The sequence below is a fragment of the Thalassophryne amazonica genome, chromosome 23 (assembly GCF_902500255.1).
Source record: "Thalassophryne amazonica chromosome 23, fThaAma1.1, whole genome shotgun sequence".
NCBI lineage: Eukaryota > Metazoa > Chordata > Actinopteri > Batrachoidiformes > Batrachoididae > Thalassophryne > Thalassophryne amazonica.
Genome location: NC_047125.1, coordinates 32319597 through 32607954, shown reverse-complemented (window position 1 = coordinate 32607954; position 288358 = coordinate 32319597). Strand labels below are relative to the sequence as shown.

Sequence of the window (288358 nt, the reverse complement as noted above, 5' to 3'; positions counted from 1 at the left end):
CAGTTGTTGAGATCTCTGGACCTGAATGTCACAGCTGCAGAAGACGTACCGTGTTTATGCCTGACAGGACCTTACAACTGTCCACCATGACGCACATGTGTGTGCTTGCTGTCTTCATGTGGAAATACATAAAAACATATATCGCTTTTGCGACGGGTTGGAGAGTGCACACAGTGCACACGTTGACAGGCTGTCCCAGCTGAAAAGGGCCGTCAGTTCATGTGGACACGCAGCAGACGATCTGAATGTCACGTCTGTCTGACAGGACATGCGTGTCATGCTGGGCCCATCCGACATGCGTGTGTTGTGACAGGTGACAAGCCAACAGTGCGACAAATACACCACTTTCAGTTATGTATCACCAAAAAGATGCCGTAACAAACACCGTTTTGTCAGTTATTATGGCACTTTAAAAAAAATTCATTTATCTTCTTGTTGATTTTAGCCATTTTACACTCCTGTTGTGAAACCGTGATTGTAGCACAGTGATAAAGTTTCTGTCTGGTAATCTGAGCTTTTGTAAATTGCAGGTTTGAATCCTGTAAGTGGCATTTATTTTTTTATTTAACCAGGGTTATTTAACTGCAGGGTTCTGTATTGCGTCCCCTTTTATTTATTATTTATATCAACCCAGTGATATTTACTAATTATACAGCTGGTTTGTATTATTCTCCACATAAGCGGCATGATGTGGTGCAGCTGCTCTCACTGCGTTTGTGAACGCGCACGATGATTCGTGCTTCCCAATTTCCTGTTTGGTTTGCGGATTTTCTTCCGGTTTCTGCATCTTTCGTGTTATGTGTGAAAGGGCCCTTATATTTGTTGATGTTTATTTGGATAGTAATGTTACTAAAAGCACTTTAACTCTATGAAACATTTTCTGACATTTCACACAATAGGAGTAACTGCACTAACTCTAAAACCTACAATAACTTATAATTAAAACTGTGGATCTGTCTGAGTTTTTGAATGTAAATGTGTGTAAATATGGAATCTTAAGGATGACTTATGTAATGTTTATGAAGTTTTTCTGAAATGTTTTAAACTTAAAAAACAAAACATCTTTCATCTTTCCAAGCTTTTACCTTATTTTCTGTCTCCTCTCTTTTTGGCCTTATGTTTCAAACTCTTGAGTGCTCTACAGATATGCCAACTTAAGGTTTTTATTTTATTTCATTTCTGTCAAGTGAAGTGTGTCCAACTTTGTAGCATTCTTATCTTGTTTACACATTTGTTATCAAAGGGACTGTGGATTTTGTCTGTATATGCCTTACCTTTTTATTATTTGTGTTGTATGGCTGGGGGGGCCTGGCTGCCTTTTTGTTTCTGTCTTTTGTTTTTCCTTCCAGGTGGCTTGCATTTGGGACTGAGTGGCTGTGTTGCTGAGGTTATCAGGACCTCACCCTGATCACCTGCGGCTCGTCAGGACTCACAGCTGAGGTGCATCTATATGGATTGGAACATGGTGGCATTTAAGACTGGAGTGTACAGTGTGTATTTGCCAGAGACACGACCTTGTGACCAGACGGGTGAGATCGTCGTCTCGGGAGCCATCTCATCATCAGTGGATGCAGAGAACGTCCAGGGTTTGATGCACGGTCTGTGAAAGAGGAGGGGGTGAGGTCTCACGCTCGTCAGCACACTTCCTGAGGTACGTTAGATTTTGTGACTAACATTTATACAGTCAGTAAATGTGGTGTCCCTCACACCTTTTATATTGAGCTGTATGTTAGTCATGTATCGGCTTCCACTGCAGTGGAGTTTTGTGAACTGGATGTTCCATGCCTGCAGGTTGGGAAGCTGATTAGTAATCAAGCCAGGAAGTGTTTGCTGTTTGTACACCTTTAAGTGTTCTCTCTGTGTGTAGAGTGTGGACTCACATAATGGTTCCTTCTTTCACAGACTCGGTTTGTTGCGGCCACCTGGGGGGTGTCGGCGGGGTCCTTGGGTCCGAACAGCTTCTGGCTCCGGACCGTTAGCGCTGCTGGGAGCGCACCACGCCAGACCGCACTTTCTTTTGTTATTTTTTGTATCACTGTTATGTATTAAATTCAGTTAGCCTTTGTACCGTGCTCTGCTTATTTCATACTGGGTCCTTCAAACGCTGGTCGGTTCTCCGAGCTGCGTCCGACACATAACAATTTGAGTTATTTATTGATTCTGAAATGTAATTTTTCAGAATGATAAGAGTCCCGTCATACAAAACTAATGACGTAAACATTCAAATTAAAATAAGCTATGGCACTTGTTCTAAGGGTTTTGTTAAATTTTGTGGCTGATGTGTGAGTGAGATGAGTAATCTGGATTATAAAATTTTAAATTTGAAGAAAGTATTTCCCAAAACATCCATTCATTCCTTGAAATCTTTGGTAGGAACTCCAAAAATCTTTTGTTTAAAATGGTGTAAAACAAGTTGATATTTGTTCTTTCTATCAACACCTTCACTGTTATCTCTTCAAAAGAACTGTAATCTTTCATATCATCATGTCACATAGTCTTAACTATTTTCTAACCATACCTAATCAATTCAAATGAATTACTGTTATTATAGGTCTCCCTCTGGTAACAACACAACTCACTGTTGTAAAAACTAACTGGTGTGCTTGTAATTACAGTGTATGTCATTTAAAAAGTGCAAGGAAATGAACTTTTAGAGCCAGTAAATTTAATTTTTCCTAGTGATTGACAAAATTCTGGGAAGCCAATCATAAATTGACAGTTATTTAATTATATATATTATGGTAATCTACAAAGGCTAATAAACACTTTGGTGGTCTAACAGTTTGTCAAACCTACAGTAGAAACAGTTTTGCAGCCTTACTAAAAGTGCTAATATACTGTAATGTTTGATTTGTAAAACATGTAGCAAACAGATTTTCTTATTTTAAGTGCAAACACTTATATGCTGAAACACTGACATGCTCAAAAACTTAATGACAATTATGTCATACTATGTGATTTTTTTTTTTAATTATGACCACAAAATTTTTAAAATGTACCCTGGCACTGTATAAGCTTGTGGACTATCTTACTGAGAATGACCTTTTTGAGCCACTGCAGTCTGCTTTTACAAGACATCACTCCACAGAAACAGCACTTATTAAAGTAGTTAATGATCTTCTGCGAGCAATGGACTCGGATACTACTACAGCATTGGTGTTGTTGGATCTCAGTGCTGCGTTTGACACAGTTGATCATCCGTGACTATCCAGGGTTGGGACCAGGAAGCAGAGTTGTAGTCTTACACACCTCTCTGCAGCTTCTCTCCCCCTGCCATCCCCTCATTACCCCATCCCCGTAGAGACGGTGCCTGCTCCCAGACTACCAATAACCAGCAAAAATCTATTTAAGCATAAAAATTCAAAAAGAAAAAATAATATAGCACCTTCAACTGCACCACAGACTAAAACAGTTAAATGTGGTCTATTAAACATTAGGTCTCTCTCTTCTAAGTCCCTGTTGGTAAATGATATAATAATTGATCAACATATTGATTTATTCTGCCTAACAGAAACCTGGTTACAGCAGGATGAATATGTTAGTTTAAATGAGTCAACACCCCCGAGTCACACTAACTGTCAGAATGCTCGTAGCACGGGCCGGGGTGGAGGATTAGCAGCAATCTTCCATTCCAGCTTATTAATTAATCCAAAACCCAGACAGAGCTTTAATTCATTTGAAAGCTTGTCTCTTAGTCTTGTCCATCCAAATTGGAAGTCCCAAAAACCAGTTTTATTTGTTATTATCTATCGTCCACCTGGTCGTTACTGTGAGTTTCTCTGTGAATTTTCAGACCTTTTGTCTGACTTAGTGCTTAGCTCAGATAAGATAATTATAGTGGGCGATTTTAACATCCACACAGATGCTGAGAATGACAGCCTCAACACTGCATTTAATCTATTATTAGACTCTATTGGCTTTGCTCAAAAAGTAAATGAGTCCACCCACCACTTTAATCATATCTTAGATCTTGTTCTGACTTATGGTATGGAAATAGAAGACTTAACAGTATTCCCTGATAACTCCCTTCTGTCTGATCATTTCTTAATAACATTTACATTTACTCTGATGGACTACCCAGCAGTGGGGAATAAGTTTCATTACACTAGAAGTCTTTCAGAAAGCGCTGTAACTAGGTTTAAGGATATGATTCCTTCTTTATGTTCTCTAATGCCATATACCAACACAGTGCAGAGTAGCTACCTAAACTCTGTAAGGGAGATAGAGTATCTCGTCAATAGTTTTACATCCTCATTGAAGACAACTTTGGATGCTGTAGCTCCTCTGAAAAAGAGAGCTTTAAATCAGAAGTGTCTGACTCCGTGGTATAACTCACAAACTCGTAGCTTAAAGCAGATAACCCGTAAGTTGGAGAGGAAATGGCGTCTCACTAATTTAGAAGATCTTCACTTAGCCTGGAAAAAGAGTCTGTTGCTCTATAAAAAAGCCCTTCGTAAAGCTAGGACATCTTTCTACTCATCACTAATTGAAGAAAATAAGAACAACCCCAGGTTTCTTTTCAGCACTGTAGCCAGGCTGACAAAGAGTCAGAGCTCTATTGAGCTGAGTATTCCATTAACTTTAACTAGTAATGACTTCATGACTTTCTTTGCTAACAAAATTTTAACTATTAGAGAAAAAATTACTCATAACCATCCCAAAGACGTATCGTTATCTTTGGCTGCTTTCAGTGATGCCGGTATTTGGTTAGACTCTTTCTCTCCGATTGTTCTGTCTGAGTTATTCTCATTAGTTACTTCATCCAAACCATCAACATGTTTATTAGACCCCATTCCTACCAGGCTGCTCAAGGAAGCCCTACCATTATTTAATGCTTCGATCTTAAATATGATCAATCTATCTTTGTTAGTTGGCTATGTACCACAGGCTTTTAAGGTGGCAGTAATTAAACCATTACTTAAAAAGCCATCACTTGACCCAGCTATCTTAGCTAATTATAGGCCAATCTCCAACCTTCCTTTTCTCTCAAAAATTCTTGAAAGGGTAGTTGTAAAACAGCTAACTGATCATCTGCAGAGGAATGGTCTATTTGAAGAGTTTCAGTCAGGTTTTAGAATTCATCATAGTACAGAAACAGCATTAGTGAAGGTTACAAATGATCTTCTTATGGCCTCGGACAGTGGACTCATCTCTGTGCTTGTTCTGTTAGATCTCAGTGCTGCTTTTGATACTGTTGACCATAAAATTTTATTACAGAGATTAGAGCATGCCATAGGTATTAAAGGCACTGCGCTGCGGTGGTTTGAATCATATTTGTCTAATAGATTACAATTTGTTCATGTAAATGGGGAATCTTCTTCACAGACTAAAGTTAATTATGGAGTTCCACAAGGTTCTGTGCTAGGACCAATTTTATTCACTTTATACATGCTTCCCTTAGGCAGTATTATTAGACGGTATTGCTTAAATTTTCATTGTTACGCAGATGATACCCAGCTTTATCTATCCATGAAGCCAGAGGACACACACCAATTAGCTAAACTGCAGGATTGTCTTACAGACATAAAGACATGGATGACCTCTAATTTCCTGCTTTTAAACTCAGATAAAACTGAAGTTATTGTACTTGGCCCCACAAATCTTAGAAACATGGTGTCTAACCAGATCCTTACTCTGGATGGCATTACCCTGACCTCTAGTAATACTGTGAGAAATCTTGGAGTCATTTTGATCAGGATATGTCATTCAAAGTGCATATTAAACAAATATGTAGGACTGCTTTTTTGCATTTACGCAATATCTCTAAAATCAGAAAGGTCTTGTCTCAGAGTGATGCTGAAAAACTAATTCATGCATTTATTTCCTCTAGGCTGGACTATTGTAATTCATTATTATCAGGTTGTCCTAAAAGTTCCCTAAAAAGCCTTCAGTTAATTCAAAATGCTGCAGCTAGAGTACTGACGGGGACTAGAAGGAGAGAGCATATCTCACCCATATTGGCCTCTCTTCATTGGCTTCCTGTTAATTCTAGAATAGAATTTAAAATTCTTCTTCTTACTTATAAGGTTTTGAATAATCAGGTCCCATCTTATCTTAGGGACCTCGTAGTACCATATTACCCCAATAGAGCGCTTCGCTCTCAGACTGCAGGCTTACTTGTAGTTCCTAGGGTTTGTAAGAGTAGAATGGGAGGCAGAGCCTTCAGCTTTCAGGCTCCTCTCCTGTGGAACCAGCTCCCAATTCAGATCAGGGAGACAGACACCCTCTCTACTTTTAAGATTAGGCTTAAAACTTTCCTTTTTGCTAAAGCTTATAGTTAGGGCTGGATCAGGTAACCCTGAACCATCCCTTAGTTATGCTGCTATAGACGTAGACTGCTGGGGGGTTCCCATGATGCACTGTTTCTTTTTCTTTTTGCTCTGTATGCACCACTCTGCATTTAATCATTAGTGATCGATCTCTGCTCCCCTCCACAGCATGTCTTTTTCCTGGTTCTCTCCCTCAGCCCCAACCAGTCCCAGCAGAAGACTGCCCCTCCCTGAGCCTGGTTCTGCTGGAGGTTTCTTCCTGTTAAAAGGGAGTTTTTCCTTCCCACTGTAGCCAAGTGCTTGCTCACAGGGGGTCGTTTTGACCGTTGGGGTTTTACATAATTATTGTATGGCCTTGCCTTACAATATAAAGCGCCTTGGGGCAACTGTTTGTTGTGATTTGGCGCTATATAAAAAAAATTGATTGATTGATTGATTGATCATCATATTCTACTTGATAGGCTAGAAAACTGTTTCGGGATTACTGGAACTGCTCTTGTGTGGCTGACGTCTTATCTGTCTGGTCATTCCCATTGTGTTTTGTGCAATGACACTACCTCTGACTTTAAGGGCATGAAGTTCGGGGTTCCGCAGGGATCCGTTGTGGGTCCCTTGCTTTTTTCCCTGTATATGGCACCCCTTGGGAACATTTTGCGGCGTTTCGGGGTTGCTTTTCATTGTTATGCTGATGATACTCAGTTGTATATGCCAATAGCTGCTGGAAATCCTGTCCACATAAAATCTTTACAGGACTGTCTTGCAGCAGTGAGAAGTTGGATGTCTAGCAACTTTCTACTTTTGAACTCTGATAAGACTGAAATGATGGTTCTTGGCCCAGCAAGACATCGGCACCAATTTGATCAGCTGGCGCTAGGTTCATGTGTTATACATCATACTGACAAAGTGAGGAACCTTGGGGTAATCTTTGATCCTACGTTGTCCTTTGACCTCCACATTAGGGACATTATGATGACTGCTTTCTTTCATCTGAGAAATATAGCAAAGATTCGCCCCTTCCTGTCTATGGCTGATGCTGAGACACTGATTCACGCATTTGTCTCTTCTAGATTGGATTATTGTAATGCTTTATTTTCTGGTCTGCCGCAGTCTAGCATTCAAGGACTTCAGTTGGTGCAGAATGCTGCTACCAGAATTTTGACACAAAGTAGAAGGTTTGACCACATTACTCCCATTCTGGCATCCCTTCACTGGCTACCGGTTTGTGCCAGATTGGATTTTAAAGTTTTATTGTTGGTTTATAAAATTGTTCATGGACTGGCGCCTTCCTACTTGGCGGACTTGGTTAAGCCCTACGTACCTGTGAGGCCTTTGCGTTCGCAGGGCGCAGGGCTTCTGTGTGTTCCGAGGATGAACAAAAAGTCTGTGGGGTATAGAGCCTTCTCCTACCGTGGTCCGGCTCTTTGGAATGATCTACCTGCTGTTATTCGGCAGTCTGACATGGTAGAGATTTTTAAATCAAGACTGAAGACCCACTTTTTTAGACTGTCTTATTAATTTTTTAATCTGTTTGTGTTTGCTTTGTAATTTCTTTTTATTCTACTGTGTTTTATCTTTTAACTGTGCTTTTCTTGCTTTTAATTTTGAATTTAGATTAATTTGTGTTGTTGTGAATTATGTGAAGCGCCTTGGTGCGACTTTGTCGTGATTTGGCGCTATATAAATTAATAAAATAAATTAAATTAATAAATTAAATTATAAGTGAGTGTGTGTGTGTATGTGTGTACAACCCCAATTCCAATGAAGTTGGGATGTTGTGTAAAATGTAAATAAAAACAGAATACAATGATTATGACAATGGAGACCCCAGACTGTTGAACAACTGAAGTCACACATCAAGCAAGAATGGGAACGAATTCCACCTACAAAGCTTCAACAATTAGTGTCCTCGGTTCCCAAACGCTTATTGAGTGTTGTTAGAAGGAAAGGTGATGTAACACAGTGGTAAACATACCACTGTCCCAGCTTTTTTGAAATGCGTTGCAGGCATCCATTTCAAAATGAACAAATATTTGCGCAAAAACAATAAAGTTTATCAGTTTGAACATTAAATATCTTGTCTTTGTGGTGTATTCAATTGAATATAGGTTGAAGAGGATTTGAAAATCATTGTATTCTGTTTTTATTTAAATTTTACACAACATCCCAACTTCACTGCAATTGGAATTGTATGTGTGTGTAAAACCAAATTACCATTTGCAAGTATTGCATTACAATTTCTTGTAGTCGTGGTTTGAAACCCATCCCTGGTAGATACTGAAGCGCTTCTGTCAGACCAAAGAATGTGTTTCTCTTTACTGTTAATCTTCAAAGCTATATGTTGAAAAAAAAAACCCCACAGGGGATGCCGGCACAGCACCTGTTGTCACAGTTTTGTGCATAACTGATTCTTGGTTTCCTGTCATACGCTGATGCCACACGCAGAGAATTATGAGAGGATACAAAATGCTTCTTTTCCTGAGTTGTATTATTGCAGGTAAGAGGAATCTAGAAGAAAACTAACATTTTATTTATATGAGATTTCATGTCAAAACCTCTATGAAAATTATTTGCATAGTTTTTGCAATGATATGAAGTTTAATAAAGAAAAAAGGCTGCAGGTAGATGTTGAAGGCAAAGTACTGCAATGAATGTTACACGTGTATCAAAGTAATACAGTATTTACTTACTAAACTGTGAGCATTTTTGATGTTTTCTCAATAGGAATCACAGCCAAGGACCCTCCAGTGATGCATTACGGAATGAAAAGCAGCTCAATATGTCTAGAAGTTGGAAAATTAACATCACATCGCAGTACTAAATGGAATTTTGGTGACACAGTAATAGTTGATGATCAGGGCATCAACCCCAGATACAAAAAGAAAGTGAAGTATAATTCTGAGACGAGCACGCTGTGTTTAAATAAACTGACTGAGGCAGACGGCGGCACCTATTCCTTTTACTCTCACGACGCAAACTTCACTTCATCAACTAAGACTCACAGGCTCATTGTTCAAGGTATGTGCTGCACATGTTCTGACATGACACATGACATGGGCTTTACAATGATACCTCACATTTACCTTCACACACACAGTCATTTGAAAACTGGAGTAAGCAGGTATAGAAAATGGATGGATGGATGGACACACACCAATTTCAGTGTAGAGGTTGAAGTGATTAAAAGATATTTTAATTATTTTTTGCCTATTTTGATGCGATGCACATCTAATGCCTGGCTGCAAGACCGACATGGCAAACATCAGGTCACGTTTTATGCATTTCACAGTGGTCATTATGTAGCAGCACTTAGCAGTGGCGGGGGGTCATGGAGGAGCACTGGGTGTTTCTATGTGGGCAATAAATAAATAAAAATTTTAAATAAAAAAAAATAAAAAATAAGAGTCCATCTGGTTGAAAATTACCCAATTTCACACATCGCTGTCTCACACTTGTTATGTGTCGGATGCAGCTCGGAGAACCGACCAGCGTTTGAAGGACCCAGTATGAAATAAGCAGAGCACGGTACAAAGGCTAACTGAATTTAATACATAACAGTGAAAATATAATAACAAAAAGGTGCGGCCTGGCGTGGTGCGCTCCCAGCAGCGCTAACGGTCCAGAGCCAGAAGCTGTTTCGGACCCAAGGACCCCGCCGACACCCCCCAGGTGGCCGCAACAACCGAGTCTGTGAAAGAAGGAACCATTATGTGAGTCCACACTCTACACACAGAACACTTAAAGGTGTACAAACAGCAAACACTTCCTGGCTTGATTACTGATCAGCTTCCTAACCTGCAGGCATGGAACATCCAGTTCACAAAACTCCACTGCAGTGGAAGCTGATACATGACTAACAAACAGCTCAATACAATAAGGTGTGAGGGACACCACATTTACTGACTGTATAACTGTTAGTCACAAAATCTAACGTACCTCAGGAAGTGTGCTGACGAGCGTGAGACCTCACCCCCTCCTCTTTCACAGACTGTGCATCAAACCTGGACGTTCTCAGCATCCGCTGCTGATGAGATGGCTCCCGAGACGACGATCTCACCCGTCTGGTCACAAGGTCGAGTCTCTGGCAAATACACACTGTGCACTCCAGTCTTAAATGCCAACATGTTCCAATCCATCCAGATGCACCACAGCTGTGAGTCCTGACGAGTCGCAGGTGATCAGGGTGAGGTCCTGACAGCCTCAGCAACACAGCCACTCAGTCCCAAATGCACGCCACCTGGGAGGAAACCAAAAGACAAACAAACCGGCAGCCAGGCCCCCCCAGCCATATAACAGTACCCCACCCTCACGGGAAGCCTCCCGGCGACCACACACACCTGGCCCAGGAGAAACACCCCCCTCCAGGGACCATGGCTGGAAACCGCGTCTGCGTTCATCCTCCAACAGACTGGTTGAACTGGCTGCATCTTTGCCCTTGTTTCTGACAGTCTTAGCACAGGTGTGGCCAGGAGTTCCTACACCTGTGCGGTCAGCCTTCAACCAAACATGCGTGACCAGTCACAAAACAAAACAACCAAAACAACCCCCCCTCCCCAGGGGACCGTCCCATCAAACCCCAGGGAAGGGGAGAAAGGAAAAACAACCCAACAAACAAAAATACTAAAACACCCCCCCCCCCCCCAGAGGACCGCTCCATCAAACCCCAGGGAAGGGGAGAAAAGAAAAACAACCCAAATTTGAGCCCACAAACAAAAACGCCAAAATACCCCCCCTCCTCCCCCCCAAACGACACGCAGGGACCAACACCCCCCAGAGGGCCACCCGCCAGCTCCAGGAGTAATAACCACGGCCGAGGTCCCTCTGGGATCCAACGTCACCCACGGGGACTACCAGCGCCTCCCAGAGGACCACTCGTCAACCCCAGGAGACGCCTCCCCGCATGACTAATGGACCCAGCCCCGGCCGTCCACGGCTAGATGGACCCAACGCCCTTTCCCCCCCAGAGGACACCACAGTCAAACCCTGAGGGCGGAAACTGGGAGGGGGAAAAAAAAAAAATACCCCAAACCCCCCCCCCCCCCCTCCCCTCCCGGGTGCAGAGGCCACCTGGGAAACGCCCAGCACAACCTAACTGCACCCCTCCAGCAATGCCGACACTACGGCACACCCGGCTGGAGTCAGAGGAGAAGAGAGGGCATAACAAAAAACAAAAAGAAAAAACAACCCAAGTACCAACCCCATCACCCCCCCAGGGGACCGTTCCATCCAACCCTGGGGATGTGAAACAAAAAGAAAAAACAAACAGACCAACACACAGTTGTTTGGGTCCCTGTTTGTGTTTTTTTTTTTTTTTTTGCAAAGGCTACAGGGTCACACCCCCAGACAAATAGTGGACAACAAAAAAAATAAAATTCCACACAAAAACCAACTCAAACAACACCCACACAAAATGAACTAACACAAAACAAATCAGTGAGTTATACCGTCAAGCTCAACCAAATGGAACACACCTGTTCCTACTCAAGAGCTTGACGGTAACGTGATTCAGTCACCACAAGGGGGAGCCAGAGTGCAAAAAATGAAAAAACCCCTTTGGCGACAGAAAAAACAAACGAGCTGCTCTTATGTGCGCAGCTGAGTGCAACACACAACCAAAATGTGCTCAACTAAATAACGCTGGAGCTGATACAACAGACGCAGTAGTTACCTTTGTCCGGGGAAACGGGGCTACGACTGTAACACAGGAAGCCCAGCGACCCGTGCTAACAGAGCTCCGCCGTGCGCGTGAACCCATTACAAACGCACTCTTGCAGCTCCCGTTTAAACCTCTTATCCGGTCGGAGTGTGACGCGAAGCCGTCGCCAGTCACACTCCACCACGACCCACGGATAAGGCACAACACAGGAACACGGCTGCAAGAGAGCACAAATCAGTATCCAGTAATGGGTTCTCAAACACGCACCTTCCGGGCGGAGAGCCCCGCAACTGATCCGGATAACCACTGAACGTCTGCTGCCGCCTTCCCGGCGCGTCACCGTCTCTGCTACTGCTGGGTCCGTGATGTTTGGCCAGAGACTACTGTTATGTGTCGGACGCAGCTCGGAGAACCGACCAGCGTTTGAAGGACCCAGTATGAAATAAGCAGAGCACGGTTCAAAGGCTAACTGAATTTAATACATAACAGTGAAAATATAATAACAAAAAGGTGCGGCCTGGCGTGGTGCGCTCCCAGCAGCGCTAACGGTCCAGAGCCAGAAGCTGTTTCGGACCCAAGGACCCCGCCGACACCCCCCAGGTGGCCGCAACAACCGAGTCTGTGAAAGAAGGAACCATTATGTGAGTCCACACTCTACACACAGAACACTTAAAGGTGTACAAACAGCAAACACTTCCTGGCTTGATTACTGATCAGCTTCCTAACCTGCAGGCATGGAACATCCAGTTCACAAAACTCCACTGCAGTGGAAGCTGATACATGACTAACAAACAGCTCAATACAATAAGGTGTGAGGGACACCACATTTACTGACTGTATAAATGTTAGTCACAAAATCTAACGTACCTCAGGAAGTGTGCTGACGAGCGTGAGACCTCACCCCCTCCTCTTTCACAGACTGTGCATCAAACCTGGACGTTCTCAGCATCCGCTGCTGATGAGATGGCTCCCGAGACGACGATCTCACCCATCTGGTCACAAGGTCGAGTCTCTGGCCAATACACACTGTGCACTCCAGTCTTAAATGCCAACATGTTCCAATCCATCCAGATGCACCACAGCTGTGAGTCCTGACGAGTCGCAGGTGATCAGGGTGAGGTCCTGACAGCCTCAGCAACACAGCCACTCAGTCCCAAATGCACGCCACCTGGGAGGAAACCAAAAGACAAACAAACCGGCAGCCAGGCCCCCCCAGCCATATAACACTTGTACCTATATAACATGGTGGAAAGTGCTGCGGTAGCGCCCACAAGTGCTTCATCGCAGTTGTTTCCGCATTTCCAATCAACAATGAAACAGCTAACAACTAACTCATAATGTACGGTGATAAAAAAAAAGTATTCACCCTCTGCAAGCACCAAGTTTATGTCAAATCTGCTACCACAGATGAGTGTTTTGTCTGTACTGTGATATATTTTGAGTGAAAAATCAGCAAAAAAAACAAACAAAAAAAAACATCTCCTGGTTGCCTGAAAATGTGTTACAGTGATGTCACAACACCTTTCTGAAAAGTTCAGGGATTTTCAACTTTAAAGTGATCTGAGTGGCTTAAAGCCGTCTGCTCTGAAAAAGACAATGACTGCTGCATTTTTTTTTTTTTTTCCTGGTGGTGCTGCATGTGGCCACATGTGCGTCATTCTAATTTAAAGCAGTTGAAAAAAACACCTTAACACTCCCCCACCAACTATACAGACGTGAGGTCTTAGTCATTGCTACATCATGCAGTTTATGCAGGAGGCACAGTACCAGCTATAAGCCAATATGGGAGATACTGGAGGCGCTATGGTGGTGTTGTTGCACATGGTCGGGGTGCACGTGGTTGGTCATCAGTGTTGCCACAGTTACTTTGAAAAAGTAATCCAATTACTGATTAATGATTACTCCTTGAAAAAGTAACTTAGTTACTTTACTGATTACTCAATTGTAAAAGTAACTAAGTTAGATTACTAGTTACCTTTTTAGTTACTTTCCCCAGCTGCCGACAACAATCCACGTCATGACAATGATACCTGTTTTGCCAAAACTCACTTTATAGTCACCCTTTCTTGACTTCAATGAAAATAAATACTTGTTTTATAAAAAGTAAAATAATCTTTCTTGACCTCATATTTAACTGTTGACAGCACTGTAACAGTAAAACTTGCAATTTCAAACCTACATTATTTATAAATGTAACTATTAAATTCTAACATTTTTCTAACATTTAAATTCTCTCTAAACATTTTACTTGTCGAAATTATTATTATTTTAAGCAATATTAGTAGTTGTAGTAAAAACGGCTTCAAAACTGGACCTTTAATCTAGGGCTGTTGTGGGGGGGCACAACCTTGCCCCACCCCCCCATACCATCTGGATTCGCCCCTGCTTTGGCGTTTGAGCACAAAGAATGGATAACATTTATTTATGCAGAAAACAGGACCAGATTTACAGGTAAGAAAGTTTTATTGCGTTTTCACATCATGTGGTCCTCAGAAAGAGAGTTTAGGTGCATTTGAGTGGAAAATAGTGTTAGTTGCTGACGCGTCGCGGAGGATCAGCTGTTTTTAACGAGACGATACGGAGCGGCTCAGCTCAGAATTCTAAATAAAGGAGAAAAAAGTATAAAAATGTCTTTGTAAAGCTCAGTGCAGGTGTGCTGATCACCGCGCTTTATGAGGTGAGGACGAGTCGAGCAGCTGCAAAAAACCGTGGATGAAAAGCTCACAGCTCGCTTAAAGTGTGCAGTTCAGTCGAACCCCGACCTCCTGCCCACAGACCAAGTTTAATGCTGCTATGGACCCACAATGAAAAATAATAGTAACGCACAGTGACTTGGAGAAGTAACTTTAATCTGATTACTGATTTGGAAAGATTAACGCGTTAGATTACTCGTTACTAAAAAAAGTGGTCAGATTAGAGTTACCGGCATCACTGTTGGTCATTCATGTCACCTGTGCCACTATACCGATTCCACATTCTTAAAAGCACTGGACACATTTACACAAACAATATGCTGACAATCCACCAGCAACTACAGTAACTGTCTTTTATTCTTCATTTATACTGAAAATCACACATCACTAAAGCCTGTGTCAAGTTAATAAAACCTCTTAATTAATGTGAAACCAGAATGTTATTTTTCCTCCCCTTCAGATTATCTAGAAAGTATTTTTCTGTCAACATGACAACATAATTGAACTGTTCAGTGAGGCATGTTAGCATCAGCAGCCAAGTCGATGTCGGCATTTCCAATGGCAACCACCAGATGGCGCCAGAGGATGATACACTTGCCCTGTCATTCCTCAGTTTGATTTGTTACAGAAACGGTGCCCAGGCCTGTTCTGAGGCTGTCAGTGCTGCACTCCAGCCCATCCACAGGCTTCTGCAATGTCACAGTGAACTGCTCCATCCAGAGTGAGTGGCTGAGGTCAATCTGTGATGAAGACAGCTGCAGGGCGTCTCAGAGATCGTTCGACCAGCTCAACATCACCACATACAACGACAACAGAACTATTGTCTGCAGAGGCAACAACTACGTTAGCACGAGCAATAATTCTGCAAGCATGGATGCAATTTGTAAGTGTGAAATGGCATTTCTACATAACCATATCGTTCCTCAAATGGAGGCAGAGTTGACCACAAATAACCTAATCTGTCCCCGTTCACAAAAAAAAACAAACAAACAACAACAACAACAACAAAACATTTGATGGACATCTCTTCCATCAGCATTAAAGCATCAAATGCAATACTGAAAGCTGAAAGTCAACACTACAAGCTCATCGACTGCTTTATTTTAACTCTGCTGTGCTGGTGTGCAAAGGCAAAACAACAAAAACTGTGTTACTGCCAAAATAATTAGTTATCAAACCAAAAAACTTTGAAACACATTTTAATATATTTAGGCCTATGTATTGAAGAAATTTAAGTAAAGTATAAGACAAATTGGTGGTACTGCTATGTGATGCACCAATTCTCATTTTGCAGCTCTTTTGTTATGTCATGTTTTGAAAAGGAGTTGCAATCTGGGGCTGGTGAGTGCAGGGGGGTCTTTTAGTACTCGGAGGTAAAATTAAAGCATTTCAGGGTTACTTACTTCTGTTACATACTTAGGCAGTGGATGTGTTGTTTTTTAAAAATAGGTTACGTTGGAATAAATTAATGATTATTTGTGGTGTTTTTTGTCTTGAAGAAGGAATATAAAAGAAGGAAAATAAAGGAATGCAAACCCAAACAGCTCATGGGGAATGACTGAATTAGATTCATGCATGTCTGCATTAATCGCACAACACTGGCTGAGTTATCAAACATGCACAATTACAGAGGCAATCACAACCCCACAAATTTCTTTTCGCCTTGATAAAGATGCAATCCTCAGTGCGTATTATTCATAAATCAGTGTGCACATTTTTTCGGGAGTGATGGTGTTTGCACACATTTTAACACGTAAATAAAATAAATCATAAATCGGGGCCTCGTTGGTTACTGAGCATGCACATTTCAGCACTAAAGAAAGTGGCTCACACAACTGAATCACATTTGGAACCACTTCACCTTTCTGTTGTATGGCTGGGGGGCCTGGCTGCCTTTTTGTTTCTGTCTTTTGTTTTTCCTTCCAGGTGGCTTGCATTTGGGACTGAGTGGCTGTGTTGCTGAGGTTATCAGGACCTCACCCTGATCACCTGCGGCTCGTCAGGACTCACAGCTGAGGTGCATCTATATGGATTGGAACATGGTGGCATTTAAGACTGGAGTGTACAGTGTGTATTTGCCAGAGACACGACCTTGTGACCAGACGGGTGAGATCGTCGTCTCGGGAGCCATCTCATCATCAGTGGATGCAGAGAACGTCCAGGGTTTGATGCACGGTCTGTGAAAGAGGAGGGGGTGAGGTTTCACGCTCGTCAGCACACTTCCTGAGGTACGTTAGATTTTGTGACTAACATTTATACAGTCAGTAAATGTGGTGTCCCTCACACCTTTTTATATTGAGCTGTATGTTAGTCATGTATCGGCTTCCACTGCAGTGGAGTTTTGTGAACTGGATGTTCCATGCCTGCAGGTTGGGAAGCTGATTAGTAATCAAGCCAGGAAGTGTTTGCTGTTTGTACACCTTTAAGTGTTCTCTCTGTGTGTAGAGTGTGGACTCACATAATGGTTCCTTCTTTCACAGACTCGGTTTGTTGCGGCCACCTGGGGGGTGTCGGCGGGGTCCTTGGGTCCGAACAGCTTCTGGCTCCGGACCGTTAGCGCTGCTGGGAGCGCACCACGCCAGACCGCACTTTCTTTTGTTATTTTTTGTATCACTGTTATGTATTAAATTCAGTTAGCCTTTGTACCGTGCTCTGCTTATTTCATACTGGGCCCTTCAAACGCTGGTCGGTTCTCCGAGCTGCGTCCGACACATAACACTTTCATGTGAAACTGAGTTTACAGTGATGTACATCCATGAGAAACGTGATCAGCAAGCATTTTACACAAATACAAATACACACACATGTATGTACGAGGTCTATTAGAAAAGTATCCGACCTTATTATTTTTTTAAAAAACCATATGGATTTGAATCGTGTGATTGCATCAGACAAGCTTGAACCCTCATGCGCATGCGTGAGTTTTTTCATGCCTGTCGGTTGCGTCATTCGCCCGTGAGCAGGCTTTGAGTGAGGTGTGGTCCACCCCTCTCGGCTATTTTTTATTGTGAATAAATGTCTGAACGATTTGGAGCTTTGCTGCATCAATTTTTTTCCAGAAACTGTGAGAGACCTCCAGGTGGACACCATTCAGAAAATTAATATGGCTTTCAGGGATGATTTTATGGGGATTACACAGATTAAGGAGTGATCCAGACGGTTTAAAGACCGGCCACAACTGCTGAGAGCGCGCCGCGCTCCGAGCGCCGATCGACAGGCTCCAACCCCGCTGGAACAACCAGATCATTTCCAACGTGAAAGCTTTGTTGATCCGGGACCTCGTCTGACTTCCACAAAAATGCAGAAGATGTGGACATTAGCTCTTTATCGGCACATTCCACCGTTACAGGAGTTTTTTTCATAGAAAAGGAAGCGGAGGGACGCGGCACAAAACTACCTCGGTGTTGGTCTCTCAGGACAGCTTTCAGGTGGATTTCAGACGGATTCTGGTTGCTTTCCAGTTGTGTGAATATCCGATTGTGATTGTGCATGAGCTGGACATGACAGAACATGTGTTGTGTGTTGGGGGGTGTGGCTGGACATTTTGGTGTTCTTTTCTTTTCTTTGCTCTCCAGGTGGCATGAAAACTGATTTGTCTGTGGAGATGGTGCTGGCTGAAGAGTCCTTCATCCTCATCAACATCATGTGCAGCACCTGTGAATGGTGCTCACGTGCAGCCTTAAAGACTTTCAGCTGAAGCAGATAATTGGATGGCGTTCTGCATTTAAGTCATGTGTGATTCAAGCAGAATTGCCGGGAACTCGACCTTGTGATGTTCGCTTGTGAGATGCTGAGGACCGCGCCTGGGTTTGACACATCGAGCCTGTGAAGCAGGAAGGGTGAGGGACACATGCTGTCAGCACACATCAGAGGTGATTAATTAATTGACCTGAATGTGTTGCTGATGGTGTGTGTCTTTTGAAGGATATTAGTTGTAACTGCTGACTTACCTCACCTCTTCTATCCTTCGCAGAGAGTCGGTTTGTCGTGTCCACCTGGGGGGTGTTTGGCGGTAATTGTGAGTCCAGAAGCGCCGGGCTTCGATCCTTTTGGGCGCTGGAGAGCGTGCCAGCCTTCACTCCACCATAATGACGCTATTTTAGTTTTTACACTTTATTATGCACCAGAGGGTGAATAAATAAATTGTTTTTGTTATTGGAACCGCTTTCTGGTTATTTTAGCGCTGGGTTCCGTCAGACGCAGGTCCGCTCCTCAACCCCCGTCGACACATAACAGTAGTTCCCGGCCATTCCATAATGGACCCAGCGGCAGAGGCGGTTCCTTTCGCCGAAAAAGTTCAAGAACACTTGGAGAAAATATGGGAGCAAACGAATAAATGTCTCGCAAACCAAATTAAACAAACAGACGCCCGTGTTACGGAGCTTGCAGCGCAAGCCGTTCCGCTTCCTGCTGCTCCAGCTGCGGCACCATCGATACCGGTGCAGATAACTCCGTCACCCAGAGATTCGGCGTCCGAACCGATTATTTGTCATCAGGAGCCTTATGCGGGAGACGTCTAAGCCTGTGCTTCGTTTTTGATGCAATGTTCTCTGTTCAATGTTCTCAAAGCGCCTTGGGGCAACTGTTTGTTGTGATTTGGCGCTATATAAAAAAATTGATTGATTGATTGGTTTTTGCTCAGCGACCGGCTTCCTTTTCTTCTGATGGGAGCCGTGTTTCATATGTGACAAATTTGCTCCGAGGTGACGCCTTAGCTTGGGTCACAGCGTTGTGGAGTAACAACTCGCCATTGTTAGGATCCTTTAAGGATTTCTCCCGGGAGTTCCGACTGGTTTTTGACCATCCGGTGAAAACAAATACCGTTGCCCAACGGTTGCTGAATCTCAGGCAGGGGAGGCGGAGTGTGGCGGAGTATTCCGTGGACTTCCGGATTTTTTCTGCTCAGTCAGGTTGGAATGCCGCAGCTTTACGAGGAGTGTTTGTAGATGGGTTAAATGAGTCATTAAAAGACGAGCTGGCAGTCCGTGACAAGCCAAACGATTTACATGAGCTAATATCGTTGGTGATTCGTCTAGATGATCGGATGAAGGAGCGTGGACACGAGAGAGGGCGGCTATCAGAGCGGGCTTTTTCGTCTCGGGGCTTTCCCCGACACAGATCTGGGCCGCCTCTTCTTCGCCCCACTGAGGCTCCTCCGACGGGACCTCTGGCTCCTCTTGCTGACGAGCCCATGCAGCTCGGACGAGCGGAGATCACTGTATTGCCCCGACATATAAGCGTCAAGAAAAATAATGGTGACGTATCTCCAGGTGTTCTGGGACAGGCAAAATAACACACACACACACACAAAAAAAAAAACTTGTATGGGTTAATGTTTTGTTTTCTTTGAATAGGGGTTATAATTTGTTTGGGGAGTCAGAGGCGTGTCTGGTGGAGTGAACGTTAGGCGGTTAGAAGCCCGTCTGGGCTCACTTGATCGTTATTTTTTATGTGTTTTTAGGTATTTTCTGTTTGGGTTTTTGGGTCGTTTTATTTTGTTGTTTTTTATTTCCCTACATCCCTAACCCCAACCTCACTTGCCCCAAGACCGTTCATCTTGTGGGTTGTGGGGTGGTGCAGGTTGGTCACGCTGAGCGTTCTCAGAAGACCTCTGCACCTGGGGGGGGGGGGGGGGGGGGGGGGGTGTTAGGGGCGTTTTTCTTGGTGTGGTTAGGGCCCGGTTCCACTCCAGCCTCGGTGAGCCTTTGTACCGTTTGTCATTGGTGTTGCCGGGGTGTGGTGCAGCGGGAACATACCTCAGTCGGAGGGGTGGGCCGATCTGTTGCCGTTCGCCATTTCGGTAGTTCCACCCCTCCCGAGAGGCTGGGGTATGGTCAAGTTGGGGCACCGGACGTATTTCCGGTTTTCCGCTGCGCCTTGGGTTTGGGGCTGGGTTAGTTTTTCCTGTTCCCTTCCACGGCTTAATGTTTTGAGCCGTTCCCCGAAATTGAGCCGCCGAGGGGCTCTGGGAGGGACCTGGGGTCTTTCGGGGTGCCGGGGAAGGTAACAGGGTTTACGGTTGTTTTATTTGTCCCCGGGGTTGTTTTTGGTAGTCCTCCGGGGGTTGGATTTTGATTTTGTTTTGTTTCCTTCCGGGTTCCACCTCCAGGGTTGATGGGACGGTCCTCTGGGGGGGAATTGGCTTGTGGGGCCGACTAGCCAAGTGTGCCCGGGTCTGGGGTTCCGGGGTTGTGGGGAGGGTACCTCCTGGGGTTGATGGTACGGTCCTCTGGGGGGCGCCGTTTGCTCCATGTACACCTGGGGATTCTGGTTCTGGCTGTTCCTCCTGGAACTGGCGGTAAAGGCCTTCTGGGGGGGGGGGGGGTTGGGCTCTGCAGATCGTTCTGGGGGGGTTGTTTGTTATTTTTCTTTTATGCATTTATGTTTGTATTGTGTTTGTGGGGCTGTGTTGGGTTTTTGCGTTTGGGAGTTTTTCTTTTCTTCCCGGGGTTGGATGGGACGGTCCCCTGGGGAGGTTTTGGGTGGGTTTTATGTTTTTTTCTTGTGTGTTGGATTATACTAGGGACTGTTTTGGGGTTTTTGTTGATGCCAGCCGACCTTCCAGCTGCGGTGCCCTGTCCTGCTGTCTGCTTCCTGACGAGGACCCCGGAGGGAGGTGCTGTTCTCGGGTCTGGTCTGTTCGGTCACCGGGAGGCTTCCCGTTAAAGGAGGGGTACTGTTGTGTGTTGGGGGGTGTGGCTGGACATTTTGGTGTTCTTTTCTTTTCTTTGCTCTCCAGGTGGCATGAAAACTGATTTGTCTGTGGAGATGGTGCTGGCTGAAGAGTCCTTCACCCTCATCAACATCATGTGCAGCACCTGTGAATGGTGCTCACATGCAGCCTTAAAGACTTTCAGCTGAAGCAGATAATTGGATGGCGTTCTGCATTTAAGTCATGTGTGATTCAAGCAGAATTTCCGGGAACTCGACCTTGTGATGTTCGTTTGTGAGACGCTGAGGACCACGCCTGGGTTTGACACATCGAGCCTGTGAAGCAGGAAGGGTGAGGGACACATGCTGTCAGCACACATCAGAGGTGATTAATTGTTTGACTACTTGTTGATAGTAACTTGGTATTTTGTTACGCAGTATATTTGAATTGTGATGAGAATTGTGCAGCTTGCTTCTCACTGCTGTGGCGTGCGGACAAGTGATCCTCCACCTGTTGTGAGAAGCTGCTCATTTGCATAAAGCTTAAAATACAGACCTGAATGTGTTGCTGATGGTGTGTGTCTTTTGAAGGATATTAGTTGTAACTGCTGACTTACCTCACCTCTTCTATCCTTCGCAGAGAGTCGGTTTGTCGTGTCCACCTGGGGGGTGTTTGGCGGTAATTGTGAGTCCAGAAGCGCCGGGCTTTGATCCTTTTGGGCGCTGGAGAGCGTGTCAGCCTTCACTCCACCATAATGACGCTATTTTAGTTTTTACACATTATTATGCACCACAGGGTGAATAAATAAATTGTTTTTGTTATTGGAACCGCTTTCTGGTTATTTTAGCGTTGGGTTCCGTCAGACGCAGGTCTGCTCCTCAACCCGCGTCGACACATAACAACATGTCCTGGAAGGCTTCATCACGGTGTTGCTTTGCGCCGAGCGGCTGCACCGCGACGCGCGTTGGAGCAGCTTCTCTTTCTATGAGAAAAACTCCTGTAACAGTGAAATGTGCCGTTCATTTTTAAACTGGACGCTTTCTTGATCCGGTATGTCATCTGACTAGCACAGGAATTGTGAAAAGATGTGGACATCAGCACTTTTTCCGCACATTAAGACAGGAGTTCCGCTCGTCGCGGTGCAGCCGCTCGGCGCAAAGGAACACCATGATGAAGCCTTCCAGGACATGTTTGGGCATGTCCAGCTTATGCACAATCACAATCGGATAATCACACGACTGGAAAGCAACCGGAATCCGTCTGAAATCCACCTGAAAACTGTCCTGAGAGACCAACACCGAGATGGTTTTGTGCCGCGCCATGAAAAAACTCCTGTAACGGTGGAATGTGCCGATAAAGTGCTGATGTCCACATCTTCTGCCTTTTTGTGGAAGTCACACGAGGTCCCGGATCAACAAAGCTTTCACGTTGTAAATGATCTGGTTGTTCCAGCGGGTGTCAGCCTGTCGATCGGCGCTCGGAGCGCGGCGCGCTCTCAGCAGTTGTGGGCGGTCTTTAAACCGTCTGGATCACTCCTTAATCTGTGTAATCCCCATAAAATCGTCCCTGAAAGCCATATTAATTTTTTTAACTGTGTCCACCTGGAGGTCTCTCACAGTTTCTGGAAAAAAAATGATGCAGCAAAGCTCCAAATCGTTCAGACATTTATTCGCAATAAAAAATAGCCGAGAGGGGTGGACCACACCTCACTCAAAGCCTGCTCACAGGTGAATGACGCAACCAACAGGCATGAAAAACTCACGCATGCACACGAGGGTTCAAGCTTGTCTGACGCAATCACACGTGATTCAAATCCATATGGTTTTTAAAAAAAAATAATAACGTTGGATACTTTTCTAATAGACCTCGTATGTCCACCGCAGCATAACGAGACATTTATTGTTCTTCACCAAATGTATAAAGTCTACAACATCTGATGGGGGAAATCTGCATTTTAATTGTGGGTTATATAATGACATCACAGGCTGACACTGGAATTCTGATTACAATGTGATGAATTGTGCAGTCTTAAATCCAACTACAGGCCCCTCTCAATAATGTCTCTCCAGAGGATCTTAGCTAATTTAGTAACACGTTTTTGTTTTTTTGATACAGAGAACCCAAACACATGATTTCTAATTTCTGCTTTGTTTTGTTTCCAGGTTTTAGTGAAGCCAATCCAGAGGAGGAGCTTAAACCACTTGTAATAGTAATAATTATCATTATGTGTGCATTCATCTGTCTGTGTACTCCCTGTTTTGCAACAAGGATCTCTGCTGCACAATCAACCGAGCATGAGGTAAACTGCATTATCTGATGCATATTTTTGAATCTGTACTTTTGTATCAGAAGAAACTTGCACAAGTAAGTGAGTCACGTAAAGGATTTTATGTTGCATATTTCCAGGCAGAGACTGCAGCTCCTGACTCAAAGCAAAGGCAGCAAGCGGAGGAACGGCCCCAACCTGGACTCGATATACCCTCATCCAGTCAACCTGATTCAGAGTGTAACCATTTAGACACTGTGCGGTGCCACCAGACCACAGACACAGCACCACCAGAAGCAGAAAAACCTCATGAAACAGATACTACTGCTATATATTGCCTTTTACAGGAACCAAATAAACGCTCTGTAGACAACTGTGACAGCCCGAAAGACGCTCGAGAGGCAGAACAGCACTCAGTGGACATTGATTCAGTGTACAGTGTTCTGCAAAAACCACAAGTAAAGTCAGATGATTGAACACAAACACAAAGGATTCGCAGGTGAAGAAGAAAAACAAAATAATTAAGACGTGTGTACAATTTGTTAAAGTGCAGCACCAAAATAATGCACTCAACGTTTGTTATCTTTTAACATACCGTATGTCTAATATCTATTTTTTTTTTTAATCACCTGTAAAATGACTGGACTTGAAAGAATTGTAATTTCTTCTCTGGATCCAAATGTAGAATTTGTTACTATTATTTTGTTGTTTGCTTTTTAAAAACAAGTTGATTTCAGTATTTTTCGAATGTATCAAGGAGCCTTTTTACACTGAAAAAAGTGAAACACAGTGCACTTCATTCAAAGTACTTATTTACATTGGTCTAATGGAAAATTGTGGTTTCCAGTTTAAATCTGCCGGAATCACTTTACAAAATCATAAATATACATTGTGAGAAACTAAAAAAATTAGCTGTAACAAATTATATCAATTTTTTTAAGTTGATCCAAAGTAGCATTTTTTTCAGTGTAAGTCTGTTTTATTATATATGTAAAGTGCATGTTCAGTTTTTTACACAGGAAGTCAACATATGTCAAAGTGTGCTTGTGGTCACAGCCATTCAGGGAGTGTGATCTTAATGCAAAAAAGGAAGGAAGCAGAGCCCAACTCAGAAAGCAACCCAACTTCTACACTTCTCTTTCTGTCATTGCTACACTTCCAAACTTCAACTTATTTCTCAGAAACAAAGTGTCCAAGCTGGATGTGACGATGGGAAAATCTTGGCTGTGGGTTTTGTCCTTACTCTGTGAGTCCAACACTGACTTTCTACATTTGAACAGTTCACCTCAGTCAGAATGCTGTAAAATACGAGTGGATTATCCAAAATCAGGGGTGTTAACGAGTTCTTACTGTAGGTAACTAGGTGGCTTTCATTTAATGTGTTCTTTTATTATTTTAGTGCTGAATTCGCTCGTCTCCTGTGGACATGCTGAAGGTGACTGAAGTTTTTTCTTTTCTAGTTTTTAACATCGTCTGTGTCGTCTTTTTAGTCATTTCACTGTGTCCACACAAACTATCTTGTAACTGCATCCATGAATCAAATTAATTTTTTCCTTCAAATTGTTTCCTGTTGTCTGTTGTTTGTGTTGAACTTTAGATGCTCTGCTGATCATTGAGCCCAAATGGTCCCCAATATATCTTGAAGAGTTTGTTACCCTCAAATGTGACATGCGAGAAGGAAAAGACGCTGACTGGCTTTACAAGTTCGACAAGAACCGTCAACCATTTTTGTCATATAGTTCACAGAAACAGTTCACGTTTCAGACAGTACGTACTGCAGTTTATCAGTGCACTGGATTTCACCCGCAGCAACAAACATACAAAACTACAAATGAAGTTACTGTGACTGTTTCAGGTAAGTCATTAACTTGCAGCATGTCTTTAATCCATGTTTACACAAAAAACCTGCTATACATGATAACTTTATTTCATTTTAATTTTTGTTTGTTCCAATCATGTACACATAAAAGAAGAAGAGTGGACAAAAAATTCACAAGCAAAACAGCTCCATTGCACAATCCATGATGGAAAAGTGGCAAAGAGAAGAAAAATGTATTTTAACTGCCCCTTACTGAAAACATCAATAAAAATACATTACGGTGCATCCAGAAAGTTTTCACAGCACTTCACTTTTTCAACATTTTGTTATGTTACAGCCTTATTCCAAAATGGATGAAATTATTTTTTCCCTCAAAATTCTCCACACAACACCCCATAATGACAACATGAAAAAAGTTTTTTTTTTTTTTTTTTTTTTTAAGATTTTTGCAAATTTATTGTCTCAAGGCAAGAAATCTGGGGAAGGGTACAGAAACATTTCTGCTGCTTTGAAGGTCCCAATGAGCACAGTGTTCATCATCTGTAAATGGAAGAAGTTCCGATCCACCAGGACTCTTCCAAGAGCTAGCTACCTATCTAAACTGAGCAATCGGGAGAGAAAGGCTTTAGTCAGGGAGGTAACCAAAAACCTGGTGGTCACTCTGTCAGAGCTCCAGCATTCCTCTGTGGAGAGAGGAGAACTTTCCAGAAGGACCACCATCTCTGCAGTAATCCATCAATCAGGCCTGTATGGTAGCGTGGCCAGACCGAAGCCACTCCTTAGTAAAACACACATGGCAGCCCAGCTGGAGTTTGTCAAAAGGCACCTAAAGGACCATGAGAAACAAAATTCTCTGGTCTGATGAGACAAAGATTGAACTCTTTGGTGTGAATGCCAGGCGTCATGTTTGGAGGAAACCAGGCACCATCCCTACAGTGAAGCATGGTGGTGGCAGCATCATGCTATGGGGATGTTTTTCAGTGGAATGAACTGGGAGACTAGTTGGGATTGAGGGAAAGATGAATGCAGCAATGTACAGAGACATCCTGGATGAAAACCTGCTCCAGAGCGCTCTTGACCTCAGACTGGGGCGACAGTTCACCTTTCAGCAGGACAATGGCCCTAAGCACACAGCCATGATATCAAAGGAGTAGCTTCAGGACAACTTTGTGAATGTCCTTGAGTGGCCCAGCCAGAGCCCAGACCTGAATCTGATTGAACATCTCTGGAGAGATCTGAAAATGTCTGTGCACCGACGCTCCCCATCCAACCTGATGGAGCTTGAGAGGTGCTGCAAAGAGGAATGGACCAAACTGCCCAAATATAGGTGCACCAAGCTTGTGGCATCATATTCAAGAAGACTTGAGGCTGTAAACTTTATTTCTAGAGCACATTTAAAACCAAAGTGCTGTACAAAAGTAGGCACCAGGTTACACCCAATAATAATAAATAAAATAATTAAAAATAACAATAAAATTACAGCAGGTAATAAAAACAATAAAACACAGAGGTACATCTGATCATATAGGTTGTATGAGAGGGTTTAATTAGTGTTTTGCTATGACCTGTGGGGACCCAAATCCAGTCTCACGGCAAGTCGTGATTCAGGAGCACAAAATATACATTAATCTATTGGTTCATGATATTGTCACGAAAAGCAACTCATTTTCGTCACAGCAGCAGAAATTCATTTTAATTCATTCCGTGACAGCTGCACAAAATTAAGAGTGAAGCGGCGGGGTTGGGGTTTTTAAGGTTAGGGTTGGGGGTAGGAGTAAGGTTAGTAATAGTGAGTTTAAAAAAAACCCCGTCATGAAAATTTGACTAATTTCATGATGGGAGCACAAAAATAAAACGTGAGACTGGGCTGGGAGGGCAGCATTACACCGGATGGTGTACAGCCTGCCGGAATTTCAGACGAAGAAGAAAGAGAAGAGTCATTATGGTGTAAAGAGAAACAGTCTTTATTTTTCCTCCTCTGCCTCGGTCACGAGGTCTCTTTAGCTGAGAGAAAGCTAATCTGACACAGAAGCGCTGGCTCGTTGTTGTGTCAGTAGCTCCTAGTGTACTGAAATCAATACTGAAAGTTATCGGTTTAGCTTTTATCTGTAACTTCCCCTAACTTTTTTTAGGGGTTTATCGGTTTAGCTTTATAAAAGATAACTTTTCAGTTAGCGGATTAACTGTCATCAAAGCTAACTTTGTGGTTAGCTGTGCCCACCACTGGTCAAAAGACGTTAAGGCTGTAGTTGGGGTGGAACGAAGCAGAAGCTCAGAGAGGTACACAGGGGCCAGGCCATCAATTCTTCCAGTGCACCCGGACACACTGTATGTATGCTTTCAATTACACTTACTTCCCAGCCAGATATTTAATGGCAACACAAGAAAAACTGATGAAACATAAGATACATTTTTTTAAAAAGTAGAATCATCATGTTTTTTGCAATATTTAGCTCATATTTTTCTGCCATTTTTCACAGAATACATACAGGTAGCAGTAAAGTTCAGTAGACACCAAGTGTTCTTCTCATGCAGGGTCTAGTACTCCTGTATAGAAAGGAACAAGTAAGGACCAAATCCAGAGATGAACTAGAACATTTGTAATTCCTGGAATTGTTATTTTTATTGATTTATTTTGTCCCTACTTTCAAAGTCGTACGTTTTGGTTGGTCAGAGATTAATGGGGCTTGTAGGACTAAACAGTAGTAATTGGTCAATTTCTTTTTAGTTTGAGCCTCATAAAAATCCAGTGAACAGCTTTTCCTACATGACAGATGGGTACTGAGACAGGATGGTTTTATGGGCCTCAAATATAACTTTTTCCTGCTACTGTCTGGCGTTTGATCATGTCCACTAAATCAGTTTTTTTTTTTTTTCCTCTTTACAGAATTTTATCCAAAGGCCACCCTGAGAGCAGCTGCTACAGTTATAAGACCTGGACGGAACGTAACACTGAGCTGCTCTGTGGACAGTTCTGATGGGTGGAAATTTGACTGGTTCAGACAGGCTTCAATCTATGTTCAAGCTCAGGGCATAAAGTATGAAGATCCACACGGAGTCATCAGTGTCTCATTGGGAGGTCTGTATCAGTGCAGAGGAAGGAGAGGAACTTACTTTACACACAGCAGCAATGCAGTCATCATAACGAGAGGTACGAGCTTCTACTCAATGTAACTTTTTCTTTGATTGTGCACGGTCTGTCAGGGGTTTTTTGCACACAGTCTAAAACACGTAGTGGAAGTGTTTACTGGGTGTGTCCAGCCCCACTTTGCTCTCCATAGACAGTGTAATCTGCAGTGTGCAAAGGGGTTGTATTTACTCAATTAATCATGGGTGTGTTGACTAGTGAGGGAAGCCACCAAGACATCAATGACAAGTCTGAAGGAGTTACACAGCCTCATGATGGAGTGGAACAGAGAAGGATTCCTGTAATCAGCCAGTTATATCAGCTACAATTGGCCAGAGGCAACATGGAAGACTCCATCAGCCTCGATATGAACAGAGTTTGATTTTTTTTTAAAGCCATGACTGGTGATACAACAGATAAAAGGTAGACTGTGCCCAGTCTCTACTGTCACAGAAACTTATAAGCCCTTCAGACAGAGTGACTAGTGATACTATATTAAAATAATGACTACAGTTAGAAACAAAAACCTGTTAAATGCTCTGTGCTGCTCCTCTATCTGTTTGTGTCTTCACTGAGTATTTGTGGTTTGAATAGTTGGACCCGTTCTGAGCCGCCGTCAACACAGCTGGCCTCAGATATTCAGAGGTGAGACCATCACTCTGAGATGTGATGTTCAGGATGACGGAGACACAACGTGGACGTATGAATGGGGGATCCCAGGATCTGGCACACTTACAACAATCACCACCACCAATGAATACGTGATTAACTCCATTTCTGAGGCCCACAGTGGATTGTACTACTGCAAGAGTAGAAAAGGGAATTATTCCTCAGAGTGGAGCGACGCCATCAGATTGACTGTGTTACGTAAGTATAATTCATCCAGAACCTACATAACTCAATTTTTCTAACACTGATCATTTCTGGGGCAGCACGGGGTGACTTAGTGGTTAGCACTGTTGCCTCACAGCAAGAAGGTCATGGGTTTGATTCCCACCTGTGGCCTTTCTGTGTGGAGTTTGTGTGTTCTCCCCGTGTTTGCAAGGGTTCCCTCCGGGTGCTCCGGCTTCCTACCACATCCAAAGACACGCAGGTTAGGCGGATTGTACATTTTAAATTGTCCGTAGGTGGGTGTGGATGTGTTTGTTTGTCTATATGTGGCCCTGCGACAGACTGGTGTCATGTCCAGGTTGAACCCTGCCTCACACTCCATGACTGCTGGAATAGGCTCCAGCCCCCCGTGACCCTTAACTGGACTAAGCGGTTGAAGAAGTGTGTGTGTGTGTGTGTGTGTGTGTGTGTGTGTGTGTGTGTGTGTGTGTGAGATCATTTCTGTTGTTACTAATGTGATGCACATTTCAAGTTGGTATGAAACTTTGACTTGAAAGGATCAAAGGCCTTTTGTTTGCCTGATGATTTGACTGCATGAATACAACTGGAGTTCTTAGTTTTAAGTGTTTCAGTATTCAGTCTGATTGTCTTGAGCGGGTGTCATTCAGGATAAACTACAGTGCCCTGAAAAAGTATTGGACCACTTGGTATTTTACATACGGACCTCGCTAATGCTCGGTCTGTACTGACAACACGTCAGCAAAGTATTTCAGGTATTATAACACAGTGGTGCATTACTTATACAACCCATCATCTTGGCTTTTATATTTTCAGTTAATTTATATCAAGTTGTAGAGATTTGCTTTGAGTTTAAGGAAGACAATTTTAGAATTTTCATTTATTTATTTATTTTGTATTGTTTATATTTGAAATGGAATAAATTAAAATGTGTGAAATAGCAAGTGTTCCAATACTTTTGGAGAACACTGTGTATATATACTCAACAAAAATATAAACGCAACACTTTTGGTTTTGCTCCCATTTTGTATGAGATGAACTCAAAGATCTAAAACTTTTTCCACATACACAATATCACCATTTCCCTCAAATATTGTTCACAAACCAGTCTAAATCTGTGATAGTGAGCACTTCTCCTTTGCTGAGATAATCCATCCCACCTCACAGGTGTGCCATATCAAGATGCTGATTAGACACCATGATTAGTGCACAGGTGTGCCTTAGTCTGCCCACAATAAAAGGCCACTCTGAAAGGTGCAGTTTTATCACACAGCACAATGCCACAGATGTCGCAAGATTTGAGGGAGCGTGCAATTGGCATGCTGACAGCAGGAATGTCAACCAGAGCTGTTGCTCGTGTATTGAATGTTCATTTCTCTACCATAAGCCGTCTCCAAAGGCATTTCAGAGAATTTGACAGTACATCCAACCAGCCTCACAACCGCAGACCACGTGTAACCACACCAGCCCAGGACCTCCACATCCAGCATGTTCACCTCCAAGATCGTCTGAGACCAGCCACTCGGACAGCTGCTGAAACAATCGGTTTGCATAACCAAAGAATTTCTGCACAAACTGTCAGAAACCGTCTCAGGGAAGCTCATATGCATGCTCGTTGTCCTCATCGGGGTCTCGACCTGACTCCAGTTCGTCGTCGTAACCGACTTCAGTGGGCAAATGCTCACATTCGCTGGCGTTTGGCACGTTGGAGAGGTGTTCTCTTCACGGATGAATCCCGGTTCACACTGTTCAGGGCAGATGGCAGACAGCGTGTGTGGCGTCGTGTGGGTGAGCGGTTTTCTGATTTCAATGTTGTGGATCGAGTGGCCCATGGTGGCGGTGGGGTTATGGTATGGGCAGGCGTCTGTTATGGACGAAGAACACAGGTGCATTTTATTGATGTCATTTTGAATGCACAGAGATACCGTGACGAGATCCTGAGGCCCATTGTTGTGCCATACATCCAAGAACATCACCTCATGTTGCAGCAGGATAATGCACGGCCCCATATTGCAAGGATCTGTACACAATTCTTGGAAGCTGAAAATGTCCCAGTTCTTGCATGGCCGGCATACTCACCGGACATGTCACCCATTGAGCATGTTTGGGATGCTCTGGACTGGCGTATACGACAGCATGTACCAGTTCCTGCCAATATCCAGCAACTTCGCACAGCCATTGAAGAGGAGTGGACCAACATTCCACAGGCCACAATTGACAACCTGATCAACTCTATGCGAAGGAGATGTGTTGCACTGCATGAGGCAAATGGTGGTCACACCAGATACTGACTGGTATCCCCCACCAATAAAACAAAACTGCACCTTTCAGAGTGGCCTTTTATTGTGGGCAGTCTATGGCACACCTGTGCACTAATCATGGTGTCTAATCAGCATCTTGATATGGCACACCTGTGAGGTGGGATGGATTATCTCAGCAAAGGAGAAGAGCTCACTATCACAGATTTAGACTGGTTTGTGAACAATATTTGAGGGAAATGGTGATATTGTGTATGTGGAAAAAGTTTTAGATCTTTGAGTTCATCTCATACAAAATGGGAGCAAAACCAAAAGTGTTACGTTTATATTTTTGTTGAGTGTATATATATATATATATATATATATATATATATATATATATATATATATATCCATCCATCCATCCATTTTCTTCCGCTTTATCCGGAGTCGGGTCGCGGGGGCAGCAGCTCAAGCAAAGCCGCCCACACACACCTCCCCCAGCTCCTCCGGGAGAACCCCAAGGCGTTCCCAAGCCAGCCGAGAGACATAGTCCCTCCAGCGTGTCCTGGGTCTTCCCCGGGGCCTCCTCCCAATGGGACGTGCCCGGAACACCTCTCCAGTGAGGCGTCCAGGGGGCATCCGGAAAAGATGCCGGAGCCACCTTAACTGGCTCCTTTCGATGTGGAGGAGCAGCGGCTCAACTCCAAGCTCCTCCTGAGTGACTGAGCTCTCACCCTATCTCTAAGGGAGTGCCCAGCCACCCTGCGGAGGAAACTCATCTCGGCCGCTTGTGTACACACACACACACACACACACACACACACACACACACACACACACACACACACACACACACACACAGGTTATATATAATCTGCAGTCTACAACACAACCAAAAAACACAGACGTTTTTACAATAACAGTATAATTTTATAATTTGACTCCTGTCACCTTTCATATTTTAATTTTTATATAATCAAGTTGGCGCTAACCTACGGCGCCCTGTAAAAACATTACCATTGACAAGTGACACGTTTCTACAGAAGGTACAACGTATAGTTCAGTGATTTTGACGTTTGACCCCAAAATCAATAGGTTTCCTGGTGTCACCAAGCTGAACACACATACCAAATTTGACGATATTGTTACAAAGTATACGCCAGTTACCTTGACTTTTGACCACAAAGACAAAAGGCTTCTTGGGGTCAAGATACCTGACACACATACCAAGTTTGGTAACAATCAGGCAGTTAAAAAAGAAGTTATTGTGCTCATACTTTTTTTTACAAAGCATGTGACCTTGACCTTTTGACCCTAGGACAATGCACTTACAGCCACCTTGCATCATGTATATACCACATTTGGAGACAACTGGATCAGTACAACTGATGTAATTTAAATCGACTGACTGACTGATTGACCACCCACACACAGTGACGTGTCGCTGACTGTCTGCACCGTGCAACAAATAAAGAAAAACAGTTTTCTCTGTATCCTCTGTCTGTATTATTATTATTATTATTATTGTTATTGTCGTCACAATGTAAAAACAATGAATATTGACAATAATATCAATATTCATTATTTATCGGTTCACAGGGAAAGTAATTATCTTTGAATGTATTTGGTCTGAATTAAACAGCAAAGCCAACAGCAAAATTGAATTTGGACCAACCAGCTGTGGGGGGAGGGTTCAGTGTGACCCTGACCTGCTCCGTGAACCCAACATCTGCTGGTTGGACATACTACTGGTACAGAGGTGAAAAAACTACTGGTCTTCAGACCACAGAACACACTGCTGCTCCCTTAAACAGAACCGTCAGAGTCTCACAGACAGGACGCTACTGGTGCAGAGGAGGACGAGGAAACCCAGTTTATTTCACTGAGTACAGTGAAGAAGAAGTCATTAAACAAACTGGTGAGATCTTTCATCCCAGAACAGGAGATCAGAGGATTTTTTTATGATCATTGATGTTTATTCCTGTTCATGTTTTTGTCATGTTTGTGGATTCTTGGACTGGAACAGCTACTGTGTCTCTGCATCCCAACTGGCCTGAGATCTACAGAGGAGAGACCGTCACTGTCAGATGTGACACAGACGGAGCAGACGCTGGGTGGGAGTATGAGTGGAGGTTAAACAGGAGAAACATAAATACAAGAACCAGAGAACATCGGATTAGTGCTGCTCGTTCACAAGACAGTGGACAGTATGAGTGTAAGGGAAAAATAAAAAGTGCACCCTGGTCTGAAACCGAGTGGAGCGAAGTCGTCACACTGACAGTTTCTGACGGTAAGTCACAACGTTCCACACAACCCAACAAGCGCGTTAATCCAGTAACAAGGCAAGGTCATTAAAGATCCATCTTCATCACTTTGCAGCAGACAAACCAAAGGCGGTCCTCACTGTGTCTCCATCATGGCTGAGTCCAGGAGCCCCAGTAACTCTCCACTGTGAGGTCAAAGATCCAGAAGCAGGTTGGAGGTTTTACTGGTTTCAGGCTGTTCCCAAACTCCCAGAGAACGCCTACAGCTATGAGCTGCTGCGCGGTAGCAGCAGTGGAACCGAGCAGGATTCTTACATTGTCCACGGGCTGAAACACACAGTGGGATTCATGTGCAGAACAGGAAGAGGAGACCCAGAGTTTCTCACCAATGACAGCCAACCAAAGTTCGTCTGGTCTGGAGGTGGGCACGTTTTCTGTGCTTTGTGTTACCAGCACAACTAAAACATTATTGGAAAACATGACAAGTCTCTCCAAAAACAGGCAACTGTGGGAGTGGAGGTTTCACTGACTACGTTCCAGAGTATAAGTCATGTTTTTGGCTTTTTACGACTTTTACGCCGGTGCACCTTGTATAGTGAAAAATCAATCTTTCTTTACTAATAATTATTATAAGTATTTTTAATAAAAAATACACTACAACAATGTACGTACAAAAATCCCAAATTAGTGGAGATGACTCAAAAAAATAAAAATAAGAATAGGGTACGGTTGGACGGGCAGAAGTCTTCATGGACGGCCTGTTACCACAGCAACCTGACTCCAGATAGATGGTTGACTCTGTTTTTATGTAACATTTACAGGCACATTTAAGAATCTAACCTGTTGAGTGTGTGTTGGACCCATCAGTGATCTGAATCCCGGCCTGCACATTTTCCATTTCTATTGACATCAGTGAAGAGCAAAAACCAACTTTATTCTATTTACAATAATATTAACATCACTGGTGTGCAGAAAATAATGACTTTCTGTAATGTTTGCCTCAACTGGTGCTGCCTGCTGAATCTTAATTTTCATTCTTTGTCATCATGTTTTTGTTGTTCCAGATTTTCCATCACCAGTATCACTGACAGTGGTTCCTAACAGAGTTCAGCATTTCACCTCTCAGTCACTTTCACTTCACTGTGAGGGAAACTCTGAGTGGACGGTGAAGAAGTTCACTCAAAGCCACCAGGCGTCACTCTGTGATTCCAGAAAAAGATCCAGGTGCGAGTTCACAACTACAGGTGAAGCGGTGTACTGGTGTGAGACAGCGGCAGGACAATTCAGCAACGCAATCAACATCACTGCACACCGTGAGTTAGAATCACCTCATGAACATCAATAATGAAAATGTTCTGCATCTTTTCCCACATTATCAAACACTTATTTCATCCTGTGCGTCAAGTATCTCCAGTCCAAAAATACATTCAACATATATCGACCATGTACAACATGAACAGTATTGTCTCCTGCCCTGAACATGATGGTGGAAACTGTGGAATCTTTGTTGTTGTGTTTTTACAGCTGACATCATCCTGCTGAGTCCCGCCCATCCTGTGACTGAGGGAGATTCTGTCACTCTGGGCTGTGAACTCACGACACAAACATTACTTTCTAACACTGACTTCTATCAAAATGACAGAATCATCAGGAACAACACGAATGGGACGATGACATTTGCTGCTGTGTCAAAATCTGACGAGGGCTTATACAAGTGTAAATCCTCAAAAAAAGAGTCAGCTCAAAGCTGGATGGAAGTAAAGTGTGAGTACTGTAAATACTGTTTACTACAGTGAGACAGAAAAACTGTAAAAATACTTCTGCTAGAATGGTCGCTACTCTGTTCTGACTTACACTTGGTTTGATGGTTGTGGTCTTGATATTTATTTTCAACATTTAGGGGAGGTGATGGTCTAGTGGTTAAGCACTGGGCTTGAGACCAGACGATCCTCGGTTCAAATCACTAAGGGCCCTTGGGCAAGGGCCTTAATCCCCTAGTTGCTCCTGGCGTGTAGTGGGCACCTTGCATGGCAGCAGCCTTGGGCATTTTACAGCACCAAGGGAGACGTGGTCACTGTGCTGCTGGAGAGGCGGGGCCATAATAGACTAAGTCAGTTTTATGCAAATGCTGAGCAATACAACATGGTGACTAGCAGCCTGAGTGAAGGCAGCATGATGTAGTACGTTGGTTGGTTGTTGCTGGTTATATTTGTATGTATAATGTTTAAACTGTGTAGTGAGCGCCTTGTATGGCAGCAGCCTCACATCGGGGTGAATGTGAGGCAATGATGTGTAAAGCACTTTGAGCATCTGTTGCAGATAGAAAAGCGCTATATAAATGCAGACCATTTAACATTAAAAAACTTGACGCAAGGATATTTCCTTTTGTAAAGTTTGGATTAACAGCTTTATTATTAAGACTAGATGCATGTGTTTTTTTGTAAAGTTTAATTTTTTCCATGCAGTATCCCGGCCTGAACAGTCATTTCTTGTGCCGTTGGTCATTGGGGTGGTGACTGGAGCTTTACTGATGATTCTGCTGCTCCTGTTGTGTCACTACAGAAAGCTCAAAGGTGAGACGAGCAGGTGAACAAATAAGAGATCAATTCTGAAAGAATCAAACAGACTCATGATGTCTCACAGCTCCAGTCATGCTAAAAATGACACAGTCAAGCAGAATAAAAATAAATGAAAGTATAATGTTGATCCTCTCTGAGGTAAAATATTATTATTCAAACAAACACTAAAATAATCTGTTAATGAATTAGTGTTTCAAATCTAATTTACAAAACTACTGCAATGAAACTGAAAATTATACAGTTGAAATTACATTCATTCTTTAACATACCTTCTGTTGACATTGTCAGTAAAATCTGTGAAATCAATGAAATGGCAAAATTTGAACAAAACTAACATTAAGCACTTGGAAATGTGAGAATTAGAAGGTTTAAGATGGATTGTAACCATGTCGAATCCATATTTCAGGTTTACAAAAAGCAGAATCCAACTATTCTTCCATTCACCTCAATGGCACTGATAAGAAGGGTGCGTATTAAAAATACACGTGTAACACTTCAGATGCAGGAATGATTTGTTTTTTCTTAATCTGTCTGATCATCATAACAGGAAAACCGCATGAAGCAATGGGAAGCTCAGTTTGTTTCCATGTGGACGCTGAATCTCCTGCAGGTATCATTACAGCTGTCCTGCCTCTCTCTCTTTTTTGGAAAACATCTATCGTTCAAAATCATGTTGGTGATAATCATGGGATTTTAATCAAGGGTGCAGAGAGTAGGGCATGTTCGTTCTGAAGTTGGAAAGACTTTAACCTAACATGCTTGAGTCCCAGACTCATTATGGGCCCCTTCACACATAGTGCAAATACGTACAGCTCAGGGCGACTCATGGTGGTAGAGCTCGTATGAGCGCACCACGAAACATCGCACTGATGGGCAGGCATGCACGATGCTGGTGCGATGGTTCGTGCACGCAACGGTGCCTTTCAAGCAGGAACACAGTGGGAGCAGCTGCAGCTGCACACACACACACGTGTTGTGGGGGGGCCAACACTCTGGCATACCACATGTGCACAAGGCAACTTCAGTTGTGGAGCACTTAGACAATTTTCACTGCCAGCTTGACAGTGATTGTCTGCTGACTGTTGTCATGTTAATAGAACAAATGGCCACACATTTTGTAACTGCCAAACAAATGGTGTTAGATGTTCATGTGTGTCAGCTGGAATTTGGGCAACACGTGCCGCGAGAGGGATCGACTGGCTTGCACAGCGCATACTCTTAAAGTCACTAGTGTGCGCAAATAGTTGTAGCAACGGGTATACGAGGCAGCTATGACTTTACACGTTTTGTAGACGCTTCCTGCTTCATGCACAAATCAACCACATTCACACTATGTGTGAAGGAGCCCTACTTGGCTCCAAGAACCATGGCCAAATTTGGTTAAATTTAACATTTTAAATTAGTTAATAAATTATTATGAATGAATGCAATGTACTTAAACATTTTAAATTCAACAACAGTAATCTACCAACTTTATATATATATATATATATATATATATATATATATATATATAGGCCTGAATTTTTGTCAGTAATCACTCGCCTCAAAATGTTTGAGTTGGCCTAATTCATTAAATTTTAAAGAGTGATCTTTTTTTTGGGGGGGGGGCTTTTTTGTTGCCATATAATGTTGAGTATCCCAGAGGTGTATTTGCACCTCACATATTTCATATTTGATATGAAAACCAGGTTTTTTTCCTAATGTACAATATACACAGATTCTTACAGACTACACAACAGAATAAATAAACCATACAGATAATTCTTTTACTATAATGAAACAGCACCAGAGACAGTTATTTGTTGCTAAATGTGAAAATTCTGCTGCCAATTTGTTGTTTCTCTGAAAATGTAATTGCATGACTGTGAACTGTTGAGACACTGCATTTGAACAAGACTATAATGTACATCAAAGTGAAGAAAAGAAGGCCCGGGTTTTACAATATCTCAATTACAAATGGAAAAATTTCCCACAACAACCACAACATGACTTATTTGTAGAATTTTACAGTCTGACTTTAATCTATGAAGCAAGGTTTTTTTTAATGTCCTTTTGTTTCAGATGAAAATATCACCTATGCTCAGCTTAACCTTCGCAAAAGCAGGACAGCCAAGAAAACCAACTGTGAGTAAAGTACCGTATGCCTCCCCCTTTATTTCTGTTGCCATTCCATGTACAGTATGCCACTGGCACCTCCCACACTTGAAATTAAAAGTGTTTGTCCAAAGACAGAAACATACCTGAAACTGAAGTCCGATTGATATAGTTCAAGTCCCATAGAGCCACGTGCTCTGCTTTGCCGTGTACAGCTATGTAAAAAAGAAAAGAAAAGATGACTCATAGTGATTTTTGATTTTGAGCTAAACTATAAAATAAGCAAATTTGAACATTATAAGGGGCTTCTTGTATATTACATACATATAATAAAAGAAAATAAAAAATAGAGCAACTGAACATTTACAGATCAACTTTGTCTGTAAAAGAAACTAGTTTTGAAGCATTATTGGATTTAAGCAATGATAAAGACTTATAATAAAGGTTAAATTCATTTCTTCAATGAGTAATGTTTGGTTTTGTCTTGAAAAAAATACATTTATGTATGTAGCTGGATAAATATTGTTCACTCAAGATTCACACTGTATTGTTCATCCGGGTACTTTGTGTCCTTTTTGCCCTCTTTAGTAGTGGTGGCCACGCCCCCATGTAGACACGGTAGCATTACATTAGCAGTATAGGGAGTTCGCACTCTAGCTCTCTTATATGTAACTCTATGGTGCACACAGGCATTCTCCAGTTTAAATATATATATATATGTATATATTAAAATACCCTTTACAATGCTTTTGACATGGTGCATTTGTGGACAATCACTGTCAGTGTCATACAAGTGGAAACAGGACTTTAACTATATATTATAATCACAACTCATAATATTTCCCATAATCAAAATACAACTTTTTCATTAAAGCCTGCAGATCTACTGTGATCTACTGTACATGAAGCGGTTTCTATGTGGCTTCTGTTTCAGATGAAAACGTCACCTACGCCCAGATTAACACAAACACCACAAAGAGTAAAGCCAAGAAAAACAAAGAAGAGAACGGTGGGTAAAATTACCTCCTCAGATTGTTTCTGCATGCGACTCAAGATGTGTAGAACCCAGACTCAGAGCAGCAAGAAGCTCAAATAATCCTGCAGACTATTTTTCACAAGCTGGAACAGAACAATGGCTGAGGAAAAACTCCAGGGAGAGAGTGACAGAAGCTGTCTGCTGACATATTTAAGTCATCTGAAAAAATAAATATACTTAGGTGACTGATTTAAATATCCTGACAATTACTGGTGAGTACATCAGAGGATCAGGTGACCCTATTTGTGCGATTAGTGTAACATCTTAGAAAGAAGACCCCAACGCAGAGAACCACACCAATGGAAGTTAAAGGCTGGTTTACTGTCCCTCAGGTGATATCTGGCAAAGGTTTGTAAACAGCAGACATCAGGCTGAGGTCATGCACACAGGTGAGATTAGTCCAACAGCCAACAGTCTTGGAGAAACCATAAAAGGGTTTTTCATGCACAAGCTGAAACTGAATCCATCAAACCTTCTTGGTTGAGTGCTGTGGAAACCTCACTACTGTCATCAGTACACACCTTCACCATGATATTATTGGCTTAAAATATTATTACAAATAAGAAACTTTAACCTAGTCTTCTCTCTGTTAACAGGAAAAACAGCTCCTGCATTTACCGAAGAAACACTTTATTCTGAGGTTTAACCAAGAAAAGCTTGTGGTAATAATGCAGCCATATTATGTGTATATTTATTTTCCTGGATTATCAATAGGCTAATAACTAAAGTACAATGTCAGAAAGCCTCCTTATAGAAGAACCATGTGTGTCTGTTTAGATCATTTTCTTTCAGGTCCATCAAGAAAACCGAAGTGACAAAACCAAAGATACCTGGATTACAACATGTATGGACATTGATAACGTTTTTGATCCACACTCACTATTTTGCATGGATGGACACCATTGTCCAGTTTTTCTCCAGAGCTGCTGCCAACACTTTTATTAATAAACAAAACAAGACAGAACTGCACAAAGACTTATCTAGGGGTTGTGCATGTTCATCAGCACATTGTTTTAGTAATGTTAAGTTTAATGAAGCACAATCCAGTAATACATCATCTTACAGTATGACTTCATATGGACTGTAATTTTAATTTATGGACAGGGAAGGCTATATTGTCTCCTTGTGTTTTTCATATGTGGCAACATTATACAAGAATAAACATGTGATCATCAACCTTCCAATGGTGTTTTTATTTGATTCTATAACAATCTACTCATGTACTGTCAGTGTAAACTTATAGAATGATTCCTCTGCATTCACTGATGCAGTCAAGATGGAGTTTTTAGGAGCTGCAGTAATTTATAAGTTGGAAAACAGAAAATATTGAGTATAATAAAATTTGTAACAAATTAGTGCCCATCTGTGCTTGTCAAATGTATTTATGTGTATCCACAACAACTGGTGGTGTAACAATACAACAGCGTTAGCCAGCCACTGTTCCCCAGATCTGGAACATCTGACTGTTAAATGCCGACCATTTTACTTTCCTCTGGAGTTTAGTGAAGTCTTGCTAACCGCTGTTTACATTCCACCAGATGCTAATGCTAGCTCGGCTTCTCAAACATTTACAGCAACATCAGCCTACAGCTGATCTGACATCTAGACGCAGTGCACATTATCGTGGGTGATATGTGGAATTAAAATCAGTGCTCCCCAGACTTCAGCAACACGTCAAATGTGCCACAAGAGGCGCAAATACACTGGACAAGGTTTGCGCCAACATTAAGCGAGGCTACAGGGCCTCGTACTTGGTACTTCATTGTACTTGGTACTGTTGTGTGGGCTGCCCGAAGAGGAGGTACTGCTGGCCAACACCAGAGGGCGCTCTGCCTGTAGACGGGCTTCAGGCACCAGAGGGCGCAGTTCGCTGCCAGGGACCCTGACACCTGTCCTCCATCATCTCATCTAGCCATCCATAAAAGCCTGGAGAAGACACCACACCCCTGCCGAGAAATCATCTGAGGTTCTCAGGTAAGCTCTCAGCCGTCTTTGTTCTGTTTCAGCTAAGCTTGTTGTTGCAACGTACTTTGCTACTAAGCTCGAAAAGCTGTACTTTATATTCTGAGTTTGCAGACGATTCAGTACACTTGCAGCTGGTCAGGAGGAGTTGGCGTTTACGCTCCTCAGCTGTTAAGTGAGAGTAGGATCTGCATGACTGTGACATTGTGAGAAGTGGGAGGTGGTGTTTTTCTCCCTTCATTATCAGAACTCTGCTGACTGTTTGCTGGGTGTGTGCACACACCCACCCTTGACTGTGTCTGCTCCCTGCCAGCAGTACCCGATCTGAAAGCTGGAGACGGTGGCCACCTGGTGACTCGGGACTTGGCGGCTCCGGTGTGTTCCAGATCCGTTGGCGGTGGAAATCGTGTGGGTCCCAATTTTTATCTGGACAGGCGTCTCCTATCCTCGAGCCTGCCCACACGACACCAACTGTACAAACTGACTGTAGTATTGAACTGTATCTGTATTTGTTGTGCACATTTCACAACATTAAAAGTGTTACTCTTTATTTCCATTGACCGTTCATTTACGCCCCCTGTTGTGGGTCCGTGTCATTACACTTTCACACAACAGGTACAATGACAAAGAATCTGAATCTGAAGCCATCAAACTATTTTAATCCACGTGGATTTGTGGTGAAACTTGCAGCTAGTGGACAGAATTCCAGGAAACAGCCTGGCACCAAAACAATATGAAAGCTTCAATCTGACCATGAGCTCTCCACTCCACCAAATTTTGAATGTAGGTAGGGGTTTGTTTCATGATGCAAAGTTGAACCATTTGCCAAGAACAGATTTAAACAAATGTACAGTCAAGAGAGCTGCTATAGATATTTTTTCTCCACGTTTTTCTCCCTTTCTAAAGTTCACTGGAATTGTCTCTCAGCTCATGATTGCCTGAAAAGATGCTGCACTGACTTTCTCCAAGAACACGGCAGAGGAAGAAAAGGTGAACCATTTCACTGCTCAGCTGAGCTGGACTGATGGGGTTGTTTTGGACACAGTAAAGATGATTGTGTCACCATGGAAAGTCCATGAGTGCAGTTCCTCCTGTGCTGCTATTCTAAGAAAAACAAATTGCAATTAGGTACAAAACTTAGAGCTAAAATAAAGAAGGACCAAATGTCAGTAAAAGCCTATTTGTTTAAATAATGTATACAGCACCCTGTTTGTAATAAATTAGCTTTTTTTTTTTTTTAAATCTATTATTCACTAGTGTTTAAGCAGGGGTGGTGGCCAAGTGGTTAATGTGCTTGGGTTCAGTTCAGTGTGTTTGGGGTTCAAATCCCACCCCTGCCACATTTCTCCATGTAATGTGGAGTTGTGTCAGAAAGGGCATCCGGCGTAAAACTTGTGCCAATTCAACATGCAGATCCACCTTGGATTTGCTGTGGCGACCCCGAGTGCAAACAAGGGAGCAGCCAAAGGGAATTACTTTTATTCAGTAGTGTTTAAGAAGTGTGGATCATATTTATATTTAGGTGTGTTCTAATGTCTTTACTGACTCAGAATTCAGCCACTTGAGCCACACAGATAAAGTGTGCAGAAAGCCTTTGTGCAATATAATGATTTCACAGAGAAGGGGAATAAGGTGAGCCACCAACCTAAAATGGTCCTTAAACAATATTTTAATCAATAAAACTTATCAACACAAACGACTAAAGCCACACTGAGCACTGATCAAACTGTATCAGTAGGGGGCAGTGTAATACTGACCTGCTCTGACTGATGACATTTGTAGCCTATTTCTTGTATAATTCTGATGGTTTATTTCTGGTGTGATCAGTTCCCAATAGAGCTGTTGTGACCGTGTGGTCAGACAGACAATCTCAGATGTGACATCGAGGGAGACGGAGACACTCATTGGACTATACAAGTGGACAGCATCCAACTCCCAAAGACCTCTGCCACAATGACAACTAGTGTAAAGACAGTCACAGAAGCAACGTCTCTTTACCTGCACCGTAAAATCACCAGTGTACAACTAACACTGACAGTGTTAAATTGGCACTGCCAGTGTACATATAGTCCTACTCTGGTCAGAGTGGGACTATGTATATGTATGTACACTGTCAGTGCTAATTTAACACTGACGATTTTACTGTGTAGGGATGTAGGATACTGTCGCTTTAAGGACTTCCCACAGAGCGAGACGTCCTGCAGCGCTCTCAGGCGCCGTCGTCAGCCTGTTTCAAGCTGAAAACCTCCACATTTCAGGCTCTATTGATCCAGGACGTTGTGAGAGAACAGAGAAGTTTCAGAAGAAGTCGGTTTCAGCATTTTATCCGGATATTCCACTGTTAAAGGAGATTTTTTTTAATGAAAGACGTGCGGGCGGATTGCAGCGTCGGCTCGTAGCTGATGCGACGCTCTGCCACAGGAAAAACACCTCTGTTGGAAGCCTTAAGGACAAGTTGGAACATGTCCAGCTGTTAAACAATTTCTCATATACTCACTCCACTGAAAGCCATCAAAAGCCGCCTGGATTTTACAAATGGTTATCAACACGGAGGTGTTTTTCCTGTGCCGCCGCACCGCGCCGGATGCTTCCCGACGCGCGGACCCGTCCGCACGTCTTTCATTAAAAAAAATCTCCTTTAACAGTGGAATATCCGGATAAAATGCTGAAACCGACTTTTTCTGAAACTTCTCTGTTCTCTCACGACATCCTGGATCAATAGAGCCTGAAATGTGGAAGTTTTCAGCTTGAAACAGGCTGACGACGACGCCTGGGAGCGCTGCACGACGTCTCACTCTGTGGGAAGTCCTTAAAGCGACAGTATCACCTCAAAATCTCTCATCAGCCGTTAAAATTTTCACCGAAAACCTGCTTAATTTTTCGAACCGTGTCCACTTCGATGTGTCTCACAGGTTTAGAAAAAATTTTGATCAAACAAAGCGCCAGTCTCTCAGCAACTTCTCAGACAAAGGAATTCCGACGAGGGGCTGGACGACTCCTCCCACAAGGAGTGCTCACAGGCGAATGACGTCACCGACAGGCATGGAAAAACTCATGCATGCGCACGAGGGTTCAAGCATGTCTGACGTAAAAACACTGAATGAAATCCATATAGTTTTTGAAAAAAATAAAAAGGACCTATACTTTATGGACAGCCCTCATATGTTTGTGCAATGGTAAATGGACTGCATTTATATAGTGCTTTTCTATCTGCATCAGACGCTCAAAGTGCTTTACAATAATGCCTCACATTCACCCCGACATGAGGGTGCTGTCATACAAGGTACACACTACGCACCAGGAGCAACTAGGGGATTAAGGACCTTGCCCAAGGGCCCTTAGTTATTTTCCGGTCAGGCTGGGATTTTCACCGAGGATCCTCTGGTCTCAAGCCCAATGCTTAACCACTAGACCAGGGGTGGGCAACTTGTTCCAGAAAGGGCCAAGAGGGTGCAGGTTTTCTTTGCAGCCACTGACTCCAACAGGTGATTTCACTCATTAACTGATTCCAGCTGCTCAAAGTGAGATTAATCAGTAAAATCACCTGGTGGAGTCAGTGGCTGCAAAGAAAACCTGCACCCTCTTGGCCCTTTCTGGAACAAGTTGCCCACCCCTGCACTAGACCATCACGTCCCCATTCCCTTATATTAAGTTCTCACATAACTTTGTGATGCCAATTTGTTTAACTTTTAAGTATGCAGGAAAAAACCTTATTGAGTTTAGAATGTTTTTTCAAAAGTGCCTTGTGCTAAGAGAGACAGAAAACACAATGTTATAAACAACATGATGTATAAAACTCAATACTATAACAACACCACACATAGGTCAAATGTCACGATCATGCTGTCATATTGGAATGTTTTAATGTACATGTCATGTTGCTATTATGTCATGTCACACTCTTTTGTTATTGGATGCCACTCTTACAAAAGAGTGTCTATTTGTATGTCCTGCTGAGTGACCAGGAGGCTGAGTACAGGACTGTGGTGGACAGTTTTGTGGAATGGTGAGGATTCAACCACGTGCAGCTCAACATATCTAAGATGAAGGAGCTGGTGGTCAACTTCAGAAGATGGAAGACCCGTCCGAACCCAGTTACCATTAATGGAACAGAGGTGGACACTGTGGACTACTACAAGTACCTGGGTGTCCATGTAGACAACAAATTGGACTGGACTGTAAACACAGATGCTCTGTATAAGAAAGGTCATAGCCAACTGTACGTACTTCCTCGGGAGGCTCAGATCTTTCAATGTCTGCAGAAATATGTTGCAGATGTTCTATCAGTCGGTGGTCTCCAGCATCATCTTCTACGCTGCAGTGTGCTGGGGCAGCAGACTAAAGGCAGCTGACACAAACAGACTCAGCAAGCTCATCAGGAGAGCTGGCTCTGTCCGAGGGGTTGAGCTAGAGTCTGTGGTGGGGGTGTCAGACAGGAGGATGCCGAGGAAGCTCCTCAAAATTTGATTGATTTCTATTTAATACAAACACTTTCTCTAATTGTGTATTAAACTAACCATTGTTTACTGTTTCTCTACTCTGGTAAAATCATTTTTTTTCGGGATAAATCAAGTTGATACTTATCTTTATCAGCATGACATTGCCATAATGGTCAATAAAACTCATAACGTGATATCATGAAAATTCAGTAAGGTATATCTTATATATTATATTCCAATTCTAAGGTGGAACTATGCCAGTATACAAAGGTATATCTAAATATCTAAAAAGGAAGAGTAAAATAGGAGAGTAGAAAAGAGTAGAGTAGAGTTACTTAGGTGCCTGGTCTTGAGAACCAGGGATGGTAGGTGGAACACTCCCTACCCACCCAAGCAGCTCAAGAAAAAGGTATATATAATATAATAAGTAATAAGACTTAAAAAGGATAAGACATCACAGGAGAAGACTGTTATCAAACACAAAGGAACCAACTATTTTGTAAGGTACGATGAACGCTGCTAAGGCCGGCTAGATAAGCTAACGTTAGCTGTTAGGTATAACTAATTGTACCCCACTCCTCCAATATTTGCTTAAATATAATAATATTAAAAAGGGGGGAACCAGAAAAAGTAAAGCATGTAGAAATGTATATGGAGACATAAGTACATATATTTGCAGAAAATGGCGGCCGTTTTAATGTCATATATTACATTTTACAGTCATTTGATTTTGACAGTGATCATTCATTTGTTTTTGGTGTTTTGCTGATGTATTTCAGATATTCAAGCTTCCACTTGTCCACGTCCCATCCATAAAAGAGAAGGAGACAGTGTGGAGCTTCCAACATGCCTGACAACTGAAGGAGTCACTGAAGCAAAATGGGCATTTAGATGAATGTCACTTGTAGACAAAAAACATGGTCTTTTTAAATATTTGAAGGCAGAATATCTATGAATCCCACAAACTACAGTCGAACTGTGATTAAACTAACTCTGAGAGACTCTGGCAACTTCAGTTTTCTCTCAGAGACAAATGACACAGAGTGATTACTTTAGTATTTTTGTGAAGTGATTACTTTTCCCCTGCACGTTCACGGTGAGATACTTGTGTTTTAGTTTGCCCAGTTGTTAAAGATTTTGTATATATGTTATCACTGTTAAACGTTTGTACATTTGTCTTCTTTCTCATGAGAACGGTGTTGTGCTGTTTTGCACTTCACCCTGAGAATGTATGTGTTATTCAACCTTGTTTAGCTTTGTCTTCTTTCTCATGAGAACGGTGTTGTGCTGTTTTGCACTTCACCCTGAGAACGTACGTGTTATTCAACCTTGTTTTAGCTTTGTCTTCTTTCTCATGAGAACGGAGATGTGCTGTTTTGCACCTGTCTTAATGCAAACCTGAGAATTCAATTTTGTTTTAGCACTCTGGGGTCAATCTGAGCTGGGAATGAAGGACTGGATGTACTTATTGTTATAACTTTAGGGAACAACTGCTAACGAGTCTTTCATTGGATTCAGGTGTGTTGGAGCAGGGAGACAACTAAGAGTGTCAGGAAGGTAGATCTCGAGGACCAAACTTGGGCACCCCTGATCTAAAGGATTTTATGCTGCATATTTCCAGGCAGAGACTGCAGCTCCTGACTCAAAGCAAAGGCAGCCAGCGGAGGAACGGCCCCGACCTGGACTCAATATACCCTCATCCAATCAACCTGATTCAGAGTGTAACCATTTAGACACCACATGGTACCACCAGACCACAAACACAGCACCACCAGAAGCAGAGAAACCTCATGAAACAAATACTACTGCTATATATTGCCTTTTACAGTGTCACCGCATCCTCACTTATGGCTCCTTCACACATAACACAACTGAAGCCAACTGGCACACAAAGGAGGAATTGTATGCCACTCGTGAAAAATCAGAGCTGCCTCGAATGCCTCGTACACACCACAACCATTCTGGTACAGCACATGCACTCTACATTAGCGTGCCACTCGCGGCGGAAACCAATTCGAACAGTAGGCAAGAATAGGTCGCACTGCCATCTGATTGTGCTCATAGCTTTCGCATGGCGTGTTGAAGGCAGGTCGAACATATCGTGCCGTGGCTGAGGAGCTGAACAAAATCATTAGCCATGTCGAACCGTGTCCGAATGGTGCGAGTGAGGCAGCCTTCACACCAATGGCCAAAAAAAAGTCAGCGAATCCCGGACCAATGGCGATTTGACCCACTCTCGGACAGAGTTGGCCAAAGTCCAGGTGCAACCCATGAACATCCAACACCACTTGCGTGGCACTTAGAAAAGGCGGGGCTATTTGTGCAGCCGGCACAAGAGTAGTGTGCAGGTGACCACTTTCGAGCTGGTTGATTGTTCCTATAATGTTCTAAATCAATTCAATCAATCAATTTTTTTTTTTATATAGCGCCAAATCACAACAAACAGTTGCCCCAAGGCGCTTTATATTGTAAGGCAAGGCCATACAATAATGATGTAAAACCCCAACGGTCAAAACGACCCCCTGTGAGCAAGCACTTGGCTACAGTGGGAAGGAAAAACTCCCTTTTAACAGGAAGAAACCTCCAGCAGAACCAGGCTCAGGGAGGGGCAGTCTTCTGCTGGGACTGGTTGGGGCTGAGGGAGAGAACCAGGAAAAAGACATGCTGTGGAGGGGAGCAGAGATCGATCACTAATGATTAAATGCAGAGTGGTGCATACAGAGCAAAAAGAGAAAGAAACAGTGCATCATGGGAACCCCCCAGCAGTCTACGTCTATAGCAGCATAACTAAGGGATGGTTCAGGGTCACCTGATCCAGCCCTAACTATAAGCTTTAGCAAAAAGGAAAGTTTTAAGCCTAATCTTAAAAGTAGAGAGGGTGTCTGTCTCCCTGATCTGAATTGGGAGCTGGTTCCACAGGAGAGGAGCCTGAAAGCTGAAGGCTCTGCCTCCCATTCTACTCTTACAAACCCTAGGAACTACAAGTAAGCCTGCAGTCTGAGAGCGAAGCGCTCTATTGGGGTGATATGGTACTACGAGGTCCCTAAGATAAGAAGGGACCTGATTATTCAAAACCTTATAAGTAAGAAGAAGAATTTTAAATTCTATTCTAGAATTAACAGGAAGCCAATGAAGAGAGGCCAATATGGGTGAGATATGCTCTCTCCTTCTAGTCCCCGTCAGCACTCTAGCTGCAGCATTTTGAATTAACTGAAGGCTTTTTAGGGAACTTTTAGGACAACCTGATAATAATGAATTACAATAGTCCAGCCTAGAGGAAATAAATGCATGAATTAGTTTTTCAGCATCACTCTGAGACAAGACCTTTCTGATTTTAGAGATATTGCGTAAATGCAAAAAAGCAGTCCTACATATTTGTTTAATATGCGCTTTGAATGACATATCCTGATCAAAAATGACTCCAAGATTTCTCACAGTATTACTAGAGGTCAGGGTAATGCCATCCAGAGTAAGAATCTGGTTAGACACCATGTTTCTAAGATTTGTGGGGCCAAGTACAATAACTTCAGTTTTATCTGAGTTTAAAAGCAGGAAATTAGAGGTCATCCATGTCTTTATGTCTGTAAGACAATCCTGCAGTTTAGCTAATTGGTGTGTGTCGTCTGGCTTCATGGATAGATAAAGCTGGGTATCATCTGCGTAACAATGAAAATTTAAGCAATACCGTCTAATAATACTGCCTAAGGGAAGCATATATAAAGTTAATAAAATCTGTGTTCTCTCATTATTTTGTGCTTTCATATTTTCATTGATTTACAGTATGTACATACGAGGGTAGGCTGAAAAGTTCTAAGGCTCACTATGATGCAGTTAGGGTTAGGGTTAGTTAGTTAGTTATTACTCCTTCATGGGGAGCTTTAGAACTTTTCAGCCTACCCTCGTATGTCCAGTATCTAATTACTCCGCTGCTGTGGGAGTGTAATATGGTGTCACACTTTCCACGTGCACGCTAGAGGGTGACACAGAAGTAGATTTTCACTCCTGTCCCGTCCCATTCCCACAGAAAAATTCCTGTCCCATCCCAATGCCGGGCCAGAGTAAAAAAATTAATTCCTGTCCCTTTCCACTCCTGGTAAAATGACTCACTCACTCCCATCCCGCTCCCATTCAGAATGACTCCAACTCCTGTACTGCTCCCATTTTTTCCTTCTTTCAGTTTTTAGGCTTTAGTGTTCTGCAGTTTTATTTCAGAAGATGTGGCAACAGAAACAGTTCATCTGCGGTAATACAGGGAGACACTTATTGCCTTAATCCAAATTTTAAAAAAAACTTCACTAAAAGACACAAAACATAAATAACGCAGGGCTTGTGGTCTTATAGGTTTTCAAAATGTGGTGGTGATGGACACGTAATGATCCTGACATTTAGTTTGTCTTCTATTTCTGTAACTGCAGACTGTATGAAACCAACATATTTCATGTTTTGTGTGGTCAGCTTTATTTTTATTTATCTTTTGTTAATATATATCCATTCCTACATTTAAGGCCTGCAGCATTTTCCAAGAAAAAAAGGTTGGGACAGGGCAGTTTATTGTAAATGGAAGAATTAGTTAATAATTTTTACAGACAGTTTTCTGAGAAATGTTAGAGGATGAAAACATGAACATTTCCAAGTCACTGAATATTTCTTAGACTTCATTTATATTGATCATTCAGAAATACAAACAGTGTAGTACTTTATGGTAAATCTGTGTCAGGTAAGCAGTGTTCAAAAACTAAATGTCCATGCTGGAAGAAGACGAGGGAAGCCACCAAGACACAACTCTGGAAGACCTTTTGGCTTCTGTGGGTGTTAGTTTAGTAAGTTAGTTTATTCATTTATTTGAGGGACAATGTACAGCATCATTAAGCTCATCAAAGCAGAGATGAGTTGTACCAGATTATAGCTAAATAGCTAATTTCCATCTGCAGTCCCTAGGTACATCAAATAATTTAACCATAAATAAATAAAAATTCATAAATTACAGTATATTAGCACAATATTCTAAAATTCAAGTTCTAAAATTGCTCTCCCACAATAAATCACTCTCACAGGTACCATATCACGATATCACAGTCTATCAGCCAGTCACAAGCATATAAATCCATGCCCCATAAAGACTGTACTATTGCACATTTAAGTCTAAAAAACGTGGGGTTAACATTAAACAATTACACACACACAAAAAAGAAAGAAAAAAGTGTATCTAAGAAAACACGAAATTAATACTAAACAGTTTCTTACAAAAAAAACCCTCAGTCAATGCTAGCAAATCTGATCAATAATTCAAAAAAATATCTGTAGCTGTAGACAGTCTATAAATAGCAACTATAAAAAAAGACATTTCAGGAGATAATGTTATTTTCATCCCAACACACTCCAGACAATTCACAGGTAAGGCAATTTCTGTGCTATTAATGCTTTCCTTAACATCGATCATAATGCCACCTCCTCTGCCACTTAATCTGTCATTTCTGTAGATTTATATCCTGGTACTGTAAACAAGGCAGGTGAAGTTGTTGGAGTTAGCCAGGTTTCAGATAGACATAAAAAGGTGTGAGTGGAGCAACTGGGAATATAGCAACATATTTATTTTTATCTTCATTTCACATACAGTCCCTACTTTTTTTTATATGTTGTTGTTTCGGTTCCATTTCTGAAATTAAAGAACTGCTATAAAGAAAAGTGTTAACATTTTATTGTTTTTTTCAAACTTTGTAGAACAAACGCAAACACCAAACTCTTATAAATATCATGTGTGAGTGATGGGTTAGGCTGGACACAAATGCAGGACTCAGACAACAAGCTGTGTAAGTAAAAGCAATTTACTGAAATAGTAAACGGGGTCCAGTACACAGCAAGGCAGTCCAACAAGAGTAACAATATCAGAATCATCAGGCAAAGGCATGGTCGAGGATACAGGCAGGTAATCGTAACACACGTGAGGCAAGCAGGTTGAGAATACACAAAACAGAGCTGGAGAGAAGGCACTATAGACACATCAATCTGGCGAGGGAGTAAGGCAAAATGAGGAGCTTATATACACCCAGGTGATGAAGTGCAGATTGAAAGCAGGTGTGCGTGGAATGCTCCAGAAAGAGGGTGTGGCCAGAGAAAGGGAAACACCCACCACCAAGAGCCAGCAGAGAGAGACAGGAAAGGGACAGACAGACCCAAGCAGAAAAAAACCCAGCAAGAGAACAAACAAAACAGAAAGTAACTGAAAAACAAATCAAAGCAAAGAAATAAAAGGAACCCAAACTCAAATCCTGACAATAAAGAAGGAAAAAATACACAAACGTGCAGGAAAACCTGAACAATGCAGACTGATTTGACTCTCGTGATTTTTGAAAATAATAAGCGGTAACTTACTCTGAAATAAATGAAACACAGAACTGCAGCCTAATAAGTTTGAAAAATAAAAATCAGCAGCTTGTATTCTTATTCTGACTAGAGTTCATTTCCTCTTTTTTCTCCTCCTCAGTCACATTTTGTGCTTGAACATAAAACTACATAAAGCCATCTGAAATAAATATCTTTGTAAAATAACAGCCTGTTAAAGTTCAGAGTTCTCAGCTGCTTTATGTGATTTCTGCTTCTGAACATCACTGCAGAGTTTCTCCACATCAGGTTTTTTTTTTTAATCACACGTGTGTGTGATTTTTATTCTGTTCATTCATATATTCTGGACAGCCTGTCCAGTGGATTTTTATTTTATTTTTTACCACTGTTGTCGTGCGTTACCTGTGCTGCTCCGCAGCCTGTCTAGTGGATTTTTATTTTATTTTTTACCACTGTTGTCGTGCGTTACCTGTGCTGCTCCGCAGCCTGTCTAGTGGATTTTTATTTTATTTTCTACCACTGTTGTCGTGCGTTACCTGTGCTGCTCCGCAGCCTGTCTAGTGGATTTTTATTTTATTTTCTACCACTGTTGTCGTGCGTTACCTGTGCTGCTCCACAGCCTGTCTAGTGGATTTTTATTTTATTTTCTACCACTGTTGTCGTGCGTTACCTGTGCTGCTCCACAGCCTGTCTAGTGGATTTTTATTTTATTTTCTACCACTGTTGTCGTGCGTTACCTGTGCTGCTCCACAGCCTGTCTAGTGGATTTTTATTTTATTTTCTACCACTGTTGTCGTGCGTTACCTGTGCTGCTCCACAGCCTGTCTAGTGGATTTTTATTTTATTTTCTACCACTGTTGTCGTGCGTTACCTGTGCTGCTCCACAGCCTGTCTAGTGGATTTTTATTTTATTTTCTACCACTGTTGTCGTGCGTTACCTGTGCTGCTCCACAGCCTGTCTAGTGGATTTTTATTTGTTTTCTACCACTGTTGTCGTGCGTTACCTGTGCTGCTCCACAGCCTGTCTAGTGGATTTTTATTTTATTTTCTACCACTGTTGTCGTGCGTTACCTGTGCTGCTCCGCAGCCTGTCTAGTGGATTTTTATTTTATTTTCTACCACTGTTGTCGTGCGTTACCTGTGCTGCTCCGCAGCCTGTCTAGTGGATTTTTATTTTATTTTCTACCACTGTTGTCGTGCGTTACCTGTGCTGCTCCGCAGCCTGTCTAGTGGATTTTTATTTTATTTTTTACCACCGTTGTCGTGCGTTACCTGTGCTGCTCCGCAGCCTGTCTAGTGGATTTTTATTTTATTTTTTACCACCGTTGTCGTGCGTTACCTGTGCTGCTCCGCAGCCTGTCTAGTGGATTTTTATTTTGTTTTTTTTGCCACCGTTGTCGTGCGTTACCTGTGCTGCTCCACAGCCTGTCTAGTGGATTTTTATTTTATTTTTTACCACTGTTGTCGTGCGTTACCTGTGCTGCTCCACAGCCTGTCTAGTGGATTTTTATTTTGTTTTTTTTGCCACCGTTGTCGTGCGTTACCTGTGCTGCTCCACAGCCTGTCTAGTGGATTTTTATTTTATTTTTTGCCGCCGTTGTCGTGCGTTACCTGTGCTGCTCCACAGCCTGTCTAGTGGATTTTTATTTTATTTTTTGCCGCCGTTGTCGTGCGTTACCTGTGCTGCTCCACAGCCTGTCTAGTGGATTTTTATTTTATTTTTTACCACTGTTGTCGTGCGTTACCTGTGCTGTTCCACGGCCTGTCTAGTGGATTTTTATTTTATTTTTTTTTTTTACCACCGTTGTCGTGCGTTACCTGTGCTGCTCCACAGCCTGTCTAGTGGATTTTTATTTTATTATTTTTTTTTACCACCGTTGTCGTGCGTTACCTGTGCTGCTCCACAGCCTGTCTAGTGGATTTTTATTTTATTTTTTACCACTGTTGTCGTGCGTTACCTGTGCTGCTCCACAGCCTGTCTAGTGGATTTTTATTTTATTATTTTTTTTTACCACCGTTGTCGTGCGTTACCTGTGCTGCTCCACAGCCTGTCTAGTGGATTTTTATTTTATTTTTTACCACTGTTGTCGTGCGTTACCTGTGCTGCTCCACAGCCTGTCTAGTGGATTTTTATTTTGTTTTTTTTGCCACCGTTGTCGTGCGTTACCTGTGCTGCTCCACAGCCTGTCTAGTGGATTTTTATTTTATTTTCTACCACTGTTGTCGTGCGTTACCTGTGCTGCTCCACAGCCTGTCTAGTGGATTTTTATTTTATTTTTTACCACTGTTGTCGTGCGTTACCTGTGCTGCTCCACAGCCTGTCTAGTGGATTTTTATTTTATTTTCTACCACTGTTGTCGTGCGTTACCTGTGCTGCTCCACAGCCTGTCTAGTGGATTTTTATTTTTTTTTACCACCGTTGTCGTGCGTTACCTGTGCTGCTCCGCAGCCTGTCTAGTGGATTTTTATTTTATTTTTTACCACCGTTGTCGTGCGTTACCTGTGCTGCTCCGCAGCCTGTCTAGTGGATTTTTATTTTGTTTTTTTTGCCACCGTTGTCGTGCGTTACCTGTGCTGCTCCACAGCCTGTCTAGTGGATTTTTATTTTATTTTTTACCACTGTTGTCGTGCGTTACCTGTGCTGCTCCACAGCCTGTCTAGTGGATTTTTATTTTGTTTTTTTTGCCACCGTTGTCGTGCGTTACCTGTGCTGCTCCACAGCCTGTCTAGTGGATTTTTATTTTATTTTCTACCACTGTTGTCGTGCGTTACCTGTGCTGCTCCACAGCCTGTCTAGTGGATTTTTATTTTATTTTCTACCACTGTTGTCGTGCGTTACCTGTGCTGCTCCACAGCCTGTCTAGTGGATTTTTATTTTATTTTCTACCACTGTTGTCGTGCGTTACCTGTGCTGCTCCACAGCCTGTCTAGTGGATTTTTATTTTATTTTTTACCACCGTTGTCGTGCGTTACCTGTGCTGCTCCGCAGCCTGTCTAGTGGATTTTTATTTTATTTTTTACCACCGTTGTCGTGCGTTACCTGTGCTGCTCCGCAGCCTGTCTAGTGGATTTTTATTTTGTTTTTTTTGCCACCGTTGTCGTGCGTTACCTGTGCTGCTCCACAGCCTGTCTAGTGGATTTTTATTTTATTTTTTACCACTGTTGTCGTGCGTTACCTGTGCTGCTCCACAGCCTGTCTAGTGGATTTTTATTTTGTTTTTTTTGCCACCGTTGTCGTGCGTTACCTGTGCTGCTCCACAGCCTGTCTAGTGGATTTTTATTTTATTTTTTGCCGCCGTTGTCGTGCGTTACCTGTGCTGCTCCACAGCCTGTCTAGTGGATTTTTATTTTATTTTTACCACCGTTGTCGTGCGTTACCTGTGCTGCTCCACAGTCTGTCTAGTGGATTTTTATTTTATTATTTTTTTTACCACCGTTGTCGTGCGTTACCTGTGCTGCTCCACAGCCTGTCTAGTGGATTTTTATTTTATTATTTTTTTTTACCACCGTTGTCGTGCGTTACCTGTGCTGCTCCACAGCCTGTCTAGTGGATTTTTATTTTATTATTTTTTTTACCACCGTTGTCGTGCGTTACCTGTGCTGCTCCACAGCCTGTCTAGTGGATTTTTATTTTATTATTTTTTTTTACCACCGTTGTCGTGCGTTACCTGTGCTGCTCCACAGCCTGTCTAGTGGATTTTTATTTTATTTTTTACCACTGTTGTCGTGCGTTGCCTGTGCTGCTCCACAGCCTGTCTAGTGGATTTTTATTTTATTTTTTACCACTGTTGTCGTGCGTTGCCTGTGCTGCTCCACAGCCTGTCTAGTGGATTTTTATTTTATTATTTTTTTTTACCACCGTTGTCGTGCGTTACCTGTGCTGCTCCGCAGCCTGTCTAGTGGATTTTTATTTTATTTTTTGCCGCCGTTGTCGTGCGTTACCTGTGCTGCTCCGCAGCCTGTCCAGTGGATTTTTATTTTATTTTTTACCACTGTTGTCGTGCGTTACCTGTGCTGTTCCACGGCCTGTCTAGTGGATTTTTATTTTATTTATTTTTTTTACCACCGTTGTCGTGCGTTACCTGTGCTGCTCCACAGCCTGTCTAGTGGATTTTTATTTTATTTTTTGCCGCCGTTGTCGTGCGTTACCTGTGCTGCTCCGCAGCCTGTCTAGTGGATTTTTATTTTATTTTCTACCACTGTTGTCGTGCGTTACCTGTGCTGCTCCACAGCCTGTCTAGTGGATTTTTATTTTATTTTTTGCCGCCGTTGTCGTGCGTTACCTGTGCTGCTCCGCAGCCTGTCTAGTGGATTTTTATTTTATTTTTTACCACCGTTGTCGTGCGTTACCTGTGCTGCTCCACAGCCTGTCTAGTGGATTTTTATTTTATTTTTTGCCGCCGTTGTCGTGCGTTACCTGTGCTGCTCCGCAGCCTGTCTAGTGGATTTTTATTTTATTTTTTACCACTGTTGTCGTGCGTTACCTGTGCTGCTCCACAGCCTGTCTAGTGGATTTTTATTTTGTTTTTTGCCACCGTTGTCGTGCGTTGCCTGTGCTGCTCCACAGCCTGTCTAGTGGATTTTTATTTTGTTTTTTGCCACCGTTGTCGTGCGTTGCCTGTGCTGCTCCGCAGCCTGTCTAGTGGATTTTTATTTTATTTTCTACCACTGTTGTCGTGCGTTACCTGTGCTGCTCCACAGCCTGTCTAGTGGATTTTTATTTTATTTTTTGCCGCCGTTGTCGTGCGTTACCTGTGCTGCTCCGCAGCCTGTCTAGTGGATTTTTATTTTATTTTCTACCACTGTTGTCGTGCGTTACCTGTGCTGCTCCGCAGCCTGTCTAGTGGATTTTTATTTTATTTTTTGCCGCCATTGTCGTGCGTTACCTGTGCTGCTCCGCAGCCTGTCTAGTGGATTTTTATTTTATTTTTTACCACTGTTGTCGTGCGTTACCTGTGCTGCTCCGCAGCCTGTCTAGTGGATTTTTATTTTGTTTTTTGCCACCGTTGTCGTGCGTTGCCTGTGCTGCTCCACAGCCTGTCTAGTGGATTTTTATTTTATTTTTTACCACTGTTGTCGTGCGTTACCTGTGCTGTTCCACGGCCTGTCTAGTGGATTTTTATTTTATTTTATTTTTACCACCGTTGTCGTGCGTTACCTGTGCTACTCCGCAGCCTGTCTAGTGGATTTTTATTTTATTTTCTACCACTGTTGTCGTGCGTTACCTGTGCTGCTCCACAGCCTGTCTAGTGGATTTTTATTTTATTTTTGCACCGTTGTCGTGCGTTCGCTGTTGCCGTGCGTTACTTGTGCTGCTTCATGGCCTGTCTGGTGCCTTAACTAAAGCACTCCTTCTGCTGAATCACCTCTAAATTATTTACACATTATTCACTTTGCGTGTTTTTAGGAATCCACTAGGTTGCGTAGCTACTAGCTTTTAGCCGATTTAGCATGGCGGCTTCTCCTGTCTCTCCCGCACTTTTCTGCTCTGGTTGTGAAATGTTTAGTTGTTCCTCGGCCTCCTTTAGCAGTAACGGTACTTGTAATAAGTGCAGCTTATTCGTAGCTTTGGAGGCCAGGCTGGGCGAATTGGAGACTCGGCTCCGCACCGTGGAAAATTCTACAGCTAACCAGGCCCCTGTAGTCGGTGCGGACCAAGGTGGCTTAGCCACCGTTAGTTCCCCCCTGGCGGATCCCGTGCAGTCGGGAAAGCAGGCTGACTGGGTGACTGTGAGGAGGAAGCGTAGCCCTAAACAGAAGCCCCGTGTACACCGCCAACCCGTGCACATCTCTAACCGTTTTTCCCCACTCGACGACACACTCGCCGAGGATCAAACTCTGGTTATTGGCGACTCTGTTTTGAGAAATGTGAAGTTAGCGACACCAGCAACCATTGTCAATTGTTTTCCGGGGGCCAGAGCAGGCGACATTGAAGGAAATTTGAAATTGCTGGCTAAGGCTAAGCGTAAATTTGGTAAGATTGTAATTCACGTCGGCAGTAATGACACTCGGTTACGCCAATCGGAGGTCACTAAAATTAACATTAAATCGGTGTGTAACTTTGCAAAAACAATGTCGGACTCTGTTGTTTTCTCTGGGCCCCTCCCCAATCAGACCGGGAGTGACATGTTTAGCCGCATGTTCTCCTTGAATTGCTGGCTGTCTGAGTGGTGTCCAAAAAATGAGGTGGGCTTCATTGATAATTGGCAAAGCTTCTGGGGAAAACCTGGTCTTGTTAGGAGAGACGGCATCCATCCCACTTTAGATGGAGCAGCTCTCATTTCTAGAAATCTGGCCAATTTTCTTGGATCCTCCAAACTGTGACTGTCTAGCGTTGGGACCAGGAGGCAGAGCTGTGGTCTTATACACCTTTCTGCAGCTTCTCTCCCCCTGCCATCCCCTCATTACCCCATCCCCGTAGAGACGGTGCCTGCTTCCAGACCACCAATAACCAGCAAAAATCTATTAAGCAAAAAAATTCAAAAAGAAAAAATAATATAGCACCTTCAACTGCACCACAGACTAAAACAGTTAAATGTGGTCTATTAAACATTAGGTCTCTCTCTTCTAAGTCCCTGTTGGTAAATGATATAATAATTGATCAACGTATTGATTTATTCTGCCTAACAGAAACCTGGTTACAGCAGGATGAATATGTTAGTTTAAATGAGTCAACACCCCCGAGTCACACTAACTGTCAGAATGCTCGTAGTACGGGCCGGGGCGGAGGATTAGCAGCAATCTTCCATTCCAGCTTATTAATTAATCAAAAACCTAGACAGAGCTTTAATTCATTTGAAAGCTTGTCTCTTAGTCTTTTCCATCCAAATTGGAAGTCCCAAAAACCAGTTTTATTTGTTATTATCTATCGTCCACCTGGTCGTTACTGTGAGTTTCTCTGTGAATTTTCAGACCTTCTGTCTGACTTAGTGCTTAGCTCAGATAAGATACTTATAGTGGGCGATTTTAACATCCACACAGATGCTGAGAATGACAGCCTCAACACTGCATTTAATCTATTATTAGACTCTATTAGCTTTGCTCAAAAAGTAAATGAGTCCACCCACCACTTTAATCATATCTTAGATCTTGTTTTGACTTATGGTATGGAAATAGAAGACTTAACAGTATTCCCTGAAAACTCCCTTCTGTCTGATCATTTTTAATAACATTTACATTTACCCTGATGGACTACCCTGCAGTGGGGAATAAGTTTCATTACACTAGAAGTCTTTCAGAAAGCGCTGTAACTAGGTTTAAGGATGTGACTCCTTCTTTATGTTCTCTATTGTCATATACCAACACAGAGCAGAGTAGCTACCTAAACTCTGTAAGAGAGTTAGAGTATCTCGTCAATAGTTTTACATCCTCATTGAAGACAACTTTGGATGCTGTAGCTCCTCTGAAAAAGAGAGCTTTAAATCAGAAGTGTCTGACTCCGTGGTATAACTCACAAACTCGTAGCTTAAAGCAGATAACCCGTAAGTTGGAGAGGAAATGGCGTCTCACTAATTTAGAAGATCTTCACTTAGCCTGGAAAAAGAGTTTGTTGCTCTATAAAAAAGCCCTCCGTACAGCTAGGACATCTTTCTACTCATCACTAATTGAAGAAAATAAGAACAACCTCAGGTTTCTTTTCAGCACTGTAGCCAGGCTGACAAAGAGTCAGAGCTCTATTGAGCTGAGTATTCCATTAACTTTAACTAGTAATGACTTCATGACTTTCTTTGCTAACAAAATTTTGACTATTAGAGAAAAAATTACTCATAACCATCCCAAAGATGTATCGTTATCTTTGGCTGCTTTCAGTGATGCCGGTATTTGGTTAGACTCTTTCTCTCCGATTGTTCTGTCTGAGTTATTTTCATTAGTTACTTCATCCAAACCATCAACATGTTTATTAGACCCCATTCCTGCCAGGCTGCTTAAGGAAGTCCTACCATTATTTAATGCTTCAATCTTAAATATGATCAACTTATCTTTGTTAGTTGGCTATGTACCACAGGCTTTTAAGGTGGCAGTAATTAAACCATTACTTAAAAAGCCATCACTTGACCCAGCTATTTTAGCTAATTATAGGCCAATCTCCAACCTTCCTTTTCTCTCAAAGATTCTTGAGAGGGTAGTTGTAAAACAGCTAACTGATCACCTGCAGAGGAATGGTCTATTTGAAGAGGTTCAGTCAGGTTTTAGAATTCATCATAGTACAGAAACAGCATTAGTGAAGGTTACAAATGATCTTCTTATGGCTTCGGACAGTGGACTTATTTCTGTGCTTGTTCTGTTGGACCTCAGTGCTGCTTTTGATACTGTTGACCATAAAATTTTATTACAGAGATTAGAGCATGTCATAGGTATTAAAGGCACTGCGCTGCGGTGGTTTGAATCATATTTGTCTAATAGATTACAGTTTGTTCATGTAAATGGGGAATCTTCTTCACAGACTAAAGTTAATTATGGAGTTCCACAAGGTTCTGTGCTAGGACCAATTTTATTCACTTTATACATGCTTCCCTTAGGCAGTATTATTAGATGGTATTGCTTAAATTTTCATTGTTACGCAGATGATACCCAGCTTTATCTATCCATGAAGCCAGAGGACACACACCAATTAGCTAAACTGCAGGATTGTCTTACAGACATAAAGACATGGATGACCTCTAATTTCCTGCTTTTAAACTCAGATAAAACTGAAGTTATTGTACTTGGCCCCACAAATCTTAGAAGCATGGTGTCTAACCAGATCTTTACTCTGGATGGCATTTCCCTGACCTCTAGTAATACTGTGAGAAATCTTGGAGTCATTTTTGATCAGGATATGTCATTCAAAGCGCATATTAAACAAATATGTAGGACTGCCTTTTTGCATTTACGCAATATCTCTAAAATCAGAAAGGTCTTGTCTCAGAGTGATGCTGAAAAACTAATTCATGCATTTATTTCCTCTAGGCTGGACTATTGTAATTCTTTATTATCAGGTTGTCCTAAAAGTTCCCTAAAAAGCCTTCAGTTAATTCAAAATGCTGCAGCTAGAGTACTGACGGGGACTAGCAGGAGAGAGCATATCTCACCCGTGTTGGCCTCTCTTCATTGGCTTCCTGTTAATTCTAGAATAGAATTTAAAATTCTTCTTCTTACTTATAAGGTTTTGAATAATCAGGTCCCATCTTATCTTAGGGACCTCGTAGTACCATATCACCCTAATAGAGCGCTTCGCTCTCAGACTGCAGGCTTACTTGTAGTTCCTAGGGTTTGTAAGAGTAGAATGGGAGGCAGAGCCTTCAGCTTTCAGGCTCCTCTCCTGTGGAACCAGCTCCCAATTCAGATCAGGGAGACAGATACCCTCTCTACTTTTAAGATTAGGCTTAAAACTTTCCTTTTCGCTAAGGCTTATAGTTAGGGCTGGATCGGGTGGCCCTGGACTATCCCTTGGTTATGCTGCTTTAGACGTAGACTGTGGGGGGGTTCCCATGATGCACTGTTTCTTTCTCTTTTTGCTCTGTATGCATCACTCCGCATTTAATCATTAGTGATCGATCTCTGCCCCCCTCCACAGCATGTCTTTTTCCTGGTTCTTTCCCTCAGCCCCAACCAGTCTCAGCAGAAGACTGCCCCTCCCTGAGCCTGGTTCTGCTGGAGGTTTCTTCCTGTTAAGAGGGAGTTTTTCCTTCCCACTGTTGCCAAGTGCTTGCTCACAGGGGGTCGTTTTGACCGTTGGGGTTTTTCATAATTATTGTATGGCCTTGCCTTACAATATAAAGCGCCTTGGGGCAACTGTTTGTTGTGATTTGGCGCTATATAAAAAAAAGTTGATTGATTGAGTTGATTGATATTCTCATTTTTAAGGAATTTTGACCAATTTATTTCATTTCATAGTTTCAGTATAACTGTCACCGACATGCGCACACGGTGTGAACAGGACGTAGTAACAGAACAGTCCAGAGAGAAATAAAGGCAGCACCACAGTTTAGTTTGTGTTGTTCTTCACTCTGTGCTCAGTCTTTTTCGATAACTGACCACCCAAAATGACAGCAGGACGGCTCACTGCCTAAAACCTTGGTTCCCGCTCCTGTGAACTTTTAATCCCGTACTGTCCCAATCACGTGATAAATAGCAAAGTTGACTCCCATCCGGTGGGAATCCCATGGAAATCCCGTGACCCGTGGGATTCCCGAAAAAATGTCACCCTCTAGTGCACGCACTGTGTTCGTGCACACGCACACGAGTGTGTACGACACCGTTGCGGCCGGTGTCGCAGACTGAACTGTCCACCTCTAAAAATTGGTCCACCTTTATTTTGGACCACAGCGGCACGCCTAAAGCCTGGTTCACATGACATGATTTTAAAATTATCTTTAGGTTTTCAAAACCTGAGAGACCACACACGTGAAGATAAAAAATCATGGATCTAACAGGTTTGGTGGTACAGTGTGTGGTGTGCAGTCACACGGTAAGGACAACACCACCTCACACTAACAGATTTCACACACGAACATTCACAGCTCAGACAGGAAATCTCGCACAATCTCTCGAGATTAAACATGACTTCAGCGTAAACAAACAGAGGTACTTTGTGGACTATTTAAAACAGAGAGAAAAAAACGATACAAAAAGAAAAAGAAAAGGTGTTCTTTAAAGGAGTGGAGACAGCGCAACCACCAGACTTTCTGGTAAGTCAGAACAGCTGTTTAGATTTTATTTTCCGCTCCGTGCGTCCATCACCTCGTTTTCTGATTGGCTGCACGTCACATTCAGCAGGCTGCATGCTCGTTTGTGGTCGGAGGACACAACACACACTGTGATATCGGGCCAAAAAAATCCAACATGTTGAATATCCCCGATTTTTTTTTTTTCTTCAAAGTGACAAAGTTTTTTTAATTCGGCACACAAAATATTCAAATAGAAAAAAATGAACAATTCCACAAACAAACACAGACAAAACTAGTGAGTCCGAAAGGGTGTGGGCTGAAGCAAAGCTTATTAGCGCCCACCCCTGCTAGTACAAGTCCAACAATTCTAATCAGTCATATTTACATAAATATAAATTCACTACTACATGTCGACACACAGACATACACATCAATATACTATTCACTTATAATTATATTTATATAGTACCAGATCATAAGAAAGTCAAATCAAGGCACTTTACGCCAGTAAGGACTAACCTTACCACCCCCAGAGCAAGCACTAGGCAACTGTGGTGAGGAAAAACTCCCTATAAGGAAGAAACCTCAAGCAGACCAGGCTCTTGGGGGTGACCCTCTGCTTGGGCTGTGCCACATATACCTATATACATACGTATATACTTTACAAACATAAATATATACATACATATACACAGTCACTTATATACATATACACCTACCCATATCTATATATCTACATACGCATATACATACCCACACATTCAAATATACAATAAGTCCCACTTATAAATTGAACATTCCATATAAATCAAATTATATTTGCTTCTTTATGATACTTAGACATAATGTTCTTTTTGAGTAGTTTCTTAAATCTCACTAAGGTACTACTCATTCTAACCTCTGTTGAACATTTGTTCCATTTCCTCACCCCAACCACAGACACACAAAACCCTTTACATTTGTTCTTACTGGTGGTTTCATAAAAATTGCACAACCTCTTAAACTATATCTGGATTCCCTCAATCGGAACAGACTCTGGACATGTCTCGGTAAGGCTTGGTTTTTCGCTCGAAATAAAGTTTGAATTGTAATGTAATCGACCAAATCAATGAATTTTAATAAATTTAAAGACACAAATAGAGAATGAGTTGGTTCACGATATTGTTTATTGCAGATGATTCGTATGGCTCGTTTTTGCAAAAGGAATATTGGATTGGTATTGATTTGTAAGTGTTTCCCCATGACTCAACACAATATGTCATATATGGTACCATCAGAGAATGATATAAAGTAAGTAACCCTTCTTGCGGCAGTAGGTCTTGGCTTTATACAAAATGGCTATAGTTTTTGACAATTTTGATTTCACATAATTTATATGTGGTTTCCAGCTAAGTTTATTATCAATTATAACACCTAAAAATTTATTCTCTGTTACTAACTCAATTTCCTTATTGTTTATAGTTAAATTTTTACATTTGGGTGCCTGTTTATTTCCAAATATAATACATTTAGTTTTCCCAAGGTTGAGTGACAACTTATTAGCGTCAAACCAAACCTTAAATTTTTCCAGTTCTTTCTCCACTATGTCCAGAAGCTGTTCAAGATTTTCACCGCTACAGACACAGTTGTATCATCCGCAAAAAGGACACATCTCAGTGAACTCGACACCCAACTTATATCATTTATATAGATTATAAACAACAAAGGACCCAGCACTGAGCCCTGCGGCACCCCACATGTGACATCCCTGAGTTCAGAATTTGTATTATTGAATTGAACATACTGAAATCTGCCTTGTAAATAACTAGCTATCCATTCATATGCCAGACCTCTGATTCCATATTTCTGCAGTTTACTTAATAGTATTCCATGGTTAATTGTGTCAAACGCTTTCTGTAAATAAAAAAAAACACCTATTGTGTATTGTTTATTGTAAACAATCAGAGCGCTCCTGACGCCCTTCCGAGCAGATCAGAGCACTCTTAACACACCACACACGGCAAGAATATCTAATAAGATTATCTTTAGCGTCATCATGATTGTTGGGGCGTCCTTAAGATTGCCGGAAGGGGAAGATCGGGTCCGATATCGGCCTAATTAGCCTGCTGTGTGAACCCGGCTTGAGATAGCATCTCTTCATCCAAAGCAATCAAAGGGATTAATGGGATTATTAAAGTCAGTTTTAAGCAGAAAGAAGGTGACATTCTGTGACATTTTGAAATGTCTGAAGTGCAGTGAACGCATCAACTAGCAGCTCATTTAGCTGCAGCACTCTGATTGCTTCTGCCAACTTTCATGATGAAATAATGCTGAATTTGTGTGGAAATGATTGTTGTACAAAAGCTTCAGATATCTGTCACTGAGAAAGATGATGGAGGCAGTTTGAAGCAGAAACGAGGTGATAATCCATGAATCGCATCATGGGGGGGGACCGTTCGGTCTGCGACACCGGATTGTTCATGCCTGTCTGACTGTGTCTCCTTCTTGACAGCAGGTGGAATTTTTCATGGATCGCAAATTCGGGTTTTTTCGCTGTTTTTCGGACAGTTTCTGCTTCTTTCACTCACCTTCATGTTATGTGTGAAGGCACCATTAGGGAGGTGATGGTCTAGTGGTTAAGCGTTGGGCTTTAGACCAGAGAATCCTCAGTTAAAACCCCAACCTGACCGGAAAATCACTAAGGGCCCTTGGGCAAGGTCCTTCATCCCCAAGTTGCTCCCAGCGTGTAGTGAGCACCTTGTATAGCAGCACCCTGACATTGGTGTGTGAGTGTGTCTGTGTGAATGGGTGAATGTGAGGCATAACTGGAAAGCGCTTTGAGCGTCTGATGCAGATGGAAATGCGCTATATAAATGTGGTCCATTTACCTTTTACAGGAACCAAGTAAACGTCACTCTCTAGACAACTGTGACAGCCCGAAAGACGCTCGAGCGGCAGAACAGCACTCAGTGGACATTGATTCAGTGTACAGTGTTCTGCAAAAACCACAAGTCAGAGAATTTAACACAAACACAACAGAAAAAAAAATTAAGACGTGTGTACAATTTGTTAGATTTTTAAAGTGCAGCACCAAAATAATGCACCCAATGTTTATCTTTTAACATACCGTATGTCTAATATGTATTTTTTTTAATCACCTGTAAAATGACTGGACTTGAAAGAACTATAATTTCTTCTCTGGATCCAAATATAGAATTTGTTACTATTATTTTGTTGTTTGCTTTTTTAAAAACAAGTTGATTTCAGTATTTTTTGAATGTATCAAGGAGCCTTTTTAAGTCTGTTTTATTATATATGTAAAGTGCATGTTCAGTTTTTTACACAGGAAGTCAACATATGTCAAAGTGTGCTTGTGGTCACAGCCATTCAGGGAGTGTGATCTTAATGCAAAAAAGGAAGGAAGCAGAGCCCAACTCAGAAAGCAACCCAACTTCTACACTTCTCTTTCTGTCATTGCTACACTTCCAAACTTCAACTTATTTCTCAGAAACAAAGTGTCCAAGTTGGATGTGACGATGGGAAAATCTTGGCTGTGGGTTTTGTCCTTACTCTGGAGTCCAACACTGACTTTCTACATTTGAACAGTTCACCTCAGTCAGAATGCTGTAAAATACGAGTGGATTATCCAAAATCAGGGGTGTTAACGAGTTCTTACTGTAGGTAACTAGGTGGCTTTCATTTAATGTGTTCTTTTATTATTTTAGTGCTGAATTCGCTCGTCTCCCTGTGGACATGCTGAAGGTGACTGAAGTTTTTTCTTTTCTAGTTTTTAACATCGTCTGTCGTCTTTTTTGTCATTTCACTGTGTCCACACAAACTATCTTGTAACTGCATCCATGAATCAAATAAATTTTTTCCTTCAAATTGTTTCCTGTTGTCTGTTTGTGTTGAACTTTAGATGCTCTGCTGATCATTGAGCCCAAATGGTCCCCAATATATCTTGAAGAGTTTGTTACCCTCAAATGTGACATGCGAGAAGGAAAAGACACTGACTGGCTTTACAAGTTCGACAAGAACCGTCAACCATTTTTGTCATATAGTTCACAGAAACAGTTCACGTTTCAGACAGTACGTACTGCAGTTTATCAGTGCACCGGATTTCACCCGCAGCAACAAACATACAAAACTACAAATGAAGTTACTGTGACTGTTTCAGGTAAGTCGTTAAATGTACAGTCAGAACTTTCAGTATGTCTTTATTTCATGTTTACATGACATTAATTCTGCTGTATTAACTTTTTTATTTCATTTCATTTGTATTTGTTCTGTTCATGCGGAAGTCCAGAAGAGTGGAAAACAAGATTCACAATCAAAACCACTCCATTCCACAATCAATGAAGAAAAAGCAGCAGGAAGAAGATAAATTAGGGAATAACCCCTTGTGTCTGATGATCTGCGGACGTTCATGTTGGTTCGGTCGACACAAGGGGATTATTCCCATTCTAATCCAATTCCATCGTTTGCACATTTTATTTTTCTGTAGGTAATTTGGTCAGCGAGGCTTACCCTGAGGCAGCGTCCAACAGCGATCAGGGCATGGAGGAATCCATCAAATGTGAAACAGTAATTCTGTATCAGAATCCACATCAATACTTTCGTATGGTATCTTAAATTCACCCATTTCGGCGGCGGCTGCATTGGTACGTGACTTTCTCTTACTCTCAGCTAACAGTGCTAACAGCTAGCAGCGCGCTCAGCCAGTGTCCTGTCAAATTGTGCATCTTGACGCATAAATCCACAGTCCCTCGTCCCGACAATATTGCGCATTTGTGCACATGCGCAGTGGCGCGGAGGACAGGAATGACATTCGACAGCAGTCAGGGCGTGAAGTAATACATCCAAATGTGAAACGGTCCAATATTTTGCCACCGTTACCCCAATATTATACGGTCTGAAATATCAGATGATTAACCAATCACATTTGCGGAAAAAATGTAACTGGATTAGAATGTATTTTAACTGCTCCTTACTGAAAACATCAAGATATTGTCTCTCAATTACAGTTAATTTAAAGCCAAATATTTAATGGTAACCAAAGAAAAAACTGATTAAACATAAGATACTTTTTTTTTTAAGTAGTTAGTTTATGAGTCTCATAAAAATCCAGTGAACAGGTTTTCCTACATGACAGATGAGTACTCAGACAGGATGGTTTTAGGGGCCTCAAATATAACTTCTTCCTGCTGCTGTCTGAAGTGTGATTAGGCAAGGCAAGTTTATTTATAGAGCACAATTCATACACAAGGCAATTCAAAGTGCTTTACATTTACATAAATTTACAGATATAATCAATTCATAGTTTAAAAAACTACATTAAAAGGAAAGAGCACAGATAAAATACTTTCAATTGTCATATGCGCAGGTAAAATAAACTGTTTTCAGCCTGGATTTGAACATCATCAGAGTTGAGGCCTGTCTAAGCATTTCTGGAAGTTTGTTCCAGATTTTAGCTGCATAAAACTGAAACGCAGCCTCCCCGTGTTTAGTCCTGACTCTGGGAACCAGTAGGAGATCACTTCCTGAGGTTCTCGGAGCCCGAGATGGTTCATATGGTTCTAACAGGTCACAAATGTACTTTGGGGCCAGACCATGAAACAGAATTGTAAACAAGCAGAGCAGTTTTGAAATCTATTCTCTGAGCGACAGGAAGCCAGTGCAGAGACCTGAGCACTGGACCAATGTGGTTGTATTTCCTGGTTCTAGTCAGGACTCGAGCAGCAGCATTCTGAATGTACTGCAGCTGTCGTACAGCTTGTTTAGAGAGGCCAATGAGTAGGCCATTACAGTAATCTAATCTACTGGAGACAAATGCGTGAATTAATCACTAAGTCTGGTTTAGACACTATATTTCTGATCTTAGCAATGTTTTTCAGATGGTAAAAAGCTGTTGATGTTATTGATTTAACATGGCTGTTTAGGTTCAGGTCTGAGTCCATGATTATTCCTAGATTTCTGACCTGCTTTTTAGGTTTTAGAGACAGAGACTCAAGGTGACTGATAACACCTTCCCTTTCTTTCTGTGGACCAAAAACAATGATCTCAGTTTTGTCTGAGTTTAGCTGGAGAAAGCTGTTTTGCATCCACACACTTATCTGTTCAATGCAGCTAGAGTGAATCTACAGGCCAATGATCACCTGCCGTCAGTGACACACAGATCTGAGTGTCATCTGCATAATTGTGGTAGGACACGTTGTTGCATATTATATTAGCTGAACCAATGGAAGCATGTATAGACTGAACAGGAGGGGTCCCAAGATAGACCCCTGGGGAGCTCCACAGGTCACAGCCATTCTGTCTGAGACGTCATTACCAATTTCAGCAAAGTACATCCTGTCCTCCAGATAGGACTTAACCCCTTAAGCCCTAGAGCCTATTTCACCAAATCACTACCCATACATTATACGATACGATACGATACACTTTATTGTCCCTTCCGGGAAATTTGTCTTGGACTCCAAGAGCTGCACAAGTAAAAAGTAAAACTGCCATGTCATAATTACATGACTCATACGTATTACATAACTTAATACACACATCAATCATACATAATGCACATCCCTAATACACATATCCAAATTGCACATACCCCTATTACACAGCAGTCTCACATTAATAATTCATGCATATTGCACATATCCCTAAAAACACATACCCCTATTGCACAGCCATCTCCCACATATGGTTAAGGAAAATACTGACAGTGAATAAATAACACTAAAATAACAATGCCACCATGTCATGAACGCACAATCCTACTACCTATCCCAGGAACCATATTTAAGACTCTAATTGATGTGGGCACAAATGAGCTTTTAAAGCGATTCAATTTGCACTGAGGGACTCTGTATCGCCTACCAGACGGTAGGAGTTCATACTCAGGATAGAGGATGTGGGAAGGATCTGACAAAGCTCGCTGTGCTTGTTTGAAAACAGACCGTTCATACATGGACTGCAGGGAAGAGTTTCCTGTCCTCCCTACAACTTTCATAGCAGTCTTCTCCAGACAAGCAAGCCTAGATTTTAACTGGACAGAGAGATTTCCGTACCAAGATGACATCCCATATCGGATAATGCTTTCCAAAACAGCCTGATAAAACAAAAACAAGATGTTCTGATCAACCCCAAACACCCTGAGTCTGAGCAGAAAATATAATCTCTGCTGTAAACGAGAGTATAAGTTATTGACATGTGTTTCCCAGCTGAACTGGTTATCTAAGTAAATGCCTAGATACCTGTAAAAGCTGACCTGATTGATTTCTTCATCATGGGATTACCAGAGGGGTATGATCACCAATAGAACGAGGGTCAATTATCATCTCCTTAGTTTCTTTACATTTATAGTAAGAAAATTAGCATCACACCAGTGGACAAAGACTGCACCTCCTCAAAGTACAGTGATGGATCTGAGTCTTTATGAAGCAGACTGAGGATGGCAGTATCATCAGAAAACTTAAAAACATGATTTCCATGAAAGTGGCTAATGCAATCATTAGTATAGAGAGTAAAAAGGACAGGCAAACTGACACAACCCTGAGGTACACCAGTACTGATGTTTTTAGAATCAGAGATAGTGTTATTAACTCTGACATTTTGAATTCTGTTAAAAAAGAATAAAACCATTTTATAATTACAGGGTTTACTGACAGGTGAATTAATTTTTGAATCAGTAAATGAGGTTGTAACGTATTAAAAGCAGAACTAAAATCAATAAATAAAAGATGTGCGTAAGCCTTTGGGTCTTCAAGGTGTTTTAGTGACAGGTGGGTGATGCCATTGATGGCATCATCTGTACCCTGCCCTCTCCTATACGCAAACTGCAAGGGATCGAGATCTGAATTTATCTCCGACTTTAAAATAGACACCATATATTTTTCTAAACATTTCATAACAGAAGTTAAAGCTACCGGTCTAAAATCATTGTTAGTCGTTGGGCAGGGTTTTTTGTGGACTGGAACATTAATTGACTTTTTCCAGAGTAAAGGAACTGTGGGCTGATCTACAGACTGCTGGAAAACTGGGCACCAAGCTGGTGTGAGCTCCTCTGCAAAAGTCTTTAAAAGAAAATCTGAGATGCCATCTGAGCCAGCAGACTTATTTTTCTGAAACCTACTAAAAAGTAACTTAATTTTGCCTGGATCAACTACTAACCTGGGGCACAAATCAATAGGTGAAATGGAATTTAAAATGTTAGCACGATCCAAAGAAAAATCCTGAGTCTCAAATCTCAAATAAAAGTCATTGAGCTCATTTGCTTTTTCCTGATCATCTGTTACAAAGCTTTTCCTTTTTATTACCATATTAGCTGCCACTTTCATCGAATCCCAAAGTTTTTTAGAGTCCATTGAGGCAAAATTCTGCTCAATATTGTCCTTGTGCCTCTTCCTTGCATGCCTTAGCATCTGGTTCAGTTCTTTTTGCACAGTTTTTAACCCCATCCGGTCTTGATTCTTAAAAGCCATTTTTTTACCGTTAATACAGTCTTTAACTTCCTTGGTTATGTAAGGCTTGTTGTTTGGATACATAATAATATCCTTTCTGGTAACCACACAATCAGTACAAAACTGTATGTAGTCTGTTATAGTATCCGTGGCCTCATCAATGTCCAGAGTATGAAAAATGTCCCAATCTGTGCAGAGGAAAGATCCCTTTAAAGCCTGTATGTTATCACTTGACCAAACAGGCACTGTCCTGATCTGTGGCTTGCTACTCTTCAACACAGTCTTATAAGTTGGGATCAGATGTATTATGTTATGATCTGAATTAGACAGAGGAGGCTTTGCTCTAGCCCTGTAGGCGTTCTTAATATTGCCATAACATTTATCTAAAATCTTATCCCGAGTGGCACAATCAACATATTGATCAAATCCAGAGAGGGACAGTTCTAATGTACAACTATTAAAATCACCAAGTATAAAACAGGAGCACCAGGTGTACGTTGCAATTGAAGGTGAACAAAGTCTGCAATTTGAGCTGCAGCTCGGGTCGCGTTTCCACTTGGGGGAACATAAACAGCAAAAATTAAAATATTACCAAACTCCCTCAGAAGATAAAAGGGTCTCACGGAAAGGCACAGAAGTTACAGATCTTTGTTACACACCATCTCCCTGACGGTGTAATTCCTGCACCAGCCTTCATTGACGAACACACAGATGCCATTATGATTTATCTCTCAGCTTGTACAAGGTCGCAAATGCAAAAGTTTGGATCAGCTAAAAGACAGGTCCTAGGGGATGTTGTGGATGCAAAAAAAAAAAAAAAGGAAATATACTTGGTAGGAGTAAATGAGGGTTTTTTTCCCCCCCAAAAATGAATTCTGATTTATGTCTTATTGCTTGGTGTTTCAGCTGTGGTTAGTTGATATGTGATTGAAGTGGATACCTTTGTAGAGGAGACTCCACTTGACATTTTGATGTATAATAAGTGTATATTAGTGTCAGCATTGGTTAGTTATGAGTGTTCAAATGTTTCCAAAACAAGGCAGACCCAAATTTGGGGACACTAGGGTTTAAGAGGTGAAAACCAGCGTAGAGCAGTGCCTGAGATTCCCACCCAGTTTTCTAATCTCTGTAGTAAAATCACATGGTCCACTGTGTCAAAAGCAGCACTCAAGTCTAGCAAAACTAGGACTGAGGCTTTGCCTGCGTCGGTGTTCAGGCGGATATTATTTGTGACCATGATTAAAGCTGTCTCAGTGCTGTGATGGGGTCTGAAGCCTGACTGGAAAGTATCAAAGACACCATTATGAAGGGGAAAATCAGTAAGATGTTGGCAGACTACTTTTTCCAGGACTTTACCCAATAATAGCAAGTCTGAAATGGGTCGGTAGTTGTTTAAAATTGTACCATCTAGACTGCTCTTTTTTAGAAGAGGTTTGATAACGGCAGTTTTAGATCTTTTGGAAATGTTCCAATCTGAAGTGAAATATTTACTAAGTGAGTAAGTTGTGGTAACAAACTACTCAGCACAGATTTCAGAAATCTCGTGGGTAGCTCATCAAGAGAACCATGTACATGAACTCAGACTGGAGATGACATCTTCAATTACACTGTCAGTGACAGGTGTGAAATGTGTCAGCTCTGGGTGTTTAACTGGCTGCAGGGTGTTCATTTGTGTTGTGGGAATTACAGCATTTTTAATGCCTTGAACTCTGTCAATAAAAAATATTCCAAACTTATGATTTTATGATTTGGATGAACTTATGATTTCACTGCATGAATACAACTGGAGTTCTTAGTTTTAAGTGTTTCAGTATTCAGTCTGATTGTCTTGAGCGGGTGTCATTCAGGATAAACTACAGTGCCCTGAAAAAGTATTGGACCACTTGGTATTTTACATATTTTAATTTTTTATGCCATTTCAATACTCTAAAAACATAAAAAAAACTAACAGAAAAATAAAATAAAATAAAAATGTCTAAAATTATCTTCCTTTAGCCTAACTCAAACTGAAAGCATATCTCTACAACCTTATATAAATTATTTAAAAATATAACAGCCAAGATGATGGGTTAAATAAGTAATGGAACACTTTGGTATAATACCTGTAAAAAAAATCAGTTTTATTGACAGTTTTCTGAAGTGGTAGGCCTATAGAGGAGCATTTTCTTTCACCAAATCATTAAATCTAGGCTTGCATCTCAGCTGTACCTTCTAGCAAATTGTAGCTGAATTTTCACATCTTTTTAAGAAAATTCTCCTTTGTGCCACTTCATCATGAAGCTGTATAACTCGGGATACAAAATGCGGAACATGAACTGTGCACAATTTCTCCAATCACAGCCACCTGTAACTTCTTCTGGGTTGTCTGGGTGTTAGGGTCTAACCCGACGTGTTGTCAGTACGGACCAAGCATTAGCAAGGTCCATACTGACAACACATCAGTGAGGTACTACAAGTATTATAAATGTTCCATTACTTATGCAACCCATCATCTTGGCTTTTATATTTTCAATTAATTTATATCAAGTTGTATAGATTTGCTTTGAGTTTAAAGAAGACAATTTTAGATTTTTTTGTATTTTTTATATTTGAAATGGCATAAGCAAATTAAAATGTGTGAAATACCAAGTGTTCCAATACTTTTGAAGTACACCGTATAACCTGCAGTTATCAGGCAAGGCACAAACCAAACAGGACACAAATGCAAAACTCTCACAAGCAGACTGGTGTAAGAAAAAGGTTTAATTACCAAGCTGAGATTCGGTACACGGGAGGTCCAGCAGCAAAGCAAAGGTACAGGCAGACTTGAGGCTGATGCTTGGTCAAGAAAACAGGCTGAGGTCAAAATACACAGCGTGGTGGCAATCAAAGGCAGAAACAAAATCGTGGTCACGGACAAAGCGAGATCAAATATCGGCAGGCTGAATTCAGGGCAAAACAAGGCAAGGACATGAGAGTTGGAAAGTGAAAATATTCAACAATTGAGCAAGGGACTGTGAGACTGTGAGGGTTTATATGACTGGTGATGTAATTAGTGCAACAAGACACAGGTGTCACTGAAGGTTCTGGAAGGGGGCGTGACCAGGGAAGACAAAGATAAGTGCAAGAGAGTGAAGGCAGGAAGACACAGAGTGAAGTGATGAAAGAAACAAAGACACGTGAGCAAGTGCAAGAGCGTGAGTGATTGAAAATACAAAGCAGACAAAGTGTGAGATAAAGACACAATACCTGATGCAGTGAGACGGAGTGGGAACATACTTGGGCGGGTGTGAAGAAAACTTTGACTTGAAAGGATCAAAGGCCTTTTGTTTGCCTGATGATTTCACTGCATGAATACAACTGGAGTTCTTAGTTTTAAGTGTTTCAGTATTCAGTCTGATTGTCTTGAGCGGGTGTCATTCAGGATAAACTACAGTGCCCTGAAAAAGTATTGGACCACTTGGTATTTTACATATTTTAATTTTTTATGCCATTTCAAATACTCTAAAAAACATTAAAAAAAACTAACAGAAAAATAAAATAAAATAAAATGTCTAAAATTATCTTCCTTTAGCCTAACTCAAACTGAAAGCATATCTCTACAACCTTATATAAATTATTTAAAAATATAACAGCCAAGATGATGGGTTAAATAAGTAATGGAACACTTTGGTATAATACCTGTAAAAAAATCAGTTTTATTGACAGTTTTCTGAAGTGGTAGGCCTATAGAGGAGCATTTTCTTTCACCAAATCATTAAATCTACGCTTGCATCTCAGCTGTACCTTCTAGCAAATTGTAGCTGAATTTTCACATCTTTTTAAGAAAATTCTCCTTTGTGCCACTTCATCATGAAGCTGTATAACTCGGGATACAAAACGCAGAACATGAACTGTGCACAATTTCTCCAATCACAGCCACCTGTAACTTCTTCTGGGTTGTCTGGGTGTTAGGGTCTAACCCGACGTGTTGTCAGTACGGACCAAGCATTAGCAAGGTCCATACTGACAACACATCAGTGAGGTACTACAAGTATTATAAATGTTCCATTACTTATGCAACCCATCATCTTGGCTTTTATATTTTCAATTAATTTATATCAAGTTGTATAGATTTGCTTTGAGTTTAAAGAAGACAATTTTAGATTTTTTTGTATTTTTTATATTTGAAATGGCATAAACAAATTAAAATGTGTGAAATACCAAGTGTTCCAATACTTTTGAAGTACACCGTATAACCTGCAGTTATCAGGCAAGGCACAAACCAAACAGGACACAAATGCAAAACTCTCACAGCAGACTGGTGTAAGAAAAAGGTTTAATTACCAAGCTGGGATTCGGTACACGGGAGGTCCAGCAGCAAAGCAAAGGTACAGGCAGACTTGAGGCTGATGCTTGGTCAAGAAAACAGGCTGAGGTCAAAATACACAGCGTGGTGGCAATCAAAGGCAGAAACAAAATCGTGGTCACGGACAAAGCGAGATCAAATATCAGCAGGCTGAATTCAGGGCAAAACAAGGCAAGGACATGAGAGTTGAAAAGTGAAAATATTCAACAATTGAGCAAGGGACTGTGAGACTGTGAGGGTTTATATGACTGGTGATGTAATTAGTGCAACAAGACACAGGTGTCAGTGAAGGTTCTGGAAGGGGGCGTGACCAGGGAAGACAAAGATAAGTGCAAGAGAGTGAAGGCAGGAAGACACAGAGTGAAGTGATGAAACCGAGTGGAGTAAACTTGTCACACTGACAGTTTCTGACGGTAAGTCACAACGTTCCACACAACCCAACAAGCGCGTTAATCCAGTAACAAGGCAATGTCATTAAAGATCCATCTTCATCACTTTGCAGCAGACAAACCAAAGGCGGTCCTCACTGTGTCTCCATCATGGCTGAGTCCAGGAGCCCCAGTAACTCTCCACTGTGAGGTCAAAGATCCAGAAGCAGGATGGAGGTTTTACTGGTTTCAGGCTGTTCCCAAACTCCCAGAGAACGCCTACAGCTATGAGCTGCTGCGCGGCAGCAGCAGTGGAACCGAGCAGGATTCTTACATCGTCCACAGGCTGAAACACACAGTGGGATTCATGTGCAGAGCAGGAAGAGGAGACCCAGAGTTTCTCACCAATGACAGCCAACCAAAGTTTGTCTGGTCTGGAGGTGGGCACGTTTTCTGTGCTTTGTGTTACCAGCACAACTAAAACATTATTGGAAACATGACAAGTCTCTCCAAAAACAGGCAACTGTGGGAGTGGAGGTTTCACCGACTACGTTCCAGAGAATATCATGTTTTTGGCTTTTTACGACTTTTACGCCGGTGCACCTTGTATAGTGAAAAATCAATCTTTCTTTACTAATAATTATTATAAGTATTTTTACAGGGTTTTCCCTGGAATCAAAGCATTAAACAAAATGAACTCCAATAAACAAAAGAACAAATACCAATAATAATAAAAAATACACTACAACAATGTACGTACAAAAATCCCAAATTAGTGGTGATGACTCAAAAATAAAAAATAAGAATAGGGTACGGTTGGACGGGCAGCAGGCTTCATGGACGGCCTGTTACCACAGCAACCTGACTCCAGATAGATGGTTGACTCTGTTTTTATGCAGCTTTTACAGGCACATTTAAGAATCTAACCTGTTGAGTGTATGTTGGACCCATCAGTGATCTGATTCCCGGCCTGCACATTTTCCATTTCTATTGACATCAGTGAAGAGCAAAAACCAACTTTATTCTATTTACAATAATATTAACATCACTGGTGTGCAGAAAATAATGACTTTCTGTAACCCCTTAACACCTGAATTTATATAGCTCTATATAAAAAAATGTTTTGTGTGTTTTTGCCTTTAAGTAGATGGTAAATAATGTTGAGATTATTAATTTCACTTTTGCACAAAAACTAGATAGTAATATTGGGTATTCTGGTAATGACTTTGTTATAATGTTATAATAATAATGATGGTATGTTGCAAATTTGCGACAACGGGCATACAGGTCAATTTGATAAGTTGCATATTTGAGTCAGAGATTGTAGCATATATGCGACGATGGGCGTTAAGGGGGTAATGTTTGCCTCAACTGGTGCTGCCTGCTGAATCTTAATTTTCATTCTTTGTCATCATGTTTTTGTTGTTCCAGATTTTCCATCACCAGTATCACTGACAGTGGTTCCTAACAGAGTTCAGCATTTCACCTCTCAGTCACTTTCACTTCACTGTGAGGGAAACTCTGAGTGGACGGTGAAGAAGTTCACTCAAAGCCACCAGGCGTCACTCTGTGATTCCAGAAAAAGATCCAGGTGCGAGTTCACAACTACAGGTGAAGCGGTGTACTGGTGTGAGACAGCGGCAGGACAATTCAGCAACGCAATCAACATCACTGCACACCGTGAGTTAGAATCACCTCATGAACATCAATAATGAAAATGTTCTGCATCTTTTCCCACATTATCAAACACTTATTTCATCCTGTGCTTCAAGTATCTCCAGTCCAAAAATACATTCAACATATATCGACCATGTACAACATGAACAGTATTGTCTCCTGCCCTGAACATGATGGTGGAAACTGTGGAATCTTTGTTGTTGTGTTTTTACAGCTGACATCATCCTGCTGAGTCCCGCCCATCCTGTGACTGAGGGAGATTCTGTCACTCTGGGCTGTGAACTCACGACACAAACATTACTTTCTAACACTGACTTCTATCGAAACGACAGAATCATCAGGAACAACACGAATGGGACGATGACGTTTGCTGCCTATCCGCGCATATGCGGTAATAATTAGTGGTCGCTGATGAAATTTATTGCTAATTATTCGTCTTGCTCTGTGATTCAGCAGATGCATTTCTGCTGGAGGTTTAACAAGTCTCGCAGTCACCGTGCTTGCGAAGCGTCGTGTGTTCCCGAAAAAAAGCGAAAATTAAAAAGTGAAACAGTCTGGGAGTTATAACCACAAGATTAATGAGCAAAATGCAGATGAACAAGTGACGGACATCACCCTGCTGGGAGGAACTTTTTTCAGCGACTGTTTGGAGTTAGGCCGGACGGAGCTGAAGGGGCTCGTCCTGCCACAGAGTCACACCAGTCAGTCACAGAGAGAGGCACAGCAGCCGGTGTGATCGAGCAGAAACACACAAGTCTGAAATTCCTCACTTGTGGATATATACATACGCCCAGTTTGAGCAACGGAGCTTCTGCAAATTTGTCTGAGGTGAGTGGGTAACTTAAAAATGAAATGATGTTAGTGCACCACTGAAGTTTTGTCAGCTAACGTGGGCTTAACCTTTAGCTGCAGGATGTTGAATCAAACTGTCGAGCTGAGTGAACGTATTATACGAGGTCTGTTAGAAAAGTATCTGACCTTTTTATTTTTTGCTAAAACCTGATGGCAGCAAAAGCGCCTCCGTGTTGAAGTCTCACAGGACATGCTGGACTCCGAAAAATGATGCCCACCTCTTCCATCATTCGGAAGATTCAGACGGCTTTCGGTGGCTTTTCAGTTCAGAAATTGTGGAAGAGGTGGGCATATCACAGCATGTCCTGTGAGACTTCAACACGGAGGCGCTTTTGCTGTGCCATCAGCAGCTTCGTGCCGAAGCCATCGGTATGAATTTCACAGCCACTCTTTTCATGGCCAAATCTTCTGTCACAGTGGAATGTGCCGAAAAAGTGCTGATGTCCATCTCTTCCGCAATTTCTCGGATAGTCACACGACGGTCCCGCATCACCAGAGTGTTCACTTTGGTAATGACCTGGTCATTTCTGCATGTTGATGCCAACCGGAGCGTGGCTCGCTCACCACCGCTGTGCGGCTGTCTTTAAACCAATTGTACCGCTCCTTAATCTGTGTGATGCCCATAGGATCGTCACCGAAAGCCTTCTGAATCATCCAAATGGTTTCCACCTGGCTGTCGCCCAGTTTCTGGCAAAATGTGAGGCGGCACTGCTCCAGTTGTTCTGCCATTTTCCTTGAAATGAAAATCCAACGAGAGACAACACCCATCCTCACACAAAGGCTGCTTACAAGCAAATGACACAATCGACAGGCGTGAAAAAATTCACGCATGCGCACAAAGGTTCAAGGTTGGCTCATGCAAGCACACGTGATTCAAATCCATCAGGTTTTTGCAAAAATAAAAGGTCGGATACTTTTCTAACAGACCTCGTATTCATAAATTGTTCTATCAATTTTATTTTTACCAAATAAAGCTACACAGTTTTTTTATGGTTACTGCTCTGACTACAAGAAAAGTCTCTACTTATTTCTTCACCTGTTCCACATCAGGACTATTTCAACATTTGCTGTGCAGAGAACCTTGTAAATACAGATCCACTTCAAAAACTTCCAGTGATGGAGCTGAACACCAAAATCTGAAGTCCACAAATATGCTACAAATGAGGGGAAAAAATGAAGTCCAGTTTTACTATTCTTAGACTAAAACTATACTATTTTTTTTTTAATATAAAATAAATATAAGCTTATATTGATTTAACTGTATAGCAAAGCCTTTTAAATAATGTGAGCAAAGTGTCGTGCAGTGGCGCGAAGCTCACTCATGGTACACGGCGTCCTAAACAAGAAGTGCCAAAATTCAAATCCACAGTAAAACGGGAAATGTTCAAATGTCAAACACTTCCTGGATTGACAGATGAGATCCCATGGAATCTCACAGGAACTCAGTGGCAAGTTCACACTCAAACAGAAAGTGCCGAATTCTCAGTCACAGTAAGTGCCGAATTCTCAGTCACAGTATATACAATATCCATTGTTGAACACTTCCTGGCATGGGTGGAGCTAGAGCAGAGGCCGGGGTTTCACTGGACTCCCCTGAAAACTGACTGGACACAGATGATTGACATGTCACGGCACCACACGTCTGTTTGAATGAGCTGCATTTTCAAATCAGTGAGTCACACTGACTGCTAGGTTCCTCCTGTCCAGTAGTTTGTGCTGTGTACCACAAAAAGTTCTAATCCACCTTAGTAGAAGAAGAAAAATGTTTGCTCCAGATCTGAACTAGAGGTGGGCGATACCGGGAATTATGGTATTGATCCGATACCAAGTAAATACAGACCCAGTATTGCCAATATTGATACCGATACTGATACTTTTTCATATTTAAGCTTCATAGATCCAAAAGATCCAAAAGACCTAGGATAGAATTTCGACAAACATTATACGTGACAACAAAATACTTTATCACAATCAACATTTTTGTTTTTTAAAAAAAAAAAAAATCACTCAACACAACTTAAAATCTCCTGAGGTAAAGGGCTGACAAACCACAATACAAGGGTGCTCCGTGTTGTGTGACACAGTGCAGCGCTGCTCTTACAGAGAGAAGACTTTGATGAATCTGCGTGTGCAGCAGTCAGTGCGTGCAAGACAGGAAAAAAGCTTGAGTATCGATCTTTTTACAAGAGGATTGTTCAATATCAATACCAGCGTTGGTAACTGCTGTAATGTTTGATGCAAACTACAACCCCTGGCAAAAATTATGGAATCACTGGCCTCGGAGGATGTTTATTCAGTTGTTTAATTTTGTAGAAAAAAAGCAGATCACAGACATGACACAAAACTAAAGTCATTTCAAACGGCAACTTTCTGGCTTTAAGAAACACTATAAGAAATCAAGAAAAAAAGATTGTGGCAGTCAGTAACTGTTACTTTTTTAGACCAAGCAGAGGAAAAAAATATGGAATCACTCAATTCTGAGGAAAAAATTATGGAATCACCCTGTAAATTTTCATCCCCAAAACTAACACCTGCATCAAATCACATCTGCTCGTTGATATTGACCCTATCCCATGACATTGACCCTATGTGTCTTTTTGCAAGGAATGTTTTCACAGTTTTTGCTCTATGGCAAGATGCATTATCATCTTGAAAAATGATTTCATCATCCCCAAACATCCTTTCAATTGTCCAAAATATCAACGTAAACTTGTGCATTTATTGATGATGTAATGACAGCCATCTCCCCGGTGCCTTTACCTGACATGCAGCCCCATATCATCAATGACTGTGGAAATTTACATGTTCTCTTCAGGCAGTCATCTTTATAAATCCCATTGGAACAGCACCAAACAAAAGTTCCAGCATCATCACCTTGCCCAATGCAGATTTGAGATTCATCACTGAATATGACTTTCATCCAGTCATCCACAGTCCACGATTGCTTTTCCTTAGCCCACTGTAACCTTGTTTTTTTCTGTTTAGGTGTTAATGATGGCTTTCGTTTAGCTTTTCTGTATGTAAATCTCATTTCCTTTAGGAGGTTTCTTACAGTTCGGTGACAGACGTTGACTCCAGTTTCCTCCCATTCGTTCATTTGTTTTGTTGTGCATTTTTCGATTTTTGAGACATATTGCTTTAAGTTTTCTGTCTTGACGGTTTGATGTCTTCCTTGGTCTACCAGTATGTTTGCCTTTAACAACCTTCCCATGTTGTTTGTATTTGGTCCAGAGTTTAGACACAGCTGACTGTGAACAACCAACATCTTTTGCAACATTGTGTGATGATTTACCCTCTTTTAAGAGTTTGATAATCCTCTCCTTTGTTTCAATTGACATCTCTCGTGTTGGAGCCATGATTCATGTCAGTCCACTTGGTGCAACAGCTCTCCAAGGTGTGATCACTCCTTTTTAGATGCAGACTAACGAGCAGATCTGATTTGATGCAGGTGTTAGTTTTGGGGATGAAAATTTACAGGGTGATTCCATAATTTATTCCTCAGAATTGAGTGAGTCCATATTTTTTTCCCTCTGCTTGGTCCAAAAAAGTAACCGTTACTGACTGCCACAATCTTTTTTTCTTGATTTCTTAAAGTGTTTCTTAAAGCCAGAAAATTGCCATTTGAAATTACTTTAGTTTTGTGTCATGTCTGTGATCTGCTTTTTTTCTACAAAATTAAACAACTGAATGAACATCCTCTGAGGCCGGTGATTCCATAATTTTTGCCAGGGGTTGTATATTTAAGCTACATGCATAGTTTTGCATAATTACACTTTGAAAGGAAAAGCATTGTCTTTTTAAGCGTTCCTATGGTGGAACCATTTAAACCCAACGTGCTCCATTTAAGCCAACCTCATAGAGGTCTGTTAGAAAAGTATCCAACCTTTTTATTTTTTGCTGTAACAGTGGACTATCCACCCGGGGTAGTGTTAGTGTATAAATGTTATTGACAGACAATAGAGAATTTCCGCTACTACAAATTAAATACGTTTTCTGTTCAAAAGTGTTTAAAAGTAGCCTAGCAGTTCACTGTGTGACTTTAAAATACTGATCTACTTTATTCATAGATAGACAGACAGATATATAGATAGATAAAATAAAAATTTTAATATGTAAATATAAATTTTTTTTAAAAGACATGTTCACTGTTTTCTAATAAATATAATGTTATTTATTTTTAATTGAATTGCCTGAAACTAAATTAACTGATTCATTGTTCTGTGTTGTGTACTGCACTGTTTGTCATGTATGTCATTTGTTCAGATGATCTTGTTCCAAAAGGATAAAAAAAAAAAAACAAGTTTATTTTATCAATAAATGATCTTATGTGTTATGGTTTAGTTTCAGGGACTAAGACAAGTTAAGACCCCAAAACGGGACAGCAAAAACACAAGATGAGTTCCAAAATGTGACACATTTTATTTACAGCTGGGAAGTGCAAAACACAGGAGCAGGTGAATTGAAGGAGCCAACCAAAATACATTTCCATTTCTGGGTGAGGGGTTGACACAAGACAAAGGTCAAGGTGAAGTGAAAACTCAAAGACAAAAATACTCACTATCCATGGAGGAACAAGGGGAAAATCAGCAACCATAAATGGCAGAGCAAACACAAGGTATAAGAGCTTCAACATACAACAGACCAACAATGGAGGGAAAAACAACCGTGGCTAAATAGACAGACTAATCATACAACAGGTGTGATTGGCAGGTGTGAGAAATCACAGAGGATCACAAAACACACCATAATTAAGAGACCAGAATACTGGGGAGAGTGACTGGACCAGGAGTGAAACCTGTTAGACGATGGGGGACCAATAAGGGCAAGGGTACACATGCAGCAGACCCAAGGAGAATGGCCCACAGTGACAAGCAGGAAGGCGCACACCACACAATCACAAGACTCCATTCCACATGTACTTATCCAAGACACGACAGAGCACAGACATCCAGCACATGCGCACACACACAATCACAGACATGACAGCTGATGCAGACAACAAGCAGAAGAGAATAAGAGAGAAAGAGAAGCATGCACATTCATGAACCCAAGACAAGAAAAGGACATGGGGACACATGAACACCATTCCCCAAAACCCTCCTGACCAGGACAGGAACCTAACATTATGGGATTATTTGGAACACACGAGTTAAATGGTACCATTTAAACCCATTCCAGACTTTTGACAGTTTCCCTAAAATTTCTTAATTACGTCTTCTGAATTGTACGTCAACTAATTACTAAATATTCAAATGAGAGGTAAATCTTGCCCTTTAACAAATTATGTCACTTACAAATGATGTCAATATACTGGAAAAATAGTGAAACTTAGATTTTGGTGGGCTTAACCCGAGAACACTATTGCTGGGTGATTTTCACCTGAGCAAACGTAATTATGTGATTTTCATTATGTTACGGTTTTCTGGGTGTCATGGGTCTCTGGGTAGCTTCAGCATCGTCTTTGACATCTTTGATGGCATGGGTGTTTTGCGAGTCCAAAACCCACTTTTTCCTATAGGCACATGTTTGGGTGATTTGCACCCAGCAATAGTGATAGAGGGTAAAGTAGGTTTTGGATGGATTCCACCCGGGGATAGTGTTAGTGTATAAAAGTTATTGAGTTTTACAACAAAACAAGGCGAGGTATCGATACTTTTGATCAGATGTGTGCTCACTATGGCTGTGGAAGAAAGACCAGGAGATGGCCCCTGTGCGTGTTCTATGGCATAACAAACGTTAGTGTGATAAACTCATGGATCATACACAAGGAGAATGCGATGAAGAGAGGTGACAACTACCCGCAGAGGAGGCCTTATATGCAGGCTTTGGCACTGGCACTCATCAAACCATGGGCAGACCAGAGGCTCCTCTCTTCAAATCTGTCATGTCAACTCAGAATCCTGATCTGTACCGTGCTCGACATCCCTTCCCCTGGCAATCTTGGAAATGAGGCAGGACCAGAGGCAGCAGAAAGCAGTAGTCCCTTAGTGAAGTATGCTGACTGCTCCTCAGGGTTGGACAGGAAGACACGACACAGGTGCCACATCTGCCGTCGAACAATGTGTCCACACCATGACTATCCTGCATGTACTGACTGCATGTAAGAAATAAGGTAAGTACGTAAAAGTGATCCTGGAATTTGCAAGTTATCTTTAATTAGTGCAGTGGTTATGAATAACTATCACAAAGTGGTGATTTCCAAGGGAATTCATATAATGATAAAAATATTTTAGCCAGCTCAGCTGGTCATTTTTACCCATTCAAAATATGCCATATTTTGTTTCTCTCTCCTACAGCTGTTTGTGTGCCAAGGAGATTGTGTCTTCACCAGGGAAGTCTCAAAAGGAATGGGTGGATCAAAAAACAAGTTTCCAGCTTCATTATTATTATTATCTCTTTTTTTTTTTTTTTTTTTGGTGTTGGGGTGGAGGTGTTCTCAAATTTCTAATTTCGCTGTAATTTTGGAGCATTTTTATAAGGTCCCCTCATTGTACCTTTTTGTCATTTTGTTAGACATGGCACAGTTTAAAATAAAAGAACACTACTCTTATTTGTCATCTACCATCATATTTTCATATATTTTAATGACAAGTACTTTATACTGGGTATATTATATCGGGTAAAAATCACCGGGCGTTAGTGATGGTGTTACTAATTTGAGCGAGTGTTCTAGGGTTAATGGGTAAACTTACCCTAATGGAAATACAGTGAGGAAAATAAGTATTTGAACACCCTGCGATTTTGCAAGTTCTCCCACTTACAAATCATGGAGGGGTCTGAAATTTTCATCTTAGGTGCATGTCCACTGTGAGAAACATAATCTAAAAACAAACAAACAAAAAAATCTGGACATCACAATGTACGATTTTTTAATAATTGATTTGTATGTTACTGCTGCAAATAAGTATTTGAACACCTGTGAAAATCAATGTTAATATTTGGTACAGTAGCCTTTGTTTGCAATTACAGAGGTCAAACATTTCCTGTAGTTTTTCACCAGGTCTGCACACACTGCAGCAGGGATTTTGGTCCACTCCTCCATACAGATCTTCTCCAAATCTTTCACGTTTGGAGTTTCAGCTCCCTCCAAAGATTTTCTATTGAGTTCAGGTCTGGAGACTGGCCAGGCCACTCCAGGACCTTGAAATGCTTCTTACGGAGCCCCTCCTTAGTTGCCCTGGCTGTGTGTTTGGGGTCATTGTCATGCTGGAAGACCCAGCCATGACCCATCTTCAATGCTCTTACTGAGGGAAGGAGGTTGTTTGCCAAAATCTCGCAATACATGACCCCATCCATCCTCCCTTCAATATGGTGCAGTCGTCCTGTCCCCTTTGCAGAAGACCACCCCCAGATTATGATGTTTCCACCCTCATGCTTCACGGTTGGGATGGTTTTCTTGGGGTTGTTCTCATCCTCTAAACATGGTAAGTGGAGTTGATTCCAAAAAGCTCTATTCTGGTCTCATCTGACCACATGACCTTCTCCCATGCCTCCTCTGGATCATCCAAATGGTCACTGGTGAACTTCAAACGGGCCTGGACATGTGCTGTCTTGAGCAGGGGGACCTTGCTGCCCTGCAGGATTTTAAAGCATGACAGCATCATGTGTTACTAATGTAATCTTTGTGACTGTGGTCCCAGCTCTCTTCAGGTCATTGACCAAGTCCTCCTGTGTAGTTCTGAGCTTTCTCAGAATCATCCTTACCCCACAAAGTGAGATCTTACATGGAATCCCAGACCGAGGGAGATTGACAGTCATCTTGTGTTTCTTCCACTTTCTAATAAATCATCATAACAGTTGTTGTCTTCTACCAAGCTGCTTGCCCGTTGTCCTGTAGTCCATCCCAGCCTTGTGCAGGTCTACAGTTTTGTCCCTGGTGTCCTTAGACAGCTCTTTGGGCTTGGCTATGGTGGACAGGTTGGAGTGTGATTGAGTGTGTGAACAGGTGTCTTTTATACAGGTAACAAGTTCAAACAGGTGCAATTAATACAGATAAAGAGTGCAGAATAAGAGGGTTTCTTAAAGAAAAATTAGGTCTGTGAGAGCCAGAATTCTTGCTGGTTGGTAGGTGTTCAAATACTTATTTGCAGCAGTAACATACAAAAAAAAAAAAAAAAAAAAAAAATCATACATTGTGATTTACGGATTTTTTTTTATTTTTTAGATTATGTCTCTCACAGTGGACATGCACCTAAGATGAAAACTTCAGACCCCTCCATGATTTGTAAGTGTGAGGACTTGCAAAATCGCAGGGTGTTCAAATACTTATTTTCCTCACTGTACATTCCGATGAGGCAGGATGTTTTGTCCGATGTGAGCAAAAATTATACTGTGTTACGGTTAAAGCGGCTATACCGCGCAGGCCTAGTAACCACTAATTATTTACGCATGTGCGCGGACAGACTTACAATCATGAATACTTTGTGATGCTAACTGGGACATTAAATAACATGCGACATGTCCTTTAAAAAAGGGAAAGAAAAAAAACACTGAAAAGCCCCACTACGCTGGTTAAATCACAATGTAGGGGTCCACATCACAGTGTAGGGGATCCAAAGCACAGCACAGGGGCCCCTGTGCTCAATGGCACTGGCAAAAATCCTGAAAAAGTAAAATCACTTGTGAATAGTAAGCACCTGTATATGCAAAATTTGCTACAGAACTGGTAACTCTGGTCTTTTTCTCCACAGAATCATGTTGGGACAGGTTGGTACCAAATTCTCATTTTGAACATAAGTGCAGCTCATTCCCAAGAGGGGTGACGCACCCAGTCATCTTCAAAGTGCATGTCTCCTGAATTATATTTTGTTTTAGTTTTGGTGTATTTGCTGCACAGGTTCAGGAACATCAATCTGGGTTCTGCTGCAGACCAAAGGGTCAGACAGAAATTGACCTCCACGTGTACTCTTCTCTTCAACATGGTTGGTTGATATTTCTAAAAAACTACAGGAGTTTCATGGTTGAGTGGGACAGTTGAAAACACCATTAAAATGTCAAAACTACTATCGGGGTCCAGAAATAGTGGGAATGTGACATAATATTGGAATTTTGCCTCTGTACACCACAAAATTTAAGTCCAAGTCATTTTCAGAGACTTGGAAATATTTACGTGTCCATCCCCCGACTTGTCTAAAGAAAACTGACTGTAAAAGTGATGATTTATATGAACAATAATCCTTGCAGTGCATCCAATGACTTAGGGCCTCTAAAAATGGAGGCCCCACATGTAAACAATGTGCTAACTGTAGCCTTAAACTAAATTAAATTCATAATTTAATGTGGATGTACTTTCATGAACCATCCAGCAGGTCCCAGTGTTCAGCAAGTCTCAATTTTTGTCAAAATTCTGGAAAAATGGTTTGAAACAGGTTTTACTACAATCCATCAAGCATCCACTAACCATCCAGCAGGTGGCAGACATGTCTATGGGATTTTACATAAGCAAAAGAATGTTGCTTTTGGAATTGATTCACCACAAACGAGTCAGTTCATCATTTATATATATATATATATATATATATATATATATATATATATATATATATATATATATATATATATATATATATATATATATATACACACACACACACAAATGTACAGCCCATTATTCTATAGGTATCTGTAGTTAATCAAGATTAAAAATGCATAATATTAAGCGGCACGGATAAACTAAATATTTTCATCAGATTGTGACATTTGAAACCAAAACACAAACTGTTTTTCCCTACTAACCTGTAGGTGATGTTTGTGTCTATGAAACCATGAGAGGCTCTGAAGATGTTCGGAATGGTATATTTAAAAACCAAACCAAACAAAAAAACCTTAATGTGAATTGTTTGAAAATGAGATGATACCTGAGTGAATAAACTTCATTCTGCTCACCAGGGGGACCTGGAAGTCCGTACCAGAACATTCAATTGCACTGACCCCAAATCAGGTTCAAACTCTTGACAGAAGCAGTGAGTACACAAACAATAAATAAACTCAAATATGTAACTAGATAATTTTGTGATTTATTGTATATAAAGACATTGTTTTTAAAATATTTTCATATGACAGAAAAACACGAGGATCCATCAGCGAGCTCCGACTGCTACAGTATCAGTCAAGAACCAGCCACAAACACTGTGTGATCCATCAGAGACACTCAACGACCGGATGGAAACCAATAAAAAGTTGCTCATCATTAAAATATGACGATTCAGATGGATTCGTATACTGTTAATGTATTTGTTGAAATAAAGTTTTGAAAAAAAAGTGAGAGACAAAAAAGTTAGTAAAAACACCATAATAATAATTAGAACCATAAATAAACTTGATTTGTGGATTGTTTATTTATTTTGCCATTAAAATTGTCTATCACTTCTTAAAATAATATAATACCCCGTCACACATAGCCGGAATCACGCAGAATGGCGCCAGAGTTATGAATTGGCACACATCTAAAAGTGTCAGATTTCAGTTCCGCCATCTGTGGAAGTCCACACAGTTGGTCAAAATCGGCCAGCGGCCCCAAGTATAAAGCACATATTCATAATTCTCTTTGTGGTCGAGATAGGACACCTATCCAACAGCAATCCATGTGTAATCTGACGACCATCTGACTGCAATTTACATGTTCTGACAGCATCAAAACAGCATTTGAAATGATCTGATTGCAGTTCACTGAGCTCTGAGATCGATCGGTCACAGCGAAGCCTGCCTACATGCTGTGCCACGTTTGTCCACCTCCACTGTACCATGGCCAGGGAGGGCAAAGGAAATGTTGGTTATGCAATAACATGTCTGTGGCACTGTGTGCATGTCAGAGGCTGGGGGCGCAACACAGCTGAATGGGATGTCACTGCTGTAATGCACATGTTATTACATGTTCACCTCCTAAGTCTGTAGCAGGTATGATGTGGAAATAGTTGCCCAGCACATGATGACAAATAAACATGTAACTCACCTTTGGTACTTCGCACTCCACAGCACAGAGCAGACACCTGGTTAAGTCCCTTTCACCCGGCTGCACTGTGTGCTGCAACGTCGATCAGCTGACAAAAGCATAATCCACCTCTTTTATAAATAAATCCCATGTGAAGGGCTGTCCCACAACAATAATCCACATAACAATGAATCAGCTAATTTAGTTCCATTTCAGGAACTTCAAGCAATTCAATTAAAAATAAACCGCAATATATTTATTAGATAACAGTGAGCATGTCTTTAATTTTTTTTTTTACATTTTAAAATTAAAAATGTACATTTACATTTAATTTATCTATATATCTCTCTGTCTGTCTATTTATCAGTCTGTCCGTCTCTCTCTATATATATCTACTGTATCTATATAGTAAAGTAGATCAGTAATTTGAAGTCACACAGTGAACTATTACTCTTAAATACTTTTAAACAGAAAAACGTATTTAACTTGTACTACAGGAAATTCTCTATTGAAATACATGAGGTGGTCTTAAATGGAGCACATTGGGCTTAAATCGTTCTGCCGTGAGGAATGCTCAAAAAAGCCCACGCTTTCCTTTCAAAATGTAAGATATGCTCACAAAACTATGCATGGAGCCTAAATATAGTTTGCATCAAACATTACAGCAGTTACTACTGTGCACACTTTCAGAAATATAACATTTTTATCATTGAATATTAGCATGTACTCGCTGTAGTTTGCTTGCATTTTGATGGGATGCACCATTTAAGCCCAGCTGTAAAAAAAAAAAAAAAGTTAATTTATGAAATTAATCAGCTCCACAGAACAATTTATGATGCATTTATCTAAACATCAATGTTAAATGAATAACAAAATGCTTAATATTTGTAGCTGACAACTTTAGTTCTTGTGGCAGAGGAACATTAACAGGGCTAGGTGTGTTAGCATGAGATCACCTATGTTTGCTAGCTCATGAGCTCAGCTTTCCATTTGAAGGGAAATTGTATAATTTGGTAAAATACTATTTATCTAATATGTATATGTTGCAGACATGACGAGCGAAGCTCTTCAGCATCTCACCATGTCATTTAGGTCCTTCAGACTTTTTTGAGTAAATGCTTCAGTGGAGCATGATCATGGCCTTTTTAAGCATTTTTCTTTTTTTGTCTACAATATGGCCAAATTATCATATGGCAATATTGTCATATCAATATGATATGACTATGATTTTACACAAAGTGCATCAACAGTGAAAATGAAACATTCTTAAGTACTGGAACACTTGGTATTTCACACATTATGTTAGAAAGATAAAAAGAAAACAAGCTTATAAAATCAGACCTTCACTGTGCCTTGTAATAGAATCACTACGATACCTGGTCCAAGATGGCGGCTGCATTTCTTGCGCCTCAGCAACCAATGCGGCGTCTACTCCTCTTTATCATGTCTACGAGGTCTGTCCGTAAAGTATAGGTCCTTTTTATTTTTTCAAAAACTATATGGATTTCATTCATATGTTTTTACGTCAGACATGCTTGAACCCTCGTGCGCATGCGTGAGTTTTTCAATGCCTGTCGGTGACGTCATTCGCCTGTGAGCACTCCTTGTGGGAGGAGTCATCCAGCCCCTCGTCGGAATTCCTTTGTCTGAGAAGTTGCTGAGAGACTGGCGCTTTGTTTGATCAAAATTTTTTCTAAACCTGTGAGACACATCGAAGTGGACATGGTTCGAAAAATTAAGCTGGTCTTCAGTGAAAATTTTAACAGCTGATGAGCGATTTTGAGGTGATTCTGTCGCTTTAAGGACTTTTCACGGTGCGAGACGTCGCGCAGCGCTCTCAGCCGCCGTCGTCAGCCTGTTTCAAGCTTAAAACCTCCACATTTCAGGCTCTATTGATCCAGGACGTCGTGAGAGAACAGAGAAGTTTCAGAAGAAGTCGGTTTCAGCATTTTATCCGGATATTCCACTGTTAAAGGAGATTTTTTTAATGAAAGACGTGCGGGCGGATTGCAGCGTCGGCTCGCAGCCGCCGCGATGCTCCGCCACAGGAAAAACACCTCTGTTGGAAGCCTTGAGGACAAGTTGGAACATCTCCAGCTGATAAACAATTTCTCATATACTCACTCCACTGAAAGCCATCAAAAGCCAACTGGATTTTAACAAATGGTTATCAACACGGGAGGTGTTTTTCCTGTGCCGCCGCGCCGGCTGCGTCCCGACGCGCGGACCCGTCCGCACGTCTTTCATTAAAAAAATCTCCTTTAACAGTGGAATATCCGGATAAAATGCTGAAACCGACTTCTTCTGAAACTTCTCTGTTCTCTCACGATGTCCTGGATCAATAGAGCCTGAAATGTGGAGGTTTTAAGCTTGAAACAGGCTGATGACGCTGCCTGGGAGCGCTGAGCGACGTCTCGCACCGTGAAAAGTCCTTAAAGCGACAGAATCACCTCAAAATCTCTCATCAGCTGTTAAAATTTTCACTGAAAACCAGCTTAATTTTTCGAACCATGTGCACTTCAATGTGTCTCACAGGTTTAGAAAAAATTTTGATCAAACAAAGCGCCAGTCTCTCAGCAACTTCTCAGACAAAGGAATTCCGACGAGGGGCTGGACGACTCCTCCTACAAGGAGTGCTCACAGGCGAATGACGTCACCGACAGGCATGGAAAAACTCACGCATGCGCACGAGGGTGCAAGCATGTCTGACGTAAAAACATATGAATGAAATCCATATAGTTTTTGAAAAAAATAAAAAAGGACCTATACTTTACGGACAGCCCTCGTATGTTCATCTACCATCAGTGTGTGGCTTGTTATGGCTTTTTATGACAACGGTTTGTGGATTTTTCAAAATTAGTACATTTACCTTGTCTGACATAATATTAATGTACTTACCAAGGCTGTGGCTGAAATTTGCTGAAAAGGAATGAAATCTGACAGATCCCAAAACACCACCGTTTTTGGGTGTCTTCTTGTCAGGGGTCCCGAGACTGTATACTTTTAGATGGGGCGTACTTACAAAAAGCCTTCCTGATATCTTTTTCCCGAATAGCAGAGATACAGAGGAACATCATAAAACAAGTTTCACTGAAATCCATAGAGGGCGCACCAAGATATGGCCAAATGAAAATCGCCAAATATCGCGTTCTTAACATAAAGAGCACCACCTATGCAAAAGTGTCCTAACTAAGCCACCGCCATTTATGCAAATTTGGAAAGAACATGTCCCAGTGTATCCAAATATGCATAAATGAGCAAGGCTTATTCAGGGCGCAGGCCCTGGGAGGGTCCCAAATGTAGCCCAAAATGCCAAATGTTGTGACTTGAAGCGCCACCTATAGGCGGCGCCCTCAGTTAGCCTTGAAAAATATAACGCTAAATGGGAGAACTCCATCCATACATTTATATACCATAAGATCAATGAGGCTTACTGAGGGCGCACAAAGATATTCAAAAGGTCAAAATCCACATTCTGACTATGTGCTGATCGGGTCGGCTGTACACGTGCCTCAGTCAGCTCGGTGCCGGCATGCCTCCTCCCCTGACGGCCCGGAGATCGCTGTGGTCTCCACCAAGACGAAACAAAAAAATGCAGAGATCTGGCTTCGTGTAAGGCTTGTTTTGTCATGGTTTGTGTCATCTGGATGTAAACAGGATAAACTAAAGAAGTTGCTTATGTGAAATTTCCTGCAAAAGCAGGTTTGTGTGCCACAGATTCCCACCAAGTCTCTCGCTAAAACATCATGACATGACACTACACTATAGCGGCGCTAGATGGCAGTATGACGGCACGGTGCCATTGTTCCATTGTCTGGAGAAATGGAAGACCGCAGGCACAGTAATAGTTAAGGCCCACAGTGGCAGGCCAAAAAAAAATCTCAGATAAGCTTAAGTGAAGGATGGTGAGAACAGTCATAGTCAACTCACAGACCTGCTCCAAAGACCTACAACATGATCTTGCTGCAGATAGTGTCTCTGTACATCGTTCAACTATACAGCTCACTTTGAACAAAGAGATGCTGTATGATGCTGTAATGCAGAGGAAGCCTTTTCTCTGTACACTCCACAAACAGTCGCTTGAGGTATGCTAAAGCACATTTGTACAAGCCAGCTTCATATTGAATAAGGCACTGTGGACTGATGAAACTAAAATTGAGTTATTTGGACATAACAAGGGGTGGTATGCATGGCTGAAAAAGAACACAGCATTCCAAGAAAAACGCTTGCTACCTACAGTAAAATTTTGAGGTGGTTCCATCATGCTGTGGGGCTGTGTGGCCTGTGCAGGTACTGGAAATCTTGTTAAAGTTGAGGATCACATGGATTCCAGTCAATATCAGCAGATTCTTGAGAACAATGTTTATGAATCAGTGACAAAGTAGAAGTTGCGCCGGGGCTGGATCTTGCAACAAGACAATGATCCTAAACGCTGCTCAAAATCTACTAAGGCATTCATGCAGAGGAACAAGTACAATGTTCTGGAATGGCCATCTCAGTCCCCAGACCTGGATATTATTGAAAATCTATGGTGTGATTTTAAGCGGGCTGTCCATGCTCAGAAACCAACAAATCTGAGATGTTTTGTAAAGAAGAATGGTCCAAAATACCTTCAACCAGAATCCAGACTTTCATTAGAAGCTATAGGAAGTGTTTAGAGGCTGTTATGTCTGCAAAAGAAGGCTCTACTTAATATTGATGTATTTTTTCTGTTGGGGTGCCCAAATTTATGCACCTGCCTAATTTTGTTGAAATAATTGTTGCACACTTTCTGTAAATCCTATAAACTTCATTTCACTTCTAAAATATCACTATCATTGTCTGCTATATGATATATTTAACTGAAATTGCTGATCCAAACAACCAATAATGTATAAAGGAAACTCATGCCCAAACTTTTACATACTGTATGATTCTCACATTTGAAGTTCACACGGCTCTCATTTTGGTGCATCATTATCAATTCTGTTTCAAGCGGTGGGCATCTTCCTGTGGTGAAAGTCTGCAGTCTGAGTGCAAAACTGAACCGACCACTGTTGCTGCAGAAATACCACTGTGCTTCAGAAACATGGTGACACTTAGCGCCCAACTGCCAGGAAAGCTTTTTTATATGAATCTTTAATGTGTCCTATATGGGGGAAATCAATAATCATGATATATTTTAAGATATGAAAATAGATTTTAAAATTCCAGAATTATTACAATGGCAGCACAGTGGCTTAGTGGTTAGCACTGTTGCCTCACAGCAAGAAGATCATGGGATTGATTCCCACCTGTGGCCTTTCTGTGTAGAGTTTGCTTGTTCTCCCTGTGTTTGTGTGGGTTTCCTCCCACATCCAAAAACACACAGGTTACGTGAACAGAAAACTTGAAATCTGTTTGTAGGTGTGCATGCGGGTGTGAATGTGTTTGTTTGTCTTGCCCTGTGACAGACTGGCAATCCTGTCTAGGGTGTACCCATGATCTGGCCAAAAACAAAATCAGGCACACACCAGTTATAACAGTTATCAACAAAATAACCGCTGGCCAGCTGGCAGGCTGGACAAGACCCAGTCCAGAGGACGGCCTGGCGGCAGACAAGTCCATAGCTGAAGCAGGAGGACAACAGAAGCACCCCATAGGGTCAGGGGGCAGCCATGTGGCCTACAGGCATTCCCAGTGGTGTCTGGAGGGTGACCGGACTGTTCACTAATGTTCACTGCTGAGGTGAGAGAGAGGTGAGTCCACGTTGGCAGCAGGACCACTGGACAGCCCTCCAGAGTTCCCAGCAGTGTCACGTGGGCTGCTGTACAACCCATCGGGATCCACAGCGGCATCTGGTGGGCAGCCAGATGGCCCACTGGAGTCCATGATGGTGTCGGGGCAGCTTTGAGGACATTTTCCTCAATGACACGAACATTGACTGCGTTGCTGAATCCATAACTGCCTATATTTCCTTCTGTGTTGACTCTATTGTACCTCAGAAAACTGTTAAAAGGTTTCCAAATACAAAACCGTACATCACAAGAGCTATTAAGGACTGTATCAGGAGGAAGAAGAATGCTTTTAAATCTGGTGACACGGGTGGTGTCAAAGCAGCCCAATAGGAATTGAACCATCAGATGAGATTAGCCAGGCTTCAATTTAAAGAGCGGGTGGAAGAGGACCTTTCTAGGTCCAACTCCAGAAAATTGTGGGACTCCATTAAAGCCATGACCAACATGGAGGCAAAGCGGAAGCCTCTGTTTGTCACTGATGAGACTAAGAGGGCAAATGAGTTGAACAGTTTTTATTTACGATTTGAAACTGATAGCATTAAGGGCTGCTGTGTTGTCCTTAAGGATGTGACATGTGATACGAAGAACAGGATTCTGATAGATGCCGATGCTGTGGCAAAAACTTTTAAATCCATGTGCGGGAAAAAAGCTACAGGGCCGGATGAGATGTCCACTTTTCTCCTGAAAACATTTGCAGATGAGCTAGTGCCTGCTTGGCAGCAGCTGTTTCAGCTCTGCATTGACACACAGATGGTACCAGAAATCTGGAAAAAAAAACATCATAATTCCAGTTCCAAAAAAGTCATGTCCTCAGGAAGACAATGACTATAGGCCAGTGGCACTTACCTCAAATGTTTGTAAAGTTTTGGAACGACTTATGATAGATGTGCTTCAATCTGATGTGGAGCCATTTTTAGACAGTTACCAGTTTGCTTATAAAAGGAAACGCAGCACAAGTGATGCTATAACAACTTTGCTGCACCTCACATTACAGCATCTTGATAAGCCTGGTACATATGCTAGAATGTTGTTTATTGATTTTAGTTCTGCGTTTAACTCTATTCAGCCACATATTCTTCTTAGGAAGTTGGCACAAATGAAAGTTAACCCCTTTCTAATTAATTGGTATTATTCATTTTTGACAGATCGACCACAGCAAGTGAAAATAAACGGAACACTTTATTCAGATACAGTGGTGAGCTGTACGGGAGCTCTGCAGGGGTGCGTCAGCTCACCACTCCTGTTTACTCTGTATACTAATGACTGTGTTAGCTCTGGACCTGATCAGTATGTGGTGAAGTTTTCTGATGATACTGTCATTCTGAGTTTACTTTCCAGGTCACTTGATGTTTCTTCCCATATGGCTGCTGTGAATGATTTTGTGGTTTGATGTGACAACCATAAACTCCAGATAAATACAAACAAGACGATGATGTTGGATCCCAGATCAGCCGGTGACCATAGTCCTGTTGTCATAAACAACCTTACAATTAAACAGGTGACCTCTTACAAATATCTTGGTGTTTACATTGACAGTAACATAAGCTGGCAGACACATGCTACTTCTGTCAGTGTCAGAATTCACCAACGGTTGTATTTTTTGCGCAGACTCTGTTTATTTGGGGTCTGCAAGAACATTATGCTAATCTTTTACAGAGCTATGACTGAGTCCATTTTTCGCTATGGTATCACCAGCTGGTCTGGGAACCTTCCAGTCAAATTGAAAGCACAGAGCCCACAGCCAGAGTAGGAGAGTGACCACCCAGCCCGCATGGGCCCAGCAGCAACCATAGGAGGGCGGTCATACTGCACACAGTCGGACCGGCCTCTACAGGACCAGAGGCGGACAACCCCTTTGCAAAGCCATCAGGAACTCAGGTGGGCAACCCCTCGGTGACTCTCATTAATGTAATCACCTGCTGAGGTTATTGGTAGCCAGGAAAATCTGTAGTGTCTCAGCCCTTCATGGCACGATTGCCCACCCCGGATTAGAGTGTCAGTGTAGTCAAGATAAAGATCCTGGATCTTAAAAAAAAAAACTTCAGAGGCGTTACAGAGGTCAGGTGCATCGCCTACCGTAATTAGGTCTTGCTCTCCCTCAGCGTCTGAGAGGAACCCCTCCTCTGAATCAGAAAAGTAAGGGTCAAGTTGTGGGACCGAAGGCTTGGACGGCAGATACGCCTCAGGTTTCCACACCCAGTCTGGAAGTCTAATCCTGTTAAATAGTTCATCAAGGCTATATAAGTCTGGGAACCAGTCACATACCCATAAACTGTCCTCCACCAGATCACATGCTTGGTTTAGAAAATCAAACTTTTTCTTTGGTGTGTAACAGCAGTGATAACAGTTAAAGAAGAGGTTGATGTCAGAAAAAATGGTCTTGATCTTTCCAAGGTCAGGGTTACTACCTGCTGGGCTCATGGCTGGCTGGTTCATTCTGTTGCAAAAACCACTTCTGGTGAACCCAGTAATGCGGGCAGTAACCAGGACAGGATGTGAGTGAAAAAACACAAGTGATTTATTATCACAGCAAACGTGAAAAAAAAAAAAAAAATAGTGAATGCCCACACAAAAATGCAAACCAAACTCCCAGGTGGCAAAATCAATTCTCACACAGCGACTCAAGAAGAGTGAACCAGCGAGTGACACGGGAAATAAGTAGACTTAAATATGAAATGAATAACAAAACACAGGTGCACGAAATTAAGGAGGCAGGAACAAAAGATGCATGTGTAAAACAACAGAAAACAAGGTGACGTAACTAAACAGACCTCAATAGTACAGAGTTAAATTTGTCTCATTAATACCTGCAAATGCACAGAGGGTGACCTACAAATATTCCTTGATTTGCATGTGCTTTGCGATCCACAAACACAAATTTCTAATTAGTAACTTGTGTGTTGGTTTTTACAATGTGTATTTGTAAAAATATAATTTTCCATTTGTAAAAAAAAAAAAAAGGCATTTGTAAAACTGAAAACTGTAAAGTGTGATTCAGCATTTGTGGATCACCGATCACATGCATTCATCGCTTTGTTCAGTTATGCAATAATGAGACATTCTGAGTGCAAAACTGCATTTGCATGCCCATATATTGTACCATATTTCAATAGTGTAATTTTTGTGACAGCCCAGCGCTGGGTCTGAAAACCATAACTGTATCACAAGCTATGATTGACACTTCTGTTGTGCCGGGTGGAATATACAACCCACAGAGTTTTAATAAAGGAGTCAGCAGTCAAGACATTTTAAAGAGCTTATGTTTAAAAACTGACTGGGATTAAAAATAAACTAAATCATCTTTATTCATAAAGATGTTTAATCATGTTCCAGTTTTGTTCTTTCTCATGTCGTTTCATATCTCAGAATGTCAGACCACATGACACACAGATTGTCGTTGCAGAAACCTCCCCCCACTCTGCACCCTCTCATTTTTTCTGCTTTCACAGCAGTCTGACTGAGCAGAAGAGGAAACAGAAGTACGAGGTCTGTGAGAAAAGTATCGGACCTTTTTATTTTTTTCAAAAACCATATGGATTTGAGCTTTGCTGCATCAATTTTTTTCCAGAAACTGTGAGAGACCTCCAGGTGGACACCGTTCAGAAAATTAATATGGCTTTCAGGGACGATTTTATGGGGATTATACAGATTAAAGAGTTTTACTGCCGCTTTAAGGATGGCCCACAACTGATGAGAGCGTGGCGCACTCCCAGCGCCGATCAACATGCTCAAACAACCAGATCATTTCCCACGTGAAGGCTTTGTTGATCCGGGACCTCGTCTGACTTTCACAAAAAGGCAGAAGGCGTGGACATCAGCACTTTTTCGGCACATTCCACTGTTACAGGAGTTTTTTTCATGGAAAGAAAAGCGGAGGGACGCGCCACGGAGCCGTTCATTACGCGGCACAAAACCACCTCGGTGTTGGTCTCACAGGACGGCTTTGAGATGGCTTTCAGATGGATTCCGGTTGCTTTTCAGTCGTGTGATTATCCGATTGTGATTGTGCATGAGCTGGACATGCCCCAACATGTCCTGGAAGGCTTCATCACGGTGTTGCTTTGTGCCATACAGCTCCACCGCGACACGCGGAACTCCTCCGCATGTCTGTCTTAATGTGCTGAAAAAGTGCTGATGTCCACGTCTTTTCACAATTCCTGTGCTAGTCAGATGACATACCGGATCAAGACTGCGTCCGGTTTATAAATGAACGGCACATTCCACTGTTACAGGAGTTTTTGTCATGGAAAGAGGAGCGGAGAATCGGATAATCACATGACTGGAAAGCAACCATATGGTTTTTGAAAAAAATAAAAAGGTCCAATACTTTTCTCACAGACCTCGTAGTTTCTCTCCTCACAGAGATGGCTGGAGGTTGCTGCTACTTAAAACGTGACTGAAGTGCTGCCACTGCTGCTGCTTGTGCTCTACCACCACAGTATGTGACCCTCTAGACCTCTCATTTTTGTTTTATTCTTCTGATGCATTGACACACACACACACACACACACACACACACACACACACACACACACACACACACACACACACGTTTGACACCCAAGACATGACATCTGTTTTTGAAGTATGGGTGTGCCCTATTGTATCTTCTAGCAGAAGAATTTCTACCCATTGAAAAAAAATGCAATCTTGTGATATTAATTAATGATATCAGGACTCGACATAGCCATTTGCCTGCTGGCCCGGCACCGATTTGGCCCACTTTTGGGCCACTATGGGCCAGTACAGTTTATCAAATGATGCACCGCTTGGGCCACTACAAAAATACACAAAATTCTATTTATTTTCCTAAATTTTGTGGCGGCAAAGTCGAATTTCTTCACATCTCCATGTCATCAAACTTCACTGAGTCCGCCATGTTTGTTTTGGTCTCGCACCACGCTCCATGCTCCCGCAGAATCTCGTGCACATTGAAATGTATGTTGTCGCATGGAGCATGCGTTCAGCTGTTTCCATCACCGATCTTCGGCAATATTCGTTAACATCATTAAATGCTCAAGAAGCTGCAGGAAATGAAGACGAACAAGACGTAAATCTAACAGAACACGTTGAAATTCAAACTGAAATATGTTTAAACTACAACCACCCAAATCCAGACAACTGTTACTGTTTTGGCTTATCCATTGCCCGTTCATTTACGCCCCCTGTTGTGGGTCCGTGTTCCTACACTTTCACAACAGGATTTCTCGGCCAGCGTCATGGATCCAGAGGGGCGTCAACCATCGCTTGAACAGCCAATGGAAGAGCAAGGTGAACAGGCGTCAGCAGGAGGCGTGTTAGGTGAGCTGCAGCAAATCTTAACCGCTTTTACTGCTCGGTTGGACTTAGTTACCGAGCAGAACGTTATTCTCAATCGGAGGATGGAGGCTCTCACCGCCCAGGTGGAAGCGCATGCTCAGGGCGCTGCTGCAGCACCTCCTCCTGCTGACCGAGTGCCAGAAACAGACATTCCGCTGGTCGTTCAACGAACCCCCCCACCGTCCCCTGAAGCATACATAAGCCCTCCGGAGCCGTACGGAGGCTGTGTCAAGACGTGCGCAGACTTCTTGATGCAGTGCTCGCTCGTCTTTTCACAGCGTCCCGTCATGTACGCGTCAGACGCTAGCCGGGCAGTAATAAATTTGCTTCGAGGAGAGGCACGCGCCTGGGCTACGGCGCTCTGGGAGCAAAATTCAGGGCTCCTAACAACATATACTGGATTTGTGAGGGAGTTCAAACAGGTTTTTGATCACCCCAATAGAGGCAAGACTGCTTCGAACGTGCTGCTGTCAATGAGACAGGGGCGTCGGAGTGCAGCGGAGTATGCAGTCGACTTCCGCATCGCGGCTGCGAGGTCCGGCTGGAATAACGTTGCGCTCCGCGCTGCCTTTGTAAACGGACTGTCTCCGGTCCTGAAGGAGCACCTGCTGGCTAAGGACGAACCGCGGGACTTGGATGGGGTTGATCTGGTTATACGATTAGATAACCGATTAGAGGAACATCGTCGGGAGCAGGGCGGGGGGCGTGGCCGGGCACGAGCCATCCCTCTCTCTTCCGGGTCCGAAAGGGTGCCGCCGTCCCCACGCTCCACAGCCAGAGACTCCCGTGTGGCAACAGCTCCCTCTGCTGACGAAGCTATGGACACGAGTCAAATCAAATAACAGACAACGGAGGCTGGCCCGTGGGGAGTGTTTTTTTCTGTGGCTCGAGTGAGCATCTACAGAGGAACTGCCCCAAGCGGTTAAACGACAACGCCCACCCTTAGAAACTGGGCTAAGGGTGGGCCATAACACGCACGCGGGGAAACCCCGTAAATCAGCACGCATCCCAGTTATGATCCTGAGTGGGGATCTGACCCTTCACGCCCCAGCACTGGTAGACACGGGGTCAGAAGGGAATCTGCTGGACAGTGGCTCTACCTTCACCTTTGAAGGTGCGGGCACTAGATGGTACCCTTCTTCCACTAATCACACCAGACACAGCCCGTGACGTTGGTTGTGTCTGGTAATCACAGGGAGAAAATTGTGTTTTTTGTAACACCGTCCACCTCCCGTGTGATTTTGGGTTATCCTTGGATGATAAAGCACAATCCCCGGATTGATTGGCCGTCTGGGGTTGTGGCTCAGTGGAGCAAAACCTGCCACCGGGAATGTTTAGGATCCTCGGTTCCGCCTGGTGTGACAGCTAATGAGGAGGTCAAAGTCCCCCCCAATCTGATGGCGGTGGCGGAGGAGTACCATGATCTTGCTGACGTCTTCAGCAAAGATCTGGCACTCACTCTTCCCCCGCACCGACCGTACGACTGGGCCATTGACTTGATCCCGGGCGTTGAGTACCCGTCCAGTAGGCTGTACAACCTCTCACGTCCGGAACGCGAATCAATGGAGACCTACATCCGGGACTCGTTAGCCGCCGGGTTAATCCGGAACTCCACCTCCCCGATGGGTGCAGGTTTCTTTTTTGTGGGTAAGAAGGACGGCGGACTCCATCCATGCATCGATTACAGAGGGCTGAAGGGCATAACGGTTCGCAATCGATACCCGCTGCCCCTGTTGGATTCGGTGTTCACGCCCCTGCATGGAGCCCAAATATTCACCAAACTCGATCTTAGGAATGCGTACCACCTGGTTCGGATCCGGAAGGGAGACGAATGGAAGACGGCATTTAACACCCCGTTAGGTCACTTTGAGTACCTGGTCATGCCGTTCGGCCTCACCAATGCGCCTGCGACGTTCCAGGCCTTGGTTAATGACGTCTTGCGGGACGTCCTGCATCGGTTTGTCTTCGTATATCTAGACGATATACTCATCTTCTCCTCGGATCCTGAGACCCATGTCCAGCATGTACGTCAGGTCCTGCAGCGGTTGTTGGAGAACCGGCTGTTTGTGAAGGGCGAGAAGTGCGAGTTCCACCGAGTTCCACTTCTTCTTCTTCTTGTCCTTCCTGGGGTTCATAATCTCCTCCAACTCCGTTGCCCCTGATCCGGCCAAGGTTGCTGCGGTGAGAGACTGGCCACAACCAACAAACCGAAGGAAACTGCAACAGTTCCTCGGTTTGCGAATTTTTACCGGAGGTTCATCAAGGGCTACAGTCAGGTAGTTAGCCCCCTGACAGCCCTGACCTCCACTAAAGTCCCCTTCACCTGGTCGGATTGGTGCGAAGCCGCGTTTAGGGAGTTGAAACGCAGGTTCTTGACTGCACCAGTTCTGGTGCAGCCCGATCCAAAACGCCAGTTTATAGTCGAAGTGGATGCCTCTGACTCAGGGATAGGAGCCGTGCTATCCCAGAGCGGGGAGTCCGACAAGGTTCTCGACCCATGTGCCTACTTTTCCCGCAGGTTGACCCCGGCTGAAAGGAACTATGATGTCGGCAATCAGGAACTTCTTGCGGTGAAGGAGGCTCTGGAGGAGTGGAGACACTTGTTGGAGGGAGCTTCGGTACCATTTACGGTTTTCACGGACCATCGGAACCTGGAGTACATTCGGACCGCCAAGTGTCTGAACCCCAGGCAAGCCCGCTGGTCACTGTTCTTCGGGCGTTTTGACTTTCAGATCACATATCGCCCCGGGACGAAGAACCAACGATTTGACGCCCTGTCCCGGGTGCACGAGGAGGAAGTCAGGACCGAGCTGTCAGACCCGATGGAAACCATCATCCCTGAGTCCACTGTCGTGGCCACCCTCACCTGGGACGTGGAGAAGACCGTCCGGGAGGCCCTGACACGGAACCCGGACCAGGGAACCGGTCCGAAGAACAAGTTGTACGTCCCACCAGACACCAGGGCTGCAGTCCTAGACTTCTGTCACAGTTCCAAGCTCTCCTGCCATCCAGGGGTGCGAAGAACCGTGGCAGTGGTCTGGCAGCGCTTCTGGTGGGCGTCTCTGGAAGCCGACGTCCAGGAATACGTCCAGGCCTGCACCACCTGCGCCAGGGCAAAGTTGACCATCATAAGGCCCCGGGCCTCCTCCAGCCTTTGCCCGTGCCTCATCGCCCCTGGTCTCACATCGGCCTGGACTTCATCACGGGCCTCCCGCCGTCCCAGGGCATGACCACCATCTTCACAATAGTGGACCGGTTCTCCAAGGCAGCCTACTTCGTGGCCCTCCTGAAGGTCCCGACGGCCCAGGAGACAGCAGACCTCCTGGTCCACCACGTCATGCGTCTGCATGGGATTCCATCGGACATCATCTCGGATCATGGTCCTCAGTTCTCCTCTCAAGTCTGGAGGAGTTTCTGCAGGGAACTGGGGGCCACCATAAGTCTCTCGTCCGGGTACCATCCTCAGACGAACGGACAGGCAGAGCGGGCGAACCAGGATTTGGAGCAGGCCCTCCGCTGCGTGACCTCCGCGCACCCGATGGCCTGGAGCAACCATCTGACCTGGATCGAGTACGCTCACAATAGTCAAGTATCATCTGCTACCGGCCTCTCCCCGTTTGAGGTGTGTTTGGGGTACCAGCCCCCATTGTTCCCGTTGGTGGAGGGAGAGGTCGGGGTGCCCTCGGTCCAGGCCCATCTGAGGAGGTGCTGTCGGGTGTGGCGTACCGCCCGCTCTGCCCTGCTCAATGCTCAAACGAGGGCCAAGGCCCATGCAGACCGCCGGCGTTCCCTGGCCCCTGCATACCAGCACGGGCAGGAGGTTTGGCTATCCACAAAGGACATCCCCCTGCAGGTGGAATCCCAGAAGCTAAAGGACAGGTTCATAGGACCTTTTACCATACTCAAAGTCCTCAGTCCGGCCGCAGTGAAGCTGAAGCTGCCAGCTTCACTGCGGATACACCCCGTTTTTCATGTGTCGAGACTCAAGCCCTGCCATACCTCACCACTGTGTGCCCCTGGACCGGCGCCGCCTCCTGCCCGGATCATCGACGGGGAGGCCGCGTGGACAGTACGCCGGCTCCTGAATGTCCGTCGAAAGGGCCGGGGGTTCCAGTATCTGGTGGACTGGGAGGGTTATGGACCCAAAGAGCGCTCCTGGGTGAAGAGGAGCGTCATCCTGGACCTGGCCCTCCTGGCCGACTTCTACACCCGTCACCCAGACAAGACTGGTCACTGAAGAGGAGGTACTGCTGGCCCACCACCACAAGGCCCACTATAAAAAAACACAAAATTCGATTTATTTTACCATATTATTTTACCAAACAACAACCCAAACCCAGACAACAACCAAGAAAGAGTTTTGCAAAAGGAAGTGGCGAGAAGAGGAAGCTTAGTGATGATAAGTTAAGGGAGAGAGACAGGATATATGAAAGAAACAAGAGGAAGAGATGTTTTGTCCTGACCTGGCCACAGAACTGGCTGTGGCTTGGTCATGACCAAGAGGTTTTCTGCCAAACCTGTAGGGCCTATCTGCCATATGTTGACAAGTAAGTAAAATATATGCTTGGTTCTGGTAGACCCTGGCTGTTTTGAAGCTAGTTTAAAAGTCTAACCAGCTTGCCTTTGTGGAAACCCCACGGTGACAACATTAGCAAAGGAGCCAAGCATAATTTTTTTTTCAATTTTTAGATCTATAATTCCAATCTAGACAAGGCACACGTTTTAGTTTTGATATGGACCTACATCTGTATTTTACATTTCTGACTGTGAGTTAGCCAACTCTGAGGGTTGCTAAAAAAAAAAAAAAAACCCTCTAAATTTTATGGGAGTCACTTTGTTTTTTTACACTTGAGCATGCCCTCTAATAAATTCTATTTTTCTTAACTTCATGGTCCAAAGACTATTTTATGTTTTTTTTCAGGATTGGTTTATATTATATAGGCAATTTTATTTGCAGGATTTCAGGGTGGAAAATCATGAACTCTCACGTGCAAAACCATCGGCCAGTGCTCCTCCACTGTGGGCCACTAACGTCTAAATTCTACTGGCCCTGTGGGCCAGTGGGGCACATTGGTTTATGTCAAGCCCTGGATATAGTTGATGACATATTTACTTATGTGCTGCGCATGGGCAGCTCACGTGCAGAATGAGAGCAAGCATGGCAGAAAGTAGACCTGGACGATGCCTTTAAACTGTGCATCTTTACATGCGCATGGAGGCTGTACTTTGACAGAACTTTGACCTTTTGCAGCCACTGCTTCAAGGTAGCATCTGGAACATTCAAATTAAAAAGGATTCACATCAAAAGATACCGAAATCTATTATATTTTGATCATATATATAAAGTTGATGTACATTTCATCAAGAGTTACAATTTTTCAGCTTATGAATAAAATATATTATACAAATAATGAATGTTTATGAGTTCAATGGTACGAATATTTCATGAGGTGAAAGCTGGAACATACCATTCAACGAAGAGAAGCCAAGCTGAATGGTATGTTCCAGCTTTCACCTCATGAAATATTTGTACCATTGAAAGAATGTAAAAACATTCATTATTTGGTTTTTATAATGGTTAAAATAGATCCTTGTCATTTTATATGATATTAATTTACAAACAGCAGTGGTGCGCACTCAAACAAGCGGGACAGCACTTGTGCGCGCGTGTACTATAAAAAAAACAAAAAAAAAACAAAACTGTACTTCCTCAGTGCAGCGGAAAAAAAAAAATTCACGTCAGACAGCTTACAGCGCAGTGGATTTGTTTTGAATGTGTGCGTGCGTGTTTGTATGTACGTGAGCATGTTTGTGTAGGTGAGTGTGTACAGAGTATAATGGTACCAAACACATGGAACCAAATTTGCAGTCTAAATGGAACCAAATTGCACTCTAAATGCAATGCAACACAAATGGGAGGAATAATCCATGTCACGTGATATACAAAGCACCAATCAAATGACAAGGATCCAATCAGTCATTATAGAAAATTTTATGACAAAAAAATAAATTCTGTTTTTGTTATTTGGTTTGCATTTTTAGTATGTTGTGCATCAGCAGATTTCCTGCTGCATCTGCATGGTAAGAAACTTGAACTTGGTGCAACACAGGGAGGGTCGTCCTCGTCATTTCCTTCTTTTTGTGTCTGCCCCCCCTTCTTTTATAGGAAGTTTGGTCTTGGACAGGTTTTGGTTTTGTATATACTGGTTCAAATCCTCAACACTAGCTGCTTAGACATGAAACAAAGATGAAAATAGGTGAAGCTTTTCAGTGGCAATCTGTATCAGTATGACAAACAGCCTGTGCTTGTATGCTGCCAAATATCCTAATCACAGCACAGATGACAACACAGTAGTTGGACTGATATGTTACAATCACAAGGATACCTGTAGGAAGGAGGTGATGCCCCTATCTATACAATGTCAAAACAACAATCGCTCCCTAAAAGTTGGATAAAGTAAGGAGATCATCATTGATTTCAACAAGTCCAGCAGGGTGAAACCCCCGGTTTGCAGCAATTTCCCATTATACAATCGTGAATAATTTTTAGATTCTTAGGTTTTCAGATCACATGGTCCCTCTTCTCATCCCTGAACACCAGCTATGGCATTAATAAGATGTTGTGCAACACAGATGTTTCTGCGATATCTTGAGGCATATGGAATGTGCACACAAAACTTTGGTCCACCACAGAGAGCATTCTTACTGGAGCCATATTTGTACTGTTTGTCACCTTGAATAAACAAGACCACAAACTCATGAAAGTGACAGTAAAAGTTGGTACAAAGTTTGAGGGGCACCACTGCTACAGATACAAGACATTTACACATATCATGGCAAAAGGAAGGCACTAAGTCCTCATAGGAGACAGCCACCCATCAGTGGTCTGTTCTCATTTTTCCCCATCAGGAAAACAATCAGAGCACAAACAATAAGAATAATGATATCTGAGGTAAAATTAAAGCACTTGGATTATATTTCTGCTACACGTGTCGCAAAGGTCTCAAACAAGATGTAAAGTAAGTCCTTTGGGCTGCTGCTCCCTTGTTTTCACTCAAGATCACCACAGCAGATCCAAGGTGGATCTGCATGTTGAATTGGCACAACTTTTATGCTGGGTGCCCTTCCTGATGCAACTCCACATTTCATGGAGAAATGTGGCAATGGTGAGGCTTGAACTGGGAACCTTCTGCACTAAAAGCAAGCGCACTAACCACAAACAAGATGTGTGAGACTTAAATGACATTTATATCTGTGGGCACACTCAGAATTGTGGGACTTTGGAGGTATTTAAGAGCAAACCTCAAACAAAACAAAAGAATATCTATTTGTGTGTCCTCCTTTATCACCATGACATTGTCATTATATTAAATAAAACTCATAACATGACATCATGCTATATTACATCTTACAGTCATTTGATTTTGACAGTGATCATTCATTTGTTTTTGGTGTTTTGCTGATGTATTTCAGATATTCAAGCTTCCACTTGTCCACGTCCCATCCATAAAAGAGAAGGAGACAGTGTGGAGCTTCCAACATGCCTGACAACTGAAGGAGTCACTGAGGCAAAATGGGCATTTGGACGAAACACACTTGTAGACAAAAGAGAAGGTCCCTATAAATATGTTCAATTTGAAGGCAGAATATATATGAATCCCACAAACTACAGTTTAACTGTAAGTAATCTCACTCTGAGAGACTCTGGCAACTTCAGTTTTATGTCAGAGACAAAGGACACACAGAGAAGACTGATTACTTTTCCCCTGCACATTCACGGTAAGATACTTGTGTCTTAGTAAGTCAAAGAACAATTTCAACATTTTCAATAACTGCTGGCACACACTGTATGAATAGCACATGATTTGTTTCCAGATGAAATGTCATCTGTTATGTTCTTGTTATACACAGTGGTCTGCTTTCAACATACAATAATTCAAGGATATTGTAATTTGAATGTTCTCTATTCTGCTTCATTAGAGATCTTATCTGTGACGCCTGTCCTGAGTTTCAACATCACATGGCATGCCTTAAATGGCTCTTGTACAGTTTTCTTGGAGTGCAATGCTAAGTCTTACAGCAGTGTTGCCTACAACTGGACTGTCAAGAACCAAAATCATGTAGGCTCCACACTGCAATACACCCTCAGTCCAAAGGAGGGAAGCACCATGTTCACCTGCACAATTTCAAATTATTTCAGTCAACAATCTGCATCTGAAACAGTGACATGTACCAACGCGTCCATAGCCATACCAAAGACAGGTATGTGATGAGACTATTTTACTTTGTATGTTTGAGTTCAAGGGCTGCTGGAATGGATGTGTGAATATACTGCAAAAAAAAACAAAAAAAAACACTGGTGTCATTACTACGAGCAACAATGACTGAATTCAGAATACAGCCATTGTTTCTTGTTAGTAAGTGAACATGTGCATTTCATGAAATATCTCAACAATTTCAAGCTTCTTATATAAATACACACACACACAAACACACACAGTGGGGCCAAGAAGTATTTAGTCTGTTGGAACTTGTTATCTGTATAAAAGACACCTGTCCACAGCCTCAAACAGTCAGACTCTAAACTCAACCATGGCCAAACCAAAGAGCTGTTGAAGGACATCAGGAAGAAAATTGTAGATGTGCACCAGGCTGGGAAGAGTGAGTCTACAATAGTCAAGCAGGTTGGTGTGAATAAATCAACTGTGGGAGCAATTGTAAGAAAATAGAAGACATACAAGACCACTGATAATCTCCCTCGATCTAGGGCTCCATGCAAGATGTCATCCCGTGGGGTCAAAATGATCATGAGAACGGTGAACAAAAATCCGAGAACTACACAGAGGGACCTGATGAATGACCCGCAGAGAGCTGGGACCAAAGTAACAAAGGCTACACACTACGCAGAGAGGGACTCTAATCCTGCAGTGCCAGGCGTGTCCCCCTGCTTAAGCCAGTACATGTCCAGGCCCGTCTGAAGTTTGCCAGAGAGCATATGGATGATCCAGAAGAGGATTGGGAGAATATCATGTGGTCAGATTTTTTTTAAACTTTATTTATAAACGTTTTATGATTTCACAACACAAAGTGAACAGTATAAGGTAATACGATACTTAAAAAAAAAAAAAAAAAATAGAAATAGACAGTGACTCATACACAGTTTATAAAGTCAAATCAAGCTTTTCTTCTGCATATTTCAGAAAAGGTTGCCAAATATCCAAAAAAGTTGTGTTTTTGCCCTTGAGGGTATGTCTGACCTGTTCAATTCTCATGAAATAACAAATGTCTTTGATCCACTGTGAGTGTGTTGGAGGTGTTGCATTTTTCCAGTTTAGCAAAATCTGCCTGCGAGCAAGAAGTGTACAGTAGGCCGGAAAGTCCTGTTGGTATTTATTTAGATTATATGAGTCTGGGGTTACGCCAAAAAGAGCCACTACTGGGCACGGATCCAAAAGGTAACCTAAAAGTGTTTGAAAGTCTTTTAAACACACCTGTCCAGAAAGGCATTAATTTTGAACAGCTCCAAAATAAATGAAAATAGGTACCACATGTTATTTTACAACGGTCACAGTTAGAGTCTATGTGAGGAAATCTTTTCGATAGTCTATCCTTGGACCAGTGAACCCGATGCACTATTTTACATTGCAAAAGGCTGTGTCTGGCACAGATTGATGACGTATGTACCCTAATGAGGATTTTTGCCCAGATCTCCTCTGACAGATCTCTTCCTAGGTCCTGTTCCCATTTTGTTTTTATTAAGTCAAGAGATGGATCACTAAATGATAGCAACGCATTATAAAGAGCTGAAATCATTCCCTTAAAAGATTTAAACAATGTTAATAATGTGTCAGAGTCTGATTGCAGAGGCAGAGTTGAAAACTGAGTAAATTGCTTCCTAACAAAGTCGCGGACCTGTAGGTATCGAAAAAAGTTTGTATGTGCAAGGCCGAAATCCGTGCAGAGTTGCTGAAATGATGCAAACTGTCCATTCACGAATAAATCCTGAAACGTCCTGATCCCCTTATGCTGCCAGAGCAAAAAAGCATTACCCTCCACTGAGGGAAGAAACATATGATTTGCATGAATTGGAGCTCTGATTGAGAGGGAATGCCATCCAAATTGCCTACGGATTTGTTTCCATATAGTTAATGTTGTTAAGACCAATGGATTCACCGTGAAGGGAGCAGAAGTTATGTGGTCAGATTAAACCAAAATAGAACATTTTGGTAAAAACTCAACTTGTTGTGTTTGGAGGAAGAAGAATGCTGAGTTGCATTCAAAGAACACCATATCTACTGTGAAGCATGGGGGTGGAAACATCATGCTTTGGGACTGCTTTTCTGCAAAGGGGACAGGACGACTGATCTGTGTTAAGGGAAGAATGAACGGGGCCATGTATCATGAGATTTTAAGCCAAAACCTCCTTCCTTCAGTGAGAGCACTGAAGATGCACCATGGCTGGGTCTTCCAGCATGACAATGATCCCAAACACACCGTTCGGACAATGAAGGAGAGGCTCCATAAAAAGCATTTCAAGGTCCTGGAGTAGCCAAGCCAGTCTCCAGACCTCAACCCCATAGACAATTTGTTGAGGGAGTTGAAAGTCCATGTTGCCCAGTGACAGCCCCAAAACTTCACTCAGCTCTAGAGGAGATCTGCATGGAGGAATGGGCCAAAATACCAGCGACAGTGTGTGCAAACCTGGTGAAGACTTACAGTAAACGTTTGACCTCTGTCATTGCCAAGAAAGATTATGTTACAAAGTACTGAGGTGAACTTTTGTTATTGACCAAATACTTATTTTCCACCATAATTTACAAATAAATTCTTTAAAAAAATCCTACAATGTGATTTCCTGGATTTTTTGTTGTGTGGGCCGCCAGAAGAGGAGGTACTGCTGGCCCACCACCAGAGGGCGCCCTGCCTGAAGTGCGGGCTTCAGGCACGAGAGGGCGCTGCCGCCACGGACACAGCCGGGGGTGACAGCTGTCACTCATTAGCTCTTGACAGCTGTCACCCATCTACTCTACAGCATCTCACTCCATAAAGACCAGACGTCATCTCCACCTCATTGCCGAGATATCGTACTTCTATGGAGGTAACGTTCTCTGCCTGTATTAATTGATTCCAAGAGCTATTGTTTTGCAGCTGTCAACCAGAGGACCGGCGTGGGTCACGACTGTTTCGTCCTACATCCGTCAGATAAGTGGTTAAACAGACGCTGCACGAGTGTGTGTTAGAGGTGGAGGTGGCATTCCCACCGTTGTTGTTACGGGGTGTACACACACCCACACTTGACTGTCTTTGTTCTTCGCCAGCAGTACCAGATCTGACAGTCGGGGACGGTGATCACCTGGGAATTCGGGACTTGGCGGCTCCAGTATTGACCAGGTTCGGGGGTGGCGGAAAACGTGTGGTTCCGGCTCTTCTCAGGACAGACGTCTTCTATCCTCGAGCCTGCCCACACGTCACCATTGTGGATTGACTGTTATCAGATTCTGAGATTGTCTGTGTATTCGTTGTGCACCTTCACAACATTAAATTGTTACTTTTTGGCTCATCTATTGTCCGTTCATTTGCGCCCCCTGTTGTGGGTCCGTGTCACTACACTTTCACAACATTTTTTTTCTCATTTTGTCTCACAGTTGAAGTGTACCTATGATGAAAATTACAGACCTCTCTCATCTTTCTAAGTAGGAGAACTTGCACAATCAGGGACTGACTAAATACTTTTTGGCCCCACTGTATGTATGTATATATATATATATATATATATATATATATATATATATATATATATATATATATATATATATATACACACACACACACACACTCGTGTTTGCAAATGGGATGGGAAATACCTCAACCTTGTTTGTGTATAGCACCTTGAGATAATGTGTTTTTGCACTGTATAAGCAAACTGAATTGAAGTGATGTCACAGGAATGTCATCTCCTTCATGAATGTCCACTTCCTTTGAGGACACCTTGCTCTCGAGATATGTCTACAAAACTGTGCAATATCGATATTCAGTGACTGAATATATATTATAAACAATACATTTCTATATATGTTCATATGACTGACAGACATTTTGACACTACATTGTTAGACATCTACAATTTAGTTTCCCTAATTTTCCTCGACATCTCCATTATTAATTACAATTACCTACTTGAAATTTAGTCCATTGCAGACTGACATAAAATATTACATTAAAAAGATTTGACAGTCAAGAGAGCAGCATATAAACTTGAGACATGTTAATTTTACATTATTATTCGACCTTTCCTTAAAATAATTATCTTGTCAATTCCTTCAAACTGATATAGTATATGTACAACAACAGCAGTATGTGGCACAGACAGAATACTGATGAACAAGAGCAACTGGAGATTTCTGACATCCACTAATCCAGATCCAGATCACCTCCAAAATTCAGAGGAGTCTTCCATGGCCTACTACCTATCCGTGGTGAAAATTTTGTGGGAACCCGTGAAGTAGTTTTGACGTAATCCTTCAAAGACTATATACAGTGAAACTTGATCCAGAATCCGGATCCAGATCACCCCCAAAATTTAAGGGACTCTTCCTTGGTCTAATATCCATCTGTAGTGAAAATTTTGTTAAAATCTGTGTCGTGGTTTTGACGTAATTTTGCTAACAGACAGACAAATAGCTAAATAAGTAAATACTGATGATTTTATTACATCTTTGTCAGATGTAATGATACATATCACAATTATTTCAGCACTGTTTGCATTCAGATCAGACTGATTTTTAACAATTAAACAAAACTTGATATGCATCAACTGTTAAACAGGTGAAATCAATTAATTGAATCATAAATTTTACCGTTTTAGAAATTTGTTTGTTCAAAAGTGATCGTAATAACAGCTGTGTCATTTACAGGTTCGACGAAAATGATAAAATGTAAATTTTAATATGTAAATATAAATGTAATTTTAAAAAAAAAAGACATGTTCACTGTTATCTAATAAATATATTGCTATTTATTTTTAACTGAATTGCCTGAAATGAAACTAAATTAACTGATTCATTGTTCTGTGTTGTGTACTGCACTGTTTGTCATGTATGTCATTTGTTCAGATGATGATCTTGTTCCAAAGGGATTTTTAAAAAAACATTTTCAGTCATTTACAAAATATATTGCATTAATTCTACTTTTATCCATTAATTATTGCATTAAATGAGTTTATTTTATCAGTAAATGATCTCATTTGTTACGGTTTAGTTCCAGGGACTAAGACAAGTTAAGACCCCAAAACAGGACAGCAGAAACACAAGATGAGTTCCAAAATGTGACACAGTTTATTTACAGCTGGGAAGTGCCAAAACACAGGAGCAGGTGAACTGAACGAGCCAACCAAAATACAATTCCAAAAGTGATTCATGGAAGTCCAGGACTAAAAAACAGGTGAGGTGAAGTTTCAACAAAAATACAGTTTAACCCAACTCTTGGTGAGGGGTTGACACAAGACAAAGGTCAAGGTGAAGTGCAAACTCACTACCCGTGGAGGAACAAGGGGAAAATCAGCAACCATAAATGGCAGAGCAAACACAAGGTAAAATAGAGAGTTTTCATGTGACGTATCGGTCACGTCATTTTGTGTCCCGTGGCCATTCTGGATTACGACGCGGTGGCCGCTGTGATACGCTACGTGCATTTGGCGAACAATTGCAGAAGCTTCAACGTCGGCGTGAAGAAGCCTCACGGCACCGTGGCGCTGAGAGAGATCCGCCGCTAACAGAAATCCACTGCTACCAGAATTTTATTTTATTCGGCAATAAAATGATATACGAGAATGAATACATAAAAATACTGCCGAGGAAAACACAAGCATGCTTCCAATACAGATGCTTATTTACATTGTGGTCCTCGAGCACCGAGCTGCTGATCCGCAAGCTGCCCTTCCAGCACCTGGTGAGAGAAATTGCTCAGGACTTCAAGACGACCTCCGCAGAGCTCCGCTGTGATGCTCTGCAGGAGGCCGGCGAGGCTGACCTGGTCGGCAGCTTCCTAGTTCACAGTATTGCAGTGTGACACTGTCAGCCAGTTCATTACATCACCACTAAATTCACTATCTGGTATAAGACAGGGATCCACTGAACCAACTGCTATATGTCTATCATGATAAATAGTTTTATCTCGAGGATTTAAAGCATCGTAATAACTGTACATTCTCTCCATTTTTCTATCACGCGCCAGCCTCCTTGTAATCCAGAATGGAGACGGCACCTGACGGCACAGACTAATCATACAACAGGTGTGAGGAATCACAGAGGGCCAAGCACATGTGATGAACTAACAAGACACAAGATGGCATCAAATCGCAGTACATACATGGGAGACTGAACATCACGAAAAGCAGCAGAGAAAAGAATGCAAAAATAGGATGAAAATGCACTCCATAGAAATGATCAAAAAACACACCACAATTAAGAGACCAGAATGCTGGGGAGAGTGACTGGACCAGGAGTGAAACCTGTTAGACGATGGGGGACCAATAAGGACAAGGGTACACATGCAGCAGACCCAAGGAGAATGGCCCACAGTGACAAGCAGGAAGGCGCACACCACACAATCACAAGACTCATTCACACATTCCACATGTACTTATCCAAGACACGACAGAGCACAGACATCCAGCACATGCACACACACACAATCACAGACATGACAGCTGATGCAGACAAACAGAAGAAGAGAATAAGAGAAAGAGAAGCATGCACATTCATGAACCCAAGACAAGAAAAGGACATGGGGACACATGAACACCATTCCCCCAAACCCCCCTGACCAGGACAGGAACCTAACATTATGGGATTATTCGGCACACACATGGGTTTAAATGGTACCAATTAAACCCATTCCAGACTTATGACATTTTCCCTAAAATTTCTTAATTATGTCTTTTGATTTGTACATCAACTAATTACAAAATATTCAAATGAGAGGTAAATCTTGCCCTTTAACAAATGATGTCACTTACAAATTATGTCAATATACTGGAAAAATAGTGAAACTTAGATTTTGGTGGGCTTAATGGGTACACTTACCCTAATGGAAATACATTCTGATGAGGCAGGATGTTTTGTCTGATGTGAGCGAAAATTATACCGTCCCACGGTTAAATCAGCTATACCACGCAGGCCTAGCAGCCACTAATTATTACCGCATATGCGCGGACAAACTTACAATCATGTACACTTTGTGATGCTAAATGGGATGTTAAAAAACATGCGACATGAACTTTAAAAAAGGGAAAGAAAAAAAAACAAAACAAAACAGAAAAGCCCCGCAACGCTGGTTAAATCACAGCATAGGGGTCCACATCACAGTGTAGGGGATCCAAAGCACAGAGTAGGGGCCCCTGTGCTCAACAGCACTGGCGAAAATCCTGAAAAGTAAAATCACTTGTGAATAGTAAGCACCTGATTATGCAAAATTTGCTACAGAACTGGTAACTCTGGTCTTTTTCTCCACAGAATCATGTTGGGACAGGTTGGTACCAAATTCTCATTTTGAACATAAGTGCAGCTCATTCCCAAGGGGGGTGACACACCCAGTCATCTTCAAAGTGCATGTCTCCTGAATTATATTTTGTTTTAGTTTTGGTGTATTTGCTGCACAGGTTCAGGAACCTCAATCTGGGTTCTGCTGCAGACCAAAGGGTCAGACAGAAATTGACCTCCACATGTACTCTTCTCTTCAACATGGTTGGTTGATATTTCTAAAAACTACAGGAGTCTTACGGTTGAGTGGGTTGAAGATTAAAATGTCAAAACTACTATCAGGGTCCAGAAATAGTGGGAATGTGACATAATATTGGAATTTTGCCTCTGTACACCACAAAAATTAAGTCCAAGTCATTTTCAGAGACTTGAAAATATTCATGTGTCCATCTCCCGACTTGTCTAAAAAAAAACTGACTGTAAAAGTGATGATTTATATGAAGAATAATCCTTGCAGTGCATCCAATAACTTAGGGCCTTTAAAAATGGAGGCCCCACATGTAAACAATGTGCTAACTGTAGCCTTAAACTAAATTAAATTCATAATTTAATGTGGATGCACTTTCATGAACCATCCAGCAGGTCCCAGTGTTCAGCAAGTCTCAATTTTTATCAAAATTCTGGAAAAATGGTTTGAAACGGGTTTTACCACAATCCATCAAGCATCCACTAACCATCCAGCAGGTGGCAGACATGTCTATGGGATTTTACATAAGCAAAAGAATGTTGCTTTTGGAATTGATTCACCACAAACGAGTCAGTTCATCATTTATATATATATATATATATATATATATATATATATATATATATATACATACATATATATATATACATATATACACACACACACACACAAATGTACAGCCCATTATTCTATAGGTATCTGTAGTTAATCAAGATTAAAAATGCATAATATTAAGCGGCACGGATAAACTAAATATTTTCATCAGATTGTGACATTTGAAACCAAAACTTTAATCACAAACTGTTTTTCCCTACTAACCTGTAGGTGATGTTTGTGTCTATGAAACCATGAGAGGCTCTGAAGATGTTCGGAATGGTATATTTAAAAACCAAACCAAACAAAAAAACCTTAATGTGAATTGTTTGAAAATGAGATGATACCTGAGTGAATAAACTTCATTCTGCTCACCAGGGGGACCTGGAAGTCCGTACCAGAACATTCAATTGCACTGACCCCAAATCAGGTTCAAACTCTTGACAGAAGCAGTGAGTACACAAACAATAAATAAACTCAAATATGTAACTAGATAATTTTGTGATTTATTGTATATAAAGACATTGTTTTTAAAATATTTTCATATGACAGAAAAACACGAGGATCCATCAGCGAGCTCCGACTGCTACAGTATCAGTCAAGAACCAGCCACAAACACTGTGTGATCCATCAGAGACACTCAACGACCGAATGGAAACCAATAAAAAGTTGCTGGTCATTAAAATATTATGACGATTCAGATAGATTCGTATACTGTTAATGTATTTGTTGAAATAAAGTTTTGAAGTGAGAGACAAAAAAGTTTTGAAGTGAGAGACAAAAAAGTTAGTAAAAACACCATAATAATAATTAGAACCATAAATAAACTTGATTTGTGGATTGTTTATTTATTTTGCCATTAAAATTGACCGGATGGAAACCAATAAAAAGTTGCTCGTCATTAAAATATTAGGACGATTCAGATATAGATCCCCCCCACCCCCCTGCGACCCGACCCTGGATAAGCAGTTGAAGATGACTGCGTGAGTGAGATACAGATTCAGGAGTGATATGTTTTCTGAATATTCCCTAAAAGTCAATCAATCAATCAATCAATTTTTTATATAGCGCCAAATCACAACAAACAGTTGCCCCAAGGCGCTTTATATTATAAGGCAAGGCCATACAATAATTATGTAAAACCCCAACGGTCAAAACGACCCCCTGTGAGCAAGCACTTGGCTACAGTGGGAAGGAAAAACTCCCTTTTAACAGGAAGAAACCTCCAGCAGAACCAGGCTCAGGGAGGGGCAGTCTTCTGCTGGGACTGGTTGGGGCTGAGGGAGAGAACCAGGAAAAAGACATGCTGTGGAGGGGAGCAGAGATCGATCACTAATGATTAAATGCAGAGTGGTGCATACAGAGCAAAAAGAGAAAGAAACAATGCATCATGGGAACCCCCCAGCAGTCTACGTCGTTAGATAATGTCATAGTCTAATTTGCATAGTATGACATCATAACAGATGTTGTAGGAAGAAAAACCGTTGTGGGAGAGCCCATTGAATACATTATCAACCTTTTAATATTGTTTGGTAAATTCCATATTCATAAACGCAGAGCATTGAAAAGGAATTTATACAGACTTCTGGCTGAATTTGAACAATATACGAGTATAAGCAGTATGAAGCTTAGAGACTCTCCCAAATGTCACAAAACTGCTCTATAAAGAATTTTTTAAAGAGAATTAATGTGAAAGAATCCCTTCATTTTTGTTATTGTTCAATTTAATTTAATTTTTTTCTATCTCGTTCTATTTATTCTATATGTGTATATATATATATCGGTTCCTACACACCTAAGCCGATATATATTGATATCGGTTTAGGTGTGTAGGAATCTATGTGTATATGTGGCAAAGGGTATTACTGGTTGTGGGGAAGAAGGGGTAGGGATAAATAAGCTGATGCTTCACCCTACCCCTTTTCGGACATGTTGGGTACACAGTAGGAACTTTTTTGTTGTTGTCTTGACTGATCTATCTTGTAATTGTTGTTGTATCAAATGTTCGAAATAAACAGTTTTCATTCATTCATTCATAATGATAATACTGTGAATGTTATTGTGGCTTTGTCCTTTGTTCGTGTACTGTTAATGTATTTGTTGAAATAAATTTTTTTTTAAAATGTGGGAGAGACAAAAAACACCTTAATAATAATTTGAACCATAAACAGACTTGATTCGTGGATTATTTATTTTGACATTAAAATTGGCTATCACTTCTTAAAATAATATCATACCCCTGTCATACATAGCCAGAATCACACAGAATGGCATCTGAGTTAAGAATCGGTGTACATCCGAAAAGTGCCGGATTTCAGTTCCACAGCATTCTGACAGCCATCTGTGGAAGTCCACACAGTTAGTCAACATTGGCCAGCGGTGAAGAGTATTACTGCATTTTCTGCTACTAATTCTTGTGCTTATCTTTCAGAAACAACCAGAATAAATCATCCAGTCTGTATGATTAAAATGTATATGTTTTTGACCTGATTCTGTTATGTTGATGTTTGAGTAACAGCGTGAAGTTTCTGCCATAATCCTAAAACTACTGTTTTATGATCATATTGTGTTCATGTATGCTTGCACTGTCTAGTTGAACGTGTTTAGACTCCTATTAGTATAATATACATTTATTAGATTTAGGGCTTCTTTGTAAGAGCACATTATGTGCTGAAGATATTGTACTCGTCATTCTACTTTGGCCTAATTGTGGGAATAGTGCAACTGCTTATGTGACCTGTTTGGTATCAGTGGAATGTCTAGACAAGATGTACCCCGTCTATATTGTTGCTGTGGAACTAAGTGTTGAACTGCAGGCACATCTGTGTACGCTAGCCTGCTGACATTTAAGATGTATGTTATGGCTAAGGATAATTTTGCGAAGTGTGTTCATGCCCACACATAGAGTTGTTTTGCAGATTCTCACAGGAACAAGGGAGGAAGCCTGAAGCACATGGCCGTGACCTGTCCTGTACAGGCCAGTCAGGGACGAGTGTGGTAAAGACATTCGAGAGAAATGATGTGCTAGAAACCTCTCCTTCCGAGATAGTTACGCCACACAATGCGAAGGGAGGAGAATTCCCAGAAGCAGACGGTTCTCACCAACCTCTTGGACCAATGAGAGGAAGGGACAAAACAACACCTCAAGAATAGCTGAATCGCTGTTAGAGGAGGTTATTTAAGTGAATGATAGACAGCATGGGGGACTCTTCTTATCTCCTGCTGAGAGCTAAGGCTACATAAGGGCTGAGAACAGGATCCTCAGAGCTCTGTGTAAGACTGACTTTACTACTCAATGTTGTTTTAAATAAAACTCTGTTCTGAAGGGTAAAACAGGCAGGATGCAAGATGAACAGATTCTTTTGTGTCATGACTTCTTTGTTCCACCTACCTCCCCTGGGATCAATGGACGCGTGGCGACTGGCGGATGAGGTCAAGGGTCTTGGGGGGCCAGTCTCCCACAGCGGCCCGAGTATAAAGCACATGTTCATAATTCTCCAGGTGAAGTCAAGATAAGACACCTATCCAACAGCTATCCATGTGTAATCTGACGACCATCTGATCGCAATTTACATATTGTGACAGCATCAAAACAGTAATGAAACGATCTGATTGCGGTTGACTGAGTTCTGAGATCGATCGGTTACAGCAAAGCCTGCCTACATGCTGCACCACGTTTGTCCACCACTGTACAACGGCCAGGGAGGGCGAAGGAAATGTTGGTTATGTAATAACATGTCTGTGGCAGTGTGTGCGCGTCAGAGGCTGGGGGTGCAACGCAGCTGAATGGGATGCCACCACTGTAACGCATGAGTTATTACATGTTCACATCTTAAGTCTGTAGCAGGAAATGTTTGCCCAGCACATGACGACATAAATAAACATGTAACTCACCTCCAGTACTTCGCGCTCCACAGTGCAGCGCAGACAGCTGGTCAAGTCCCTTTCATCCAGCTGCGCTGCATGCTGGCAACGTCGATCAGCTGACAAAAGCATAATCCACTTCTTTTATAATAAATCCCATGTGAAGTGCCGTCCCACAACGATGATCCAACTACAGTTGTGTTAAGATACGTATCAAGTAAAATGATAACAAAAAAGAGTTTAAAAAGAGAAAGTCCACTGGCTGCATCTGAAAGTTGCGCACATGTGGGAAGTTGGCGCACTGCCAGCACAAAGCAGCAGCAGTTAGGAGTCCAGCCGGACAAATAAAATCTAGCAATGCAAGTATATACTGATCAAACACCTAAAGGGATTTTTCACCGGACTGACAGCAGGCAAACACTGACAGTTGTCAGCCTCGTTGTGCACTCTCTGGATGGACATGTGCCCCCCATGTGTGCAGAGGCTCGTTCAGCCATTGTGAACACATGCGGACAGGTGAGTGGACACTCACCAGTCGAATCACTTGTTCTATGCACGTACACGCGCACACTCTGTCGTGTGAGACACACAATGATGAGAGGTCAGTTTAGTGCTGGGAATGTGAGGATAAGCAGAGATTTGATTGCGTGGGTGAGTGAGTGAGTGACCGCTCCAATGTCGGTGCCATCTGACAGCAATCTGTATTATCTGACTGTTGTCTGAAATATGTTTGGGCCGCATCCTGCAGGTGTGCATGAGGCACGGCTGGCCACGCCTCTTTTCCTCCCGACTGCGTTGGATTATGGAAATATTTGCCACATTGGAATGGTTCCTCCACATTCTTGCTATGTGTGATGGGGCCTTAACTTCTCAAGGCCAGGGCAGTCACAGCGCAGCAAACGAGATAAAAGCTGACTGAGTCTGAGTCAGGTTTAGTGGGTTTAATGGGTGAAGCGAAGGATGGTGAGAACAGTCATAGTCAACCCACAGACCTGCTCCAAAGACCTATAACATGATCTTGCTGCAGATAGTGTCTCTGTGCATCGTTCAACTATACAACGCACTTAATGCACTGTAATGCAGGGGAAGTCTTTTCTGAATACGCGCCATAAACAGAGTCGCTTGAGGTATGCTAAAGCACATTTGGACAAGTCAGCTTCATTTTGGAATAAGGCGCTGTGGACTGATGAAACTAAAACTGAGTTATTTGGACATAACAAGGTGTGGTATGCATGGCTGAAAAAGAACACAGCATTCCAAGAAAAGCACTTGCTACCTACAGTAAAATTTTAAGGTGGTTCCATCATGCTGTGGGGCTGTGTGGCCAGTGCAGGTACTGGGAATCTTGTTAAAGTTGAGGGTCACATGGATTCCAGTCAATATCAGCAGATTCTTGAGAACAATGTTCATGAATCAGTAACAAAGTAGAAGTTGCACCGGGGCTGGATCTTTCAACAAGACAATGACCCTACACACTGCTCAAAATCTACTAAGGCATTCATGCAGAGGAACTGGGGAGGAACAGAGGATCTGAGCACTGATACTGATATTGCATGTGCTTATAGACAAAAACAAATAAGAGACAAAATTAAATTTATTATTCAACTAAACTGCAAATATATGAATTTTTTAACATTTATGAAACACTTCTCTAAACAAGGCCATAGGGTCACTGACCCTAAAGAGATTCTCTCCTTGGCACAGTGATCTATTTCTTTTTGTCTCTTTCTCTAAAACTGTATATAATAATCATTAGATTATTAATATATATATAAAAAAAAATTTAAGAAATATTACAATTTGAAAACAAATGCACCCGAACGTGATGACAGCTGCAACTGCTTAATGCTAACTTTTAACATTGAAAATGCCATAGACATGCTAATGCGTTAGCATCGGGATCCGGATTGTGATCCGGATCACCACTAAAATTTAATCACTTGTTCCTCTTGTCATTTCCAACCACTCCACAAAATTTCATCAAAATCCGTTCAAAACGTTTTGAGTTATCCTGCTGACAAACAGACAACAAACAAACAAACGTGACCGAAAACATAACCTCCTTGGCGGAGGTAAAAATGCTCAGCCACTAAGAAACTGATAAACATGGGGTTACAGTGGAAAAATGCACAGAGGAAAGTCAATTCTCACACAGTGAATCAAGAAGAGTGAACCAGCGAGTGACACGGGAAATAAGCAGGCTTAAATATCAAATGAATAACAAAACACAGGTGCATGAAATTAAGGAGGCAGGAACAAAAGATACATGTGTAAAACAACAGAAAACAAGGTGACTTAACTAAACAGACCTCAATAGTACAGAGTTAAATTTGTCTCATTAATACCTGCAAATGCACAGAGGGTGACCTACAAATATTCCTTGATTTGCACACGTGTTTTGCGATCCACAAACACAAATTTCTGATTTGTAACGTGTGTTGGTTTTTACAAATAAATGTGTATTTGTAAAAATATAATTTTTCCATTTGTAAAAAAAAAGGCATTTGTAAAACTGAAAATTCTGTTTGTAAAGTATGATTCAGCATTTTTGGATCACCGATCACACGCATTCATTGCTTTGCTCAATTATGCAATACTGAGACATTCTGAGCGCAAAACTGCATTTGAGATCCACAAATATGTTGGTCGCTACTCTCAGACCCCAGTAGATGGCAGTGTTGTTCGATGCATTTTGACAGGGGGAGGGAGTGATAAGAGAAGACAGAAAATATAATTTCCCATATGCCTAATCCCATAATGTGTGTAAGTTAATGCGTAAACCTTCAGAATTAGCGCGTTACTTTAAAAGATATGTGCAATCTTTTCTGGCCAGTTTATCAACAATAACGGGAACTCTATCATTTTTACAAAGTAAAAATATCGCTATGAAAATATAAAATAAGAAGACAAGCAATGCACAATGTTGGAGGGAGCGTCTGTGCCGTTCACGGTTTTCACTGACCATCGGAACCTGGAGTATATCAGGACCGCCAAGCGGCTGAACCCCAGGCAAGCCCGCTGGTCACTGTTCTTCGGGCGTTTTGACTTCCGAATCACCTACCGCCCCGGGACCAAGAACCAGAGATCGGATGCCTTGTCCCGGGTGCATGAAGATGAGGTCAAGACTGAGCTGTCGGATCCACCGGAGCCCATCATTCCGGAATCCACTGTCGTGCCAACCCTCACCTGGGACATGGAGAAGACCGTCCGGGAGGCCCTGGCACGGAGCCCGGACCTGGGCCGAAGAACAAACTCTACGTCCCACCAGAGGCCAGGGCTGCCGTCTTGGATTTGTGTCACGGTTCTAAGCTCTCCTGTTATCCGGGGGTGCGAAGGACCGTGGCAGTGGTCCGGCAGCGCTTCTGGTGGGCGTCCCTGGAGGCCGACGTCCGGGAATATATCCAGGCCTGCACCACCTGTGCCAGGGGCAAGGCAGACCACCAGAAGGCACAGGGACTTCTTCAGCCACTTCCTGTGCCTCATCGCCCCTGGTCCCACATCGGTCTGGATTTTGTCACGGGCCTCCCGCTGTCCCAGGGCAACACCATCATCCTCACGATAGTGGACCGATTCTCCAAGGCGGGCCACTTCGTGGCCCTCCCGAAGCTCCCCACGGCCCAGGAGACTGCAGACCTTCTGGTCCACCATGTCGTCCGTCTGCATGGGATACCCACCGACATCGTCTCTGATTGTGGTCCCCAGTTTTCCTCACACGTCTGGAGGAGCTTCTGCCAGGAACTGGGGGCCACCGTGAGCCTCTCGTCCGGGTATCACCCGCAGACCAATGGACAGGCGGAACGGGCCAATCAGGAATTGGAGCAAGCCCTGCGCTGTGTGACGTCCGCACACCCGACGGCCTGGAGTGAACATCTGGCCTAGATCGAGTATGCACATAACAGCCAGGTGTCCTCTGCCACCGGCCTCTCCCCATTTGAGGTGTGTTTGGGGTATCAGCCCCCATTGTTTCCCATGGTGGAGGGAGAGGTCGGTGTGCCCTCGGTCCAGGCCCACCTGTGGAGGTGCCGTCGGGTGTGGCGCTCCGCCCGTTCTGCCTTGTTGAAGCCCGGACGAGGGCGAAGACCCATGGAGACCGCCGGCGGTCCCCGGCCCCTGCTTACCGGCCCGGGCAGGAGGTGTGGCTATCCACAAAGGACATCCCCCTCCAGGTGGACTCCCCGAAGCTCAAGGACAGGTACATCGGACCTTACAAAATCCTCAAAATCCTCAGTTCTGCCGCAGTGAAGCTGGGAGTCAGAGCTTCACTGCGGATCCACCCGGTTTTTCATGTGTCACGAATCAAACCTCACCACACCTCACCCCTCTGTGCTCCCGGACCGGCGCCGCCTCCTGCCCGGATCATCGACGGGGAGCCGGCTTGGACGATGCGCCGGCTCCTGGACATCCGTCGGATGGGCCGGGGGTTCCAGTATTTGGTGGACTGGGAGGGGTATGGACCCGAGGAATGCTCCTGGGTGAAGAGGAGCTTCATCCTGGATCCGGCCCTCCTGGCCGATTTCTTCCGCCGCCACCCGGACAAGCCTGGTCGGGCGCCATGAGGCGCCCGTTGAGGGGGGGGTCCTGTTGTGTGGGCCGCCTGAAGAGGAGGTACTGCTGGCCCGCCACCAGAGGGCGCCCTGCCTGAAGTGCGGGCTTCAGGCACGAGAGGGCGCTGCCGCCACGGACACAGCCGGGGGTGACAGCTGTCACTCATTATCTCTTGACAGCTGTCACCCATCTACTCTACATCATCTCACTCCATAAAGACCGGACATCATCTCCACCTCGTTGCCGAGATATCATCTACCTGTGAAGGTAATATCCTCAGCCAGAAACTAACTGTGTCCTAGTCTGAATTCATTTTGCAGCTGCTTTCCTGTGGAGTGCCTTATCAGTGAGGTTGGCGTAATCCACGACGGCTTCGCTTCACACCCCAACCAGATAAGTGTTTGACAGGAGCTGCACGAGTGTGTATTAGAGGTGGAGGTGACTTTCCACCTTCTGACTGTTTTTGTTACTGGGTGTGCACACACCCACGTCTCACTGTTTGTGCTCCTCGCCAGATCCGACAGTCGGGGACGGTGATCACCTGGAAATTCGGGACTTGGCGGCTCCAGTATTCACCGGGTTCTGTGGCGGTGGAAATCGTGTGGTTCTGGCTCTTCTCAGGACAGACGTCTTCTATCCTCGAGCCTGCCCACACGTCACCTTTGTGTATTGACTGCTAGCAGATTCTGTGATTGTCTGTATAATCGTTGTGCACATTCACAACATTAAATTGTTACCTTTTGGCTCATCTATTGACCGTTCATTTGCGCCCCCTGTTGTGGGTCCGTGTCACTACATTTTCCCCAACACACAAGCTACAAAAGGAACCTGGACAGAACCCAGAGAACACTAACAAAAAGGACACATACAGAACATAATGATTAACACTGCCTGCATCCTGCCCAAATTCATCTTAGACAAAAGTGTCAACCCCACTGTTTACTGTCAGTGACATTTTATGTAAACACATACAAACATAACATCAAGTTCAACAGAAATTTGAGGTCGGGCCCATATATTGTACCATATTTTAATAGTGTAATTTTTGTGACGGCCCAGCGCTGTGTCTGAAAACCATAACTGTATCACGAGCTATGATTGACACTTCTGTTGTGCCGGGTGGAATATACAACCCATAGAGTTTTAATAAAGGAGTCAGCAGTCAAGACATTTTAAAGAGCTTATGTTTGAAAACTGACTTGGTTTAAAAATAAACTAAATCATCTTTATTCATAAAGATGTTTAATCATGTTCCACTTTTGTTCTTTCTCATGTCGTTTCATATCTCAGAATGTCAGACCATATGACACACAGATTGTCATTGCAGAAACCTCCCCCCACTTTGCACTCTCATTTTTTCTGCTTTCACAGCAGTCTGACTGAGCAGAAGAGGAAACAGAAGTAGTTTCTCTCCTTACAGAGATGGCTGGAGGTTGCTGCTTCTTAAACGTGAGTGAAGTGTTGCCACTGCTGCTGCTTGTGCTCTACCACCACGGTATGTGACCCTCTAGACCTCTCATTTTTATTTGATTCTTCTGATGCATTGACACACACACAACAAGCAATGTTTGACACCCATGACATGACATCTGTCTTTGAAGTATGGGTGTGCCATATTGTATCATCTAAGACAACGGTCTCCAAACTATTCCAGAAAGGGCCGAGCGGGTGCAGGTTTTCTTTGCAACCACTGACTCCAGCAGATGATTTCAATGATTAACATCACTTTGAGCAGGTGGGATGAGTTCATCAGTGAAATCACCTGCTGGAGTCAGTGGTTGCAAGGAAAACCTGCACCCGCTCGGCCCTTTCTGGAATAGTTTGGACACCACTGATCTAAGACATAGCAGCAGAATTTGTACCCGTGAAAAAAAATATGGAATCCTGTGATATTAATTAATGATATTGTTGATGACATATTTACATATGTGCTGCGCATGGGCAGCACACATGCAGAATGAGAGCAAGCATGGCAGAAAGCAGACCTGGACAATGCCTTTAAACTGTGCATCTTTACATGCGCATGGAGGCTGTACTTTGACAGAACTTTGACTTTATGCAGCCACTGTTTCAAGGTAGCATCTGGAATATTCAAATTAAAAAGTATCAACATCAAAAGATACCGAAATTGATTATATTTTGATCATATGTAGAAATTTGATGTGCATTTCATCGAGTTACAATTTTTCAGCTTATGAATAAAATATATTCTACAAATAATGAATGTTTATGAGTTCAATGGTATGAATATTTCATGAGATGAAAGCTGGAACATACCATTCAACGAGAAGAAGCTGAATTGAATGGTATGTTCCAGCTTTCACCCCATGAAATATTCGTTCCATTGAAAGAATATAAAAACATTCATTATTTGTTTTATATAATGGTTAAAATAGATCCTTGTCATTTTATATTATATTAATTTACAAACAGCAGTGGTGCGCACTGACATAAGTGGGACAGTGCGCATGCGTACTATAAAAAAAAAAAAAAAAACCCTACTTCCAGAGTGCCGCGGGAAAAAAAAAAAAACAAATCAGACGGCTTACAGTGCAGTGGATTTGTTTTGTGTGTGTGCGTGCACGCGCGTGTGCGTATGTATGTGAGCATGTGTATGTACAGAGTGCAATGGTACCAAACACATGGAACCAAATTGCACTCTAAATGCAATGCAACACAAATGGGATGAATAATCCATGTCGCGTGACATACAAAGCACCAATCAAATGACAAGGATCCACTCAGCCATCATAGAAAATTTTATGACAATAAATAAATAAATTCTCTTTTTGTTATTTGGTTTGCATTTTTTGTACAACCCCAATTCCAATGAAGTTGGGACGTTGTGTAAAATGTAAATAAAAACAGAATACAATGATTTGCAAATCCTCTTCAACCTATATTCAATTGAATACACCACAAAGACAAGATATTTAATGTTCAAACTGATAAACTTATTGCTTTTGTGCAAATATTTGCTCATTTTGAAATGGATGCCCTGCAACACATTTGAAAAGCTGGGACGGGCCAACAAAAGGCTGGGAAAGTTGATTAATGCTCAAGGAATATCTAATTGGAAACAGGTGAGTGTCATGATTGAGTATAAAAGGAGCATCTCCAAAAGGCTCAGCCGTTCACAAGCAAAGATGGGGCGAGGATCACCACTTTGTGAACAAATGCATGAAAAAGAGTGCGGGTACTAGACTGGCCTGCCTGCAGTCCAGACCTGTCGCCCACTGAAAATGTGTGGCGCATTATGAAGCGCAAAATATGACAACGGAGAGCCCGGACTGTTGAACAACTGAAGTTGTACATCAAGCAAGAATGGGAAAGAATTCCACCTACAAAGCTTCAATTAGTGTCCTCAGTTCCTAAATGCTTATTGAGTGTTGTTAGAAGGAAAGGTGATGTAACACAGTGGTAAACATACCACTGTCCCAGCTTTTTTGAAACATGCTGCAGGCATCCATTTCAAAAGGAGCAAATATTTGCACAAAAACAATCACGTTTATCAGTTTGAACATTAAATATCTTGTCTTTGTGGTGTATTCAATTGAATACAGGTTGAAGAGGATTTGCAAATCATTGTATTCTGTTTTTATTTATATTTTACACAACATCCCAACTTCATTGGAAGTGGGGTTGTATGTTGTGCGTCAGCAGATTTCCTGCTGCATCTGCATGGTAAGAAACTTGAACTTGGTGCAACACAGGGAGGGTCGTCCTCGTCATTTCCTTCTTTTGTGTCTGCCCCCCTCCTTCTTTTATAGGAAGTTTGGTCTTGGACAGGTTTTGGTTTTGTATATACTGGTTCAAATCCTCAACACTAGCTGCTTAGACATGAAACAAAGATGAAAATAGGTGAAGCTTTTCAGTGGCAATCTGTATCAGTATGACAAACAGCCTGTGCTTGTATGCTGCCAAATATCCTAATCACAGCACAGATGACAACACAGTAGTTGGACTGATATGTTACAATCACAAGGATACCTGTAGGAAGGAGGTGATGCCCCTATCTATACAATGTCAAAACAACAATCGCTCCCTAAAAGTTGGATAAAGTAAGGAGATCATCATTGATTTCAACAAGTCCAGCAGGGTGAAACCCCCGGTTTGCAGCAATTTCCCATTATACAATCGTGAATAATTTTAGATTCTTAGGTTTTCAGATCACATGGTCCCTCTTCTCATCCCTGAACACCAGCTATGGCATTAATAAGATGTTGTGCAACACAGATGTTTCTGCGATATCTTGAGGCATATGGAATGTGCACACAAAACTTTGGTCCACCACAGAGAGCATTCTTACTGGAGCCATATTTGTACTGTTTGTCACCTTGAATAAACAAGACCACAAACTCATGAAAGTGACAGTAAAAGTTGGTACAAAGTTTGAGGGGCACCACTGCTACAGATACAAGACATTTACACATATCATGGCAAAAGGAAGGCACTAAGTCCTCATAGGAGACAGCCACCCATCAGTGGTCTGTTCTCATTTTTCCCCATCAGGAAAACAATCAGAGCACAAACAATAAGAATAATGATATCTGAGGTAAAATTAAAGCACTTGGATTATATTTCTGCTACACGTGTCGCAAAGGTCTCAAACAAGATGTAAAGTAAGTCCTTTGGGCTGCTGCTCCCTTGTTTTCACTCAAGATCACCACAGCAGATCCAAGGTGGATCTGCATGTTGAATTGGCACAACTTTTATGCTGGGTGCCCTTCCTGATGCAACTCCACATTTCATGGAGAAATGTGGCAATGGAGAGGCTTGAACTGGGAACCTTCTGCACTAAAAGCAAGCGCACTAACCACAAACAAGATGTGTGAGACTTAAATGACATTTATATCTGTGGGCACACTCAGAATTGTGGGACTTTGGAGGTATTTAAGAGCAAACCTCAAACAAAACAAAGAATATCTATTTGTGTGTCCTCCTTTATCACCATGACATTGTCATTATATTAAATAAAACTCATAACATGACATCATGCTATATTACATCTTACAGTCATTTGATTTTGACAGTGATCATTCATTTGTTTTTGGTGTTTTGCTGATGTATTTCAGATATTCAAGCTTCCACTTGTCCACGTCCCATCCATAAAAGAGAAGGAGACAGTGTGGAGCTTCCAACATGCCTGACAACTGAAGGAGTCACTGAGGCAAAATGGGCATTTGGACGAAACACACTTGTAGACAAAAGAGAAGGTCCCTATAAATATGTTCAATTTGAAGGCAGAATATATATGAATCCCACAAACTACAGTTTAACTGTAAGTAATCTCACTCTGAGAGACTCTGGCAACTTCAGTTTTATGTCAGAGACAAAGGACACACAGAGAAGACTGATTACTTTTCCCCTGCACATTCACGGTAAGATACTTGTGTCTTAGTAAGTCAAAGAACAATTTCAACATTTTCAATAACTGCTGGCACACACTGTATGAATAGCACATGATTTGTTTCCAGATGAAATGTCATCTGTTATGTTCTTGTTATACACAGTGGTCTGCTTTCAACATACAATAATTCAAGGATATGTAATTTGAATGTTCTCTATTCTGCTTCATTAGAGATCTTATCTGTGACGCCTGTCCTGAGTTTCAACATCACATGGCATGCCTTAAATGGCTCTTGTACAGTTTTCTTGGAGTGCAATGCTAAGTCTTACAGCAGTGTTGCCTACAACTGGACTGTCAAGAACCAAAATCATGTAGGCTCCACACTGCAATACACCCTCAGTCCAAAGGAGGGAAGCACCATGTTCACCTGCACAATTTCAAATTATTTCAGTCAACAATCTGCATCTGAAACAGTGACATGTACCAACGCGTCCATAGCCATACCAAAGACAGGTATGTGATGAGACTATTTTACTTTGTATGTTTGAGTTCAAGGGCTGCTGGAATGGATGTGTGAATATACTGCAAAAAAACAAACAAACAAAAAAAAAAAACACTGGTGTCATTACTACGAGCAACAATGACTGAATTCAGAATACAGCCATTGTTTCTTGTCAGTAAGTGAACATGTGCATTTCATGAAATATCTCAACAATTTCAAGCTTCTTATATAAATACACACACACACAAACACACACATTAGTGTTTGCAAATGGGATGGGAAATTTCTCAACCATATTTGTGTATAGCACCTTGAGATTATGTGTTTTTGCACTGTATATGCACAGGAATGTCATCTCCTTCATGAATGTCCACTTCCTTTGAGGACACCTTGCTCTCAAGATATGTCTACAAAACTATGCAATATCGATGTTCAATGACTGAATATATTATAAACAATACATTTCTAAATACATTCATATGACTGACAGACATTTTGACACTACATTGTTAGACATCTACAATTTAGTTTCTCTAATTTTTAGTCTACATCTCCTTTAATCACAATTACCTACTTGAAATTTAGTTCATTGCAGAGCGACATAAAATATTACGTTAAAAAGATTTGACAGTCTAGAGAGCAGCATATAAACTTGAGACATGTTAAGTTTAAATTATTATTCAACCTTTCCTTAAAATAATTATCTTGTCAATTCCTTCAAACTGATATAGTACAGTATATGTACAACAACAGCAGTATGTGACACAGACAGAATACTGATGAACAAGAGCAACTGGAGATTTATGACATCCACTAATCCAGATCACCTCCAAAATTCAGAGGAGTCTTCCATGGCCTAATATCTATCCATGGTGCAAATTTTGTGTGAATCCGTGAAGTAGTTTTGACGTAATCCTTCAAAGACTATATAAAGTGAAACTTAATACAGAATCCGGATCCAGATCACCTCCAAAATTTAAGGGACTCTTCCTTGGTCTAATATCCATCTGTGGTGAAAATTTTGTTGAAAACTGTGTAGTAGTTTTGACATACTTTTGTTAACAGATAGAAAAATAAGTAAATAAATGCTGATGATTTTATTACATCTTTGTCAGATGTAATGATAGATATCACAATTACTTCAGTACTGTTTGCATTCAGATCAGACTGATTTTTAACAATTAAAAAAAATTTAGATATATATTAAACAGGTGAAATCAATTAATTTAATCATAACTTTTACTGTTTTAGAAATTTGTTCAAAAGTGATCGTCATAACAGCTGTGTCATTTACAGGTTCGACGAACCTTGTGCTGATTTTAGGTGCAGCAGGAGGCATTTTTATGATTATCATCATTGCTACTGTTATGGTAGCTGTTCGTAGCTGCATACAAAAACAAGCAGGTAAACTCCTCACTGGATAGCAATGCACGTCATTTAACTTCAAAATGTTGATAGTTTTTCAGATCTTTGTAGCTGATAAACCTTTCAGTTCTCATATTAAACATTTGATTTTAATTTGTTGCTGACATGTTTATGCTCACTCCAGGTTCTAATCAGAATGAGCTTGCCTTGTATGCTGAGATTTCTGAGGCTACAATTCAAGATGTAAGTCTGATTATGCAGTGTGTACAGCTTTGTATGTGCAATCTCTCTGAATGACATGATTGCAACCAGTACATGACATGCACTTGTGCCGATATAAACATTCCATGCATTGTTCCTCACTGTGTGATCATTTTTCCCCTTATAGTCAAACGTGCAGAACGTTCAAGGGAAAGCAAACAGCAACACGGCACATCACGCCGTATACGCAGCCACTGACAATGTAGCCAACCCAGTCCATCATGTGGTTGGGGTGAGACTTCAACTTACTTTTATAAATAAGTGGTAGATTCTTTGAGGTTTTCATTTAAATTTTAAGTAAAAAAAACTATCAAAAAACAACAACAAAAAAATCATCAAGCATGAGAAACACAAAAATCCCATTTTTAAAAAATTAATGACTGTCCATGTTTTCGCATGACTGGAAAATGTATAGAAAAATCCTACTCAAGTAAAAGTACATACTAAAAAAATAATGCAATTATAAAATTGCATATTTTAAAACAAATTCAAGACTGAAAGAGTAACTTGCATAGAGTGTATGAGATATACAGTTAGCAACCAGACATCTCCCAACTTGAAAACTCTGTTTTACACAAGATCATCTTTTTACAAACCCATTCTGGGGAAGCTGTTAAAAAAGTATACAAGTTAATTGGTTGAGCAATCTGTGCACATCAGGTGACTGACGGATGAAACTGGAGAGCCATTCACACAGCTGCATTCATTTACTGTAAGAGACAGATGACAAACTGCAATCACTAAATTCACGCACAAGCAGCACTCTGAGCACTGATGTGAAAAGAGAAAATGTTTTTACATTTGACACACTATGTTTAAATATATGGTAACTCTTTAAGAGCAAGAGAGTGGTGTTTACTGCACATGTACAATTCCATCCAATCCATGCATTTTATTTCATTGTTCTCAAGGGACAGTGCGACGATACTTTCTAATATGACATTAAGTGTACATAATGACTGCTGAGCAACTTTACTGTCCATTTTTATTAAGTTAACTGGTTAGTAAATGTTCACACATTTTAAATTGAAATGTAGGAACACCTAGAACTTCCCTCATTTGGCTGACAATCAGTTCCTGGTGTTTGTAAGGCACACGGTCAACCACCGAACAAGACCACACCCTCAAACAAGTTGATATGACAAACAGGATAAAATGCTTTAAAGGTATGGTTCCTCAAGTCAAAATTACAACAAAAGCACGGGCGCTGACTATTTTCAACAGTTTTGTGGAGTCAGGCAAGTAACAAGCTATATACAAAAAACACAAATAAATACAATAAAGTAACCCCTGTTGAAGCTACAGCTCAAAACTCAATGTCAAAGCTGAGATGAGAACACACACACACACACACACACACACACACACACACACACACACATCACAAATCAGCCAGCACAAACAATATATAATGCAAAAAATAAATAAATACAATAAAGTAGCCCCTGCAGACACTACAGCTCAAAACTCAATGTCAAAGATGAGACGAAAACACAAACACACAAACACCTATGAACATATTTGTGTGTCCAATATACAGTGGTTGGGAAGTGCAAATCAATATTACAAAATACAGAACACTTTTATAACTCCCAAAATAAATTTAGAAATGACAGATTCTGACAGAAGGAGAATGTACCAAATAGCAGACATTCTCCTTGCATCACGTTCGACATTTGGTACATTAATTTTCCATCAGAATCTGTCATTCCCCTTCCGGCGTGTTTGGCATTTATTACATTCCCTTTCCAATGGAATCTGCCATTTATAAATTTGTTTTGGGACTTCTTGTAAAAGTGTTTCTGCACTTCCCAGCCACCGTACAGACATTTCGTTTTGTGACAGCATCAGCGATGCCTTTTATTGAATGACAATAAAAATGAGACAAAGTACCAATATGACTTTTAGACAAACAAATCTACAACTGTATAGCTTGTTGGTCAGCCAAAACTCATGGTATCATCCAAGGGAAAAACACAAAGACTGGGAAGTAAATACAACACAAAAAAAGTTTGAATCTGGACTTTTTTTGCCTCATGATTATGACCAAGAAAAAGGTTCCAATTTATCTCCTATTTGAGACAGAAAGTTGACATTTAAAACGTCCCCCTTCATAATTCTATTAAATCTGAATGGTCAATGTCAGTGTCAGTCAATTTTATTTATATAGCACATTTACAACAACAGCAGCCGCCCAAAGTGCTTCACAGTAAAAACAATATCAAAAACCATAGCACAAAAACAGAGCATTAGAATTCCAAAATATACAAAAACACATAAGACCAGACACACACAGCTTAAATTGTATTAAAAGCCAAAGCATAAAAATGAGTCTTAAGAACAGATTTAAAAGACTCTAGAGATGGAGCAGCTCTGATGTGCAAAGACAAACTGTTCCAAAGTTTAGGCACAGCCACCGAAAAAGCCCGATCACCTCGAGTTTTTAATCGAGATCTGGGCACATTTAATAAAAGCTGGCATTCTGACCTCACTGATCTGACCGGAACATAAGGAGTCAAAAGCTCAGGGAGGTATTCGGGAGCCAAACCATTTAAACACTTAAACACAAGCAGCAAAATCTTAAAATCAATCCTAAATGTGACTGGAAGCCAATGGAACGAGGCTAACAAGGAGTGATGTGCTCTCGCTTCCTCGTCCCTGTGAGCAGTCGTGCAGCAGCGTTCCGGACCTGCTGCAGACGCTTTAGAGACGACTGGTCCAGTCCACAGTAGAGTGAGTTACAATAATCTAAACAAGATGTTATAAACAAATGAATAACTCGCTCAAAATCACACGCTGGGAGGTAAGCCTGCACTTTTCTCAAGATTCTGAGTTGGTGGAAACTGGCCTTTACCACAGAATTAATTTGCTTGTCCATTTTGAAGGAGCTGTCAAAAATGACCCCCAGATTTCTGACAGAATCATGCACACAGGAAGACAAAGGACCAAGCACATCACATGAACCAGATGACCATGCAGGGCCAAAACCAACTATTTCAGTTTTTTTCTCATTGAGAATCAGAAGGTTTTGGGCCAACCAAGTTTTCACTTCCTGCAGACAATTTACCAAATTAGTAAAAGAATTTGATGGGAGCTTAAGTGGGAGATAGATTTGGAGGTCATCGGCATAAAAATGAAAGGCCAAATTGTATTTTCTGAATATGGTGCCAAGTGGGAGCATATGCAGTGAAAAAAGGGTGGGACCTAAAACAGAGCTTTGTGGAACACCATAATTTAAGGGTGCTGAGCTGGACTGGTTCAATTCAGCATCTCATAGTTGTGACTTTATTGGGCTACATTTGGACTTTTAACTCCTAATTATGACTTAAAAACCATATTTTGCTCTGATAATTTTGACTTCCTTTTGAATGACTGACGAACTGTTTATGCACATAAAAAAGATGAACTGCAGAAGTTATAATATTGATAACATGACTTACCAGTTCATTAAACTCCAAGTTTCCATGGAAACGAGCAAGCCCAGGCTGTCTGTGGTTAGCTAGCAGCTAACAGGTAGCTCCTCCTGGTCATGTTGCTAACGCTGCCTCCAAAACTTCGTCTTGTTTTCCTTGGAATCGTTTTTCCACCAGGGCTTTATTTATTTAACTTTTTCCCTCTTCTCTTTAATCACGAAACGCTCCAAACATTCAGCAGGTGGCGCGTGCACGCCACACGGCGCAGGTGCGTCTTAATTGGCTGATCAACTCACACTGTAATCCGCATCGCCCAATCAGGTACCAAGTTCGATCCTGCAATGGCAATGATTCGTCTGTTGGTGCCCCCTGGTGTTGCCCCAAGAGAACAAACAGAATTAAATAAGGAAAAAACAAAACAAAACTATAATTTCTATAACTTCAATAAATAATTCTAGACAATATGTACCAATATTATCGCAGCAACAACATATTTCACATTTGTGAAAATACATATTAAAATATTTAAGAGAAAATGTCATTTAAACAAGTGAAATTGTTGACATTGTAGTGAGTAAAAACTATAAAAAACGAAGAATTTCTTTATTTGAATTTTCAATACAAAAAAATCTGACAAATTTTATTTTTTTTTTCAACCCAAGGAAATGCAAAATCAAAACTGCTAATACCTGAAAAACCTATTATTTTAATATGTATTGGCCTGATGTGAGAAAAGTGCTACGACAGAAGCACATTATTTGGGTTTAAAAACAAATAAACAAACGAAAAACCGTATAGGACCCTAAAACGGCCCACAAGATTATAAGAAGTCACCAAAAACATAATGTTCCAGAGATGAAGTCTTCATTTTGCAAAGTTTTCATCTAATTACTGTCGTTTTTTGTTCCTTTGTCACACATGCAGCCCCAGACGGTGTATGACGAAATCCAGTTTAATCGTACGGCCAAGTCTTCCACAGCGTTGCACTAGAGGGCGCTCACAGCACATGTTGCTTGAATTATTTGCTTTTTTCATGCAGAAAACTGTCTGCCAAAGAAAAACTGTTCAAAGACGTTGTGTGAAACAGACACACGGGAGGGCGACTGCACAAAAGCATTAAAGGAGAACGTGACAAATAAAATGCTCTGACAAGGGTTGTACATTCTGTAAAAAAAAAAAAAAAAAAAAAAATGCAGGGGTTTTTTTTTTTTTGCACTGCTGATACAATGTTTGCTGTCTTACATGTTTTGGTGCAAATCTGTATTTTCCACCTTTATCGCATCTGCTTACATTTGGAATTCTTTTTTTCAGCAAACTGTACATTCTTTTTGTTGATAAATGCATTTTGTCAATATATAGTGTGCTTTCAGTGCACTGAATGTGTTTGTGTGCGTGCGTGCACACACACACACACACACACACACAAATATACAACCCCTGGCAAAAATTATGGAATCACCGGCCTCGGAGGATGTTCACTCAGTTGTTTAATTTTGTAGAAATAAAGCAGTTCACAGACATGACACAAAACTAAAGTCATTTCAAATGGCAACTTTCTGGTTTTAAGAAACACTATAAGCAATCTGGAAAAAAAATTGTGGCAGTCAGTAACGGTTACTTTTTAGACCAAGCAGAGGGAAAAAAATATGGACTCACTCAATTCTGAGGAATAAATTATGGAATCATGAAAAACAAAAGAACGCTCCAACACATCACTAGTATTTTGTTGCACCACCTCTGGCTTTTATAACAGCTTGCAGTCTCTGAGGCATGGACTTAATGAGTGACAAACAGTACTCTTCATCAATCTGGCTCCAACTTTCTCTGATTGCTGTTGCCAGATCAGCTTTGCAGGTTGGAGCCTTGTCATGGACCATTTTCTTCAACTTCCACCAAAGATTTTCAATTGGATTAAGATCTGGACTATTTGCAGGCCATGACATTGACCCTATGTGTCTTTTTGTAAGGAATGTTTTCACAGTTTTCGCTCTATGGCAAGATGCATTATCATCTTGAAAAATGATTTCATCATCCCCAAACATCCTTTCAATTGATGGGATAAGAAAAGTGTCCAAAATATCAATGTAAACTTGTGCATTTATTGATGATGTAATGACAGCCATCTCCCCAGTGCCTTTACCTGACATGCAGCCCCATATCATCAATGACTGTGGAAATTTACGTTGTCTTCAGGCAGTCATCTTTATAAATCTCATTGGAACGGCACCAAACAAAAGTTCCAGCATCATCACCTTGCCCAATGCAGATTCGAGATTCATCACTGAATATGACTTTCATCCAGTCATCCACAGTCCACGACTGCTTTTCCTCAGCCCATTGTAACCTTGTTTTTTTCTGTTTAGGTACTAATGATGGCTTTCGTTTAGCTTTTCTGTATGTAAATCCCATTTCCTTTAGGCAGTTTCTTACAGTTCGGTCACAGACGTTGACTCCAGTTTCTTCCCATTCGTTCCTCATTTGTTTTGTTGTGCATTTTCAATTTTTGAGACATATTGCTTTAAGTTTTCTGTCTTGACGCTTTGATGTCTTCCTTGGTCTACCAGTATGTTTGCCTTTAACAACCTTCCCTTGTTGTTTGTATTTGGTCCAGAGTTTAGACACAGCTGACTGTGAACAACCAACATCTTTTGCAACACTGCGTGATGATTTACCCTCTTTTAAGAGTTTGATAATCCTCTCCTTTGTTTCAATTGACATCTCTTGTGTTGGAGCCATGATTCATGTCAGTCCACTTGGTGCAACAGCTGTCCAAGGTGTGTTCACTCCTTTTTAGATGCAGACTAACGAGCAGATCTGATTTGATGCAGGTGTTAGTTTTGGTGATGAAAATTTACAGGGTGATTCCATAATTTATTCCTCAGAATTGAGTGAGTCCATATTTTTTTCCCTCTGCTTGGTCTAAAAAAGTAACCGTTACTGACTGCCACAATTTTTTTTTTCCTGATTTCTTATAGTGTTTCTTAAAGCCAGAAAGTTGCCATTTGACATGATTTTAGTTTTGTGTCATGTCAGTGATCTGCTTTTTTTCTACAAAATTAAACAACGGAATTAACATCCTACGAGGCCGGTGATTCCATAATTATTGCCAGAGGTTGTATATGTATTTATTCAAATGCCAAATGTATGTGATATTACCATCAGAAGTGTGGGGTGCATTAGCATGATAGCAAAATGGCACGTCTTTAATCTTCAAACACAAGTTAAAAAAAAAAAAAAAAGAGGTGCTCCAAAGTTTTATGGTTTGTATTCTGGGTCAGACCTAAGGTGTTCAACAAGTTTCATTAAAATGTATCTGCTTTTAAGCAGTGCTGATACAAGCACTGGTGAGTGACCATGCTAACTTATTAGCAAAAAAAAAAAAAAAAACTAAAAGATTTACACTTCATTTACAGAAAAACAAGTTATTTACAGAATAATCATGTTTCAGCATCTTTACACTTTGTTACAAATTACACACACCATAACAATATAAAGTGCCAGGGTGCATATGACAAAGAAATCCAAGCAAAAAAAAAATCTCAAATAAAAAAATGTGATGACCTGCACCACTTTTTGAATGCATTTCAAACTAACAGCTGTACTGCAACCACGATTTCTGTTCCATCTTCTTTTTTTCAGTTTCCTTCATATTCCATATTCCACACTGTCAGGAAGCATTTCTTTTGTTTGTGTTTTTCCTCAGGTAGCCTAGAATTAAAAACAAATATTATTATAACCGAACTTTTCAAATGTGTGAAATTTTGTGTGTGTGTATTGCAAGATGAGAAATCAGTTTTTGTTGTTTTTTTTAAATGGAGCAGTGTGTGAAATGTTGGTGTGTTTTGCACTTCATGGTCACCATAGTTGATTTTCACTGTAAATTATAGGATAAGTATTTGCATCCTTTATGACTGAACTATGACACACATATATCCTCTTACTCTGTCATTGTATAGATATTAATTCAGCATTGGTATACCATTATTAATAATAATAATAATAATAATAATATCACCATCGGATCAAGACGTCTTTTTGATGAACATGTTTCTTGAAACATACATGTCAAGTTTTAATATTACAGTTCTTTTTTAATGTTAATATTCTAATATTATCATAATAATCAGGTGTGCACATAACTGGTGCTCATGCACGCTAAAAACAAATGACACAGAGAGCAGACTGTCAGAAAAGTGCTTCTTTCTGTGTTTTTTGCTGCACATCATTTCATATTGGCAGGTACGGCACCATGAGCACCAGTTATGTGCACGCGTAATAAATAAGTTGCCATTATTGCAGCTTTAATTATACAAGTACATAATGATTTTCATCCAGTCCAGAAATAATAATTGCAAGCTGAGAGGCCAGAAACACATGAAGCATATTATAGATTCTGCTCTGATTATATTCTGTTTTTATTTATCATAATTTAATTTGGTGTTAATGTCTGTGTTATGTAAATAAAATTATTATTAATATTAAATGATTAAGAATGATGTTTCTTGCTCACCTCTTAAACAATACAACAGCATCAGAAATCCTGGGACTATTAATCCCACTAAAAAACCAGTTGAAAATCTGTCCCTGGTGTGATCAGGATTAGGTTTATAATCGAGGTCAGGCGTCGGCTCAGGACCAGGACTCAGCTCAGGCTTATCTGGAAATACACAGAGGATAAAACAATCAGAAGGACCTTCAGATGTGCTGGAGCTCATATCGGTGGAACCTCTGGGATCTGCACTGGAACTGTGGAGAACATCAGCTTTGCTGTGAAGATGTTCTAGTAGAACAGGAGGACCATGCCCTGACTTTTGGTCCATGCACAGCTCAGTTTGATGTGCTGTGATCTTTACCGTGACATGTTTCGACGAGGGCCGAGGAGGCTCTGTCCACGCTCCTGCTGGACGTGCAGATGAACTCCACCTGGCTCTCTGAGGTGTCGCTGAGAGACGCTAACAGCACTGACGCTCTGCCCTGAGGGTAAGTCATGTTCAACACCATCGTGTGGGCAGGGCGAATCTGCCAGGAGATGTCCACACCTTCATCTGGAGAGGAACACCGCAGTGCCATCAAACAGCCTCCATCCTCAGGCAGGCTGAACAGCTTCTGCACGGTGGGCTGCTGGAGGCGCTCTGTCCAACCAAAACACCGATTTAGGGAACTAACATTCAGCTCAACCAACAGTAAACCATCTCAGACAGGAAGCAACTTCAACATCCGCGTTCATTTGGAACCAACTTTATATCCGTCTACTTTCAGTTTGGTCAAATGAATAGAAATGTTGCCATTTTTAAATGTTACGATCAAGTACATATTTCATGCCTGGGACTATGTGATCATACACAATAAATCTTGAACAGAATAGATATGGCCCTACTCCAGAGCGCAAAATCAGCTCTATCAGCTCTATCAAGTCAGCTTTATCATAGTTTTAAATCAGCTCTAATATAGTGTTACGTCACCTCTGTCATAGTGTTAAATCAGCACTATTATAGTGTTAAATCAACTATATCACAGTATTCAGTCAGCTGTATCATAGTGTTAATCAGCTTTATTATAGTGTTAAATCAGCTCTATTATAGTGTTAAATCAACTATATCACAGTATTCAGTCAGCTGTATCATAGTGTTAAATTAGCTCTATTATAGTGTTAAATTAACTATATCACAGTATTCAGTCAGCTGTATCATAGTGTTAATCAGCTTTATTATAGTGTTAAATCAGCTCTATTATAGTGTTAAATCAACTATATCACAGTATTCAGTCAGCTGTATCATAGTGTTAATCAGCTTTATTATAGTGTTAAATCAGCTCTATTATAGTGTTAAATCAACTATATCACAGTATTCAGTCAGCTGTATCATAGTGTTAAATTAGCTCTATTATAGTGTTAAATTAACTATATCACAGTATTCAGTCAGCTGTATCATAGTGTTAATCAGCTTTATTATAGTGTTAAATCAGCTCTATTATAGTGTTAAATCAACTATATCACAGTATTCAGTCAGCTGTATCATAGTGTTAAATTAGCTCTATTATAGTGTTAAATTAACTATATCACAGTATTCAGTCAGCTGTATCATAGTGTTAATCAGCATTATTATAGTGTTAAATCAGCTCTATTATAGTGTTAAATCAACTATATCACAGTATTCAGTCAGCTGTATCATAGTGTTAATCAGCTTTATTATACTGTTAAATCAACTATATCACAGTATTCAGTCAGCTGTATCATAGTGTTAATCAGCTTTATTATAGTGTTAAATCAGCTCTATTATAGTGTTAAATCAACTATATCACAGTATTCAGTCAGCTGTATCATAGTGTTAATCAGCTTTATTATAGTGTTAAATCAACTATATCACAGTATTCAGTCAGCTGTATCATAGTGTTAATCAGCTTTATTATAGTGTTAAATCAACTATATCACAGTATTCAGTCAGCTGTATCATAGTGTTAATCAGCTTTATTATAGTGTTAAATCAACTATATCACAGTATTCAGTCAGCTGTATCATAGTGTTAATCAGCTTTATTATAGTGTTAAATCAACTATATCACAGTATTCAGTCAGCTGTATCATAGTGTTAATCAGCTTTATTATAGTGTTAAATCAGCTATATCACAGTGTTAAATCAGCTCTATTATAGTGTTAAATCAACTATATCACAGTATTCAGTCAGCTGTATCATAGTGTTAATCAGCTTTATTATAGTGTTAAATCAGCTATATCACAGTGTTAAATCAGCTCTATTATAGTGTTAAATCAACTATATCACAGTATTCAGTCAGCTGTATCATAGTGTTAAATCAGCTCTATTATAGTGTTAAATCAACTATATCACAGTATTGTCAGCTGTATCATAGTGTTAATCAGCTTTATTATAGTGTTAAATCAGCTCTATTATAGTGTTAAATCAACCATATCACAGTATTCAGTCAGCTTTATTATACTGTTAAATCAGCTCTATTATAGTGTTAAATCAACTATATCACAGTATTCAGTCAGCTGTATCATAGCGTTAATCAGCTTTATTATACTGTTAAATCAACTACATCAGTGTTAAATCAGCTCTGTTATAGTGTTAAATCAACAATATCAGTGTTAAATCAGCTCTATCGCAGTGTTAAGTCAGCTCTATCACAGTGTTAAATCAGCTCTATCACAGTGTTAATCAGCTCTATTATAGTGTTAAACCAACTATATCACAATGTTAAACCAGCTCTATCGCAGTGTTAAATCAGCTCTATCACAGCGTTAAATCAACTATATCACAGTGTTAAATCAACTATATCACAGTGTTAAATCAGCTCTATCACAGTGTTAAATCAACTATATCACAGTGTTAAATCAGCTCTATCACAGTGTCAAATAAACTATATCAGTGTTAAATCAGCTCCATTATAGTGTTAAATCAACTATATCACAGTGTTAAATCAGCTCTATTATAGTGTTAAATCAACTAAATCACAGTGTTAAATCAGCTCTATCGCAGTGTTAAGTCAGCTCTATCACAGTGTTAAGTCAGCTCTATTATAGTGTTAAATCAACTATATCACAGTGTTAAATCAGCTCTATCACAGTGTTAAGTCAGTTCTATCACAGTATTAAGTCAGCTCTATCATAGTGTTAACCCTCTGGAGTCCAGGGCATAATTGGCATTACTTTTGGTTTTAACTTTATAATTTACCTTTAAAAAGTGTTTACCTGGCCTTGTTTGGTGTCTTTTTTTCAGCACAACCTCACCTATGTGACTTTACAGTTTCTCATTCATTCTGACCTACTGTATTAACACAGTGAACCTAAAATCACACAAAAAAACAAAATCCAAGTAGAAAAAAGTTTGTTTTTTTACTGTGAGTGCCACTCAAAAAAACAATTCCTATCCAACACCACACAGAGGGGCACATCATAGGCCTGACACTTCCACGGTGTGTCACTCCTCTTGCTGTCCACATGAAGGCACCGTTGGCACCTCAATCTGCCTTTTGTGGCTTTTTGGCGAGGATCTGTGCCTGTCGCAATTGGCACAGGAACGTGGTTCACGAGTCAGCCAACCAATGAGGAAGAAGGAGTCATATTTCTTCCCACTGCTGTCTCTGCTACAGTAGAGAAGGAAATGATCCTTTTGGCTGCGTGTGTGTACATTAACTCAGTGAAAAATGACAGTAATACTCATGAAAACGCATGCCGTAAAAAATACTCAGAAGTCAAGTTATACTAGGCCTATTAAAAAAATTTAAAAAGTGCTATAAAGGTTGAAGTCTCCACATTCAGCACACATTTAAAGGGAGCCTCAGAGTGCAGCAGACTGAGTGTTACGTCTGCTTAATTAGGTCATGGGAGTTTTTACGCAAGGGTGCATCATTTGACTCCAGAAGGTTAAACCAGCTCTGTCAGTGTTAAATCAGCTCTATCATAGTGTTAAACCAGCTTAATCGTGTTACAACAAGTCTATTGTAGTGTTATAGTAAGCTGACGACTCTAATAGTGCTGATTTATTCAATAAGAAGGCTGATGAACCAGTATTTTATATATATATATATATATGTGTGTGTGTGTGTAATGTGGATGCACCAGCGAGTCCACGGACCCCTGAGAGTTAAACATTACAGATGTTACAGGACTGTTGAAAAAGTGTTCATTTTAAACATTGTTTAGGGTAAATTTAAAACTATGTACTGTGTCTTTAATGGAAATATAGATTTAACACTTACGGCTCACGCTGACTTTGATGTTGTTGATGAATTCATCTTTCTCTGTGTTTATAAGGTTGACGGTGTATTTTATGGCATCGTCTCTGCTCAGATTTCTGATCGTTAAGTCCCCTAAAACGAACAAACAAAAGTCAAAACCATATCCTGTTCCCTTTGGACGTCATTCCATAAAATACTGAGAGACTTGTTGTTCTTCTCTTACCGGAGGACGTGTTGAGGCCAAGTCGGGTTTTATACCGCCAGAAGCGTTCTGTTTTTACCTCCCCCCTCCGATAGGTGGCGATCAAAGTGATGTTGGTGAATATTGACCACTCAATAGTGGCCAGACTCCATGAGGGATCGATTCCTGAAGGCAGGGTGACAGAATCTCCGAGATAGCCGGAGACAATCTCAACGGATGCTGAAAGTCCCACTGTGAGGAAAAACTATTTAAAAATCAGCTTCCAGTAGGTATTAGGCTGTGTGGTACATACAAGTGGTTTGGCTTCTGAATACAACTCATTAACAATGCCCGGGAGACACTTGATACTTACACCACAGGTATACCGTGGGGAGTAGATGAACTGGTAATATTTTAGACTTGTTTGGTGCATGCGCTTGCAAATTAATGAAGGCCAACCATTTTAGCCAACATTTGTATGAAAAGAGATTTGAATCGCAGAATGCTTCACTATTGTGATGATACACACATAATGATGAACAAAGGCTAATTATGGAGCTAATTTACAGTTACATTGGCTTTAAAACCAAATTGTATAGTTTGGTGAGAGATATGTGTAATAGAGGATTTTATTTGTTTGAAAATGCAAATGCGTTGCTCACTGAGGTGATGTTGAACATGTGGTTTGTCACATTTTATACTTCCTCATCTTTTGTTGCTAAAATACACGTTGTTCCTGTTAATTCAGCATTAAAGAAAACAAACATCAGATCATTGTGTAAATATCTGATGTCTTATGTCGATTTTGACATGTTTTTAACTATTACTGGGTCACTTTACCAGTACAGTTCCCATTCACAGCTGGGTGGACTGACACAATGTAGATTAAGTGTCTTTCAGCACAAGCAGGATTCGAACCTCAGTTTTCCTTATTGACAGACTAACTCATTAATCCACTCAACCACCTGATGCACGGAGGTAAAAGAAGAAAAGCTCTGTTCTGTTGAATTGTTGCCTCCTGACATGTTCCTGATGAACTCAGTAAATGAAGCTTACCTTGAAAGAGCACGACGACCAGAGCCTGAAGTCTCATCGTTACACGCAAATGACACCAACAAAAGAACTGATAGTTCCTACTTTTTTTTGAAGGGCCTCAAGGGAGGCGTCAAGCTTCCGCAGGAAAAACAGCAAACCACATCTGACTTTTGGTCTCACTACGAAATCACACACTTTTACATTAACTCTATACCTTATTTTATGTAACATCTCAGACAGGAAGCAAATTCAATATCTACTTTAATTTGTAACCGCCATATATATATATATACACACAACCCCTGGCAAAAATTATGGAATCACCGGCCTCGGAGGATGTTCATTCAGTTGTTTAATTTTGTAGAAAAAAAGCAGATCACAGACATGACACAAAACTAAAGTCATTTCAAATGGCAACTTTCTGGCTTTAAGAAACACTATAAGAAATCAAGAAAAAAGATTGTGGCAGTCAGTAACGGTTACTTTTTTAGACCAAGCAGAGGAAAAAAATATGGAATCACTCAATTCTGAGGAAAAAATTATGGAATCACCCTGCAAATTTTCATCCCCCAAATTAACACCTGCATCAAATCAGATCTGCTCGTTGACATTGACCCTATGTGTCTTTTTGCAAGGAATGTTTTTGCAGTTTTTGCTCTATGGCAAGATGCATTATCATCTTGAAAAATGATTTAATCATCCCCAAACATCCTTTCAATTGTCCAAAATATCAACATAAACTTGTGCATTTATTGATGATGTAATGACAGCCATCTCCCCAGTGCCTTTACCTGACATGCAGCCCCATATCATCAATGACTGTGGAAATTTACACGTTCTCTTCAGGCAGTCATCTTTATAAATCTCATTGGAATGGCACCTTGTTTTTTTCTGTTTAGGTGTTAATAATGCCTTTCGTTTAGCTTTTCTGTATGTAAATCCTATTTCCTTTAGGCGGTTTCTTACAGTTCGGTCACAGATGTTGACTCCAGTTTCCTCCCATTCGTTCCTCAATTGTTTTGTTGTACATTTTTCAATTTTTGAGACATATTGCTTTAAGTTTTCTGTCTTGACGCTTTGTCTTCCTTGGTCTACCAGTATGTTTGCCTTTAACAACCTTCCCATGTTGTTTGTATTTGGTCCAGAGTTTAGACACAGCTGACTGTGAACAACCAACATCTTTTACAACATTGCGTGATGATTTACCCTCTTTTAAGAGTTTGATAATCCTCTCCTTTGTTTCAATTAACATCTCTTGTGTTGGAGCCATGATTCATGTCAGTCCACTTGGTGCAACAGCTCTCCAAGGTGTGTTCACTCCTTTTTAGATGCAGACTAACAAGCAGATCTGATATGATGCAGGTGTTAGTTTTGGGGATGAAAATTTACAGGGTGAATCCATAATTTTTTCCGCAGAATTGAGTGATTCCATATTTTTTTCCTCTGCTTGGTCTAAAAAAGTAACCGTTACTGACTGCCACAATCTTTTTTTTCTTGATTTCTTATAGTGTTTCTTAAAGCCAGAAAGTTGCCATTTGAAATGACTTTAGTTTTGTGTCATGTCTGTGATCTGCTTTTTTTCTACAAAATTCAACTGAATGAACATCCTCCGAGGCCGGTGATTCCATAATTTTGCCAGGGGTTGTGTGTGTGTGTATATATATATATATATATATATATATATATATATATATATATATATATATATAGTCTGTACCCTGAATTTGGTCCAATAAAAGGACATTTTGCCATTTTTTAAAATGTTAAGGTCACGTGTGCATTTCATTCCAAGGACCCATGTGATCACACACAACACATCTTGCACAGAGTACATATAGTTCCACTCCAAAAAGTGTTAAATCAACTCTATCCTAGTGTAAAATCAGCTCTGTCATTGTGTTCAATTGTACTCTGTTAATGTAACTTTTGTTCTACACACTCATTTCTTTATTTATTATGGCTTTCGACAAATGCCAGGAGCTGGTGGAACCCGAGGACACCCACGTGTGGACATTAAAAAAAAAGCCCCATGACTCACGCATCACTCACTATTGTGAAAGGTAAGAGGCATGAAAGCATGTGCTGTGAATGCAACTATAAATTTTGTTTGTGTTGCCTTTGGTTTTTCCTAATTTCCTCAGCTTTAGAGGATGACATAGTTCATTTTCACTCTTTACTGGGTCTACATTTTCATTCGTTGAGAGTTTTCTGCACCACCGCTAGCTCCAGCAAGAAGCAGCAACAGGAAGAGGGAGCAGACAGCATGACAGACCTATCAAAGTAAAATATCCAAACCTTATAATCATTAGATGTGATTATATTGTGATCATTTTACCGACCGGTCCTAATACCATAAAACTCTGGCGTGAATCAGCCATTGTTCCTACATTCTGAAAAGGGAACTGGCTGAGAAGTCGACACAAAGTGCCCTTCTAGTTTTAGCCTGAAGTTTCAAAATTCCCTCAAACTAAAGGCGTCACTTCCTGTTTAATCACCACCGAGCTTGTGACTGACAAAAGGAGAAATGATAACAAATGCATTTATTAAAAACCTTTTAACGCAATACTAAATTAGAAAAACAGATTTTATAAAAAATAAAATAAAATAAAATAAAAAAAATCAGAAAAAACTGTTAGGAGCTTATGTTCAGTACAAGAAAGTGTCAAAATACAATCTTTGAGAACCAATGTTGATTTTGAAGGACACAAGTCAAAATATACGTCTACAAGTTCAACAATTACGTATCATTTAAAATTAATAAAGAAAGAAATAATAATAACAAAAAAAATCCTGTAAACACACATAAAAAATAGAATTTATACATAAGCTGCCTGAAGAAGCAGATTTAACTTCCGAGTCAAACTTCATGTTTTAGGCTGGACGGTGCCGCACATTCAAACATGTCCAGCACAGGAAAAAACAAAACAAACAAACAAACCTAAAAGTTTCATCATCAAGTTCTTCCAGTGTTTAAATTTCCAAAATATAAAAATTTCCCTTTTATTTGACCAGAAACAACTCATGCAGTGCTCTTCATTTGGTATCCCATATTTGCTGTTTTTTATTATTATTATTATTATTATTATTATAACACAGCCCTGCTCAATGTGTGGCCCGAGGGCCACATGGAGCCCACACTGCCTTTGTTTTGGGCAAACATGACAGTTGAGAAAGTCTCTGGTAATTAATAAATTGCTGTTAAACCAATTAAAGCAGTGTTTTTATGATTGTGACATTTTATTTTAATGTTGTTTTTCTATAAAATATAATTGTAATGTAACTGCATGTGTGTAATTTACAGAATAAACATTTATTTTTGTGGTGTTCCACCCAGGATCATTTACGGCCCTTTGGAGGAAATGGACTGCATTTATATAGTGCTTTTCCATCTGCATCAGACGCTCAAAGCGCTTTACAAATAATGCCTCACATTTACCCCGATGTGGGGGTGCTGCCATACAAGGCGCTCACTACACACTGGGAGCAATAGGGGGATTAAAGACCTTGCCCAAGGGTCCTTAGTGATTTTCCAGTCAGGCTGGGATTTGAACTGAGGATCTTCTGGTCTCAAACCCAACGCGTTAACCATTAGACCATTACCATCACCTAACCCTAACCCTAACCCTCCCTTTTAGCACATCTGTGTTTTAGTCTGTTGCACATAAGATGTAAAATAGAGACGACCAGGTGAGACTTTAATTTTAAGGGGACGTGGGTCTGTGTTTACAGGGAGGAACTGATTTGATTGTGAGTCACCTGCAGATTCAGGATCATCTCATTGGTTTCTGTGTTTGTTGTTGCATGAAACAGCGCCCCCTCTTGTTAGTGTGTCTGCATATGCAAACCAGAGGGAGGGTTTTTTTTGTTTTTTTTTGCCTCTGGCGCTGCTCTTAATTTTAAAATCCATTAAACAACATGAAAACAGACGCGCTCAGAGAGAAGCTCGGTGTTGGCGGCGTGTTGGGATTGTTTGTGATTGTTCGATTCCTGCTAAAGTTTAACTGGAATTTATTTATTTATTTTTTAATGCCAAAGAGTTTCACCAACGTAGATCCACACTGAATAAAAAGAAGACATTTGACTAATGTTGCGTTGAAAGAGCGGAGAATGTAAGTCATTGGTGAAGTGCGTCGGTTGGGACGACAGGAAGCGTAAGAGGTGACAGTAATGATGCTGCAAAGAGACGAGCATCTAATATTAAACTGTGACACAGACAAAAGGGGAAGGAGAGTGAGATGCAGCCACTTCTCTTCCTGCAGACTTTATCTGGACAAACACTGAAGTGGGAAAAAAAAAAAATTAGGCGTTTTGCTCTGACTCCGCCCACCTCTACACCGACGTCTCCGACTGCAGCTTCATGACGAACTTGTGACTCTTGGGGTTGATAAACTCTTCCCCCAGATGCAAGAAGGGGAGGGGTGTTACCGTGACGACCAGTGAGAAATCCAAGCGTTTCAGGGAGAAGACTTGGCCCTGACGTAGGGGGGCGGTCACAGGCTCATCGCTGACCAGCGTCCACTGCTGCCCCCTGCTGTTGCTGTCCTGGTACTGCAGGGTGGGACCCGGGCTGAGGTACCGCTCGAGGAAGGCCTGACACAAATTCCCCAAAGATACAAAGCAAAGCAAGTGATTTACACTTAATTTACACTTAATTGTGTGTATGTGACAGTAGGGGGTGCTGTTTCATCAAAGTACAATTCACATGGAAACAAATGCACAGCACATAACCCCCCCCCCCCCCCCCCCAAAAAAAAAAACCTCACACCCCCTACATAGCTCACCTTAGGGGTCATGCTGTGCGTGATGCAGAACTGCAGGTGGCTGATGATGCCCTCCATGCTGTGGTGCGCCTGCTGCCGGGTGGTGCGGAGGTACTTCTGCATGGCGCGTGCCATGGGTGCAAAAACAGCTTGCGCCGCCTCTCTGGGGTCCATCACCTCCCGCAGGTGTTTGGGAGACGAGGCGCGTGGCGGCTCCTCCTCCAGGTGACGCTTGATGTGTGTGAAGGCCTCCTCTACCGCCACCATCAGCCTGGGAGGTGAAACAGCAGCATGCATGAATTATCGTCCGCTCTGATTGCACACACTCCGCTTTTATCTAGGAGTCGCTGAGGGTGTAAGGGTGTGCCCCCACCTGGCCTTGCGTTTTCGGACCCTCCGCTCCACCTCCGCCTCCTCGTAGTAGTACTCGTTGTGGGAGTTGTCTCTCCTCCGAGCGGCTGTGGCGATCATGGCTCTGGACTGTCCCGTGGAGTTATTGCCGCTGTTCTCTGTAGCAGTAACAAAAATAAATAATATATCTTCAAAGTCCACCTGCAGGCAGAGCACCCCACCCCCCCTCACCCCCACCGGGGTGACAGGTCTCATTTCTGCGTCAGACTTTGGTGACATCACGTTACCTTCCTCCAGGCTGTAGATCTTGAAGGCTGACGTCTTCTTGGCGAGGATGGATTTGGGCAGGTTTAGCAGGGCAGGGTTATAAACAGGGAAGTCGCTGTAGTACTGGTCCAGAACCCAAACGGCGGCTCGCTGAATACTGCATTTGGACGAGAAAAAAAAAAAAAAAAATTCAGACCAGGATGTGATTACACATTTTTTGTGAATAATTCGATTCCTCAATGTTTTTTGTTGGAATATTGGACCTCGTGCAAGAATAAAACCCGACTGAGTTGCAACAGTTTTATGAATGTCATTTTGGCGCCACCTATCTCCTCATGAAATCATGTCATCTAGTAAAACGACAACTTCATTCTTAAAGCAGTTCCACCGTGAACACTTTCTTCCTCTAACGTTATCTTCCCGTGAAGTTTCCTCGATGCACCGTTATCTTCTCATGATTTCTTCTTGCAACATTACAGCTTAATTCTTTCTCACTGAAGTGTCTTTACACAGCCACAAGGTGGCGACATTTACACCAGGTTAAAGTTTTGTTCTTTTGCTGCATTTTAGAGGATATACTGTGTAAAAAGTACAAGTCAAGGGCCAAATTTGACATTTGGGTTCAGTGTACTCCTCCCCCCAACACACACACACACACACACACACACACACACACACACACACACACACACACACACACACACACACACACACACACACACACACACACACACACACACACACACTTTAAAATGACCAAAACTAATTAAACAATGTGTTATTGAGCTGTTTCACTATTTCACTGATCATTTGGGAGATACAAGAGTGGATTTTAAGTCTTACATACCTCTTTGTGTTCATTAAATTCAATCTTTAATTAAAGGAAATCGTATGGCGCAGAACGCTCGTCAGAATACAGCAAGTGAGGGAAGCCACAAGACCTTTGTCAGCTTAACCTTCACTGGCTGTGATCAGAGCGTTTCTTTAACAGTTTGTGCATCTTTCATACATGGTTTGTGTTTATTTGTGTCCCCCCCAACACTGACCTGAGGTGACCCACGTTGTAGAAGCGACTGACTCCATCTGTGGTCCTCAGAACCTTCAGACAGAAGGCAGGCTGCAGGTGTCTGACCTCCAGCAGCACCAGAGACAGGTACTGAATGAAGAGCAGCGCGTCCACCAGAGACGCTGCATATCCCACAATCCCCCTGTAATCGCTCTCTCTGGGCTCCAGCACGCGCACGCCATAGAAGAGCCAATAGGACGCCACAAACAGGAACATCAGGGCCAGCAGCAGGCAGCGAAACACAAAGAAGGAGGGCAGGGCAGCTCTGGGTGGGCGGAGGAACAGCGCCCAGGTGGAGATGAGGAGGATCAGCAGCTTAAAGGCCAGTGAAATATACAGACCCTCACACGGCGCGCCACACGGGTCCAGAGTGTCGCGCCACAGGAGCTGTGGGAGGGCCAAGAACGCCAGAGGAGTCAGAAGAGCAAACAGCCCCAGGATGGCGCTTAACGCTGGGCCAAGGAAGCGGCGGCACTCCGGGGGCACAGAGTCCTCCAAGTCCTTGGAGAGGCGTGCCAGGTCCTCGTTTGAGACGCTGTCCACAGACGTTCCGGTCACCACCGTGGCGGTCTCAAGCCAGTTGTCATCCTGAAACAGACACGGACAGACAGAGGAAGGTTTTGATTCCAGCTCCACGTGGAACAGTGAATGTGAGATTATTCCGGAAGGCTCACCCTGTCATCTCCTCTGGTCGATTCTGTGTCCAGCAGCGGCTCGCCGGGAGCCTGGATGGTCACCGATTTGTCTCCGCGGATGCTGCTGTTACGACTTTTTGAGCGATGACGGTTTCTCCGCTCCCTGAATGTAAAAAAAAAAAAAAAAAGCAGGGGTAAATCATCATTTGTGATTCCGGGTGGGGTCGGATACATATTAAGAATTAGTATCGGATTAAATACCAACAGCAACTGCTCCACTGGTTGGTAATAAAAACGAAAGCTGGCCAAGGAAAAATAAAAACGTCACAGAGAGCTGTATGAAGAGACTGAACTGTGTCTCGTTTAAGTGACGTTTGGTATCAAATCCGTGACTCGCTAGACTCAGGGACAGCTAGTCAAGACAGATGGACAAAACTGCACTATATCTCATTTAAGTGACGTTTGGTGTCAAAGCTGTGACTTCCAGCTCCACTGACGGCTTCATACTAATGCTGCTTTCAAGGCAACTCGGAAATCTCAAGATGGAACCTCGATGAACAACATGAATTCATGTAGTAACATATTCTATACAAATAAGTTGTTCACCTCAGTTAACCTAAAAATAGTTGTTTTTGCACTACATATAAAAAAAATGTCACACACACACACACACACACACACACACACACACACACACACACACACACACACACACACACACACACACACACACACATATATATATATATTGCACTACAAAACAAGTTTCATGGAAACCAGTTTTGTATTTTTTTCAGAATCCTGCACAAAACCAGACACACGTATGGAACCAAAACCCGCGTGGAGTCCAGCTCGTGGTCCTGTACCTGGGTTTGCGGGAGCTTCGGGAGGTATAAGAGTAGCCCGAGTACGTCGACTCGTTGTCCATGTCCGATGTTGGCAGTGGGCGGGGTTTCTGGGTCCCTCCTGGCCCCAAGCCACCACCTTTCTCCCAGATGACTCCCAGTTGGCTCTTCCGGTGGCTGATGGACTTGGAGGAGAGGGCCAAAGGGAGGCGCAGCAAGTCCACTTTACTCCTGAGGGACTCTATCTTGGAGACCTGAGAAGAGTGAGGGAGAGAGATTAACGAGACAGAGGACGAGTGCAGAGAAAGTGTCAGAAAGAGGAGGGAGGTGAACGTAATTATTCATATCCGACAGGAAAGAAAGCACCTCAAAATGGACCAAGAGGAACAACCCCTGCTGCGTGATGCGTTCAATGTTTGTCTCCGAGTATGTGCTTCCCAGTTGCAGCAAACATTCATCCACTTGGACCCGGATCACGGTGGATCTTTAGAAAAATGTTCCGTTCATGTGTGACCACTTGTAGCATTTGGGTGAGGCGCGACACATTCTACCAGACGCTGCATTCCCCAAATGTCTCCCCTGATCTCCATGGGCAACAAAGCTCACCACAATACAGATGGGGGGTTGTGATGGTGAGAAAAGACAGGCAGGGGGCTGGTTGCTATGACAACAAGACATCAACTCCATACCCCCCCAATACACACCTTAAACAGCCATGAAACACGGGGGGCACTCCATCAACAGCACTTCAATAAAGTGATTGAGATATCCAGAGTACCTCAAACGCAGCACCCTGCTCATTTTCATTATTATTCTAAAAAAAGCTAAATGACCTGCCAGAAAACTATATTCTGTGGTGGCCTAGAAAATTATTTTTGGATTCTTGCTGCAACACAGGAGAGAAGATAATTATTAAAGAGTGTTAAACCATGACAGAGATATGCAGCAACAACATTAAAGGCTTCATTTTGTTAAAAAAAATGCACAATTTTGCCATTAACTATTGCTGCTTATTATTATTATTATTACTTTAAAGCATTCTGGAAGTCCAACAACTCTACATCTGATATATATGTAAGACAAATTTAACACTGAAATGCTTCATTTTAGACCTGTGTGTCATATGTAACAGCAGTAGGCGCTGGCTACCTTTGTGGCTGTGGGATATTTTTGGCTAAAATTTCTTTTTTAAATGTTCAATAATAATATTTATAATTGTTTCTAAGACACCTGGACACAAACACGAGCTGAATGGAAAAAAGTGCACAAAACGACCCCTTTAACCTTTACCAGCATCGGTATTCCAAAAACTGGGAATGCAGTCTGCAAACTTGACAAAACTCAATTAATAAATTTCCACTGGGGGTGGGGGAATGTTTCAGTCAACCAAACCCCAAAGTGAAGCCTTTGAAACAAGTACTGAAAATGGTCTCATTATGAATGAATCAGTGTTCATTGTTCGGAACACACCCACGATGACCACAAAATAATAAAAAATAAATAAATAAAAAAGATAAAAACAAAAAAAGAACATACAAAATTCACTCTTGAAAAAAATAGACTTACATTTACTTAAAATAAGGTTGCGTGAACTCAGATTTTTAGTTGTGGATCATCTTACCTTTTTAACCACCCGAACGGGAAAAAGTGCACAAAGAGACCACCAGCGGCGACACAACTAAAGTGCGCCCAAACGCACCAAAATTCACTCGGCTGCAGTTTTCGGGCTCATGTGCAGCTCTGTGGAAACATTTTGTCCTCTTCATAAACAAATTACTGTTTTATTTGACTGAATGAAGCGCTTCGGTGGCGCTGAGCGGCTCCGCGCGCGCATCATCGCAGCTCCAACTCCGGCGTCAAGCTGCCCGGAAGATACAAAAGCTCATCCCACTCAGGACTTTCAAAATAAAATCTCATTCGCACAAAAACGCATTGGCAATTCAAAATAATATTTTACGTTGCTTTTATTTACAGATGTAAGAAAATACATCACAGAAATACACCCTTTATTGTGTGCTTAGGCGGCCCCAAAAGACGGCTCTGCAGACCAATGGAATTTGGAATTTCACTGGCCACCTTGTTAAGTGAGCACATTCTTAATGGACTGTTATGGAGTCAAACAAAATAAATATTAAAGGGTGAAATGTAGTTTCACTCTCAGCTGTGACGTATATAAAGAACCTGGATGTGTCACCTCCGTCATAAAAGGAGATGGAATATCAGCAACAATAAAGATGCATTTGCAGATTTAAAGACTTTTTTTCTTCAGCCAGTTTCATTTTAATATCATAAAACACATTAATCTGAGATGAGCTTTTTTTCCCCTTCTGTGCAGCCGAACAATCTCACCACTTTCAAAAATGAGGGAGAAAAATAATTTATACATCCACTCTTTTTTTAATTACTATATCTACAAAAATAAAATCAAATACAAGAACTTACGACTTTACAGAACACAAAAATGTAAATGTATAAAACAAATGGGTTTGATTGCTATGTTACATGAGTAGATATATTAACAAACAAACAAAAAGAATGAGATGATAGTTAAACAAACGTGTATACGTGGACAGTAGTTTGCACCGTGCAGGGAGATATTTTTCTTTTTCTTTTTTAATTTGTGCAACATCATTAAAAAATGGAATCAGCTATCACTTCTTTACAGTCAGTTAGGGCCACAGCGCTGATGTCAATGCATACAATAAACATGAACACAAAGAAAAAAATGATTGAAAAGTACAAGTGTAGAGGTAGACTCAGGAAAAAAATGAAGAATGGACAAGGAAAGTTTTTTTTTTTTAAAGAATCCATATTAATTCCAGTTAAGATCATCATCTGGTTTTGCTTCCACACCAAATTTTGTGTGCCACTTAAGCACACAACGTTGTGTATATATTGCATGTCTGTGTGTGCGCTAAATGAGTTGATGTGATATGAGACTTTTCCCCCATGAAAAACTGATAGCAGCTAAGAGACAGAGGAAAAAAAGGAGAGTTCTCACTTTGGTAGAACTTTTAAGAATTGATATCAGCTGTCGAAGTTGCTCTGCTAAACCTGAGCCTGAAATATGTTTTGCTGTTGTTTTTTTAGCATGTGTGTGTGCTGCACCAAGTAGTGTGGTGATGAGTACAGTTAGTGTTGTGAGCTTTAAGCTTTAGATATTTTCACACTTCTAGAATGTGTGCAGTGTACACAGTTTGCTCTTCCTGCATGAAGAACAGAGTGAGGACTCAAACAAATGACACAGTTAACTGTTCAACATCCATTCTGACTCTGCTGTTGACCTTTGACATGCACAGCCAAGTAAAAACAAACTGCTGTGTGCCACCTGAGCAGAAGCAACAGAAACGGCTCATAATGTGCATAAAAACAAACAAAAAACTGTGCAATTCTTTTTTCTGGCACTGTAGGAGCTGCTTTCATTCAGGTCAAAGGTCAAACCAGTACAACTGAAGCAGTCCAACAAGATTATGTTTCGGTTTTACAAATTGACAGAAGACAGAATTTTTCCTCCATTTTACTTGTTGACCTACATTTCAATTAGAGTTTTCTGAAGGATCCCCCCCACAATTTTAGATCACTACGGTTATTCTGCGCTGTAGATCCAAAGATACCACAAACATTTGGCCCTAATCCTAAAGAATTTTTGGATCAAAAGGTTGTTTCAGTGTCATACTGTGGTAACAGGTCGAGTGATGTTCAGCTCCTGCATCAGTTTGTCACTTTTGAAGTAGTGTTGAGACAATATCTTAAATAAAATGCAAAAAAAAAGAAAAAGTGAAGTTTCTTTGATGTTTTCAATGAAAGTAGCTGAAATAATAACTTGGTCTCATGTCTTTAGCATCTATTTTTGCTGGTTATGTGCATCCCAGCTGAGACAAACAAAAAGGATGATGTAGCTTTTGTCCTTTATGGACGATCCGCGGAGAGTGACATTAACGCACAAACACGTAAAGGTTCAATTCCCTCGTCTGCCGATAAATAAATAAAGTCTGTGTGCAGCGACTCGTCCTCACTGAAGCTACTTGGGGAAAATCCTGTCCTGGGTTAGAAGAATGTAAACACTGACTCTGGTTTTAGTGTTTTACAGGGAATCAGGATTTTAGATTAACATGCAGCACACAGACGTTTCATGGTGATGCGGTTTAACCTGAAAATAAAACCTGACAGAGTTTCAGTAGTAAATGGTGCAGTGAAGCGTTTCCCCTGATTGAGAAAAAAAAAAAAAAAAAAAAAAAAAAATCAGCTGAGCAGAAGCTCTGCGTCAAACTGCGCCGATAACCTGGATTATAAAGACGTTGCACCTCAGCCGCGACATCCACTGACCCCCGCGTAAAGAAGCCGTGAGGTGCAGCGGGAACCACAGACGCCATCTTGGTTCAAAGGTCAGCCCGTTAGGAAAAAACAAAACACCTCCATCCCTGAAGTGTCCGCTGAAAAGGTCGTACGTACACACCAGAGAGGGATTGTGGGTAAAGTGCTGGGGTGACGGGTCCCTCGGAACTTTCCTTAAATTATCATTTCAACACTTTTCTGCTTCCTGCCTTCAATCAGCTCTTAAAATCCATTCAACAAATCAACTTTTTTTTCCCCCCACTTTCCATTTCAATTCTAGCGACTTTTTGTTTCTCAGCCCACTCGCACCGGACGCCGGTTTTAATCACCTTCTGTTTTGTGCTTCCTTCATAGTTTTGTTTAATCACTCCAGCAGGGAATTCCCAGCCAACCGGCTTCCTGATTTTTCAGGGGAACAGAAAAACAACCCGAGTCCTTCCGGGGTTCTGCTCATCGAGTCGGTGCATGCAGGAGTGAGGGCGAGGGGAGGCGGGGCTACAACAGCGCCCGCACCCGACAGAAAGCAGCCTGATCAGAATCCAGTCGACTGAATCTTGGGTTCTGCTGGAATTCCCTCTTTGCCTAAAAGCATTGAAGGAAAAACAAAAACGTTAATCAGCTGTTTTCCTCTAAAAACTTTTAACATTAACTCGGGCTCGCCTCGCTCACCGTCTCCTGAGCCGCGCTCCAAGGACGGTGTCCTGGAGATGGTTGCCGAGTGACACAGAGGCTCCTCTGACTCTTGATTGACAGCTGGCTCTCTGAGGGTTTTCAGAAGCGTGTGATGAGCCTGTTCTATTTCCTGCAGACGACACAGCTCAGGTTAACTTTCCACTCACCCAGACAGCATTTAACTCTGATGGACTTTGGCCTCATCACCATCACCGACTCCACCATCGCCATAAACGCCATCATAAATTTGGGGAAACTTTTTGACATGTTTGTAAATCAATGATTTGCAGCTTGGCCACTGTGAATGGACGGGATTCTTTCTTTTGCCATCCATCTGCATGCAGTACGTCAAAGACGACAGAAGTCGCCACTACATACATACACATATACACATATATACATACACATATATATATACATATATTTTCATATATTTTTATTTTAACTGTCCGTGGGCTTATTTTTCACTGCACCAGCAAGTCTTGCACCTCTGTGGAAACATCATAATCATAACTACAAGACTGCAAAACTGAGATTATTTTATAAAACTTTCAAAAAAAAAAGACGGACTCTATAGATGCATAACGGTTTTCCATGTGCCCACAGGTGGATGTAGTGACGCGCGGCACCAGCGCACACTCCCAGATGACACTTGAGTCCAAGCTTCACCAAACGGGTTTAACATTTGGTCGATCTCTGATGGCTAATTACAGTAAATGTTAGCGGTCCACGTTAGCGCAAAGACGGCACGTCACCAAATACTCACCCTCAGCTGGCGCAGCTTGCTCGCCAAGCACTCGATCGTGTGGAAAATCTCATCGACATTTCTGATCACGTGACTCTGGCGCCCAGTCTGCGGCAGGCGCGTTTCTTCTTCCTGTTCCGCTTGCACGGCCTCCGATTGGTTGGGATCTGGCCCGCAGGACAGCGTCTCCTCGTCCAGCTGTCCATTATCTCCGATCACTTCCTCAAACTGCTGAGGGAAGTGGGCGGCGGTGGGCACAGGAGGGTCGATGATGTCATCAGTGGCACTCTCTCCTTGTTCTGTCGGCATGACCAAGTAGAAAGTGTTTCCTAGAGCAAAGACACAATAATAAATAACACAAATAAACATTTTAATTAAATCTAGCAGCTAGTTTTAACACCACACCAGGACAGAATCAACCGCAGAGAGAACAGAGGAAAAGTTGAATAAAGTGTTTTTAAACTTGAGCATGTTATGATTCAAACCAGTCGTCAGCTGATATGGTCCTTTAAAGTTACACAAACTGTGGCCTCAGTGACATCATAAAGTGTACAACTGAGAAGCTTTTTTTTGTCAATAAACAAATAGGGGTAAATTCCATTTGTATTAACTGCAGCTGTTTGCAATCAAACCTGGACTGTGTGTGTGTGAGCATCCTTCTGCCAATGAGGCATTTTTTAAAAACATGTCAAGTTTGACGAAAATGCGCTCATTAGGTTTTCAGGAGTCCTGCTCGCAAACAAGACATGGATAAAACAACTGTTACTGCAGCGTTATACACAAGTATTATAAGAGAATAATAAAACGACAATGGCAACAACTTGATGCAATTATTTGCATTTTTATTAGTTTTTTTTATTTATTCTTTTCCTCTCACATGATAGTTTAGCACCAAAATTTGTGTGTGCTCGACTTGTACAATTTTATTATTTCTTCTTCCCATCTAAAGTTGACAGAGCAGACGTTCGAATGAGATGTCGCCACCACGGGGTCAGCGATCGGCTCCAGGTTATCAACAGTCACCAAAGCACTCATGTTTTTCAATCCAGTCTTTAAAAAAAAAAATTAAGAGCTGTGTTGTACGTACACCTTTGGAATTTTTTAAACCAATAAATTAAAACAATGAAAGATAATCACCCAAAGATCAAATGAGAACAAAATGATATGAAACCAGTGAAGATAGGAAAGTGTCTGATGTTTACGTCCAGCACTTTGTTACCCTGTGTAGTGGCCCCGCCTCTTGGCTTGGATGATTGGTCTGAGAGGAGGGAGACAACATCAGTGATGTCATCAGGAAGAGAAGAACCCGCCACCACAGCTACGCACACAGGATAGATGTGTGACGAAGAAAAGAATCGTATGTAGGAGAGGAAAAAAAAAATGCAAAGAAGTGAAGACAGAAAAGAAGAAGTCAAAGCGTGACATCAGTAAGTCGTTAAAGTGTGTAACAAAAGTAACAAATTAATCCCAGAGTGCAGAGGAAACATGCAAAGAGAGACAGACATCCAAAACCACAGAGTGCAAATCTCAATTATTTAAAAAGAAATAAAAACATAAATCTCAAAATTAACTGTTCAGTTAAATCCGAGCGATGGCAGCTGACACTTTGGAGGCTCTTTGGGATTTGATCCATTACCTTTCCTCACCACCTGGACAATGGGTCGCTCCGGCTCTGAGGGCGGAGCTTCCTCAGGCTCCTCCTCACATTCGTTGCCGCTGAAGTTCAGGATCGTTTCCAGCAACACCGGCCGCTCTCTTTCAATAAATGAGGTCCTACTATCGGCTGTCTCATTGGTGGGCGTGTCATCTGAATTGTGGCTCCACCCATCTTCTTCGAGATCTCGTAATATGAGCTGCCTTAATGTTTCAACTGTAAATACAAAAAGAAGAAGAAAACTGATTTTGGTTGAAGTTGTCCAACACATTTTAGCAGTGATGCTCTTGTTCTCACCGTGATGTAATGCGGCTTCAGCCACACCCACTGCTTGTTTGTCACCACAGAGGAATGATTCTGATTGGTCTGGAGGTGTATCAGGTGAGAGTACAATGTTGTCATCCGAGGGCTCCATTGCCATGGAAACAGACGGCTCCACCAGAGACTCATCTAGAAGATGTGAAACGACTTCAGTAAAATCATGAGGGGGGCTAACACCGGGCAAGAACTAAGTCTAGCACATGTGCACACCACAGCCTGTGCTGTTACTTAACATAAGAATTCTTAAATTTTGAAAAATAAATAAAGATAGAAAAACATGCACTGGACAACGTATGGTCTAGACAGAAAAAAAATGCCAGATGGAGATGAATTGCCAGCCCACAGCAACATGAAGGAGTGAAGAGTGGATTTATACAAGAAGCTGTCAGCTTGTGGTGTGTAACATAAGGACTCTTAACATTCTAAGAAATAAAGAAGATGGACAAATAAATGTATGCTGGACAACATACTGGATGTCATTCGACACCGTTTGGACAAAACGTGTGAGACAGACGTAGATGGTAGAAACCCTACAAGAACAAAATGTCTGATTAATTTTTTTTTTTTTTAAATCAGCTCTTTAATTCAGCTGAACGTGACCTTCCTGCATGAATTCACAGAAATACTTTTAGAACATTTTTATATTTGTAACTGATATGTGAAATCTGTTCATTTCACCTCTGTATACGCGGCTAACAGCGGAGCCTGTGGAATCGCTGCCGAGGCTTGAGTAACTGCGAACAACAAACACAACGTGTCAGTCAGGATCACGACCTCATCAAATACCAGCCCACGTGCAGGTATTCCTGAGGCGTGTACTCTGATGACCTATTTAGCAAAGTAGTAATAGTGGTAAGTGTTACTCACGACACAGGCATGGACCCCTGAATGATGAGGGGCAGTGAGCCATCAGCACATGAGATGGCCTTTTCAAGTAATTCTTTCCAACTGTCAAAAGGAAATCCAAAATCAACACATTCTGCAAAAAGTACAGTAACACACAAGGAAGATGTTCCACCTGCTCCACAACATGCAGCCTCACTTGGGTGTGTGTGTGTCTCTCACTTATAAAATAACCGGCTATACATGTAGATAAACGGGATGATACTTTTTAATGTGGAAGTATTAGTTTTGCTGTCAGACATTCATTTTCCACAGTAAATTAGAATAGACCATAAGTGGCATTATTTATATTTTCACCACTAGGGGCAATACCTCATAGAGTATCAAAAAGCGCAGCACAGAAGAAGCCAGATGTTTTTAGCCTGTTAGCACAGCATAAATTTTCATGCAGTAAAACTCATATCTCTTTGTTTTCAATGTTTGAAGCCTCAATTTTCTTCTTCATTTGTTACATCAATGCACGCTTATGAGGGAGTGGACATCAGCCAGAACAGACACAAACATGCAGCAGTGCTGGAGTAGAAATGGACATTTAACAAGTCTAAAAGTCTTGACCTTTGAATGGTTACAAAAGTTTGAAAATGCAGAAGCAGCAGAATAACAACTTAACTTAAAGGATTCATAATCCTAAAAGAGGTTCACAGTTCACAGCGCAATTAGCTCAACCCAGAGGTCCGCATATCAACGTAGTTGAACTTTAAAAGTGACTTACCAGTCATACTGGTGAAGTATTACAACCCTAGTCCTCACAGATCCTTCCCAGGGTGAAGAAAGTATTAAAAAAGTAATAATGACAATAATTCTCACGTGTTTTTCTCCTTTGGCGATGCAGCCACCAGTTCGTAGATCTGACTCTGTGTTGTGCTGATGATGTACAAGGCTTTGTTGTCTGTGGAGAAAACACATTTGACCACAAACATTAAGAGAAGCTGTGGCAAGTGTGTGTGTTTGAAGGTGAGGTGGCGTATGTTCTACGAACAAAAGGTGTGTCAGATTTACAAAACAGATCACCAACTTTGATCCTTAAAGAGTTAAAGCAGCGTACTTGTGGCTACTGAGCGGACCAGCAGTGAGTCCAGCTTCACCAAGGGGCTGAAGGTGGTCTTGGTGTCTGCGCTGCCTCCTCCACCCCCGGCCAGCCAGCGGGAAGGACCTCGCAGCAGCAGCCGGTCATCAGGGCCTTTCTGGAGCAGGACGAGACAGTCTGACAGCAGCAAGGCCTGGATCTCTGTCGGAGGAGTTCAGAGACACAAAGTTCCACTGTGAGGAAAACACAGCGGGTCCATGTGTACCCACAATCCCACAGGCACTGACCTAACTGCTTCTCTTTGCTGACTTTCCAAATGAGGGTACCTTCATGGATCATTCTCTTTGTGGTCAGGTCTAAACTCTGAGAGACAGAGCAGGAAAACAAAAAATAAAATAAAATAAACAGCAGCCTGAATTACGTGACGAACAAAAGAGAAACGATGTAGCAACCTTAAACTGAGGAGCCGCGTCCAGCCTGCGCTGGTATTGGCTGAGGCGTCGCTGCTGTTCCATTTCCCCGACAACCTCGTTGACGAACTTCAATATCCCGCGACAACAAGCGTGGGCTTGTTGGAGCGAAGGGAGGTCAGGTGATCCGGCTTTCAGAAGAAAAAAACAAAAAAAACAAAAAAAAAACACATACACAATAAAAAACACAAAATGACAATTTATGAAGCGGCCGCTAATGCGCCGGGCTCACTCCTCACCCTCCGTGTATTTGATGATGTTGTCGAGAAGCAGTGGGTACTTGGTGAGTCTCTGCATCTCCGACACCAGCAGGTCTTTGAGCTGCAGCCTCCTGCAGTGAGGACTCGACTCGCACTCCTGAACAAAAGCAGATATGACATGAGCAGAACACGTGAGTGAACGGGACGGTGCAGGAATGCCTTCACTGACCCGGATGACTTGAGCGAAGCGAGGATCTTTGCGTTCTTTGTTCCTGATGAGCTCCAGGGCCTGAGACTGTTGCCTGCACAGCTGTGACGCCTGTTCCTGAAACTCCTCCCCAGCAGCACCTTCAAACTGACAGACGCAGACAAATGGCAGTTATTAACCCAGACAGCTGGGTGCACCGCCATCAGACACAGCGTCCACAGGAGACATCCAGGTTTTAATCGATTCATCTCTGTGACCTGCGTGATTCAGACGCTCACTTTGTGGCTGCACACAGAACCAAATCCAGGTTAAAGCTGCTGCTCACCCTGGACAGTAAAACGTCACCAATCTCCTGGACAACGGGAGACTCTCTTCGATTCTTCATTCCCTCACAGAGACTGGCTGCAAAAAAAAAAAAAAAAAAAAAAAAAAGCATAATTAGCAGGTGGAGAAAAAGATTTTTCAATAAAAACATGTTTGGTAGACTGACCGTGGAGCTCGTACACCTGAGGCAAGTTGGGGAAGATGCAGGCCAGTTCATCAGAGGACAGCACAGACCGCAACTTCTGGAAGAAGACCTGGTCCAGGACCCTCAGGGTCCGCAGGTGGGACACCTCAGTGGTGTAGAGCTCTGGAGAGGAGGAAAAGGAAAAGGAGTCAGTGAGGGATCAGTACGCAACTTGAATAAGTATTATTCCGGATGAGTTTGGGTTTCTTCGTGTACCATAGATGACGGCCTGCCTGTCCACCTCCCTCGGGCTGAGTGTGGCGAGCAGCTGAGGAGGCACCGTATCCTGCCAGTTCTGACCATCAAGCAGCACCTCCTCCTCTGACGCTACCACGTCTGGCAGGAGTGCCAGCTGCGAGTCTACGCTCCTAAACCGCCGCCGCCAAACACACAAGGACAGCGCATGAGGTGGAAGCAAAAAGAGGATGGTGGAGTGGACAGGCAGATTGTGAAGAAAAGAAAGAAATGTGCACATAGATATGGAAGTTAAAAAAAAAAAAAAAAAAAAAAAAATCCAGGATTCACGAGCATCACGGATGTTTTTCAACAGAACAAATGGACATTTTTGTGATGGACTTCTGTTTGTGTCACTGAAGGATAACTATGGACTAATTTTTTTTATAAATCTACTGGAGAGATCTAGCTGGACCTGAGTGATTTTAATTTAAAACTGCTCTGGAATGTTTCAGGTCTCTGCTATGCAGTTCCCAGTGGTTGGAGCTGCTGCACGGCACATTTTTTCATATTTGTTTATTTATACTGGTGAATCCATTTCTACCACCAAAACAGTTAGTCCACATGAATAAGAATGCACATTCACTAAGCATTAGAAGAATGCTTAAAAACACATTTCATGTTTTCAAAGTCAGAGCCAAGTTATTTCTCTATAGTATTCTCATATAATGTGTGTCACATATTCAGAAACCTGAGATTGTTCTTAACAGTTTAATATGCAACACATGGGCATTATACTAAAACTACCTTAAAATGGGTATTACTGAAAGTAGAGTAAAATTGAGAAAATACCCACAGACACCAGACGATTAAGTTATTTTAAATGCTCAAATTTGATGGAAATGTGATTTACACAAGTAGGATTTTCTTTTCCACTTTCCTCAACTAATATTTCTATGAAAGCTGAGCATCAAAGACGGCATGAATGAACGAACTCCCAAACAGATTTTGAATGCAGACTCGTCCTACCTTCATTATTTCATTGCTGACAGATCAATCATCTACGGGGACAACATGAAAACTCACCTGCGCCTAGACCGAGGGGTGTATGGGGGTGTAGGGTTCTCTAGAGACCTGAGTTTGAGACAGAGTGGAGACAGAGATGGTATGAGGTGAAAAAGCTAAACTGAGCTCCTCAAATTTGTCCTCCAGGGGAGACAAACTCATCAGGGACTCAAGTCCTTATTTGACCCATGAAAAGTGATCACTGAGATTCTAAGCATGTTTGCAGGTGTTAGAGAGACCAACACAAGCTAATGGGTATGGATCTGGTGAGAAAGCACATTTAGCAGTCTGGTTTAGCAAGTCGTTACCGCGCAGAGCTGCTTGATGCCGACGACGAGGCGCTGTGCTGCAGCGCCCGGAGGCCTGGACCGTCCCTCTCCTCACCGCAGTCCTCCATGTCCACATCACTGCGAGAGCGAGGGACAGAATCTGCTGCTGAGGCGGTGCCGCGCCGGCGCCCTTCTCCTTGAGCCTTCAGCGACTCGCTACGAGCCAGACGCACAGAGACAGCCGGGCTGGAGGAAAGAAAGACAAAGAAAACAAATTCAGTTTGCAGTGGTGGGGGAAAAAAAAAAAAATACACAATGTACACAATGCAACTGATTTTTTTGTTTTTAAACCAAAGCCAATTCCAATTTTGGACAACAGTGGTCAGATTTAAGGTGATATGGAGGAACCCAGAGCTACCTGTCCATGGATTCTTCTCCCAGGCTGCCTGAGGAGAGTCTCTGGGTGTCGGTGGAATCGCTCCCCTCCTCTCCTGCCGTTTCTGTGTTGTTCTCAAACTGCTGAATGATGTTCCGCACGTTGCCAGCACGGACTGCACACACAATCATTACTTAATTGTGCAGAAAGATGAACTGGCACAAATATTTTGCAGGAAAGGCAAAAGACAGAATGAAGAGAGGCGCTAAGCTAATTAGCCACATGTAAAGATAGACAAAAGGACACCAGCTGTGAATGAACTGAAGATGAAAAATGGAAGAAAACCAAATAAAAGCATGTACCTTCAGTAGGGGACAACGGGACATGGAATGCTATAAAACCAAATGAACCAAGAAGAAATAAGAACAAAACACAATAAAACTACAGAATTCAAAATAAATATATTTTCTGGAGTCTAAGCTTTTTTTGCTCGTTTGTTTGTTACTAGTTTGAGAGGTCCTGAGACTTTATATTACAGAGTGACTTTTTATGAAAAAAAATTAAAAAATACTATCATCTATGGCCACAAGATGGCACCTGTTCCTGTCCTGAAGGAGGTACATCTGTTAAAGAAGAAGCAACAGAGGAAAAAATGTTTTCTTCGAATACCAGTTAATTAAAAAAAAAAAAAAAAAAAGCATTCAAACTGAAAGACCGCACTCTGGAATAAAACGAGGGAATATAACTGTTTATATTTCTCTGAACAACATTTGTTTAGATGTGCGAGTTAACAAGAACAGCTCTGTTGAGAGTCATGTGCTGAACACAGAAGAAGCAGAAGCAGCAGCTAACCTAAGGAAACTGTAAGTCCATTATCTTTGACCAATGCTTCAAAGAGTTTTCAAACCTCACGTACGACTGTCTGTTTAGTGGCCAAAAGAAGCGGTTTCCTCGTGTTTTGTGCCTGCTGCAGTAACGTTAATTTGCTCGTTCATCCATGTTTCCGTTATAAATAAATAATACACTGATTAAATTAATTCTGTTTCCTGCTGCTTAAAGTGGCAAGAACATGTCTGAAAATTTAATCCGATTTATACTTATTTATTTTTCCTCTTCATGACGCATCTCTTGGACAGTTGCAACTTATATTCCAGAAAATACAGTACATTAAGGAACAAATCAAGGACAGAAAATATACATTTATTATCTGTACGATAAATTAAAATGATGGTTTTAAAAACTGAAGTACAGCATAACCCCAAAGTGAAGAAACACGAGCATGATGGTCTTTAGAACTCTGTGTGTCTGTATTTACTGGACTGGGACGTGGTCCGAGGTTTGCCAATGTACTTCAGGATGGGGTTCCTCCTTTTATCCTCACCATCTTTGTCTTTCTTGGCACCACTTAGCTGGGGAGAGCAAAACAAACAGGTCACATCTCATAATCAACAAACGTATTTCTAGTTATCCCCACTTATGTCTTTATTAGAAATAGCTTTTTTTCCTGGGAAGCCCCACTGGGACTCAACCGGAAAGTCCAATCAAGGACCGTCAAAATCAAATAGAGAAATTCTATGAACTGTTTGTCAGACAATCACTGGACGGCGCACTGTGCAAACACTGGCGGCATTAGGCCGATGGACCGTCGTCCAAAGGACTAAAGAGGAGCATTAGTTCCGACTCATTTACCCAAAATGCATTTCTCTTCAAAAGTTCCACGTCCAAGTCGCGAGTTACGTTTTCTCCTGAGCTCTCTGACAGGGAATAACTAAAAGTTTGTTCCTACGTCCGACTTGCCTTCTTCGTTTTTAAGAAGGCGAGCCACTTCTCCTTCTCTGTGCTTAGACTGGGGAACACCTTGGAGTCTCTGAGCTTGATCCCAGAATGTCGCAGGTAAAGGAGCACCGCCGACGCCAAAGGAGAGCTGCTGGGATGAGACGGTGCAAACATGAGGTGCAGATGACACAGGTTAACGTAGGAGATGAGACTCTTGGCTTACCTTCTGTCCTCTTCGTGCTTTGATCTGCAGCGGGAACAGAAAGAGAGACATAAAAACACTTTCAACTTGTTCCACAAAATCTGAAAGGAATATTCAGGAGGATTCCTTAAAGTTAAATCCACTTCTTCCTTCAGGTGTATAAAACGGTTTTCTGCAGTAATGTGACACAGCTCGGCCCATGCGGATGGAAAGTCGCCGTTAATGTCAGGTGGTTTTGCAGGAGTTGCAGCTGTGATCGTGACCTTTGCTATCGGAGTGAGCTCCCTCTGTCGCCTTGTAATTACACTTTTATTGGACTGTGAACACCTGACACTGTTGCTCGGCAACATTACTTGATGAGCACCACACGTCCCAGCAGAATAATCCACCTGCAGGCGGCTTTAGGCACCTTACAAGTCTCACTTTTGGACAACTAGGACTTATCAGTTAAAAACCTTATCAGAAAGGAAAAACCTGACTGTCTACCACGAGGCATCACTTGTTTTAAGACCGGGCGCTTGGAGCATGTCCACCGCCTGTTGTAGCTCTTGTGTCTGCAGTTTGGAAAATAAACAGTGGTGCAGATGTTACGAACTTACAATATCTCCCAGAGGGCGGTGACCTGTCTGTCCACCACTTGTCTCTCTTTCGCCGTGTCTCCATCCAGCTGCAACAGGTCTCCCTCCCCAAAAAGGGAACCGAGGCCCATCATCTGCTTGTTCCTAACAGACACAGAACCACAAGGCAACAGGTGAGTACAAACTCTGACAAAGAGCAGTGCAGGCACAATCAACATCTGAGGTTTAAATAGACTTTTTTTGGACCTGTAGTCCTGGATCTGTTCCTGGATGTCTGGGAGGACCTGCTGCTGCAGCTCAGACAGAGGCCCCCGGATGTCCTCCTGTGCATGAAGACGACTCTCTGAAGGGACAAAGAACAGATCTTAAACAAGAAAACACAAGAAACACGACTCTGACTTCACTCATCCTACCGATGTCAGTGAGATACTCCTGGTGGACTTTGATTCTCAGAGGCTACAGGAGGGGAGACAAGAACATTTACTAATCAATTATTCTTCTGAAGATTCCACCAAAGGAAGCAATGTTCTAAAAAAATGCAGATGACATACAGCGTCTGCAGCTAGGAAATGGGAGCAGATCTGAGGTGCGAGTGAGCGAGCGTCTTTAGAACTGGATCCCAGGTAGGCCTCAGCCGACAGGTAAAACAGCTAACAGACACATACAAACATGTTCAAAAACCTCAAACCCAAGGCCATGATGAGACTTTATTATCTGCCAAAATTAGAAAACGCTGCTTTGAAGGCGTCAGAATACTTAAGATCACAGAATAAATGAGCATCTCCTGCAGACTGACCAGGGGGTTGGGGTCAAGGAGCTGGCTGAAGACGTATCTCATGAACACCATCATGTGAGCCGGCCGAGACTTCAGCAGCTCAATATCCTGGAACGGACCATCCATCTGAGCAGACGGCAGGTCAGAGAAAGAAGAGCAGAGGCAAGAGGAAAAACAAAGTGTGGATGTGACCAAAAAAAAAAAAAAAAAAAAAACACCTCAGAGGATGAGACAGGACAGTGAGGATTTATCTTCCTCACCTCATTGTATGCATACCCGCCATCATCTTCATCCTCCTCCTCTGGACCAATGATCTGGACCTTTCCACCCTTTCAACAGAGACATCGTTAAGAAAAACAGAGTATTTCAAGAAAAGTCCAAGTGAAGCTGTGATTTCTCACAAACTGTTGGGCATAGTCAGTTGTTCTTCTAGGTTCAGGCGGCTTTAAGTCCAGAAATGTTTTACAGCCTGTGGTATTACACCCACCAAGCCATGACACACACACACACACAGCAGCTTCGTTTTTGATAATATAGCAAAGATATTTAATGCAACGTCGCACGCTTTTTCGTTTTAAATATCTGCAGGTGCTGATTGTGCACGCCCAATAAACACGAGCTGGACATATGAACAAAATGGCTGCGATCAGGTTTGAATTAGTTTTTTTAATTAATCAAACAGATCACAGCTATTTTGTCCATGTGTGAAGATCTTCAAGTATGAAATGTTGTGACCATTTGTACTTTAAAAGTGCAGCTTGCTGAGCTTTTGGTACGTTTGTCTGGAAATGATGCGTGTGTGTGTGTGTGTGTGTATTTCCATCTCACCGAATCAGAGGGGGGGCGTGTGTCGGAGTTCTGCCGTCGGTGCTGTGGGGTCCTGAAGGAGAAGGATGAAGGGGAGGAGTGGGGACTCTCAAAGGCCTGGGGAGGAGGTGGAGGAGGAGGAAGGATGAAGGGGGCGGGATGAGTGGAATCACCACATACACAAACATCCTCAGCGGTTCTGCAGCCTACCTCCAAATCGGCATCACTCGAGTCCACCGATACCCGACCTGCAGTTTTAAACACAGATTAAAAAACAACAACAACTCTGTTTTCGTAAGATCTTGACAGACTTCAGGGAAAGATCCAACCGAAAGGAAACCAGGTTTTAGATGACAATTAATTAATGAAATAATAAGAACCAAAGGATGAGACCAAATAACTGTAATGTCACAAATTCATTCCGCTGTTATAACCTCAATTTTAGCTTCAAGAATGATGATTCAATCAAGACAATACAAACCTTCTCCTGCAGTCACATAGCTGGTGACAGAGTCCGATCGGCTTCCCTCCTGCAGAAGAATTACACCAGTTCATTTAACGCTCCCACCGAGACGTTTAAAAATACACGAGCACCAAGCAAAGAAAATGAATTCCTGCAGGAGCTAATGTGGGTTTTTTTTTCTGAACTTCTCAGAGCAATTTAGATGCAACTTCATAGATCATTTGGTTTATTCAGACATGTAATGAGTAATTAAACTCAGATTATCATCAGGATTTTCTTATCTTGTACCCTGGTGTCCTGATTTTGTAATGTTTACTACAAAAGATCTTTTCATTGGTGCGTGTGTGTGTGTGTGTGTCTGCTGGAGACCTCACCACATCTTGCTGAATCTTCACTCTGACTTGGTGCGCTCGCCTCTTGGCACTTTCAATCCGCTCCTCCAGCAACGATGACGGGTTTCGCAGCTGCTCCTGCATCAAGTTCTGCAAACCCGTGTAGCGTTTGTCACCAACAGCAGTATTTATTTGTTTTTCAGTTTATCAGAAGTTCACCGTGAGGTAAAGACAATTCCGCTTTGTTAGATGACTTTCCAGCGTTTGTATACCTGCAGCTCGGCTTCTTCCTGCTCCAGCATTTTCCTGAGAATCTGACTTGCATGTTTCTGAACTTCAGGGTCCTAAAAACAACAGAAACTGTGAATCCTCAAAACCACATAATTCTCATTATTACATCCCTCCTGTGGGTTCAAACAGAGGAACAAAACATATGGCATCTGTTTTGGGAAACCCCTATCTCCAAGCTGAACAGCTGATTCCTATAGTTCTACTCTCTGGAATTACTGCTTACAAGATTCCACAAAGTACTTTGGATACTGCTGACAGCAAAGCAGATGTCCCACTACTTCAATGAGAGGATGACAGAACATTCCACCTCCTCTTTCTGTGACAGCAGCAGCTGCACATCTTGACGTATTGTGCCTTCAAAAGTTAAAAATTTTCAACTTTTTCCGGTTGTCACAAAAACAGGGACAAACTGGACTACGCCCTCAGATTATTGCTAAAGCCAAGAACACGAGCTGGAGAAATCAGCTGGATAACTGTCAACCCCAATTTTCAGTAAGTCTCCAGTCGAATTCTACCTCTGATTCAGGATCGCAGTCTTTAATTAATATTTCACATTTCTTTTCCTGGATTCTTGAATTTGGTTCAGTTTTCCCAAACCTACACACACTGAAAGCAGCTTGCAGAGGTTTGCACAGGTTCAACTTCATCATCAGCAAGTCTTGGCAGGCGTCATCTTTCCGTTTTAACTCTGTGGGTTAATACGTCTGAAACCTAAACAAACCCAAGTGTCAGTGCAGAGTTTTTGGTCACCTGCAGCGGTTTGGGTCCAGTGATTCTTTGGGACGGGGTGCTGCTCAGTCCAAAGGACACAGGTGGTGTCATTGGGGCTGGAGCCTCCCCAGTCACAGACGTCCTTTGACTGGGTGTGAGGTCAGGACGGAGGGGCTCTAACGGGACACAGACGGCTGCAGGCGGCGGTCCTTGTAGCGTCAGAGCTACGTAAGGCCCAGCTGTACCGTAACAAAGACAAACATATCAAAATTGATAGAGGTAGAACACAACACTGCACTTACAGAATGAATTACTTCTACTTTAACTTATCCACACTCACATTTGATGAGCTTCACAACCTCCTGATGAGACATGAAGGAGACCAGCGAGCCGTTCACCTGATCGAAAAGACAGAAAAAAAAAAGAAAAAAAAAAATCACCAAAAACAAAACAGCAAGAAGCCAAACCACCTGATTTATACTTTCAATGCTTAAATATAGTTGAATACAGAAATGTGTTTTAAAACACATTTCACAAAGCTGAATATTCAAGAACAAGAAAAAAAGTCCATTTGATGTTTCAGCTTCTCATATTTGACAATTTGCCCATTTTTGTTTTATTTGAGAAAAATGGCTTCAAACTATTTCACAGATAACAGACGGGACTAACTTTTTAATACTGGTTAACATGGGTAACTTATTTTTTACTCTGGGTTTAAATAAATGAGCATTAATTTGGCTTAATTAGTGGTAACCTTTTAAATGGCTGTGAATAGTTTTACTCAGAGAATAAACTGTTTTAAAGACAGTCATGAACTGTTTTAACCTAAATGGTAAACAGAGAGAGTGGATTTAACGTGGCTTTATGTTGAATTAGCTAGATTTGTCTTGTTGTCAAAATCAACTCTCTTTGCACTTTAGTCTGTTATTTGTTCAAAAACCAGGTTCAGAGGACAGCAAATATGCTTTTACTCTAACCATTTGATAAATATGAGTTGATAGTGAAATAACCACTTGTGGCTCTCGTAACAACCTTTATGATTCGGTCTCCTTCCTGGACGCCGGCTTTTACTGCAGCACCGCCTGTAAGGAAGAGAAAAAGGAACACTTACGTGCTACTTTACATTTTCACATTTTAAACAGAATCAAAGCAAATTACATCTGCAGACAAACCTCTAAAAAAATTATCCTGACAGGACAAAATCTCCAAATGTTTTGACAAATATTCAAAAACCTGTGGATTAACTAAGTTTGAAAATTCTAAGTACATTGAGGTGAAATGTGTCATTTTATTTTTAAACAAAAACACTTCTGATATAATCTGGTTTGGTGTATATATTGAATTTGTTACAAAATTATAGTACATACACGATGGTAATACAAAAATGAACTGTGCACGCGTCTAACCTGGTCGGACATTCTGCACCAACTTGACTCTCTCTCCACACACAGTGAAGCCGAATCCCAGTTGGTCTTTCTGCACAACCACACACCTCTGGATGAGACCAGGGCCTGAGAGAGGAGGAAACAGACAGTGGATTCTAGTATAATAAAAAAAGAAAAATTCTAACAACTGCTTTGATAAAAGCATGCTGAAAAAAAAGAGCAGCACCTGTACTTTCTGCAGCAGTATCACTTGTTGGCTCCCTCTGCTGGGCAGCAGTGGACTTGCTGTCCGAGTCTCCGATGGTCAGGCTGCTGAGCCTGGTTGGAAGAACAGATCATGTGAGACAGTAAAAAACTGAATTTTTGACTGAGCTCTGTGTGGGCTGTTGGTCAGAAAATGAGTTACAGGCAAAATGAGTGAACATGTGAACGACAAAGACAAAGAGGAAAAAAAGCAACTGACGAACAAAAAAGTATGCATTCATGACGTGGAAGAAGAGAAAAAGGTAAAAACCATGAGAAGAAATAGAAAAACTCACCAGGCAGCAAAAGGACTGAAAGTAAGGCATGAAGAAAAACAGAGAGAAAAATGAGCAGAGGGGGAAAAGAGGATTTATCCTCTGACATCATTTGACCACCCGAGTTTAGTTTTAAAAAAGTCAGCATTCGTAGCTTCTGTGCATCGTCATTTTTCTCGTGATGTGAGAGTTTTGTGAGCTTTATCATGAAGAGTCAGCGGAGGTTCTCAGAGCAAGTCCGTTTTTACAGCTGGACTTCGGAACTTTCATTCATAAAGTCGACTCTGCACCAAAGCTGCTCAATGAGCCTCTTTAAAATGATCAGAGTCAATAAAAAGCAAAAGGAAATCATCCACTGAACTGTGATCAAACAGAGCCATTAGCACAAGTTAGCAGACTGGAGGAGAACGTCCACAGAAACGATGTTACCACAAACCAATAGCACGCAGACGTACAGCGTTTTGCAGAATGTCAGGAGCTGATGTCACTGAAGTTGGTTCCCATCAACATGTCTACTCTCTCTCCTAAAAAAATATGACTATTAAATGATCAGGGACTTCAAGGTGGACAATGAAGGCACAGATTATATACAGTTGCAGGTTTGAGGTGAAATGTTTCTGCATGCTTTAAAACATTTCTGCCAAAGCCACGTTCTGCAATTTGAACAACAAAATCTTTACTGCCTAAAACAATAAACAAATAAATGAAATAAAAGGTGAAAAAAAAAATCTGATTTGCTGTAGGAACTTGGAGACACCAACATAATATTCACATTGAATGACACTAAACTGGACCATGCTTAACAACATAATGATGTTGACATCTCACATGAATTCAACTGAATCAAATAAACCTGTTTTTAATTATATTCACGATGCTACTGCCTCTGAGCAGCTCATGCATACCAAACATTTACTCCACAGCGACACTGGACTGATCTAAATAACGTGCTTTGGGGGTAACATAGGAACAGATTAACAATAGGCTAAATGAGATCTACAAAATGGTGCATGTGATGGCAATATTTTAAGGCAATTTTCATAATCGGATTTACAAAAAGTGATCAAATACATCCATAAGTGTTCACAAAGCAACACTGGCACTGTCCAGTGTAATAACACAACAACGTATTAAAAATATGCTGCCGCTGTACAATGTGTCAGCATCGTGAACCCCAACCTGAACAGGGTTTAGAACCCTGGCGTCAGATCTTACTGGACATTTGTCCTACCTGAAAAGACAGAGGTTTCTTTTACCGACTGCCTTGCTGTCATGAGACAAACACACACACACACACACACTCAGGAAGTAGCAGGCATATGCACAAAGAGACAGAAAAGACACTGACAGTGGGAGGAGAAGGAAGGACACATGATCAAGACAAAAAGAGGCAACAGAAAGATGGCCAGCAGCACCAGGGCACAATTTAATATAAACACATTTTTAGCTCAATCACAGACACATAAGCAGGCAGAATCACACTGACACATTCCTACAACAAATGGATTCTATATGTTCATGTTTAATTCAGTTTAAAATGAGTGAGTTCAAAGTCTCAGGCGGCGACGCTCCCTGTGCTGATTTTGCAATTTTTTTCCTTGTTTGTGTTCCAGAGGTCACCTTATCGCTTCCCAGAACACACCTTGTCTGACTCGTTCCTCTGGCAGACAGACTGGACCACTGTCGTGTAAACAAATATCCATCTGCTGATCTGGAATTTCTACATTTTTAGCAGGGGGAGCGTGTCTGTGCATTATCCACAAATCATCACAAAATTCTGAGGAAATACTGAGAATCATCAACGTCAAGTTAGTGACGCGAATTTGGGAAGTCATCACATCAGCAGCACTGACATTTATGACAACATTTTATTCCCAACATCATTCTGTGACCAGACCTGCGTGGGAATTTTAAATACATATTTCACAGTACACATAAGTGCAAGTGGTACCCGATTGAAAAATGTGGAATTGAGTACAACCCTGGTTGTCTCCCTAGGGAGGACTTTCAGACACGTCACACTGATAGGAGGCCCCCTGAGGAAGACCCAGGACACATTTCCCAGCTGTCTTGGGAACTCCGTGGGATCCCCCTGTAAGAGTCTGAGGACTGGTTAAGTGGCATAAAATGAATGAATGAATGAATGACACCAACACCAGAAAAGGCCCCAAAGATATAGAATTTATGAAGAAATATAAAGATTGATAATAATCAATAATTACATGAAAAATGTGTTTCCTACCTGTCCAGGGTGGATGTGGGTTGACGGAGACTCATATCTGTGTGCTGGTGCAGGATCAAGTCTGTCACTGGGTCATTTCCATCATCATCATCTCTTTCTTCTTCTTCTTCAGTTTTCGGTCCACACAATGTGGCTCTCCACACTAATGTGTATCAGTTTTTAAGAGGCTAATTTCAGCCAGTCAGAATGATCTGCGTTTTCCCATGACTTCAGTACCTCATAAAGACAAAGTGGCGCTAAAAAAATATCACCTTAATCTGATCCTTAGCTCCCAAGACTACATTAGATTATATGATTAAAAATCAGGCTGTTGGCAGTTCAATGCTGCCATCGCGTAGACAGTTTTCACAAAGATCATCAATGATGAATGACTGTCTCGCGGTGCATCAAGAGGTCAGCGACTTCAGCACCGTTTACTGTCTGCAAAGCTCAGGCATTGGAAACAACCCTTTGTGACATTTTACACCCATGTGGGTAGTGTGACTTTGAAATAAACTGGAATAATCCAGGATATTGGTGCACCACAAAGTTGCAGGGAAAATGTTAAAATGTAACAGGAAAGTAAAATTAGTTTGATAATGTTATGAGATGTACATGAAAAGAAAAAGCAATGCTTAACTTAAATTCTTTGTTAATAATCAAAGAAGTTTTTTTTAACGAGATCACAACTTAAATTGAATTATCGCTGCTTTTTTGCAAAGATAATATATTTTGGTTTGAAGCTGCTAAACAAAACAATCCTAAATTTCATATTGCTTTGTGGCAAATGAAGGTGATAATTTCGTTATGTTTTCTTCCCAACACTTTTCAAACTAAATAATTAAACAACGAAAATAAATTTCTCCAGCACCTCCGTACCTCAGGTTAGAAAAGTAAAATGCTCTTTAAACCAGCAGTATTTTTTTTTCTCGAATAATTATAAAATACAGTAATTTACATGCTAATACACTGGAAACGACAAATAAGCTAATTAGCAGTTTAGCCGTCTTTAGCGAACGCCGGCGCTGCTATATGTTAATTAAAATGAAAGCCCTCGTCAAAACGAAACTTAAAAGTGATTTCACAGCTGTATCTTACTATAACGACCATCTGAAACGGCCTGCTAACCCAGTTAGCGATAGCTAGGTGAAGTAGCCTCCCTCGTTAGGCCAAACATCAAACCGCGGTATTGCGTCGGCACTCAAGCCGACAGGGAGTGCTTTGTTTACGGCTGATAGCTTCGCCACCCAGTCGGTACTTTTGAATCTTCTTAACTAGCCAGCCACGCTTGTAAAATGAAAGGTCAACATGACTTCGACTACATGCGAAAGGCCTAAAGTGGTACCAGTCGAAATATGGTTTATAAAATCAGTTTTTGTGCAATAGCAGCCTCTTTAAAGCTGCATATTAGCCTGAGAGCTAGAAGGCAACACCTCAAGTCGTCCTCCAAAGAAGTCACAGTGATACATCCACGATTCGTTTCTCATTCTTCTGGTGTTCCCGAACATTCAGAGATCTTCCGCCGTCTCTGTTGCTGCATATATCTTTCTGATAAATGTTATTCCTGCAGGTGTTTGCTGGTCTCTGCTGTGTTGTTATCCTACTGCTCAGATCAAACCATGATCTTGTCGTCAAAGTTCACGAGCCAACAGCGCCCTCATGTGGCCAGACACGTGACATAGCACAAACTGAGCTCTCAACTAGAAGAGCACTCGAGAACACGTGAACACATCCCTCAGCCAATCAGCCGAGGAGAAATTCAACTCAGCTCTCTCAGCGAGACACGTGTGTGCGTTTTATGGTAAAAACAACACACACATACACACACACACATATATATGTATATATACACTCAACAAAAATATAAACACAACACTTTTGGTTTTGCTCTCATTTTGTATGAGATGAACTCAAAGATCTAAAACTTTTCCACATACACAATATCACCATTTCCCTCAAATATTGTTCACAAACCAGTCTAAATCTGTGATAGTGAGCACTTCTCCTTTGCTGAGATAATCCATCCCACCTCACAGGTGTGCCATACCAAGATGCTGATTAGACACCATGATTAGTGCACAGGTGTGCCTTAGACTGCCCACAATAAAAGGCCACTCTGAAAGGTGCAGTTTTATCACACAGCACAATGCCACAGATGTCGCAAGATTTGAGGGAGCGTGCAATTGGCATGCTGACAGCAGGAATGTCAACCAGAGCTGTTGCTTGTGTATTGAATGTTCATTTCTCTACCATAAGCCGTCTCCAAAGGCGTTTCAGAGAATTTGGCAGTACATCCAACCAGCCTCACAACCGCAGACCACGTGTAACCACACCAGCCCAGGACCTCCACATCCAGCATGTTCACCTCCAAGATCGTCTGAGACCAGCCACTCGGACAGCTGCTGAAACAATCGGTTTGCATAACCAAAGAATTTCTGCACAAACTGTCAGAAACCGTCTCAGGGAAGCTCATCTCCATGCTCGTCGTCCTCATCGGGGTCTCGACCTGACTCCAGTTCGTCATCGTAACCGACTTGAGTGGACAAATGCTCACATTCACTGGCGTTTGGAACGTTGGAGAGGTGTTCTCTTCACGGATGAATCCCGGTTCACACTGTCCAGGGCAGATGGCAGACAGCATGTGTGGCGTTGTGTGGGTGAGCGGTTTTCTGATGTCAATGTTGTGGATCGAGTGGCCCATGGTGGCGGTGGGGTTATGGTATGGGCAGGCGTCTGTTATGGACGAAGAACACAGGTGCATTTTATTGATGGCATTTTGAATGCACAGAGATACCGTGACGAGATCCTGAGGCCCATTGTTGTGCCATACATCCAAGAACATCACCTCATGTTGCAGCAGGATAATGCACGGCCCCATGTTGCAAGGATCTGTACACAATTCTTGGAAGCTGAAAATGTCCCAGTTCTTGCATGGCCGGCATACTCACCGGACATGTCACCCATTGAGCATGTTTGGGATGCTCTGGACCGGCGTATACGACAGCGTGTACCAGTTCCTGCCAATATCCAGCAACTTCGCACAGCCATTGAAGAGGACTGGACCAACATTCCACAGGCCACAATTGACAACCTGATCAACTCTATGCGAAGGAGATGTGTTGCACTGCATGAGGCAAATGGTGGTCACACCAGATACTGACTGGTATCCCCCCCCCCCCCCCCCCAATAAAACAAAACTGCACCTTTCAGAGTGGCCTTTTATTGTGGGCAGTCTAAGGCACACCTGTGCACTAATCATGGTGTCTAATCAGCATCTTGATATGGCACACCTGTGAGGTGGGATGGATTATCTCAGCAAAGGAGAAGAGCTCACTATCACAGATTTAGACTGGTTTGTGAACAATATTTGAGGGAAATGGTGATATTGTGTACGTGGAAAAAGTTTTAGATCTTTGAGTTCATCTCATACAAAATGGGAGCAAAACCAAAAGTGTTGCGTTTATATTTTTGTTGAGTGTATGTGTGTGTGTGTTTGAATTTTTGTGTGGTATCAAAAAATCATGTGTTTTATATAAAAATTTCTTAATTTCCTTTAAACTCACAGTGAAAAATAATCTTTGCATCATGAATGAGAAGAAATTAATATAATGCAAAGCTAAAATATCCTCGGCCGTATGAGCATAAAAATAGGAAACTTAACGTGACCATTTGACCTATTAAAATAGGTCAAGGTTAGCCATCTTTGAACTTGTCCAAGGTCTGTGTCCCAAGAATGTTCTCTGTGAATTTGAAGGGTCTGGCCATAATAGGGCTGGATTTATGTTGAGTAGAGACGGACAGACGGATGCAAAGTCTTCACAGTACCCGATGGCCATATTTTGGCATCAGATAAAAATCTAAAAGCCAAAATGATGGATTTAGTATAACGCACGTAAACCATCAATTTTACATCCAGTTTTCTTCAGACAAGTCAGAGGATGAATCATGAACACATGAACATGTCCGAGACGCTGATTATGTCTTAGCTAGATGGTGCAAGGAGATGAGTGAGGAAAGCCACCAAAGCATCCAGACAACCCAGAAGAAATTATAGGTTACTGTGGCCGCGATTGTGGAAATTGTGCCTATAGTGCAAGTTTTGAATTTTGCATCACCAGTTTACAGCTTCTTGATGAAGTGGTATAGAGGAGTTTTATTTAGGTAGTTATTTTATTTGTTTATTTTTTTAAAGAAGACTTGGAAGTTCAGCTACATTTTGCCAGAAGGCACATGGGAGCTGTAAGCCTAGATTTGTTGAAAGAAAATTCTTCTCTGTTCCACTGTGAAACTTTACTGTAACAAAGAGGGATGAGCAGGATTCTTGTCTGTCTGCAGACCCAATTCTGAATGAAACTGTAAGAACAAGTTGACTGGTTGCAACAAAATGATGTGAAAAGATGCTGAAGTTCAGAAAATGAATTCAGTAATATTGTGTATTGATCAGAGAGCTGTTGTTTAGATTCCATGTTAGTCATATTTTTGATGAAACAGCGCACGTCAGCAAAGATACAGACAGACAAACAGGACTGAGACATCAGCCTGTACTTTGAAATATTTAGCTTTGAGTTTGTCAGCAAAGCAGAAATGATCACTCTGTACATTCTTCAGATGATTTGCTGAAAAACATATTTCAGTTTTGAAGTATTTCAAAGTGGCGTGTTGCATATATTTTTTTTTTAGGTATTTCTTAGACTAATGTTATCTGTGAATCACTTCATTTCTAGTGGAATTGTTTTATATAATAGATTAGAAACACATTAGAATGAGAACAATATAAAGAAAGCAAGAGATTTAAACGACAAAAATAAATGAAATATCAGATTATTAACATGCAAAAGGTAAAAATATGTTTTGTTTTGGGTTTTTTTTTTGTTTTTTTTTGCTATGATGTTGAAATGACCTCATGTACTGTTGGCGTTCCATACTTTACCAAATATGGCCAGTGCGGGGCGTGGGAGAGTCTGCCACCGCTGCTGCTGCTGCGCCCTCTCCGTGGATGGATGCGCCGACGCGTCACTTTACGCACGGTGGATACACCAAGTTTGCACGCAACAAAACGGAAAAACCAAAGCCTATAAACCGGTAAGATCAGTACTCAGACTGACATTCTTGTCTCCCAGCAGCTGAGATTTTAAACTGAAGCGGATACAGTCTTTGTTCTATTTTTGGACAGAGCTGCTGGCGCAGATCGGTGCGGTATGTCCGCTATTCGGGGCGGAAAACCTCTTTATCACTGGTTACTACATAGAACGCTTCTAATTACACAGACAATACGTGGTAACACTTAATTTCAGGAAGGCGTGTCTGTCTTGTAAGCCTTTGATACTTTTAAAACCTTTTTTGTATTTAAAACATGTAAAATGCGCAGTTTGTGCTCTTCTAGGATTTTACCATCAAACCATCAAAATTAACCAAAGCGTGTTTCCTGTCAGCACACACACACACACACACACACACACACACACACACACACACACACACACACACACACACACACACACACACACACACACACACACACACACATCAAACTACAGCGGTTTTGTGTTCAGCACATAGGCGTAGCTGTGGGGTGGACTTAGGGGGTCACGACCCCGCTCATAAAACTAGGCTTTTTGATGCTTTGAACCAAATCAAACACTTCTTTCAGAAAACGGTGAGTTGAAACGCTTCACACAATGTGTTACTGTGTTGAAATGCAATAATTGATTATGTGCTTTTGAAAAGTTCAATGCAAAATGAAACAGCTGCTTCAGAAAAAGATTCAGTTTTGACAGATTTGAAATATTACATGAAGAAGTTGCTTTAGAAAAGGTTTTTCTGTTTTGAAACGTTTAAAACACCAAATAAAACATTTGCTTTAGAAATGATTTTACTGTTTTGAAATACTACAAAGTTATATCTTGTGCACCGCGGTGATGCCTTGGTTCAGAAAGTGATTCAGGTTCAAAACACTAAAACACACTGCTATAATTGTCTCTGAAAATTATTCTCTGTATCAAAATGCCTGAAAACAAATACTTGTTTTTCAGAATATATAATTTTGAATGTCTCATGTATTAAATGAACCAATAGCTTCAGTTTTAAAATGCTTGTAGCGCTAATATAAATGAAACAACTGCTTTTGGAAATGATGCAGTGTTTTGAAATTCTTTAAAAAAAATGTCAATGCTGATAACTAGTGGACAGTGGCTATTCTTTGATTCAGGAAAAGATTCACAATTCTGAAACACTCAAAAAAATTTAAATGATACATTTGCTTCAGTAATCACTTGCTGCACCTGTTTGAAATACCAAATGAAACAGTTGCTTCATGAACTGATACTCTCTTTGAAAGTACTCACAATACTTGTAAAATGACCACTGTTTCAAAACAACAAATGAATCAGCTGTTTCAGAAAAAGATTCAGTGTTTTAAATTGCTTAAAAAATGTTGATGTGACACTCGTAACTGAGACAAAAGTGTAAACATCAAAGTTCAGATTTGCTGTTGAACAAAAGGTTTTGTTTCATAAACTGAGGTTAAAAAATGGATGTTAAAGTGATGAATCCTGTCAGGTCTGAGGAAGGTTAAAGGTTCATGCGGTTTGGTTCCTGTGGGTGTCCCACGAGGCCATTAGAGCTGCTTCCTGTGTCTGTCTTACACAACAGGAAGTGTTGAATTAAATGAACCATGTTACAGCAGCCACGTGTTTCTACTACGCAAAGGTTTGCACATCTGTAAAACCGTGCAAAGCCGCCGTGCAGCTTCGCACCGGCGTGTCTTCACAGCTCCACCTACGGCTCTGCAGCAGCTACAGGATGTGATGGTGCAGGTTTTCAAAGATGGGCTTGGAGCCAAAAGCACACTGTTGCATCTTTGAAAGTTCTGACTGCATTTATTTCTTTATTTTAAGCTGCACACTGTGTGCTCAGTGAGCGTTATCAAACAAACGTGCACCTCATCAGCAAAGCACCAGGCACAAAGTCAAGTTTGGTCAAAGTTCAGCTCAAAGTGCAGAAAACGTGCACAGGGGGCGCTGTAGTGATTAATGTCCTGACTTCCTCCTCAAGGTCTGAGGGACTTTCCAGCTGCTTCAAACCAAAAGTAAACCGACAACTGTGCAGGTAACAACTTGAACATTCAGCCAAAGTTCCTCAGACATTCCTGGAGCCTGACGCACTTCTAATCTGAGCCTGGACGTGTCTGTCAGGAACCAACAACCAGAAGGGCATCAGAGTGCACAACCTCAGGCAAAAACTGCTTTCATCTTCACCCTTTTTGCCTTTTTTTTCATAAATCTGCCTGCAGATATCTCATTTGTATTACAGAGTGAAGCTGCATGGAACCATTACTTTTATAATCGATGAATCTATCGATTAATTGTGCTTTATGAATGCTGTTTGGTCTGCAAAATGGTGAAATATGTCAATCGACGTGTCCCTAAACCCCTAATGAAGCCCTCAAATGCCAAAGAAACCAGAAAATATTCACACTAAAAAAAGCTAAAATATTAAAATCATTATAAAAGAAGAAGAGTCAAAATCAAATCAAAATCAAATCAATTTTATTTATAAGCAGTTGCCCCAAGGCGCTTTATATTGTAAGGCAAAGCCATACAATAATTACGGAAAAACCTCAACGGTCAAAACGACCCCCTGTGAGCAAGCACTTGGCGACAGTGGGAAGGAAAAACTCCCTTTTAACAGGAAGAAACCTCCAGCAGAACCAGGCTCAGGGAGGGGCAGTCTTCTGCTGGGACTGATTTGGGCTGAGGGAGAGAATCGGGAAAAAGACATGCTGTGGAGAGATCAATCATTAATGATTAAATGCAGAGTGGTGCATACAGAGCAAAAAGAGAAAGAAACACTCAGTGCATCATGGGAACCCCCCAGCAGTCTAAGTCTATAGCAGCATAACTAAGGGATGGTTCAGGGTCACCTGATCCAGCCCTAACTATAAGCTTTAGCAAAAAGGAAAGCTTTAAGCCTAATCTTAAAAGTAGAGAGGGTGTCTGTCTCCCTGATCTGAATTGGGAGCTGGTTCCACAGGAGGAGCCTGAAAGCTGAAGGCTCTGCCTCCCATTCTACTCTTAAAAACCCTAGGAACTACAAGTAAGCCTGCAGTCTGAGAGCGAAGCGCTCTATTGGGGTGATATGGTACTATGAGGTCCCTAAGATAAGATGGGACCTGATTATTCAAAACCTTATAAGTAAGAAGAAGAATTTTAAATTTTAAAAGTGTATTTTAAGAGTGAAAACAACAACTGTATTTTGTGGAGTATAAGTCGCACCTATCAAAAAAATGCCTCACCGGACTATAAGTCGCGTGTTTTGAGCTCTTTAATTTGGGATTTTGTGCATTGTTGTAGAGCATTTTTTTATTACTGGCATTTATTCTTTTATTATTGGAGTTTATTTTGTTTCAGGCTTTGATTCTTGGGAAAGTTCTATATAGATAGTCATTAAAATGACTAGAATTAAGAACAAACTTGTGAATTTTTCGTATATAAGTTGTACTGGAGTACAAGTCATAGGGCCTCCTAAACTAGTAAAAAAACAAACGCAATTTATACTCCAGAAAATACGGTAATCATTTATCAACTTAGCTGGTGGTTAATTTAACAATCAGTTATTCAATCAGTTGTTGCAATTCTGTTTCAGGTGAGTTTTATGAAAACAGAGGATTCACTGAAGTAGCTTCATATCTTTGATTTTTTTTTTTTCTCCACTAGGTTAATTAAGTTGATTCAAAGTCATTAGGTGTTTCATTTCAGTTATTCTAACTTCTTTATTTTATCTCCATTCTAGTAAGAAATCAACATATTTCTCAGATTGTAATTCAGTTTTATAGTAAAACAGTTTATTTTAAAACTGTGAACAATTTCTTACAAGTTATTTCCTGCTGACTGCACTGAACAATTTCAAGATTTTTATTCTTTTGTTTTTTTTTACAGTGTGTGTTTTGGGAACATGTGATGAACCTGGAGGGACGCTGAGTGTGGAGGAAGTTATCATCTCTGGACCGCGTCTGTGAAAGACTCGACATAAATCCTGGTTCAAGCCCTTTCAGGTCTAGACTGACTGTAGTTTTCCCATCATGCCTTTAGTCGCGTTTCCTACTTCCCAGCTACTGTGGGTCCGTGTCGCCGCCCTGGTGTTCAGCTGTGTGGCGTTTAGCGTCGCGGCCCATGGAGCCGCAGTGTCCCACGGAGGAATGGGTGACTGGTGCATCTTCTGCTGGGTGTTCAGCTTCGCCTGCACGCTCGTGGTCCTCCTGGTGGAGCAGTTTGGTCTCCAAGCCCGCGCCCCCGTGTCCTGGTCCAACTTCCCCATCACCATTGCCTGCTACGCTGCACTCCTCTGCCTCTCTGCCTCCATCATCTTCCCAGTTTGGTTCCTGAAAGAGCAAAGGTTCTATGGCGAGATTCGCGACTATCGCATCGCCGCCACCGTCTTCTCCTGTTTGGCTGCCATAGCCTACATGGGGGAGGTGTGCATCACCAAAGCAAGACCAGGAGAGGTGGCGGGCTACATGGCTACGGCTCCAGGCCTGCTAAAAGTGTGCCAGACCTTTGTGGCCTGCGTGATCTTCATCCTGGTCAGCGACCCTGTGTCATACGACCATCACGCGGCGCTGAAGTGGTGCATGGCGGTGTACTGCATCTGCTTCATCCTCTCCATGGGCGTGGTGGTGCTGTGCGTCTGTGAATGGACCGGATGTCTCCCAATCCCCTTCTCCAAGTTCCTGTCGGCTTATGCGCTCCTGGCGGTCATCATGTACTTAAGTGCGACCATCATCTGGCCCGTGTTCCAGTTTGACAGTAAATACCACGGCAGAAGCCAAACGTCGTCCAAGCTGATCGCCGTGTCCGTGCTCACCGCTCTCAACTTCTTACTTTACCTCGCTGACCTCATCTACTCCGCACGGTTGGTGTTCGTCAGCGTTTAAGAAGAAGGAATGAAGGAGGGAATCACAGCCGGCGATAAGAGCTCGCCACACGCGGCAAACACGTGTAGCTTCCACTGAATTTATTTAGTCGTTTTGTAAACCGCTGTCATCATTCTGATCATCATTCTTCATTATTCTGTTGTGTTTAAGTCTGGACCGTGGGACAAAATTAGAATCACGAGACAAACGCCACACCCCAACTACACCACCAGAAGATAAATTATATAATTACAAAACTGCAAATCCTCATTATGGCACCAAAAAAAAAAAAAAAAAAAATCATCATCATCATGACACGTGAAGACGGACAAAATATAAACTCATAATTGTAAGACAGCAACACTTAATTATAAGATACTAAGTCATAATTGTGACTACAAACAGTCATGCTAAAACATAATTACAGAATTCTGTGAGTGTAAACATTAATTTCAAAATAGTAAATGTTATTATTACAAAATTTTAAGTTAATTGTGAGATAGTAAATATTAATTACAAGCTACTAACTCATAATTATGAGATAATACATATTAATTACAATATACTAAGTCATAATTGTGAGATAATAGATATTAACTACAAGATACTAATTCACAATTAAGAGATAATAGATATTAACTACAAGGTATGTATTCATAATTGTGGGATAATAGATTAACTACAAGATCCTAAGTCATAATTATGCGATAATAATATTAAATATAATATACTAATTCACAGTTCTTAAATGACCGATACTGACACGTAATTCTGAGAAAATGAATTTAAATTCCAAGGTGTTATATCTTTATATATAGTTATAACCTTGTAAGTCACACATCTGTCATAACTGCAAGAGTCAAAGTCATAATTATTAAATTCTAAGTCAGAATTACATGAATTCTGAGCTATTGAGTCATAAATACAAGACAAATTATGAGACAAGAAGTCACATTTATGAGTCAGTAAGTTAATTATGATTTATTATCTCACAATTCTTTGAAAGTCTCTCATAATGTTGATGTATTATTCCACTTTCTCCCTCATAATTTGGACCCATGATGAATAATCAGGGTGATGGTGAATATTTGCAGTTGATGCAAACAGAATTCCACAGTTTCAGCTGTGTTGGTGGAAAAACAGTAACTATTAAAGTTGAACGTTCACTTTTACCTGTGTGTGTGTATTTGTTGGAATTACTCAAATGCACAAACATCTGCAGTGACACAATCGAACCACCGACAAAGGAAGGATCGAAGGATAAAAACGTCATACAAGAGAAGACAGGAAGGGAAATGTTTCTTGAATAATCTGCGCCCCCTGGTGTTGGTTGGGTGTAGCTGCAATTATGCCACTTTCCTGTTTTGGGAGCAGGTTTTTCTCCATTCAAGACACAAATAATACGATTTATTTTCTTTTTTTTAAGCAAGTCATATTTATTCCAGGACTGTGTGTTTTCCCGTCATTTTAAAGGCAGAACCCACTTTTTCAATAAACTGAATGACTTCACCGAAAAAGCTGTTTTGTTTGGGTCATAAGATGGATTTGTATTTATAAATATCCAAGAATTCTTTCTTTCTTTTTTTTTGAGCTGCAGTGAGAGGACTGAATCATTTTGTTGACGGGGGGGGGGGTGTCACAGTATGACATTACATCACAAATGGAAAAAAAAAAACCCTGATGAAATCTAAATCAGTGTGTTTAAAATCTTAAATAATGTGTCAGTCCCAGGTCTTTTTTTTTTTTCTTTTGTTAGTCCCAGGTAAGAATAATAATAATAAAGAATAATCAGACGCCCCGCTGACGTCATATAGACAAAAGTGAAACAAACCGGACTCGGAGCACAAACCGTCTGAGAGCTCGGAGCAGAAAACATGGACAGTGAGTAGAAATTATTTCAGTTATTACTATTTTAAATCACTCAGCTATTTATAAAATGCCAGCATCGTTTGTACAATTGAATGTTCTTTATGCATATATGACCCCAGTTGCTTTTTGATGTTCCTGTGAAATTATAAATTTATGTTTCGATTTAATTATATTTTCTACAGATTATTTTTTTAAGTTGACATTTAGAGTTTCGTTTGTTCCTGCTTTTATTTATAAAGAATGTTTTAAACGAAAATGAAAGGATGAGTTGGTTTTACACCCCTTCTCTTCAGTTTCACTTTCACATTTCACACAACATAGATGCCCCCCGGCCCTTTTTATTGGCATGTCAACACAAAATCAGTTCAAACAAAAGTGAATATGCAAGCTATATGTTTTATTCAATTCATAATAATAATGTTTTTTATAGAAATGGGCAGTGTTGGGCTCCAGAATTATTCTGAAAAAAGAAAAATCAGTAAAACTACCTAAATACCGTTACAGAACAAACCGCAGGTTTTATGGTTTAAAGCTGTTTTCATGTACAAAATAAATAAATACATAAATAAACTCATGGAGTTAAAACCCATGATTCTAACAGCTTTTATTTGATAAATTGACATGCTGTTTTAAAACTAATTATTTCTGTAGAATATAAATGCTGTAGTTATTGTAAATTCATTGAGAATTTGTGTGTACTAATAGCACACAAGCACAGCTGCAATGATCATGCAATATTAAAAAGATTGTACAACACAATTACTTAAGTTGAGTTTTCCTTAAAATAGATTTTGAGATCTTGCGACTGAAACTCTGGTAGAACTTATATGCTGAAATATCAAACACAAATAGAACACAATTTCATATCAATTATCATTCAAGTTGAAATTCATCACAGATATCATTTATTTATGAATATTTATCAGGTTTTCATTATTTTTAATGCTTTTGATGCATTAAATGTGCCTAAAATATTTGCACAGCACTGTGTGCATGCACGTTCACTCACACACACACACACACACACACGATGCAAATTATTGGTTGTGCGAAAGTAGTTTTAAAAAGGGATAATGTGCACCATCTGTTATGTTTAGTTCACGTTTCGGGGTAACACACGTCATATGTCATAGAATCCAATGGATGTTGACCTTGTTTGGCTTTTACTTTGGAGCTCAACCATTCAACACAGTCAACAATATTTCATTTATTAATCCTATTAGCTCAAGCAATAATTTAAATCACTTCTTCCCAAAATTGGAGCAACTTTAACTTCAGATCCCTGTGCAAGTAAAACCGACCTTTGCCACCATTTTTGCTGTTTTTACCTCATAACTCCAGAACATTCAGTCATAGATTGTCCAAACTACACCTTTTTGGTAACTTTATAATCAGACAAATAATGTGGTATATGGTTCAATATAACTGGAGCATTTTTAAATTCTGACCCCTTTGTAATTCTTCATTGACCCCTATCTGATTACCCTGGGATGGCCACCATACATTTATGGAGGTCATGCAGGGTACAATGAAGTTGGATTGTATGTGTTGTTTATTCCCCTTAACTGGTACTGATGAGGTCAATATTGTCTACTGGCTCAGGGACTACAGCAGCTGTAATCATCAAATTATTCAACACTGCAGTGCTTTAAAATGATTAAAACAACAACTCACCTTTCTCAATGTCGTCTTGTAGAGCCAACAACAGAAAAACATGCTATCAATTCAAAACCTGCACCTGGGAAATGTATCAAAGGTAAGACAGTACCTCAGTAATTTGTATGTTCATAAGCTTCATCGTCCAAATTACACCAATAACCTCCTCACTGCAATAGCACAAGAAGTTATTTTTTAAACAGTTTCAAAATCCCAAGTGCCAAGATAACGAGTCCAACAAACTGACTAATGATTTTATACATTTGTCTTCTAGTGCTGAACACAGTGACGATTGTCCTGCTGGGACAATCTAAAGCTGGGAAAAGTAGCCTTGCCAACACCATATTTGGAGAAGATACGTTCAAGACAAATGGTGTTTTCAGCTCCGGGTTACTCGAGGCAGAGTCGAAAACCATCCACAGAAAAAGAATCACTTTGATCAACACTCCTGGCTTCTTCAACTCAAACATGTCTGACAAGGAGATGAAGTCAGAGATAGTAAGGTGTACCACAGAGTGTGCTCCTCAGCCCCATGCTTTTCTCATTGTGCTCAAAGTGGAGAAAACCGAAAAGCTGAATGCAGTCATCACCAAAATGCACAAGTATTTCTCTGATGACATTTTCAATTTTGCCACAGTTGTCTTCACTCATGGTAACCAGCTCCCGACAGAGACAAAAATTGAAGAGTTTGTTCATGAAAATGAATGTCTGAGGGATCTGGTGAAGAAGTGTGGTGGGCGGTGTCACATTGTTGACAATAAATTCTGGAAGAACCAGCAGGATGACTCCAGGAACAAACAGGTTCAGGTGGCAAACTTACTGAAAACGATAGACAAGATGTTTCTGGAAACTCTTGGTGGCTACGTGAGCAACAAGATCCTCCAAGCAATAAAGACAGATGAGAAGATCAATATGAACGTACGAAACATGCTCATGAACAACACAAGCATCGACGCTAAGAATCGCACCTCCTGTTATATGGCTGGGGGGGGCCTGGCTGCCGGTTTGTTTCTTTTTGTTTTCCTCCCAGGTGGCGTGCATTTGGGACTGAGTGGCTGTGTTGCTGAGGCTGTCAGGACCTCACCCTGATCACCTGCGACTCGTCAGGACTCACAGCTGAGGTGCATCTGGATGGATTGGAGCATGTTGGCATTTAAGACTGGAGTGCACAGTGTGTATTTGCCAGAGACTCGACCTTGTGACCAGACGGGTGAGATCGTCGTCTCGGGAGCCATCTCATCAGCAGCGGATGCTGAGAAACGTCCAGGTTTGATGCACAGTCTGTGAAAGAGGAGGGGGTGAGGTCTCACGCTCGTCAGCACACTTCCTGAGGTACGTTAGATGTTGTGACTAACAGTTATACAGTCAGTAAATGTGGTGTCCCTCACACCTTATTGTATTGAGCTGTTTGTTAGTCATGTATCAGCTTCCACTGCAGTGGAGTTTTGTGAACTGGATGTTCCATGCCTGCAGGTTGGAAGCTGATCAGCAATCAAGCCAGGAAGTGTTTGCTGTTTGTACACCTTTAAGTGTTCTGTGTGTAGAGTGTGGACTCACATAATGGTTCCTTCTTTCACAGACTCGGTTGTTGCGGCCACCTGGGGGGTGTCGGCGGGGTCCTTGGGTCCGAAACAGCTTCTGGCTCCGGACCGTTAGCGCTGCTGGGAGCGCACCACGCCAGACCGCATCTTTCTGTATTATCACTGTTATGTATTAAATTCAGTTAGCCTTTGTACCGTGCTCTGCTTATTTCATACTGGGTCCTTCAAACGCTGGTCGGTTCTCCGAGCTGCGTCCGACACATAACACCTCCAAGGACGAGTGGATCAAACTGACAGGTCCTGAGGCTCAGTCCTTCCTGGTACTTTTCTTAGGTTCAGTTGTTCTGCTGGAAACTGGAGCAGCAACAAGAGGAGGAACTGAAGCAGCAGAACCAGAGGAACCACAAGGAGCTCCCCAAGAAAAGGAAGCAGAAGGAAAATCTGTCAATCGTGAGCCAAAGAATGTGTGGATCAAAGTGACGGGCCCGGCAGCACAATCAGTGGCTGAAGTTTTAGCGGGGGCAGCAGACTTACAAGAAGAAGAAGAAGAAGAAGAAGAAGAAAAAGATGAAACTGAAGTGGCACCAAAAGATGTAGAACCAGAAAACCCAAAACCAGAATCCCCAAAAATCAAATCACTAGAAGCAGTGAGAGATGGAGAAGCAGCACAAAGAACAGGAGATGTATGTCAGAGGGCAGCAGCAGTCATTTCAGGAATATTTGCAGGACTATTAACAGCGGCAACCGGAATTTTTGGATTAGTAGCAGCAGCAGTCATCGGTGTGGGAATTGGTACAGTAGTAGTCGTGGTCATAAAAAAAATTGCATAAGTTATACGTTTATTCAGAGCTCTGCAGCAACATGCTGGGATGGTTTTGTTGGTGATCATTTTCTACACAATCCTGTTTTTATCATTATGTTTCCAACTCTCATTTGTTGGGCATTCCCCCTTACTGCTGTTGGGAGTATTTTTATTATTATGTTTTTAGAGATATATATCTCACAAACAACTGCTTTACAAAACTGGGCTTTGAGGGAGGCGTGTTTGAACAATTTTCTTAAAAATAAATTAAATAAATAAATAAATAAAAACTAAAAATCTCTTAGAAGTGTTGTCCAGTGGAAAATGTGGTGGTTTAAATTTTTCTTTTGCTCTTATTAATTTAAATTTTGGGTTCAATCAAGGCATTTTAACATCTCATACTAATTGTACATTGAGCTTTAAAAAGGTGGAGAATAACTTTTAAAAATATATAAAAATTTGCTTTCACGTGACACAAATTTTATTAAAAATGGAACACAAAATTTCCTTTTCTGAAATGTCTGAAATGGAAAGCAAATCATTTACCACTGAGGTTGAAAAAAAAAGATTGTATTTTGTTGAAAAGACTGATTTCCTGTGTGACTGACAGGATCCCTCTCCGTCGAGCCAGTTTAAGGGATAAGCTGGCCTACGGGTCGCTGCGGCCATGAGCCCTGAGCTCTCCTTAGCCGGGAACTGTTCCACCTCAGTATTCTTTCACTGGGGTACTTATATCTTGTCTCCATATACATGTCAGCATGCTTTGTGGTTGTGAATATATACAAATGTCTTTTTTTTGTTCTTTTTAAAGATTATATTAGTGATAACAAGGGAGGAGTAGGGTACAATTAGCTAAACCTAGCACCTAATGTTAGCTTATCGAGCCGGCTACAGCACCATTTGTCATAGCTAACAACATAGTTGGTTCTGTTTGGGAAGTTAACGTTAATACACACTTTTGTTTGCATTTGTTGTTCTATGTATTTGTTGTTACGACCGTTATTGTAGGGTGAAGCGACACTTTTGTGCTTTACACGCCAGTTACCGGCTTTGTTTAGCTTTGTTGGCTTGCAAGGTGTGCTAGGCTAGTTAACGGCTAAATTAACAGCTCATCTGGCTATAGTTAGCCTGCTTTCCGGATTTCCTTTTCTTTTTATTTTACATGGTGTACATTTTTAATGGTTATTCAGTTTAACGCACTCTTTAATAGATGCCAATAGATAGAATCTAAGTTTGGGGTTTCCATTAGAAAGCATGTAGAGTATGAAATTGGTCTTCCTATAGTAGCAATCCATAACCTAGCTAGCAGGGTGAACTTCAGATAGAAACCTAAACATATGACATCATAGTGTCTGTTTCTATAATAAGTTAACCAGATTTATAGCTTAGCCTACTAGCTATAATTTAGTTTTACAACAAGTCTCCAGACGAGGTAGATGTATACTGCAATCTTCTCCTGTATGAGCACTTAGGTTCCAGGAACTAAATCCTATAATATTATGTAGTAATTATATTTCTTGTATATGTTGTTTACTGCCCAGATTGTGTAAATGTCACTTATATACATGCTGTCCATATTCTTGAGCCGCTTAAGCCTGGTTCACACGGCAAGATAATTAGGCTGATATCGGACCCGATCTTCCCCTTCCAACAATCTTGTTGTACTTACCATGTGGCTGAACACCACACACTGCACGACCAACACTGTTAGATCTATGATTTTTATCTCCACGTGTGTGATCTTTCAGGTTTTGGAAAACTACAGATATTTTAAAATCCTGCCATGTGAACCAGGCTTAAGGTGGGTAGGGAGCGTTCCCATGGGATAAAAAAGCTTTTCAACCTACCATCCCTGGTTCTCAAGGCCAGGCACCTAAGTGGCTCTACTCTCTTTTTTAAGATATTTAGATGTATCTTAGTAAACACTAGTAGAGTTCCACCTCAGATTTGGAATGTATAATAGAAGATACACCTTACTGAATTTTCATGTGATTTTATTATGATAAATATTTTGACTAACTTAGATTTTACACTGATAATATCACAGACTGAGAGCTGAAAGTGAATTTTGAACTGAAATTAAGTTTTACTGTTGGATGAATGAATTTATTTCCACATGACAACATTCAGATTCTTCTTCTGAAAATATCATTTGGTTTTTAAAGACTTTGATGACAATAAAAATGTTGAATCATTTATTGTTTGTTCATTTATTTATTGCCTCCTGTCTGTTTCTTTGTCAAACCAGGAACATTTGAAAATGGAGACATTCTGTTTGGGAAGGATGCACAAATCCTCCTTGGAGAACCATTTATTCACATGTAGTGAGTTAGTTTGAGAAGATAATGAACTGTAGAATTCACTTTATTCATTTGATATCTCACAGACTCAACTCTAAATAGAACCTGTCATATTAATACACTTTGCACAAATACAGTAAAATTTATTAATTTATCAAACAAATGCTGCTGGACTCATGGGTTTAAATTTTTTTTTATTTTTAATTTTTTTTTTTTTTTTATAAATTAAACATTTTTTTATAGAATAAAACTTACAGTTTGTTCTATAAAGGTATTTTTTTTTTTTTACAGAATTATTCTGGCAACCACAGCTGCCACTTTCTTTTCCTGTAAAAACATATTGTTGTTATTATTATTTAAGAATGAACTTCGGACAATTTTGACAAAGTTTCTTAAAAAAAAATGAGTCACAGACCTGAATAAAAATAAAGAGGATTTGGAGAAGCAACACGTGTTCTTTAAGTGACACCCAGTGTCACCCAGAGGTAATTTATTTATAATTATTAAGGTGATTTTTGCATTTGCTCATGTATTTTGCAATTAATCAGTGCAGGTTAATCAGAATATCAATATACTTGAATGAAAATTTCTGCTTGCAAAAGTGAATTAATTAGACAAAACAATATAATAATTGTTTTAATCCAACATGTCAGGAGGTCCAGGGCTGAGTCCGGACTGTTTTATGTGAGCTCAAGAACCACCAACATTTTATTTTATTTATTATTTTACCTGTTTCTTTACATGTGCATCTATCAAAATTCATGTCAGTGTGGCATTAGAATCCAAACAGCTTCACTCATTAACTCATGTTTTACTAAGTTTAGCAAAAGCATTTCATTAATTGGTTTGATATACTTTTCTTTGATAAGGTTAATTAAGTTGAACCAACTTAATTTAAAGGTTTTGTCAACGTGAGGGATATATAGTCACAAATATGAAATGTTAAAACATAATTACAAAATATTAATTCACAATTCTGAGATAGTAAACATCAATTACAAAATATTACATCACAATTTTGTGATAGAAACTATTAATTACAAGATACTAACTTAAATTTGTGAGCTACAGTCGTGAATATGAAATGCTAAGTCATAATAAGTCAGTTTCTTGTAATTATTACTATTTCATAATTATGAGTTAGTGTTTTATAATCAGCAATTATTATCTGATATATCAGTTTTATAGTAAAAAGATAAAGGCACTGTCATCAGGGTAAGATGGTAATTACTAATTACAAAATACTGAGCCACAATTCAGAGACAGTAAATATTCATTACAAGATATTAACTCAGAATGATGAGATGAACTGGACTGTTGATGAAGGAAGAGCTGAGCCAGAAGCGGAGACTCTGGATTAACCAGTGGATTTACGCTCCTGTCCTCACCTGTGGTCATCAACTCTGGGTAATGCTTATACACTGAAAAAAATACTTTAGATCAACTTAAAAAAGTTATGTAATTTCTTACAGTTAATTTCTTTAGTTTTTCACAATGTATATTTATGATTTAGTTAAAACCATACATTTCCATTTAATGTCAACCAAAAAATATTAGCTTTCTCAAACACAAAACATTACATTAGTTCAAATTAAAAAGTTTATTTGTTTCAATGAACAAGGATCATTTTTCACTTTGATACAACCTATTTTTTTTTTTCATTTTAATAAAATGCAGATTTACAATTAAATCCAATGAAAGTTTTTATTTGGAAATTGATAAAATAAGTTTAGTAGCTTAGTTTGTCTCAAATTATATAAGCTTTGGTTGAAACCATAAATTTTAATTTAATGTCAATAATTTATTGCTCATGAGTTTCTTACTTGTTTATTTTGCTCATCTCATTAGTGTTATCAGTTATGCAGTAGTATCAGGTTTTGTTTTCTGTTAATTATTAGTCTTTGTTTGTTTTGTCATCTGGTTGTATTCTTCAATCATTGTCAGTTCCAGTTCAGTTTTGTCTTAGTGTTTATTTTCCTATTCAGTTTTTATGTAATTTATCTTCTATGTTTATTATAGCCTGATCCCGTCAGATCTCAGAAGCTAAGCAGGGCAGGATCTGGTTAGTACTTGGATGGGAGACCTCTTTGGAACACCAGCGGCTGTGTGTGTTTCTCCATGTAAAACTGGAGTTGCGTCAGGAAGGGCATCCGGCGTAAAACTTGTGCCAGTTACCAATGCGGGTCTGGCTGTATCCACTGTGGCGACCCCGAACAAAACTGGAAGCAGCCGAATGAACAACAACAACATCTTCTATGTTTATTATCTGATGGTTCACTTTATATTCTCATGTTCACGCTTAGTTCAGGTCTTGCGCATTGTACTATTTTGTTCTGTTCTCATTTGCTGGTCATGCTCTGTTCATAGTCCTCTGTTTCTGTTTGACCTTTGTTCTCAGTTTGCCCTTACGCCCATCTGATTTGGTTCACTTCACATCTCTACACCTGCCTCGTATCTTTCACTTACACTCTTGGCACCAGCTCACGTGTCTATTACATCACTCCACTCTGTGTTTCTGTTCCTTCACTATCTTGCACTGTGTTTAATCTTTGTCCACTAGCCATGCCCCCTTTCTAGCGTGCTCCACACACGCACTGTTATATGGCTGGGGGGGCCTGGCTGCCGGTTTGTTTCTGTCTTTTGGTTTTCCTCCCAGGTGGCGTGCATTTGGGACTGAGTGGCTGTGTTGCTGAGGCTGTCAGGACCTCACCCTGATCACCTGCGACTCGTCAGGACTCACAGCTGTGGTGCATCTGGATGGATTAGAACATGTTGGCATTTAAAACTGGAGTGCACAGTGTGTATTGGCCAGAGACTCGACCTTGTGACCAGACGGGTGAGATCGTCGTCTCGGGAGCCATCTCATCAACAGCGGATGCTGAGAACGTCCAGGTTTGATGCACAGTCTGTGAAAGAGGAGGGGGTGAGGTTTCACGCTCGTCAGCACACTTCCTGAGGTACGTTAGATTTTGTGACTAACAGTTATACAGTCAGTAAATGTGGTGTCCCTCACACCTTATTGTATTGAGCTGTTTGTTAGTCATGTATCAGCTTCCACTGCAGTGGAGTTTTGTGAACTGGATGTTCCATGCCTGCAGGTTGGGAAGCTGATCAGTAATCAAGCCAGGAAGTGTTTGCTGTTTGTACACCTTTAAGTGTTCTGTGTGTAGAGTGTGGATTCACATAATGGTTCCTTCTTTCACAGACTCGGTTGTTGCGGCCACCTGGGGGGTGTCGGCGGGGTCCTTGGGTCCGAAACAGCTTCTGGCTCCGGACCGTTAGCACTGCTGGGAGCGCACCACGCCAGGCCGCACCTTTTTGTTATTATATTATCACTGTTATGTATTAAATTCAGTTAGCCTTTGTACCGTGCTCTGCTTATTTCATACTGGGTCCTTCAAACGCTGGTCGGTTCTCCGAGCTGCGTCCGACACATAACACGCACCTCGTTAACACCACCTGTTCCTCAATTAGTCCACCAGCATTTAAACCCTCACAGTCTCACAGTTCCTTGCCAGATTGTTGTCGCGTTTGCACACTTTCCAGCCTTTTGTATCCGGTCCTGTTTTTGTCTTGCCATGTACCGATTGTTGTTCTGTTCTCCTTGACCATGCCTCTAGCCTCACCACAGAACTCTGTGTTTGCTCGTGCCTCCGACCTCTGCTCGTCCTTGACTGCGTCTCTGCCTAATCCTGATTGTGTTGCTGCTTGATTACCTGTGTACCGAACCGAAGCCTGGAATAAAGACCATGTTTTCTCTTATTTACACCTAAGCCATGTCTGGGAGCTTGCATTGTGGGTCCAGCTGCTACGGTTGCTGGGCAGCTCATCCTGACAGTAAGAGTACGGGAAAGGTTATTAACCCTTTAGGTGCCACCGGAGCAATACAGCACCACAGTCATTTGCTGTGAGGTGTGTGTGGAGGTGCTGAGACAGGTCTTCATCTGTCTATTAACTGTTGAAAAAAAATGCATGGTGCATGTCAGGGACATGGAGCTTAGGCCTGGGCTACTTCTGAACATTTAGCTTACTACACTGAAAAAAATGATACTTTAGATCAACTTAAAAAAATTGATGTAATTTGTTACAGCTAATTTTTTTAGTTTTTCACAATGTATACGAGGTCTATTAGATAATAAACCGACCCTTTTATTTTTTTTTAACTATATGGATTTGAATGACGTGTGATTACACCAATCATGCTTGAACCCTCATGCGCATGCGTGAGTTTTTTCACGCCTGTCGGTGACGTCATTTCCCTGTGGGCAGGCCTTAAGTGAGATGTGGTCCCGCCCTCTCGGCTGAATTCCTTTGTTTCACACGCTGCTCGAGACGGCGCGCGTTGCTTTATCAAAATTTTTTCTGGACCTGTGAGGAATATCAGAGTGGACACTATTCGAGAAATTAAGATGGTTTTCGGTGAAAAGTTTAAAGGCTGATGAGAGATTATGGGGTGTTTCTGTCGGTGTAAGGACTTCCCACGGAGCTGGACGTCGCGCAGCGCTTCCAGGCGCTGTCGTCGGCCTGTTTCAACCTGAAAACATCCTAATTTAAGGCTTAATTCACCCAGGACGTCGTGAGAGAACAGAGAAGATTCAGAAGAGGCCGGCATGAGGACTTTATGCAGACATTCCACTGTTTAAGGACATTTTTTAATGAAAGACATGCGCGCAAATTCGCCGAGTCATTTCCGTGACGACTCGGTGCGCCGCGACAGGAAAAACACCTCCGTGTTGAAAACCATTTGTAAAATTCAGGCGGCTTTTGATGGCTTTCTACAAGTGAGTAACTGAGAAATTGTTTAACAGCTTGGGCATGTTCCAACTTGCCCGTTAAGGTTTCCAACGGAGGTGTTATTCCTGTGGCGGCCCCCCGCGGTCGGGTCCGGCCCGACATGCGACTCTGCCCGCACGTTCTTTCATTACAAAATGTCCGTTAACAATGGAAGGTCCGAATAAACTCCTCATGCCGACTTCTTCTGAAAGTTCTCTGTTCTCTGACGACTTACGGGGGTCAACAGAGCCTGAAATGTGGAAGTTTTCAACTTGAAACGGCGAGACGCTGCCACCTCGAAGCGCAGATCGCCGTCAGGTGCCGTGGGCCGTCCTTACGGCGACACTACCAGACCAAAATCTCTCATCAGCCGTTAAAATTTTTACCGAAAACCAGCTGAATTTATCGAATGGTGTCCACTCAGTTGTGCCTTACAGTTTTGAAAAATTTTTGATCAAACAAAGCAGCAGTCTCTGAGCCATTCCTAAACAATGAAAAAATCGACGAGAGGGTGGGCGACTCCTCACTCAAAGACTGCCCACAGGCAAATGACGTAACCGACAGGTGTGAAAAAACTCTCGCATGCCCACGAGGGTTCAAGCATGTCTGATGTAATCACACGTGATTCAAATCCATATGGTGTTTGAAAAAAATAATAAGGTCGGATACTTTTCTAATAGACTTCGTATTTATGATTTGGTAAAGTCATTCCAGCAGATTTAAGCTGGAAATCACAATTTTCCATCAGACCAACGTAAATAAGTACTTTGAATGAAGTGCACTGATGTTTCACTTTCTTAAGTGTATTATTTTTACTTTTTTTTCAAACGACCAATCAAAAAAAAATTGTTGCCTAAAGGGTTAAGAGTGGGGGGGATTATTAAGTCTTAAAATAATGTATAGATTATCGAGGGGGTTTTCAGAACGTAATCCCCACACTGACAGACCACTGTAAGTACACACTTAAATTACACTGGTATACAGACAATCTGCTTCAGAAACAAATTTAGTTAAACGTTCATCCCCTGTCACACATAGCAAGAATGTGGAGGAACCATTCCAACACGGCAAATACTGCCATAATCCAACACAGTCAGCAGGAAAAGAGGCGTGGTCAACTGCAGTCCAAACACATCGGGACTGCCACGTGCACACCTGCAGGATGCAGCCCAAACATATTTTAGACAACAGTCAGATAATACAGACTGCTGTCAGACGCCACCGACATTGGAGCTGTCACTCACCCACTCACTCACTCACTCACTCACTCACTCACCCACGCAATCAAATCTCTGCTTGTCCTCACGTTCCCAGCGCTAAAGTGACCTCTCATCATTGTGTGTCTCACATGACAGTGTGCACGCGTGTACGTGTGTAGAACGGGTGATCAAAGCAGAGTGCGAGTGTGCAGCTGAAATGTTTGCTGAGCTGTGTGTATATGTATGCGCGCACACGAGCACTGGAGCTGATGTGCATCCGAGTATACTGACAGCTGTCAGTGATTGCCTGTTGTACAGTCCAGTGAAAAATCCTTTTAGGTGTTTGATCAGTATATACTTGCATTGCGAGCTTTTATTCATCCGGCTGGACTCTTTAACTGCCGCTGAGCTGCTGCTGGCATGTGGCCAACTTCCCACATGTGCAGCTTTGAGATGCAGCCAGTGGACTTTCTCTTTTCTAAACTCTTTTTTGTTGTCATTTTACTTGATACACATCTTAACACAACTGTAGTCGGATTATCGTTGTGGGACGGCACTTCACATGGGATTTATTCAGCTCATCGACATTGCCAGCACACAGCGCAGCCGGGTGAAAGGGACTTGACCAGCTGTCTGCCCTGCGCTATAGGACCACGAAGTACCGGAGGTGAGTTAAATGTTTATTTATGTCGTCATGTGCTGGGCAAACATTTCCACATCATACCTGCTACAGACGTAGGAGGCGTATGTGTAATAACATGTATGATACAGCGGTGACATCCCATTCAGCTGCGTTGCAGGGCGCTGCACCGACCCTCTGATGCGCGCACAGTGACACAGACATGTTACTACATAATATTTCCTTCGCCCTCTCTGGCCGGGGTACAGTGGAGTTGGACAAACGTGGCACAGCATGTCGACAGGCTTTGCTAGGATCATTCGATCTGAGAGCTCAATCAACTGCGATCACATCGTTTCTGATCCTGTTTATGCCGCCATCAGAATATGTAGATTGCGGTCAAATGGTCGTGAGATTACATATGGATCGCTGTCGGATAGGTGTCCCATCTCAACAGCGCACGGAGAATTATGAACATGTGCTTTATGCTCGGGGCCACCGGCCAATTTCGACCAACTGTGTGGACTTTCACAGGTGGCTGTCAGAAGGTTTTGGAACTGAAATCCAACACCTTTCAGATGCACGCCAATTTACAACTCCAATGGCACTCTGTGTGATTCCAGCTATGTGTGATGGGGGGTATATAATTAAGGGTTCCTGAGACTGAAAATGATTTTCTAATTTTTCTTGTCTTCTAGTGTCAGCTCATCAAAGGATCGTCTTACTGGGAAAAACTGGAGTTGGGAAAAGCAGCTTCGCCAACCTCCTGACTAAAGATAACGTGTTTGAAGTAAACCATTCTGCAGAGGCTGGAACAAGTAAATGCAAAACAAAATCCACAACTGTCAGTGGAAGATCAATCACTGTGATTGATACTCCAGGTTTCTTTGACACAAACATGGATGAGAACAAGAACAAAGAAGAGATCTTGAGGTGTATCATAGTCTTCTCCAGGACCTCACGTTTTTCTCATTCTGCTTAAAGTGGAGGCATTCAGAGAACAAGAGAAGGTGGTTATCAAAAAAATAAGTAAACTTTTCTCAGAAGAATCTTTCAGATTTGCTGCAGTTGTCTTCACTCATGGTGATCAGCTCCCTGAAGGACAGAGAATTGAGCAGTTTGTTGCTAAACCTGATGCTCTGAGAGATCTGGTGGTGACCGATGTGGTCACCGATGTCACGTCATCAACCGATGTCACGTCATCCACATTAAATACTGGAAGAAACCAAAGGACGACTACAGGAACAACGATGTCCAGGTGGCTGAACTGTTCAAGAGTATTGACAAGATCATACAGGAAAATAATGGAGGATACTACACCAACGAGATGCTCCAAAAAGTTAAGAAACAAATAGCAGCAGAAGAAAAACACATCAGAGAGTCATCAGGAGCAGCAGGCCTCATAGCAAAAATGAAGGCAGCAGTATTTAGAGCAGTCGGTGTGGGATTAGGTGCAGGAGCAGTTCTGGTCCCCCCAAAAATTGTAAAAGTTATACATTTGTCCAGAGCTCTGCAACAACATGTTGAAAAGGTTTTGTTGGTGATCATTTTCTACACAATCCTGATTTTATAATTTTGTTTCCAACTCTTATTTGTCGGACATTTCCTCTTACTGCTGTTGGCAGTATTTTTATTATTATGTTTTTAGAGATATATCTCACAAACAACTGCTTTAAAAAAATGGACTTTGGTCTTGTTTGAACATTTTTCATTAAAATAAATAAATAAAACTAAAAATCTCTTTGAAGTGTTATTCAGTGGAAAATGTGGTGGTTTATATTTTTTCTTTCAAGGTGCCGCTTTTTTTTTCATTTCTTATTCTTTTTTTTGGGGGGGGGGTTCAATTAAGGCTTTTTAACATCTCATATTAGTTTTACGAGTTTTAAAAAGGAGGGGAATAACAAAAGAAAACACATTTATAAAAAGTAGTCTTCACATGACACAAATTTTATTAAAAATGGAACACAAAACTTCCTTTTCTGAAATGGAGATGAAACTGGAATTTACTGTTGAGGCCGAATAAAAGAATGATTGTTTTTTGTTGAAAAGACTGATTTCCTGTGTGACTGGCATGTGATTTTATTATAATTATTTTGAGTAATTTAGTAGATAATGATATTGATTGATATTGATATTGCAAGGTCAAGTTCACAGGAAGGTCAAGTTCACAGGAAGGTCAAACATTAAAATCAACAAAACAACTTTCCAACAACAACTAACAATAACCTAATCTTACTCCTTCCCCCCACCCTAACCATAACCACCCCGACCCCCTGCTTCACTTTTAATTTTGTGCAGCCATCACGGAATGAATGAGACTGAATTCGTGCTTCCGTGATGAAAATGAGCTACTTTTCTTCACAATATCATGAACCAATAGATTAATGTATATTTTGTGCTGCTGAAGCACGCCTTACTGTGAGACCAGGTTGGAAAATCACCAAAACAACTTTCTTGGTCACAATTTTTGAAAATTTGCCTCCAAACGTCATTGGATGATAGTAGGTCTGGTGCATCAGCCATTACCTGGGATAATCAACTGACTTTGTTAAAGCGTTAAGACATCATTTGGTGTCATCATGATCACAAAAATGTGCAAAATTTTGACATTTAAGGGAGTAAAAAAGCGTGTAGATCAGCATTGCAGACTTTTGTATGTTCACATGTAGCAGCCTTAAGGAGATAACGTTCAGCACACAAAACGGTCAAGGTCAAGGTCAAACACTAAAATAACCAAAGGAAAAAAAAATGAAACTTTGCTGGTCACAATTTGCGCTTTTTTTACCTCCGAATTTGGCATGAATATAGTGAATGGCCATCAGTCCCTTCTCATGGTGGTCATTCTTTGCGGTCTCTCTTGTTCATCTTTTCTCAAGATACCCGTCACCCTCAGGGTGACAGTTTTCATTTCATATTTTATTTTCTTGTGACGTCAGTCTGTTTTGCTGTAAATTGATCCGTGTTCATACTGTGACACAGAGAAAGAGTGAACACTCACAGTCAGGACGTCTCACACAGCTGACAATTGTCTCTGCACATGTCACACACACACGGGAACTGAACACTGATTTATTCAGATATGACATTCAAAATCAATCAATTCCATCTAAACTGTGTGAGCATCTCTCTTTTTGCAGTTTTCTCTGCACACATATGTTGCATCAATACTTCATGTTGAAACTATTCTGCTACTACTCTGTTCATTCAGTCATTTACAGAATGAAAGTTTTTGTTTAGCAAAATTTTCCAACAAGGAATTTGAGAAGAAAAAAAAAATTACACAATTTTAACCTGTTTGCTGCAAGAATTTGCTGTTGTTGCTCTGTTATATAATCCATCTTTGTTAAGTTAACATGAATTTTATGATCATAATAAATCTGTAATAAAAGTTTTTATCATTGTAAAAAAAAACTCTGGCATTTGTGTATTTGTTTGTTATCATTTGAATCAACAAGACAAATATATTGTGAAATGACCTTTCAAATTCATTGGGTTAAAATCTTCTGGATTTATTAAATTTATTTATTGAACATCATGTTGATCAATTCACTATTTCTTCATTATTATTTACAATTTGTCTTTGTGAAATCATGTGTTGGACATTAAAAAAAAAACATTCTGAACAGGATAAATGTGTCTGTTTCTGTAGAAAAAAGTTCAAACTGTCACACGTTAGGAAAGTGTAATGACACAGACCCACAACAGGGGGCGTAAATGAACGGACAATAGATGAGTCAGAAATACAACACTTTACTGTTGTGAAATGTGCACAACGAAATACAGACAAATGCAGAATTTGGTTCACAATCAAAATATACAAAGTGACGTGTGGGTAGGCTCGAGGATAGGAGACGTCCGTCCCGAGTAGAACCGGATCCCACACGATTTCCACTGCCACCGAACCCGAAGGATACTGGAGCCGCCAAGACAGAAGTAAATGAGTGTGTGACAAACACACCCAGTAAACAGTCAGCAAGTTCTTCTTGTATTAGTCGGGTGGGAAAAACACCTCCACCTCAAGTACACAGTTTATGCAGAGTCTGTAATCCTACTTATTGAAGTTCGGGGTGAGGAGTGAAGTGCGTCACTCCTCCACCATCCGCGAACCCAGCCTCCAGCTGAAAGTAGCGATCAAGACACCTGCAAACAGTTCAACACACACGAAAACAAGTAACGTGCGTCAACACAACGGCTGAGAATTTACCGTGAAGGTAGATGATATCTCGGCGACGAGGTGGAGATGTCGTCCGGCTTTTGTGTGTGTGGGTGATGACCAGGTGACAGCTGTCACCCCGGTTGTTCCTGTGAGGCGGCAGCGCCCTCTCGTGCCTGAAGCCCGCACTTCAGGCAGGGCGCCCTTTGGTAGTGGGCCAGCAGTACCTCCTCTTCAGCGGCCCACACAACACCACAAATAATAAAAACACGAAGCAATTTTTTTTGTTTGTCTCATTTCCAACAATAATTTTCGGGACAGTAAAAGCCTTTTTCAATTAACAATAATGTTTTTTATATAAATAATAATAATTCTCCTCAGATACAATTGACCCCTGACGTCATTTGTGCAAACTGTTTTTTACGACCTGTAGCTGCTGTAAGGTGGGTAAACAGCGACCTCTGGCCGCCACATGGTTCCACATCACAAAAACCTGTAATTTCTTCAGTTCTAGTTTGTGAACCATAACCTGAACTACCCGGTGATACCCGCTGAGCAGCAGAGCCAACATTAGGATGATGTCTTCAAAAATAAAATTCTCGTCACTTTCGCGTCACTTAGACAAAGCCCCGAAATAAAAAAAAAAAAAAAGAATGACATCTGCTCTCATGTTGGACTTAGATTTATGTTTAGGAATAAAGTGTTTTTCAGAGATAATGTGTTTTTTTTTTTATTTCAGCCTTCTTCATGGTATTTTTTACTTCTGTTTTTCAGTATAACAAATCTCTATGTATCTGTTATGGTTAGGTGTCCAGACAGGCCCGGACCAGTACAAGGTGATGAACTCAAACGCTGGGAGCACTGACGAGAACGGGTTGCAAACGAAAAGAGATTTATTTACAATAATGGTGAACAGAGGAATAAACGTGCTGAGCTGGTTAGACAGCTTGCTGAACCAAAACAGGGCCTGCTTGTAGCGATGGAAGTCTGGGAGCTGCAGTGCACACGCGGACAGACTTGGGAGTCTGAGAATGAGCTGGAATCCTGGAGTATACGGGAACTGGATCCGGATCCATGTGGGACGCAACGAGCCAAGGACGAGGAACACGTACACTGTGAAGCCTTTAGGAACAAACAGTTCACAGTAGACTTTAAACAGGAATGTTCACAGGTCAGGGAATAAAGTTCACAAACTAGGAAATAAGGTTTACTGTCCAGAAGTTATTCAGAGTTCATGAACTGTCTTCAGAGGTCAGAGGTCAAGTGCTACTCGTCTTGCGACGCAGTTCCAGTTAAGCAGGACTTGACTTTAGAAACCACTTGGAAAGTTCTTAGTGGTTCAATATCAGAGTTCAAATTGTTCTTGGAAAACAGTTCTTTGAAATCATTCTTGGTACTGGTTCTTGGAAACAATTCTTGGATACAGTTCTCAGTCATGCACAGTCACAAACAGGAGTAGCGTGAGAACGGGATTTCACAGACATGCAGGAACTTAACTGAAGCGTGGCAAAGCTGAGAACCAACAAGTTCAGAAGTGACGTAGTGATTGGCAGTGGCGTAGGAGCCAGGAGCGTATGCAACATGGAAGCTGCGCAGGAGGGTGTGTGGAAACACCAGAAATATCAATGAGCTCTAATACGGAAATTAGAGTTAGCCAGGTAACCTTGAAATGAGCTGTGGAAATGTCAGAGATCAGACGTCAGAGCGCTTGGAAGCGGCAGGAAAGATGAGGTAACGATCATGAAGGATCAGTCTCAGAGAGAGTCACGGAAGACTCTGGCTTCATGGAAAGAAAGAATCCGGCAAAGACTGAGCTCAAAGCCGGGGGTTTAAGTAGCCCACTCCTGATGAGCCGCTCATGTGTTAAGTGTGAGAAGAAGAGAGTTGCCGTGTTCCTCGGCTCTGCAGCGCACCACCTGGAGGGAAAACAGACAAATTACACACAAGAGGTTAAAAAAGGGCAAGGGCAAAGGCCGACCATGATAGTATCACCAACAAAATGTTCTGAATTACAATAAAAACTGAAAGTAAAAAAGCGTTATTTTGAGAACAAGCGGAAATAATCTGTGAACATGTTTGACCTGACAGTTTGTTTGGTTTCTTGTGAACACCTGAAGATTTACTGGAAAAGACAAAAATGTGCATGAAGTGAACAAACCATTTAAAATTTTACAGAGCAATTATTATCCATCCAATTCTGTAGTAGCTTACTCCAATTAAGGGTCACCAGGGGGCCGGAGCCGATCCCAGCAGTCAGGGGGTGTGAAGCGGGTTAACCCTGAACCGGAAGCCATGAGAATGTCACATATCTGAAAATACTCATACGAAAGTGCCTTGATTGAGAGAGTGCGACATGATGAGTTAAAAAAAAAAAAAAAGGTCACATGACTCATGGTGCCATCTTGGGTTCAAAATAGCGTTCGCTGTTAATCTATCTGCATGTAAATCAGCCATTTTATTTATTTATTCACTGAAAATGCCTATGTTGTTGGGTATTTGGAGGCACAAATAGACACAACAAAGGCTTCAAGATGTACAGATTCACTTCAGATCCGAACAGAAGACAAATTCGGGAAAATAGTCAGCCGTGTGGGATGGAAGCGACTTCATCATCAAAGCTTTGCGAGGTAAATTTATTGTTCAGTCCCATGTAGAGAAAAACTCACCTAAACCATGCTGATTACAAATGGACCAGAAAAGTCCACACATTTACAGCACAAAGTCGGTAAAAGAGGAAATTGTTTAGCTTACCTTTGATTTGGAGGTGACGATTGTAGAAAGAAAAACTTGTTGAGGGTCACATTAGTCCAGAATAAAGTATAATCCAGAGACAGAAAACTTTAAAACTGTCATGCACATCATTGCACGACACAGAATTACAGAGCTGCAGAAGCATAAATCAGGCTTTAAATTTATTAAATAAATCATCATAAATTGTAAAGTTATGTAAATTTGATAGCTTAGCTATTTTTTATATTTATTTTGATAGTACCTGTACCTGCATGTGTTGCTGTATGTGGTTAAATGATTTTAAAAAAATGTTGAAAACATAAAAGGTTCATTCTGTATATAGTTCAGCGCAGTTGGAACCAAAATGGCGCCATGTTCTGAGTTGAGGCCACTCTCTAATCAAGACACTTTAGTTAATAATAAAGATGAAGGCTGCAGTACTTGGGGTGAGTCTGGGCCCACGTTTATCAAACCATGTCAATGAATCAAACTATGTGTACATACACACATTAATATCATCAGTCACATGACTTCCTATGATGAAGGTCAATCAACAGGAGACTGTAAACATGTGTATGAGCCTGTTTCACACTCCCATCTTTAGCCATGAACGGATGTAGACCTTCCCTCAGTTAATCATTTGCATATTAACAAACTGTCTGCAGCGCACGTTATTAGACACAGTCATGGAAATAAAGATAAAGAGTGAAGAAACACATTTCTACCACATGTGATGCTGAAACACTCAGAGAAGTTAAAGAGGCTTGTTAAAGCTACAGACTCAGTTATTTAGTGTAGTTTACTAGTTTCTGAACCCTTAATGATCATATTAATATAGATGTGTGAAGAAAAGAGTAAATAAACCATGGCTGACAAAGGGAATAAAAAATGCTTGTGCAAAGAAAAACTATTTATACAGGTGCTTTTTAAAATTGCAAACAAAGGAATCAGAACATAAATACAAAAAATATAAAAATAAACTATTAACAATAATTAGGAAACAAAAAAAAAAGATTATTACAGTGAAAAACTAAATAAGAGTAAAGATAATATGAGGGTAACATGGGGAATTATAAAAAGTGTGATTGATAGTGATGGAACGAAAGAAACTATTCCAAATTACTTTGTTAAGGAAAATAAAGAGATATATGATATAAAGAAGTTGCAAATGGGTTTAATGATTATTTTTCAAATGTAGGGTCAGTCTGGTGGGAAATAAACCAATAATAGAAGATAAATTATGTACATTGGTAAATACGGTCAATAGTATTTTCCTGGACAATGTGGAAAAAGATGAAATAAGAAATATTGTAAAAAACTGTGTAAGCAAAAGATCAACTGACCATGAAGATTTAGACATGATGACTGTAAAAGTATAATAGAAATTGTTATTGAACCATTTACTTATATTGTAATCTGTCTCTGTCAACTGGGGTTTTTCCAGATGAAATGAAAATTGCTAAGGTAGTCCCATTATATAAAAATGGAGACAAACATAATTTTTCTAATTACAGGCCAGTATCATTGCTTCCACAGTTTTCTAAAATTATGGAAAAAGTTTTGTAACAAGATTGGATAAATTTATTGAGAAACATCATATTTTAAATAATGCTCAGTATGGATTCAGAACAAAACATTCGACAGCTATGGCAATTATGGAACTAATAGAGAAAATATCAACAACAATAGATAATAAGGATTATTTTGTAAGTATTTTTATTGACCTGAAAAAGGCTTTTGATGTTATAGACCACTCAAGATTGCTCCACAAGTTACAACAATATGGAATAAGAGGTGTTGCACATCAGTGGGTAAAAAGCTACTTAGAAAATAGAAAAACAGTTTGTTCAGATAAATAATACCAAATCAGAATTGTGTAACATTATTTATGGAGTACCACAAGGATCGGTACTTGGACCCAAACTGTTTATTTTGTATATCAATGATTTTGTGAATGTATCCAATGTGCTTGGCAGCATTTTATTTGCTGATGATACAACGCTGTTTTACTCTGGATCAGATATACAGGAAGTAGCACAAGTGATAAATACAGAGTTGGAAAAAGTTAAACATTGGTTTGATATAAACAGATTGTCACTAAATATTAATAAGACAAATTTCATATTGTTTAATGATAGAGCGAAAGAAAATAATGTGTCATTACAAATAGATGGAATGGATATACAAAGGGTAAAAGAAATGAAATTTTTAGGAGTCATGATTGATGAAGATCTTACATGGAAGTCACACATAAATTACATAAAAGGAAAAATAGCGAAAGCCATTGCTGTTTTGCATAAAGTAAAATATTCATTAAATAGTTATGGTTTATTAACATTGTACAATTCATTGATTGTCCCATATTTAACTTACTGTGTAGAAATCTGGGGATCAACATATACAACCTATATACAACCTTTATTTATTTTGCAGAAAAGAGCTTTAAAAGTGATTAGTAACAGTGGTTTTAGAGATCCATCTAATCCATTGTTTATTAAGTATAGGGTACTTAAATTTCATGATTTAGTTGATTTGAAAATATTACAAACGATGTACCAAGTTAATAAAATACTTTACCAACAAACATTCAAATATGTTTGAAAAAAGAGTAAGTAGTTATAAATTGAAAGGAATAGAAGTCTTTAAAAAACCAAGATTTAGAACCAAAGTAAAGGAAAGGAGTATTGCAGTAAATGGTGTCAAATTATGGAACAATCTTAATAAAGAAATGAAAGAATTAAGGTTGCTTAAATTATTTAAAAAACATATTAAATTAGATGTATTAAGTAAGTATGAAACTATGAAGTAAGTCAGTGGGCTGCAAGAAAGTCAAAAAAAAAAAAAAAGTAAACTGTTAATAATGTTTGGAGTGTCTTAAGTTTAAATGTAACCTGTCAGTGATGTAATCTATTAATTAATGGTCATAATTATGAAATGGGTCAGTGGTATGTGACAAGTTAAAGAAATGCAATCTGTTAAATAATGTTGACTATGATGCTGTATATTGAAAGATTGTATTGTTAAAAGGGGCAGAAATCATAAGACTTGTTCTTCTTTCTGCTCCTTTTCATTCTGGTATTGTGGTGCTTTTGTTTTTTGCTTTTCTGTTTTTCTTTTAAATGAATGAAATAAATATAAAAAAAAAAAAAACTAAAAAAAAATGAACTGCTGTCTCAACAAAAAAAGGTGATGTAACAATTTGCATAGATTTCTTTAACTTATTTCAACTTAACTAAAGTTATTTCAAGTTAATGAGCGAAGTCTTGTGGCATGAACTCAGTTGAAAGTTGAAATAAAGTTGAAATTTTTTTTTTTAAATCTATGCAAATTGTTACATCATTTTTTTCTTGTTGAGACAGCTGTTCGTTTTTTAGAGTGTATGTTTTTGAAGATGTAGATTAGATAAACCTGGAATATATAAAATCAATATCACTTTATTTGTGTAACATTGGCCCACCTTTACTGTCCTTAATACTTTGTGTAGTACCCCATAATAGTAAAGTGAATTTAATTTTCTAGGTAGGCTGATAAGTTGTGGTCACAGGCTTTTCTCTGGTAATAAAGAACATCAGCAACATCTTACCATAACTACAATATTATGTAATATGTACTACATATGTACAAGTAAGGCAGCCGCAGTGAGAAAAAAAAGCACTTTAGTACTGATGTTACTTTTTCAGCTGCTCCTGTTTGTGTGGAGTCACCACAGTGAATACAACCAGATCCGCATTAGAATTTGGCACAAGTTTTACATCGGATGCCCTTTAGTGCAGCAGATAACTGAAACAATCCTGCAAATGCTGATAAAAGCATCAAATTCAACAGAAATACTCCTCAGACACTCCTCTTTTGAAAAAAATGATTGGTCACTTGACTTTTTAATCGATGGTCAAAATTAAAAGTTGCTCCAATCATATTGAAAAATATTCCACATTATTTGCCTGATCATAAAGATTCCAAAAAGGTATAGTTTGGACTATTTGTGACTGAATTCTATGGAGTTACGGGATAAAAACAGCAAGAATGGTGACAAAGGTCAGTTTCATTTTGTACAGGGGTCAAAAGTTAAAGTTACTCCAGTTTTGGTAAAAAGTGATGCAAATTATTGGTTGAGCTAATAGGATTAATAAATGGAGTAGTGTTGACCGTGTTGAATGCTTGGTCTTCAAAGTAAAGGTCAAACAAGGTCTATGTCTATTGGATTCTATGGCAAGTGACATATGTTACATGCGTGATAATCAATCAATCAATCAATCAATTTTATTTATATAGCGCCAAATCACAACAAACAGTTGCCCCAAGGCGCTTTATATTGTAAGGCAAGGCCATACAATAATTACGTAAAAATCCCAACGGTCAAAACGACCCCCTGTGAGCAAGCACTTGGCGACAGTGGGAAGGAAAAACTCCCTTTTAACAGGAAGAAACCTCCAGCAGAACCAGGCTCAGGGAGGGGCAGTCTTCTGCTGGGACTGGTTGGGGCTGAGGGAGAGAACCAGGAAAAAGACATGCTGTGGAGGGGAGCAGAGATCAATCACTAATGATTAAATGCAGAGTGGTGCATACAGAGCAAAAAGAGAAAGAAACAGTGCATCATGGGGACCCCCCAGCAGTCTAAGTCTATAGCAGCATAACTAAGGGATGGTTCAGGGTCACCTGATCCAGCCCTAACTATAAGCTTTAGCAAAAGGAAAGTTTTAAGCTTAATCTTAAAAGTAGAGAGGGTGTCTGTCTCCCTGATCTGAATGGGGAGCTGGTTCCACAGGAGAGGAGCCTGAAAGCTGAAGGCTCTGCCTCCCATTCTACTCTTACAAACCCTAGGAACTACAAGTAAGCCTGCAGTCTGACAGCGAAGCGCTCTATTAGGGTGATATGGTACTATGAGGTCCCTAAGTACCTGATTATTATTATTATTCAAAACCTTATAAGTAAGAAGAAGAATTTTAAATTCTATTGTAGAATTAACAGAGGCCAATATGGGTGAGATATGCTCTCTCCTAGTATATTTTTAAGTTGTAGAGATTTATTTTCAGTTTGAGTCTAAGGAAGATAATTTTAGAAATTTTTATATTGTTTAGCCTGATTTACTTTTTGTATTTGAAATGCCATAAACAAATTAAAATGCATGGAATACCAAGGGGTTGAATACTTTTGCAAGCCACTGTAACTTGGTCTAAGCTTTTGGAAAAATGTCAGTTTTCAGGTGGACATGAACGCCCTTGTTGGCAGAGTTCAAAAGGTTGGATCAAGTGTTTCATCATTTTTTTCCTGACATAATGAACAACATTATTACTGGCTTTATCAGTGGTATGATTTTTGACGTTATGACTTAGAGGTCACAAAAGGTGTACCTCAAGGTTCAAATGGAACTGAAACTGCCTGGGCTGGTTTCACTGACAGCTTTCCAGTCGATATTGGAAAACCGACAACCAAAATCCTTTGAACATTGTGTAGGTCTTAAACCTTGTCTCGAACCATGAGTTTTATTGTGTCAATGCTTGACATTGTTACTGCAAAATAATTATTGTGTCCATTGGTCAGCTGCTTGTGTTTGTGTTTTATGGTGGATGTGTTGTTCTGTTATATTGCTTTGCATTGTTTGGTGTGTGCTGCTGCCTTCTTGGCCAGATCGCCCCTGTGAAAGAGGTCTTGATCTCAGTGGATTATTTATCAGGTTAAATAAAGGTTAAATGAAATGGGAAGGTCATCAATGACACGGGGTCTTTCCTGTCTTCTAGTGTCAGCTCATCAAAGGATCGTCTTAGTGGGAAAAACTGGAGCTGGGAAAAGCAGCCTCGCCAACCTCCTGACTAAAGATAACGTGTTTAAAGTAAACCATTTTGCAGAGTCTGGAACAAGTAAATGCAAAACAAAATCCACTACTGTCAGTGGAAGAGCAATCACTGTGATTGATACTCCAGGTTTTTTTGACACAAAAATGGATGAGGACAAGCAAAAAAAAGAGATCTTTAAGTTTATAACAGAGTGTTCTCCTGGACCTCATGTGCTTCTCATTCTGCTCAAAGTGGAGAAATACACAGAACAGGAGCAGGTGGTCATCAATAAAATAAGTGAATGTTTCTCAGCAGAATATTTCAGATTTGCTGCAGTTGTCTTCACTCATGGTGATCAGCTCCCTGAAGGAGTGAAAATTGAGCAGTTTGTTGCTAAACCTGATGCTCTGAGAGAGCTGGTGAAGAAATGTGGTGACCGATGTCACGTCATCGACAATAAATACTGGAAGAAACCACAAGACGACTACAGGAACAACGAGGTGCAGGTGGCTGAACTGTTCAAGAGTATTGACAAGATCATAGAGGAAAATGATGGAGGATACTACACCAACGAGATGTTCCAAAATGTGGAGAAACAAATAGCAGAAGCACAAAAACGCATCAGAGAGTCATCAGGTAACCTGACAGACAAAGAGACCAGAAAACGAGCAAAAAAAGCTACACGTAAGAAGCTTTGGATCATCTATGCTGGGACTACTGCAGGCGCTCTGTTAGGAGCTGCGTGTGGTGGGATCGCAGTTGCAGTGTTAACACCAGTACTGGCTGTCGGAGCAGTGGCTACAGGAGCAGTGGCCGCAGGATCAGTGGTCGGAGGAGCATTAGCAGCAGGTATAAGAGCACTGCTTATTAGAGGTGGGACGGACACAACAGGAGCGGCTGGAGGATCAGAATCTGAAGCAGCTGAGGGAGGCTTTGACATGTCTAAAAGATGTGCTGGTTATCACAGACTGTCACAGCAAAAAGAGCATCAGTCTTAAGGATACCCTGCTGGAGCCACACCCACATTTAACCTTTGACCCCTCCACCACATTTTATGAAAATCAGTTTCCAGATTTTTGAGTGATCCTGATGGTTTAGATAATAATTAATCAGAGTGTCTGAAAATCTTTGTGACAGACATTATTTCACATTTTGATTCATTTTCTTGTGACGTCAGTCTGTTTGTTTTGCTGTAAATTGATCCGTGTTCATATTGTGACACACAGAGAGTGAACGCTCAGTCAGGACGTCTCACACAGCTGACAAATGTCTCTGCACACGTCACACACACACAAGAACTGAACACTGATTTGTTCAGTTATTTCAATAAAAGTCAATCAATCAATCAATCAATCAATCAATCAATCGATCAATCCCGTCTAAACTGTGTGAGTGTCTCTCTTGTTGCAGTTTTCTCTGCACTCACATTTGTATCATCACTTTAAGCTGAAGCTACTCAATCTGTTTATTCAGTGATTTACAGAATGAAATAGTTTTTGTTTTGCAAAATGTTCTGACAAGGAATTTTATAAATAATAATAAAAAAAATCAATCATGAAGACAATTTTAACCTGTTTACTGCAAGATTTTTGTTTCCTGCTATTGTTGATCTGTTGTATAAACTGTCTTTACTGGGTTAACGAAAATTTTATGATCATAATACATCTGTAATAAAGGTTTTTATAATTGTAAAAGAACTTTGGCTTTTGTCTATTTGTTATCATTTGAGTCAACAAGACAAATATATTGTGAAACGACCTTTCAAATTCTTTGGGTTAATATCCTGTGGATTTATTAAATTTATTTATTGAACATCATGTTGATTAATTCACTGTTTGTTGATTATTATTTACAGTTTGTCTTTGTGAAATCATGTGCTAGACATTATAAAAAAACAAGATAAATGTGTCTGTTTCTGCAGAAAAATGTTCAGTGTCACACAAATAATAAAAACACTTGAAGATTTTTTTCTTTTTTTGTTTCTGTAATTTTAAACAGTGAGTTTCAAGACAGTAAAAGCCTTTTTCAATCAACAATAATGCATATGTGTGTGTGTGTGTGTGTTTATTTCACCCTTCTTTATGGCATTTTCACTTCTGTTTGTCTTCTGTAGTATAACAAATCTCTCTGTATCACCAACAAAATGTTCTGAATTACAATAAAACTGAAAGTAAGAAGTGTTATTTTGACAAGTGGAAATGATCTGTGAACATGTTTGACCTCACAGTTTGGTTTCATGTGAACACCTGAAGATTTACTGTAAAAGACCAAAAGCTGCACAAAGTAAACAAACTATTTTAAATTTTACAGAGGAAATATGATCCATCCATCTATTTTCTATACCAGCTTATTGTGGTTAGGGGTCACCGGGGGGGGGCTGAAGCCTCTCCCAGCAGTCACAGGGTGTGAGGTGGGATCACCATGAACAGGACACCATTAAAATGTCATATATTTGAAAATGTTTATAATTAATGAATAAATATCTAATATGTTCATACTAAAGATGAAGACCGCAGTATTTGGGGTGAGTCTGGGCCCACGTTCATCAAACAGTGTCGATGAATCAAACTATGTGCACATACACACACTGATATCACCAGTCACATGACTTCCTTTGATGAAGGTCAGTCAACAGGAAACTGTAAACACAGAATAGAATAGAATAGAATAGAAAGAACTTTATTGTCCCTGAGGGGAAATTTGTCCTGGGCACAGTACTACATGTGGCTTAAAACAGTACAGAAGACAATAAAACAAATACAAACACACATTCAGCCACAGAGTTGGTAAAGTGCAGGTTAAGTGCTGTGCAGAGAATCTGCTGTACGTAAAGATCCAGAGTTCAGCAGTTTAATAGAAGACAGGACAAAAGACAATTTGAATCTGTTAGTCCAACACTGTGGCACCCTCAGTTCAACGTGTATGTTGAACTGTTGAACATGTGTATGTTGAACTGAGTTGGCTCAGTTAGCTCCCTCAGTTAATCATTTGCATATTAACAAACTGTCTGCAGCGCATGTTATTAGACACAGTCATGGAAATAAAGATAAAGAGTGAAGAAGCACATTTCTACCACATGTGATGCTGAAACAGAGAAGTTAAAAAAGAGGCTTGTTAAAGCTACAGGCTCAGTTATTTACAGTGTAGTTTACTAGTTTCTGAACCCTTAAAGATCATATTAATATAGATGTGTGAAGAAAAAATATTTTATCTGAAATACAAGATGATATGATAGTGATGTTTTATCTTAAAAATCTTTCTTCTTCACCATTTTTTGCTCAGTGAGCTCTTTCAGTCAGTTGTGTTCTGTGTCATAATATCACAGTTTTAGCTTCTGAGTTGGTGTTTCTACATCTGAATGTAATAAAATGTTCACTGTCTTTCTGAATTAAAGCACAAAACAAAAACTAAATGTAAATACGACAGTAAACAGAAACCTGATCAAACTTGTTGGATGCCACAAAAAAATCAGGTAATTGTTATCTTGGTTTCAAGTGAATACTTGAGCAGTTATTCATAAAGATTAGAGCCGTTTTCAACAGCCTACAGGAAAATTGGCAAGACGGTGGAATCAAGAACCACGGCCCCTCGCTTGACCTTCATGATTAACGAGGTTGGCAAGGCAGTGCATTCTCAGACTGCAATGACTCTTGAACTCAGACACAAATTGGATGACATCTTGGAGCAGATGCATGCTTTGCAGTTGAAGTTGAAGATTTCAGAAGCCGGTGAACATTCTTAATTCATAATTGGGATTTGGTTGTGCAAGTGGAACTGTTAAAAAGTGATTTCACTGCTGCAACAATAACATTACAGGCTTATCAAGCCTGAAGGTCAAATTGCCCGACTGTCTCCTCCTTAGGGATTTGTTTCGGCCTGGGGAACATTGACTGTTTCTTATCTCAACTCACAAAGACAATAAACTGCTTTTCACAGGACTGAAGCATGTTCCATTCCCCCCCCACACCCTCTCCTTCCCCCATCAACACCCACCCTTTCTGGCGCCTGCTAAATGTCATCCCGTTTCCCTGCAGCGGGGGCGGTGCAGTTTTAGCTGCAACCCCCCCCCCAAGCTGATATTGGCGGCGCAACTCAGGGTTGCTGCGTGACCTTCACCCACTTGCCTCAATTCGGATAACGGACTTCTTCAAACTTAGTGCACATAAACAATGGCAAATGTGTATGTGCTGTCTTTAATTCTGATGTGTGCCATTATTACGGTAAACAAGTAATAATTGTGGACTAATTGCTGTCTGAGGTAACTGGAGTGTAAACATAATTTCTCCACTGTGAGATCAATAAAGTATATATCACCATCGTTTAGTTGCTGTAAACAAATCTTACACCAGAGACAACACAAAATTATTAGACTATTAAAAACCAGATGAAGCAGAAAAAGAGTAAATCTATCAGCCTCACAAGTCTTTCAATTATTTTTTTTTCTCTCCAAAAATGATGGGTGGGTGTTTTTGGCTGCTCCTTTAAACAGACAAACACATGACAAAAACAGGTTTCTGGGTGGAACTGGAAATATTTTTTGCCCATTTCATGAAAACAGAAACAACAAAAACAGACTGAATGAACAAATGTAGCAGCAGACAGAGAAAACAGATCAACATCTAAGGGCCCGGTCCCACTGGGGAGAGGATTAATTGCGCATGAATTGAGTACACAAATTACGGGCGTTCGTTGTCATCTGCAACAAAAATGGCCAAAAATGACAAATGTCCCAGTATGAATTACGGATATATTAATAATATATAGCAAATATATGATGAACAATCATGGCTGTATAACGCATGTAGTGAGGAAACAGATCTGACGCATTGCGATTATCATGGCAGTATTTCGGGTGTATTATGAATGCATCGCGCACGTGTTGAGCGTGCACGGCATCTGCATTGCGGTCATAAATGAAGCACACTCTGGCCATCGACATCACTAGTCACACCAACAATACAGCCTCTGGAGCATTTGCTGGACTTGGACAAGTTGATTGGAGTAAACAAGCAGTGAACAGGGCGAGTGGTGATGTCAGCGGATCACATCAGAGCGCATCTCGTCTGAACAATTATAACAAAAACTTAAATTTGTTATAAACATAGGAATAAGTACTGTAACAGCTGCAGACAAGACGGAAAAACATGCAACTGTTTTATCAAGCCTTGATAATGTAAACAAGTCAAATAATTACCTTTTAAGACGTCTCAAAATGCTTTCTGCAGCTTGTTAGCCGTTCGCACGTGCCCAGCTGCAGCTTCCTCTGTGATTCAGGAGGTGATTAGAGCCGTTTTCAACAGCCAATTTGCAGAATAAAATGATTAATCCGCCATGAAATAATTATTTTATATAGGCAGCATCCAGCGCAGAGCGCATGGCAGCCGGCAGAACAAAGAACGGCGTCCAGCTGTGAACACAGCGCATCTGATTTGCATCCGCCGCAAATCAGATGCAAAGCAGACGTAATAAAAATGCTTTCTTCGTGGCCAGTCTGTATGCAGTCGCTACAGCTTATTTTAGCTCATGATGTGGACATGATGGGCACACAAAATATCCATTTTACACACTGTCCCAGTCTGCTGCCAAGCAGCAAATCCCTGTCAGTCACAGATATCAGCAGATGACGGCGAATATACACCACATAGATTATGTTTGTGTATGTATGGAGTATGTAAGGCAGATGTCATCCGCAGCCAAAATTTTGTGCAGCTCAAAAATACTGGAAACGGAAAAACATGCCTCTGCGGATAATTGTGGACGTGTGCCGGTGTCGGCCGACTCATACAAGCATGTTTCACGCATATTGCGGATATTAAGCGAATATGAGCCAATTTTGTGTGCAATTCATACGCAAATCCTCCTAAACGCCAGTGGGACAGGGCCCTAAACTCAAGAGCCGAGTCGACTTCATTTGTTCTTTTCATCATGCCGGGTAAGTTAAGATTAATCACCAGATTTATTCTGTGTTGGACACAGCTTCAAAATCTCTCTCTCTCTCTCTCTCTCACACACACACACACACACACACACACACACACACACACACCACACACACACACACACACACACACACACACACACACACACACACACACACACACACACACACACACACACACGCACACACCTATCTATCTATCTATCTAGATAGATATGTCTTGTTTTTGATGGTATTTTGGCATTTTTACTGCTGGCTGATCATTGTGGAAAAACAAATCAAAGATGATATGAACTCCAAAGATTTGGTTGTATTCTGAATGAAACTGACTTTACCAGATTAGACGGCGGAAATGAAATCGAGGCGACAATAACTGCATAAACCTGATATAAACCTGATATATGTAAAATCAGATAAATCACTTTATTTGTGTAACATTGGAACACTTTTACTGTACTTAATACTTTGTGTAGTATCGTAATAGTAAAGTGAATTTACTTTTCTATGTAGGTAGATAACAAGTTTCTTCTTTCTGTGGTCTCAGGCTTTTTCTCTGGTAATAAAGAACATCACCAACATCTCACCTTAACTACAATATTATGTAATATGTACTACATATGTACAAGTCAGGCAGCTGCTGTGAAAAAAAAAATAAATAAATATATATATATATATATATATATATATATAAAAATGCAGCTGCTCCTGTTTGTGCCCTTTCAGACATAACTGCAGTTTTATCTGGAGAAACACACACAGATCCTGGAGTTCTGAAGACGTCTCCATCTGAGTCCTAACCAGACTCACAGAGCAGACTGGCTGAGCACTTTAACTCAAACGACACTTTTAAAACATTTGTTCTCTTTTGCTGATCAAAATTACAAATCAACATTAAACTTTTTGACACCAAGATCCATGTTACGCCTTAAGTACTGCCAAAATTACATCACCTTGAAAATAACATATTCAGACTTTTAATGAAAAGTATCATTTACAGTATTAATTTAACATTAAAATGTGTATGAAAAGACATTTTTATGAAACTAAAACATAACTTGGTCTAAAGTTTTGAAAAATGTCAGTTTTCAGCTGGGCATTCTGAAGAGCGTCCTTTCTGACAGAGTTTGAGAGCTCAGATCAGGTGTTTCATCATCTGATTGGAAAAAAAAAAAATCCACACAAAAATCTTTTTTTTTTTGCCTGACATAATGAAGAACATTGTTACTGGCCTTAATATGTATATATCATGGACATGAATGAGTGAAGCTCAGCCTCACCCTCTCACCGCTTCATTTAGGTCCTTCAAACTTTATTTTCAGTAAATGGTTCTGGGGAGCATTAGCATGGCTAAAACCCTTCAGCTGACTTATTTTCAAGGATCTAAATATTTTTATATAGATGCCCACTGCCTCTCAGGTTAGTGTTCCCAGAAGTGTTCAACATTTCTTCTTTCACTGTGGACTCAAAATTTGGCGCATCCTGGTGGGGGCTCTCTGGGGGACCATGAGCAAGAAAAACATCTCATGGTATTATTTTTTTACATGATGACTTAGATAATCACTGACTTTCCTGTCTTTCCTGTCTTCTAGTGTCAGCTCATCAAAGGATCATCTTACTGGGAAAAACTGGAGTTGGGAAAAGCAGCGTCGCCAACCTCCTGATTAAAGATAACGTGTTTGAAGTAAACTATTCTGCAGAATCTGGAACAAGTGAATGCAAAACAAAATCCATAACTGTCAGTGGAAGATCAATCACTGTGATTGATACTCCAGGTTTCTTTCACACAAACATGGATGAGGACAAGAAGAAAGAACAGAGCTTGGGGTTTATGATAGAGTCTTCTCCTGGACCTCATGTTTTTCTCATTTTGTGCAAAGTGGAGAAATACACAGGACAGGAGGATGCATTCATCAAAAACATAATTGAATATTTCTCAGAAGAATGTCTCAGATTTGCTGTAGTTGTCTTCACTCATGGTGATCAGCTTCCTGAAGGAATGAAAATTGAGCAGTTTGCTGGTCAAATTGATGCTCTGAGAAATCTGCTGAAGAAATGTGGCGACCGATGTCACGTCATCGACATTAAATACTGGAAGAAACCACAAGATGACTACAGGAACAACGAGGTCCACGTGGCTGAACTTTTCAAGACTATTGACAAGATCATAGAGGAAAATAATGGAGGATACTACACCAACGAGATGCTCCAAAAAGTGGAGGAACAAATAGCAGAAGAAGAAAAACACATCAGAGAGTCATCAGGTAACCTGACAGAAGAAGAGATCAGAGAACGAGCAAAAGAAGCTGCACGTAAGAAGCTTTTGATCATCTATTGTGCGACTGCAGGAAATTCAGTGTTCGGAAGTAAGAAGGTTTGGATCATCTGTGGTGCAGGTGTAGTAGGCACTGTGTTCACAACGTTGTGTGGTTGGATCCCAGGTGTCATCGCAGCAGCACTGGTTGTTGGAGCAGCAGCTAACATACGAATGGATATAATCAGACGAATGTTTGATTATGTTATTGACCTGTTTAATAGACGTGGTGGTTTTCGCAGACAGCAAAGAGAACATCAGTTTTAAAGACATGCTGCTAGAGCCACACCCACATTTAACCTTTGACCTCTCCACCACATTTCATGCAAATAAGATCCCAGATTTTTTATTTTAATCCTGGTGGTTTAAATAATAATTAATCAAAGTGTCTGACCACATTTGTGACAGACATTATTTCATATTTTGATTTATTTTTTTGTGACATCAGTTTGTTTTGCTGTAAATTGATCCGTGTTCATATTGTGACACAGAGAGAGTGAACACTCACAGTCAGGACGTCTCACACAGCTGACAATCGTTCTGCACACGTCAAACACACACGAGAACTGAACACTGATTTGTTCAGGGGTTTCATTAAAAATCAATCAGCCAATCAACTAATCAATCAATCAATCAATCAATCAATCAATCCTGTCTAAACTGTGTGAGTGTCTCTCTTGTTGCAGTTTCATCATCACTTTATGCTGAAATTATTCAGTCTGTTTATTAAGTGATTTACAGAATGAAATAATTTCTGTTTTGCAAAATGTTCTGACAATGTGAATAAAAAATCAATAATTTACACAATTTTAAACTGTTTGCTGCAAGAATTTTGTTTCTTGTTGATATGTTGTATAAAAGATCTTTTTTGGGTTAACGTAATTTATGATCATAATACATCTGTAATAAAAGTTTTTATAATTGTAAAAGAACTTTGGCTTTTGTCTATTTGTTATCATTTGAGTCAACAAGACAAATATATTGTGAAACCACTTTTCAAATTCTTTGGGTTAATATCTTGTGGATTTATTAAATTTATTTATTGAACATCATGTTGATTAATTCACTGTTTGTTGATTATTATTTACAGTTTGTCTTTGTGAAATCATGTGCTAGACATTATTAAAAAAACATTCAAAACAGGATAAATGTGTCTGTTTCTGTATATATGTTTATTTGAAATAGGTCAATGCATATTAATGAACAGAGTTCCATGTAAATATGTTGGATTATAGCAAGATGGTAATTTCCATCTGTAGTCCCAGTAACATAGAAACAGACTAAGACCATACAACATACCAAAATAAATTAATCATGACAGAAAACAATTAAAACAAGACATAATCAAATCAATTCAAATAAATTTTATTTATATAGCGCCAAATCACAACAACAGTTGCCCCAAGGCGCTTTATATTGTAATGCAAAAGCCAAACAATAATTACAGAAAAACCCCAACAGTCAAAATGACCCCCTGTGAGCAAGCACTTGGCAACAGTGGGAAGGAAAAACTCCCTTTTAACAGGAAGAAACCTCCAGCAGAACCAGGCTCAGGGAGGGGCAGTCTTCTGCTGGGACTGGTTGGGGCTGAGGGAGAGAACCAGGAAAAAGACATGCTGTGGAGGGGAGCAGAGATCAGTCACTAATGATTAAATGCAGAGTGGTGCATACAGAGCAAAAAGAGAAAGAAACACTCAGTGCATCATGGGAACCCCCCAACAGTCTAAGTCTATAGCACCATAACTAAGGGATGGTTCAGGGTCACCTGATCCAGCCCTAACTATAAGCTTTAGCAAAAAGGAAAGTTTTAAGCCTAATCTTAAAAGTAGAGAGGGTGTCTGTCTCCCTGATCTGAGTTGGGAGCTGGTTCCACAGGAGAGGAGCCTGAAAGCTGAAGGCTCTGCCTCCCATTCTACTCTTAAATACATATACATATAATATTTACAATTCAAAGTAACAATAATTGATAGATAATAAGTAGCTGACTGGTGGAGGAACCAAAAGAGTCTCATGGTGGGTGTTGAGGTGCAAAAGTACTGTATTAAAGTGACAAGTGCTCCCTGCAAAGTGCTTCAGTGTCTGGTTGTAATTGCACATTACAGTACTAGGTTTTATTGCACGCTGCCCAGTACACTCATTTGCACATGCACAAGTGTAAATATTGCACAGGGTGTAATACACAAGTTTATTGTGTAAACTACAACTAATCCATGTAATAAAATAAAATACACAAGGGCACTGTGTACATATATCTGAAAAAGAAACTTGAGTGGTGTCTCCACAGTTGAATTGTGTTTTAGGCTCCAGATGCGTGTCTGATTTGCCAGTAACCAAACTTTCAAGTGTCCTTTGAAAGTACTGAAAGTGGTGCTCTCCCTGCAGAAAAACGTTCACACAAATTCACGTCACACAAATCATAAAAAAAAAGCACTTGAAGAATTTTTTTTTTATTTCTTTGATTTTCAGAAAAGTAAAAGCCATTTAGAATTAACAATAATGTTCACACACACACACACACACACATATATATATATATATATATATATATATATATATATATATATATATATATATATATATATATTCATACTAAAGATAAAGTCCACAGTATTTGGGGTGAGTCTAGGCCCACAGGCAATCAACAGGAGACTGTAAACATGTGCATGAGCCTGTTTCACACTCCCATCTTTAGCCATGAACGGATGTAGACCCTCCCTCAGTTAATCACTTGCATATTAACAAACTGTCTGCAGTGCACATTATTAGACACAGTCATGGAAATAAAGATAAAGAGTGAAGAAGCACATTTCTACCACGTGATGCTGAAACACTCAAAACCACCTCCGTTTTGGTCTCACAGGACGGCTTTGAGATGGCGTTCAGACAGCTGTCGGTGGTTTTTCCATCGAGTGATTATCCAAGAAATTGTGGATGTGCCTGGACATGCCAGAACATGTCCCGTGAGGCTTCATCATGGCGTTGCTTTGCGCCATGCGGCACCGCCGCGACGCGCGGAATTCCTCCGCACGTCTGTTTCAATGTGCAGAAAAAGTGCTGATGTCCACGTCTTTTCACAATTCCTGTGCTAGTCAGACGACGTCCCGGATAAAACACAGCGTCCAATTTGGAAAAGAACGGCACATTCCACTGTTACAGGAGTGTTTGTCATGGTAAGAGGAGCAGAGGCTTCGCGCGTCGCGGCGGTTTTGTCTCGCTCCAGTAGCGAATCCATCGTGACGCGCGAAGCCTCTGCTTGGCTTTCCATGACAAAATCTCTTGTTAAAAGTGAAATCTGACGGAAAATTGTTGATGTCCAGCTCTTGTGATAACCAGAGAAATGGCACACGATGGTCACAGATCCAGACAGCCATCCATGGTCGTTCAGCCTGTTGATGGCGGCTTCTGAGCGCGGCGCGCCCCACAGCCGCTGGGGGCCGTCCTTAAAGCGACAGTAACACTCCTTATTCTCTACCAAGCCTGTAACATTTTCACCGAAAGCCAGATAAATTTTTCAAATGGTTTCCAGCTGCCAGTCTCTAACAGTTTCTGAAAAAATTCTGATGGAAAAAAAGCCCAAATCATTCCACCATTTCCTGGCAATGAAACAACGACAAGGGGGTGGACCACTCCTCACTCAAAGTCTGCTCACAGGCGAATGACGCAACCGACAGGCGTGGAAAAACTCACGCATGCGCACAAGGGTTCAAGCTTGTCTGACGCAATCACACGTGATTCTAATCCATATGGTTTTTGAAAAAAATAATAAGGTCGGATACTTTTCTTATAGACCTCGTAGTTTACTAGTTTCTGAACCCTTAATGATCATATTAATATAGATGTGTGAAGAAAAAAACAATATTTTAGTTTATCAGAAATACAAGATTATATGATAGTGGTGTTTATGTTAAAATCTCATTTTTTTTCTTCATTTTTCTTTTCTTTGTCACCATTTTTGGCTCAGTGAGCTCTGAAAATGTTTGCATGTGGTCTGAAGTTTTTCTTTTATAAATTTGAGTTCACGTTGACACATCATTTCTACACGTGGCTTCAGAGTTTGAAGATAAGACTGCATTCAAATATCACCCCAACTGTTCCCTGTGTGGGGAGAAAAGAAACATCTGAGGAATGCCCACTGACATCATGAATATTCTTCATCTACTTTTGGTGGGTTTTTACTCTTGTTTTCAGTACTACAGCTGTATTCTGTAAACAAAAGTTACACTGAGACAACACAAATATTTATTTATTTAAATATTTATTTATTTAAAAAAACAGATGAAGCAGGTAAAGATTAAATCTATCAGCCTCACAAGTCTTTCAACTAATTTCTTTCTTCTCTCTCAAAACATGATGATAAAAAAATCTTTTTTTTCTCAATTTCTATTTATTTTCATTTTTATAGCACCAAATTACAACAAAGTTGCCTCAAGGTGCTTCACACAAGTAAGGTCTAACCTTACCAACCCCCAGAACTCCCTCTGATGATTTGAGGAAGAAACCTCAAGCAAACCAGACTCAAAGGGGTGACCCTCTGCTTGGGTCATGATACAGACACAAAGTACAGAACGGTTCACAATACAATACCAGGAAATGTTGCTGGTGCATAGGACATCAGGTTTTCCAAAGCAGACACCACTCCCATCTCTGGGTGGAGCCGCACCTCAAGCAGAGAGAAAAAACAGAATCAGGCAGCAGAAAGACAACAAATACAGTAGAATTTACAGAATCTGACTGTTTTATTGATGCAGGGAGATCATTCCACAGAACAGGGGCACGATAAGAGAAAGCTCTGTGACCCACAGAGTTTTTATTCACCCTAGGGACACAAAGTAGTCCTGCACCCAGAGAACACAGTGTCCGGGCCGGTACGTAGGGTTTAAGTAGCTCAGCTAAATTGGGAGGTGCCAGAGTTAGTCCAGGGTTAACAAAAGTTGAACTTGTAAAGAGTTTGTGTTTGGATGTTTTTGGCCACTCCTTTTAACAGACAAACACATGACTAAAACAGGTTCCTGGGTGACACTTTTTCCTGATGTAATGAACAACATTATTTGTGGCTTTATTCATGGCATTATTTTTTACATTGTGACTTAGATTGTCACTGACACGGGATCTTTCCTGTCTTCTAGTATCAGCTCATCAAAGGATCGTCTTGCTGGATAAAACGAGTTGGGAAAAGCAGCCTCGCCAACCTCCTGACTAAAGATAACGTGTTTGAAATAAACAATTCTGCATGCAAAACTAAATCCACAACTGTCAGTGGAAGATCAATCACTGTGATTGATACTCCAGGTTTCTTTAACCCAAATATGGATGAGGATGAGCACAAAGAAGAGATTTTGAGGTGTATAATAGTCTTCTCCGGGGCCGACGCAGTCATCAAAAACACAACTGAATATTTCTTAGCAGAATCTCTCAGATTTGCTGCAGTTGTCTTCACTCGTGGTGATCAGCTCACTGAAGGAGTGAAAACTGAGCAGTTTGTTGGTCAAACTGATGCTCTAAGACAGGGGTAGGCAACCTGTTCCAGAAAGAGCCATGAGGGTGCAGGTTTTCTTTGCAGCCACTGACTCCACCAGGTGATTTTACTGATTAATATCACTTTGAGCAGATGGAATCAGTTAATCAGTGAAATCACCTGGTGGAGTCAGTGGCTGCAAAGAAAACCTGCACCCTCATGGCTCTTTCTGGAACAGGTTGCCTACCCCTGCTCTAAGAGATATGGCGAAGAAATGTGGCGACCGATGTCACGTGTGTGTGGGGGAAGACACACATTCACACGCCATCTGTGTTGTGGGGGAGCACACACCACACATGTCATTTGTGGTGCTTGCAGTGGGGGGGGGGGGAGCGCTGTGTTGCTTGGTAATAACACACTCGTGTGGCACTTAGAAAATGTGTTGCCATTTGCACAGCGAGCTCAAAAGTGGTCGCCTGCTCTCTACTCTCATGCTGGCTGCACAAATGGCCCCGTCTTCTCTAAGTGCCCCACGAGTGGTGGTGTATGTTCATGGTTGGCATCTGGACTCTGACCAACTCCGGCCAAGAGTGGGCCAAATGGCCAGTCGCCCACCATTCACTGTCATTCTGCCGCTGGTGTGACAGCTGCCTCGATCGCACCATTCGGCCACAGTTTGACGTGGCTGATTATTTTGTGCAGCTACTCGGCCGTGGCATGATATGTGCGACCTGCGTTCGACCTGCATGCTGTGCAAATGTTGCAGATGGCAGTGCGACGTCATCTTGTCCACAATTCAAATTGGTTTCCAGCGCAAGCAACACGACAATGTAGAGTGCATGTGCTGTGGCCACACGGTTGTGGCGACTGCTATATGAGACAGCCCCGAAATTTCACGAGTGGCATTCGAATCCTCCTTCGTGCACCATTCAGCCTCAATCATGTTATAAGTGTGAAGGGGTGCTTAATAAAGTATGACCTCAAACTTTGTGCACAGAGAAAACAAAAGCCAAATGTGTTTTTCATTTATATCATCAGTGTGTAGTTAGTGCAGTGTGTCAAGTAATATGATGGTTTGTGTTAAATGTTTGGCACAAAAACACAATTTTTAAAAGAGTTTGAAGAGTTTAGAAAGATTTGTGTGCTTTTGAAAGAGATAAACAATGTTTTGCTGATTTGGTGGAAGGACTTTTGATTTGTGTAGAGTTTTGCAAAAAAGATAGCTAATAGTCACAAAAACTATTTAAGAATCACAATAAACTGTAATCTACTTTTGGTGGGTTTTACTCTTGTTTTCAGTACTACAGTACTATTCTGTTTCATAATACACAGTTTTAGCTTCTGAGTTCGTGTTTCTGCTTTTGAATATAATAAAATGTTCACTGTCTTTCTGAATTAAAGCACAAAATAAAAACTAAAAGTAAAAATGACAGTAAACAGAAACCTGAAAAAACTTGTTAGACACCCCAAAAAATCAGATAATTGTTATCTTGGATTCATGTGAATACTTGAGCAGTTATTCACAGTTTATTTACTGTAAACAAAACTTACAGACAGACAACACAAAATGATTAGACTATTATACAGATAAACACATGGCAAAAACAGGTTTCTGGGAGGAGCTGGAAATATTTTCTGCCCATTTCATGAAAACAGAAAGAATAAAAACAGCCTGAAAGAACAAATTTAGCAGCAGACAGAGAAAACAGATCAACATCTAAACTCAAGAGCCAAGTCGACTTCATTTATTCTCTTCATCATGCCGGGTAAGTTAACATTTATTTGTATTTGTATGTCTTGTTTATGGTGGTATTTTTGCATTTTCACCATTGAGGAAAAACAAAATAAAGATTTGGAATGTGGATACAAAAGTGAGCAAATATGTATATGATGTTGTGTGTTGGGGGGGTTTGGCTGGCCAAGATATTGTTTTGTAAAAAATGAACCACTGTCTCAACAAGAACAGGTGATGTAACAATTTGCATGGATTTCTTTAACTTATTTCAACTTAAAGTTATTTCAACTTAACAAGCAAAGTCTTGTCATTAACTCAGTTGAAAGTTGAAATAACTTTTTTTTTTAAATCTATGCAAATTGTTACTTCATTTTTTTGTCGTTGAGACAGCGGTTCATTTTATAGAGTGTATGTTTATAAAATGTGGATTACATAAAACTGGAATATGTAAAATCAGATAAATCACTTTATATTTACTGTCCTTAATACTTTGTGTAGTATTAAGTACAACAACAACTCAAAGTTGAGTTCAACATCCAAAACTTGTAAGAGCTCTTTATGTTAAAGAGAAGTAGCAAGTGGACATACTAAACACAGCTGCAGTGTTTTAAAGTGTACTGCCAAAATTACATCATCTTGAAAATAGCATTTTCAGACCTTTCATGACAAGTATCATTTATAGTATTAATTTAACATGAAAATGTGTATTTTAAACATGTTTTATTGAAATTCTAACATATTAAAGACAGAACCACACAACACACACAAAAAACAACAAAAAACCCAGATCTGAACCATAAACACTGAGCACTCTGAGACATAAATGGTTAAGTTGGTGTTGGGAAAGTGTAAGTACACGGACCCACAACAGGGGGCGCAAATGAACGGACAATGGAATAGGTCAAATAACAACACTTTACTGTTGCGAACGTGCACAACAAACACAACAGATTACACAATAGATCAAAGGTCAAATTACAAGGTGTCGTGTGGGCAGGCTCGAAGATAGGAGACGCCTGTCCAAAGCAGAACCGGAACCACACGATTTCCTCCGCCACCAGACCCCGGGAATACTGGAGCCGCCAAGTCCCGAACTCCCAGGTGGCCACTGCCTCCGCGTGTCGGACCTGGTACTGCTGGCGAGGAACAAAAACACAATTAAACGTGGGTGCGTCTGCACCCAGCAATCTGCACGGCAGGGAAGCTACCTCCACCTCTCGTTGGAGAAAAAGTCTGTTATCACTCACAAAAAACACAAAAAGGGCTTTCTATCAAGCAGTCAGGCTGAGGATATTACCTTTCAGGTAGAACGATATCTCGGCAAAGAGGTGGAGATGACGTCTTGCTGATATACCGATGCAGATCAGATGAGTGGTGACAGCTGTCACAGGTGATGAGTGTCAGCTGTCACCCCGGCTGCTCCTGTGAGGCGGCAGCGCCCTCTGGTGCCTGGAGCCCGCACTCCAGGCAGGGTGCCCTCTGGTGGTGGTGGGCCAGCAGTACCTCCTCTTCAGCGGCCCACACAACAGTTGGATAAAAAAAAAAGAAAGAAAAAAATTGCATGCAATTTACCTAAAACACATACAGACTCATTCAATTAAAAGAGCCTTAGGTTCTCCACTTCCACGAGCCTGTGCCCTTCTGCCAAGTCACCGGGCAAGTATTCCAGTAGGGGGCGCCATAAATCCAGATAGTTATCATCATTACCTTATACAACCCCTGGCAAAAATTATGGAATCACCGGCCTCAGAGGATGTTCATTCAGTTGTTTAATTTTGTAGAAAAAAAGCAGATCACAGACATGACACAAAACTAAAGTCATTTCAAATGGCAACTTTCTGGCTTTAAGAAACACTATAAGAAATCAGGAAAAATAATTGTGGCTGTCAGTAACGGTTACTTTTTTAGACCAAGCAGAGGGAAAAAAATATGGACTCATTCAATTCTGAGGAAAAAATTATGGAATCACCCTGTAAATTTTCATCCCTAAAACTAACACCTGCATCAAATCAGATCTGCTCGTTAGTCTGCATCTAAAAAGGAGTGATCACACCTTGGAGAGCTGTTGCATCAGGTGGACTGACATGAAACATGGCTCCAACACGAGAGATGTCAATTGAAACAAAGGAGAGGATTATCAAACTCTTAAAAGAGGGTAAATCATTGTGCAATGTTGCAAAAGATGTTGGTTGTTCACAGTCAGCTTTGTCTAAACTCTGGACCAAATACAAACAACATGGGAAGGTTGTTAAAGGCAAACATACTGGTAGACCAAGGAAGACATCAAAGCGTCAAGACAGAAAACTTAAAGCAGTATGTCTCAAAAATCGAAAATGCACAACAAAACAAATGAGGAACGAATGGGAGGAAACTGGAGTCAACGTCTGTGACCGAACTGTAAGAAACCGCCTAAAGGAAATGGGATTTGCATACAGAAAAGCTAAACGAAAGCCATCATTAACACCTAAACAGAAAAAAACAAGGTTACAATGGGCTAAGGAAAAGCAATTGTGGACTGTGGATGACTGGATGAAAGTCATATTCAGTGATGAATCTCGAATCTGCATTGGGCAAGGTGATGATGCTGGAACTTTTGTTTGGTGCCGTTCCAATGAGCTTTATAAAGATGACTGCCTGAAGAGAAGATGTACATTTCCACAGTCATTGATGATATGGGGCTGCATGTCAGGTAAAGGCACTGGGGAGATGGCTGTCATTACATCATCAATAAATGCACAAGTTTACATTGATATTTTGGACACTTTTTTTATCCCATCAATTGAAAGGATGTTTGGGGCTGATGAAATCATTTTTCAAGATGATAATGCATCTTACCAGAGAGCAAAAACTGTGAAAACATTCCTTGCAAAAAGACACATAGGGTCAATGTCATGACCTGCAAATAGTCTGGATCTTAATCCAATTGAAAATCTTTGGTGGAAGTTGAAGAAAATGGTCCATGACAAGGCTCCAACCTGCAAAGCTGATCTGGCAACAGCAGTCAGAGAAAGTTGGTGTTGTGTGGGCCGCTGAAGAGGAGGTACTGCTGGCCCACCACCACCAGAGGGCACCCTGCCTGGAGTGCGGGCTCCAGGCACCAGAGGGCGCTGCCGCCTCACAGGAGCAGCCAGGGTGACAGCTGACACTCATCACCTATGACAGCTGTCACCACTCATCTGATCTGCATCGGTATATCAGCAAGACGTCATCTCCACCTCTTTGCCGAGATATCGTTCTACCGAGGAGGTAACGAACTCAGCCGTTGTGTTGTCTTTCAGACAGTGACTTTGTTGCTTGTGTTTTGACAGTGGTTGGTGAGTACTTGCAGCTGGAGACTGTATTGAACCCTTTTGATAAGTACTCACATTTTCCTGACAAGAGGTGGAGGTGGTTTTTTTCACCATCCGTGTTGCTGGGTGCAAACGCACCCACATCTAACTGTTTTTGTTCCTCGCCAGCAGTACCAGATCCGACAAGCGGAGGCAGTGGCCACCTGGGAGTTCGGGACTTGGCGGCTCCAGTATTCCCGGGGTTCGGTGGCGGAGGAAATCGTGTGGTTCCGGTTCGGCTTTGGACAGACGTCTTCTATCTTCGAGCCTGCCCACATGACACCTTTGTGAATTGACTTTATTGTTTTCTATTGTAATCTGTCGTGCTTGTTGTGCTTATTTCACAACAGTAAAAGTGCTATTTGACTTCCTCCATTGTCCGTTCATTTGCGCCCCCTGTTGTGGGTCCGTGTTCCAACACTTTCACAACAGGATATCTCGGCCAACGTCATGGATCCCGAGGGGCGTCAACCGGCTGTTGAACGGCCAATGGAAGAACAGGGCGCACAGACGTCCGCAGGAGGAATGATCGGAGAGTTGCAGCGAATCCTCACCGCTTTCACGGCTCGGTTGGATTTAATGACCGAGCAGAACGTCCTCCTTAACCGCAGGGTGGAGGCTCTCGCCGCACAGGTGGAAGCGCGCCCTCAGGGCGCTGCTGCGGCTCTCCCTCCTGTCGACCCTGTGCATAACAGTGACGTTCCACAGGTCGTTCAACGACCCCTCCCACCTTCCCCGGAAGCATACATAAGCCCTCCAGAGCCGTACGGGGGTTGTGTGGAGACGTGTGCGGACTTTCTTATGCAGTGTTCGCTCGTCTTCGCACAACGTCCTGTCATGTACGCGACTGATGCCAGCAAAATAGCTTATGTGATAAATCTGCTTCGCGGTGAGGCACGCGCTTGGGCTACAGCGCTCTGGGAGCAAAATTCACGGCTCCTTCAGACATATGATGGGTTTGTGAGGGAGTTCAGAACAGTGTTCGATCACCCAAATAGAGGAGAGACCGCTTCAGCCGTGCTGCTGTCGATGAGACAGGGGTGCCGGAGCGCAGCTGCTTATGCAGTCGACTTCCGCATCGCGGCTGCAAGGTCCGGCTGGAATAGCACTGCCCTCCGCGCCGCCTTCGTAAACGGACTGTCGTTGGTCCTAAAGGAGCACCTGGTGGCTAAGGACGAACCGCGGGACTTAGATGGGCTTATTGATCTGGTTATACGATTAGACAATCGGTTAGAAGAACGCTGTCGGGAACGAGACGAAGGGCGTGGCCGGGCACGCGCCGTCCCTCTCCCTTCCGGCTCCGACCGAGCTCCGCCCTCCCCACGCTCCACGGCCCCTACGCTCCGTGTGGTTACAGCTCCCCCTGCTGATGAAGCTATGGACACGAGCAGGGCCACATTTAGACCCCCGGATAGACAGAGGAGGCTGGTCCGCGGAGCGTGCTTTGTTTGTGGCTCGATAGAGCATCAGGTGAGGGACTGCCCCGAGCGGTTAAACACCAACGCCCGCCCCTAGAAACTGGGCTAGGGGTGGGCCAAGACATTCACGTGGGACACACCCATATTGCCACACGACTCCCGGTTACAATCCTTTATGAGGATTTAACCCTTCAGGCCCCAGCACTGGTGGACACGGGCTCTGAAGGGAATTTGCTAGACAGCAAATGGGCTAGGGAGGCAGGGCTCCCTCTGGTGGCACTTACTTCACCTGTGCAAGTACGGGCACTAGATGGCTCCCTACTCCCTTTGATCACACATAAGACACCACCAGTAACTCTGGTGGTGTCAGGAAACCACCGGGAGGAGATCGAGTTTTTTGTGACTCCTGCCACCTCCCGCGTGATTCTCGGGTTCCCCTGGATGTTAAAACACAATCCCTGGATCGATTGGCCGTCCGGGGTAGTGGTTCAGTGGAGCGAGACCTGCCATCGGGTATGTTTAGGTTCCTCGGTTCCTCCCGGTTCCCAGGCTAAGGAGGAGGTCAGAGTCCCGCCCAATCTCGGGACAGTGCCGGTGGAGTACCATGACCTTGTGGACGTGTTCAGCAAGGATCTGGCACTCACCCTTCCCCCGCACCGCCCGTACGATTGTGCCATTGATTTGGTTCCAGGCGTTGAGTTTCCGTCCAGCAGGCTGTACAACCTCTCATGACCTGAGCGCGAATCAATGGAGACCTACATCCGGGACTCATTAGCTGCCGGGTTGATCCGGAATTCCACCTCCCCGATGGGTGCAGGTTTCTTTTTTGTGGGGAAAAAGGATGGCGGACTACGTCCATGCATTGATTACAGGGGGCTGAACGAAATCACGGTTCGTAACCGATACCCATTGCCCTTGTTGGATTCAGTGTTCACGCCCCTGCATGGAGCCCATATATTCACCAAGCTAGATCTTAGAAATGCGTATCACCTGGTTCGGATCCGGAAGGGAGACGAGTGGAAGACGGCATTTAACACCCCCTTAGGTCACTTTGAGTACCTGGTCATGCCGTTCGGTCTTACAAACGCCCCCGCGACGTTCCAAGCATTAGTTAATGATGTCTTGCGGGATTTCCTGCACCGATTCGTCTTCGTATATCTGGACGATATACTCATCTTTTCTCCAGATCCTGAGACCCATGTCCGGCATGTACGTCAGGTCCTGCAGCGGTTGTTGGAGAACCGGCTGTTTGTGAAGGGCGAGAAGTGCGAGTTCCACCGCACTTCTTTGTCCTTCCTGGGGTTTATCATCTCCCCTAACTCCATCGCTCCTGATCCGGCCAAGGTCGCGGCGGTGAGAGACTGGCCCCAACCCACCAGCCGTAGGAAGCTGCAACAGTTCCTCGGCTTTGCTAATTTCTACAGGAGGTTCATTAAGGGCTACAGTCAGGTAGTTAGCCCCCTGACAGCCCTGACCTCACCAAAAGTCCCCTTCACCTGGTCGGATCGTTGCGATTCCGCGTTCAAGGAGTTGAAACGGCGCTTCTCGTCTGCACCCGTTCTGGTGCAGCCCGATCCTAGTCGCCAGTTAGTGGTTGAAGTGGACGCCTCGGACTCAGGGATAGGAGCTGTGCTTTCCCAGAGCGGGAGGACCGATAAGGTCCTTCACCCGTGTGCCTATTTTTCCCGCAGGTTACATGCGGGTACATGAAGATGAAGTCAAAACGGAGTTGTCAGATCCATCGGAACCCATCATCCCGGAGTCCACTATCGTGGCCACCCTCACCTGGGACGTAGAGAGAACCGTCCGGGAGGCCCTGGCACGAAGCCCGGACCCTGGAACTGGACCAAAGAACAGACTCTACGTCCCACCAGAGGCTAGGGCTGCAGTCCTGGACTTCTGTCATGGCTCCAAGCTCTCCTGTCATCCAGGGGTGCGAAGAACCGTGGCAGTTGTCCGGCAGCGCTTCTGGTGGGCGTCCCTAGAGGCCGACGTCCGGGACTATATCCAGGCCTGCACCACCTGCGCCAGGGGCAAGGCTGATCATCGCAGGGCTTCGGGACTGCTCCAGCCGCTGCCCGTGCCTCATCGCCCCTGGTCCCACATCGGCCTGGATTTTGTCACGGGCCTCCCACCGTCCCAGGGCAACACCACCATCCTCACGATAGTGGACCGATTCTCCAAGGCGGCCCACTTCGTGGCCCTCCCGAAGCTCCCGACTGCCCAGGAGACAGCGGACCTCCTGGTCCACCACGTCGTCCGGCTGCATGGGATTCCAACAGACATCGTCTCCGATCGCGGTCCCCAGTTCTCCTCGCAAGTCTGGAGGAGCTTCTGCCGGGAACTGGGGGCCACGGTGAGTCTCTCATCCGGGTACCATCCCCAGACCAACGGGCAAGCAGAACGGGCCAATCAGGAGGTGGAACAGGCCCTGCGTTGCGTGACGGCCGCGCACCCGGCGGCCTGGAGTACCCATTTGGCCTGGATCGAGTATGCCCATAACAGCCAGGTGTCGTCAGCCACCGGCCTCTCCCCTTTTGAGGTGTGTCTGGGGTACCAGCCTCCCTTGTTTCCGGTGGTTGAGGGAGAGGTCGGTGTGCCCTCGGTCCAGGCCCACCTACGGAAGTGCCGTCGGGTGTGGCGTGCCGCCCGTTCTGCTTTGCTGAGGGCCCGGATGAGGACGAAAGCCCATGTAGACCGTCGGCGGACCCCGGCCCCTGCGTATCGGCCAGGGCAGGAAGTGTGGTTGTCAACAAAGGACATCCCCCTCCAAGTGGTCTCACCAAAACTGCAGGATCGGTACATCGGCCCGTTTAAAATCCTCAAGGTCATCAGTCCAGCCGCGGTGAGGCTTCAGCTTCCGGCCTCACTGCGGATCCATCCCGTTTTCCATGTGTCCCGGATTAAGCCACATCACACCTCACCCCTCTGTACTCCGGGTCCGGCACCACCTCCTGCCCGGATCATCGATGGCGAGCCGGCTTGGACTGTGCGCCGGCTCTTAGATGTCCGTAGGATGGGCCGGGGCTTCCAGTATTTGGTGGACTGGGAGGGGTACGGACCTGAAGAATGCTCCTGGGTGAAGAGGAGCTTCATCTTGGACCCGGCCCTCCTGGCCGATTTCTACCGCCGCCACCCGGACAAGCCTGGTCGGGCACCAGGAGGCGCCCGTTGAGGGGGGGGGTCCTGTTGTGTGGGCCGCTGAAGAGGAGGTACTGCTGGCCCACCACCACCAGAGGGCACCCTGCCTGGAGTGCGGGCTCCAGGCACCAGAGGGCGCTGCCGCCTCACAGGAGCAGCCGGGGTGACAGCTGACACTCATCACCTATGACAGCTGTCACCACTCATCTGATCTGCATCGGTATATCAGCAAGACGTCATCTCCACCTCTTTGCCGAGATATCGTTCTACCGAGGAGGTAACGAACTCAGCCGTTGTGTTGTCTTTCAGACAGTGACTTTGTTGCTTGTGTTTTGACAGTGGTTGGTGAGTACTTGCAGCTGGAGACTGTATTGAACCCTTTTTGATAAGTACTCACATTTTCCTGACAAGAGGTGGAGGTGGTTTTTTTCACCATCCGTGTTGCTGGGTGCAAACGCACCCACATCTAACTGTTTTTGTTCCTCGCCAGCAGTACCAGATCCGACAAGCGGAGGCAGTGGCCACCTGGGAGTTCGGGACTTGGCGGCTCTAGTATTCCCGGGGTTCGGTGGCGGAGGAAATCGTGTGGTTCCGGTTCGGCTTTGGACAGACGTCTTCTATCTTCGAGCCTGCCCACATGACACCTTTGTGAATTGACTTTATTGTTTTCTATTGCAATCTGTCGTGCTTGTTGTGCTTATTTCACAACAGTAAAAGTGCTATTTGACTTCCTCCATTGTCTGTTCATTTGCGCCCCCTGTTGTGGGTCCGTGTTCCAACACTTTCACAACAGTTGGAGCCAGACTGATGAAGAGTACTGTTTGTCACTCATTAAGTCCATGCCTCAGAGACTGCAAGCTGTTATAAAAGCCAGAGGTGGTGCAACAAAATACTAGTGATGTGTTGGAGCGTTCTTTTGTTTTTCATGATTCCATAATTTTTTCCTCAGAATTGAGTGAGTCCATATTTTTTTCCCTCTGCTTGGTCTAAAAAAGTAACTGTTACTGACTGCCACAATTTTTTTTCCTGATTTCTTATAGTGTTTCTTAAAACCAGAAAGTTGCCATTTGAAATGACTTTAGTTTTGTGTCATGTCTGTGATCTGCTTTTTTCTACAATGAATGAACATCCTCTGAGGCCGGTGATTCCATAATTTTTGCCAGGTTGTACCATTGAGTTACTGTTGGTGGCTTCTCCTCAATCCAGTTAAATAAAATACATTTTGTGCCAACAATAAAGTTTTCTTAATGATTTTGACTTATTTTGTCCATCAGTTTATTGGGAGATGGCAGCCCTCATAGAAACTGGCCCGGATCCTGAAAGGTTCTCATCTTCAGTGGAGCACTGACTTCCTTAGTTACACAAGACCAATATTTAACTATTTGTGGACAACTCCATAAACAATGCAAATATGTCGCATTAGTTACTTGCATTTAAAACACAAAGGTGACCAATGTGGGTCTATTTTGTAAAAAAAACAACAAACAAACAAAAAAAAAACTAGTGTCCTTTGCTGGCAGTATGAAAAGACATCTTTATGAAACTAAAACATAAATTAGTCTCAGTTTTCAGGTGGACATTATGAAGAACATCCTTTTTTGTCAGAGTTAGAGAGCTTGAATCAAGTGTTTCATCATCTGATTAAAAAGAACACACACAAAAATCACACATTTATTCTTGATATAATGAAAAATATTCTTACTGGCCTTATTGATGGCATTATTTTTTACATTGTGACTTCGATCATTACTGACACGGGGCCTTTCCTGTCTTCTAGTGTCAGCTCATCAAAGGATCGTCTTACTGGGAAAAACTGGAGTTGGGAAAAGCAGCATCGCCAACCTCCTGACTAAAGATAACGTGTTTGAAGTAAACCATTCTGCAGGCTCTGGAACAAGTAAATGCAAAACAAAATCCACAACAGTCAGTGGAAGATCAATCACTGTGATAGATACTCCAGGTTTCTTTGACACAAACATGAATAAGGACGAGCTAAAAGAAGAGATCTTGAGGTGTATGATAGAGTCTTCTCCTGGACCTCATGTTTTTCTCATTCTGCTTAAAGTAGATAAATACACAGAAGAGGAGAAAGCAGTCATCAAACAAATAAGTAAACTTTTCTCAGAAGAATCTTTCAGATTTGCTGCAGTTGTCTTCACTCGTGGTGATCAGCTCCCTGAAGGACAGAGAATTGAGGAGTTTGTTGATCAAACTGATGATCTGAGAGATCTGGTGAAGAAATGTGGTGGCCGATGTCACGTCATCGACAATAAATACTGGAAGAAACCACAAGACGACTACAGGAACAACGAGGTCCAGGTGGCTGAACTGTTCAAGACTATTGACAAGATCATAGAGGAAAAGAATGGAGGATACTACACCAACAAGATGCTCCAAAAAGTGGAGGAACAAATAGCAGAAGAAGAACAACTCATCAGAGAGTCATCAGGTAACCTGACAGAAGATGAGATCAGAGAACAAGCAAAAGAAACAACACTTAAGAAGCTTTTGATCATCAGTGGTGCAACTGTAGGAGGCGCTCTGTTAGGAATTTTGTGTGGTGTGATCGCAGTTGCAGCAGCACCAGCACTGCCTGTTGGAGCAACACTGGCTGTCGGAGCAACAGTTGGACTCACAGCAGCTGGAACAACAGCAACAGCTGTGTTGAAAAGAGCTAAAATACTGGATACAATCAGAGAAGTGTTTGTTTATGCTAATGATGTGTTTAATAGCCATGCTGGTTATCACAGAATGCCACAGGAACGAGAGCATCAGTCTTAAAGATGCCCAGCTGGAGCCCAACCCACATTTAACCTTTGACCCCTCCACCACATTTAATGCTAATCAGTTGATAATTTTTTTGAGTGATTCTGGTGGTTTTGATAATAATTAATCAGAGTGTCTGACCACATTTGTGACAGACATTATTTCATATTTTGATTTATTTTCTTGTGACGTCAGTCTGTTTTGCTGTAAATTGATCCCTGTTCATATTGTGTCACAGAGAGAGTGAACACTCACAGTCAGGACGTCTCACACAGCTGACAAACGTCTCTGCACACATCTCACACACACACAGGAACTGATCAAACCTTCCTGTGTGAGCGTCACTCTGAGTTGTTGCACTTTTCTCTGCACTCATTTAACTTCTGTATCATCACTTTATGCAGAATATATCTGTCATTCTACTTGTTGAGCTGTTTTGATCATCTGATAATCTTTGATTTGTGAAAATTTTCTGACATGAATTGGAAATAATAATAATAAAAAAAATGTTAATGTTGCTTCCTGCTGTTGATTTCTGCTCCAAACAGTTTTTATTGGGTTGAAATAATATTTATGACATAAATCTATAAATTCATTTGGGATTAATAAAATCTTGTGTTACTTTAAAGTGACCTTTGACTTTTGGATTATTTCTTGATTGTCATTAAACAGATGAACTTTTGTAGCTATATTTGACTTAAATTCTTTTGACTGGACTATTTTGTGCCGTTTTTAAGATAATCATGTTGATGATCATTGATTATTATCCTCAGGTTTTTGGCTGTAAATTACTCCTCATCTTAGTTTCTCTTAGTAACCTGTTATGTGTCGGACGCGGGCGGAGAACCGACCAGCGTTTGAAGGACCCAGTATAAAAGAAGCAGAGCACGGTTCAAAGGATAACAGAATTTAATAACAGTGAGTGCTAAATTACAAACAAATAAGTGCGCGGTCTGGCGAGGTGGAAAGACGGTGCGCTCCCAGCAGCACAAACGGTCCGGAGCCAGAACAGTTCGGACCCAAGGACCCCGCCGACACCCCCCAGGTGGCCGCGACCAACCGAGTCTGTGAAAGAAGAAACCATCATGTGAGTCCACCACTCCACACACAGAGAGACCACTCAAAGGTGTACATAAACAGCAAACACTTCCTGGCTTAATCACCAATCAGCTTCCCACCCTGCAGGCATGGAACACCCAGTTCAATTCTCCACTGCAGTGGAAGCTGATTAAACGACTAACATAACAGCTCAATATAATAAGGTGTGAGGGACACCACATTTACTGACTGTACTCATGTTAGTCACAAAACCTAAAGTACCTCAGGAAGTGTGCTGACGAGCATGAGACCTCACCCCCTCCTCTTTCACAGACCATGGCATCAAACCTGGTACGGTCTCTGCATCCATGATGATGAGATGGCTCTCTAGACGACGATCTCACCCGTCTGGTCACAAGGTGGAGTCTCTGGCAAATACACACTGTGTACTCCAGACTTAAATGCAACCATGCCCCAATCCATAAAGATGCACCACAGCTGTGAGTCCTGACGAGCTGCACATGACAAGCTTCAGGTGATCAGGGTGAGGTCCTAATAACTCAGCCACACATCCACTCAGTCCTGAACGCATGCCACCTGGAAGGAAAAACAAAAGACAGAAAACAGAAGACAGAAACAAAAGGCAGCCAGGCACCCCCAGCCATACAACATAACCTCTCACACATTTATTTATTCTTTATTCTGGGTGCTGCACAGAATAAAGAATAAATAAATGTACATCATGTCATCAACAATAAATACTGGAAGACACCACAAGATGAACACAGGAACCACGAGGTCCAGGAGGTTGAGCTGTTCAAGACCACTGGCCAGATTGTGATGGAAACAAGATGCACCAACTGGGCGATGCAGCAATGAGAAAAGAAGAAGAGCGGCACAGAACGGCATCAGGAAACATGGCACAAGAAGACACCAGGCAACAAGCTTGAGAGAAAAGCTCTTTGAAAAGCTGACGACCTCATTAAAAAAGGCGCGTTGCTTGGTTTGAGATACATGGTTGAAGAAGTTCAGGAGCTTTTATCATGAGGTTGAACAGGATATGATGAGGCTGATGGAGTTGACACAGCATCAGCGTGCAGGACAGAAGACAGCTCAGGCTGCGTAGAATCAAAGTACAGACATAGAAATAGAAAGGTGATGTGATCATCAAGTACCACAGTGACAAGAACAGCAGTTTTTAGTGTCTCCAGATGATTAACTTTGGGAGCAGATCATCAAAAATACTGTCAGAAAAACACACGTTTCACTTTTTAAGATCTCACTCAATCAGCTAATCAATTTTCATTATGCAGTATGTGATGTCTTGATGACATCACAAAGCAGTCCTGAGATGATGTCACTACAGTCTGAAGAACGCATTTATTATTATCTGATGTCATTTATATTATTTTATTTTTTTGCTTTGTAGCAGCAGTTCGTCTCTTTCGTTGCAAGTTGATTCGTGTACATGTTGCAGTATTTGAGTGTGTGTGTGCGTTCAGTCATTTTGTACATCTGCAACCCCCCCCCCCAATAAAAAGAAAATAAGAAAAACTGGTTTAACTGGAAGTAAAGCAAAGCTGGAGGCAACAGAGAGAAAGAGAGCAAACACACACACACACACACACACACACACACACACAGTCAGGGCGTCTCACACAGCTGACAAACCTCACAGCCATGGACGGTAAGTTACATTTATTTCTGCAATTATTTCATCTTAAAATCCCGTCTAAAGTGTGTGTGAACCCCTCTGAGAGGTTTTGCAGTTTTCTCTGCACTCTCTCAGCTATCTCAGGGCTGAAACTGTTCGTCCGTCTACTTTTGTTCATCTGATAAACTTTGACTTGCAGAATTTTCTGACATGTAAGTAAGACCCTTCGGCTGCTCCCTTGTTTTACACTTGGAGTTGCCACAGCAAATCCGAGGTGGATCTGCATGCTGATGTGACACGTTTTACACCGAACGCAACTCCACATTACACAGAGAAATGTGGCAGGGGTGAGATTTGAACCAGGAACCTTCTGCACTGATGCCAAGTGCACTAATCACTTGGACTCTACCATGAATAAATTGTAAAAATTAAAACTACCATACACATTAATCATGAAAATCATCTCAACCTGTCTGCAAATATTTTGTTTCCTGCTGTTGTTGATTTCTTTCTTAAACAGTTGTTACTGGTTTGAAATGAATTTTATGACATAAATCTATAAGTTAATTTGGGGATTAATAAAGTCTCATGTTACACTTTGAATTCTGTCTTTTTTAACAGAATAAATAACGTGTCACTACCTTCTAACTATATTTTTGTATGACATTGTGTTGATCAATTCACTGTTCATTGATTATTATCCAGTTTGTTGTCTTTATCATATATTGGGTTGTAAATTAAATTTACTACTTTATTTAACAAAATAGACAAAATTCTATTGAACATTTAATTCCTTTTTGAAATTTAAATTTAGTCATGTAAAATTTGTGTAGTTATTGACAAACTAATGATGAAGCTCGGAGGTTTTTACAGAAACACTGGAGTGTCTCAGACTTACACACAGCCGTGAGAGTTCTTTGACATTCAGTAAATGTCACATATTTGATGGATGAATTCTGGGCGGGGTGTAGAGTGTGATCCGACAGGTTCAAAAAACTCTTGATTGATGAATCCTTCAAATGTGGACTCTTAAAAAGGAACTGGTGTCTCAACGAGAAAAATTGATGTAAAAATTTGCATAGAATTTTTTAAAAGTTATTTCAACTTTCAACTGAGTCAATGCCACAAGACTTCACTAGTTAAGTGGAAATAACTTTTGTTAAGTTGAAATAACTTTTAAAAAAATCTATGCAAATTGTTACATCACTTTTTCTCGCTGAGACAACGGTTAATTTTTTAGAGTGCTGGGTTTTGTTTTGTTTTTTTACACATATGTCTTCATATCTGAAAAAGAACTAAAATATTAGACTTACATTTCTTCCAATTTAAAAAAAAATACATAAAAACATGAAACAATCTCTTTTTTGGAGAAAAAAGTGCACAGTGCACAAACAAATATAGCGTCAGCTAATGTTAAACCACATTTAAGGTTTTTTTTATTTGTTTTTGTTTCACTTATTTTCAAGCTGTGATTTTCAAGATTGTAAAAAAAATTAATAATAACAATAATAATAATAATAATAATAATAATAAAATATCTTTTCCAGTTATCAATAACTGAGTGTAGCTCTTTACATAAATGATAATTATTTTTCTTCAGAGTTGTCTGAACTTAAAACATGACCCCATAGGTAATTTGTGCAAGGACCTTATTACGACCTATACTTACGTTTTAAAGTTAATCAGTCGTGACCTCTAGAAACGTGTTCCACAGCACAACAAACAGGTCATTTCTTCATAACTTAACCTTTCACGCAGATTCAGTTTTTAACCCTACGTCTTGAAACTAACCGTAACCACCTGAGGGTTTGAACCGCAGACTTTTTGTCACAAACCACTAATCAGTGTTCCACTGAATCCTCTTCGCAAGTAAACAGTGACTAGTTAAGGAAACATATTTTTGTGGCGTGCTGGTTGCGCACCAACAGCAGGTGTACAAAGACGCCCCTGAACCATTTTCACATTCTGGAGATATAGAGCCCCACCCCAACCTTAAATTGAGGAAAAGCTGCTTTTGTCTCATATATATTTGAGATTATGAACAAACATTCAATGGGCTCACACAGATTAAATAACTTGGTTTCATTCATAGTAAACTTGAACATAAGGAAAAGCACAAAACAAACGTACTTATTTGCTGATATTTGTTCTCTTTTAGTGCCAAACATCAGGATTCTCCTACTGGGAAAGTCCGGAGCTGGGAAAAGCAGCCTAGCTAACACTATATTTGGAAAAGACAGATTCCAGGTCAACCATTTCAACAATATGAAAACACAGATTTGCCAAACAGAAACCCAACTGATCAATGGAAGATCAATCACTGTGATCGACACTCCGGGTATCTTTGGCAAAGACGTGCCGGAGCAGCAGATAAAGTCCGAGATGACAAAGTGTCTCCTGGAGTGCGCTCCCGGACCACACGTGTTCCTCATCGTGCTCAAAGTGAGGAAGTTCACGGAGCAGGAGAAGGCAGTCTTCACCAAAATCTGCAAGGAGTTCTCTGAAGACGTTTTGGAGCACACCATAGTCGTCTTCACTGACGGCGACCAGCTCTTTGGAGGAATGAAAATTGAGGAGTTTGTCGAACAAAGCGAGGGTCTGAGGGATCTGGTGAGGAAGTGTGGCGGCCGGTGCCACGTGGTCGACAATAAATACTGGAAGAACCGCCAGGATGAATACATGAACAACAACCTCCATGTGAAAGCGCTCCTCAACACAATTGAGAAGATGGTGGTGGAGAAAAACGGAGGCTACTATACCAATGCAACACTGCAAGACATGGAGAATGACATCGTGGAAGAGGAAGCGAAAATTAGAGAGTCTTCAGTGAGTATTTCAAAGGAAGAGAGCCGAAACCAAGCCAAGAGCAGAGTCCTGAAGAGGCGTCTAGCTGAAAAGCCAACAACATGGAAGCGAAAGCTCCTGTGGGCGGCCGTCTTTGGCGGACTGCTTGCTGCTGTCTTTGCTGTGGTTATGAACACAGAATTTGTCAAGAGCTACGTGCAGTCATGCTGGGGGAACGGAAACTAGCAGACACAGGTGCAGACATGTTTCTGCAATTCACAGGAACGGGAGGTGGAGCCGGAGGTGAAACAACAGTCTCACTGCTCGAGTCAACAGGGACATTTTAGGGCGTTTCCACTCCTAACTTGTTTGGAGCTTCGGACTCTGGCATACTTTCTAACTCTACTTTCACACTTAGTTCAGTTGAGCATACATTCAAAAAAATGTTGGATTTACTTAAAAATATTGTCAAGTGGTTCCATGTAACTGATTCCTCAGATACTTGAAAATAGAAAGAGGTAGCTGAGAATTTGTAGTGTTTGATAGCAAGTGCCGTTGTGGTGCGCGGTCATCGCGCTCACAGCTAGAGGTGGTGAACATCTCTTTAAAAACTATGAAACATCAGCTTAACTGTCTGCCGCTAACAGTCGACGTGTCAACGTAGCTTATTAAAGGGACATTCAAGAGTATTGTGTTGACTCCGCTAACGCAGAACCAAGCTAACAATCAAGAGGATGGAAAACGCTCTGGGGTTGTCTAAAGGTTTGTTAAAAGTGCTTTGAAACCTGTTTGACAAACAGGAACAGAATAAAATCTCAAAAGAAGTCAAACATTGAATACCAGCATGTGAATCTTTATAATCATGGCTAATTAAGCTAAATCACTGTATCGTTTGTGTAATTCTCTCTTCATTTGGGTTATAATGTCCCTTATTCATCCTTTGTTTGGAAAAAACTAACAATATTTGTTGCAACAGGTAACTGGCTGGTTAAAATATGTGTTTTTCTCATTACTTCACATTACTCAATATGCTTGTTCACAACTATGCTAATTTTCACATGCAGGACATATTAGCCAAAACTTTATCTTCGGGGCATCCGTTTAAAATTTAGCTTTTTATTCACTTTGAGGTGTTTTATGTTATTGGCTTTCTGTGCTTTATTCTTCTTCTTCTTCTTCTTTCAAAGCTTGATTTTCAAAAACATTTTTGTTGATATAGTCGTGTGCAAAAAAAAAGGGCGGAGTAAAATGTGAATCAGAGGGTGTGGTCAGTTATTATTGACCAATCAGCTGTATCATTTGTCTTGTGTGTTTATAATGATGAAAAACAGAAATAATATTGTTTTTTCGGTGGTGCAGTGATGACTTTAATACACAATAAACCTCCAGATGTAGAATGTGTAGTGTTTGATTATATTCATGCAGATGATGAAAAGTGAATAATGTTAATTCTGCAACCCATTTCATTAAATAAATGTAGTGGAGTTTATTGTCAGCTTCAGTAAAAGTAAATAAATAATAGAAACAGTAATGATTAAAGAAGGGAACATCATTCTTGACATAACTTTGCACAACTGAATAAAAACATCAAACAGGAATAAAACATGCAGTTTTCTTCATGGTAAGTCCCTTCAGCTGCTCGGGGTCACCACAGCAGATCCAAGGTGGACCTGCATGCTGAATACCAGATGCTCTTCATGACACAACTCCACATTACATGGAGAAACGTGGCAGGGGTGGGGTTTGAACCGGGAACCATCTGCACTGAAACCAAGTGCACTAACCACTTGGTCACCACACCTACACATGGAGTTTTCTTCATAAATATTAGAAAGGTGACCATGGCAGAGATTAACCAGCTCCAGACAAGCTTTATAAAAACAGGATGCACCTGAACATCTTCTTTTCTGTTCTTTTTTTTTCTCATAAGAAAAAGTGTGAAATCTCCGAAGCATTTCAATATTTTATTCTAAATAAATATGTAAAGATTTACATCATCCACTTTTGTCTTTGTCCTTCTGGGAGACAGAGTGCTACTCAACAAAGACCAAATTCATTTAAAAGGGTGTGTGTGTGTGTGTGTGTGTGTGTTATTCAAAATAGTTAAATCATGGTTTATTCGGACGGCATTTGTACACGGCAGCTGAATGTCTGTCCCTCCTGAATGCATCTCATACTTTGCAGTTTTTGCCCATTCAGACTGATTTGACCTGTGTTGACCTCATTGGTGTTATGTGTGAAGGGGCCTTTAATAACACATCCATGTTCAACAAACAGACCTCCCCTCCAAGAAAAATAACTTTCCTTTCAAAACATTCTTTCTTAAGCAGAATGTGTGTATTTATGGTCATAGATGGAGGCATAAAATTGTGGACGATGTCACATTTCTGTCTGATTTCTTTTGTAAGCTTTTTGATTTTTAGCATGTTGAATTATTATGGGGTTAAAACTGAATGCACACAGGGTGATCTACAAATAATCATTGATTTGCAAATGTGTTCAGATATCCACAAATGCAAAATTCATAATTGGAACTTGTAAATTGGTCTTTGCAAATAATGTTGTATTTGCAAATATAAAACTTAATTTGTAAAAGAAAAAAAAATTACATTTGTAAAACTGGAAATTGTATTTGTGAATTGAGTTTCAGCATTTGTGGATCACCAATTACACGCATTCATCGCTTTCCTGTGTGACATAATTTTGAGACATTCTTTTCGCAAAATCCACACCGATCCTTAACAAAAGGCACTGTCTTGCGCAACTTCTCATTAAAAAAAACAAAAATTTTAAAATGTAAAGAAAGTGTAAAGCGAAAACGAACAGTTTTGATCACAAAATGCTGACACTTTATCCATAAGGTTCTTTTTTTATTTTTCGTGTATATCTCCTTGACCTTGTGTTTTGGTCGTTTGTTTGTTATTGTATTTGTTGAAATAAAGTTTTCCACACAGAGCCACAAACAAATGCCTACTGATTCGCAAATACACACTCACGCACACTGGATATCCACTAGATGGCAGTGTGGTTCCATTCATTACAAAGCCGTCTATTTAGATCTCTAGCCACCTAGCTAGCATCAGGCTCTGGTAAAACACATAATGGTAAATGGTAACACAAAATAATTGACCTTGCAGACAATATCACCACATACATACCCGTCCATCAGACGCCTCCATTACGGTAATGTGAAATTATTTATTCTGAAATGACGGTCTTCTCTCATCCGGGAGCATATAGTTTCAGCTTGCCACATCAATGAATGAATCAATGTATTTACAACAATACTCGTACATAACTTTAATAGCTGTCATTTTGGGTGACTGGTAGTGATGTTAAACTCGAGTCAGTCTGCTCGACACAGCATCGAGCTTTTTGAACCAGAAGTGTCAGTGAGCAGCGTTTCGAGCACACCCCCATCACGTGACCACTGCAAGCGAGGTCACACCACGTGTCGAGTTTTGCGGAAAATTCGAATAATCTGGGCGTGTCAATACGACCCACCGAGTATTTAAATGAGATGTGAATCGCAGCTCAAACCGTGGGTTTTTTGAGAGGAGGAGATCGCTAGTGACACTGTTATTGCCAAATACCACGTGAATCGGAGCCAATGAAAGCATTAGTTTATATTTAGGTCTAGTTCAGAGTTCATTTAGTATAGTTAGCTACATACACATAGGATCTAACATAGACAGACACACACCAAACACAACAGGCATCCATTCATATACAACATTTATTCACACAGTACATCAACATAGGTTATAGGTTCGACTATATATTATAGTTAGATCAGAGACTGAGCTGAGTGACTGAAGAGCTGTAATTTAGTTGAAGTGAAAGGTGTGAGAAAGGTGAGTGTGTGTGTGAGAGAGAGTGAGTAGTGAGGAAGGGACATGTGGAGCCAGTTCCAAAAAGAGCACAATCAAATGCTTGGGAGCACTTTGATTTAATATACCACACAGGTGAAAGCAGATCAGACAAAAATGATTAATCCTCTGTACCCGCCCACCGCTATTTGTGTAAAGGGCCTTTCACACCGCATGCTTGGAAGTGTCAGAGGCATCACAAATCGGTCTAAAAAGCATTATTTTCAATGAAACACGTAGCTTTTTACAGGTGTTAGAAGTGTTGCGTCAAAAGCTGAGCTAAACAGATGCTTCTGCCAGGAGTGTGCGCATTCCTGCTTGTCAACAGAATGACATTCAAAGTTCAACCCGGGTTGAGGTACAGTAACAATGCATCTTCAATGCTGAGACACCTGAGGTCCAAACATCCTGAGACATCAATGGCTGTTGATTCTGTTGCTGCTCCTGGAGCAGGAATCAGGCCATGTAACCTGTATTTTATTCTTTATCTAAGATTAAAACATACTCACAAACAAAAATAGCTCAGCATGTCAGACTGTGTTTCCATTAAAGGCAGACAAGCTGATTTGGATGAGGCACTGGTGGACTATGTTGTGGAAGATGCACAACCGTTCAAAATAGTGGAGAGCAAAGCCTTCAGGGCTCTACTACAAAGGTTTGACCCAACATATGCCTATACCTCCAGAGAAGAGCTGCTCAAATACTGGGTGACACAAGTCGCAGTCTATTCCAATTTACAGAGAATGGCAAAAAGAAATTTGTCGATGCCAGCAACATCAGCGCCTTGCGAGCGGGTCTTCTCCAAAGATGGAGAGCTGGTGAGGCAGAAGAGAAGCCGATTAAAGTCCAGCACCGTTGAAATTCTTTTTTTTTTTTTTTTATAAAAATTGCACAATCACCGTCTCAAATCCCCTCTAATTTACAGCAACATAAGCACCAGTTGCAGAAGCACAAGCCTTTGTCACATTTCCCGTCACATTTTATCAAAATATAGTTTGAGGAATGATAACACAAATCTATATATAGTCTACAATAAAGGCTTCCATAACCATTATGTGTGCATCTGCACGGACTATTTATTACATTAAAAAGACACAATAATACATATGACATTGTTTCATTATTATTATTTTTCAAGAACAAATCACATCAGTCATGAATTAATGCAAATATTTGTCAGGGCACTCGCTCAAGGTAATTCTCAAAACAATCCAGCAGATGTCACCCTTCAAACTGTGTCAAACGCGTCGAAGCAGTGTGTCGATTTTCAGCCAGTTGAATTGCAGTGGTTCATTGGTTCATGAGGCTTCGAAATTGCCATCACTAGTGACTGGCCGTGAACGGAGGGACTCAGAAAATGCATACCGCACGACAACAGCATGTTATTTGCATTATTATCACTTTTTACTGAGATACAACACGTAACACGTACATAAAACGTTGGCTCACTTAACTTTTGTCGTGTCGCGCTGCTCTCCAATTTAGCCAGTGCGTCCTCATCAAGCTGGCTGCTTTAGCTGCTGTTCATTGTCCTACTATCCATGAGAAAATCATCCGGAATATCCATATTGGGACCAAAACACACTTCTCGCATTTTCATCTTTTCCTCTGCGGACAGTTTTTTGTTTTTTTTTCCCCTCTGCAGACAGTTCTTGGGCTGCGCGCGCTATGACGTCATTTGTTTACGCAAACGCCCCGGTAAAGTGATAATAATATTGAATAACTAATATTTCGCTATATTTTCCAGTATTTCTTTTTCTTTCTTTTTTTTTTTTTTTTTTTTTGATAACTCTCACATCCGAGGGGGCGGGATTGATGACGTGAGGGCGCGTCGCCCCCAAACGCCCCCTCGTGGCCGGGTCCGTACAGTGGCCCTTAGGAAAATAAATAATACAAAAAAAAAAAAAAATCTCCTAGGGCAAAACTATGAAAAATATTAGAGAGCGATAACTTACAGAGAAAAAGTACATCAAAAATGTTACTGATGATAGATAAGATGGTCCCGATGACTACAAGCTCAAACATGTTGAATTCTTGAGCAACTTTCTTGAAAGCATCTTTATTCTTTAATATACTCCACATTACATGTACAAATGTGGCAGGGGTGATGTTTGAACCAGGAACTTTCCGCACTGAAACCAAGCGCACTGACCCCTTGCACACCACCCCTGGAATAATAAAAGTAATAATAAATGATTATTATTATTATTGTTGTTGTTGTTGTTGTTGTTGATTTCTTGTTTTCAGTCTTTTAGTGGGTTTTTGTTATAATCAGATTCCTAATTAAACTCCAAAGTAGTAGGTGGCGATAAAACAGCTCAGAGTTTGATGCTAACCGCCTACAAAAGAGTCGAAGAAGAAGAAGCCCGCTCTTTTTTGGAAAAATGTCGGATCAGCAGCAGCAGAAAGCTGATCCGGATCCGAAGGTCTCACAGCCTGGCGTTGAGCTGGATCGGGACCAGTTCTGCTGCTCGGTGTGTCTGGAGCTTCTTAAGGATCCTGTCACCATTAGCTGCGGACACAGTTACTGCAGCGGCTGCATTGAAGGCTGCTGGGACAAAGAGGAGGACACGGGACGGTACAGCTGTCCCCAGTGCCGGGACTCCGTTAGTCCCAGACCAGTTCTGAGGAGGAACCACATACTGGGTCAGGTCAGGAATTACACGGACTCATGTCTCATCTAAAAATGAGAAACATTTTTTTTCTTTTTCTTTTTAGTGTTGTAGAGTCCATACATGATTTTTAAGACCGATACTGATTTTGATATTTGATGACTTCAATGACGGCTTTGCTTGAGCTGCTGCCCCCGTGACCCGACTCTGGATAAAGCGGAAGAAAATGGATGGATGGATCAATGACGTAATTTTTTTCTCAGAAATAGAACATAAAGACTCTTCCTAAAATTTGTTTTGTGTAGTTTTTATAATGAATCCTCATAAAGATAACACAACAGAACCCAGTTTGAAATTAAATGTATTAAAGGGCTGTCAACGCTCACCTCACTGTTGATGTACTCTGTGGTGTTGACTAGAGGTGGGCGGATTGATTCTAATATCGATAATATCAATACCAACACTGGTATTGATATCGAACGATCCTCGTGTAAAAAGATTGACGCTCAAGCTTTTTTTCTCTCCCGCACGCACTGACTGCTGTGCACGCAGATTCATCAATGTCTATACTCCTGTCTGTAAGAGCAGCGCTGCGCTGTGTCACACAACACGGAGCAGTGCACCCTTGTATTGTGGTTTCTCAGCCCTCTATTTTTTAAACAAAAATGTTGATTGTGATAATAAAGTACTTTGTTGTCACGTACAATGTTTGACAAAATTCTGTCTTTTGGATCCTTTGGATCTATGAAGCTTAAATATGAAAAAGTATCAGTATCGACATTGGTGATACTGGGCCTGTATTTACTTGGTATTGGATCAATACCAAAATTCCCAGTATTGCCCACCTCTAGCGTTAACCAGAGACTGTCGGGTGTTAATGCAGAGTTTGGCCATTTGGAGGCACAGAAGCAACCATTGAGCTGTTTTACACAGAGCACCAGAGATAGTGACATGGGCATGGCGAAGGTAGGACTCCTGTCTAGGTGCTGGTCCAGGTTGAGGGTTGGGATGTTAATTTGTCAGATACCAAGTTTCTGCAGCCTTACTCTTCATAGCGTGGGCTCAAGAGTTTGAGAACTAATGAAATCCTCTTTTCTGTTTTTTCCCTGATCATCATCTCAGGTTGTGGAGAAGCTGAAGATGAGCACTCTGGAGGCTCCGCCCTCTGTAGTGGAGGTCTGTGCAGATGGCTCGGATGTTCCCTGTGATTTCTGCACCGTAGTGAGACGCGGCAGAGCCGTAAAGTCCTGTCTGATGTGCTTAGCCTCTTACTGTGCCGCTCACCTGGAGCCGCACTACTGCGTGCCCGTGCTGCAGAGGCACCAGCTGATCTCAGCTACGAGCCCTCTGGAGGAGAAGACCTGCTCTCAGCACCACAAACTGATGGAGATCTACTGTGAGACCGATCAGAAGTGCATCTGCTATTTGTGCAGCATTGACGAGCACAAAAGTCACTGGATCATCTCAGCCATGACAGGGAGGACCAGCAGACAGGTATCGGTAAAATCACCCAGGATCCTATGAACCGTGCGTACGAGGTATTTCACACAATCCTTCATGGTGTAAACTGAAACTGTAAAATATTTGAAGAGCATTTTTGTTGATGAAGTAATTTATTCTTATTTTTACATGTGTGAAGATGGTGACGCAGTCATCATAATAGTGTAGGGGATTTAACGTCATCTGCCGTGGTCGTACGCGTGTATGTCGGCATAAATCACAGTAACTTAGCAGCGATTATGCAGCCCAACAGTCCAACGTGCTACGTAACAATCTCTAACATAAAAAGCAACCTTTGTGTCCCCTATTTCTAGAAATCTTAATTTGATATATATATATATATATATATATATATATATATATATATAAAACAAAATAATGCATTGAATATGTTCTCTGCTCTGCAGTCGCAGCTCATCATGACTCGGCAGGGGGTCCAGCACAGATTCCAGGAGAGAGAGGTGGAGCTTAAAGAGCTCATTGACATGCGAGAAGATTTCAAGGTTGGACACCCCCCCCCCCCCCCCCCCCAACACACACACACACACACAACAATTTTGGAAAATAAAATTTCGTCCAGATTCTGTACATCATCATACAGTTGCATTAGTTCCTTTTAAAAATAAATACTTCAATAATAATGTTCCTTTTTGTAATGTGGCTCCAGTTGATATTTGTTATTTTAAGTCCGAAAAAGCTGCTGATGTTTTATTTGTTTTGTTTTTTGTTGCGTGTTTGTTTGTTTGTTTGTTTTAGGACAGTACTCAGACCGCCATGGTGGCTTGTGAGCAGATCTTTGCAGGGCTCATCTTGTCCCTGCAGGACAGATGCACTGAGGTCAAACAGCTGATTCAGACTCAGGAAAAAGCTGCAGACGCTCGGGCTGAACAACTGCAACGGAAACTGGTGCAAGAAATCGCCAACCTGAGGGCACACGATGCTGAAATGAAGGAGCTGTTGGACACTGAAGACAACATCCACTTTCTTGAGGTGCGAGTGTTTGAGACAGACAGAAAGTTTGATCACGTTTTCTGCCCGTCTGAAAATGACGTTCTCACATTTTCAACAAAAAGTGTCATGTTGCTTAAAGCCTCATTTCTGCCTTTACAGATACAATGTTGAAAACACGAGGCCTTATGTTTTTAAAAAGCCAAAATGTGTAACATACAGTTTGGCCACTAGATGCTGCTATTGCCACATTATTTCTTTCAACTTAGTCTAACTTCTTTATCTTACCTTCGTTGTTTAGAAATTTTCATACAAATCGTTGCCTTAGTTTTTTTTTTTATCTTTTTTTAATTAATTTCACTTAATTTGCAATAATTAACATGTTGCAGTTCCAGTTTTATGATCAAACTGTTTAAAAAAAACATTGTCAACATGTGTCCAACTGTTTTTTTTTTGTTTTGTTTTTTTTTTTTTTTTTTTTTTTTTAACTCGTCAATTATGTACAAACATGAGATAACTTACTAAAATGTGAACATGGAAAAACTTTATTTTTTTATTTGAGTGTAGTGGTTATAAAATGTGAAGTGGTTAGTGCACTTGGTTTCAGTGCGGAAGGTTCCCCTTGACTCTGCTGTGGCGACCCCGAGTGCAAACACGGGAGCAGCCGAAGGGACTTACTTAGTTATTGGTCAGCAAACCGAGGCATCAGCCAATAATCAGTGATTGCTGCATTGATGCTGATGTTAATTTTTTAATTTTCATTGAAAATGAAAATTTGTTCAGGTTAAACTCCTGATGATGATAATTATTAAAGGGGTCATATAGTGTAAAACCTGTAATACTGCCACAATTGTATTGTTGGTATATAAAAAGTGGGCAAAATAATGTGATATTCATCTTGCATTATACCATCATTACTATTTTGTGGGAAAATGAAGAAAATGTCATCAGTAGAAGAATTATTGTTGCCAGCCGTTTCAGGTTTTTGTTGAATTTCCTTTGTCCTGTTCCTTCCCCCCAGTGTTTCCCGATTGTTTCTCGTTCCCGTGAGTCTCCAGATTTGCCAGTTGGAGCTTTTTCCCGTTCACCTCGCGGCTTCATTAATGTGAAGGACTGTGTGTCTCCACTAAAAGGCCAACTGGATGACATCGTGAAGGATTTGTGGTCCACGGTTTCTCTCATGGGTATCTGCAGTTTGTCAACATGTAAATCCAGTTCCAGTTGTACTCTCGTGTGGCATCAACATTCTTTTGTGTTTCTTCAGTTTCTGCTGTTGATGTTATGCTGCCCCCGATCCCGAAGACGAGGGAAGAATTTCGACGTTGTAAGGAAGATTATATTTTTATTTATTTTATTGTACTATTAATAATGGTCTGATTGTGTTTTCTGCTCTTTCCTCAGATTGCCGTCCGCTAGCATTTGACTGCAACACAGCAAACACATGTTTGTCACTGTCTCAGGAAAACCGACTTGTGACATACAGCGGCTACAGTCAGTTTACCAGACCTCACGCATTTACGCCTTTTGTACAGGTGTTGTGCACTGAGAGTTTGTCAGAACGACAGTACTGGGAGGTAAAGCGACAGGGGAATAATACCACTTGTGTCACCGTGTCGTACAAAGACATCAGCCGCGCTTCAGAGTTTGGAAGTAACGACAAGTCCTGGAGCTTGGTGTGTTCCTCAAATGGTTACACTTTCCGGCACAACTGGACGGAAACAAAGGTGTCGGGCCCCAGTTCCCCCACGGTTGGCGTCTTCCTGGATTTTAAAGCGTGCACTTTGTCCTTTTACGCCATCGACAGCACCATGACCCTGCTGCACACCGTCCAACACGTGTTCACACAGCCGCTCTATCCCGGCGTCGCGATAAAAAACATGTCACATTATGAACATTATCATAGTGTAGAGCTTGTCAAGTTATGGCCTTAACTTGCTGGTGAGTTCATATCATTTATTTATTTATTGTGATTCTGGACCCCTGTGGGTTTTACATAAATGATGGTCTTGGATCCACTTGGTATTTGGGGATGAGCACCAGCACAAACAGACCTCAGACCCAGGACAGGATTTTTTTTTTTTTTTTTTTTTTTTTGTGAGCGTTGCAGAATATTCACACGGGATAATTGTGATTCTGTAACTCCATTCCAGCAGTTTGGGAAACAACTGTTAGACTCTTTTGAAGTTTTGCTAAAAAGTTTTGAATTTCTAATGTTGCATTTTTTTTTTTTTTTTTTTTGAAATTTTGTCAAATGACTGACTCATTTCTTGCACTTGTTGCTGTTATTCTTTGACATGACGAATTCAAAATTGTCACTTTTTTTATCTTTAAAATGTTTATTTTTCTGCCAGATTTTTGTAATTTCCAGGTTTGATGTCATCTTGTGAAACAACTTAAATAAATGTCACATTGGAAAGAAGGGTTTTTTTTCCCCATGGTTGAAAATGTATATATATATATATATATATATATATATATATATCACTACTTATTTTGCGTTAAATTCTCGTTCAATCGCATTGCGTGACGTCAGCGGTAGGGGGCGGGGTCGCTCAAACAGGCGTCCTGCGCCAGTCTTGTTTTTACGCTTTGCAGGCGTATTTTTACAAATTACGGTTAAGGACATGGAGGGTTTTTATCAATTCCCAGTTTTCTTTGAATGTAGCAGCTTGCTTGGAAGTAAAAATGGAGCAGTACTTTCGTGTTCGCCGGCGGTCTGGCGGAGGAGACTGTGGAGCTCTGAGAGAAGTGAAGCCCAACATTTACTGCATCGCTTTTAAAGACCAAAAAGGTAACTTAAAAGTATATACTTTGACTTAACTATTTGAAGATTTGCCTAGTTTTTCATACACATAAAATTTTCTTTTAGAAAACTTTTTCCTGAGTCATTGTTACTGTATTTTTTTATTTTTTTTACTAAAGCAATTCATTTTGAAAAGTGAAATATAAAAGATATTGGGAAAATCATACAAAATTTGTTTCAATTTGTTCATTAAAAAAATGCAGTTCTTCCATAAGTTTCACTTCTGTTTCACGAGAAAAATCACCTTTAAGCCACGCCTACATTGTCACTTGAAATGACCTGAAACCATTTTTCCAGCATGCAGTCAACTCTGATTTATTTACCAGCAAATTGAGGTATTAAATTTAAATTAAGTGTGTTAATTAAAGAGTAAGAACACAGCGTTAGGTTTGAAACCATTCTGTGTTTTCATGTACCAACAGAACACTCAGTCAGCTGACATATTTATTAAATCAGCAGTATTCCACACCTTTTTACTTCACTGAGTGCCTGACATTGTGTCTTTACTGATAACATGTATGGTGTGATAAGGTTCTTTGATGACCAAAAAAAAAAAAACCTACAAGGGTTTTATAATGTCAAATTTCATAATTTTGTGATTTTTATTTTATTTTTTATTTATTTTTATTTTTTACTCCTTCCAATTTGCCATTTTAATCACAGAATACTTGAGTTTCTGTCTCTTGTAAAATTGCAACTTTTAACCTGGGAAAGTGTCATGCCCCCCCTTGGAAAAACAATTTATGAAGCATTTTCATCATTAAAAAAACATTTTAGAGTGCTTTAAAATACTAGATTTACATAAAACACCACAGGTTAAAAACATTGCACTATGAAAATATTCAAAAGATTAATATCAAAACCGAGTCAGCACAAAATATTCAGAGAAAATGAGTTCATATAAGCATTAATAATAGTAATACTTCCACCAGTGCTATTTCTCAAACATATTGGTGTGCAATTAAACAATATAACAAGTAAGTTGCCCCTAAAGTAATTTGATATGATTGTCAGTCCTTAACCCACACTAAACCACGAGTGCAGGAAAAAAAAACACCCACATTAATTTAAGAATAAGCAATACACTAATTTCTATAGAGCTCTGTAGTAGTTTTGTATAATAAGACACCAAAATATGACAGTGATCAGAAATGAGTGGCAAATGTAGCACACAAGTCTTTAGGTGTACAATATTCCTCATGCAAAAATGTAAACCTCAGACTTTAGTAGTTCTTGAGTTTTAGGATGTGGAAGGTTTTTGCCGTGAAGACGGAAAGACTGCAATTTCTCTTGACAAGCACAACTTACAACTGTGGAAAAACTCAGATTCAGGCTATTTCAGGTGGGAAATGAGAACACACGTCCTTATAGCTAAATATCAAAATCTGCTTTCCTGAGAGACTGTTTAGATATAAACTGGTTCTTTATTTCAGATCAGCAAAGGGTCCTACAGAAGTTTGAACACGTGCTGGAGTTTGCAGACGGTTCTCTGGTCTTCATGGTCCGAGAAAGCCTGGATCCCCCCAACACTTCTACCCCAGTCCACTCACCTGCTGCTCGGGTCAGAACACATCGTCCTTCGCTCAGAATATCTTCATACACTTTTTAGTGGTTGTATGACATCTGCGAGGTTTTCTGTGACGTCACTAGTATCAGTTCAACTGCCATAAAAAAATTTAAAAAACATTCTCTCTTCACAGAACCACATTCCTGTCTCAGGTGCTCACCCTAGTGGTGCAGAATCTGAACTGCAGCTTGATGCTTCCATCCTTCCATATGTGAGTGAATGTCCCAGCGCTCGCAAGGAACTGGACAAGGAGCTTGCGTCTCTGGCCTGCTGTGTGTGGTGTCATCCAGAGGGAGACGGGGCTTTATTCTGGAGGTCGGGTCCCGTTGGGGTTGCAGACAGTCTTGAAGATGAGCAGGGGAAAGTTTTTGACGAGCTCTTTGAAAGGATAGAAGAAGGTCAAGGGTCAAGTGTTCAGGAGACAGAGACCAGAGTGTGTCAGCTGGCTGAAGCCAAACGGCGCCTCCTCTGGGGAGAGATCAGGGGCAGTCTGGAATAGGAAATTCTTGGAGTGAAGGTCATGCAGGGAGATTCAGGTCAGATTTTTCTAGAAGGATCTGTGGTGGAGACTCAGAAGGCTGCAGATTTGATCTTTGTGAAGGAGCGTTTGGTCTTAGAGAGGACCGTTCCATGCATGAGTCCACGTCTTTTGGCGTTCCTGAGGAGGAAATATGAAGGTTTGGAGGTGCTGGAGAACTCTGTAGGAGTCAACAACAGGGTGGAACCAGAGTTTGGAGATACAGAACTACATCTGTTCTCACTCTCTGCAGATAAACTGGATAAAACAGAACAGGTGCTGCGGGACAAGTTCAGAGAAGTAAAACTTGATGTTTCTAACTGTTCTGCTTTGACATCTGAGCTCAGACTGAAGCTTGATTCCAAGGTGAAGGAGATGAACCAAAGGGTCTGCAGGGCTGAGGTCTGCTTTGATTCAGGAAGCACCGTGCATTTATTTGGATACATGAACGAGGTTGAAGAGCTGAATGAAATTGTCAAGAAGGTTATTTTGGGTCCATCATGTACAGAAACCATAGTCTTCCCTTCTCCAGAAGCAGCTGAACGGTTCCCAGAATTCCAGCCACGAGACAGATTTGATCAACTCAAATAACATGTTCGTACATAAACACAATCCAGCAGAAAGGACCATGTGTGACTTTATCTTCAGTAAACAAAGAGAGAGTGAAGGTGACGGAGTGAAATGATGTAAATCGGAGAAGTAAACTTATGTTTTGATTGTTTAACAGCAATTATATTTTCAAACTCCGTTACAAACCCACATAACTCAGCAGAAAGGATTTAGTTGTCTTGGTTGCTTCCAAGATCACCACTGCTTCTTGCAATGTAAATTAAATCAGTAAAATGTATTTTGAGATAAAGTAAAGTCGTGTTTTGCACCATAATAACACCAGCGTTTTGTACTATTTGGTGCGCAGTAGCTAAGTGGTCAGTGCGCTTGTTTCCATGTTCAAGCCCGCCTGCGCCTGCACACACTGTGGCGTTGTGTCCGGACGTGACCTTAGGTTTGTTTTTCCACATTTAGAATCACATTTGAATCCTTTGAATTTCCTTTATCTCTGCAGGCGCTCAAGTCTCTGCAGACATCTTTCGAGGAGAAACAAGAGACGGGAGACGGCGGTAAGTATGTATGAACACAACGTGAAATTGTTGAAGTTCAGTAACACTAATTCCAATCAAATAAACACAGAAAATGTTAAACCTCTGTGAGGAGGGTGCTCCCTTTTTTGTTTGTTTGTTTGTTTGTTTGTTTGTTTGTTTGTAAAGGACATTATTTTACTGAGAGCGTCACCATTGTTGATTTAGGACATAGAACATTCTTTTTTTTACCAGAACAGTTCAGATCTGGAAGCATGTGTAGGTGCAGCTGTCACACAGAAACGCCCTCAATTAGGGTTGTGCCCCCCCCCCAAAAATTGATACTCAGATACTAATCGATAATAAAAATTAATTGGATATTCATTTGCACTAGTGTCGATACCATCCGTACCATCTTTTCTTCCTCTTGTTAACACGTAACTTCAGCACAAAGATGATATAAATAAGTTGTTTTGGGGGGATTTTTTTTTTTTTGCATCACATCAGACAACCTATAAATATTATTACCCTTTTTGTTTTTCTGCATTACACAGTATACTACAAAGTCCTGTATATCCACCTCACTGTTATGTCAAGGTATTTTTGTTTTACACTATGTCAGAAAACTTAAAAATAGTGTTGACATTGATTTATAAAGAGAGATTACTACTTGATACCACCCAGGAAGACAATTGATCCATCCCCACCTTTGGAACTGTATCCATCTGTCTGCCACAGCCAGATGGAGTGTGGGCGTGGTCCTACACCGTCAACACTGATGCAACTACATGCTGGTTCCTGCTCAGAGAAACAGGCCACATGGTCAGAATGTCACAGCTGACGTTGCCTCACGATGCACGTGATCCTCCTCATCCAAGTCTCCATATGTAACCACTCATGTGACTCCAGTTTTGGGGAGGAACAAGTTGCATGTAGCGTAGTTATGTAATTAAATTGTAATCCATTACCAAGGTGGTTCCACTGTGTTGTGGATACTTTAAAGTGTGGCACCAGCGCACACTGCCAGACCTGACGTGTTTTGTGGTGAAGGTTGTCCAGTTGCAGTAAAATATGAAAAGCTTCCCTGAGACGAGAACGTATTTGTTTACAGAATCATTATTTCTTATAGTGTCAACAACGATGAGGATTGTCCTTCTGGGAAAAACTGGATCTGGGAAAAGCAGCCTGGGTAGCACCATATTCGGAGAGGATGCGTTTGAGCCGAACCATTCTCCCAATGCTGGAACATCAGAATGCCAAAGCGAAAACCAAAATCATCAGCGGGAGGAAAGTCACTTTGGTCGATACGCCTGGGTTCTTTGACCCGGACAGATCTGAGGACCAGCTGAAGCCCGAGATCGTGAGGTGTATGGTGGAGTGTGCTTCTGGGGTGAACGCTTTTCTCATTGTGCTCAAAGTGGAGAAATTCACCGAGCAGGAGAACGCGGTCGTCACCGAAATATGCAAGTGTTTTTCTGAAGATGCTCTAAAATATGCAGTGGTCGTCTTTACGCACGGCCAACAGCTCCCCAAAGGTACGAAGATCGAAGACTTCGTCAAACAGAATAAGAATCTGAGTGATCTTGTGGAGAGGTGCGGGGGGCGGTGCCACGTGGTCGATAATAAATACTGGAACAACATCCAGCAGGGTAACTACCAGAGCAACCGGGTGCAGGTGTCGGCGCTGCTCGACTGTGTGGACCAGATGATGAAGGAAAACCAGGGGAGCTGCTACACCAACGAGATGCTCCGGTCAGTCCAGAAAGAAATACACCAAGAGGTGCAGCGCATCACACCACTGTTTCCAAACATGTCCCAGGAGGAGATCCAGCAGCAAGCTACATCCATAGTGTCGCAGAAGACCTTGAACAAACTGGTCGGTACGGCGGTCGGAGTGCTGCTGGGAATTTTTTTCGGCTTGGAAGCGGCGTTAAAATTTTACGGTTCCTCAAAGCAGAAGATTTCAACAGTTTCCAAAGCTCTGAAATTAAACGGAGACATGGAGATCGCAGGAGCAGTGGTGCTGGGAGTCTCCTGTGCTTTAGGCGGAGGAGTAGTAGGAGGCGTTGTTGGGCACGAGGCGGTGGAAGATGCGGAGACGATGGCAGAGGCAGCAGAGAAGACGGCTAAAGCCGTCTGGGAAACAAGGAAAAGTTTTAATAATGGGAGGAGTATTTTTAACTGAAATAGAAAAGAGGTGGAGTAAAGAACAAATAAATCTGTAAGTCGCCAGGATTCTGTCAGTGGTTAAAGATTAAGTGCACGTTGGATTGGTGTAATTATGTTGTCATTAATATTTATATGTATCACAGAGAATCACACGGAAGCTCTGACTCAACTGTGTTAGCATAAAAGAAAATAAATCAGCAAAAGGAAATCACGTCAGGCCAGGGAGGTTCGTCAAAGTTACCAAAATGACAGCAATTATAATTAAACCCAACCGATACAGGTTTTTGATCAGAGATTTCTGATCCCAATATATCTGCCAAATATGTAGATGTAAAATGATCCCTAACGTTTTGTTGTCAAACCCTAATGACAAAAAAAGTAATGGAGATTTGGCAACTTGCATTTCAAACATGTATAAGCAACAACTAGCCAGCGTCCATCACGCTGACTTCACTCGGGATTGGCTTTTGCTCCCATACCAAAAACAAACAAACAAAAAAAAACTTTTTCTTGAATTGTGCAAAAATGTCTTATCAGTGTTTCATACAAAATTGGTGCGTCATGATTTTCATAAAATTTTAAGCTGACACAAATTCACATGATGTTTTTCTTCCTATACCTGAGTGGATTCATGATAAAAAAAAGTGTAGTGCGTGCAGTCATTGCAAATTTACAAATATCAAAAATTGTCGAAAAATAAAAAGTTGGAGTTGCAGCTGTAAGTTGTTTCAACGTGCCGCGCACAGTAAACATAGCTTCACGGTGGATAATCCAGGATTCTGATATCAACAATTTCCCTAATGCTCTCTCACCACATTGTTTAACCTTTTCCAACCAATAGGTGGCGCATTATATTATCAGTTATTTTGAAACTTGTTAACTCTAATTACTGAAATCTTACAGAGTGCTTCTGCTCTGTTTAGTTTCAACATGATTTTTAAATGATTTTTCTTTTCTTTTTTTATTTACAATCCTACACTGCATATTTCTGGTGTATTTTATGTTAAATTCTTGCTGTAATGTTAAAGAGCTGCTAATTAAAATGAACTTGAATTCTGGCTGGTTATGACTTGAACTGTATTTCCTCAAATTAACATGAAAATATTGAGGAACCACAAATTAAATTTGGGGCAGAGGGGCCAAGGTGGAGAAAAGTAATGATTAAATAAAGACGTACTGTATAAATACTCAACTACGTACCGAGAAAGATGCAGTTTTTACTACTGTAGCAACTATTACACTATGTAACAAATTTTTATTTTTGTTTTGTTCCTGGGTACACAGTGTGTTTTCCTAACCTGTTATGCCTTAAAATAAATAGAAAATAGCTGTTATTCCACAGAAACTTTGCTTCTGTGATCAGGACAATGATATTTTGAAATTTGTCTGTTTTCAAGAATATTCTCGATTCACCTTCACTACTACTGAATATTCTTCTAGAATATTCTTGAACTGCTAGAACTGTCCAGAATTTTCTAGAAGTTTCCAGAAACTTTTAGAACTTTCTAGAACATAAAAAAAAAAAAATCAAAGTTTGTGCTGAATGTAGTCATTTTTCCATAGGCTTTAGACATAAGCAGTTGAAATATAAAATATAACACTTAGAAGCCAGGAACAAAAATTGTGTTACATAGTATTATCAAATAATCTGATCACTTTTAATGTCTTTTTACAAAGTGATGTGATACGTTTTGGTGTCATTATAATTTTTTTTATTTTTCATTGTGCACCTGCACTTTAGCTGAAGTGATAAATGTATTAAAATGCAATTAAATTGAGAGCAATGTGACAGTTCACTACTCGTCATCTAGTTGAAACGGCACCCCCTAATGGAAAAAATGACAGGTTTATTGTTTTTCCTTTTATATATTGATTTTTTTTTTTTTTTTTTTTTTTTTAATCTTTTTAAATCGAAGGTATCTCATTGAGATGTTTGGTGTAGTAAATTATGTCAATCAGGTCAAGTATAATACCAGTTTTTTTTTTTATGAAATTGATTACGTGATCTGTTAGTGTTCACTTTTTTCTTACTAATGGATTGTTTCTACAAGACTGATGTGGTTACAAGGATTAATTTGTAATAATTGTTCAACAGCACAAATGTCCAGGAAACAAATGTGGGTGAAAGGTAGTTTATATGTATTAAGGGTTGTTGATGGAATTTTAACAAATTTGTCATTTGTAGGGCAAATCATTTGAATAGAATAACCTTTTTCATTAAGAATTTTTGTATAATATGAAGAGATTAATCAGCTCTTTTATAAGATTTTGATCCTCTTAAGGAAATCTCATGCCTTAGGCTTTATAAAAATGAAGGATTGGGTCTTTTGGTGGTAATGTGATTTTCTTATGAAATGATAAAATACCTTTAGTAAATTAAAATGGTAAAACTGTATTTTGTCTTGTGTTTTTCATACACAGATGATGTATGTTGTTAAACGGAAAAAGCAAACACGATGCAAAAATGTGGAAGTCATGACTTTTATATGTAAATGGGGAGGGGGGGTTGGGTGGTGGTGGCGGTAGTACAGAATTATTTTACTAAATTGTAATTACAATCCTGACAGAGGAGTTTAGTATCAGCTTCTATGCTGATGATGTTTGTTTTTATATCAACATATTTCAGTTGGGATTGTTGCTGAGGAGAAATTTGTGCGTGGTTTTTGTTTTTTAAGTGTCAGAATGTCATTCATGTTGAATATGTCAAATATCGTAGAAAAAAAAAGACTGCAACTTTTGAGTTTCGCAAATGTAATTTCTCTCCAGATACAATGAGTGTAGAACCTGCTTCCTGTTTAGAATTTGGGCAAAGTAAAACTTTAGGTTGATGTTAAATAGGTCAGATTCCTTGGTTGACATGTGAAGACGTTGACACGGTGCCAAAGCAGAGGCGGGTTGGTAATAATGACACACCTTTAACTCAAACTACACTACATGTTAGAGCAAGCATGACAAGTGAAAGAGAGAGCGAGAGGGCAGAAGGAGGGAGAAGAGGCTGAAGGAAAGAATGAAAAAAGAAGCAGAAAGAACATTTTAACCCTTATTTTCCAGCTGTCAGTGTCTTTTCTGTCCATGTTTTGGGACTTAAAGCTGATGATTTGGTGAGTCTTATTGATACGTGTTTTTTTTTTTCTCGTTCATTCAATTACTGATGTAATTAGAATTACTGAATGAGCAAATCACTGTCACCATGTTGCCATAACACAACTTTCCTTACATGCAGGATGACCGAATAATTTCACCTTGTGTTTCTGACAACATGCTGCACGTGTCATGATGGAAAAATTTTCCTGAGGAAGGTTTTTCCCTCTAAATCTACACTCATGCGGATCTGGTTTTTCTCACCTGAAACAGGTGTGTTATTGTAGATCTGAATATGAGTCACTTAACAAACTAACGCGCCTTTTGAGTCACAGTCATACAAATAATCGTAAAAGCCAACAAAGTAGGTGAAGAAAGTCATAAAAGTTTTATATATATGTATAGGTATAGGAAAAATCAATCTTGACAGTAAATGCACGCACAACTGTATCAGTTTGTGGTCGGTTGTGTTTCGGTGTTGGACTTGCGCAACAGGTGACAGTTTCAGCCGCCGCTGCTTTGAAGATGCTGCCGTCAGTGCGGTCTGACCGGGTTTGTGGAAAACCAGTGGTTCCCCAAATGGGGGCCAAACTCCTCCTGAGGGGCCTGAAGAAGCAGCTAAAGTGGAAATTAATGTGACTTTTTTCCTAGAATCATTAAATGAGTCCCGTGTCATGCTAATTGGCTAGCATTGTGAATGCTGAGGCTAATGAGTGTCATTAGCCACCAAAAAAAAAACACGTAGCGTCATGCTCAACTTAAATATTTACTTTTTACTTCATTTACTCTGCAAAATTATGCATGTTGTTTTTTCCAGACTACAGCGATAATCATTAGTGACATTATATTAGCTCCACACTTTAAAACACTTTTAAATGTTTTTCTTTAAAACAAAACATGTAATTTAACCACAATGCCAAGGGGACATGCAATATAAATGTTTCATTTTTGCTTTATTTTTTCTGTGCAAAATTGTATGTTTTCCCCCTCAGGACTACAACGCTAATAGCATTAGAGCTACATTAGCTGCTCTCACTTTAGACTTAAATACTGTTTTCTTTAAGACAAAACATGTAACATCAATAACAAAGGAACACTCAGTATAAATGTTTAGTTTTGCTTTATTTTTGTGTGCAAAATTGTTAGTTGTTTTCCCCTCAGGACTACAATGCTAAGCATAGCATTGGAGCTATAGCTACTCTCACTTTAAACTTGTAAATGTTTCTCTTCAAAAAACAGCCAAACCTAAAAACATAAATTTAACCACATTGGAAATGCACACTTAACATAAATGTTTACTTGTTATTTCTAAGCAAAATTATACATGCTTTGTTTTTAAGAACTACAATGCTACGCATTAGCTATTAGCTCCCCTCACTTAAGACTTTTATTTTTAAAGTAAAAAGTTAGTTTCATCTTAAAAGCTGACATACCACACTGTTAATATATTTATTTAAAATTTTGTTCTTCCAACACCAGTATTATTAGTGATAAAATTTTAAGCTATGTAAAAAATAACTTAAGGGCTGCCAATTGAATTTTGCTTTCTATCAAATTGAATCAGAGGTAATTTAGAAATTCTATTGTGCATGAATATTATTATTGTTATTATTTATCATAACTGTTATCATCTATTAATGAAGTAATAGTTCAAACAAAGGAATTATTTACCATCATTAAATACAGCTACATTATGTTGACATGACATGTTCAATAAAAGATCAAACAGGTTTGGATAGCAGAAGTGGGCGTGGCTTCATTACAAGAATATTGGCGGCTCTACATACTTTGTGTGTCAGCAGTCTCGAGGGCGTGTTCGTATAGCAACAGTCAAAATATGTTCTACAAGTGGTGACATGTTGGGTCAGTTTTTGATTTTATTCAACTGCTTGCAACAGGAAAAAAATAAAATAAAAAGACTGACAGGAGCATGTGGGATAAACACGACAGCCAAAGTGATGGTAGACAATGAATTTAGAGGTTACATCGTCTAACTTACTGCAGAGCATTGGTTTGGATTTCATGGCTGATGCTGAGTCTTGCTATCCAGGACTGAAGAGTCCGTGTAAGTAATGTTTATTTATATAGCACCTTTCACAGAAAAGGAAAGTCACAAGTTGCTTCACAAAAAGACACACACAGATAAAAATTCTGAGAATAAAATACAATGTACATCAATCAATCAATCAATTTTTTTATATAGCGCCAAATCACAACAAACAGTTGCCCCAAGGCGCTTTATATTGTAAGGCAAGGCCATACAATAATTATGTAAAACCCCAACGGTCAAAACGACCCCCTGTGAGCAAGCACTTGGCTACAGTGGGAAGGAAAAACTCCCTTTTAACAGGAAGAAACCTCCAGCAGAACCAGGCTCAGGGAGGGGCAGTCTTCTGCTGGGACTGGTTGGGGCTGAGGGAGAGAACCAGGAAAAAGACATGCTGTGGAGGGGAGCAGAGATCGATCACTAATGATTAAATGCAGAGTGGTGCATACAGAGCAAAAAGAGAAAGAAACAGTGCATCATGGGAACCCCCCAGCAGTCTACGTCTATAGCAGCATAACTAAGGGATGGTTCAGGGTCACCTGATCCAGCCCTAACTATAAGCTTTAGCAAAAAGGAAAGTTTTAAGCCTAATCTTAAAAGTAGAGAGGGTGTCTGTCTCCCTGATCTGAATTGGGAGCTGGTTCCACAGGAGAGGAGTCTGAAAGCTGAAGGCTCTACATCACAATAAAATGACATTAAGATACACACAGTGGTCATAAAGCAGCCCTGTGACCCTCAGTCATCTGTGAAAACCTGTTCCACATGTGTTCCTCCTACGTCTTCCTATGAAAATACATACGACTCCTGTCTATTGGTTGACGTGGGACAGATGTAACGTATGTGCATTAGGTCAGAACTGAAGCTGCTATCAGTGAGTTATTCTATAGAAGCCTGGAGGCCTTGTGGAGTTTTTGTGTATTTGCCCTCTTTAAAACATGGTGCATAATGATATTTTTAATGTTCTTTTTTCCATATTAAATCCCATTAATCAATAACTATTAATTTTGTTCAAATCACATCGTAAGCATTGGGTCCAGATTTAGACCTTGGGGCCCATCACTTTGACTTAAAAAAAAAAAAAAAAATCTTTGAGTTAATTTGTTCACATACGAACAAACACACAGGACTGAAAACAATATGCCCCCCCCCCCAAAACAAGGGAATTTCTTGGCGCTTCCTTAAATCGTGCTATAATGAAAGGTGTTCTTTCCTTTGCAGGTAACCATGAGGCAGGACAACGATACTCGTCTTTCACCATCTTACATGATATCGTCCAATGAAAGCATTGACAGCATCGTCCACAACACGCCCACCACTGCTATCGGCGCTCTCATCCTAACCCTCGTCTTTCTCTTGGGCGTCCCTGGGAACCTCTTCATCATCTGGAGCATCCTAGCTCGTACTCGCAAGCATTCCGTCACCACCCTGCTCATCCTCAACTTAGCCATCGCCGACGGCTCTCTGATGGCTCTCACCCCGTTCTTCATCACCTATCTTGTGATGAAGAGCTGGATATTTGGGAATGTGATGTGCAAGATCCTCTTCTACCTCTGTCTGGCTAACATGTACGCGTCCATCCAGCTCATCATGCTAATGAGCCTCTACAGGCTGGTGGCGGTGCGGTGGCCACAGCGCGTCACTGCCTTCACTCGTCGTAAAACTGTTATGCGTGTGTTGGTGGTGGTGTGGGTGCTGGTGATGGTGGTGTCAGCACCCGCCGTCATCTTCAGGGAAAACAGGATGCAGGGGGGGCGCTGGGTCTGCGATTCCTTCCATGACGAAGAGACCCATGTGAGTAACCAACAACCTTCCTACAGTATAATCGAGAAAGTCAATTCAGTGGTTTTATGAAGACAGAGCTTCCAAAGAGTGGAGGAAATAACTGAGAAATCATACACATGATGACACGAGCTTGGTGCCAACATTCACATGGAGCGAAGTAAAAATCCAAGATGGCCGCCACATTTTTTTTTTTTTTTTTTTTTGCCAAAATTCTATTTTCTCATGTCTCTGAAGATCATTAATGGGTTTGAGTTAATATTATCTATTAAATCTTTTTTATTATTATTATTATTTCAATGTTAAACCTGATTTTGCCATTAATGATTCTTCAAAAAAAAAAAACCTTTCTCTCTCTAAAATTATAATATTGTGTAAATAAATATTCATAACCTACCATCCCTGGTTCTCAAGACCAGGCACCCAAGTGGCTCTACTCTACTCTTTTCTATTCTCCTATTTTACTCTTTCTTTTTAGATATTTAGATATACCTTTGTATACTGGCATAGTTCCACCTTAGAATTGGAATATAATATATAAGATAAATTTTCATATGGCATGGAAGTTTTTCAGTATAAGTTAACATTTAATTTGTCTCTAGCAGGACAGGTCCAAAAATATTTTATGTGCAGCAATAAACTATTATATATAACTATATAACTGATTAAAAAAACAACAACAAAGATTTAGTTTTTTTTTTTATCAAAGATTTATTCTTCATTCATTGTTACAATATAAATCACATTAAATGTATTGGATGTAAAATTGTGGTATATGCTTCTGCTTATTCTATTTGGGCAGTTTGACAGTTCAGTCACTGACTCGTTACATACGTACCTAAGAAGATTTGAATGGGTAAAATCTGTTTCAAAATACTAAAAAACATCTACAGAAACTGTGAAGCTTCTTGCCAGGTTTCCTGCACATATAATTATTCTCCTCAAAACGGGCACTTTGCTGCTTTAATAAAACACCAAATGCCAGCTGAAGCTCAGACAAATCGGTAAAACAAAATTTGAACAGATTTTAATGTAAATTACCACAATTTAAGTTACAAAATAAAATTTAAATTAAAAAAAATGTGTCCTTCAACACAGATATTGTCACATTATACAAATCTGAGCTCAATCAAAATTGACACCACACTCTAATATCGGTATATCAGGCGCACAGCGAACACGTTGCATCATGTTCATATCTGATCTTATTACCATAAGGTTGCCATATATATATATAAAAGGCATGGGCCTGTAATTTTGACCTTGACCTTTGACCTTTATCACTGACTGATCCTAACCAAGTGGTAAAGCTTTGACGGGCTCAGATGAAGCCCACACAGGAGTAAAAGTTGCAGTTCCGTAACTGGCCACTTGAGGCTGGCTCCAAAAGTGAGCAGGATCCCATTCAACTCCATGATAAAATGTCCAATAACAAAATTCCGTGTTCTTGAGATAGCTTGTTAGCATGTATCCATCCATTTTTTGGGACCCACATATTAGAGTTGAGTGTCACGGTGTGCGGACTGCCAGTTTGTGACAGGACGGGGCCACATATAAACAAACAAACTCACTCACACCTACAGTCACCTTACAGTCACCAAGCCTGCATGTCTTTGGATGGAATCCAGAAGACCTGAACCCGCACAACCACAGGGACAACATGCAACCAACACTCAGTATGGAACGAACATGTAGAAAACATACGTGCAGCTTTTTAGCAGAATATGAGAATTAAGTCACTTTTTCTCGAGGTTTTATGTTGTTGTGGACTTTCCCAGAGCCTGGTGTTGTTTCTGAACACGTACCAACACACACTATGATTTTCTGACATAATGATGTCTGTAATTATGTTTGTTCTCATTCCAGTGCATTCACATGCTAACGTGCACGCGGGTCAGAGACCACATTCCACCGAGGAGGATAGAGTCATTCAGGTTTTTATTTGAACTAAGTCCTTTTGGCCGCTCCCTTGTTTTCACTCCAGCTCGCCACAGCAGATCCAAGCATGTTGATTTGGCACAGGTTTTACACCGGATGCCCTTCCTGACACAGCTCCATATTACATGAGGAATGGGCAGGGGTGGATTTGAACCAGGAACCTTGTGCTCCGGAAACAAGCGCACTTAAACCACCCCTGTCCAAAAAGCAGAAGTTAAATCTGTGCACGATGGTGCAATGATGAAATGAACAAATGTGCAAACAACCATAAAGTACCAACATGTGCCAGGACTCACTTACACTCACACCGAAATCCAGTTTGACTCGACATCATCTCAGTATGATGATAGTTTTTAATCTGGGTAGCTTGGACCCCAGTTCCCTCTTTTCTTCATAAAATATGTGTTCGTACAAGAAATGTCTGGAGATGACCCCTGATGTTTTTGTGTGTTTTTTTTTTTGTTTTTTTTTCTTCTTCCAGCTGTTTGATAAGTTCCCTGAAGTGTTCTGTGTTTTACTATATGCACAGTAGTACAGCAGTTCTAGGGAACAGAAAACCCCTTTGGGCACTTCTCTCCATAGCCGATGAGAACACAGAACTGGAGAACATCTTTTTCAGATTGACATTATTTGCAGTCTAGAACTGGGAATGATGAACCCATTGTATTGTTCTTATTTTGCGCTGTATAAATCTGGGGAACACAGGACTCTGGGAGAGCAGGAATGATTATTCAAAAACAGGCCCATTGAGTTTGTGACCAGGTATCTTGTTGTACTTTGTGTTTATCGGATATGTCCAGGCTGCTACTCACCAAACATTCTAACTCTGCATTTGTGACATTAGATAGAAATACTTTAGAAGATGTATCCTTATGACATTTTGTATTCTAAAATATGATGGAACCAAATACCTCAGCAATTTTTATAAGCAGTTCCACACCTTCATATGCATGCTAAATATCATTTTACAAACAAACACAACCCCTAAAAAATGTTGCCTCCATGCTTGAAATGAAATGTTTGCCTTAATTCCAAATTGCAGCTGCATGAAACCATTTTCTTCTGCCAGTTTTTGTCTTCATGGAAGCCAGAACATCATCTCACTTGAAATTTTTATCCCGTTCCACCTACACAGGTTGTCATCCAGTACATGCTGGAGCTTGTGTTGGGGTTTGTTATACCCTACAGCATCATTGTAGGCAGCTACATCTGCATCCTGCAGCGCATCCGACAGACCAAGTTCCGCCGTCGGGTCCGCAGTGAGAAGCTCATCCTGGCCATCGTGGTGACCTTCTGCCTGTTTTGGCTGCCTTATCATCTCATCAACATGGTGCAAGTATGTGATGCGTCGTCTGGTTCTTGACATCAGTAAAGTTTTACTGGAAACAGCAGACATGGTCTTCAAAAATCATGTGTTCTTTGCAAATGTATGACTTCAATGCAGATGCTTTAAAATTGTTGTTTTTCTGCAGATTACTGAGGCTTTGTGTCCAGAGGGTCCAGCAAAAGACTTGTCAGTAACGCCATCATATATATATATATATATATATATATATATTTTAAATATATATATATTTTTTTGTATACATCAACTTTGTGGCAAATATCATCGTTATACAGCGTGTGATGTTTTGCACTTTGTTTGCATTCAGATTGTAACAGCTAATACTGTACAGTTCAATAAACTTCACATTAGATCTGCCACAAAATCTGGAAATGGTGCAGATAAGTAGGTTAAATAGTTTATTTTGCATGTGACTCCACAAGATGCACTATAAACAATTAAGCAAAAACAACTCACAAAAAACAGACCTATGTGAAAAAGTAAAAATAAATATATCAAATCAAATCAATTTTATTTATATAGCGCCAAATCACAACGAATAGTTGCCCCAAGGCGCTTTATATTGTAAGGCAAGGCCATACAATAATTACAGAAAAACCCCAACGGTCAAAACGACCCCCTGTGAGCAAGCACTTGGCAACAGTGGGAAGGAAAAACTCCCTTTTAACAGGAAGAAACCTCCAGCAGAACCAGGCTCAGGGAGGGGCAGTCTTCTGCTGGGACTGGCTGGAGCTGAGGGAGAGAACCAGGAAAAAGACATGCTGTGGAGGGGAGCAGAGATCAATCACTAATTATTAAATGCAGAGTGGTGCACACAGAGCAAAAAGAGAAAGAAACACTCAGTGCACCATGGGAACCCCCAGCAGTCTAAGTCTATAGCAGCATAACTAAGGGATGGTTCAGGGTCACCTGATCCAGCCCTAACTATAAGCTTTAGCAAAAAGGAAAGTTTTAAGCCTAATCTTAAAAGTAGAGAGGGTGTCTGTCTCCCTGATCTGAATTGGGAGCTGGTTACACAGGAGAGGAGCCTGAAAGCTGAAGGCTCTGCCTCCCATTCTACTCTTACAAACCCTAGGAACTACAAGTAAGCCTGCAGTCTGAGAGCGAAGCGCTCTATTGGGGTGATATGGTACTACGAGGTCCCTAAGATAAGATGGGACCTGATTATTCAAAACCTTCTAAGTAAGAAGAAGAATTTTAAATTCTATTCTAGACTTAACAGGAAGCCAGTGAAGAGAAGCCAATATGGGTGAGATATGCGCTCTCCTTCTAGTCCCAGTCAGTACTCTAGCTGCAGCATTTTGAATTAACTGAAGGCTTTTCAGGGAACTTTTAGGACAACCTGATAATAATGAATTACAATAGTCCAGCCTAGAGGAAATAAATGCGTGAATTAGTTTTTCGGCATCACTCTGAGACAAGACCTTTCTAATTTTAGAGATATTGCGCAAATGCAAAAAAGCAGTCCTACATATTTGTATAATATGCGCATTGAAGGACATATCCTGATCAAAAATGACTCCAAGATTTCTCACAGTATTAATAGAGGTCAGGGTAATGCCATCCAGGGTAAGGATCTGGTTAGACACCATGTTTCTAAGATTTGTGGGGCCAAGTACAATAACTTCAGTTTTATCTGAGTTTAAAAGCAGGAAATTAGAGGTCATCCATGTCTTTATGTCTGTAAGACAATCCTGCAGTTTAGCTAATTGGTGTGTGTCCTCTGGCTTCATGGATAGATAAAGCTGGGTATCATCTGCGTAACAATGAAAATTTAAGCAATGCTGTCTAATAATACTGCCTAAGGGAAACGTATAAAGTGAATAAAATTGGTCCTAGCACAGAACCTTGTGGGACCCCATAATTAACCTTAGTCTGTGAAGAAGATTCCCCATTTACATGAACAAATTGTAATCTGTTAGATAAATATGATTCAAACCACCGCAGTGCAGTGCCTTTAATACCTATGGCGTTCTCTAATCTCTGTAATAAAATTTTATGGTCAACAGTATCAAAAGCAGCACTGAGGTCTAACAGAACAAGCACAGAGATGAGTCCACTGTCTGAGGCCATAAGAAGATCATTTGTAACCTTAACTAATGCTGTTTCTGTACTATGATGAATTCTAAAACCTGACTGAAACTCTTCAAATAGACCATTCCTCTGCAGATGATCAGTTAGCTGTTTTACAACTACCCTTTCAAGAATTGGCCTATAATTAGCTAAGATAGCTGGGTCAAGTGATGGCTTTTTAAGTAATGGTTTAATTACTGCCACCTTAAAAGACTGTGGTACATAGCCAACTAATAAAGATAGATTGATCATATTTAAGATCGAAGCATTAATTAATGGTAGGGCTTCCTTGAGCAGCCTGGTAGGAATGGGGTCTAATAGACATGTTGATGGTTTGGAGGAAGTAACTAATGAAAATAACTCAGACAGAACAATCGGAGAGAAAGAGTCTAACCAAATACCAGCATCACTGAAAGCAGCCAAAGATAACGATACGTCTTTGGGATGATTATGAGTAATTTTTTCTCTAATAGTTAACATTTTATTAGCAAAGAAAGTCATGAAGTCATTACTAGTTAAAGTTAAAGGAATACTCGGCTCAATAGAGCTCTGACTCTTTGTCAGTTTGGCTACAGTGCTGAAAAGAAACCTGGGGTTGTTCTTATTTTCTTCAATTAGTGATGAGTAGTAAGATGTCCTAGCTTTACGGAGGGCTTTTTTTTATAGAGCAACAGACTCTTTTTCCAGGCTAAGTGAAGATCTTCTAAATTAGTGAGACGCCATTTCCTCTCCAACTTACGGGTTATCTGCTTTAAGCTGCGAGTTTGTGAGTTATACCACGGAGTCAGGCACTTCTGATTTAAAGCTCTCTTTTTCAGAGGAGCTACAGCATACAAAGTTGTCTTCAATGAGGATGTAAAACTATTGACGAGATAATCTATCTCACTTACAGAGTTTAGGTAGCTACTCTGCACTGTGTTGGTATATGGCATTAGAGAACATAAAGAAGGAATCATATCCTTAAACCTAGTTACAGCGCTTTCTGAAAGACTTCTAGTGTAATGAAACTTATTCCCCACTACTGGGTAGTCCATCAGAGTAAATGTAAATGTTATTAAGAAATGATCAGACAGAAGGGAGTTTTCAGGGAATACTGTTAAGTCTTCAATTTCCATACCATAAGTCAGAACAAGATCTAAGATATGACTAAAGTGGTGGGTGGACTCATTTACATTTTGAGCAAAGCCAATTGAGTCTAATAATAGATGCAGTGTTGAGGCTGTCATTCTCAGCATCTGTGTGGATGTTAAAATCGCCCACTATAATTATCTTATCTGAGCTAAGCACTAAGTCAGACAAAAGGTCTGAAAATTCACAGAGAATCTCACAGTAACGACCAGGTGGACGATAGATAATAACAAATAATCTATCGTCGTTGAGTGGGGAAAAACGGTTAGAAATGTGAACGGGCGGTGTATACGGGGCGTCTGTTTAGGGCTACGCTTCCTCCTCACAGTCACCCAGTCGGCCTGCTTTCCCGGCTGCTCGGGATCTGCTGGAAGGGAACTAACGGCGGCTAAGCTACCTTGGTCCGCACCGACTACTGGGGCCTGGCTAGCTTAGGATTTTCCACCGTGCGGAGCCGAGTCTCCAATTCGCCCAGCCTGGCCTCCAAAGCTACGAATAAGCTACACTTATTACAAGTACCATTACTGCTAAAGGAGGCCGAGAAATAACTAAACATTTCACACCCAGAGCAGAAAAGTGCGGGAGAGACAGGAGAAGCCGCCATGCTAAATCAGCTAAGAGCTAGTAGCTGCGCTAAGCTAGTGGATTCCTAAAAACACACAAAGTGAATAATGTGTAAATAATTTAGAGGTGATTCAGCAGAGGGAGTGCTTTAGTTAAGGCATGTGAAGATTACACTGTGAAACAAATCGTTATCTAGTTATCTAGATCAATCTAACTGCGCAGATTAAACAGCTAACAGATACAGCAAAACACCGCTGTGCTCCGGAACAGGAAGTGATACAATACCGCAGTGAGAGCCAACCACCAGTAGAGGCCCCAAAATATATATAAACACACACAGCCAAAAATAGCTATGTTGAGAGAAGTACAGATTTTCAAATCTCAGATCTTGGACATTGTACAGGGTGACCCAAAAAACATAACCCATGAAACATAAGACATGTCTTGGTCCTTTGTAGGATTTATTACAATTTTTATGGGTTCTGTTTTTTGGGGGGGTCATCCTGTATCAAAAAGGCAGACACAATGAAAACTTATGGGTCAAGTCACATGGGGCCTCAGAACATCTAGAACATCTCTCATGTAGTTTGCCTGGATAAAACCTCAGAGTTCAGAGATAACATGGCTTAAATTTAACAAAATTTAATTGGTATTCAATTTCTTAAGGCCAACATTACCTTTTAAGCTAGCTGTTGTTTTAAAAACGTTTACCAAAAAAGGTTCAGGTTTTTATAACTGCTTAAACTTTCAATGTGAGTTAAATTGTATCACTTCTCTCAGATAAGAACAGCATGAAACCATTAAGAGGTTTTTTTTCTTTTTCTTTTATTGTCCCTCAGGCTGAAGAAAATATGGCACCGGAGCCGAGCTGTCACTTCATCTTTGGCGTTTATCAGCAGTTGTGCCAACCCAGTGCTGTACACGTTTGCAGGAAAGTCCTACATCCGCCGGGAAGGGCTGGCGTTCATGGCCCGTTTGTTTGAGGGCACGGCTCTGGAGTCAGGGACGAGGAAAAGCCGCCAGAACAGCCAGAACAGTCGGGAAAAAGATAAAGATGCAGACAGCGTCATGCTTAAGGACAGAGACACAGAGTCTGTTATAAACATGAACTGTGTCATCAAACCAGTGAAGAATGGCAAGTAGAGCGCGCCACAGGCCTTTCAAGTGATACAGTCCCAAGAGTTTCCAAGGACCTTTCAAAAGATGTGCACAAAATGTGACGGTGAATGTTGGAGACATTCAAGACGGTAACGCCTCACAAAAACCTAGTTTGTTAAACTGATACATTGTTCGGACAACACCAATCACGTTAACTCAGGGTCGCTTCCTTTTCCCAAGAAACAAAGCTCATTTTATTTCAACAGCTGCCCTTAAAACTAAAAGGTGGCGCTATGTTTACTGTACATTTTTACTGATATGCCACGAAGATCATTGTTTCTTTTAAATAAAAACAGAAACTTTAGGAAATCTGCTGCACAGATGTTTAGAATTTTGCATTATTGGATCAAAAATGGCTAGCTTAAAAAAAATTAACATTGTTGTCCAACTCAAAATGGTTTTTAAAAAAACTTTTGTCTAGTTGAAATAATAGGTTGTTACAGACATAATAAATAGCGATCGCCTTGAGAGCTGCTTTTGATCAGTTTCAGGCCAAGGTCAATTCTTTTTACTTGAGCAATGCCTTGCTCAAGGACATACAGGAGTTGAGTGGGATTGATCCACCAATGATCAACAAGAATATAATCATTTAAATAAATTAAATGAAAGCAAGTCACATGGTTTCAGATAATATCATGTTTGTTGACTGTTGGTTGGGTTTTAGACGATGTTCATAGCAAAACGTTCAGTGCGTTGGACACAAACTACTCCTGTTTCTTAGAGTGTCCTTTACTCAGATATTAAACCACAAAATTTTCCTGAAATAAATCTGATACATATTGCAATTTGTAAGTCTTTTAAAAAATATGCAAAGTTAGCCATGCTTATTTTTCAACAAACATTTTTTTCTATACAAAGATTTTGAGTTTGAGTTGACGTAAATATGCATTTAAAAATCAGCAGTTATAATACAAGCTTTTACAAACTTGTAAAACTAAGTTGGTTCAACTAACACTCTATGAGTAAACCTATTTAAAAAAATCTGTGCAGCTGGTTGGCTTACATTTTTAAGTTTTATAATTTTTTTTCATTTTTTTACAGTGTAGATTTGTATGTGTCATTTTTATATTCTTTTGTTGTTGTTGTCCTTGTGTTTACTTGCCAAAGTGAACTGCAGTATTTTTATTGTACCTCCATGAGGAGAACTCTTGTTTTATAATTTTTGTACACTTGATAATTTTTTTGTTTTTCTTTTTTTTTTTTTTTACATCAAACTGAACAATGCACTCAGTAAAAAAGAGACAAAATAGAAAATGAAGTTATGCCTCATTTCCTGGAAAGATTTCAACTATTATTACTCAACTAAACAGTGTGATACATTGTGTTCCTCCAAAGCAATACCAGGCATGTGATGTTGCAAGAGGAATACCTTGGTGCTGTTCACCTCTCAAAAAAAAAAAAAAGGAATGGAACGGAAAGTGCACAACAAAGTCTCTGACTTTAACCCTCATGTAAGAACAAGATACTGCAAGTTACCGACAATTCGCCTCCTCACTTATGAACCCTCAGGACACATTTTGTTAATTCCTGTACATCCTTAGTAATGATACATTATAACTTTTACAGCATTCTATATTTGCTCTGATTCTCTCTCTCAGTGCATATATATATATATATATATATATATATATATATATATATATATATATACACACACACACACATATATATACACGGGTGATTCTTTAACTACGGGCACTATTGGCTTTGTAAATGTAATTTCCACCACACCATTGCCTTACAATATAAAGCGCCTTGGGGCAACTGTTTGTTGTGATTTGGCGCTATGTACATGTGCTCTGATGTCACTGTTTATCTCCATAGAAACTACCCAAACAATCTTTCATACAAACTGTTTAAAGGAACATTACAGTGTTGTGGTGGAAATTACGGCAATAGTGTGGGACAACTACATTTTGTTTAAAAAAATCAACAGTTGTATGACATTGAATATCCCAATTATGTTTTATTTTACTGATATTTTATTCAGAGATATTTTAAAACATTAGAATAAATGTTTCTTTACCATTCAGTTTTATCATTGAAGATCAAAAGTCTGGGTGTGGGACAAGCACAAAACGGCAATATTTGCATATAATGATGCTGAAAAAAGGTGAAAAAGTCATCATAGACTACTAGAACAAATTTCTTAACACACTTTCATTGTAAAGATAATTATAAAAGTGTGAAATTTCCCCTTTTTTCTGTTTTTCATACAATATGATCAAAGGACATAAGTGCCCGTAGTCTAAGAATCACCCACACACACCTATTAGTTGCATTCACTAAAACAGTGTGTTCTTTACAGTTATGGATTATAGGAAGGCCTCTGAACACCAACACTGCACAGTCTTGGGCACTGACCAAACATTAGTTGACAAAGGGACATCATATCCCATATTTTAGACGTAATGATATTATTATTAAAAATAAACACCTGCCTTAAATAAGCACCGGGCATTATGTGCATTAAAAAGGTTACATTTAGATGAGTCACTCTTTTTTCTAAGTCTGCTACGGAGTGGTACCTTAAAATCCTAAAGCCTGATTTATGCTTCTCCAGCTCTGTGGCCATGCAATGATCTCGACGAGCACGTGACCCTTGACCTATGCAAGTTCTCCGTCGTGTCTTAATGCACTTTACAGCAGGAACAGCAGCTTTTTGTGGATTAATTTGTCCCTCAACGAGCTCCACTTCTTGATGCAATCATCAACCTCCAAACCAATGGTCTGGTACGTACAATTTTCCTCCATGAATTGTGGGTCATTTGAGCATCTTTTTCTGACTCCATGTTGTAAAGTTGGCCATATTTGCAGACTTTTCTGCCGAGCATATTTGATCCATGATCAAAATGTAATCGGCGTGCACACTGCAAAAACTTTTCAAATATGATGGGAGAGGAATGAGTGAAAACATAAAAGTGATCAATCACAGCCCTTGTGGTCTCAGTCAGGTGTGCATCAGGCTCCGGGGAGGGTTTGCAGCCACCCAGAGGGATCTGATCTAAAGCTGTTTGGTTTGTCACACCCAGGGAGCGGTGTGAAACTTAATACCGTATTACAGTGCAGGCAACAAGCAGCATTTTGTACATAGTTAGTGGCCTTGAATTATGCCCTGCCACGTTTGGGCACCGGGTCTGAGCACGGTTTACCCACTTCCCTCAAATCTGTGAGTGGTGGTGCTAAACTTCATGTTGTACCTCTGTTACTGGGCACGTGTGAGGGGTTTTTAATGGAAACACATTACGATGGGGTGAGACTTTCTGTCCAATGTGAGCGAGAATCCATTATAAACAGGGTTTATGACATGGAAAACTGTAGCACTGGGACTTTTGCTTTAGTCCAGTGAGTGCGAATATCTGGTTTGTATGATGACAGTTTAGAGGAGTTTTAGGGTAAATCAAAGTGTAACAGTGAAAAGTGTTGAAACAGTGAGTGAGTGAGTGCAACTGGGTGAGCTGGCTTCCTCTTTCCTAAGGTTTCCCCTCACATAACCATTACACAATATTTAAAAACAGTTTATTTTGAATGAGTCTCAACAAAGCAAAGAAGGGAAACTGTGAGTTAGGAACCGACAAATCTGGTGGAAGCACAAAGAGCCGACCTGCGCCGACCGCACATCAGCAGCTGAAGGTCAGTGTGTGTTTTTGGTTTAATTAAAATGATAAAAATGTTGGAAAAATTGTGCTTGAGACAAAAACTTATGTTTTTACATTGTACCACAGCCTGATCTGTTTAGATCCAATCTACAATTTTTTTTTTACTCTTTCAAATGAAGTTATGTTTTCATCAGCAGTTGTTTGTTTAACTGTGGTGACATTTATGTGGAGAACAACGCTGCCTTTGAGCAAAAAAGATGATCCTATTGAGTTTTAATCCATCCAGTAAATTTGTCTGAACTTTCTTGCCTTATGACATCATAAAGAAAACCTATCATTCCTGCTTTGATGCCATGAAGGAAGTACCTCGCCTTGTGATGAGTTCAGAACCCTCGGAAGCTTGGAAAGATCCGACATAAGAAACACCCTACTTCCAAAAAAAGCGCGTTCATGAGGCAAATTTGGATCAACCCCTTAGCCTATCACAGTAGAGCTAGACTAACGTTATCTTCTGGGATAAATGAAACTGTCAAACGTTTTTGCAGATGTGTGATGCTGCTAACTTAACAAATTGTGCACATAGAATGTGAATATATTACACACAGCAGTAATGTCTTGTTAAAAAATACATTTTAAAGATGTATTTTTATCATTAGCAGCATTGTTGTCTGCTTATTTGGAAAAGCGGATACCTCATGTTGCAGTGGCGGCGCCAGGAAATTTTTGTTGAGGGGGCTTAGGTGAGCTGGGGTAAAAGTTGGAGGGGCTCCACAAAATGTCATCAAAATGAACAATATATAGTAAATTGCTTTATAAATACCAAGGTATATGTTTTAGTCACCCGTGCTCCTCTAAAATGTGGTATCAATACACACACACACACACATCACTGATTGCAAGTTCAGTAAACTTGCACATAGGTATACAAACTGAATTCATTGAAATGGTGCTCAAGACAATGCATGGAATCAACCTTACACAAATCGTCTATATCAAAGATTTATTGCCAATTTAACACCGAGGTTTTGACCGAACAACAATATGCAGCTTCTGTATATTCTGTGTTAGTGCGCGGCTGCGACCGACGTGCTTGATGAATTCCTGCGCAAAAAGTAGTTCCCAGATAATTGTGATATATTCCTGTGAGATAATAAGCATATCTCATCAAAATCAATTCTAAAATTTACCAGTAATAAAATTATAAAGATAAGTGAAGTTTTAAGAGTGGCCGTAATAAATATTTAGGAAACCTAAATTTTTGGAGTATGGCGTTAAATTTGTCTCATTAATACTTGCAAATGCACAGAGGGTGATTTACAAATATCCTTTGATTTGTACACGTGCTTTGTGATCCACAAACACAAATTTCTGATTTGTAACTTGTGTGTGGGTTTTTACAAATAAATGTTTATTTGCAAAACTGAAAATTCTGTTTGTGAAGGGTGATTCAGCATTGGTGGATCAGCGAACACACACATTCATCACTTTGCTCATTTACACAATATTGAGACATTCTCAGTGCAAAACTGCAGTTGAGATTCACAAATATGTTAGTCACTATTTACATTATTGGCAGAATTATTGGGGGGGGGCTGAGAGGGGACTTGGCTCATTATTGGGGGGAGCTTAAGCCCCCCCTTGGCGCCGCCACTGTCAGGTTGCTCAATTTCCTCGAGAGTTTCTGAGTAATAATTCCGGGACAACAGAGAATTTCTTGGCATGTTTCCCAGAGCTAGAGGTTGGAATCTCCAACCCGGCAGGGTTCTGAACGCAGCATACGTCCCATGCTGTGACTAAGTAGTTAACCTGTTTTGGGTGCTCAGGTAGAAGTGATGATACGTGCTCAGAATTCTCCTCACCAAGGCTGAGGATGCCCCCCCCCCGGCTCGTGACAGGTTGAAGAAAATCTAACCTTCTTGCTTTCTAATATGAGCAGAACTTAAGTCCTGGTTATTGAGTGAGAAGATTCTATAATCTCCACTCTCAGAGGGTGAAGCACAGATCAGAGTGAACCAAACCTGCAGGTTTTCATCTCCTCGACTCACCTGATTATTTAACTTGGGTGCTTCAAATGTTTTGTTCAACCTGGATCCTTGAACACAAATTCATGTAATTATTTGAGAAGAGACTGAATCAAATGTCATGAAAAGCTCCTTTATTCGAGTCCACAAGTATCACATAAATATGGCAGTGACCTTTGATCTGTCTTCTGGCCTCCTTTGTCTTGTGTGTTAAGTGCAACACAGAAGGAAAAAAAAATAAAAACACTGTTGTGCAACATTTTGCAATAGTGATACACAGTCGTGTCTCCTAGAAATACGTGTCTTGTTTCCTGTCTGCGTCTCTCACAGCAGGTTGTGTCACTTTCACAGTAACTTCAGAGGACGTCCAGATGGCTTCCAGCTCCTCGTCTCTGCCGCTCAGCGTCTCCGCTCAGGTCGGCGTGGCCATCCTGACCCTGGCCTTTATCCTGGGCTTCCCGGGGAACCTGTTCGTGGTGTGGTCCGTGCTGTGCCGCGTCCAGAGGAGGTCGGTGACCTGCGTGTTGGTGCTGAACCTGGCCTTGGCCGACGCCTGCGTGCTGCTCAGCGCTCCGTTCTTCCTGCGATACCTGGCCGGGGGCCAAGGCTGGGAGTTCGGCTCGGCGGCGTGTAAGCTGGTGCACTACCTGTCCAGTGTGAACATGTACGTGTCCATCTACCTCATCTGCCTCATGAGCATGGACCGCTGGCTGGCCGTCACGCGGCCCTTTCTGTCGCAGAGGATGCGAACCAAACGCTCGCTGCTGCTCCTCCTGCTGGTGGTTTGGGTGTCGGCCTTCATCTTCTCACTTCCCATGCCCTTCTACCGCAGGTGAGACCACGAACAAATAAAAACAAATACTCTTCTACTGTGCTTGTTACATTTTCAAAGTTATAAAAATAAGAACCACATGCCCCCTCACCAAGGAAAGATGTAATATTTATTAAAACATTCAGAGCCAGTTTGAATTTTATATATATTATTATAAAATCATCATAAAATTTCACTCAGCTGGTTGAACAAACCCAGTTAAGATTTAAATGGTCCTGATTTATCCCAGAAAGAGCATTTTTTTAATGTAGACATTGACAGATTTTTATTATTATTATTTTATTTTAGTGGGGTTGAAAGTAAAAATTAAAAAAATAATAGATGCTGAAATTAATAATGAAAGAAAAATATGGAAGTGTATTCATGCCAAAGTTTGTGAATGTATTTGTGCCCTGAACAAGTTTCAGTTCTGATTTGATGTTTAAATGAGATTTTACATTTTTTTTTTGCACCTGATTAATTGTTGTTACGAGTCTCTCTCTTTTTTTCTCTCCAAAAATCTCATCAGTTATCATGTTCCAAGAGCAACGGCTTTATTTTTCTAAACTTAACAAAACATTAACATTCTGTTGTGCATATTTCTGTTTACATTGTACTGATTTATCCTGGAACAGTGGCCCTTATTCCACATTTATCCCTTTATTGTTCCATATGGACTCAAGATTTTTGTGAACTTTTACTCCATTTTAAATTATAAAAATTTTTAGGGGAAAACGTTGTCACACAGTAACAATCTTGTGTTTTTGGGGTTATTTAGTTAAACCTAATTTTGACTTTAACTGTGCTCTTTAAAAATGATTACTTCAGTGATCTATTATTATTATTTCCATGATTAGTTATAACATGGACATTATCTTGAAGGAAACTTATCAAATTTAGAATTGGACTTGGATAAAGCACATCAGCTTTTAAAATAATTTTACAACAATCAAAAAATGTCATATTGATGAGGTTTCCTAAAAACCCAAATTAAAGTCAACATGTATATGTTTTAAAAATATATATAGATTGATCTTAAAGAGTTGACAGTCCTGATAAAATGGACATGAAAATCATTATTGTTTAACCTATTTTTATATATATATATATATATTTTAAATTGTTGTCAGCAATCTGAAGAAGATGCTGCCCGGCAACGTCTCTTTGAGTTTTTGCGTGCCGTACCACTGGGACAGCGTGGGTCACCGGGTCTTCCAGTACCTGTTCGAGACCATCATGGGCTGCCTGCTGCCCTTCGCCCTCATCAACACCTGTTACTCCTCCATCATCTGCCGCCTGCGAAGCGCCAAATTCCAGCGCAGAGGACAAGGCAGCCGCCTGATCCTAATGATCATTGCTGCCTTTTCCGTATTCTGGCTGCCCTATCACATCGTCAACATGATTGAGGTGATGCCTCTGGGCTTTTTTGTTTGTTTGTTTTCAATATTTCAACCAACCTGGACAAAGGTCACGGGACAGATTTGTGATAACAATAAAAATAACAATAAGAGATTGATACCTTTTGTAGATGTTCTCCGTTAATATTCCATTTGTTTTTCCACGTTTACCCAGATGAAAATAAAGAGTTTTAATGTGGTGTTAATTCCATTTGTGGACACAGTGTTGCTGAGTGAAGTCACTAAACACAGAACAGCTTTATGACCCGCAACCAGCTTGTTTTCTTTCTTTTTTGTTTGTCATTTTGATCAACTCATTCTCTTCGACCTTCCGTTTCACCTCCAGGTTGTGGGCTTGTTACAGGACAGTAAATCGGTGATCCGGGCCGCTCTTACCGCCCGACCCAACGTCACAGCCTTTGCCTACTTCAGCAGCGCCGTTAACCCCATCCTGTACGTGTTCGCAGGCAGCTCCCACATCCGCCAGGCCGGCCTCAGCTTCATGGGCAAACTGTTTGAAGCCACCAACTCCGAGAGCAGGAGCACGTCCGTCTTTACGCGCAGTGGGCGCACGAGCAGCAGCGCTCCAGACGATGGTTCGGTCCTGCACACGATGTCCGTCAAACTGCCAAAACCTTTCAGAGCCAAACACAAAGAGAGAAGCAGCAGCGGGCAACGCAAAGAAGGTGAAACCGTGGAAGAGCCGGAACTCAAGACTCTGGCAGCTGTCGAACCATCAGAACAAGCTTGACTCATATCTTCCATTTCTTCAAAGTGACAAACTTTTTTATTCGGCACACAAAATATTCAAATAGAAAAAAATGAACAATTCCACAAACAAACACAGACAAAACTAGTGAGTCCGGAAGGGTGTGGGCTGAAGGTGTGGGATTTCAGACTTTAAGCTGCAGAATCTCTGTCTTACATTGTATTTCAGATCCATAAATCAAGACAAAATACCACTTTGATGAGGAAAAAAGAGAAACCTTGTTTTGCTAAAGTCCACAGTATGAATGTTTGACTTCTAGTTTCTCTGCAGTGTATATTACCTGTTTTATTACATATGTTTTTGTTATTTGAATTACAGCTTTGTAAGAATAAAAGTATTTGTTGTTCCAACATGCTGTATTTAAAGATGTTTGTGACGTTCATTGCAGATTCTTCTAACTGCACTTTCTTGTGATTATACTGTATATTTTTAATAGCTAAATCTCTGATATACAAACAGAATATTAACATTTAGAATACGCAACCTGTTGTACAGAAAAAAATAATAGACACTGTACTAGTATTAGCATTCAAAAAAAGTCAAGTGAATCGTGAGAATATGTACAATTTCAAAAGGCCCTGTCTGCTAAGGGAGAAATGGGATTGGTCCTTTCGTGAAGGAGCAGATGGAGAAGTGCATTGAGGCCTTTTGTTTTAACAGTTTTATGAATTTGATGTATTTTTTTTTTAAATAACACAAAAACATACATGCAGAAGATTATTTCTTAACATGTTTTATAATATCACTAGGGATCCTCTTTATTTTTGGTCCTATACATTGTAGTCATGGTAAAAATCTGCAAAAAATGTGTTTTGATTTTGTATAGTGAGTCATATATTTTATCATTGTTGGTTCTTTCAAAAAAGACAAAAGTAAGCACACTTGAGCAATAGTGAATTATTATTTAAATAATTTTAATTTATTAAACCATAATTATATTGTTAAATATAATTCAAAACAATTCAAACATGTTCACTCAATAAGGTTGCTTTCTTTCTTTCTTTCTCTCTGTCAGTATGCCACTCAAAGGCACCTTCCCTTCAGTTCGCAAAATGAAATGTCAGTTTGAAGATTGCAAAAGCCACATTTCATCAAACCATCCTTCCCTTCATGCTTTCACGCATTAATCTGTCCACTATGTCATAAACAAGACAGAGTTACAATATTTGTCTTGCAGTTGTTTAAAAAGGCAAAAAATTAATAAATAACAAAGGAGCTATTTTGGAAGAGAGTGTTGCATGAAAAGTTGCAACATCTCTGAAGTTATGCACAGATTGATGACGACGATGACAATAATGATAATGATGATAGTGATGATGATGACAATAATGATAATATATGATGGTGGTGTTGACGACAACGACGATGATGATGATGATGATGATGATGATGATGATGATGATGCGTTGCAGCTGTAATGTTGCACTGCCTGCTTTTTTTTTTTTTTTTTTAAGGTTTGAACAGTTTTATTTTTCTGTGCTCTTGAGTGATCCCCCTGTTGATTAACAGCTGAATTTCTGTGTAAATTTCTATGTTTCTGACAAAGAGGTTAAAAACCACACATACTAAGACATTTCACATATATCAAAATTCAAAATGCTTTCAAATTAATAAATTAATACAATTTATTCTGCACAACTTCTGTCA

At 41.1% G+C, this 288358-nt stretch overlaps 15 protein-coding genes and 4 long non-coding RNA genes across 34 annotated transcripts; 15 read left to right on the top strand and 4 right to left on the bottom strand.

The window, feature by feature from the left end:
- Nucleotides 1–8675: 8675 nt before the first annotated feature.
- LOC117504769 lies at nt 8676–48174 on the top strand. The gene is made up of 6 exons (XM_034164268.1): nt 8676–8763; nt 8991–9284; nt 15244–15498; nt 23430–23566; nt 47567–47774; nt 48035–48174. Exons 1-6 carry the CDS (start codon nt 8718–8720, stop codon nt 48172–48174), a joined length of 1080 nt encoding a protein of 359 aa, XP_034020159.1. The 5' UTR covers nt 8676–8717.
- Nucleotides 24425–40725, top strand: LOC117504524 (Fc receptor-like protein 5). The gene is made up of 17 exons (XM_034163971.1): nt 24425–24779; nt 24933–24968; nt 25131–25388; nt 28240–28503; nt 29074–29346; nt 33211–33482; nt 33585–33858; nt 33948–34253; nt 34897–35145; nt 35357–35596; nt 36298–36405; nt 36818–36877; nt 36959–37021; nt 38476–38538; nt 39443–39517; nt 40141–40206; nt 40322–40725. The coding sequence occupies exons 1-16, from the start codon at nt 24533–24535 to the stop codon at nt 40188–40190; spliced, it is 2838 nt and encodes a 945-aa protein (XP_034019862.1). The 5' UTR covers nt 24425–24532; the 3' UTR covers nt 40191–40206; nt 40322–40725.
- A 20987-nt stretch (nt 48175–69161) lies between the features above and the next one.
- LOC117504768 lies at nt 69162–78148 on the top strand. Its single transcript, XM_034164267.1, has 5 exons — nt 69162–69215; nt 76081–76114; nt 76204–76509; nt 77501–77749; nt 77961–78148. Exons 1-5 carry the CDS (start codon nt 69162–69164, stop codon nt 78146–78148), a joined length of 831 nt encoding a protein of 276 aa, XP_034020158.1.
- A 6110-nt stretch (nt 78149–84258) lies between these two features.
- Nucleotides 84259–104848, bottom strand: LOC117504535. The gene is made up of 3 exons (XR_004558816.1): nt 104838–104848; nt 88311–88315; nt 84259–84392 (listed from the first exon to the last, which is right to left on the bottom strand). It is a non-coding gene; the product is annotated as an uncharacterized LOC117504535 (long non-coding RNA).
- Nucleotides 87329–88777, top strand: LOC117504531. Its single transcript, XR_004558812.1, has 4 exons — nt 87329–87519; nt 88340–88390; nt 88487–88560; nt 88661–88777. It is a non-coding gene; the product is annotated as an uncharacterized LOC117504531 (long non-coding RNA).
- LOC117504533 lies at nt 92476–118597 on the top strand. Its single transcript, XR_004558814.1, has 3 exons — nt 92476–92487; nt 103537–103541; nt 118400–118597. It is a non-coding gene; the product is annotated as an uncharacterized LOC117504533 (long non-coding RNA).
- LOC117504532 lies at nt 116326–117626 on the top strand. Its single transcript, XR_004558813.1, has 4 exons — nt 116326–116346; nt 117155–117205; nt 117302–117375; nt 117476–117626. It is a non-coding gene; the product is annotated as an uncharacterized LOC117504532 (long non-coding RNA).
- Nucleotides 118598–126695: 8098 nt separating the features above from the next.
- On the top strand, nt 126696–137414 carry LOC117505341 (signaling lymphocytic activation molecule-like). The gene is made up of 7 exons (XM_034164977.1): nt 126696–126827; nt 130408–130713; nt 130914–131195; nt 132481–132588; nt 132734–132792; nt 132938–133042; nt 137148–137414. The coding sequence occupies exons 1-7, from the start codon at nt 126755–126757 to the stop codon at nt 137211–137213; spliced, it is 999 nt and encodes a 332-aa protein (XP_034020868.1). The 5' UTR covers nt 126696–126754; the 3' UTR covers nt 137214–137414.
- Nucleotides 137415–139250: 1836 nt separating this feature from the next.
- On the bottom strand, nt 139251–146210 carry si:cabz01074946.1. The gene is made up of 6 exons (XM_034165103.1): nt 146157–146210; nt 145143–145352; nt 144941–145051; nt 141077–141355; nt 140734–140880; nt 139251–139931 (listed from the first exon to the last, which is right to left on the bottom strand). The coding sequence occupies exons 1-6, from the start codon at nt 146191–146193 to the stop codon at nt 139891–139893; spliced, it is 825 nt and encodes a 274-aa protein (XP_034020994.1). The 5' UTR covers nt 146194–146210; the 3' UTR covers nt 139251–139890.
- arhgef11 (Rho guanine nucleotide exchange factor (GEF) 11) lies at nt 140394–178696 on the bottom strand. 11 transcript variants are annotated; one of them, XR_004559083.1, is made up of 42 exons: nt 177067–178696; nt 174846–174860; nt 174533–174624; nt 174328–174432; nt 173954–174003; nt 173262–173319; nt 172961–173160; nt 172192–172263; nt 171962–172069; nt 171606–171654; nt 171146–171372; nt 170578–170646; nt 170339–170443; nt 170094–170192; nt 169956–169998; nt 169789–169885; nt 169564–169686; nt 168986–169009; nt 168784–168913; nt 168302–168395; nt 167349–167378; nt 167029–167161; nt 166650–166856; nt 166363–166410; nt 165319–165470; nt 165085–165225; nt 164920–164996; nt 164616–164741; nt 164426–164543; nt 164169–164317; nt 164004–164079; nt 163735–163917; nt 163497–163578; nt 162654–162734; nt 162465–162520; nt 161763–161915; nt 161448–161681; nt 161031–161129; nt 159833–160140; nt 159064–159196; nt 157036–158976; nt 140394–140405 (listed from the first exon to the last, which is right to left on the bottom strand). XR_004559083.1 is itself a non-coding variant. In XM_034165098.1 (42 exons), exons 1-42 carry the CDS (start codon nt 177099–177101, stop codon nt 158927–158929), a joined length of 4338 nt encoding a protein of 1445 aa, XP_034020989.1. In that variant the 5' UTR covers nt 177102–178696; the 3' UTR covers nt 156330–158926. The 11 variants fall into 11 exon arrangements, 10 of the variants coding, with proteins under 10 accessions (XP_034020989.1, XP_034020990.1, XP_034020982.1 ...); XM_034165098.1 differs by lacking the exon at nt 140394–140405 and having other exon boundaries at nt 156330–158976; nt 171146–171241; nt 171335–171372; XM_034165099.1 differs by lacking the exon at nt 140394–140405 and having other exon boundaries at nt 156330–158976; nt 168784–168910; nt 171146–171241; nt 171335–171372.
- On the bottom strand, nt 149779–156302 carry vangl2 (VANGL planar cell polarity protein 2). Its single transcript, XM_034165102.1, has 8 exons — nt 155681–156302; nt 154081–154313; nt 153254–153377; nt 152560–153167; nt 151534–151670; nt 151269–151404; nt 150917–151166; nt 149779–150725 (listed from the first exon to the last, which is right to left on the bottom strand). The coding sequence occupies exons 2-8, from the start codon at nt 154140–154142 to the stop codon at nt 150465–150467; spliced, it is 1578 nt and encodes a 525-aa protein (XP_034020993.1). The 5' UTR covers nt 154143–154313; nt 155681–156302; the 3' UTR covers nt 149779–150464.
- Nucleotides 178697–181949: 3253 nt separating the features above from the next.
- LOC117505202 (myeloid-associated differentiation marker homolog) lies at nt 181950–187308 on the top strand. 3 transcript variants are annotated; one of them, XM_034164774.1, is made up of 3 exons: nt 181950–182127; nt 185982–186987; nt 187032–187308. In XM_034164774.1, the coding sequence occupies exon 2, from the start codon at nt 186125–186127 to the stop codon at nt 186974–186976; it is 852 nt and encodes a 283-aa protein (XP_034020665.1). In that variant the 5' UTR covers nt 181950–182127; nt 185982–186124; the 3' UTR covers nt 186977–186987; nt 187032–187308. The 3 variants fall into 3 exon arrangements, with proteins under 3 accessions (XP_034020665.1, XP_034020664.1, XP_034020666.1); XM_034164773.1 differs by having other exon boundaries at nt 181951–182127; nt 185982–187308; XM_034164775.1 differs by lacking the exon at nt 181950–182127 and adding an exon at nt 182531–182701 and having other exon boundaries at nt 185982–187308.
- Nucleotides 187309–188770: 1462 nt separating this feature from the next.
- LOC117504767 lies at nt 188771–222887 on the top strand. The gene is made up of 8 exons (XM_034164266.1): nt 188771–188836; nt 190521–190580; nt 190755–191453; nt 192355–192708; nt 202413–202532; nt 214336–215198; nt 220243–220303; nt 221899–222887. Exons 1-8 carry the CDS (start codon nt 188830–188832, stop codon nt 222885–222887), a joined length of 3153 nt encoding a protein of 1050 aa, XP_034020157.1. The 5' UTR covers nt 188771–188829.
- LOC117505132 (GTPase IMAP family member 7-like) lies at nt 212677–240949 on the top strand. Of its 2 annotated transcripts, XM_034164677.1 has the most exons (4): nt 212677–212682; nt 217901–217902; nt 229766–229841; nt 239476–240949. In XM_034164677.1, exons 3-4 carry the CDS (start codon nt 229835–229837, stop codon nt 240477–240479), a joined length of 1011 nt encoding a protein of 336 aa, XP_034020568.1. In that variant the 5' UTR covers nt 212677–212682; nt 217901–217902; nt 229766–229834; the 3' UTR covers nt 240480–240949. The 2 variants fall into 2 exon arrangements, with proteins under 2 accessions (XP_034020568.1, XP_034020567.1); XM_034164676.1 differs by lacking the exons at nt 212677–212682; nt 217901–217902 and having other exon boundaries at nt 229700–229841.
- Nucleotides 240950–242125: 1176 nt separating this feature from the next.
- LOC117504939 (GTPase IMAP family member 7-like) lies at nt 242126–247337 on the top strand. Its single transcript, XM_034164418.1, has 2 exons — nt 242126–243189; nt 245315–247337. Exons 1-2 carry the CDS (start codon nt 243183–243185, stop codon nt 246184–246186), a joined length of 879 nt encoding a protein of 292 aa, XP_034020309.1. The 5' UTR covers nt 242126–243182; the 3' UTR covers nt 246187–247337.
- Nucleotides 247338–252193: 4856 nt separating this feature from the next.
- LOC117504765 (tripartite motif-containing protein 16-like) lies at nt 252194–256931 on the top strand. The gene is made up of 7 exons (XM_034164265.1): nt 252194–252460; nt 253544–253915; nt 254329–254424; nt 254678–254911; nt 255891–256053; nt 256134–256193; nt 256271–256931. Exons 1-7 carry the CDS (start codon nt 252194–252196, stop codon nt 256798–256800), a joined length of 1722 nt encoding a protein of 573 aa, XP_034020156.1. The 3' UTR covers nt 256801–256931.
- A 498-nt stretch (nt 256932–257429) lies between these two features.
- LOC117504938 (GTPase IMAP family member 6-like) lies at nt 257430–264355 on the top strand. The gene is given in 6 exon segments (XM_034164417.1): nt 257430–257660; nt 259106–259233; nt 259373–259450; nt 260820–260874; nt 261962–262092; nt 262094–264355. Coding segments are annotated over 6 exon segments (1422 nt in total). The 5' UTR covers nt 257430–257554; the 3' UTR covers nt 263018–264355.
- A 1588-nt stretch (nt 264356–265943) lies between these two features.
- Nucleotides 265944–278379, top strand: ltb4r2a (leukotriene B4 receptor 2a). 3 transcript variants are annotated; one of them, XM_034164536.1, is made up of 6 exons: nt 265946–266102; nt 266225–266355; nt 269348–269920; nt 272982–273182; nt 273319–273359; nt 277796–278379. In XM_034164536.1, exons 3-6 carry the CDS (start codon nt 269354–269356, stop codon nt 278097–278099), a joined length of 1113 nt encoding a protein of 370 aa, XP_034020427.1. In that variant the 5' UTR covers nt 265946–266102; nt 266225–266355; nt 269348–269353; the 3' UTR covers nt 278100–278379. The 3 variants fall into 3 exon arrangements, with proteins under 3 accessions (XP_034020428.1, XP_034020427.1, XP_034020426.1); XM_034164535.1 differs by lacking the exon at nt 266225–266355 and having other exon boundaries at nt 265947–266102; XM_034164537.1 differs by lacking the exons at nt 266225–266355; nt 273319–273359 and having other exon boundaries at nt 265944–266102; nt 277796–278084.
- A 3200-nt stretch (nt 278380–281579) lies between these two features.
- ltb4r (leukotriene B4 receptor) lies at nt 281580–287061 on the top strand. Its single transcript, XM_034164534.1, has 4 exons — nt 281580–281747; nt 284068–284566; nt 285676–285952; nt 286289–287061. Exons 2-4 carry the CDS (start codon nt 284106–284108, stop codon nt 286691–286693), a joined length of 1143 nt encoding a protein of 380 aa, XP_034020425.1. The 5' UTR covers nt 281580–281747; nt 284068–284105; the 3' UTR covers nt 286694–287061.
- Nucleotides 287062–288358: the final 1297 nt, after the last annotated feature.

Bases quoted from the DNA above. Each gene is read 5' to 3' on its own strand.
- LOC117505202 (XM_034164774.1), top strand. From the start codon at position 186,125: ATGCCTTTAGTCGCGTTTCCTACTTCCCAGCTACTGTGGGTCCGTGTC.
- LOC117504768 (XM_034164267.1), top strand. From the start codon at position 69,162: ATGTATAGACTGAACAGGAGGGGTCCCAAGATAGACCCCTGGGGAGCT. The intron at 76,510-77,500 runs GTGGGCACGTTT...TTGTTGTTCCAG, and splicing joins AAAGTTTGTCTGGTCTGGAG to ATTTTCCATCACCAGTATCA. The intron at 77,750-77,960 runs GTGAGTTAGAAT...GTGTTTTTACAG, and splicing joins AATCAACATCACTGCACACC to CTGACATCATCCTGCTGAGT.
- si:cabz01074946.1 (XM_034165103.1), bottom strand. From the start codon at position 146,193: ATGAGACTTCAGGCTCTGGTCGTCGTGCTCTTTCAAG. The intron at 145,353-146,156 runs GTAAGCTTCATT...TTTTCCTCACAG, and splicing joins GGTCGTCGTGCTCTTTCAAG to TGGGACTTTCAGCATCCGTT. The intron at 141,356-144,940 runs GTAAGTGTTAAA...TTGGTTGGACAG, and splicing joins CATCAAAGTCAGCGTGAGCC to AGCGCCTCCAGCAGCCCACC.
- ltb4r (XM_034164534.1), top strand. From the start codon at position 284,106: ATGGCTTCCAGCTCCTCGTCTCTGCCGCTCAGCGTCTCCGCTCAGGTC. The intron at 284,567-285,675 runs GTGAGACCACGA...AATTGTTGTCAG, and splicing joins CCCATGCCCTTCTACCGCAG to CAATCTGAAGAAGATGCTGC. The intron at 285,953-286,288 runs GTGATGCCTCTG...TTTCACCTCCAG, and splicing joins ACATCGTCAACATGATTGAG to GTTGTGGGCTTGTTACAGGA.
- LOC117504769 (XM_034164268.1), top strand. From the start codon at position 8,718: ATGAGAGGATACAAAATGCTTCTTTTCCTGAGTTGTATTATTGCAG. The intron at 8,764-8,990 runs GTAAGAGGAATC...TTTTCTCAATAG, and splicing joins CCTGAGTTGTATTATTGCAG to GAATCACAGCCAAGGACCCT. The intron at 23,567-47,566 runs GTAAACTGCATT...GCATATTTCCAG, and splicing joins CACAATCAACCGAGCATGAG to GCAGAGACTGCAGCTCCTGA.
- LOC117504765 (XM_034164265.1), top strand. From the start codon at position 252,194: ATGTCGGATCAGCAGCAGCAGAAAGCTGATCCGGATCCGAAGGTCTCA. The intron at 252,461-253,543 runs GTCAGGAATTAC...TCATCATCTCAG, and splicing joins GGAACCACATACTGGGTCAG to GTTGTGGAGAAGCTGAAGAT. The intron at 254,912-255,890 runs GTGCGAGTGTTT...CCTTCCCCCCAG, and splicing joins ACAACATCCACTTTCTTGAG to TGTTTCCCGATTGTTTCTCG.
- LOC117504524 (XM_034163971.1), top strand. From the start codon at position 24,533: ATGTTCAGTTTTTTACACAGGAAGTCAACATATGTCAAAGTGTGCTTG. The intron at 25,389-28,239 runs GTAAGTCATTAA...TCCTCTTTACAG, and splicing joins AGTTACTGTGACTGTTTCAG to AATTTTATCCAAAGGCCACC. The intron at 39,518-40,140 runs GTGGGTAAAATT...CTCTGTTAACAG, and splicing joins GAAAAACAAAGAAGAGAACG to GAAAAACAGCTCCTGCATTT.
- arhgef11 (XM_034165091.1), bottom strand. From the start codon at position 177,101: ATGAGTCTCCGTCAACCCACATCCACCCTGGACAG. The intron at 165,471-166,362 runs GTGAGTTTTCAT...GCGGCGGTTTAG, and splicing joins ACCCCTCGGTCTAGGCGCAG to GAGCGTAGACTCGCAGCTGG. The intron at 158,977-159,063 runs GTGAGCGAGGCG...CAATGCTTTTAG, and splicing joins GGAGCGCGGCTCAGGAGACG to GCAAAGAGGGAATTCCAGCA.
- ltb4r2a (XM_034164536.1), top strand. From the start codon at position 269,354: ATGAGGCAGGACAACGATACTCGTCTTTCACCATCTTACATGATATCG. The intron at 273,183-273,318 runs GTATGTGATGCG...GTTTTTCTGCAG, and splicing joins ATCTCATCAACATGGTGCAA to ATTACTGAGGCTTTGTGTCC. The intron at 273,360-277,795 runs GTCAGTAACGCC...ATTGTCCCTCAG, and splicing joins GAGGGTCCAGCAAAAGACTT to GCTGAAGAAAATATGGCACC.
- vangl2 (XM_034165102.1), bottom strand. From the start codon at position 154,142: ATGGACAACGAGTCGACGTACTCGGGCTACTCTTATACCTCCCGAAGC. The intron at 151,671-152,559 runs GTCAGTGTTGGG...GTCCAAATGCAG, and splicing joins TACAACGTGGGTCACCTCAG to TATTCAGCGAGCCGCCGTTT. The intron at 150,726-150,916 runs GTGAGCTATGTA...AATTTGTGTCAG, and splicing joins CGCACAGCATGACCCCTAAG to GCCTTCCTCGAGCGGTACCT.
- LOC117505341 (XM_034164977.1), top strand. From the start codon at position 126,755: ATGGCTGGAGGTTGCTGCTTCTTAAACGTGAGTGAAGTGTTGCCACTG. The intron at 131,196-132,480 runs GTATGTGATGAG...TGTCATTTACAG, and splicing joins CATAGCCATACCAAAGACAG to GTTCGACGAACCTTGTGCTG. The intron at 133,043-137,147 runs GTGAGACTTCAA...TCACACATGCAG, and splicing joins CAGTCCATCATGTGGTTGGG to CCCCAGACGGTGTATGACGA.
- LOC117504767 (XM_034164266.1), top strand. The intron at 190,581-190,754 runs GTAAGACAGTAC...TTTGTCTTCTAG, and splicing joins ACCTGGGAAATGTATCAAAG to TGCTGAACACAGTGACGATT. The intron at 220,304-221,898 runs GTAAGTTAAGAT...CCTGTCTTCTAG, and splicing joins TGTTCTTTTCATCATGCCGG to TGTCAGCTCATCAAAGGATC.